General features: G+C 37.5%; 3 protein-coding genes across 4 annotated transcripts; all 3 read left to right on the top strand.

The window, feature by feature from the left end:
• Positions 1 to 20,176: 20,176 nt before the first annotated feature.
• Positions 20,177 to 179,409, top strand: KIF6 (kinesin family member 6). Of its 2 annotated transcripts, XM_069852542.1 has the most exons (22): positions 20,177 to 20,242; positions 21,167 to 21,276; positions 25,820 to 25,894; positions 42,071 to 42,218; positions 47,136 to 47,245; positions 55,589 to 55,718; positions 66,187 to 66,393; positions 69,478 to 69,621; positions 70,314 to 70,400; positions 72,661 to 72,764; positions 86,644 to 86,749; positions 87,286 to 87,421; positions 89,496 to 89,708; positions 120,390 to 120,492; positions 126,095 to 126,150; positions 146,443 to 146,493; positions 163,392 to 163,476; positions 164,486 to 164,621; positions 166,132 to 166,217; positions 173,732 to 173,821; positions 175,687 to 175,787; positions 178,928 to 179,409. In XM_069852542.1, exons 1-22 carry the CDS (start codon positions 20,177 to 20,179, stop codon positions 178,942 to 178,944), a joined length of 2,361 nt encoding a protein of 786 aa, XP_069708643.1. In that variant the 3' UTR covers positions 178,945 to 179,409. The 2 variants fall into 2 exon arrangements, with proteins under 2 accessions (XP_069708643.1, XP_069708644.1); XM_069852543.1 differs by lacking the exon at positions 20,177 to 20,242 and having other exon boundaries at positions 21,218 to 21,276; positions 47,141 to 47,245; positions 166,129 to 166,217.
• Positions 179,410 to 187,771: 8,362 nt separating this feature from the next.
• LOC138718233 (potassium channel subfamily K member 16-like) lies at positions 187,772 to 198,033 on the top strand. Its single transcript, XM_069852577.1, has 5 exons — positions 187,772 to 187,984; positions 192,313 to 192,427; positions 192,950 to 193,116; positions 196,446 to 196,611; positions 197,810 to 198,033. The coding sequence occupies exons 1-5, from the start codon at positions 187,772 to 187,774 to the stop codon at positions 198,031 to 198,033; spliced, it is 885 nt and encodes a 294-aa protein (XP_069708678.1).
• A 4,592-nt stretch (positions 198,034 to 202,625) lies between these two features.
• Positions 202,626 to 229,109, top strand: KCNK17 (potassium two pore domain channel subfamily K member 17). Its single transcript, XM_069852572.1, has 5 exons — positions 202,626 to 202,850; positions 215,904 to 216,018; positions 225,044 to 225,210; positions 225,773 to 225,941; positions 228,732 to 229,109. The coding sequence occupies exons 1-5, from the start codon at positions 202,632 to 202,634 to the stop codon at positions 229,025 to 229,027; spliced, it is 966 nt and encodes a 321-aa protein (XP_069708673.1). The 5' UTR covers positions 202,626 to 202,631; the 3' UTR covers positions 229,028 to 229,109.
• The last annotated feature ends 31,106 nt before the right edge of the window (positions 229,110 to 260,215 follow it).

Below are 260,215 nucleotides of genomic sequence, written 5' to 3'. Positions count from 1 at the left end.
TCCCTGGCAAAAGACAATCCCTGTATTTTTCTGCCCACAGTATATTATATCCACACCCAGTATGTAACTATCTGTCATGCAAGTCCCCATTTGGAAAGCAGTATTTTCCAGTCTCAGCTGTGCCTAAAACAGTGTTTGAATCAAGCCTGGCAAAAAGATCTCACACACACTCCTAGCCCACAGCCCTCTCCTGTGTCCAGGATTTAACTGGGTTTAACTAAAACAGGAGTGAAACAGCCCTTCCAAGCCTCTTGTCCACATCCTCTTTCAGCTTTGCACTAACCCCTTCCAGCTGGAATGTTTTCCGAGGCATATAGGTCAGCTTCTCTCCCTAACTTCAAAATACCTTTTAGAAGTGTCTTGTCTCAGATGAATACCAGCTCAGAAGATTCATTTGATCTTTGATCTCTGTTGTGCTTTGCCTATTTGAATATCTATTTTTATTATTTCTTTGGTACAGTATGATGCATTCCACCTGCTGTGGAAGCCACTTAGAGTGTTATGTAGAAGAGATGCTAGAGAAAAAAATGAAGCAGTAGTATTAATGTTAAGCATCACTTGAAGAGTGAAATGCTCTCATGGTATTAACATAATCCTGCTGATTAGTGATGATAAATTTGGACCTATAAGACCTCTTTGTTTTGCATTTAGGATCTGAGCTTGGCTATAAGCCTATGAGTATCAATACTTCCATCTAAGAGATGAGGAAACTGAGGTCTGAAGGTGAAGAGATATATGTTAAAAGTTCTTGAGTGAGCCTTGCCTGATTACAGGCAGATCTTTTTTAGGAAGTTCAAAATTTATTCAGTGTTTTCTGGAGGAGTTTATAAACATGCTGCTAATATAAGCAACTGTTATTCTTTTATACCCTATCATTTCCATTTGTAAATGGTTATAAGAAGTATGTGTCTTGGTAGCACTTCCAAAGATGCAAGTGCTATTTCCAAATGTAAAGCCAAGGTTCCTTTCTGTGCAACTCACTGGCAGAGCAAATTTAACATATGGGGCTGTGTGGATGAGTTTTTTCGTATACGTATGCTTTCTCTTTTGTGTTTTACAATCATCACCTTTGGGCATGAGCCAGGGCTCTTTGAAATCAATACAAATAATATGATCAGCTTCAAAAGGCTTAAAATTGTTTGCTCTGATAATTTTCTAATGGCAACTAGCCCTGTACGTTGCCTTATTAACACCACGAGCAAAAGCCTTGAGAAAAATTCTAGAAGAAATTGGTGTCTTTATGAAAATATTTCCACCATTATACTTAAAAGATGGGTCCAAGAGGCCGGCAAATGCAAGCACAAGAAAATGTTCCCATCCTTAAAAGAGTAATCTGTCAAGAGAAATAAGTATTTTTTTCTTTATATAATTAAAAATAATGAAAATAACAAGATTTTGATAATACAATCCAAGCATTGAACAAGTGGTGTTTTTGTCCCCTCTGGCTGTTAGATTTACCACTTGTCTGCTTAAGATCAACAAGAATAATTCAGGGCATGAGTCTCCACCCTGCTACGTACTGCTCTTGGTGAAGACCAACCCTGCTGTTCTATTGCTACCTATTGTCCCACAGATACCCACAGGGGCTCTGAAAGGCAGAGTGATTCAAGGCTTCTCTATAGGACACCAGAGCTGTTCCTTATGGATAGTTCCACCTCTCGGCAGCGTTCATTGACTTGGCTCCTGCAGTTAATAAACTCTCTAAAGCACTGTGAAGGCTCCCAGTATTTGCTGAAGATGAGACGACTATCCATGACTCCTGCTTTCTCTGATTAACTTATAGAATTGTATTACATGTACTTCCTAGAGAGTGGAAAAGGAGGAACGTGGGAGTCCTGATTATGACACAGAAGTTAGGCATTAATAACTACAGCCTATTCTGCAGTGCGACACAAGCACAAATGAGATTTCATTTTTCAAAAGACTATACAGCAAGATTGAAATGCCAAGATATTAAACTTCTCTGAAAAGCAAAGAGACTGAAATGCTCTGTTTACCCATACATAATACAGGCAATAACAGTGAAAGCTGCTATTAGCCTGCGCCCAGTAGTGCATTTCATTTCTGTTGCAAATACTCTTAACATGTAGTTGTTAAGGTAGATTGAACCATCTTGTCAGATCCAGTTACTGCAGATTAAGACAGTATCTCAATGTTGAATTTCTTCATGGAAATTAAAGGAAGAATAGCCAGTTGTATTGTTATATATTCATAACATCTGCACTGAATCACATAAGACTCACTTCCACAAGATGCAACAGGAGCCCTTTTTAGAACACAACTCCATGATATGCAGAGCATTAAGATCCCATCTGCAGGCAATCTGTACTCCTTTTTCCTATACAGGAGAACCCGCTGCATGGGACTGGGAACATATATGCATGTACAAGCACAATTTGCTCCATTTTAAACATAACTTATTTAAAACAGTACTTATCCCGAAGGATACTAGAGGCAGCAAGCCCTTTTGGAGGCTGAAAATCAACTTTGTGCGTTGGACCAACACAAGCATAGGAATTGCTCTGCCCTAAAACACAGAGAATATAGTGAGACCATCTGCAACACTAGCATGACTGACAAAACAAGAGAGCATGTGTTCCTCAGATCCAAATCAGTCTCAATACATATTCACATGAGCAACTACAGCAGTCCTGTTGTCACTCCTTTAGTGCCACACAACAAAATAAGAAATCAAAGGAAATTAAACCATATTAAAATACTATTCTCACTGCCATAGTGGAACAGACCATTCTACTCCCTAGCCTAGTACATTGCCTCAAGCAGTGGTTAGATACCTGATGATTCAGAGCACGAAGAATGGAAAACAAACTACATCCAGCCAGTTGTGGGCTGGGATATTACAGAAGAACTAGGAGTAAGGAGTGGAGAGAAATTATTTCTTGAACCCCACAGCTGATCAGTTTACACCACAAAGCATGAGATTGTTTCAGATACTGGCTTATTTTTCCCTTGCACTGGTATTGCTATGGATGTTATTTCCGCATATATTTCAGTTTTGGGAACTTGCCAGGTTTTCTTCCAATCCACTGAAGCCAGGAAATGTGAAGTTATGTCATATGTTCAAAAGAATATCACACACTAAACCATGCAGAGAGTTCTATCTTTGTTCTCAGATGCACACAACCTCGGCCATGGATTTCTAAATCCACCTGGTGATTTTCCTTTCATTTTGCACAATAGAATCCTATTCTCTGCGTATTTCTGGCCTCCAGATTAAAATCTACACTACACTGATCAGAGTTAAATGCTTAACAGACCTCTTAGATATCTTCATTTCCAAGGCTTGAAGCAGTACCATGGCTTACCAGGTTCTAGTAAACAGTTTAAGCAATGGGAAGGGAAACTGGTGATGTGCTGCAGATACACGTGCCAGCAAATAGGATCATTCTAAGACACTGCCACAGCTATCTTTATCATGTGCAAGGGATTATACCCTGCATATCACACAGGGTGGAAGGAACCACTTTCTGGTGCTATAGCATATTGTGCAGAGGATGATAAGTGTCCAAGTATCATAATCAATGTATGCCACTGAATAAATCTGTATTTACAGCTAGGCAATGAAGTGACAGGGTTTTAGTCTAAGTTTCCTCCAGTATCAAAGTCAACAAAAAGGTGAGAATTGGGGGAGAATAAAGTTCCCACAGCTGAGGGGCTGCTTCCAATTAAAAGTAGTGCAGTGTTAGAGTAAGACTTACATTCTGCAGCACACTGTGACTGAACTTGAAGACTGAGGGACAAACTGAACTCCCCAAACTAAATTTAGCAATAGTCATAGCTTTGATGGACAGTACTCATACATGAGGGCAGACAGAATGTGGCATGTGCTGAAAACACCCTGCCTCCACTGCTGGCAGAAGAAGAGGCAGAAAAGGGTGAGTTGTTCCACACAGGAGTTGTGGGTAGGCTCTGATTCTTCTGCAGCAGTCAACTAGACCAGAGAGACTTCAGTAGGCCAGACTATTTGGACAGTTGTAAACTAGAATTGTTCTGCAGATATATAATATCAGAATTTAACAACATTTTTGTAATGTATCACAGCCCAACCATTTATTCCCAGAGTGAACTTAGATTCATTTTGTTTTTCACCAAAAACTATATAGTAAATGCAGGTTAACCAGGGTCCTTTGAGAGCTTTGTGGGACAACAGTTTCTTGGCTTCTTTCAAACACATACTAGATTGACAATTGTTATAGCACAGATGCTTCAGAGAAGCCAGAGATACAATTTGGTGAGAAATAAATGTACATACACAGTAGAAAACCATACAGAGAGAAATACCGCCAATGATTCACCATATTAAGAGTAATCATCCTGTGTTACAAAACACCAGGGGAGCCTGGGTTGGAAGGAGAGTTAAATTATGTGGACTATATCAAATTTAAGTGCCTAGACTGGTATAATTTTTTTCCTTTCTTTCCTAGACATTCTCACTTCTTGCAAAGGATTTATTTTTAAAAGACTTCAGGAAGCCAAGAGAGCCTATTAGACTAGCAATTATTCTGAGTCACTTCCTACAATGGTTTAAAACAACTTTTCAGAAAATCTCTTCTGTGTGTGTGGATGCAAGTACGTCAGTGGCCCACAGAGTTGAACCAGTATAAATAAAATATATATAATATAAATATATAAATAAAATATATATAATATAAAATATAATGTAGTTAGTTAGCTGTAGACCATTACCTGAAAGAGGTAATGGTCTACAGCTAACTAACTACATTATATTTTTAATAACATTGAAAGAATTCCAAGGTTGGAAAAGCAAATGTTGGAAAATAACAGATATGAAACAGTGTTAGGTGTTAGGGCTTCAGTGTTAGGTGAGTTTACTCAAGACTGGTCCAGGAGAGTTTTGAGTTTCTCCAAGGATGGAGATCTTGGAGCTTGTGGGCATCTGCTGCGTTGTTTTTCCACCTTTACCAGGAAGACTTTTTTCCTTATATCTAACAGTCTAGCTGGCTGTAACTTGTCCATGCTGTGTACCTCTGAGAAGTGCCTGGCTTCTACTTCTTAACAAGCCATCTTGCCACTCCCTGCTCCTTTAGGTATGTGAACACAGATGGAGTTGTACATGGAATTGTGAAGGAGAACTATTTTTTCTTCTGTCCCTAGTACTAAGGTGGGAAAACCCCTAATCAAGCTGTGCCTGAAAGAAGGACCCACCTATGCTAAACTACTTTAGGACTCTGGAGGAGGAAATGTAAATATCTAGCTTTTCTTTCTGCTCTGCATTGGATTTGGCTCAAGGACTAGCAGTCAGGTGTCCCTTGGCCTTGCAGTGATACAATATGAGCAGAAGAAAGGGGAGGTTCAGGCTGAACATAAGGAAAAAAATTTTCACGGAAAGGGTCATTGGGCACTGGAACAGGCTGCCCAGGGAGGTGGTTGAGTCACCTTCCCTGGAGGTGTTTAAGGGATGGGTGGACAAGGTGCTAAGGGGAATGGTTTAGTGTTTGATAGGAACTGTTGGACTCGATGATCCAGTGGGTCTCTTCCAACCTGGTGATTCTATGATTCTATGATTCTATAATATGGATCTGTTTATCCAGTACCCATGTGAAACAGCTGTGGCAGAACCTGGGATGAGACCTAGCTGCCTGAACTTTAGTTCAAGTCATTCAGCGCACGACAATTGTCTTGCACCTTGCAGCTCTTGCCACAGTTTATGTGAGCTTGATGCATGGGATGAAACAAGTATTCATGAAAGGTGAGCACACAGTCAGAGCTCGTGCTCTAATTTTGGCACTTCCACGCTTTTAGGTGCTTTGGTTTACCACTTCTGCTGTTTACTACTATTTTTTCTTTCTATACTACTAGTTAATTGAAGAAAAAAGAACCAGTTTCAAAACTATTGCACATCTAATCCTACTGACTTATGAGCTATTAGCACAATCCCTGAAGTCTCCTAAATACAAGAGCTTTACTGCTGTCATGTCATCGTATGGTGTACTCTTGTGAAGCTACGTTTTTAAGATATAATGGAGTTCAATCATAACATATAGAAGTGTCTTCTCAGGCTGGAAAATAGCATGGTACAGTATTATGTATATAGGCACAAAGACTTGGCACAATTCTATTTGGAAGGTGTGTGAATTGTAGAGACTGCTATGCTTGAGCCCCAAGTTTTATTATCAGAACAGCCAAAAGTTATCTCATGTATTCTTGGTTACCTCACCTGCAGAGGAAGGAATTATAATAGCTTGCCTAGAGGGTAAGAGAACAGGATCTTGACTGATAATCAAAAAGCATTTTGTAAACTTTTATAACGATAGAAATGAAAGAAGCAAACAAAACAAAATGAAACCATAACATTCACGTGTTCTGTTTCCTTTGTACTTTTTAAATAGCAAAAATGAATAAATAATTCTTGTGTGACACACAAATTTATTGTGAACATATGTTTAAGTAATGGATAAACTCACAGGATTAAAGAGAAAGTCATTGAACTCCAGACTTGTCCTCTTTCTATGTAGAATAAAATCTGGTCTTATAAATAAATAAAATTTTGAAGATAGAATACTCACTTGAAATACCCCATTTTGTACTGGATTTGGGGAAAGGTAACATATCACAGCAGTACAATCAGACTTCTAGTGAACACAGGCAAGAACAACAGCTTTACAAACTTATCGTAAGTGCATACTGACTCTCCAGGGTCTTAGTCACTGTTGATTTACACTGACCAGCTATGACTGTCCTTAGAAGAAGAGACAAGTGCAACTTCCATATTGTTTTCATAAACAGAATTGGGACTCAGGTCCCATGAGTACAAAGGCTGGCAAATGAGTTTTGTAGCCTTTTTAAGGGAGGAGACAACTGTGAAGAAGTAACTTGCAGACAGCTATGAATACTGACCTTGCCGGAGATGCTGAAAATGGACCCACAGCTGAGTGGATTAATCTGAAATTGAACTCTTTTGCCTCATTGTCTTTAAACAGCAGCAGATGCAGAGACCAGAATTAAGCGAGGAAGCTTAAAAGAATTTGAACTGTAGAGAAGAAACTGGGATGGGGAACTTAAAAATGTCCCTGCAGTACAGGTAGGAGAGAGGTGCCTAGGGTAAGTGGAGGGTTATATTATGTAATGGGATGGCTATTGCATTTCACGCAGTAAAAACCATCCAAAACTTCACTTAAACCCAATGAGCTGAAATTTCTAAAAAATAAACCAGAATAACAATTCTCATATGTCTATGATCTGCTGAATCCACAAATATGCTCCTTAGGATCCCAAAGCAGCTTGAAGTAAACAAAGTTGGAATGCTCAGCATATTCTAAGACCAAGATAATGCATATTGGCAAATGTGCTCTAAATTAGTCCATAGTTCTGAACTTGGACCGTTGATGAAAATTAGCAGTGCTGAACCAGTTCAGATAAAACTTTTTTAAGCAGTGTCACAAGAAAAGGCTTTGCACCTCTGATTTGTCAATTTCTTTGTTTATTTCAAGTACAGACGGAAAGGTGACAGGCTTAAACAAATAATTTTATAACTTGTTTGTGTTATTTCATAAAACCTATGTAATAAAAATTGTTCCTGGAAGGTTCTTGTCTTGATTAGTTACAGGAATTACCTAAAAACTAAAATTTTTGTTCCTACACTTTTTTTTTTTCCAAATTAACTTGGCAGATTCAGGAGGGTGTAGCATTTTAATTACATTTGGATTAACTTAGTCAAGATACAAAAGTGGCAGTGTGTGTAAAACGTAAACATATGATTTAGTCACTTTGACAGAATTCTTCATTTTTCTTGGCCTTTTTTTTTTCATCTGCAAAACAGGATTTGCAGGATTGAGTGCTTGACATAGGTGCTGTGAGGTGAATCTCATTCCTATTTGTAAAGATCTGTGAGTTACTCGGACTGGAAAAACTGATGAACAACAAATTTATTCAGTGCTTGTGTCTCTGATACACAAGTGTGTATAAGATATTGAAGAACAATCTTACACTCCATGCTTTATCCTTCTTTGATCTTAGAGTACCTGATTTGACAGGGTTTCAGATCATTTGTTTCATATGGGTTAAAGACAACTACCAGGCTATTATTTCTGTTGATTGTTCTTGTCTTCCTGAAGACTTTGATAGCAGGAAAATTCTTTCAAGTAATAAAAGGAAATGGCTAATTCTTTCCTGTGTGCATGACATGTCATGTTAAACTAGCAAAAATTACATGGAATTAGCTTACAGAAGAGAGAAAATCACTGGTATGGACATAATTACACAAGTCTTTGTACACTTTTCTGATCTGGGATGCCAAATGTATTGTTTCTTAGGACAGAGAAGATGCATGCTCAAGGCAAGTGTCATAAAGGCCAAAACAGTCAAATGGATGCACAAAATATAACATGGCTTTTCAGAGACTACATTTATTTAAATAATTCTCAAAAATAAAAAGTGGAGAAGGCAGTAACAGTGATCTCAGTGATCTCTCTGAATAAAATTTCCAGAAGTCAGAAGGAAGTCCTTATACTTGCTTTGGGGAAGAAAGGGCTGCCATGTTGTGAACAGCTTAGTCAATCTCTCCACACTTCTCTGGATGTTCCACAACAGTTATTATGAAGTTCTTCCTGGAAGACAGTATACTTTGAGAATGAAATACTGGTGCAGGGGCATTGAATATGGAAATTTCTGGATCTACTGGTATAAAGTCACATGGAGATAGACAAGCTGACACCTTGCAGCACAGAGTCTTCTCAAAAAAAAAGAAGTCAGAGAAGATTGAATTTAGTCTTACTTCTGAAAAAAATCACTTATTGCAGTTCTCAGAAGTATTTTTTATGTCAATACAGAGAGCTTTATGCACGAGAGGTTTGCTTTATCGTTGAAGGACCACTGCTGGCTCAGGATGGTTTTTAACAAAATAAAAGCAAATGTTTCATCATCAAACATTAATGCCTTAGATTTGGCAAACTGTATAGATAGATATATCTTGTTTGATTAGTATTTTATTGAAGAATTAAGATGCTAAAATGGAAGGATGCCAGAGGCTGATACATAAGCAGTACCATCAGTGATCAGGGACAGGCTTCAGTAAAGGACGTATTTAGAAGGGCAGAAAGGGTTCCACATTCAGGGTTAAGAGGACTGAGGATAGAGACTTCACTAGTTGATGTCAGAGACTCCAAAGTATAAATTTGACCTGAGAGAAGGAAAATGGGAGAGCTAGAAACTGTTCAAGTGGTGGACAGAAAGGGCCCTGTCTGAGCAGGCAGAAAAACAATTCAGGAGGAAAGTTCTGCGACACAGTTATGAAGCAAGAAGGACTGTCTGGGTTCTGTAAATTGCAGAATAATAATTAGGAATTGGTGAATGGAGTATTTAGTAAAACTTTGTGCTGTCAGTAGAGCATAAAGAAGCCAGCTGGGGCAAGGAGATATTTTTGGCAACAAATAGCTTGACCAGCTTCTTTTCTTCACACTGGTATTACAAGTCTGATTTTGTTAATATCTGTAAATTACATATATAATTGGTAGGGGACTACATAGATCAAGTTCATGTGAGACTCTTCAGCAAGTGTGAATTACAAAGCCTTTACTCTCAAAGAAATTGATTATGGCCATCTGGGGAATCAGTTCTGTCTTACTTAGGCATAAGGAGGGTTTAGCAGTAATCAAATGGATATGTTCTCAAGAGGACTTCTTTTGGGGTGTATTTTTTCAGTGCTTTTTTCATTGTGTAAACACAAGTTGCTCATAAGAGAAATTCTCAAAGCTTTTGAATACTCAATGTTCTATAGCTGATGTGAGTAATCACGCAATTTAATGTTAATTACATCACAAGAATTAAAACGTTATAAAATTATAATAGAACTATATGTTTAGAGGCAAAAGGCAATTTCTAAAGCCTTAAACATGTGATAAAATAAAAATAATACCAGCTGAAATGATTTGAAAAATACATCAAGGGCTAAAAAGCAAGCTAAGGCCAGCATACCTGTAGGGAGAGACTGGATTCATAGTGCAGGGACTGCTGAACAGTAAATCACAACTGACAAATTACCAAACAAGTTCTAGCATGGATGCCTAGCTTACTTGAAAAAACTGGGTGAAGACAATTTTATTTCTCACCCAACTCTAAAATCTGATGAAAATGGCTCCATATTAACACCCAGCCATATTAGCCCTCTGAAGACATTCCAGAAGCACAGGACCGCTGGACTGCAGTAACATTTGTATGGAGTAGAAGGGATCACAAATTAGTTGCTTCTTTTGAGGATAATTGATGTATCTGAGAGACTGTTCATGAGCATCCACAGAAACTCAGGAATGTAAATCAATCCAAATGCAGAAGAATAATTAGGAATTGGTGAATGGAGTATTTGGTCAAAGTTTGTGCTGGCAGAAGAGCATAAAGCAGCCAGCTGGGGCAAGGAGATATTTTTGGCAACAAATAGCTTGACCAGCTTCTTTTCTTCGTACTGGTGTTACAAGTCTGATTTTGTTAATATCTGTAAATCTCTTTGAGGTCTTCCAATGGAAATTACTATTCACATTTTTCAAAATATTATGTAAAATGAAAGTTACAGTGCCAGAATATATATAATGAATCTGTGGGAAATCATCATTCTTCCATGTTTCAAGAATTGTTTGACAAGTTTTTAAATTATTTCTCTGGGAACTGGCCTGGCTTAAATGTGTTTATTCTCTGCCTTTGTTAGCTCATGTTTGCATTTACTGGTCATTAATAACTGATGAACACAATAGCCTAAAGTACTTGATTGTTTTATGTACTGTAGATAATTCTACATTTCAGTCATACATAACATCAACTGCATAGGGAAAAAGGGAATGTGGCCAGAAGCCCAGGAAAAGGCAAGTTGAGTTGGATTGGGAATTAGCTGGAAGGATAATAATCCTGCAAGCCAATATTCATTAAGTAATTTTATGTGCAATGGAAGAAAGTTATTATACACACTTCGCACCTGGAGACATTAAAATGTTACGAAAAACATATTTCAATAACTGTACAAATTGGTTAACAATTGTGATACAAACCAACTATTTCTAAGGTGCCTCATGCCAACATTATTCAGTTTCACTCAGTGTTATTCTGAAACTCCAAAAAGTAATCTAAAGAATTGCTTATCAGATATTTTAGCTGTTTTCTGAGATGTTATAAAACCCTTCCTACCCTTTTTTTCTCTTGCACCTGTCATTTGGACTACATCCAAATCACACTCGCTTCAGCAACGTGGAATTAAGCTCCTGGAGGTACTTTAGCTTATACTAGGGCCTTGGTAGAGTCTCTGAGGACATGCAGAAACATCATAAGTGTAAAACAAGGATTTTGAATGTTCAATAACTAATACTAAAAGCAATTTAAATACAATACACTTAAACTTCCCTTCTCAGGTAAATTCATGTCTGTTTTTAAACTATTTGAGCTGAGACAAAATAACACTACCTCCTTCCAAGGTAAGATAGTTAGTTCCTTTCATAGCTCATGATTTGAACAAAACTGCATGCTTTACTTATGCAACTTTTCTGATAAACCATCCAATAGATACTGCAAATAATAAAAGCTTCATTAAAAGGTAAATGTTATGTTCCTAGTAACAGTTTAGTTTGTTAAACTAGCTGTGTAACTCACCTAGAAGTGCAGTTTCTTTCTCTTTAGATAATTCAAATAATTCTGTTAAGTGAGGCTATTTGAGTATCCCATTTGACAATGATAGAACCTGCTTCATGTATCTGGATTTCTCTGCATTAAAGAAAAAGGTATTGTTTGCCTACAAGTAGGCAGTAGACAGGGATTTTATTTTGTTTCTTTTTTTTTTCAAGTAGCATTTCTTGTTCATGCCTCTCAGTGGATCGGCTTGACTCCCATAAATGCAAAAAATTTTGTAGGAAGTCCCTTACACATCTCACTAGACTTATAAAACTGGAAAAGTGCTTTTTATTTAGTTCACAAAATTATCGCTTCTTCAATGACAGTAACTGATAACAGTTAAAAATATTTTCTGTTGTGTTAAAAGCAAGTATCTATGTGCTGGTCATTTGCAAGAAAAAATAATGTTCTGAAGAAAATCTCAAAAATGAATTTATGTACTGCTGAGACTTGTTGTTCATAGAGGGAATCTGATATACATATTGCTCTACGTTTTCAAGTATCGTATCTAGTACTTGATGTGTATAGCTTTTGAAAAACCTGACAGGAGCCTGTACAAACCACTGCCCTCTCCTGGGGGTCACGGGACAATACAAATATGAGCATAACTAACAGAGCTCCTGATTTTGTCATAGTACCTCCAGTGAAAGATAGACTAAGATATTAATAATATCTTAACATGAATCAAGACACTTTTCTGACAAATTTTCTCCAAATTCTTTAAGAAGCTCACTGTCTTAAACAAGGATCCATGGTGTACAGAGTGTTGCTGAATTTATAACTCACTATCTTGGTTATAAACTATATGTGAAAGGTCAAAATTCTTAACAATGCTTCCAATAAGACTTTGATTCGGTGAAAAAATAATGGAGATACATAAGAAAGAAAGAAGGAAGGAAGGAAAGAAAGAAAAAGAGGGAGAAAGAATGGGGACTACAAGAAAGATGGAGAGGGGCTCTTTATCAGGGAGTGCAGTCATAGGATGAGCAGTAGTGGTTTTAAGTCAAACGAGTGGAGATTTAGATTAGATACTAAGAAGAATTTTTTTACTGTGAGGGTGGTGAGGCACTGAAACAAGTTGCCCAGAGAAGTCATGAATACTCGATCCCTGGAGGTGTTCAAGACCAGGTTGGATGAGGCTTTGAGCTACCTGGTCTAGTGGAAGGTGTCCCTGCCCATGACAGGGTGGGTGGGTGAAACTAAATGATCTTTATGGTCCCTTCCAACACAAACCATTCATATGATTTGATGAGAATAAGCTGTAAGATGTTGGCTTGTACCTTTTTGGAGATGGCACACTGCAATTTCACTGTATTCCTTGTATTTTTTCTGTTCACTTACTAAGATTCTATAAAATAAAGTGCAGTGCAGTACAGTTATTAACTTAAAAAAAGAATGTTTATTCTATCTTCAACTTTGGCCAATTAACTTTACCTCTGTATTCTTCAGTCATACATGAAAAACAGGCAAAACACCAATTGTTGCTTGTGCTTGTTAACTTAGAGTCCTAGATTCAGTCTTAATTTAAAGACTATTTAATTCCAAATGCAAGAGAACTGAAATTCACTACTTTGTTACATGCTTGGGGATTCTCAAGAGAAAGACATTAGGAAAGTCTAAACAACCACTGAATACATGATCCATGTCAAGATAGGGGTAGAGCATAACACTGAGTAAATTAACATTTTGTATTTTATTATAGTGACTCAGACAGGAAATCTGCCTCTTCACATTGGCAAATAACTGATGTTTGCAAACCCTGGCTACCAACCCTTACCCATTTATAAGATTTCTCAACTGTAGATGCACAACAACAGCATGTGACAAAATCATGGAGCCTTAAATAATTCTTGCATTCACGACTCAAATGAGCAATAGTAGATGGCCTATTTTAAACCTGGATGTTGAAAAAAAAACCCAAACCAAAGTAAAACATTTTTTCCCCTCATTACTTGAAAATAAGGAGTCTTGTGAAAAGAAAATAAAAATTACTAAATACTGTTGCAATGTGCTCAAAGAAGGGCTATTCTATTTGGTTTCAAACAATTCAAGAGCGCTTCTTAATTTTATGTTGCTAGACGTTAGTCTTCTAAAAGTCTTTTTTGTTGTTGTTAGTTTGGAAATACTACCTTCTGTAGCTATTCAGGTGCTGTATGCTTCATTAACAACATGCATACATCCCACCAATTCATAAAGTTATACGGTATTCAAAACCAAACTCTGGGAAAACTAGCTACTTTGCAAATGATAGCACATGAACACAGCTGTAGGGATTTGCGTGTTGTTCTGTTTGTCCCTTGTTTCAACAGTATGCAAATACATGGAAAGATTAGTGGGAAGGTTGGTCTTGGTCTATTAAAGTATTTAGTGGCTTGGTAGTGAAAACAACATTTTCACTAGCTTCAGTGCAGGCTATGCTTACACAATTGGACACACTGGTCAATTTCTCCATGTCTTAATTTCCTCCTCTAAGAATAAGGCATGTACCGACTCTGCAGCAAAACATATTAATGGCTGGCATGCCTGGCTGGAACGTACCGGTATATCCATGTTGAAGCACCCTGTGTAAGCACTTATGTATTCTCGTTAGTGCAGCTTCTTGAGATCAGTGTACCTATGAAGTGCAATTTCCCTTAGTTTTAGCTATGCTATACTACTTAGATTATAATGCAAACTTCTTCTTTCTAATAGATGGGCTCTTCTTGTACAACTTCCTTCATTTCATCGTAGATAAAAATTTCTCACTTACCCAAGTACTCCTTACCCCATACTAATCCACCTTCTGATGAGATCAACTATTGTCCTTTTATATTTTTCTTAATTACTCACTCTCCTGTGTCTCTTCACTCTCCACACACTAACATCGTACTTCAGTCTTTTCCATCCAAATAAACAGGCAGGACAAACCCCCTCAAGTGTTGTGCTACCTTTGTTTCCTTTTCCTCAAAAGTAGTACTCTATTTTCCTCTCTCTCTATTTTTTTTTTTGTTACCTAAAACATGCAGCTTATTTTTACATGCTGGAGTTCTCCTTTATACTTATATCCAAGAGCTTCCTTCAGCACACCTGCCTGCATCATTCCCTCCACTTTAACTTAATGATTATTGTGAAGCTGAGAATCACGCATGTATTCTTACCCTTTTGAACTACAAAACTGAAATCACCTTCCATCATATTTTGGGTTTTTTTTTTCTACCTAGCCCAAATGGACAAAATCCCTTCCCCCTGGCACCGTCCACACAGACTCTCAGAATACCGTTGCTGGTATCATACCTTCAGTTGATACTCTGACTATGATGCAGGTAATGGTGCCTCCTCCAGTAACTCAGTAACTCTCCTTTCTTTATTACATTACCTTGTTTACCTTTAAGGTCCTTGTCCATTCTGTAATACCTTACTCATGACCAAGTTGCAGGTAGGTTTCTGTCTATGACCAATGGATAGTGTCAACTTCATGTTACACTTTCAAACAAATCTTTCCTTGCCTTCTGCTATGCTAGTTTTCATTCCTAAAAAGAGCTCTTCACAAAATTCTGTAAAATTACATAACTGTCTTTCTTCAAATCCTCTTTACAGTAATGACTGTACAACAGCTTGATAGGAGAATCCTAGTCTCTGACTATTCTGCTAACATTACTATTATTTCCTTTTACTTTCCTCTTTTCCTGCATTGCCTCCCCAGCTTCAGTTTCTAAGATTTATTATAAATCAACAATGGTTAATAACTCTGTTTCAGAATATTCTGTTGAAGCTGATGGGATTGTAATCCTCTTCAAACAAGAGAGTATACAAACTAGTTGTACAATGACTATAAAATGGATTATTTGTTGAGAAGAACAAACTTATTTCTTACCAATATTCAGATAAAAACATCCCAAGCCCTGTGGCCTTATCTGTTCACATTCACCTAGCATTTTGTCTGTCCCTTGGGCAGAGACAATAAATAATAGGATTTGGAAGGTTTCATGACAGAATAATAAAGAAGAAAAACTATAATGTTAAAGATAAATGTGGGAGGGCGCTGTAGAGAATTGTGCAGAGAACAGTATGTTAATCTCTCTTGCTGATACTTCTTAACATTGTAGTTTGCAACAAAGGATGCAGTTTACCATTGAGAAGATTAAAAAAAAAAACCCAAACAAACAAAATACAAAACACCACAAACAAGAACCCACTACAATAAAGAAAAACAACTTGGAAAAAAGATTTGTGGACTGTTGCACTGAGAATCCTAAGGATCCCTACATTTCTCTATGGAATTTTGGTTTACTCTAAAACAAACAAATACATAGATGTACGCATCTACGTAAGTCCTCAAGAGGATATTGTAAGATTTTATGTCTTGGCTGAGTCTACCAAAACGTACATTTTTCGGAAACACATAAATGTGTCTGTTAAGAATGTCAGAACAGCAGTGAAATTCTAAAGTAGTTTCCAACTGTGAATCTAACATACCTGGAGATGTAGCATCTCTTAGAAACAGATTGTAACTGTGGCCTAAAAGGTGGAAACATTCCTGATCTTCTCACAGGGCTGGACCTTTTAAAGCCGAACAAGGCAGTTTACATGACTTTAAATTTTAATACTGAACAAATAAGCAGAATAAAAAAAAAGGTCATAGGGTTTGGGATGATACCTGAAAAATATTAAAATAATATTAAAAAAATTGCCACACCTTTTTCACATTCCATTCAAATATAGAAATATAAGTTTCTATATTAATATAAGTTTCTATATTAACACACCTTTTACAAATAAATGTTGTACTCAAGGATATTACACATAAATTTAGGCCAAGTTTCAGATGTTAAGTTATGGTCATTTAAGAAGGGTTTCTGGTCATGTAGAAGATACACATTTGGCACTAATGTTTCCAGGAGTTGGATGATTAGACAAACTCAGACTTTGGCAGGAGTTTTGGACCTTCATCCTGTCCAGTTGATCTATGGAAAGATTTTAATGTTCTAACTTCTAATCATTATCTCAGCCAAATGGCATGATCATTGCCAAGAATAAGTAAAGTGTATGAAAAGTAGAACTTTGGGGAAAAAAAGGAAAACTTGAAAGTCTGGGCTATTATAAAACTTACAAGGCTGTTTATTTGGAAGCATATTAAGTTGCTAGGTGACATAATGGAGTACAAGTCCTTGAAGTCCCAGCTCCAGTATATAACACAACCCACAGAATTTTTTTTAATTAGAAGAAATCTACAATGGTAAAGGCCGACAATTATTTCTGATGTTGTAACTATTAATCCAGAATGCAATGGCTGACATTTTTAAAACATGTAATTGCCAGATCCTGTAACTCATGCAGTCACATAACTGTTTCAAGCCCATAGGTTGCTTGTGTTCTGTGGTACATTTTCTCAGATACTGAAGCTGAAGAAACTTACATCCCTGTGGTTCAGCATCAATATAAATGTTGAAAATTCTTCAAGTACAAGGTGATTTCCCAGAGAGGACAAAAAGATAATGTTAAATACAGTAAATTCAATGTAAGCCAAAACTCCATAAGATGCAATCTTTAGACAAGTACATTATCTGGAATGGTTAGCTGTCACTCTCAGGCCCCATTTTCCAGGACTTTCTTCAAAGCTGTAGAGAATACAAAAGCTGAAAGCAGTTCTTTTTGTTTGGTAATAAAAGAAAGATGTCCTACAATTCCTGCATCTTCGTAATCAGCTCTTTACCTCTAATAATAGTAAAATTTTAAAGGCTAAGTTAGTTCTTTAGCTGGCCTTCAAGAGAAAATATCTGTTAATCAACTACATTGTGGATTAAAAAAAAAAAAAGGCTTTTGTCCATCATATTCCTCTTGTATCTTTCTACCTTATTTTCTCTTAAAGGCTGAAATTTACTGTTTCTTTTCTTTTGTTTGTTTTTTTTTTATTTTTTTTCCCCTTTTTTTAAAGCATGAACTGTGATTCTTGTTCCTAGGAAGCACTGCTCCTGGTGTATAGACTCATGAAAGCGGTAATTCTAGTCAAGTCCCTGTTACTATGAAAATTAAGTTATATCATGGACTAGTAAAGAGATTTATGTATATGTCTTAATCCTATGCAGCTAATGGAAGTTTTCTTTATTGGGGTGGGGGTATTGTTATTTTGTTGCTTCTATTATTTTTATAGCTTCAAACAAAGGCTGTAATGTTAAAGGATTTTTCATCAGGCTGTGGGTAACTGTAGGTCTGCTTTATTAACAACTCAAAGTAGGGCCATCACCTCAGTGAGTGGCAAAGCCCACATAAAATCATCAGATATTTATATAAATTATACAATTCATATATATTTTTTTTTCTTCTTTGAAAAGTTCTTGGTGTTTTTCCATGAGCTCTCAGTTCTTTACTGTTCGTTGTTCTTCTTCAAAGTCTGTTTCAGTTCCACCTTGATAATTCACCTCCGCTGTCTTGTTTTGGTTCTACCTCAAGTTTAGCCTGGAGAAGAGGAGGCTGAGAGGAGACCTCATTGCTCTCTACAACTACCTGAAAGGACGTTGTAGAGAGGAGGGTGCTGGCCTCTTCTCCCAAGTGACGGGGGACAGGACGAGAGGGAATGGTCTCAAGCTCTGCCAGGGGAGATTTAGGCTGGACATTAGGAAAAAATTCTTCACAGAAAGGGTCACTGGCCACTGGAACAGGCTGCCCAGGGAGGTGGTTGAGTCACCTTCCCTGGAGGTGTTTAAGGCACGGGTGGACGAGGTGCTAAGGGGCATGGTTTAGTGATTGATAGGAATGGTTGGACTCGATGATCCGGTGGGTCTCTTCCAACCTGGTTATTCTATGATTCTATGATTCTATGATTCTATGATTCAAAAGTGATGCTTCATGTTTCTCCACTGATCACAAAAATTGCTTATCCTCTTTCTTGAGACATTTCTATTTATTCTTTAAAACTTTAAAGAAAACCTCAAGCAGTCCACTAACGTATATATATTTAATGTATGCCTATACTCAAAGTAGTTTAACCTTTTAATCATTAATTATCATTAAATCTAATGCCTATTCTAGGTTTGATATTTCTTGCACAATCTGTTGATTCAGCTGGACTGGGCTTTAAACCAGACATAGAAAAGCCTACGCATAAGTGAACAGTATTCTTATAATTGCCTACTTTTTAATTACTTTCCTAACACCAGTTCTGGTTGTACTCTTAACAAGATACTCTACTTAACCTTAACAGTAAATAAATGAAACAGCAGTTTAATTAATCCTTTTTATCAGGTTTTAAATATACAGAATAGTTTCTGTCCTTATATCATAGAGTAGTTTTTGTTGGAAGAGACCTTAAAGATCGTCTAGCTCCAACCCCCCTGCCATGGGCAGGGACATCCCACTAGATCAGGCTGCCCAAGGCCCCATCCAACCTGGCCTTGAACACCTCCAGGAATGAGGCATCCAAGCAATGAGGCAACCTGTTCCAGTGCCTCACCACCCTCATCGTGAAGAAATTCTTCCATGTGTCTACCCTAAATCTGCCCCTCTCCAGTTTATAGCAATTCCCCCTAGTCCTACCACTACAAGCCTTTGTGAACAGTCCCTCCCCAGCTTTCTCATACACACCTTTCAGGTACTGGAAGGCTGTTATAAGGTCTCCCCGGAGCCTTCTCTTCTGCAGGCTGAACAACCCCAACTCTCTCAGCCTGTACTCATATGGCACATGCTCCAGCCCTCTGACCATCTTTGTAGCCCTCCTCTGGATCCGTTCCAACAGTTCCATATCCTTCTTATGTTGAGGATTCCAGAACTGGACACAGTACTCCAGATGAGGTCTCACAAGAGAGGAATACAGGGGCAGAATTGCCTCCCTCGACCTGCTGACCACGCTTCTTTTGATGAAGCTCAGGATATGGTTGACTTCTGGGCTGCAGGGGCACATCGCTGGCTCATGTCAGGCTTCTCATCCAGCAGCACCCCCAAGTCCTTCTCTGCAGGGCAGCTCTCAATCACATCATCCCCCATCCTATACTGAAATTGGGGATTGCCCTGACCCAGGTGTAGGACCTTGTACTTGGCCGTATTGAATCTTATGGGCCTGTCCAGGTCCCTCTGCTTGACATCCCATCCTTATGGTGTTGGTGTCTGCACCACTCAGCTTGGTGTCATCTGCAAACTTGCTGAGGGTGCACTCAATCTCACTGTCAGGATCATATGAGGATATTAAACAGCACCAGCCCCAGTACAGACCCCTGAGGGACATCACTTGTCATGTATCTCCATCTGGACATTGAGCTGTTGACCACTACTCACTGAATGGGAATATCTAGCCAATTCCTTATCCACTAAACAGTCCACCCATCAAATCCATATCTCTCCAACGTGTACCTGCACGCACTATTTTGATCATTTACATGAGGAATTACCATTAATGGCCACGCTCGCAGCCACCCCTCACAGACGGAGACCTCCCTCCCTCCCTCCTCCTCCAGTGACCAGGCAACCCGGCCGAGCGGGAACCGAACCCGCGTCCCCGGGGCGGGCGGCGGCCGCCGCTTCGCACGCTGGGTAGCGCCCGGTGCCGTCGCGAGGCGGGCGGCGCCGCGGGGCAGCGATGGTGCAGGAAGCCATCCGGGTGTTCGCGCGGCTGAAGCCGCTGGGCAGGCGGCAGCAGGCGGGGGTAGGAGGGGGAGCCAGATGCTGTGCGGGGCTGTGGGGCGGGACAAAGGGCCTCCTGGGGGCTTGCGAGCGGCTCGGGGGGAGAGGGCAGTGACCTTGACCGTGACTTCCCGTGCAAGAGACCCTTCTGCTCTCAGAAGGGTTCATACGCGGTCGGGTTTGGTGAGGGGGGTCCCCGTGCTGCTCTCCGGAGCCGTAAGAAGTTAATGAACCCACGAAATACGGGAGCTTAGACTCGCAGTTACTAGGGGAGGGAGCGAGGAACTTCTTTCCTGCCTTCTTGTCAGGGAAGGGATCCATGGGAAAAACGTTTGGTGCTGGTCACTGGGTTTGTGCAGTTCAGCGCTGTTCTGGACATGGGAAGGGGACGCGTTAGCTCCCAGTAGTTAGCTGTGCTTGCAAGGGATAATAAAGATAACGAAAGCATTTCTCAGAGATCATGCTTCTACGTCTCTTCACTGTCTTGTTTTAAACCAGCTTCTACTCATTCTGTCACAGTCTTTCCTAATATATTATTCCTTTTTTTTTTTTTTTGGAGGCGGTTGCAATAGGAGCTGTGTGTTGTTTTGTAATAGTTTAAGTATTAAAGTGGTTGAGTAAACAAATTATGTCAAAAAGGCTGTTTCTGTTTCAAATCTTATCACACTGTTTACATCATAACAAACAGAATAGTTAGTTTGTGCTTGCTTCGTTGTCAAAGAGCTGAAGGAGGATCTGCTCATGTACTAAAGCCTTTTGAAGTAGACAGACCATTCTGGTTTGCCACGTTGTTTTGACATACTGTTTAGCCATGGTACACAATGAAATACATATGAAGATTTTCTTCAGGCAGTTTCAGGTGCAAAGCTTACATAAGTGTTAAACCTAAGGGCTATGCTCTTCTGTTAGTAAAGTTATTTTCTTAATTCATATCTGTCCTTATTAGATTTATTCTGTTGATGACGATGAGAAATCTCTGTCCAGCCTGGAGATTATTGTGCCACATGATTTAGCACATGGGTTCATCAATAATAAACGAGAGAGCTACGAATTCAAGTAAGTGGAAGCCTTGTCTTTCTAACTTGTGCCTTTAGATACCACTGTGTGGTGATACAGATCTAGGGAACCTGGAAAAGACTGTTCTTATAGCTTATTCTGAAAATCAAGCTCTGGTGTATATGGGGGTTTTATACAAATCCATTGACAAGAGGAATGCTCCAGCTCTGCATCTGAACAATAACATTTAATAAAGTTGGGGGGGGGAGGGGAGAAGGTGTTCCTATCCATTGCAACTCGTTATAGATTTCTAGGTCTCATCTCATTTATCAGGTTTTTTTTTACAGCTTTTGTTTGAATTTGCATATGAAAACTGTATGCAGGACGATGTGTTCTCTTGTCATCTGATGAGTTGGCATAGGCTGGCTAAAGGTGTCTTGATGTAACAAGCTATATTTAGAAACTGTGTTTCAAATATAACCAAAACACAGTGAAGAAAAAGAAAATACTGTTGAAAGAAACAAAACCATGATTGTAGAATGTAAATAGTTTTTAGAAACTAAAAGTAAGTACCAGCGATATCAATCAAATAGTTTTATCTTTTGAACAGAAAACTTTGGGGCAACATTTTAAAATTTGGATTACAAAGAAAACTAGATGTATAAACACCTCTAATTACTAATTTGAGATTGTTTTTTTCCAAGTTGAATAATCTTTATTTTTTTATAATACCAAGTCAAGTAAATTTGTTGCTCTATGCTATTAAACAAAAGGAGACCCAGAGAAACATTTGTGGCTCAGGATGATGTCATTTTACATCAGTTAAGGAAATCTGTTCTGCTTGGGAAGAGAGGAACTGCCCTCTCCGACTAGATTAATATTCAAAACTAGCTTAGGTCACAGGTGCTCAAGTCAACTGTAATGAATGCTGATTTTTTTTCTGACCTTATAACTTATTAAAAAGTCTGTAGAGATGGATTTTGAGAAACATTATGCCTTATTGTTCTTAAGACAATGCAAGAATAATGCTATGGAGCAAACATTTCTTTTTCCTTCATAAAACTCATACTTTCCTGCAGTCTGTCTATCCTGGTCAACTCAAATGTTATTCTCCCTTATTCTTAATTTCTTATATGGGAATCAAACACAATTATTAGCAGGATAGAATATGAAATCTAACACACACACACAAAACCCTGAGAATGTGTCTATAACCCTTTTTATTTAATGAATTAAGAAAATTGACTACTATCACCTTCAAAATAGTTCCCTTCTGAGGTGACACTCAGCTGCATACAATGCTGACAACATTCAAGCAATTTTGCAGATCATTTTCTGAAAGGCTGTTGAGGATCTCTGTCATCTTTCCTTTCACATCTTCTACTGACAAAAAATGGGTTCCTTTAAGCACTGACTTGATATTTAGGAAGAGGTAAAAATCTCAGGGAGCCAGGTCTGGCAAATAGGGTCGGTGCTCAAGCACAGTGATGTTGTTATTAGCTGAAAATTGCTTCATAGACAAAGAATTGTGGGCTGGTGCATTCTTTTGGTCCAAAATCCACTAGTTTCTCACCATTCTGGACAATTCCTTCTCACACGTTCACACAATTTCATCAAGACTTGAAACTGATTTGTTGTCTGGCCGCTGGTAACCTATTCTGCCATCACAATACACTGGCTATCAAAGAAAACAATCAATGTGGCTGTGAACTTCAAATGACTTGTGTGCTTTTTTTGGTCTCGGAGATGTTGCTGACTTCCACTGCACTGATTGTCACTTGTTTTCCAGATAATATGTAAATATCCAAGTTTCATCAGAAGTAATTAATGAGTTCAACATGTCTGGTTCATCTTCCATGTGTTGCAAAATGTTCAAACACAAGTCCTTGCCGTGTTCTTTTTGTTCTTCTGTCAGCATTTCTGGAACCATTCCTGCACAAGCCTTTTTCATGTTCAGTTCTTCCATTTGAATGTGTTGAACATTTCCATGTCCAAATGAACTTTCTCAGCTACTGCTTGATCACTGAACCTTTCATCTTTTCAAATCATATCTCACACTTTTTCAATTGTATCATTGGTAGCTGCTGTGTATGGGCAGCCTTGATGATAATCATCTTTGATGCTTTTTCTGCCTTCTGAAAATCATTTGTGCCATTCAAAAATGCATGCATGAGACAGGCGTTCTTCATTGTAAGACTCAGTCAATAATTGAAAAGTGTCCATCACAGATTTCTTCAGTTTCACAAGAAACTTGATGCTAATACAGCAATCGCTCTTGCACACCAACATTTTCCAACCAATGGTAAGAAGGCATCTATATTTTAATGCACATTCATTCATATTCAGTGAAGCAACCGAGTGGAGCCTTGTCTCATTGTGGCAGGTTGGAACATGTTTTGTAACCATTTCTTTGTCTGTCCTCTCCCACTCTTCATTCCTGAGCTATAGGGTTAGTCTCATTTATTTTGTGTTGGACCTCATATATTCCCCTATACTTTGTGTATGACATTATTCTATGATGTTGTACATACTGCATATCCTTTGTGGTCCATGGTGTCTTTCTGTATAGCTGATGTCCATAGCACCCTTCTGTATAACCTGCGAAGTCCTATGTGAGTATACAGTTCCAGACAGGAGGGACAACGCAGCATGGCACAAGCAGTCCAAGAAGATTCTGGGTTGTATTAATGACAAACTCCTAACACATTGGCTAAAGAGCCAATTAGGCGAAAATCTCTGTTGCACCCCTTATTTGCAAACATGGAAGAACTGATCAGGGATGTGAAACCTGGTGGTAGTCTTGGTTGCAGTGACCATGTGATAGTAAAATTGAGGATCCTGAGAGAAGAGGGAAATGCAAAAAGCAGGATTGCAACCCTGGACTTATGAGAGAAGACTTTGGCCTCTTCAGGGATCTCCTTGAAAGAATCTTTGAGATGCAGTCCTGGAGAGAAGTCCAGGAGAGCTGGCTGATTTTCAAGAGTCACTTCCTCCAAGTTCAAGAACAATCCATCCTGATGAGCAGGAAATGATGAAAAGGCAGCAGCAGGCCTGCATGGATGAGCAAATAGCTCCTGACTAAAGGCAATCATAAAAACAAAGTGTACAAGAGGTAGGAGCAGGGTCAGGTGACCCTGGAATGCTGTCTGATAAATGGAATTGGGAATGTCTATGTTAATTGCACAGTGAGGGGTGCTGGAAACGAGCTGGGATCAGAGCATTGTCAGTCGCCAGTCACTAGTGGTGTCATCAATACTGTGATTCAATACTGTTTAGCATTAATGACTTACTTGATGAGACTGGGTGAAACTTCAGCAAGTTCACAGAAAATATGAAATGGGTGAGCTGTTGGCACACCAGAGAGTTGTGCTGCCATTTAGAGGGACCTGAAGAGGCTGGAGAAATCGGCTAATGGGAATCTCATGAAGTTCAACAAAGTAAAATGTGAAGTCCTCCTCCTGAGGTGAGGAATAACAAAGACAGGCTCAGGGCTGACTGAAAACAGATTAGCAAAAAGGACCTGGAGTCCTGGCAGACAAAATGGTGAACGTGAGTCAGTAATACACCATTTGCAGAAAAGAAGGGCAACAGACTCTGGGCTACATTAGGCAGAATGTCACCAGCAGGTCAAGGAAGTTGATTCTTCCCTTCTAGTCACCACGAGTGAGATCACATCTGGAGGTCTGCATACAGTTCTGGGCTTCAACAAACAGATACAAAGATGATTAAAGAACTGGAGTATCTGACGTGGGAGGAGAGGCTGAGCAAGCTGGGCCTGTTTATCCTGGAAAAGAGAAGGTCCAACGGTTTCTTATCAATGTGTATAACACCAGGAGGGGAAGGAGGGAATAAAGAAGATGGAGCCTAATGCTTCTCAGTGGTGCCCAGTGACAGGATGAGAGTTAATGGGCACAAATTGAAATATACTAAATAGAAAAGAAAACCTCTTTACCATGGAGTGATCAAATACTGGAACAGGTTGCCCAGAGAGGTTATGGAGCCTCCATGTGTGGAGACCTTGAAACCTGACTGTACAGACCCCTGCTCTAGCTGACCTTCTTTTGAGCAGAGGGTTTGCAACAGATGGTTCTTCCACCCTGAAGTATACTTTGATTCTGTGGGACAAATGCAGTTACCTTATATAGGAAGCAACAAAACTTAGATTGAATTAAATATCTCCTTGTGACTTACAGTCACTGTGCAGCAGAATGAAGGCAGTAGCTAGGAAAAATTGGGAGTCTGGCTATACTGGTGAGACGTTGTATTTGGTTATAGTGTAATCTATTTATCCACGTTTCAGTGTGGTGCCAGTTACAAACACTGATTCTCTTGATAGATTTAAAATACTATTTATTTTTTTCTAAGCCACATCATTTTATCAGAGGATTTTATTGTACAGATCTCGTCAAAGCAGCACTGTGTAAAGCCTATTTATGTACAATAGCACAACAGCATGCTGTGGGTAAGACTACAGGGAAAACATTGTACTATGTTATGTAAGCCTAATGATGTAAACATTGACTATTAAAAACACAAACAAAAATGTATGAATCAAGTAGTGTTTTAAGATTCTGAGCAATTATTATTTGCTTAATATTTTCAGATTTCAGAAAATTTTTGATCAAGAGGCCAAACAAGATGTGATTTTTGACAACATTGCCAAACCAGTAGCAGAACGGTATGTTGTTGATCTTGCGAGTAATCGGGGTAATAGAGGGTCAAAAATAGCTTTCATTGTATTACTTGGAAGAGATGTAGCAAGTGTTTGTCTTACTGTTGTAAAAGTGGATTTTCTAAATACTGTCATGTCCTAGGAGATATGCAGTTTTGTGTATGGTAAGATCCCATTATTAACTCCTAAAACAGCACTGCTACAGTTTTTTGTTGCATTGGCATAGAAGCCTATGCCTAATTAGGTTTTTTGTCTATAATATAAGCTCACTTCACTTAGAAAAGTATTCCCTATATGGGTCCAAGAAGAGGTAAACCTAATGGAAATCTTAATCCGCCTGTTTAGTTTTCAGTAAGTTAGGGACACTCGTGAATTAACACGTGTGGAGATAGTCTCAAATTTTGCCCTCATTATTTTTGTCTTAATGTATAGAACAGTGACCTTGGCACTGGTTTTGTTTTTCTCCTCCATGTAATAAACAATGCTCATAATTTAGAGTTTGCAAAGACAGACGTTTAAGACTGATGTACAAGCCCTCTTCATACATTTTGTGTATTGAATGCCACTCTGAACAGGGTGGATTTTCCAAGACACCATTTTCCTTTGCTCAGCTCATGTCCACGGTGCTGGTTAGTATGGGTTTTAGTGGGGGAGAAAATCCCACACTGGAGGTAGCAGAATTTCTGCATAATATTTGGTTTTTTTACCTAACTTACTGCTCAGAATCCACACTTGTAGTGAGTTGAGGCACGTTAATTTTGGTACCAACATTTCTCATTCATTGTCTGACCCAGCTATGGTTCGTCAAGTTATTCTTCAGCCTACTGCACTATCTCATGTTTTGCACCATAGGAAAACAGGCATCCTCAGTTGGACACTCAATCTCTCTCAAACTGTTACTTCAAAGTGTTATAAAAATATATCAAGCTCTTCACAATTTCATTTTCTTGTTTTTCCCCTCTATTATAGAATCACAGAATGAATCATAAAATCATAGAATGGTTTGGGTTGGAAGGGACCTTAAAGATCACCTAGCTCCAACCCCCCTGCCATGGGCAGGGACACCTCCCACAACACCAGGCTGCTCAAGCCCCATCCAACCTGGCCTTGAACACCTCTAGGGATGGGACATCCACTGCTTCCTTGGACAATCTGTTCCAGTGCCTCACCACCCTCATCATGAAGAATTTCTTTCTAATGTCTCATCTAAGTCTTCCCCCTTCCAATTTAAAGCCATCTGCCCTCATCCTATCACTACAAGTCTTTGTAAAAAGCTCCTCTCCAGCTTTCTTGTAGGACCCCTTCAGGTAAAGGAAGGTCACTATAAGGTCTCATTGGAGCCTTCTCTCTTCCAGGCCTATCTATCACAACTCTCTCAGCCTGTCTTCATAACAAAGGTGCTCCAGCCTTCTGATGATATTTGAATCCTTCTTCTGGACCCATTCCAACAGTTCCATATCCTTCTTATATTGAGGATTCCAGAACTGGACCAAATACTCCAGCTGAGGTCTCACAAGAGCAGAGTAGATGGGGAGAGTCACCTCCCTTGCCCTACTGGCTATGCTTCTTTTGATGCAGCCCAGGATATGGTTGGCCTTCTTGCCAACTTATTTCAAGCTTCTAATCAATTAGCTCCCCCATGTCCTTCTCTTAAGGGCTACCTTCAATCATGTCATTCCTCATCCTGTATTTTGAAACCATGGATTGCCCTAATCCAGATGTAGGACCTAGCACCTGGCCATGTCCAACCTCATGGGATTGAACAAGGGATTATCTTCTTTAAAATAGATTATCTTTAAAAGAGATTATCTTGTTTAAAATCCGCCATAAAGCAGAATGGTAATTGACAGTGAAAATGAAGAGGCAGTGAATTTAAAACTTTACTAGAGTAAGTTAAATTGCTTTAAAATAAAATGTTATGTTCTCCTTTCACCCAAAAGGGATTTCTTTGCTTGTCTGACTTAATAACATATAGCTTCAGGTTAACCTATGTATTTTACTTTAAATATTTCTTAATTTAATGATGTCTGCAGACAAGAACTTCTGTATCTTATCTGACTGTGTTGGAAAAGAAGGGTTAAAACTCTTGTTGCTACATGCTATGGATTGAATTATACTCAACAAAACCTCAGAGTATCAAAGCTAACGAGCAACAGACTGACTGACTTTTCTTTTTCCTTTGCAATCTTTGGCTAGAAAATGGAAAGGTTTACAGTTGAATATTTCACCTATACAGTGCTCTAAATAAACAGGAAGTGGTATGGTTTTCCTTTGTTTCAGTGTTGGCTAATACTAGATTTTGATACATTGATTTGCTCCATTATATGGAGTTTAGTTTTAATTTTTAGAAATTTTTAAGTACTTAAATCTATTAAAACTAGTCGTGTTTGGGCATACAATTATCTCCGAACAGCTGAGTTTTTAACGCTAAAATTGATTTATAAGATCATTCAATGCCTAAATTGATTTATAAAATCATTCTTAACTGAATCAAGTGTTACAATGTATTAAAGCTTGTATTCCAACTGATGTTTTTAATTTTAATGATAATACTGAAGGATAATATAGCTTGTGTCCTTAGAGCAGAGTAGGCAATACCTAAAGTATGTTTTTGTTTCTCATCCTCTTCCTTCATTTTTAGAAAAAAATTGAATTTCAAAATGTCAACCTTCTCTTGCAGGAAAAAACTGTTGAAAATGCACTCATTTCTATTGTTGGAGTCACTTTAGTAAGAGAACAGTTTTTGTCCATGCATTGCCAGGGAAAATAAAGTAGCAGAAAAGTATCAATGAAATAGTTCAGTGACATTTTGAGGCTTTTTGCCATGCATACTTAGAGTCATGAGAAAATTCAGTTAGACTTAAATGCTCAGAAAAAAAAAAGCCCTGGGCATTGTTTAAACTAAAACCAGCAATGCAGTGTTCAGGATTCTAAAATCTTTCTTGTTTGTTCTTGGATGGATGGAAATTGGATGCAACTTTTTTTTTTTTCCTCTTTTCAAGTAAGCTTTCTTTGATGTTGGGCCACTACTTTTCTCTCTTTAAGTCCAGTTACATTGCCATCTTGCCTGTGGTTTCAGAGGCACCAGACATTAGTTCATTTAATTTGCTTCTTCAGTCTAAAGTGGCAGCCTCTGCAACCCATTATAAGCATGTGATTTGCTTGATTTTTTAAAATGTTATTTTGTTAATGTTTGAGTCATCTCTTGCTTAGCTTCTTTATGTACTTTATTCTTTTAGTTTTAAATAAATCTTATAGTCTTGATTTTTTTTCTTTGTGGAGAGCCAACTTGATCTTTAAGAAAAAGCAACACTACTTCTATTTCTTTATCAAAAACTAGAGAAAATTAGTAACATCCTTTTTTTACAGTTTGGTATCAATTGAATCTTGCTTTAGTCTAACAGCTGAACAAGGTTACTCTTACAATGCTTATCAGTGTTATGATGAAGAATGCAACTAGAAATTAAGTAGAAATTCTTGGTGCTTCAGAATTAGTTTTGATTTCAGTTCTAATATGGCCAATGTTTTGTCTTGATTTATTAAAAATAACTTAGAAAACGTTTTCCCTTCAGCTGTATCATGAAAATAAGAATCAGCTCAGCTGTTTATAAATCTAATGGCAGCCACCTATGTTTTTTTTGAAAGATATGATAGCCTCTGGGGTAATACACCCATTGCTGCAGATTTTAGTTTCTTCTCGTGTGCTGTGTTTATCCTAAGAATTAGCATCTGTAATATACAAACTACTTCCCTTTACTCTTTTCTGTTTTCTTCTTATGCTTATTCTTACAGAAAATGTAGTCAAAATATTTTGCAGAACAGCATCATTATAATCTTGATTATATTTTGTAATGTCCCTCTTTCCAGTTTTAGAAAATATTTTACGAGTAATTGAAAATATTTGGAAAACATATTTACATCATTAGATTTCCTTGTAATACAAAGCCACAGGGTCTAGACTAAACATCCTAATAGGATATTCCTAACTTTACTGAATATGTGCATAGAATCCAGCTTTTCTGATTTTGATTGGGGTTTTTTTTGGTTTTGGGTTTGGTTTTTTTTTGGTCTTTCTATTTAATTTTATGAATAAAATGATACAAAAAGGGCATTTGGGCTTTTCTTTAATTTTGTGGTGGTGTTGTTTCTCTCATTAACAGCTCAAAGATGTATTCAAAGAAAATAAATACATACACATTTCCTCAAACTAAGGAAATTTCAGTAGTTTGTACAAGGATGCCAGTTTTCTCTCAAACTGTGCTCTCCATTTGACCATCTAAGCTAGAGTAATGCTGAATATTCTTCAATAGGAATGTGGATTAATAGTTGCTCTGAATTTTGAACCAATAGATAAGAAATTGCTTGAAACATGAAATCTGACTTTGTTTACAAGGTTTGTAATAAATAAATTATTCTATTTCTTACAAATAAAAGGTTCCAAATAAATTATGACCTCTGCTTTTGAACATCATAGAGATTCTTAAAAACTTGAGATTCTTAATTCTGGTTTTTTTTAATGTTTCTTCATTACTTTAAAGCTAATTATTAGAGATGGATAAAAGTCACACCTTTCCATCTTTTTACAGCAAAATGAACATCTTTTTAATTTTGTTGGAAGCCCTTATGATATACAATATCTTAGTATATATTTCTTCTAGGAAGAAGAATGTGGAATTAGCAGGGCTGTTCCTTTGATAGTACTTAATCTAGAGACTTTGTCATTCCTTGAAATGTGATGTGTATTTTCCTTGTGATGTAGAACTTAAATTATGAAAAAAAAATAAAATCCAAATATACGAACCTAACAATTATTTGATTTTACATAGGGAAACACATTGCTCTCTTAACTTTGTCATAGGTCTTTCACAGCCTCTGCAATTTCTGTTCTTGTATAAAGTTATTACGCAAACGTTGGCTTCACACAGATGTTCAGCTGTTGGGGAAAAGATCTTTATTGTGCAACTGGAATTCCAGATTATTTTTTGTACTTTATTTTTACTTTTGCATAATTTGAAAGAAAAGGGTTTTTTGAGTATTTAAGAGTATAATTATAGATGTGCAACATGTAAGATGTTTAAAATAGTTTAAAAAAAATTTAAAAGTGCAAGCTGTCTTCAGGAAGATTTTATACTATTACAGCAGGAAATATATCTGGCAGGAGAACAGGAAAGTAAAAGTCAGTCATAATTATTTATTCATTATGTAATAGCCAGAACCTACTATTAAATCGGTTATTTGATTTTTGGCATCTCAAAAAAACTTATGAAGTTTTCCACTCTAAGGAAATAACACCTCAAAGGAATTGCATAAAACAAATCCTTTTGAGGGATTAAATAAAGCAACTTTTTAATGAGGAGACCTGAAACAGGTACAGGATCCTTACCTGTATCTCTCTGCTTCCACGATTAAATAATCTGAACCAATTTCATTAGAAAATACACTAACCTTTCATTCTCTTTTGGACTCGTCTTTCCTGGGTATTCCAAAAGCCTTGCTTACATCTATGTATCTTCATATACATGTGTCATGTATAACAAGCTATTTCTCCACCCTTTTATCCACATTCCCTTTTTTTTAGGCTTGTTTACTGGTGTTGCAGTATGTTGCCTCTGTATTTATTGCCCATGGCAAAGTCTCTGTATTTGTCCATGGCAGAGTCCCACGGGAGACAGTCCTTAAGGGCAAGGGATTCTATGAAGGCTGGATGCTCTTCAAAAACAAAATTCCAACAGCTCAGGAGCAACTATAGGCCTGTCAGTCTGACCTCAGTGCCAGGGAAAGTCATGGAACAGTTGATCTTGAGTGCTGTCAGGTTAACGAAAGGCAGATCTTGCCAAACTAAGCTGATCGCCTCCTATGACAAAGTGACTCACCTACTGGATGAGGGAAAGGCTGTGGATGTGGTCTTCCTGGACTTCAGTAAAGCCTTTGACACAGTTTCTCACAGCATTCTGCTTAGGAAACTGGACAGGCGAACACTCTCCTAGGTGGAAAACTGGTTGGATGCCCGGGTCCAGAGAGTGGTGGTAAATGGAGTTAACCCCAGCTGGAGGCCAGTTACAAGTGGTGTCCCCAGGGCTCAGTGCTGAGTCCAGCCCTGTTCAATGTCTTTATCAATGACGTGGAAGAAGGCATTGAGTGCACCCTTAGCAAGTTTGCGGATGACACTAAGCTAGGTGGAAGTGTCGATCTGCTGGAGGGTAGGGAGGCTCTGCAAAGGGATCTGAACAGGCTGAACTGATGGGCTGAGACCAAAGGGATGATGTTTAATAAGGCCAAATGCCGTGTCCTGCACTTGGGGCACAACAGCCCTGTGCAGTGCTACAGGCTGGAAGTCTGTCTAGAAAGCTGCCTGGAGGAGAGGGACCTGGGGGTGTTGGTTGACAGCTGACTGAACATGAGCCAGCAGTGTGCCCAGGTGGCCAAGAAGGCCAATGGCATCTTGGCTTGTATCAGAAACAGCATGACAGGGAGGTTATTCTCCCTCTGTACTCAGCCCTGGTGAGACCGCTCCTTGAATACTGTGTTCAGTTCTGGACCCCTCACCACCAGAAGGATGTTGAGGCTCTGGAGCGAGTCCAGAGAAGAGCGACAAAGCTGGTGTAGGGGCTGGAGAACAAGTCTTATCAGGAGTGGCTGAGAGAGCTGAGGTTGTTTAGCCTGGAGGAGGCTGAGGGGAGACCTTATTGTTCTCTACAACTACCTGAAAGGAGGTCGTAGAGAGGAGGGAGCTGGCATCTTCCCCCAGGTGACAGGGGACAGGACAAGAGGGAATGGCCTCAAGCTCTGCCAGGGAAATTTCAGGCTTGACATCAGGAAAAAAATTTTCACAGGAAGGGTCACTGGGAACTGGAACAGACTGCTCAGGGAGGTGGTTGAGTCACCTTCCCTGGAGGTGCTTAAAAGATGGGTGGATGAGGTGCTGAGGGGCATGGTTTAGTGATTAATAGGAATGATTGGACTCGATGTAGCAGTGGGTCCTTTCCAACCTAGTGATTCTGTGATTCTATGATTCTATTTGTACATACTGTTGGCTGGTACAGCAAGTTTCTGTGTGACCTAGTAGGAAAGGCTGTTTCCAACTCAGTGAGCTCAATGAAGACTTGTACAGTTTTCTGCTGTGGTGTCTATATACTTGTCAACTCACTTAAGTTGTAATACAGAAGGATTTAATGACTGAAATGTGCTAATACTCTTGTGATACAAGTCCATTGCACAGCAACTCCCCAACCAAGTTAAAACCTCTTTTATTCATCAGCATTATACAATACTTGCTACCATGATCAAAGCTGGTCTTTCTAAAAATGCTTATTAAATCTTCATGCTAATAAGATTAAAATGAAGAATGCCTAGTAGAACAGCTATGCTTTAGTAGTGGAAGGGTTGTTTTTCTGTAATTTTGTTAAGGTGCAGTCATCAGGCCTGTAAACATGGATTTTCTAGAACATAGTCCATGTTAACTAGTTAAATTATACACTTGTATGAACAATTATCTATTGTGACCTGGATTTGTTTGTTACACAGTGTGGGAAATAGTGGCTTGGCTCACCTGCAGATAACCTTGTGTTACAGCTGTATTATTGTTAATGTGGGTGATTCAGGTACAAAAGACCTGCAGAATCTATGTATGCTAAAGGACACTTATGTTTTTGGATGTCAGCTTGAAACAAATAGAGCTTAAAATTTTCCCTAAATTGAGAAATTCGAGCAGTAATGCTAGCAGTTCTTCCTGAAAGCGTGTACAATTACAAGGCAATAAAAAGTGAGAAGTTTCATGAATGTTTCATCTCAAATGATTATTAGATGCATATGTTTATTTTGGCTTAAATTACACAGTTTAGGATTGCTGAAGAAAGTTGCTTCTTATATGCTACATTTTGATAGGTTTGATTCAGAGTATCTTTGTGTCACATCTTCTTTATTGCTTGTGGTGGAATTCTAAGTGTAAGTAGATATTTTAGTTAAAATAAGAAGTTGTATTACACCTTATTATTTTAGAAAAGCCTTTTTGAAATTTCTAAGGAATATAACTCTCGCAAAGGCATAAAGAAAAAATGTCATACTGAGATACTTTGTTTATTTTAATTAAGAAAAACTTTAATCTGAGCTCCAAGTGATAGAAGATACCTAAATGCTGAGTCTCTGTAGAGACAAATACTCTCTAAAAACTTGATTCCAAATCCTGCAAATGAAATCCTTCCTCCTTTTTATCTCAAATACAATGTCTGGGTCATGCTTTTGCCAGGAATGTGTTATTTTATTTTTTTTTAAATGAAATAAGTATGAATTGAGGTTTTCTGAGGTAGAAGGAAAGTGTGGGACACTACTAAAATATTTCAGTTTATCAAGAATCAAGATGAGGAGAAGGCTAAATATACAAACATTAAAGATATTGGTGTTTTTTGCTTTTTTTGTTAGTCTAATATTTTAATGGTTATTGAATATTTGTTCCACTCACATGCTTTTATGTTACCAGTCATTTAAAATGGTGGTGTCAGAAGTCAGGTTAAAATAATAATATGAATCTGAAATAAACTAATATAATCAAAGTAATGCATTTTTATGGATGAAACATGTTTCTTGATCACAGGATTTCCTCTTATCTGCATATAAACACATAGTTCTTACTTAATAAGGTTTATTCATTTAAACATTTAGATGCGTCTTATTTATTCATATTATAAACTTAGTAAAAAGCTTTCACTTTGAACCTTTTTGTTTTAAAACAAAACAATAATAAAAATTACGGACAGCCTAATTGCATCTATTTAAATGGTCTTTTTAATCCTGAAGACTGAGAAGTGTGTCTTGCAATAGGAATTAAGAGTCAGAGCACACAAATCTTTTTGCTTAGACATATTCACCAATGCTGTGATGATTTTTGTTATTCTGCATAGATTTCATTTACCAATAGCTGAGACAAGATTTTCACATTTGTCTGTTATACCTGCCAATTTCAAAAACTCTTGAACCAGTTTGTTACTATTTCTTTGTCATTTTTACAGTGAGATTTGGAGTGACACAAAAGCAATCAGAGCACTCTTTCCTGAAGAAGACTGTCATATTGATGGTTGTAAAAATGATTCTATGGTTCTAGTATGAAATAGAGCAGAGTTGATAGCAGTTTGTAGCACATTTTCAGGGACTAATAAGGACTGTTTACTTTTTCCTTCTTCTGCTGATGATTCTATTTGAATTATGCCGACTACTAACAAATTGGAATAATTAGGTCAGAAGGGATCTCTGTAGGTCATCTGATTCAACATCCCAAGCAAAGCAATTCTAGCCTGAGGATTAGATCAGGTTGCTCAGACCATTGCTTAATAGAGCTTTGAAAATGTCCAAAGATGGGGATTCCACAACCCATCTAGCACCATCTTGGTACCTCTTCCAGGCCTTAACTACTCTCATTGTGAAGAACATTTTCCTTATACCCACTTGAAATCTCCCCTCTTCCAATCTGTGACCACTGCCTCTTGTCCTATCACTGTAAGCCCCTGAGAAGAATCTGAGTTCATGTCTGTAACAATCTATTGCATAATATAAGGTGGTTATTAGGTACATGTATAGCTTTCTCTTCTCTGGCTTGATAAAAACCAGCTCTGTTGACTTTCCCTTATGTGTAATGTACTCCAGGCTGAACAAACTTAGTTCTGTAGAGACTCACTCCAGTTTCTTTATAGCATGCTTCTTCTACTGGAGATTCCAAAACTGGACACAGAACTCAGGAGGGAGAGGTTTTTTAATTTTTTTGCAAATTTTGGTGGTAACTAGTGTGTTTGATTTAGCAAAACTGGTGTAACAGCAGAGGAAGCAGAGCTCTTTATTATACTTAGTCCTAAGCCTGCCTGCAGTCTCATTAACTATGAGCACAGAAACAAATGAAAACTTCTGTGTCCATAAACTTTAAATAGAACAAATGATCTTCACTGGAAATTAAAACAAAATATAGTCAGAAAAGCCAACCACAATAAAACAACCTCAGTTTGCTTTCAACCTCTGTCTACTGTCATTGGGCATTATACCAGTTATTTGTATTGTCTCAACATTCAAGGACAAAGTACTGAATGTCTTTCAAGCTGTAGTAACTACCTATAAATTGTCTATGTCTCACTTGAGTATTTTCTTACTTGAGGAATGTTAAGCACTTGTAAACATGACATATCTATCAATTTAAGTGGAATTTCTTGAATGAGTTAGACTTCTGTATCATACCCTTTATTTAGGAATTGAACATCTTTCAGGCATGAGGCAAGTCAGTTGGGCGACTGAAAATGCCAGTACACAACTCTGTAACAGACATTTATTTAAATATGGATCTAAAATGATTTTTAAATGAAAAGTTGATTTCTCACTGTGCATGTTTTTAAATCAGCACAAATTATGTTTAAGTTAGAAAGTGCAAGTTAAAAGATAACTAAGAAAAATTGAATGAAAAAAAACATGTGTCCTTGCTCTCCTTTAAATACATTCGTATGAATCCATACTAGAAAGAACTGTCCTATGCCTGATAATTGATAGTAGGTTTACTGACAGCTTTTGTTTACCAAGATTGTAAGGGAAGAAGCGGGATCTTTCTAACATAACCAAAAAACCAACAATCCACTAAAGCCCTGAGCCTAGTTTTGTTTTCCCCCAGTTGTATTACTGATTCCAGTAAAAGATGCTACCTCTCTCTAAACACTTATTTTTATTTGCACTTCTAGAGAAAGCAGGTTATAATTCATTTTTCATAAAGACAAAACTTATTTTTTTGAGCAAGCATCATTATGTTAGCTTTTGTTTAACAGTAGTTGTGTTATGAGGCAGTTTTAAGGTTGTGCTGAAAGTCGGCTAATCAAGGAATATTTACTTTGACTTGCTGCTTTTTATAATTATGTCTCTTCTCCAAAATAACAGGAGTATTAAAATTAAACGTATTCCAAGCTACTTGATAAACATAATTTGTGTAATGGTTTGGGGGAGTTGATAAAGTCTTAGAAGTACTTTTGATACATGCAGATATGCTTAACTACTGTAGGGTTTTGAGCATTTACACCAGTAAAAGATCTGCATCAAATTGTTCCAGACTTTGGGTCCCATCTAAAACTGACTGATATTATTGGAATGTTGGTCATTGACTTAAATTACCTTTGGATCATGGTTGTACTAAGCAGGTAGAGAGTTCTTTCTCAGTGTGTTTTCTAAACCCTTGCTGATTATTTCAGTATTCTGGTTAGAAAAAATACAGAAGATATTGTTATTTCTATCTCAAATATTGTTGGGAAATTTCTTGTTAGTCTGTGTCACAGCTTGGAGGTAAAACTTTAAAATTTTTGGTTTGTCCCATCACATGATGCTAAATTGTGTTGCTGTCAAAATACATGGTTAGGTTTACAATAGCAGTGTGATCAAAGTAATCCTTAGTCAGCTGTGTGCACAAAGTATCTTCAGTGTATTTCCAGTTGTATGCAATATGGAGAACATATTCAGTACTTTCCTTATGTTTAAAATATGTTGCTGATTATCTTTGTAAGGTCAAGCACAAGCTGTTGTGTTTCAAAAAAAAAAAACAAAAAAAAACAAAAAAAAGAAACAAAAAAAACCCCCCACCAATAGTTTTTCGATGCTTACAGAAAAGAAGTGTTCAGTTATATGATAGGGTGACCGCATCAGTGGACACCGGAAAAGCAGTGGATGTAATCTATGTGGACTTCTGTAAAGCCTTTGACGTGGTCCCCCACAACATCCTTCTCTCTAAATAGGAGAGATATGGATTTGATGGATGGACTGTTAAGTGGATAAGGAATTGGCTAGATGTTCCTATTCAGAGAGTAGTGGTCAACAGCTCAATGTCCAGATGGAGATACATGAAAAATGGTGTCCCTCAGGGGTCCTTACTGTGCTGTTTAATGTTTTCATTGATGATGTAGACAGTGAGACTGAGTGTACCCTCAGTCTCAGATGACCCTCAGTCTCAGAAGTCTGCAGATGACACCAAGCTGAGTGATGCATTTGGTATACCAGAAGGGCGGGATGTCATCCAGAGAGGCCTGGACAAGCTGGAGAAGTGGGCCTGTGTGAACCTCATGAGGTTCAATAAGGCCAAGTGCAAGGTCCTACACCTGGGTGGGGGCAATCCCCGTTTTCAGTACAGGATGGGGGATGATGTGATTGAGAGCAGCCCTGCAGAGAAGGACTTGGCGTGCTGGTCAATGAGAAGCTCAACATGAGCTGGCAATGTGCGCTTGCAGCCAAGAAGGCCAACCATATCCTGGGCTGCATCAGAAGAAGCATGGCCAGCAGGTCAAGGGAAGTGATTCTGCCCCTGTATTCCTCTCTTGTGAGACCTCATCTGGAGTATTGTGTCCAATTCTGGAATCCACAACATAAAAAGGATATGGAACTCTTGGAACAGATCCAGAGGAGGGCTACAAAGATGATCAGAGGGCTGGAGCACCTCCCATACGAGGACAGGCTAAGAGACAGATGGGGTTATTCAAACTGGAGAAGAGAAGCCTCTGGGCTGACCTTATAACAGCCTACCAGGACCTGAAAGGGGGTGTACAAGAAATCTGGGGAGGGACTTTTTACAAAGGCACGTAATGATAGGATGAGGGCAGATGGCTTTAAATTGGAAGAGGGAAGATTTAGATTAGACTTTAGGAAGAAATTCTTCATGATGCGGGTGGTGAGGCACTGGAACAGGTTGCCCAGGGAAGCTGTGGATGCCCCCTCCCTGGAGGTGCTCAAGGCCAGGTTGGATGGGGCCTTGGGCAGACTGATCTAGTAGGACGTGTCCCTGCCCATGGCAGGGACCTTTAAGGTCTCTTCCAACCCAAACCATTCTATGAATCTAAAATTCTGTGATTCTGTGATTACCTATAATTACATTGGACAGTGAGAATACATCACTGACATTCATATGTTCACATTTTCTGATCTTTCAATGTTTTCTGGCAAACCGGTCAGATCCGTGCTAATGCATTGCAAAAAATGCAGTAAACCTATGAATCACATAACTCAAAGAAAACTCACTTGTAGCTGTTTTGACAGTGTATAGCATGTCACATTTTTTCCTGTGTTTACTTGTATGGTGATCCTGATCAACAGCTTTTTGTGAACTACACGATCCTCAAGTTAATAGTTTGCAGCCACACTTTTACCCCTTTTTTAGACACATTGCAAAACACACCATTCTGCAGAGGCCATGTTGCACTAATTGAAAATATATACCTTGAACAACTTTATAGAAGATATGGAGGCCAACTCAAAATTCTAGATCTAGAAGCACCATAGAGCTGACATATAAAACAGAAGAGCAACTGTATTTTGTCAGACCAAAGTTCCATCTAGCCCAATATGTTATCTCTCACAGAGTCTAACAGTCAGTGCTCAGGAAAAAACAGCAAACAGTGTAAGCATGTAGCACTACTTCCTCCAAGTATTCTATTAGCTGTTAGTCATTTGTAGTTTAGGGACTTTCAGATTTATCTGTCTTTAGTAGCCCTGACAGAATTCTTTTTTACTATTGATTTATTAGTCTAGTCCCTGCTGAAGCCTCTGTGAACTTTCATCATCCAAAACATGCTACTGCAAGGAGTTTCACAGCTTAATTACATTTTGCACGAAGAATCATTTCCCCTTGCTTGTTCTGAATCTTCCATCTCTGAGCTTCTTGTGATATACCCTGCTTTCTGACAACTCGTTACTGTTTTCAGCATTCAGACATGGTGACAGTGGGCACTAGAAGTTCCTAAGACAGATGAATGAGATGGTTTATAATAATAATTGTTTTGATTTTTAACATCTGGAATCTAATATATATATATTTTCTGTCTTTGGGAGCAGATGTTCACTGTAGCTCCTTTCAACATGTCTCCATTTCTGTCTTTAACATCCTACTGTAAAGGATTAGAATAGGCAATTTGGCAACTACTCAGGCCTTTAAATAAACTTTAATAAGTTGGAAAATCATTGCGTCTCTTGTGGCGCCAGACCAGCAGCTATCTATACATGGTTCTTATCCTCTTATGCGAAGGTTGTTTGCTTCCTTTTTCTTCGAAAAATGCTAACTTATTTATCACTGTTTCAATAAACAAAATGCATAAGAATGATTTTCTTTTTTTTTTTTAGCAAAATTATAAGGTCGTTGAGCATAGTAAATCAAATCCGAAGTAGATTTTGCTTCTGATAAGTTGTATCAGGAAAAATAATCCTTTCTTGATTATTTTATATATACATTACATGTATTTATACATATATTACATATATTTAAATGTTTTCAAGTATTCCCTTCATATATATTGTCATGAGATGCTAGAATTGTGGTAGAAAAATTTTGAGATGGAAGTATCCCAGAAACATTTTGTAATTGGTAGCTGCCAAAAAGAAAGAAAAAAGCCTGACAATCTAATCTGATTTCTGTATCATATATCCTGTGAATTGTGGGCTCTCATGACTTCTAATTCAATTAACTGTCTTAATATTAGAGTCAGTAACTGCTTTGTCATTATTTAATGTATGATTCTAATAAGTTTTGATAATTTTATTCAGTTTTTGTTTGCTTTTACAGTTAAGTGAAAATTCAAAATAACTATGTCTGGAACAGGTTGCTCAGGGAAGATGTGGATGCCCCCTCCCTGGGAGTGTTCAAGGCCAGGTTAGATGGCCCTTGGGCAGCCTGATCAAGTGGGAGATATCCCTGCCCATGGCAGGGGGGTGGAACAAGGAAGGTCCCTTCCAACCCAAACCATTCTAAGATTCTATGTCCTCCATAATGTTTACCTCATTGTTTATAGACAGTCAATGTGAAATGTAAAATCTTTCCAAGTTCGGGGCAGTTCACAATAATTAACAAGAAACGGAATTGAAAATTTAGAAATTGATTTTCAGTATTTTTGTCTTTTGAGACAGAGCTATACAAGAGTAATGGTTTATAGTCAGCTGTGAGTATTGATAGAAAATTTAAACATTGGATACCTAAAATTTTACTTATAATATCAAGCAAAAATGAAATGTTGTATTTCTCTTTCAGACATCAGCCCATCAAAGGGGTCTCACTTAAGAAAAATAATACTATGCCTTCATAAAAAATGCAAGAAGTTTTGCTATATATTAATAAGGAAAAAATGCTGTATTTGCGTGTAAAAATAGTTCCTTCAAATAGTACTGACTTACCAGTAGTGGAATCTAGATCACCACAACTTAGGGTACTGCTTTTTGTTCATTCTACCAGAAGCCCTCTCGTTTAGAACAAAATCAGGACCAAATATCTTGAAATATATTGAGTCACAACTTAAAAATTCCGTTTAGTTAGCCATGGTTGCTGAACTTTATGTCAACTGCAGCAGAGTGCTGCATTTCCTCCATGAGGTGCAGCTATGCCATGGCCATTAAGCTTACCTACTGTTTGGTGGAAATCAGATGAAAGTTAACGATAAGTGTGTGGTGGCTTAGAGAAAGATGTTTGAACTAGACTTTTGTTAGGCAGTTCTGCAAGTACAAGTAAGAGGTGTGAAAACAGGTGATTGAATCTGAATGCCATTTAAAGCTAAGCCATTGCACAGCCACTATTGCTGTTCCTTAGAAGGTTCTTGTACAGCCAGTTCTAACAGAAACACTTGTTTTTACCAATGTGGTGTTTGTGTGCTTTCATAGTAAATGAAGATTTTACTAAGTTTATATAAGCACAGGTTCTTCTGCATATAGTCATCCAAACTAGGAGCAGTTTGATAGTTTAGTAAAGTAGTATTCTCAGAATAAAAACAGTTCCCTAGTCTAGCTGTATCCTTACGTGATATTCTAACCATGATATGATCTTTTCTGGTTGTAATTAATGAAGCCATATGTGAAATATTTATAGATTCTGGAGCTGTAACATATTAATGGTCACAATTCCTGACATCTACAGAATTTTAGGAGACTAAATATCATCCTTGAAAAAAGTATACAAAGGTAATGTAAATAGTAATAAATATGGTCAACTAACGATGATATTGAATAACGTGGTAAGACAAGGCATGAAGTCCTTCATTTCTAGATAGTTTAAATTCCACTGAATCTAGAATACATCTCTTGAATTGTGATCTATGTAATTAAGAATTACTGCCAATTGTGTTTTGGTTCTATGTAAATTTGATCATGGGAAATATGTTATGCATTATATATTAATTATCTCCTGCACTTTTTTTTTTCCTTCAGTGTTTTGGCAGGATATAATGGTACTATCTTTGCATATGGTCAGACAGGCAGTGGAAAAACTTTCACCATCACAGGAGGGGCAGAACATTACAATGATAGAGGAATCATTCCCAGGACACTGTCTTATATTTTTGATCAATTGCAGAAGGTATGGGACATTGTTCTCTGTTTATTTTTAATGTCTACCTTACAAACACTTAACTCTATTGCAAAAGGCTGGTTTTATAATAGTGTTAGAGAAGCTCTAAAGTTAATGCTGAAGAAATGCTGCAGAAAGTGTGTAGCTTGACTTGATGTATTATGCAAGAATACATTGGTAATAGGTTTAGTTTCTTGCACTAGTCTGAAAATAATAGACATTATCTGAGGGGTTTTTTTTATAGTTTTAAAAATTATGCTATTTTTAGTTGGTGCAACATATATTCAGATCACATAACTGGTTCTTCTTGCATTAATACTTCCATTACATCAACTCTGATTTTGTATTTTATGCGTTGCATCGCACATACCTCATAGAAAAATAGCTCTGATTCCTATGTAAAACAAGCATCTTGTATAAAAGGTGAACTATGACTTTCACTCTTCAGAATTTACCATAATTCACCACACTTTCTTTGTCTTTGACTGATGCTCAAAAAACTAAAAACCAATCCATAAAATAGTAAAATTAATATTAAGCATTTAAAATTATTCAGCTATTTAATTAATGCCTTTACTTTGTCTAATGTTACTTATTAGCTAGAATATATTGTAGAATGATAATGCTAAATACATCTGACTGTGATGAAAAGCAATTTTTAAAGTCAGTAATGCAAATCCTTTAAATATTTGGAAGAAAATAGATATCCGTACACATTTTCCTTCTCTACTGTTTTCCTTTTAAGTCCATTAAGGCACTTCTATGGAATGTTTTTATGTGTATATGGTATAGTAATAAAAGTCTGATTCACTAAATGTGCTTGGATAGGCACATTTCTTGATATAATTAGATGTATACAACTTATGCACAGGTAAAGTAAATAGTAAAATATCACAAATGTTTATTATTGTTATTGTTGTTTTCTCTCTTAATGCATTATTTACAAAATGAATATAAAAGAAAGAAAAAAGTCCTTTGAGATGCTTTTAAAGCAGCATTGGTACTTAAACACCAGTTAACTGTGACTAGAGAAACACTTTCAAAGGACAAAACTGTTTTGTGAGCACCAGTTTTGTATGTGCTTTGTATTTGAAACTTCTAGTGGAGAAATAGTCACCACACCCATGGAAATACTGATTTGGCTTCATGAAAAATTTGGGCAGTAATAAATACTTGAAATAGTTATATGATTTCTCTTACAGTTCTGACTCAGTTATTTCTTAATGCCTTTCTGTTCTTTTTTTTTTTTTTTAAATACTGCACAGAAGATTTTCCTGCCACTGACAGCTCAATGCAACTACTGTTTGAATACTGAATTTGACATTAGCTTATAGGACAAAATACATCACTCCAGTGTGGTAACTGGCTTAAACCAAAAGCTATAAAATTACTTTCTAGGTGAATCCAGTGAATAAAAATGAATTATATATTTCAACAACTCTAGCTGTACCCTGCAGAAGTAGGGAGGAAAACAGTACAAAGTCTCAAAACAGGTTTGTGATTACAAAAAGAAAAATACCTTGCAGAAACTGTGTAATTGTTGCACTTTGAAATGAATCAAACTGATTTATAGTGTAAAAAATGGCAGGCTTTGGGAGAAGGAGAAAACTGACTGCAATTTAATTCTATGGTTCTTCTGGAACTACTGTGTCCCTGTAAAAGACAGTCGAAATTTAATTTGTCAGCTTACTTATTTTATATACAGAAAACGTAGTATCAATGCAGTTTTCCAGAAGGTTATAGTGACATTTACTTAACTACAAGTACTTTGTAATGTCTTAACATCTAAGAGCAGAGATAGAAATGGAATAAATACAGATTATAGAAAACACACTAACTTGAAAATTATTACCTCATCTAAAACATTACTTATCATTTCCTTATATTTATTTCCTTGTATTTATTTTTCTGATAAGTAAATTATAATTATCAACTGAAATACTTTGAACTCAAATAAGATGTCAGTAACAAAATTTCTCATTGAATAGAGAAGTTAATTTTAAGTTAGTCATTTCGAATCATAAGTCTGCAGAGGCTGGAAAATGAGCTTAGGTAACGTTCTGGGTTTTGCCACATATAAGAGGACAGTGAGAAATAACAATAACTAGCTGGTGATACTATGATTTGCATGCCAGGTATAAGAACTTCTTTGCTAAAAGAGGATGTGGGGATGTGTGTATGTGTTAATTTATAACCAAAATATTGTAGATCATTTAATTTTGACACATGTATGCAAGGAAATGAGTGGATAAGTGAAAGGATCATAGAATCATAGAATCTTAAAATCATAGAATAGTTTGGGTTGGAAAGACCTTAAAGATCATGTAGTTCCAATACCCCTGCCAGGGGCAGGGACACCTTCCACTAGATCAGGTTGCTCAAGGCCTCATCCAGCTCAACCTTGAACACCTCCAGGGATGGGGCATCTATGACTTCTCCAGCAACCTATGCCCATGCCTCACCACTCTCACATTAGAAAATTTCTTCCTAGTATCTAATCTAAATCTCCTCTCTTTCAGTTGAAAACTATTACCCCTCATCCTGTCCCTGCACTCCCTGATAAAGAGACCCTCCCCATCCTTCCTGTAGGCCCTCTTTAAGGACTGGAAGGCTGAAATAAGGTCTCCCTGGAGCTTCCTCTTCTCTAGGTTAAGCAGCCCCAAATCTCTTAGCCTGTCCTCACAAGGGAGGTGCTCCAGCTGTCTGTTCATCTTCATGACCCTCCTCTGGACTCGCTGTAACAGATCCATGTCAAGCACACTGATGATTGTTCATTATGTCTGCAGGAAATTTCATTTTTTTTTCAGCATCTTTAATACTGACATGAGAGAACACAGTCAAAGATTCTGGTGCTTTCATAACTATAAGTCAAAAGTGAAGGGACTTAAAAGAGGTGTCTCTTGTAATATGTGTTTTATCTCTTCATTTGCTGCACCAGGCCCAAGACTCGATTAAGATTAATCTTCACATTTTAACAAAGCTATTTGATTAAACTAATATTAATTAAAATATTGTTTGATGATAATATAAATTATTACATTGTATTTTTATGCTCTGTTATTCATCTAATACAGGGTATGAGTTCACACTCATTAGGGTATATGCCTCGGTCGCATAAACATGACCTGTCGAAGTGTTAACAATATTAAGTAATTTATTTTATTTGCTCTTTCAAAGTGTGGCTTTGACAGGTAACATATTGCAGGTGCACAAAAACTTGCTTTTTTGGGAATGGAAATTACAAAAAAAAAATCTATGTGATCATGTTGCCTTAGACCTTTTGCTGCACTTGTTCGATCCCATGGAGGACTTTTGTCATGGGAAGTGAACAGGTTGATTTTACAATTGCAAGTAAACAATGTCAACACACCAACGTTCTTTTCTAGTGCTAAGTATGTAATAAAAACAAAATCGGGTGAAAAATAACTAGTTTAATTTGCTATCTTCTCAGCATATACTTGCTAGAAATATAAAAATGTATTTCAATTTTTAGGCTGGGTTTTGGTTAAAAAGCTCTACTTATTTCTCTCTACCTGCTTCCAAATCTTTGTATTTGTTTCATACATTTTCTGTGTTGGTACATTTTAAAGCATCTTTTCTTGATGTTTTAGATCTCCACCTGCCTTTCTTTTCATACCTTTCCCTTGTTAAATTTCTTTTTATCTACAGCTTTACTTTGGAAAGTGCTGACACAGTGGGGAAACCATCTGCCTCCTAACCCGAAGTAGGATGGAACAGGAAAAATAGACTTCAGGATCACAAAATACAAGAGTTTTGAAGCTCTTACTTGCACTATGGCAGTACAATTTTAAGCAAAGGAAGCAAAACTTTATACCAGAAATAAGAACCAAATCAAGCTCTTTGTTTTTAATAGCATCTCTTTTTAATTTATTGTTCAGAAATTCTCCTAGTTCCACAGCTTCCTGTTTTAAGAGTTCCTTACTATGCTTTTTCCATCCATCTGTAATGTATTTTTTAAAATGGTGTCCCTTAAAACAATGAACTGTCATTATCAATTAAAAAAAGGGGGAAATAACTATTCAATGAAAATGAAAGGCTCATATCTCTGTATTCTGCAGAGCACCTAAAGTGGATTGGGTTATTAAACTGCTACTGTGAGTATAAATATGAGTGCTTTCACAGTGGCTTCATCTGCTGGAAAGCACTGACTAATTTTCTTCTAGTTTGGAAATGATAGCCCATTATTTTGAGGTTTGTGTTGTTTGGATTTAGCTTTAGGGTAGGAGGAAATTCTGTCTGCAAAAAACAGTTGTGTTAAGTTGTGTTTGGCAATGTATTATACAGAAAAAATGTGGATTACAGGGAGTTGCCAACATCATATACAGTGCTTAAATGTTATGATAAAGGCAGTGGAAAGCAGTATGTCACTGATGTTTCTAAATTAAGTAAATCTTAGATTCTTTTTGTTGTTGTTGTTTCTTGTTGGTTTTTTTTCAAGCATAGTCTTTCGATCCATAATATAATATGAGGGTTTACCTCTTTATAATTACATTCTTTTTTGTCATAGAAGTGAAAATTTGCATATTGTATTGTTCTGTAAGCAGACTGCCATGTTGTAAGTGTAGACTTTTCTAGATATAAGGAACTAATGAAAAAATCCAGACTAAATTTATGAGAATGGTAGAGTTCGAGGAGGATTTTTGGTTATGGGTTATTTTGTGTTTCTGTGATGTGTGGTTGGTTTTGTTTGTTCTTTTACTTTTTCTTCTTGAGCCTCTATGAATACAGTAACAGAAAACATAAAAGTATCACAAAGTGAAAATGTAAACCATACCCAGGAAAAGTGAAAGAGCCAGAGTTAGGAAGCTACATAAAAACTGTAGTGATAAAGTTTTCCTCTGGTCTAACTCTGCCTTCTCTTCATTGCTCTTCCTTTTCCCTACTTTTATTTTTTCTCTTCTCCAGGATAGCAGTAAAGTATATACAACTCATGTTTCCTACTTAGAAATTTACAATGAATGTGGTTATGATCTGCTGGATCCAAAACATGAGGCCTCCAGACTAGAAGATTTGCCGTAAGTAACCAAAGTGGAAGTATTAAAAATGTATATTGAAACTATGCATAAGAAATCTATTGCAGCCACTGCAACAAAAGAGAAGTTGTGCTTGTTTTTCTCGTGACACTCTGTCTCTTTATGTGGTAGGCACATTCTGTTTGTGGCAGAGACATAGGTAACAGGCAGTATTTCCTTGCACCAGTAGAGAGAAACTCCCTGCTTCTACATGAATGTTTTCCTTCATGGATAACTATTTTTCTAAAATTAGCAATTTCGAAATGAGGTAAGTAACAGGTAGAAAGGGCCACAAGGAAGTCCAAAGGGAAATATACTTATTTCAGAATAGATGGTGGTTCTAATACTTTTCATTGATAAGACGCTAGCACCTACTAATACATGGAGAAAGGTTCTAAATAAAGGTATATAGATCATGAGCACATAATCCTGATGAAGGTAAGATCTTATCATTAAAAGGAAAATCAAAGCCTATTTTCTAAGTTTCTTCTGAAAAAAATAGTTTGTAATCTATGTTATTTTTAAAATAACTCAGCAAACTATAAATATGTATAAATACATGAGTTGTTGTCTGCTTGGATTTGCAAATGCCTTGAAATAATTCTGGGAGCCATAATCTTTCCCACACCACATGATAATGACTGAATCATGTAAATAGTAGTCTGTGACATGTAAATAACACAATCTGAAACATATAAATAGCATAATCACTGCTGATACAAGAGCAGGAAATGTACTGAAAACTGCCAAGGGAGCAATAACAAAAAAATAAATAGATTTGTATATCAAAATAGCTAATTACATTGCTAACATATTAAATCCATTACATTAATTTTAAATATATATGTATTTAAAATAGTGTTAAAATCTAGATTTGGTTTTCCACACAATATTTGGTATCTCAGGCATACATTAACAAAAAAGTTCAAGATTGTTCTCTGTAAACAAGCTAGTCTAGAGACAAGGAAGGCAGCAGGCAAGCCCGAAGTATTAGATTGGGCTGTAAGTTTTCCGGTGGGTCTCTTCCAACCTGGTTATTCTATGATTCTATGATTCTATGAAGTTGATCTCATTGCTTCACTTTCTCCATCTGTAAAATGGAACTAATTTTATCACTTTTTGACATGTTGATGCTATAAGAGCTGTATCTATTTACTGATGTCTTTCATGGTAAAATTTAAGGATTTCATTTTGATTTATTATTTCTTTCCTGTGCTATTGAGAGAAAGATTTTAAATCAGAGACTAAGTTGGATAGTAATTTAATTATTGTGATGATTTTTACAGATACAGTGTTTTTCACAGTAGTGAGTAAAAAGTAGTCTGCTACTTACTCTTTTATTCAGCTTATTAGTTAATTCTATTAACTTGTTCAAGTTTCTTAAATTATTAGTTTCATTTATCAAATTATTTGCAATATTCCATTTATTCATTTTATTAAATTGAATTTATTCAATTGAACTGAATTGAATTTAATTAATTTAATTGCAGCTTTATTTGAAACAGTTATTTAGGGGTCACATGTCCTGGAAAATATGTCCCTATTTAAAATTTGTTTCTGAATGTTTACTGACAGTCATGAATTTTAGAATATCAGAATTGTTTTATGTTTGGTGATTCAATTAAGCTAAAAAATAATTCCTTGGTTGTATTTGTCTATTTTTAAAAAGTTAAATTTGGTTGTAAATTAGGGATAAAGGGCACCGGGTAATCATATTTGCCCATGAACTTATGTAGTTTCAGTGAGATAATAAATTTTCCACTGCAGAGTAAAGAATCTTAGTAAGTGCTTAATGATTGTACTATACGTGGTCATTATTTTTTCCAGTACCTCATTTCCAGTAAAAGATATGTACTGTAGAGTAAAACTATACCTTCACCACACATATTTAGCACTGTATAAAAATATTTATTTAATAAAATATTTTTGTTTATTTTTTAAGATTAATTTTGGGATTCAAAATTTTAAAGTATATAATGACATTCTGAGCTAAAAAGGGAGTACAAATTGCAAGAAAGCGTAGTTGCAGGGCTATCTATATGTTACTTACTTGTTTAGTCTTTGAAAATGACAAAGTAAGAAGATAGACATAAAGTAGATAGTCACATTTTAAAATATGTTAGGTAATACACATAATATATAAATATATAACCTAGTATGCTTTTAATTTTCTTGAGAATTTTATATGCTTAAAACCTTTATAGATTATAATTGAAGTAAGCAAAGTACAGAGTAATCTAACTTCCTCTAGTTTATTTGAAAGTATGTATTTAATGAGGATATTAAAAAGAACTTAAAGGTTTTATACTTTAAAAGGGTCATATTATACATAATTTCCTGTTGAAGTCCACCGTGGATCATCAAGTTTTCAAGCACCATACAGAGCCAAATGCAGGCTTTCTGTGCTTGAGTATATATTAGTAATCTGTGCTGATATTCTCACAAGTACATACAATGGACAAGAAATGTACTGAAAAATATGTGTCATTTTAGAAGAGTTAACAAAAGATTAGTTAACCTTGTAAAGTATGCAGCTTGTTATGGAACAGTATTTTTACCCATATTCCACATCTGCCTGTATTTATATGCATTGAGATCGATATAGAGACTTACATAAATACTTATGTATGCATATGTAGAGATCTGCATACATATACGTATTTATTTGTATACGTGGACATAAGTATGTATCATGTTTCTAATTGGTGTGGGTATTTATAAATTAACTAAATTTGGTTTTGAGATCCCATTGAATATTTGTTTTCACAAAACCTCCCAGTTTTCATAATGTTTAGTTGTAATATTACATGTAGCCAATAGAAGATGTCATTTGATGTACCTTAATGCTTCATATACAATATGCCTCTCTTTACCGTTGTAACTTTGCTTCTGCAAAGCTGTTTTAATTTTGTGACATGGTAGCTGAAATTTAGCATATGCAACTGCAAATACTGCAAATTAACTGAATCTTATTTATTAGAAGTAAAAGTGTAATTTAATACTGACAATCTAATTCTGTTTGTAGCTGTAGAGTTTTCAAACATGTAAAAATTATACAACTATTGCTATAAAATACTATAAGAAGACTATTTGAATTCTTACTACCATCTCTTGTTTTCATAAAAGATTTGCAGAGCTCTTCAAATTAGGAGAATTTTTCTGAAGCTCTTCATTTGCTCTGAGGTTGTACAAAAAGATTTCTCCTCCAACAGATTCTCTGTTTTACAGTGTATTTGTAATTTATATAACTCCATGATACTGAATGAAACCAATTTCACTTAGCTATAACCTGCTAATACAGACTCCTAACTCTTGTGTATTATTTAATAAGAATTTAAAAAAATTCTTGGCACTGAACAGTACAACAAAAATAAAGACTGAGGTTATAGAACATACTCATAGATTAAGTCAGGGCAACCAGTAAGTAGCCACTTTACCTGTCCAAACTATGGCAGGTTACAGTTTTGCATGCGAAGGCAAACCAAAATTAATGCTATTTTACCTTGAAATGTCCATAGAAAGGAAGACACTTTAAGCTAAGAGCCAATTACCTGCAAACTTCAACAGTGATACCTATATTAGTGTATATATATTAGTAACATGCAGAACTGCTATGTTCCATGAGGTCACTGTAAAATATTTTCATTTTAAAAAAAATCTGTAACTGAGTATTGGTTACCTATCTCACATGAATTTCTGCTGTAATCTGACTAGTATAGTAATTCCTGTGTGACTTAACAAAGAAGAAGAAGAAAAAAAAAGAAGAAGGCTAAAGGAACAATTTGCAGCATATAGGAATTATATTTTATTCATTCTGATTTTATTGAAACAAAAACCAGGCTCAGTAGTGTTAATGTCAGCCTTTCCCCTTTTCCATGGCTGTACCATCTATGTAATCTAGAAAGTGGCCACCATCTATAAATATTCAAGAGCTACATTTTTAGTGTTCTGAGAATTACCAGTGTTTTAAACTTCTAAGACTGATGATAATAATAGATCTCTCTTTTCGTATGGAATAAATCCTTTCAAAATGAAGAGTGATCAATGTTAGTATTACTACTGAATATGAAATATTAGGAAAATCTTAAGGTTTGTAAACATAAGTTTTTCTATTTGTTACTGGGAAGACAGCCGACAACTATTCTGAATAATTTCTTCAAAGATTTAATGGTGTAAAATAACTTCAACATACATTATTTATTGTTCATTTCCATTCAGATCAGATTTTACATTGATTTTCTTTCCTGAAAAGCAGGAAGAAGTCAGTGGAACATTTCTAAAGAAACTTTTCTAAAAGCATTGCATAAGTAAATTAATTCAGTTCAGATTATTGCTGTGCTCTTCAAGGCAACTTCACCTTCGAATATCAAAGTATTATTTAACAGATGTTTTTTGTGAGTGAGATTATTGCAGTTGCCTGTAAATTCTGACAGGCCTTAAGTGTTTTGTTCATATATGAATCACCAATCTCATTGTTTCAGTTCTAACTCCTTGGTGGAGCAGGGAGGAGAGAGTTGGTGCAGGGCTCTTTCTGGATCTCTGTAAGAAAGGCTCAACAGCAAATAGCTTAGTAAGGCAATTGCTTTAACAGGACAGAATAACAAGAGGAGTATAGGTGGTGGCAATTAAGTCTTGCGTTGCATCAGATGCACAGCACTGTGTTCAGGCAGCATTGGATGGAGCCTAAATGGATTTCCTCGTGGTGCACTGTGCAGAGCAGCACAGGTGCTGTCTTTTAATCATTTGAACTATTAAAAAATTTCTGTACGGGAAAACAGTTCATTTCTAAAAGGTATTCTCGTGAGAACCACTTGCAGAATTTTTTGATAAAGGCTACGCAGGTTGTGTGATGACCAGGTGGAATCTGACTGCAGTCTGTTCTGATACAATGACCTGGCTGGATTCATCCTGTCAATAAGGCATCTGTGCCTTATGACACAGACCTGAATGTTATGTTTTGCCTGCAGCACAGCACAGACCTATGCCTGCTGAGTTTAACTGTTGTGTGGATCACTAACTCCTAAATATGCAATAGTCTCTCAGTCAGTATCAATACACTCCTGTGTCCATAAAGTATAGAACAAGCAAACTCTGTTTTTCTTGTTCTACATGTAGAATTTATTGGAGACAGTGGGAAGGATTTCCTATCACAATATGACGTGTGAGGAGAACAGTCTGCACCATTACTTGCTCATCTCGTCGTTCTGTCATGTCTTACAAGCTAGGGAGATTATGCTCTAGGTCTATACTTCCATGAAAAATCATATCTCTCTGCTAAAAAGAGCTGTGATGGTGACTGAATGACTTCGTAATCATGCCTCTTGAATCAGTGTTGACTTTGTCCTCTGATGTGGTACAGAGCAAACTATACTTCTGAAAGATCATCTTTTGGGGTTGATAAATAAAATTGATCTTGGCCATACTTAAAACCTAAAGATCATTGCAACTTTGTGAAAGATTACGTGTAATTATCCATTAACTTATTCTGTTCTTCCAGACAGATTCCTAGATGCATGCTTGCTGTTTTTCTCTTTCATCCTTTTCCTAAATTTATTATTGGCTTTAGAGTATCCTCCTCATGGTGAAGAAGTAGCACCATGTTCTGCCAATGTATCATCATTAAAGATATGTATCCTCATATATTATTCACTTACATCAATATGATTAAGTTTTAAATTGTTATGAAGTTTTTGATATTATTTTAGAATTTCTTCAATTCTAAGTCCTAAAGACAGATATAATCATAGGAAATTCAATTTTAAAAATTGTCATTTGTTTACTAAAAATTTTAAAGTATTTTTACTTTGTTTTATATTATACAAATTAATGAGACTCAATTAATCGAAGGAAGCTTTAGCTTCAATGTTTGGCAGTAACAAGAATTTAATAAATGAAAGCATTCAGTATGTAAGGCTTTTGCATTAATAGCGGTCCAGCTGATGCAGGGAAGTGTTTAAGTTAATAACAGTATAAAAAAGGCTGATCCCATCCTACAGGTATCCTAGTCAGCTACAAATTCCATCTGTTATGCTAAATGGAAAAGATTCTTTGTTTATAAAGAAAATAAAACCTTATCTCTGCCTTCTTTCAGTCATTGTGGATAACTTAACAGAGATTTTCTACTCCAAAATCCAAGTTATGTCTGTGAAGTTTAAAGATTTCACTAATATAGAAAATGTTCTGTAGAAATATGTTATTGTATTATACAGGAACTTTATAGCAATATAAAATAAAAAATTATGTTGTCATTTTGGAACATGTCTTTCTCAGGAAGTTCTGACAGATGCCTCTCAACATATGCAAATTTAGACTTCAATCTAGAAATACTCTGCACAGCTGCAAGGCCACTATATAGGAGGCTGTCACTGTTTCGTGATGTCCCAGTGTCTCCTTTCCGATATAATAATCTTCCAAAGCTTTTCATCCAAATTAGTATCTTCATTGTCTGGAAATTATTTATAACCATTGGTCAAAATGTAGTCTGAAAAGATCCTTAAAAGTTTAAATAATTTGCCAAGTGTGCATAGTAAAACCACATTGTTTTCATAAACTACAAAAAGGGGTAGATGATGTTTATTGTGCAATTTCAAAATATTAAAATCAGTCAAAGCGTCATACTGTAATCAGAACTACTCTGGACTTCAGTGCGGGATGAACACACAGATGGAACTTAAGACAGAATACAACTTGATGTTATCAAAACACTGTTATGCAAACGCAGAATTATGCTTTTAGGTTTATTCTCTGAATGGGGAAAGTAGAGTTTCTTTATTGTACTAGTGCTGTCCCGCCCTACCACAAAAATGAGTCTGTAAGTTGGAGCCAATCGTACCAGGAAAAAACAATTGTTATGACTACTAAAAAAGCATTGTGTGTACTTTTACATGTACATTTTTTTCTTAAAAATAGTGAGTCTATTGCAATGTGTTCAAATTATTTCTGTATACCCGTTCTAATGTTTTGACCATAAGAGGTGAACTGCTTCTCTAATAGTTCAGAGTAATACTGTGGAACACTGCTTAGCTGTTCGATTTGATTGTTAGTTTTAGGGATAAAAGACAAGCAAAGCAGAACAATAACCAACCTATGTGGTTTTGAAGCAGCTTGTAGTAATTAACGTGCTAGAACTAGCTAGAGGTAAGAACTCAAGCCGCATACTCCCTCTTGTGGTTAACCTCGAAGAGATAGGAAAAAAACCCCCACGTGCCTATACGTACACATATATGTGAATATGTATATATAAGGTATTATCTATACTTACAGGAAAAAAAACCACCCTGCTTTTATAAAAAAAATCTTCTACTTTTAAAAAAGTACTAATTTGCTTGTTTTAGGTTTTCTCAGAACATGTAATTCACCCTGAAGGATATGTCATTCATCCTCAGAATTCGTGTACTTTGATTTTAACAGCCTTCACTCTGGAAGTTTTCCAAATCTGCTGATACATCTACTTTTCTTCCATGTTGGATATTATAGAACGTCGTAACTGAGGAGACTCTAATGGCTACTCAGTAAAGCCAATAAAGTTTAATCCTCAGTAATGTGATCAAAAGAAAAAAATCTTCTGTAAAAGGGCTATCTGGAGAAGTGAGAAGGAGTTTCAGTAATATTTAGTAGCTCTCCTGGAGTTTTTGCTGTATCCTTCCTACTTCCAACTAACTTGCTCTTTTTGAACTTTAAGGCTTAATGAAATACAACAAAGAGCATTTCTAACCTTAATGGAAATAAGTAAAATCATTCTGTTAGCCAGCTTTTCATTAAAGAAAGGTACCATTTACATTTGTAGTTATCACCATTTGAGAAGAATGAAAAAAGAAATAATCTTGACAAATGCAAAGTTGCGAGAAGTGTGTTGGCTACAGATGTGTTGATTCTGAAATATTCCATGCCTGTTTGCTCATCAAGATTATGGTATGCTTTATGTATCTTTGTGTATATTTAGGCTATGCTTTATGTGTATTTTGTGCTTAAATAGCTGTGGTAATGGCAAAGAAACCTCTACTTATTCTTTGTTTGGGATGATTCATCTAGCATCTTGCTACTGAGATTTTACTGTATCTCATAAAAACCGCACAACTTCTAGAGATTTCTTTAATAACTGTAGTTTTTAAATATTCCTTTTCTAGAGGTTTGTTATAAAGGAATACAAAAGAGATGACAGAGTAAAAAAACATTCAATACATCCTTTAATGTGCATCATATCCTCTTAATGTTTTTAGTTCCTTTATTATGATTGGTTTGGAGTTTTAGATGTCACCTTTTAGGTACATTTGAGGTATAGAAAAAAGATCACTTCACAACAAACCTATGAGTTTTCATTTTGGTTGTTGGGTTTTTTCCATGTAGAAAAGTGACAATACTGGAAGACTCAGATCAGAACATTCATCTGAAAAACTTGTCTCTTCATCAAGCAACCAGTGAAGAGGAAGCCTTAAACCTACTCTTTTTGGGAGACACCAACAGAATGATTGCTGAGGTGAGAATTGCTGCTACAAATCTTGCTTAATATCATCAGAGCTAAAATAGTCATAAATTTCATCTATAGTATGTATATTTTGGAAGTCCTTGGAGATAAATGAGTAAATATCTTCTCTCTGAGTGTGTTTCCATGATGTAATTAAATGAGCACTACTCTGATTATGGCTTTTATGAAAACAGCTTCCTATTTTCCTTAGTGAATCTGATTGATTGTTGTTGATGCCCTAAATTGCTGCAGTTAAAATAAGGAAGAAAAAAAAATCTCATAAAACATAGACTGACTTTTGAATGTGGCAGGTGTCAACATAAATACACATTTAAAGATTATGAAATGTGACCTTACAAAGCGTTGCCAAACATTCCCACAGAACTACTAAGTTGCCTTTGAAGTAGTTACAGTAGGAGTTAGCAGTCCCCTCTTTTTGCTTCTCATTGCATAAACATGTGGTGATAAGTGTTAAGAAAACAGTGGTAGTGTGAAGCACATTCAAAATACATATTTGCCAGTGTACAAAGACCAGGGTGTTTTTACTGATTGTAGAAAATTCAAATTAAATGTTTCCATATCCAGTTAATAAAATATATAGAGTATTTTTCCTCCTTGTTTTCATACTTGGAAATGGAATGTAAATATAAAAGTATGTTGTATAATATGAGCACTGTCAATGTTTCTTTACCACAATACAGCTAATTATATTTTAAAAACTTGTGGGTTTTCTTCCTCAGTCTGACCAAAAAAGATATAAAAAATCAATAAGGAAAAAGACAGTTAAAGTATATAAAATAGACAAGTAGCTCTCTGTTTCTGCTGGCTGACCACGTACAGCCAGGCATAGGGGAAGAAGAATTTGATTACAAAATGTAAATAGGCCAGAAACTGATATGTTCTCTCTCTCTCAAGGGAAACTATTGGAACAATAACATTTTGAGAGGCAGAAAGATATAAAGGCTGTACTTAAAGGCTGTTAGTAAATATAATTATTGAGGCAAGAAACTGATGATAGTAAAATGGAAAAATTGATACAATTTAGAGAGGAGGAGCTTGAAAAAGTGTAATAGAGGAGGCCGAAAGATGACATTGAGTTCAGAAGACTGAAAAGCTGTCAGGATAGTTGGTAATGAAAATAGAAAAAAGTACATCATTACATGGATAAAGATCTTCAGGATCAGTACGGATGAGCGGTGTCTGAAAATGAGACAATTTAAAGAATGGTCCGCTGATGTCTGACAGGGTCATAAATCGGCAATTGTAAAAGGCAATTGTGTTACCTATCTGGCAAATGTTGCCTTAAGAGAAAATATATCCCAAACACTGAAAGTCATGAACAACTAGCAAGACTAGTGAAGATGGTAAGTCATTAAAGGCTGAGATGAAGTAATGTTCTGCAAAACTAAAAGAATATTCTTAGTGGGTCAGACCAAAGAATATTCTTAGTGGGTCAGACTGGAGCGTCTACTCCAATTTCCTGTTTTGAACAAAGACCAATAGCAAACATATAGAGAAAAGTAAAAGATAAACCAAATAAATAACGATACTTTTAAAAAAAAAATCTCATCACCAGTTTGTGTTTCAGACTATTTATAGCTAATAACTTTTGTTGTATTTTTTTTTTCTTTACATAAATTTGGCCAGATCCTTTTCTTAACCTCAGTAAATTATATCAGGAAATCTGTTGTGGCACGAAGTCCCATGACTTAAGTCTGTTGTCTGAAGAAAGATCCCATTTAGCTTAGTTTTTAATCTACAACTTGGTAGTTTTATTTGAGGCATGCTAGTAATTGTTAGGGAGCTTAAGAATTGATGTGAGAACGTGTGAGACCCCAGGAGTAAAAAACCCACTAGTTTGAGTGGCTTGAGTTTGCAAAAGCTTTGCCATTGTCACTTTTGCTTCTTTTTCAAGAGCTATACTATAAATTATTGTTTCCTTGATCTTTAATGAAGAGTACTTAAAAGAAAAAAATACTTGCTTGTTAAATTTTTGTTTATATAGTTATCTTGTACATTGTTCCTTTGCAATTGCAACAGTTATGTTGCAGTACAGTTTAGTGAGCTTACTGAGTGCTGTTTTCTTTTAGATGTTACAGAATTTATCACCCATTATCATAGGGCATTTTTGGCTTTGAGTTACTGTGGTACTTTATATGATGACTTAACAGAATGAAAAAGCAGTGTTTGCAGATATGAGGGATTAATGTAGAGATCTAGAAAAGTGGAGTTATTACATCAACCATAACTTCTCCAGAGATCCATGTTTTTAAACTTTGAATGAATTATGGTAACACTTCCTGACCTCAAAAAATATTTAGACCCTATTTAAGTAAACTTTAAAAGACACAAGATGCATAAACATAAATAGAAAATAAAAGTAAAAGACGAACTGTGCTTGATTCATCTTTTTTAACATTGAGAAGTTTGAGTTTGTAAGAACTATGATGACTGTCATGGATCACATAGGAAATCTGTGGCAGAGCTGCAATCTCTCAGCTTGCAGTCTGATGCTTTACCCCTGAGATATCCCTTCTTTGAAGAGTTTCAGGACCATTTTGAAAACAGGAATGACAATTCCATTTCTGTAATGCCTCTGCTAGCAGAGTCTAACTTGTGATTTGAAAGCTATGTTGAAAGCTATGTTTTGCTCTCAGCACTGAATGTGCCAAAAAGAAACTGATCATACTGTTAAAAGTATTCTACAGGCTACATTCGTTGATTCATTCATTAAATGTCAGAATCTAAGGGAACAATTACTTTTTTCTCCACACATAACTATGTATCTCATAAGAAGAGAAAAAAAGAGGAAGCTGATCTAATTAGTGCAGGATTGGTTTATCGGTCGGTATAGGACCAATCCTTTGCTCTAGTTTTGGCATGTACTACAAGTTGTGGAAATGGTAAGATGGGAGACATCTGTGCACAAACACTTCATTATGTAAAAATCCAAATATGAAGGTTTTATCTCTTATATTTTGCCAGGGAGAAATGGGCAGAGAACAAATGCAAAAACCTGATTCTTTTGTTTTCAGCTCTTAGAACTCTAAGGGCTATTTTGTTTGGCTTTTTTTTTCCCCATAAAACATATTTTCTTGTTATGTTTGAATGCACAAGGATTTCAGGAACATGTTATTTAAAAAATGTGAATTTATCATTTACATTTTGACCTTCTAAGACAATTTTATGATTTAGATATCTGAAGTTCATGCAAACAAAGGATTCCAAAATCTAATTTGCACATATGACACAGATGGTAGCAGCTGAATTCTTACGATGTAAGAATTCTTCTTGTAACTGCTGTCCTTTGAAATACTATGCCTGAACCTCAGTGATTCAGAGAATTCTTAGCACATTTTCAGTATTTCTCTTAAAATAGCAGGGTGAGGTACACCCAGTAGCCTCCCAAGGGCATGCATCAATTTAAAAACTGTAAAAATTTTATGTGAGATTGATATATATGAACACTGTGGTTGCATAACATCTAGCACTTGGGTTTTTTCTAATGAAAAATTGCTTCATTTTAATGAGGAAAGACATGTTTTAGTGCATGGTTTTATACCTATAATACTCCATTGTTTAAATTTGGAAGACACTGCATACTACAAAGTAGTTGTTCCATCGTTTAGAATGTTTCAAGTACACATGGTACAAGCAGTAAGCTTTTGGCAATGTTTGAATATGTTTATTTCAAGAAAGAACGAAACATTTAAACATTTAAATACAGTTGTGAAGACTGACTTACAGTTTCTGAATTGGACTCATTCCCTTTGTATTTATTTTTATTGTTCGTTATTATTTTCTTAAATATATCTAGAAAGCCACTGGTAGTATTTCAGTGCATTTTTTCATGGATGAAATATGAAAAATAGGATTTGAATGTGTGAACATATGAGATTAAATTATGATTTTGCCAAGAACTCATGTTATTCGTGTTAGGGCTGCATTCTAGAGTGAATTACAATTTTCTGCTTTCCTAAGTTCCTCATTGATGTGAATTGTTAATTTATTTTCACTCTGACAAACCTGTTCTATAGTGTCACTAGTACCAAGTGGCATCATTATTTCTGCACAGGTGCTTCCACTTCTGTGTGTGTTAAAACAAATACTAGGCATACATCCTACTTTGAAGAGTCCTTAAAGTGATTTGGGTTTTTTATAGATAAAAGAAACTGTATAACATGAAGTTTAATAATATACTCCCCAGGAGTATTTAATTACTTTAAAAGTTACCTCGTTTACCATGATCTGACTGTGAAACTGTAGTTGCAGTGAGTATGGAAAGGTTAAGTATTTCTTCTAGAAATCAGGAAGGTGTCAGAGTCCACTTATTATGTTCGTTATGTTTTCATAGCAATAAATCTGCAATTTCAACTGTGTTGAGTGTACCTAAGTACACCTGAAAAACACCTTCACTTGTACCATAGTAATGGGAAAAGAAATAAAAGATATATTAAGGTCTCACTCATGTACCAGATGTAAAGACAGGAACCTCCTATTCTTCAGCTTACATACCCTCCCATACAGAATGGTTCTGTTGGAACTGGTGTAGTTATATTAATTAAACAAATATATCCACAGTTTTTCAGCAAAAAATCTCTGCTCCTTCAGCCTTGCAGAAATTTATAATGTTTTATAATATAAACCAATAATGTGAAAACATCAGAATATTCTAAGGACTTGTTTCAACCAGACTAAAAATCGGTTTTAAATGGCTTTGTTGTCATTCTTATAGGACTCAGTGGCTCTTTTTGTACACTGTGAACTCCAAAATGACTAGAGCTGTCAGAAATTCTTTCTACAGGATCCACCTGATTGTAGCTTGAGACTGGAGAAACTCAGTCTGATAACTGACTTGGATGCTATCAATGCTTTTCTCTTTTCCCTTGCCCTTCTTCAAAAAGTTCAAAGATTAAAAAACCCTTCTTAAAACAAAATTTTGGCCTTTTTCACTGAAGCAGTCTCTGTCAAAAAAATAAATAAATAAAAGGGAGCATTCAGAACCAGCCTTTCTTCATTTATGTCTTGGCAAGTCACTAATTCACTCATAAAGGAAAATCATGTTCTTCTGATGTCTAAATATTTTGATTCACAGAAGAAAAGATTGCTTTGGAACTGTATAAACTGCCAAGTGGAGGTGGTTTGCAAAATAGGCTGAATGGCTGCATTTATCACCTGTAAAACCTTTTTTTCCCAGCTGCCCTGAACTCTTATTTGTATTTTCTCTGTCTGAATGTATTTGGCAGCCATAATCAACACATTATTCTTCCAGATAGTAGCAGCTTCTGTTGGTCTAATGGTAATTTCCAAAGAGCCTTTCATATGTTTTTCTCCTCTTTAAGAAATTTTCTGTCTTAGGTCCTTGAGTTTTAAGAACTGTATTTAGACCAGTAGCCTGCTGTTTCTGGCTATTCTTAGTAGTGAATACAGCATTTAAGATAGCAGCTGAATCAAAGAAAGGATTTGGGAAATGCATAAATTCTTGTACTGGGGAAACTCCTGCAGTGTTTTGTTGATTCAAGATGGATAACAATTAGATAACTTAGGCTCCAGCAATGTTTTGGACCTTTCATGAGCTTGTATTCCTTGACAGAAACATCTGAATTGAATGCTTTCTGCAATGTGGCTGTTCTGCAGGTTCTTTTTTAAGTAAATAACACCTTATTACAACTGTTGTATGAATATGTGTAATGGTTTAAGCAATGATGCTTCTATACAGTTTATTTAATTTCAGCAAACACAAGTATATGCCAGTGCTGGTGAAAACGGAGACTGGGTTGTATGGCTTGAAATACCTCTCGTACGCATTTTCCAGCATCAGGCAAAACACTGATGCTTTAGCAAAACGTGATCTTGAAAGATACGCTATTGAATTCTTTTACCATGCCACAAATGGGCAGCAATGGATGACTTGGCATTAATTCCTTTGTAGTGTTCATGTGATATCACAAAGCATCTGAAGTCTGCTTATGTGGTTTATGATGTCACAGAATTCCTGGAAAAAATATTTCTTTGTAAGTAGCTGGAGCTCATCAGTTGTTCTATATATAACCTTCACAATAGCAACCATCTGCTCAGAGCCAGGCCATTCCCCTCCTTCTCTTTTTTCCTTCATCACATCAAGTTAGTGTGAGGATGATTTCATATACATATGGTTTGAATACTGCTAACAAAGCCAAAATGAATTCTGAAAGCCACTAAAGGAACATTTTAGTAGGCTCTGAGACACTTTCCAGAAAATTTAGTTTGTTTTCAGTTTTCAGACTTTTTGAACAGCTGAATGGTCATGCTCAGAAGGTGCATATGTAAGAGAGGGAAAAAAATCCAAAACCATACCCCACAAAAAAATCTTATTTTTGCACTGAAAATGCTGACAAGTTGTCATTTCTTTTGCTGTGTGCTTTGTATCTACTTGTGTGGCAAAAGTAGCAAAGTGTGGAGGATTATGACTGCAATTAACATTTCACTATCACATCCCATTTAACTGTTTGAATTTTTATTGCTTTATGCTTCCTGCAAAATTTCTAATAGAGCTTTCAATGTATGGGAACTGCAAAGTGGAGAGAGAGTCATATTGTGAAAAGGAGTATTGGTATACTGATTAAAGAGTGTTTCAACCCTGAAGAAGGACTTTTAAAAAGTAGCAGTTTAGGATTCTAGCCAATGGCTTCCGAATTAGCTTTGCTCATTTTACATGGGAAAAGAAATTGTGGAGATGAAAGTAATGGAATTTATAATGACCACTCCAGCAGAATCTTCTTGGAACATGGAAAATCAAGTTGTGCCTAGTGTATTGCTACAGACAATAAAGACTTAATGGGCCAAATACTGCCCTGAGCTTTTGGAACTCAAAGTCCTGAAAGTATTTAATGTTATGGTTTAATTGAGTTTTTTAAATTTTTTTTTAATTTTTTTTTTTTGCCTCTGTTGGGGTTAAACAGGTGTAACTATAAGCACATTTTTTTTTTTTTGTTAAGAATTCTTATGAGAATGCTCTGGGGAGACTTCTTAGCAACCTACCAGTCGTTAAATAGGGCCTCCAGGAAAGATGGGGAATAATGGTCTTAAGCTGAAAGAGAGGATATTTAGATTGGATATTAGGAAAATATTTAACACTGTGAGGGTGATGAAACACTGGAACAGGTTGCCTAGAGCAGTCGTGGATGTCCTATCCCTGGAGGTGTTCAAGGCCAGGATGGATGAGGCTTTGAGCAATCCAGTGGAAGGTATCCCTGCCCATGTCAGATGGATTGTAACTAGATGATCTTTAAGTTCCCTTCCAACTCAAAAACCATTCTATGATTCTGTGCTGATTTCTTCTGCTTCCTTCCTAGTAACCTTTACATTGTGTTTCCACAGCCAGTATTGTATTATATTCAATCCAGCTTAGCATTGTCTGCATATAGTGTGACTAATGCCAGAACTGGAGTGCAAAATGTCCTCAAATATCAATTTTGTTGAGAATGTCCGTAAATATTAATTCTATTATGGATTTTGAGATGAAAAATAAAATATCCAGACCAGCTTCACAGAGCTGCATGTAGTAAAATCATAGCTCTCCTAAAATAAGTGAAGCTAGATCAGAGTATTCATGGAATCTGAATTGCTGAATAACATACCTTTTAACAGTATGTAAATTTTTCTCAGTATAACTGCATTTAAAATATGTTTAGGAGTCTTTTATTGCTTTTCAAAGCTTGACAAAGCTATATCTTTCCCTGAGCACGTTTATTTTCATTCCCTTGCTACAACTCACTGCCCCTTCATTTGTTCAGCTTCGCCTCTGAAGACAGCATATCGTGTGAATGCACTCTGCTGCTCTGATGCTCATTGCACAGGATTGTGAAATGATCCTTCACAACCAAGCAGTTAAGCAGAGCCAGTGACTTGCCTATATCATTCCAAAACTTCTCATCTGTATGTATTAATGGTCAAAACTCTTCTTCCTCTCCCTCTGAGCTTGGCTTTACTAGGTAAAGCAGCCCAAAATAAAATCCTGCTAAGGCTGTAATTTCATTACAGAATTTTCACCAGCACCTACAAGTATGCTGTTCCTGCACCACTTAGTTGTTCAAACACTGTACACTGCCATTTTCAATTATTCTAGCAGAACTGCTTTCTATAGCTGTGCTATGGCTGAATTGGATAACTGATCCAGGCTGAATATCTATGGTTTGCAGGCTTTTTTCTTTCCCTTAAGCTTACTTACCAGAACCAGTTCAGTTCTGCTGGCACTATTCAGGCTGGAAAAAAAACCAAAATCAAACATACTGGGAATTTGAAAGGGAAGCAATTCAACCAAGAGCTATAACAATTCATATTATTCCTGGTAAAGGAATATTCAGCTTGCAGTCTTGCTGTTAAGAGCTTTCCTTTCTAGTTTTACCAGAAAACACCTTCAACACCTGCTATTTTAACATCTAGAATATTTCATACTGAAGCAGAATATGTAAGGAGAAGCAATATATTGGGACCTGGACAAGGTGGAGGAGTGGGTCTTCGTGAACCTCATGAGGTTCAACGAGGCCAAGTGCAAGGTCCTACACCTCAGCTGGGGCAATCCATGGTTTCAATACAGGGTGGGGAATGATGTGATTGAGAGCAGCCCTGCAGGGAGGACTTGGGGGTGCTGATTGATGAGAAGCTTGACATAAGTTGTCGGCAATATGTGCTCACAGCCCTGAGGGCCAACCATATCCTAGGTTGCATCAAAAAAGCATGGCCAGCAGGGAAAGGGAGGTGATTCTCTCCCTCTACTCCCCTCTACTCTGCTCTTATTAAAGCTCCGGCTGGAGTATTGTGTCCAGTTCTGGAGTCATCAACAGAAGAAGGATATGGAAATGTTGGAATGGGTCCAGAAGAAGGCTACAAAGATGGTCAGAAGGCTGGAGCAGCTCTGCTATGAGGACAGGTTGAGAGAGTTGGGGTGTTTAGGCCTGGAGAAGACAAGGCTCCAATGAGACCTTATAGTGACCTTCCAGTACCTGAAGGGTGGCCTACAAGAAAGCTGGGGAGGGACTTTGTAAAAAGACATTTAGTGATAGGACTAAGGGAGATGGCTATGAATTGGAGAGGGGCAGATTTAGACTAGACAGAAGAAAGAAATTCTTCACAATGAGGTGTGGTTAGGCACTGGCACAGGTTTCCCAGGGAAGCTGTGGATGCCCCATCCGTGAAAATGTTCAAGGCCAAGTTAGATGGGGCCCTGGGCAGCCTGATCTAGTGGGAAGTGTCCTTGCCCATGGAAGGGGGGGTGGAATTAGATGATCTTTAAAGTCCCTTCCAATCCAAATCATTCTATGAATATATTATTCTACGATATTGGTATATCTAGTCTGAGTCACAGGGTATGCCTAGTTAAATAATTACTCTGGAATAACAGAGGAATAAACTACAGACAAGAGATTAATGTATGCATTTTGATCAGGTTTTTTTGTCTTCTTTTTAAAAAGGTATAAATAAGTATAGATTTAATTGCTAGGTCAATAGTATTTATTTATTAATTAATTGCACTGCCCCATTTTTCTGCACATCAAATATTTATGCCCTGTTAACAACGTAGTCATACTTGTTGTAGTTTATAAATAAAAATACTGTTTGATACTGTTTGTATGTTAAACCTATAATCTCCATATCTATTCTAGAGTTTTAGCTATTTCTAAAATGAGGATAATAAGGAGTTCTTTTAGTTATAAATTTCCAACAACAACCGCTTGATGTAACTAAATGTAAGAGTCCTTAGATGCTTAAAGGTTTGGGTTCTTTTTATGTACGTTCTTTAAGAAAAGGAAGGTGCATGTGTGTTGGCATCTGTCATTTGAAATCTAAATCTAAGTATAGGAGAACTGTTTGAAATTTTCTGTTCCGTGTTTCAAATATATTGAGCGTATCTAAAAATTGACCAAGAATTTCTGTGTGTCTGGTTAAGGAAATGTGAAAGTAGCTAATCCAAATAAATATATTTAAAGACAGACCTTTTATGAAAACACTGTCATGCCACATAAAATTCTGATTTTGCCAAGTTAAATTTTTTCATGAAAGTAATAAAACCATGGAAGTCTAAAGCTTTATAGGAAGTTCTAGTCTTAGTTGCACTAGTAGCTATCTAGCCAAAGAAAAAATGAGGAAATTGGTAACCTCTTGGAGATTAGGAATTAGTAACTTTCCCTCCAATCAAAGTACCCTTTTCTAGTGTTTCTCTGTGTTCCTCAGCACAGTAAGGCCAGCTGCATTGCTGATGTACTTGCTGTTAGAGTATTTTGGTTGCTTACAGTACAATTTTTCCATAGTGAACTTATCCAAGTATTTGGCCAGAATGTAAGTGCCATGTAAATCCTTCGGGTTCTTCTTGCTTACTTATTTCAGGTGCAATAGCTAAAAAATAGCATAGGTGATTCCAGTCACCAGATTATTGAGTTATAAAAAGCTAAATCTATTTACTAAGTGAATACTGAGGACTCTTCCTTTCTTTTCCTTGTAGACACCAATGAATCAAGCCTCAACCCGATCTCACTGCATTTTCACTATTCACATCTCCAGCAAAGAACCTGGATCTGCAACTCTCCAACGCTCCAAGTTACATTTAGTAGATCTTGCTGGATCAGAGCGTATTGCAAAGACTGGACTTGGAGGTCATTTATTAACAGAAGCCAAATATATCAACCTGTCATTACACTATTTGGAACAGGTAAAATTGGAATAGAGTGAAACATTTCTCTCTTTACTACGTTCCTGTTTAGTAATGTGCAATGTTTTGGAAATCTTGATTCCAATATTCAATTAGTCTTAGCATATTTGTTGTAGCTTTTAGAAATGTTTGAGTTGAAAGCTCTTCACTTGAAGTACAATGTTTTAGATTAGGAAAATCGTAACAATTAAACAGTGAGGTTATAGTAGCTTTACAGGGTACTATTTAAAGAATAGTTGTTTTACTTGGAATACGAAAAAATATTTACAAGATTGCAGCAGTATTTTTGCTAGAAATTTTCTTTGTGATGTTCACCAACTTCCACAGCTGGGATCAGAGTGTATCACTTAGGAATCATTGAACTAAAGTGATTGAGTTTTATCTGGTTCAAGCATTGTAATGTGGTAAAACTTTAGACTCTTTTCTCACGTGTTTCTTTAGTCCTCTGCCAAAGTTAATCTTTGGTCCTTTGAGTCATCTTTGCTAATGTATTTATGGAGTAACAACCATAACTGGTTTATACCAATAGGACTCATAGATGCAACTGCAATGATAATAATAAATCTCCACAAATCTTTATCATTCAGCTTCTGTTAATGAAAAAGGTTTATACTGTTGATTTCAGATATACTAAAATACCTGTCCTCCTTTCACTGTTGTTTTTTGGTTTTCCTGTTTGTAAAATGCAAATATTGAGAAAGTAAATTCGTCTTGAGTAAACTTACTGATTATTTTTTTAAAGAAAAAGAAACAAAAAATAAAGATAGCAGTGGTGAATGGAAACTTTGAAAATCAATCATTCCAATACAAAGGTTTGGTTAACAGATGATAATTGTTATTATGTGTTTTATTATTTTTCCTTCACTGATCTGCTATAATAATTTTTTGACTAGAAAAATAAGATGTTACATCTTAGGATCCTTGCAATTTCTGTGAATGTGACAAATGTGATGGTGAAGTCTGTTAACACTCACTAATATCATATTTTCTAGCACCTTTTCTTTTCTTTCAACCAGATTAATAGACATTGTCTATATCCATAACATTCTTTGCTTTCAGATGTTTCTTTTTGGCTTAGTATTCATGGATTCCGGCTATGGATCAAAAGAAATGTCAGAGGTCTTGTGACTGTAGACAGACAGGAGAAAAAAAAGGAAGGCATCTAGAGCAGGCATATGAATTCAGAGTATATGATACACCAGACTGGAAGATATAAATGTAGCTTATCACCCTGTACCTGCAAGCAATACACACCAAAATCCTCATCTCCTGAGGATGCTTTGAGAACATGTCCTGACTACCTGTTGGCAAGAGATTCTGGTGCAAATCTATTCCCTATATAAAGCTGCTGGTTGCAAAATGATGTGAACAGGAACAGGAACTTGTAGGCACACTTCAGATCATATCATAATCACTTGGGAGTCTCAGAACTTCCTTTGTGGTTAACAGTATTTCCAAATGTCTCAGTGAACTTATTTGTGAGTGATTATAGCTGCTCTGTTATTATGTATAAGAGGCAATGTTACAAAAACTGACAAAATTTCTGACAGCTTCCATGTTTAAAAAATTAATTAAGACTTAAAGCAGTTTGTTTGACAAATGAAACTTTCTGCCTTAGATTGGTTTAAATCACCATATTACAGTCCTGGGTTCAATAATATTACTAAGACCTTTTAAGCTTAGACCTACAAATATTTAAAAAACAAACCCCAAACCTATTTTTTTATCAAAAGGATAACACATTCTTTTTGATCATGTAAAAGTGAAACAATTTTCTGACTATCACATTTTATAGAATCATAGATTCATAGAATGTTTTGGGTTGGAAGTAACCTTTAAAGATTATCTGGTCCAACCCCCCCCCCCGCCATCAGGGACATCTTCAGCTAGGTTGCTCAGAGCCCCATCCTACCTCACCTTGAATATTTCCAGGGATGGGTCATCTACCACCTCTCTGGACAACCTGTTCTAGCGTTTCACCACCTTGTTGTAAAAAATTTCTTCCTTATTCTACCCTCTTCTAGTTTAAAAGTGTTACCGATAGTCTTATCGTAACAGGCCCTGGTAAAAAGTTTGTCTTCATCATTCTTGTAGGCCATCTTTAGTACTGACAGGATGCAATAATGTCTCCCTGGAGTTTTTTCTTCTACAGGCTGAACTGCCCAAGCACTCTCAGTCTTTCTTCATAGGAGAGGTGTTTCATCACTCTGATCATCTTTGTGGCCCTCCTCTGGACCTGGTCCAACAGGTCCATGTCTTTTCCTGTGCTGAGGGCTCTGGAACTGGACACATTACTCCAGGTGGGATCTCACCAGAGTGGAGTAGAAGGGCATTTGGTTGGATGTTAGAAGATCCTACACAGGCGCTCTTTGTCACTTTGTGAAAGAACGTAGTTTCCTTCTCCTTCAGATTTCTTCTCTCTCTATTCCAGATCCCTTGACTGGATGGTAAAAATTGATTTACTGATTTAGGTGAGGTTTTACTAAAGGGACTTGAATGCATCATCTTCTGTGGTATGTGACTGAAATCACGGTACAATTGTGTCTGCATCATGAGACCTGGTCATATAGCTTTTCAGTGGCTGCATGGGAGGGTTCAAACTCTTCCTGGTCTACAAATTTTCTGCATGAATTTCAGAAAAAGTTAACTTCTCTGTAACATGGTTCCCATTTTTAATGAAATAACATATCTTTCCTTTGGCTTTTCCCCCATGTTGTCTGTTGACATTGTAGTCCCTGTGTGGCAGAGGAAGGTTTTCAGTAAGTTCCAGTGTCTTAAGAAAGTCTGTGGGGTTTACTTTATCATATTCAGTTTCCATGTTGTTGAGAGGCTGTTATGCTAGGATATGATAAAATTAAATTTATTTGGTCTTTCAGGTCCAGCTTCTACAAAGACATATAAGCATGCTGAAATTTAAGCTGAAATTATTTCAATAAAGTTAGTGGGTTTGAAGCTAATTGGATGTGTGAATGTAATTTTGTTGTGTCAGAAGTTTAGGTTCCTGAGCAGGTTGTTTTTGTTCTTTGTGTCAATCATTAATAAATCTGTATATATAATTTTTTTCCATTTTTACTATTGTTTCAGGTAATAATTGCCCTTGCAGAGAAAAATCGGTCCCACATTCCTTACCGAAACTCTATGATGACCTCAGTGCTAAGAGACAGCCTAGGAGGAAACTGCATGACTACCATGATAGCAACACTCTCTATAGACAAAAGAAACATAGATGTATGTTATTTCCATCTACTTATTTTCAGCAGAAATGTTTTCACTTCTCTAAAGATCCTACTCTTTTGACTTCTGTTACAGTTTACAGCTCAAGTGTGTATGCTACCTCAGTGTTACATCTACCTTTTTTCCCTTACCCTTCTGTCCTCCTGCACCCAATTTTAGCTCATCTGACAGTTTTTAATCTGGTATCATATTTCTTCTGTATGCTTCCTAGTTCAATCATGTTTCTTATTTGTCCTGGACTTCCAGTCTTCTTCCCTTCATCTCTTTTCCCAGCTTGTTTTACGTGTTCTTCTTTATTCCCATTTTCACAAAAAAAAAATTAGTTTCAGTTCATTTTCTCTTTTCATCAGCTTTCAAAAGTTTTTACCTTCTGAACAGTATGTCTTTTCTTATCCTTTAGTGCCAGCTGTGAACTCATTTGAAACACAGTTGATCAGGGGATTTACCAGGTTAATAAAATATGTACTATGATTCAACAGTTTTATATGTCACTGCCATTGATATGCTAATCTAATTTCCCTTGAATATTGCTGCTTTGGAATATGAAATAATAGATTAGTTCGATAGAATACACAAAACCCCAGAAACTTAGTTGGATGACTTTGTTAGCAGTCTGTTCTACTTACTTTGTGGAAAGCTAATTGAATTTTCCTTTATTCTCTCTTTCTTATTTTACCTTCTTACAGGAATCTATATCAACCTGCAGATTTGCACAGCGAGTTGCTCTTATTAAGAATGAAGCAGTTCTTAATGAAGAAGTTGACCCTAGATTGGTGAGAGTTGGCTGGGGGAGAAGGGAAAGAAATTGCTAGGTTTAAGCTTTGATAATCAATAACAGTCAAATGGATACTGAAGGTTTTATACTGAATCATCTGATTAAGTTGGTTTTGTATGGAAGTTCCCATTATTATCTGTAAAATAACTGCTGTTTTTATTTTTTTCTTTTGCACGTAATTATAATGAAATGGATCTTTATAAAACCTCTAAATGCTTTTTCAGTTTTTAAGGTATCTGAGGAGCAATGATCACTTTCATTGTTGTTTTTGTGTTACCTCTCTTAGGATATTATTTTCTAAATCATAGTCACAGATAATTGGATGCCCCTAGAACTCTTCAAGAATCTACTAAAATTACTAGTCAGTTGATGAAGGCACACTGTTGCACTACAGCAGCAGAGCAGCTCTGCAGAATGGATTAGTCATATAGGACATGCAGAGAAGGGCAGAAGTAAAAAGCCATAATAGTAAAGCACAAAACATTGCCACATAAAGAAAAAAAAAATCTTATTTTATTATGCATAACAGAAATGTGCTTTATTTTTCCATTTAGTGTTTGGTTAGTCTTTTTTTTTTAAATTTCTTTGGAAGATTTTACGTGCTTCTACTTTTTTACATACCATATTTGTTTGAAGATGTGCTCTGCAATCCTAACTTCTACTACATTCAGAGGCCTTTGTTAATTTATTTAATATAATTTTCCACATTTCCTGGAAGATCTGTTTTCTTTGTAAATGTTAAGTATCTCTCTTAAGGACTGGTTAATTCAATGTAATGCTAGCGACTGGATCAATTGAGTTGCATGCTGTGTGTCAAAGATATTTTCTGATATGCAAGGTGTTTAACTGGGATTATACTGGTTATGCCAAAACTGCATATATGGATATAATAAAGGAAGAATTATGAATACGTTTCAGGATACAAATTTTATTTTATTGACACAATAATTGGTACAGGCTACATCAGCATGTGTGGCACCAGAGTGAGACAACTTAAAATCAGGTTTGGCCTTAGATATTCTTGAGATACTCTTGCAACATCGGTAATTAACAGTTCACCAACTTAATAGGTTCTCAAAAAAAGAAATTTTTACTAAGTTAGGTTTTCATACTTTACAGTAACAAATGTCTAACCAGAAGCCTGGAGTTAAAAGAAATAGTCATATGTATCCTGAGAGTATTTTGATTTTTAAAGTAAAAGTATCCGTTCAAAATTTACAAAGTCACAGTTAAATTTAAACATTAAAATAAATATAAATGTTTGAAAGAATTTCAACATACTGTAAAAATGTGTCAGTTTCAGCAATCTTATTTCTAGAAAGTGCACGCAAACAAGAATGAAAACATTCCTCTCTTGGAAACCTTTTTTGCACATGTACTCCTATCCACCTGAAAATGTCATTGAACTCATGATACAGTTTAGCATTATAAGGTGATACATCATTAAAATGAGCAATCATGAAGTAGACAAGAACTTGTTCATCCATGTTGTAGTTTAGGGTTTTCTATATTGCCTCTGCTTTGTAGAATTTGGCCTTGGGAGGCTAAAAATATGTAAAATATTTTTTTATACAGGCATTTCTCCCAAGTATACAGGCTCCAAAAATAAACTATAGGAATTTAAAAATCTAGTACAGTTCTCCAAGTCACTTTCTCAAACATTACTATTCATTAATGTAATTTAATTCTCATTATGTGCATTTATACTATTCATTTTTTGTTAGCAACTGATGCATCCTACAATTAGTGTGTGCTATAATTTTAATGAGAGTGGAATGTTACATGGGAAAAAAGTACTAAGATAATGTTTTGGAATTCCTGTTTCTAAAGGAAAGGTAAAATAAATCAAACACTTCTGGTGTATGGTTGTCCTTCTTTCTCTAATAAAGGCATCAGTTCCATTTTAGATGTGGTTCATTACTAACAAGCAAAACTAATGAGCCAGAAAGCTTTTTATTCCTATGACAAATTATTTTTCTCTTTTGCAAATAATCTTTTGAACTCTTTCTGTGCAACCATATATTCTAACACATAGAATTTACTGAGTTTGGAAGAATTTTTTGGTTTTATAAATGGAAAAGGGAAAAAAAATGCTTCTTGTATTTAAGGAATTTGGACTGTTTATGGAAAAGCAATGCTGTTTAAAAAAAGAGAAAACCTAAGTGTCATGTTTCCCTAAACTCAGCCTTCTAATGCAAAAATCATAAACTAGCTATTAATTTGTAGGTGATGCTTGGTTTATGCCTCACTTTTTGTAGATCATTATCCAACTGAAGAAGGAGATCCAGGAGTTGAAGGATGAGCTGGCTCTGCTGACTGGCAAGCAAAGAACGTCAGAGCTTTCACAAGAAGAGGAACTTCAGTAATGACTTGCATTGTTTTCATTTTCTTCTTTTGTGGTGATATTTTTCATCAGATTCTTTGTTGGCATAACTATTGAAATTCATCTCAGAGCTTTAAAATTCTTTGAGTGAATAATAAAGTGAAATTACGTGCCAGGTTAGAATGGCATTTTTCCATTAAAAGCTGTATGAGGCTGCTGGCTGTGGTTTTGCAGCCTCAGCTTTGAGGAAGTGAAGTAAACTAAATGCGAAGGATGGGAATGCCTGTCAGATGCCAGGCAGAAAGAAATGTTGTATAATAGTGTAGAATGAAAAAAACCCAGTCTCTCTCAAAACTGGATATATGAACTGAGTAGAATTCAGGAACTGTTTTTGTGCTGAGATGTATCTTGCTGCAGTGTTAGTTTGACATAGGCCAAGAGAAATCTTGCATTTCTGATGCACAATTAATCAATGTTTTAAAAGCTAAATTTTTTTTTTTTATGCTGAGCATGCTATCAAAAATGGATTATTAATTCACGTAAGTGTTGTAACATCTTGCAGCTTTTTGTAACAGATCAGTACAGCATTTAAGTACTTTCTACCTAGAACGTAGAAATATTCAGCTAGGTCTAAATGTTCACAAAAACTAAGTTTTCAGTTCCGAGTTTTGAAAAAGTAATTAATTCTGTAGGATATCTCTGTGTCTCATCTGTATAAAGAAAGTAGTAACTGCGTAGAGATTTTGCTTGGTTAGCATATTAATGGTAACTAAGTGGAAGCTGTAAAAGATTTTAGTCATATTTATAAAGAAAACAGTAGGTGCCTAGAGATTTTGTTTGGTTAGCATATTAATGGTAACTAAGCTGAAGCTGTAAAAAATTTTAGTCATATTTTAATTTCTCTTGGAACTGGTCCAGAAGAAAACTACCAGAGCTAACAATTTCCCCTGACATCCACGAGATTCTGGAGACGTGAGGATAAGCCACTACTTTGAACCTTGAGTTTCTCATGTAGATTGTTAACATATTTAAGTCATGGTTTCGATTTTTTTGGTTTAATTCAACAACTAAATGACATTCATATCAAGGAGGAAGAGCTAGATAGCGTTATGTATATATTTATTTTACACCATTCATCTGTTAACATGGGCAGTTACCAGAATAATTTCCTAAATGTCCCCTTGGTTCCTACTGGGTCAATATTTATTTTTCATTCTGAAGGAGAAATAACTTTCAAAGACCTTATTTAATTTAGGAGAACACAAAATTTTAAGGTTTTTTTAACTTTCACATTTATTTAAGGCTCATGCAGCACATGTTCATTGTTTCAGAAATAAATTCTTTCTTGGAATAAATACTCTGCAATTAAAATACAGAACAAAACTTAAGTACTGTTGACTGAGATAGAATACATTTCCTGAGGATGACTATTAAATGAGAAGGACCACAAACAATTATCCTCGTCATTCATAAATACTATATAGTGTCCTTGTTCAAAGATCACTGTTTTTAACATAGATGTAAATGTAACAGATAATGAGATATGCAGAGTTTTCTATGGGCAGCATAGTTTCAAGTGGAGAGTGGAAGATGCTGCTTGAGAATAACTCTCGTATACATGAGTCAGACTATATATTGTAGTTGAACCAAATGTTGAAATAAGTCAGTCTAATTTTAATGATTAAGTTGGGAGAAAATATGTCAGGTTTTATGAGTTTTGCGTTTTTATCTGTTCTTGCAAGCAGAGTGATCATAGGTGAACAACTGATGTGAGCTAAACACACAAATGAAAGTATAATGAAATTATAAAAAGCCATGACTTTAATGGAAATATCTTTTTGTGGGTTTGAACACATATACATTTTGACCTTGCTTCATATGGCGATACCATTTGTAACCATGCTGGTTTGCTTCTGTCTGAGCCTCCTGTTCATAGACGTCCTGAGAATTTATGAAAGTCAGCAGATAGCATCTAAGTGTTCTGTCTCCAGTTAGATCATCTCAGTGTATAACACAGGAAGTCCTTATGACAATTCTGGTTTTTGAGATTGTCCATCTGAGTTTGGAACTACTCCTTATCTGGAGAGTTTGTTCAATTTGAGAATAAATATACAAGTGAGTCGTCCAAAAAGAAGTATTGATCTGGATGAGGACTGATAAAATCACGACTTACTATTACTGGAAAATGTTTATGTTATGGTTTGCATCTAGTTTTGCATCTGTAATGAAACCTAAATAATATTAATTATGGGGAGGCAGATTGTTATGACAGTCAGAAGAGGAAAAGAAACATGGTGTGGGTGATGATGCAACATATTGTGCTTTATTTGGAGTCGTCGGTCAAGAGTGGTTCTTAGATGAGCGGTACTATAGAGGATTCTAAATAGGATGATATTTTTTTAATTGGTCCTTTTTTAATATGACTGGAGAGGAAATTATAATTAGGGTCAGTATAGATTTCAAACAGCATTCAGCAATTTCTGCTTAGTGAGGATTGTGTTTAAACTTAAATAAACTGTGTCTTGATGTATATATCTATCTGTGTATATAGATAGATATATGTATATATAAACAACCCAAGTTTACATAGTTCTCTTCAAAATGCTTAAATTTTTAACAAAAGTCTTACTGTGATTTATTTTGTTACAAATAACATTATTAACTATTAAGGATACCTGTTACTAAATATAATCTCATAAAAAATGGAAGTGTTTTAATTCATATTCTGATTCATCATACATATTTCAAAGGAGGTCAGAGCAAAATTGATCTACTGAAAGCATTCTGTGTCAATTTTTTAATTTATTCTTTGATTCTGAACACAGATGATCAAAGATACTAAACATGTCAATGAAATACTCTATGCACTAAGTATACAAGATCTGACACAAAAAACCTGAGAATGTAACTATAGCTCATTTTATTTAACAAATTAAGAAAGTCAACTCTCATCACCTTCAAAATAGTTCCCTTCAGAGTTCACACAGGGCTGTATATGATGCTGCCAATGTTCAAAGCAATTCTGCAGCTCATTTTCTGAAAGACTTTTGAGGATCGTTGTTTTTGCTTTCACATCTTCTACGGACAAAAATTATTTTCTTTGAGCATTGACTTGATCTTTGGGAAGAGGTAGAAATCTCAAGGTCTGGTGTATAGGGTGGGTGCTTGATCAAGCACAGTGGTGTTATTATTAGCTAAAAAATGCTTTTCAAGTCACATCTCATGCTTTTTCAATTTGTTTTCACTAACCTCTGTGTGGGCAGCCTGGGCAATCATCATCTTTCCCACTTTCTCAGCCTTCTGAAATCATTTGTGCCACTCAAAAACACATGCATGAGACATGCATTCTTCACGACAAGCCTCAGTCAATAGTCGAAGAGTTTCTGTCACGGATTTCTTCAGTTTTACAAGAAACTTAATGCACTGTTCACTCTTTCATACTGACATTTTCTGACTGATGGCAAGAGAACATCTATAGTTGGACACACATTCCCTCATACTCAGTGAAGCTGAGTGCTGTCTTGCTACAGAGGTTAGAACATGTTCTGTAACTATCTCTTTGTCTCTCCCCTCCAACTGTTGGTTCCTGAGCTGTAGGGTTAGTCTTGGGTTTTTTTGTGTCAGACCTCATATATTTATTTCATTGTCTCTGCAGAAGTCTTTATCTCTGAAACTTTTCAGTAGAAGATGGATGCCAAAATGAAACTAGATCCAGTGGTACATATGGAGATCAAATAATATTTTTTTAGCCTAATGACATGGTAATGGTTGTGCATAGATTTTCTTTTTATGTATATATATTTTGTAGGAAACAAGTGTTAGTGATTGCCCAAAAAATAAACATTCATATTATGTTAAAATAGTATTTTGGATGTTTCTTGACACTCTAAGTCAAGAAATGCCAAAGATTTCTTACAAGAGTGAGCTTCAGTCCACTTGTTTATTTTCAGGGCATTTCACATGAAATCATTGGGCTTCTCAATGCAGTTAAAATTGCTAGATGTATGAAGCTGTGAATAAGCTGTAGTTCATTCTTCATTGGGCTTTTTTTCTCACTTAAATCAAATGCCTTCAGGGATTTTTTTTTTATTAGTACTCATCTAAATGAAGGGGGAAAAAAATCCATCAAACAGGCTTTCCTCCCAACCACTACAATGTCATATTTTCATTCACTAAGTATGAAACAAAATGGAAAGCAAATGCTCTTGACTTCGCTTGTGAATGCTAAATTACAGTAAAATACAACACAACTTATGAATCCTGTGACAGCTAAAGCTGTCAGAAATTCTTAGTTCAGAATTCTATGTCAAATGGTAAGCATTGATTTTATTACTTTTTTCTCATACACATTAAACATACATGAATTCTGCTTCGCTCATTTCGTTTATTTTAAAAGTACAGCATAAAAAATTCTGCTAGACTATATAACTGATTCAGAACATAGTTCATAAAATGCTTCCAAAATCCAAATTGCTTGGTTTGGATCTTGCCATCTACTTCCTCAGCTGTAATAATTCTTATTATTCTCATAATTCTTTTGAGCTGGAGAATTAGTTCCTTGTTTAGTGAAAAAAAAAACCAAATCTTTGGACTCCTTTTAAAAAAACATAGAAAATAATATCATGGATCCCAAACAGAATGAAACTGTAGTCTCGCAGGCTTCTGTATTACGCTTTAGAATAGAAATAAAAGGTCTTCAAATGATTTTTTTTCCTTGCAAGAAGCATGCCAGAAGTAAAACGGAGAGTCCTTTTTGCTTGAATCATTTGGCTCACTAGCATTTACAATGTGTGCCCAGAAAGTCAGGATTTCAAATCAAGGTCCTGTGTTCCAGAGCACCCACACATCCAAAGCCTTTGCCAGTTGGAATTCTCTAGTAACGGGACCGGAAGTCCTGGCTTAGCACTTTAATTTATTAATAACTTTACCATATTTCTTTCAGATGCATATGTTATTGCAGACACTTCTGTTTTTTACTTCAACAGCCATATATTGCTCATCTTACTCAAGTTCTGGATTTCTCATTGCTTCTTTCTGTCTTTCATTTTTCTGTTGCAACATTGTGACATCTGTATGGCATCATGTATTAACAATATTGCACTGTTGTACAGTACAGAACTTTAATGGTTACTCATACTTAAGCTGTTGAACAAATGGTTCCATTTACAAAGTAGAGCAAATGTTCTTATTTGCTGACGTCAGTGTTCGATTTCAGTTGCAAGGTGGAAGAAATAGAAGCATATTACTTTGCCTTATGGCAATGCATCTTTCCAGACAGTGGATTTGTATAGAAATTGGCAGACTGACTGACATAAGCTGTGTAGGCAGTATTCAAGAGAAGAGACACTACCTTAACTATAAAGTAGTTTTAACATGTCTCACATAAACTTCTAGTTTAGCTGCTTGATTTACAAAGCCATTAGAACAATGTCTTTCTCTAGAGGGCAATTTTTCTCTTGCATGTTTTAAAATCTTTGGTGACAGTATAGGAAGTTCAGATTCTTAATGCAGGCACTGGAGGTGGATGCTTTTAGTAAGTGTAAATAATTTTCTTTGATCATGGTATTTTGTTCTAAGGTCACTGGCCTATGAAGTAGAAAAAAGTTCTTATATTGTTTGAACTGATAACCTTTTACATTGAAGCTATTGAGATGTAATTTGAAGTTCTTTGAAAGATTAGCAACTTTGTTTTATTATGGGGAAAAAAAATAGAAAACTCCATACTATGTCCTGTTTTCTAATGTTCAAAAGTATACCACCAGTCATCCAATGTCACATGGATTCAAGAAAGATAATGGAAAATAGCATAACATTAGTGAGGTATATGATGAAAAGATAGCATACCTGAATATGATTATACAGATACTTTAAAACTCTTGGAATCGGTTTCCAAATATATATGTTCCAAAGTGTCTGATCATAGCAGCTTTTTGAATCTCACTGAAATTCATTGAATGCTTGATCAGCTGAGTTACTTATGAAACTACCACTAAATAGCTGTTTGCATCTGTTAGCACTTTAAATACTTTCCAAAAACTTTTTTTTCTGAACTTTTGCATTCGATTTATAACCCGTAAGTGACATTTTACACTATTTTTTTTTCAAAACTACTTCTTTCTTCTGTACTGTAGTTATTTCTCAGTGTTCAGCTGTGTGAGTCCTTTTGAATTCCATGTTCTTATGCTGTTCCTATGTTCTTTCCTTTTATTTCAAGTTCTTGCTACCTCTCCCTTCGAGATATTTATATTTTTCAAATTTCAATAAACTGAAGCATAGTTTTCTCTTGCTTCTTTTAGATATACTTTAGTGATTAGAGTATGACTATTGTTACGGATGCAAACATTAGCTGGGAGTGGATACCATTTCTTTGTGTGCTTTTGGTTTGTCATTAAAAAGTGCTGTTAAAGAATGAATTTATCTGTTCTGCAAGCTATTGGACATGTTTCTTGTCTGCAACATTTTGCATGTATTTTTATCAGTGTAAGCATTTTTTTCTCTCTATAAAACCAGTCTTAATTTTAGTCCATGTCAAGTCACCCCATGACTTACTGATATAAGATTTAGATCTGTGTGCGTTTGATCATTGTAATGAGTGATTCAACTGTGTAGAAACTCTATATCCGTTTTCCACATTTTACCCTTCTAATTCAGAAGAATCTCCTTACATAACAAGATATAAAAATAGCTTTGCCCATATGTTTAATTACAAAAAACAATAGGAGATTGCACCTGTAATAGGAGGTGTATGCTTCTCTGCTGTACTGTACAAGTGTTTAATCATTCATCTGTTTGTACAATACAGTTTGATTGCTTCACAAGATCAGATGCCCTATTTATCAAATTTTTACCCTCAAGTATCTGAACTTGATACAACTGAAAAAAAGATCCAAATGTTCCATGACAGCTTTAATTTAAGTAATCTCTATGAATGCCAGCCTGTTGGCTATGTAAAGATGCAGCACATAAATCCTTTTTGTAACCTGCAGTACTAAAAAAATGCAGATGGCGTTTGAAAATCTATTTGTTTCTACTATTATCAATAGGGAAGAATGTGCTTCAGCTTTATTATCAGTTGTTTTACAAGCATTTGGATCCTGCTATAAAATATTAGATAATTAGGAATAGAAAGTTTGGGAAGAACATTTGGTCTCAGAGACACGTTCACGTTATACCAGTAAGTACTAGCCAACATTCACTATTTATGAAAATCAGTTTATCTCCAGTCATGTAAATAATTGGCCACGTTACTGTGTTCTCTGTTTTTATCTGTTCTCTTTGCATTTCTAAATATGAGAACTTAAAATTTTTACTTTATCTGGGGGTCTTTGGGTTTGTGTTGTTTTTTTTGGTTTGTTTTGTGAGATAACATGACTTCTTCTTCAGGAGTATTACTGCATTGATGACATTATTAAAGTCTTACTCACAAGCTTTATTTTCACCATTTAAGAGAATTACTATTTATGCAGGCTTAAGAGCAACTTGGTACTTTAAAGGTCATAATATTTGCATCATACAATTAACTTCATTATACTGACTCAAAGGCCAGAAGTTTTCCAACCTGTAATATGTAACAGAAAGCTCCAAAGTCATCTTTACAAGCTTCAAATTCCAGAAGCAGTAAAATTTTGAAAATCTGAAGCACTTGTCTTCAAGAGTAATTTAGGTTTGAAGTACTTTGCTTTCTGCTGATTTCCAGTGGTATTTCTGAGGCCTTCCAACTTATTATCTGAGGCTTTTAAGGAGCTTAGGTTAACATCTTGCTGGCTCAGACTCAATATATATATAATGTCATTGGATTACTTCGTCAGGATTTGTGCATTATTTCTAGACTATCTGCATAGTTCACATAATCTAATATTCTCTGAGTTTATTAGATAACTTGGTATAATTGCCTGTTTCATGGGTGCACAAATGAGGTACAAACAAAGGAAGTGAAATGTCCATAAGTTTAAAAAATAAGTATTAGGCTTTACATTTCTTTGTTCTCATTTAATTTTCTATGGCTCAGTATATGAAACAGTCTGATCATTTCTGATCTATTCCCTTTGTTTGAATAATCTACCATGAAAATGAGAAATTGAAAATACTAGGATCCATCTCCAAAGTTGGTGAGGTTTTATTTTTAAATACATGATTTGAGGGAGGAGAGCTACAATAACATAAAGATTTGCATATTTTATCAAAGTTCATGCAGACCTGTTTCTATTTCACTTACCTCACCAAGACCTTTTTGGTTTTATCAGTTTCCATCTCTCTGCCCAACTATGCCATTAAGAATGACTCTTGAGAAGCAAGTCATGCCTCAGAAACTAAACTTTCATTTCCTAAAAAAAAAATAAAAATGCAGAAGTTCTGCCACTTAGAGCAATTAATTTAGTTTCAGTCTTTTTTTTTCATAAAACAGAGTTGCTAGCATAATTCAATACCGTTATTTACAGACTGTCTTTGAATGCCTTTTCAGTTTACAGGATGAAGCTGAACCTCACAGCAAATTTGTAGTATGCAACTTTACTATTGCTCAATTTCCTTGTACTTACATATGTAAACACTTCAATATGAAGTGTATTATGTTTAGACTTTTTAATTTTGTTGCTATCAGTAGCAAATAGGGGATATTTCTTTTTATTGTGCTGTACCAGGTTTTTTCCAGTTGTTAGAGCATTGCATAGATATTTAAAGTGAAAAATATGTAAAAAATCTTCCAGACTATAGGAACAGAAGACACTCAAGGATTTATTGCTCTTACTTCCCTTCTATAAGACTGCACTAAATCAATGCAGCCTATTCCAGGGCTATGTTAATAAAACTATTCTTAAAAATATCTAGCAAGGGAATTGTACAAAGACTTGGGTAACCATTTTCACTATTTAGTAAACTTAATATTATTTCACCCAGGAGTTAACTGACTTTTATTAAATTAGGGGTTAAGCATTTATTTCTGGATGCAGACTACAGTTATCCTCTGTACATGTCAAAGATGAGTTAGGTAATTGCTGTCATGTCCACTACTCCTCAGTGATGTACTCTTCTCAGGCCAGGATTGGATACATTCTGCATACGTTGTCTTCTGTGTCATGCCATTAGCAACAATGCCTGGAAATACGTTTCCTTTTCTCTCCTGTCTTCCATAGTATTACTGATAAAATTTGCTACTTAAAATCTCCATCATCTTCCCATACTGTTGCACACTTGAATCTAATTTATGTGATTAGCTCTTCTTATATAAATATAATGGCAATTCTGCTTCAATTATCATGCATTTTTAGATAAAATCATAAAACATGTGGAGATGTAGAGTTACCTTTTAATAACATAGACTTCATTGTTAAAAGTAAAGATAATTTTCAAAATGAATATATGAAGAATAATATTGGTATGTAATATGTTACCAATAGGAAAGCAATTGCAAAACTCTAGATAAGTAAACTTCTTTAACTGAAGCGACCTCTCTGATTACCTCAAGTGATCAGTAGCTTCTTTGTTTGCAGCCTGTTTTTCATAAACTTGGATTTCCATTTTGCTTGTCACAGAGTTCACAGTTGACACATAAAATTAATTGTTCTTTCAGCAAGCTTAATTTTGACATATAATATACAGTGTCAGCGATCAGGGGTTAAAAGGCAAGCTCTCCCAGAAATGAATCATGGCACATAAAGCAAGGTCAAAATGAGTCCTTCCAAATCTGTGTTTTGAGACCATGCATCCTGCATGATATTGAAAGCTCTGAACTTTAAAAACATACTCTCAGTTGGCTACAAATGCTTTTCTGATGTAGTTCAGCTGTATAGTTTACATCCTCGTTCATGCAAACATATGACTGATTCAGTGGATTTTTAAAGAAAAGGTGGAAGTCTGTTATTTAATGAATGGGTAATACTGAAGTAGCACAGGGCTCATCTAATCATTCTGGAGTCAGGCTATCAGAAAAATGGCATGGAATTTAAAGTAATGCAGATAGAAAGCTTTTGTGATTTATGTGTGGTATAAATGGTGAGCAGGCTTCATTAAAAAAAAAACAACCTGAAGAGTAGAAAGCAGCAGAGTAGAAATAAAATTCATAATGCAAAATTGTCTGTAACTATGTGTTTACATTATTTGCAAAAAAACTATAAAGGGGGAAATGCTAGACCAAGAATTTGAGGCTGTTTCACAGTTAATAACCAGAGAGCACTGTTAGTTCAACATGTTGCTATCCCAACTCTTTATGACTGATTTTCTGTGAGTTTTCTTCCCAGCATCAGCATAAGAACAGACTTGTGCTTGACAGTGCTTGTGTTTTCTTTCAGAGTCTGGTATCATGATTCAAACTCACCTGAATCAGCACTGTAATACTTTTCTTCTTGTACTATGTTAATATGTATAAGACCACTATCAAAATGAGCTTTAAATTAACCTCTGACACTGATTTTAAATACTTTTTCCTGTCATGTGTAATTAGCAATGATTATCCATGTACTAGATTTGATTACCACAAATTCTATATGGAAACATTACCTTGGTAAGTGAAAACTAATGAAGAATGCTGCAGCTGGCTTGCTGATGTTATTAAATACAAAAAAAAATCTATTAGTTTAATATTTATTTCTACACAGAAATAATTTTAGCATTCCTAAAATATACTTTCAGGGGATTTTATGTTACTTTAGTACTTTCAGTGCAAGAATCTTGTGGCTAGGTACTTCTATTTCAGATTAATGTATCCTTTTCTGATGTAACTCAGAAGTATAAAAAAAAACCCCTCAAAGTTACATTAAGAGTATCAAATTCTGAAATAAAAATGGATGCTGCATATTTCCACTGAAGCAATTGTGTGACTTGCAAGCAATTCAGTGCTAACCCCATAAATAGGTTTCCACTGAATTTCAGTTAATTAAACAGTTTTCCATCACTGCTTTTTCCCGTCAAGCTGAAGGTACATCAGCTTTCTAAACTGAGCAGAGAGGAGACTGGGGACTAAGTATTTTTATAAAGGTCTTTGCAGTGTGAAATAGAATTCTTGGTCTTAATCTTCAGATAATAGGCTTGAGTCCATCTCTTTATTCAGGGTTCTGCTCCAGTGAATGAAAGCTATCTAATAGTAGGCTATTTATTGTTATTTCATTACTAGACCTTTGAGTTGATTATTTTTTTTTTCAGTTCAGGAATATTCTGTTTGCTACTGATGGATGTATTACAAAGTGCTTGTAATAAGCTCATTTTGTAAGTAGGTGATAAAAAAATAGGTTACCAAAACAGCAACATACTTCTTCTGCAGCCCATTTCTCATATAAAAACAAAAAAGTCCAGCACTGCTGCAGTGATAGTCTTCATAAATGAAGTCAAGACAGGAAAAAACCCCATCCTACTACATACAACAGTGTTCATAAATAGTACAGTGGAAGGATTCCTTTGTGTGTTTCCTGGTTCACTGCTTTTTACTGCCTGATCCTATATGTTCTTCATCCTAAGCTGTAAAAAGCACATGGGGTTCCCCTGCTTCCCCCTTCCCCCCTGCCCCCTGCCTCTGGTTTATGAGTTACCTTGTGCACAGAGCTATGTGCTAGAACATGCATACATGAACACCTTTGATTTTTCTAAATTATTTTCCAGTTAAGTTTTTGTAATGTGTGTAGTGGGGAGATCAACATTCAGCCTACGATGTTTTGGGAGAAAAAAAAGCACAGTCACAAACTTAAAAATTTTTCAAATATGTAATGTATGCTGTGCCAAGCATGCACATTCCTTTTGCAAGTCCATTTTCAAAACTCCCTTCTTTTGCCAGATTTCTTTCCTAATTTCTTCTGTGAGAGAGTATGCCAATATTAATCATTATCCTGGGTGTAATGGAAGAAGCTGGTCATCAGTAAATGTAAGGATTGATTGCACGGGTCTTTTTGAGAAGAAACTACAGTTAGTGACTTTTACAGGAAACACAATGTACAAACTATGTACGAGAGGTCTAGGCATATGGTTTCAGGGCTAAGCCAGAAGAACTGACCAGAAACATTTTGTTTCCAGTGTTTTTCTAGTTATTCTACTATGACTGAGGTGAAAAAAAGTCTTTAAGAAAAAGAACATTATTTTACCTCGTGATTTCACATTACCTTTGCTCTGCCACAAATGCATGTCCCTGTCTCTTCCCCCAAGTAACAACTGATAGGATAAGAGGAAATGGCTTCAAACTGTACCAGGGGACATTTAGACTAGGCATTGGGAAATATGACTTCACTGAAAGGGTTGCAAAGCATTTGAACAGGCTGCCCAGGGAAGTGATTGAGTCGCCATCCCTAGAGGTATTTAAAAGACATGTAGATGTGGTGCTAGGGACATGGTTAATGGTGAACTTCGCAGTGTTACTTTTATGGTTGGACTTGATGAACTTAAAGGTCTTTTGCAACCTAAACTGTTCTATGATTCTGTTATTCTATGATTCTTTTATCCTGTTTTCTCCTCCTTTGAGAATTTACAATTTGCCATTGAGTACATAAATAACCAAACCATCTGTTATGCTTTCCAATTTTTATTCCTGTCTTACAACTCCTGATTTTAAGATGTTTATCTCCTAAAAACAATGATTTTTTTTTCTGTTTGTTATGGATCTCATTGTTTCACCCTCCAGCAGGGAATTATTATTATAGTATAAAAATGTTAGGAATCTCAGTGAGCTAAGTCTTCAAAAGCAGGGCAATATGCTAACCACCTACTTTAGGGTCAACTTTAGATACCATCATATTATAATTCCTAAAATTTTGGTATGTGGTTATAACAAAGTCATTCAGATAATCAAATAGCAACAAGATTTCTAATCCTGTGACCGAAGAAGATAAATAGGCATTAAGTGACTTGGCTCACAAAAATCTAGAATCTAAGTTCATCTTCTGAAAGATACCCTAAGTACATACTTAAAATCCTAGAATTAAACTTTACAGTGCTTATGACTGTCATTGTTGCCCACCGTTTGCCTAGTAAGTTAATAATAATAGAATTTGTCAGGAACCAGGAAGCCTTTAAGCTAAAACCATTTGATAGAATTTGAACTTGCATTTGCAGTTTTCCAGAAATGTACCTTAGTAAGTGTACTAAGGGCTAGTTCTAGTTTAGAAATCCTTCACTCTTTTTTCTTGAGGACGATCTGCCATGCATCCTGGAATGCAAGAACTGGAGAGCTAGTGAGAGGATCAAGAGGAAATCTTGACTCTATACGTATAGCTGTGACATCCAGCCCAGAGGCATGGTATATTGTGCCTGTGTAGATTTCCAGTCTGAATATTTTAATTTGGTTTTGAAAAAGTGAGAGGCTACTTCTGTGTGCCTCTTCAGTCTTATGAAAAGTGAAGTACCAAAATAAGATTTTGTCAGATATTTGTGAAATAAGAACAAATTGCAAGAGGATTAAAATAGTAGCTACATTTCATTTATCAGATCTTCAAGATCTGCAGTAGATCTTCAAGCAGTAGATCTTCAAGAAATCTATAAATAGCTGCATGAAAAGATAGTTTGCTTTGCTTAGTGATTGTAGCAGGTAATATTATGTATGAAATCTATGTGACCTGCTGACTCTTGTCATATAAGAGGAAGTAGATTTTTCTTTTGCATAAACAAACATACATTAAAAAATCCTGTGCCTGAAAATCTAGTCTTCTGAGAGGGCAGGCTTTAGATCTTTTTATTTATGAGATGGTAGAACAGAAAAAGAGAAGATTACTTCTTAAATGCTTTTAGTTCTAGAGCTACTCCTTAGTATGTGAAAGTTTGTTCTGATTTGGAGTTGTAGAATCTTCAGTATCAAATTCAGGTTTGAATATCAGGAACAAAAGCACATTGCAGTTGCATGGACCTTGAAGGAATATAGCTTGCTAGTATCAGTCAGCTTGGTAAATCTCTTTACAGAGTTGCCTGCTTGTTTGTGATTTTTTTCCTAAAAATTATGTATTTTCAGGTTGGATGAGTCAATTGAAGTATTTCTCAAAGGCAGTGATCCTGATAGCTCTCTGGATGTTGGTGCTGACATGCGCAAGATCAAGTACTGCTTCATTCGTTTGAAGGTATTTCTTTTAAACAGAAGGAAGTGCAGCTGGCACTGAAAATAGTTGAAGACATTCACAGTTGAAAATTGTCAAAAGAAAGACAATACACTTGAGAGGCACTGGAAAAGAGTAAAACAATTGAACGGTGAAGTGCATATAAGACTGAATTGAAATTTAGTTGGAAATTTGAAATTTAACTGGAATAAAATCAGCAGAATTTTCTATAAACCCCAGCAAGGATCATAATTTATTGCCTTTTAATAATTAGATTTTAATTGTGTTGTTATTCCTGAAATCTGTCTCCTCTCTCTCTCTCCAGAGAAAACTGGATTTTGTATGTAGAAAGAGTAAAGTAAATTGTACACTTGGTAGAGAAGATTAACAAATACAATTCTTCCCATACTTAACACAACTCATATAACTTGACAGTCAGCTAGAGGTGCGATTTTGTTCTATAAAGACTTGCGTTTTCTAGCACAGATAGACAGTCTGACAGTAGAATAAATACAGAGTTGGAGATAAAGTTAAGAGTGCTTTTTTGTTTCTTCTAATAGCAACTACTGAATGATTCAAAGGTTTCTGATAAAAAATTGCTCTTACAACACATCTCTGAAGAAAAAGACACTACTGAATCAGAAGACGAACTGAAAAACCTGAAAGAACTTCTGCAGCAAAGAAACAATGAAATCAGTATCCTTTGTGAGGAAAAAAATAATATTTGGGTTTGAGCTCTTCTGGCTACAACAGTTTTTGTGTGTGTGAGATAGCCGTTAGTTGCACGGGAGGAAATTATCTCTACTGATCCCACTGTATTAAAGCAACCCTACTGAACCCACTGTGTTCCTGAATTTTATGTGGCAGGACTCCTGGTTTGCACCTTACTCTGTTTCAGTTGTGACCCAACACAAAATCCTGCCCCACTTCAGAAGTCCAGCCAAGAGCCAAATACCGTGGATCAGGCCAAATCTAAAACATTCTTCTGAAGCAAACTAAACCATTTTTTTAGAATGGGAAACTGATGCTGTGTAAAGATCATTTTGTTACCTTACAAAGAATAGAATTTCCTGTAAGGGTTATTTTTAGCCAAATTAAGTGATATTTTGAGGATTATTTGGTTATTTGCTATTAGAATAAATATGATGTTTTACTTTTTGAATGCAACTTGAAAATTTGAAAATTAAAGCTGAATCTTTTTGCATAGTAAAATATTAAACAGCTTAGATGTGCTTTGTCCCTTTCTGTGCCTTGCAGGCAACACATAAGTAGACACAATGGGTGACAGGTTTTTTTAGCAGGTTGACGGTACTGGGGGCAGATTGCAGCATCACTGTCTTCTTAACTTTGTACCTGCTGGGTGGGTAAAATTTGACTATGGCAGAGAACTGAATAAAAAGTTTTTTGTTTGGTTTTTGAGTTTATAGGTAGCAGAGATTCATTCACAGTTATTGGTAAAAAGCAACCTCAGTTGCATTCTTGGTGCTCAGCAATTCCAGGTCAATTTTATATGTCAAATGAGAATGGCATTTTACATCAGAGTGTAGTGTGCTACCAGTCCGAATAAAAGCGGCAGGAAAGCTTCTCTGTTTCTGTGCTGTCACAGAAGATGTTTGTTTTCCAAGGTGCACTTTCAAATAAATTTTCTACTAGCACTGACTTATCATTCCTTTAAAAAAAATTTCAATTTTCGTGTTAATTTTAAGATCTAGATTCCCAGAAATATTTAATCCTGAAATAAATTATTTCATTAGTATGACATTGATAATGAAATAAAGTAAAACATCTCTATCAAATGCACTTGTGCTTTATAATTATATATACAGCTTTGTTAGCAGAAGTACAAGAAATCTCTGTAAATTCATGTTAGAGTTACATGGGAAGAATATAAAAAGATGTTGAACACAAAACTGATTTACGGTGTCAGCTATTAAGTGACTGTACTTCATCATCAAAAAATTAATAAAATGACTAAAGTGATGAAATGGTGAGGCGCGTGGAAACTGTATAGTTGATAAACTATATGATCCTTCTTCCTATGAGATCCTGTGGAAGCTAGGAGCTATCATAACAACTGAATTGTAAAGTGTTTTTTTTTTTTATTACTACCCGGTCCAGTTAATAATATTCCCCAAAGATTATTTAGACTTTCTGCTATTCATTTAGAAGATTAATTAGGATTAAAATGAATAGCATATCAAAAAGCTTATCACAGGGATTCCTTTGTTTTTGGCTGAATGCACATAGGATTTTCATTTTAAGCCGTTTCTAAGGTGTTAAGCAAAATGTATTTATACCAAATATAATTCCAGTAAATACATAGTGTTATTTCCTGAAGACCTGTCCTGCATTTTATTAAACCTTAATATGAAAAACTTATAGATATCTTGCACTTGCCAAGCTACCTGTAAGTCCAGGGTTTTTTTTCTTTTATTTGGAAATTTTATTTATTACAGAATTTAAAAGGTAAAAAGGAAAGTCACACAATGGCAATCAGATACTAGAGTTTTCACTCTTGTTTGTCTGTAAATGCTTTTATCAAGTGTTGATTGAATGGGATTGACAGCTGTGTTTAATTGGTTACTGTTTAGAACAATTAATCCGCTGTTGGAAAAACTAAGGTGGATGAATACATATGCCCGATTGCAAATTCACACACAAGCTTCCAAAATATGAATTATTCCACTTAAAAAAAAACTATTTAGGGACAAAGATTATTGTTGCATAAGAAAATAGAGATTCTTGATGATTTCCTTAATCTATATTGCAGATATTCTCGTAAATATGATAAGAAAAGAAAAAAAGAAAGCACGAGATGCTCTTTTCCAGCTTAATGGTACCTCTGCTGATTCTACAGTCTTGGAGCAGTCTCATTCTTTAAACTTGGATGAAAGTCGGAGCCCATCTAGCTGTTCTAGTCTGAAAGAGGCAAAAGATTTCAGGTCTTCATTTCACAGGTTATCTTTACTTTGCAGAAAAACAGGTTAGTATAATTAATTAAGTGAGCAGTTACTGGATTATTACAATGTGGTGTACAGCATGTCATTCAGACATCTACCAGAATAGGAAAGCTGTATTTTCAATATCAGTCATATTAAACTAATTCTGTATCCACAAATGCAGGGATTTAAATTTATAGACCACTAATAGTGCTGATGGCTTTTACAAACTGTTGCAGAGTATTCAACTGTCTGTTCAATAGTCCACCAAAACCAGAGTATAAATTCAATTGCAGGCAGTTGAATCTTTGAGTAAATTTTCAGAAAATGACAATCATTAAAAAACACTAGGAAATAATATTTCCCTCCAGAAGATTTGAAAGTAATGGGGGATTTTGACAAAAAAAAACCCAAAGAAATCTAAATGAAAACTGCAGATACACATTAGTTATCTGGGGTTTATTTAGCATGTTTAATAAACTATGGTGATTATTTCTATTGCTAAAAAAAAACATGAATGGAATTAAGTGAACTGATACCTTAGTTCCAGAAATTTTAGAGTGCCATTTCTGTTCATGCAAGTAGCTTTAGTGAAATGGTACCTTTCTTGAGCAAGACCTTAATAAGTGTGAACATACTAAAAATCCTTATCCTGACATATTCTAAAAATATGTATTTTAGTTGTTTCTCAAGTGGTTTAATAATTCACATAATTTGCAAACAAGTTACAACTGAATTAATAAATAATGCATTCATTTAGGGTAGATAACACACACTACATCATTTTGCCATGTGCCATGCCGTCATTAGCAGGTGAGTCTATTTGTCTGTAGGTAACTGATACAAGGTTTTTATCTCTTATAGTAAAGCCTGTTTATTGGTATTCAAACTTTATCTGAGCTATTTTGTATAATTTAATAGGCGAGGATATCAAATATTTTTCAATGAAAAAGCAATTATTTGGCAAAGGGAATCTGCCACAATGATGAATTATTGTCTTTAGGTAATCAGTAAGTAAAAGTAAATGTAATTGATTCCCATTCTGTTCAGATAATGAGTTTTAAATGGATATCGCTCTGGAATGAGAAGGTAGTATGTTTTGAGATAAGGCATTTTTACATGATTGTATTGCATGTTATAAAGTTTTCTCATTCTGAAAGTAGCTGGAAACCTAATCCCTTCTTTCCATTTGTCTTTTCAATCAGTTTTGTGTTGGATTCTGATATTCTGTGTCATTCCATGTGACAGGAAAATGATTAAGTCCTCAACAGCCAAGGTGCAGAGTGTAAACATGAAAGCCCTCCCTCACGTTCACTAATAATTATTTATTTTTAAACCTTTCAGAAATATTGCTTGAGGGCTACAGATAAATAACAAGTTTGTTTTGTACTTGTTAAGGTGGCCATATATGTCTGCATATCTTTAGAGTGGCCTGACATTCTGCTGTAATTCTATTTCAGTACTGTTGGCAGCATTTGGACTTATGCTTTTCTGTATATCGCTGTTATAATTATAACACCTTAAAATATTACTTCTTAAAATACTTGTGTTATTGTCCTCAAGGAATACTTAGAATAGCAGATGTAAAAAGTAGATTAATCCCAATTCTTCTATCTAAGAATGCAACTCATCTATCTAAGAATGAAGCAAAATGATTTGAAAAACACCATCTGGTGAAAAGCATAGTGATCAATTTAAATAGCAAAATAAGTTATTTACAAATATGTAATTTTAGTACTCTGATACACATTCTAACTTACAGTTTTCCCTTCAAATTTCTGCATTTATTTGAAAAGCTTTCTAATCTTGAAAAGTGTTTGACCCCTGCAGGTCTACTGCAGTGATGATATTGTCGAAGGACTGGGGAGGCTTCGAAAAGAATGGGAAAGAAGAGAGTCTTGTTTTTCACATACTGCAAACCTGCAAATAATATTCATAATTATGAAGTTATCCATTCTTTTCAAAATCCATGTGAACTGTATACATATGTCTCCTTGTCTATAGGCATTAAGGCTTTGCTAAAGATGTGTGAAAGAGCTTGGGCCTGAGTCAGAGTAGAACTCCCAAGCAGAACCTTTAGTGTAATATTGAAGCTATTCTTCATCACTTAAATGCATTCCATACCTTACATTATTTCTGAAGATTTCAATTTACACCATGTAGGCTATCATACATTAACTATTTTGGCAGATTAATTACTTTGCAAGCTTTCTTTTCTTTCAATTAATCTCTCAACTCTACAATCAGTCTGTTTTAACATGATATCAAATGATATTTCTAGTGTCTGTAATTTCTCTAATAATCTCCAATGTGTTTTCCATTTTCTTGTTACATTCCCTTATCCTGAAACCAATTAAACTAGGAAATCAGTGGAAAGTATAATAAAAATATATTTAGTTTAATGAAATACTTATGGGTAAGTCTAGATAATAATTAGTTTCTTAAATGAGAAATTATTTGGCTTATAAGCTTTCCTTTGTTTTACAGCTAATATATTGTGTAGCTTTAATATTTTCTTGAGCAGAAGCAGATCTTTACCATTCTGTGATAGAAAATAGAATAGTTTCATTCTGTTACTTTCATACTACGTTTGCTCTTGCTTTTGCATTGTAAAATCTCCAGACTTATGTTGCAACCCAAACTGGGCTGTCAAGGGGTCACTGAGGGAGACTGTGTTACCTCCTGTAAAATTTGTTGATTCCCTTCAGGCTAAGTTAAGGCAAAATGACACCAAATGACCGATTTAAGAGAAATTTATTTATGCAGGCGAGTTCTTAGGAATAAGATGTGCTGTCTTGTTAAATCTTTGGCAAGGAAAAGAGAAAGAAAGTAGAGAGAAAAAAGGAGGGAGAGAGAAAAGTGCAAGGTATCATCAGCCAAGGATCCAGTATTGTCTTCTAGGATCCGAGAACAGTGGGTACACATAGGCTAGGATCCGAGAACAGCAGGTACACATAGGCGCTATCTCCAGAGTTTTATTTATAGATGAGGGACCTTTAGGGGAGGAGGTTTTGATACATTTGCTCCGTACCCCTTCCGGGAGGTTCTGGAAATAAGTCTAGGGCTTTAGGGGGTCTTAGGTGGTCTTCTTGCTCCACTTACCCATGGGGCAGTGGTATAATCTTTCTTAACACGCATGTGCAACACAGCTACCTGCAAGTTTGCACAGAAAGAGGGACAGCTTCACCTTCACAGGACCCACCTGTTTAATGTCTGGAAACAATAGGTTTAAAGCTTACCATTTCCAGTGCAGAATTAGGCTCTTACAACTTACTCACCTGTTACTCAGTCCATACAGAAAAGTAATTTATTCTGCTAAATTGATGAGAAAAAATGAATTATAAGAATGCAAACACCTTTGTGAATAAACAGACAAAGTTTGTTTCTCTGTATGGTAAAAAATGTATTCTCTCATAGAATGCTATCTCTACATGGTGAAACTTAATTTTACCTTTTTTGACCTTAAGATCTCGGGCCATTTCTGCTTTGAAAGATACACGTAATCATGTTTCTAGTCTATCCTATCCAGACACTGATTTAAGCAGAAGAAATGCGTCTATACTGTTTCACTGCTGAACTTGAGGTAATAATCTGCATTAAGAGGAGAATCTTTATCTTGAGGTCAATACAGCAGTAAAGCAACTCCTGGACAAAATTTGTCCCCCAGCAAGCTGACTTGGAAGGTGAATGAGTGATTCTTACAATGGTACATGTCTCTCTAGGTATGCCTAAGATTATTACTTTTTTTGCCCATCCTGCACTGAATGCTTATGGTATTCCAGAAGAAACTGAATGAATGAAAGAATGCCTTTAACTGCTTATTTAAATATCAAAGCTCATATTAAAAATAACGTTGTTAGTAAAATATCATCAGACATGAGGACTGATGCCAGGGGAATACCTAATCAGAATGACTGAAATTGGACATGTGGATTATTGTTCTGTTTTATATTGTGGGGTTTTTTTTTAGTTGTGTATTACAACCTGTATGACAACCTTTATTATGATTAGAGCTGAGGAATACACAAATGCAGCATCCTAGTAATGACCTAGGTTTTGCTAATGATATCAGGTTACTTAGTATTGAATTCTTCGGCTAAAAATTGTACCAGTTTACATGCTGACAGATTTGTTTTTCTTGGATCCCAAGAGACTCCCTTTTAGGAGGGAGTGGTAGCTAGCTGCCTGGAAGCAGCGGAAGGCTGCCTGCTGCTGACATTTTGGCAAGCTAGCTTCCATCACTGAAGAGCTTTTACAGATTGCATAAGATAATTAGCTTAGAATGAACTGACCAGAACTTTTCATCTTAGTCCAAGTGTTATATCATGAAAGGGAAGAAATTGCTTCTCAATACCCATCTTAATCACAGAACACTCTAAATTATAGATCCTTTACTATGTAAGAGTGAGAAAACACTGTAACATACTCAGTAGCTGTTGTTATTTATTGCATCATAATATCTTTCATAAATCTCATACAGACATACTTCTCTGGCTATGAATTTAATTTATGTTTCAGATGATCATTCCAGAAAATGTGAAGATAAGTTATTGGCATACGAACCTGAGCTTTACAAATGCTTCAGTGATTTTATTTTTAATACAATACTTTAGTTCATTTTAAAGTCTCTTCTGCAGCTTTGGTTTTACTCACAATTCATATCTGGTGGAGACATTGTATGTGAGGCATGAATTCAAATGTAGAAATGCACATAATATTTCCCAGGAGATGGTGTCAATGACTACAAATTAGTAGTTTCAGCATAAATCAAAGTATGAATGAACATGACCAAAAAATCAAACTTAATCATGCATATCACTGGAGCCATAAACATTTTATTGTGTTTTAATTTTTTCATATTATATCACTGCTTCTGTACAGGTAAGTCTTGTTTTGAAATAGGTCTTGGCCTGCTGCTTGCTTCTAGCATAATTCTGTGTGAATCCTCCTTGTGGATTTGTTTTTCTCCTGAAATACAAATAGTTTGGTTACCAGAAAACATTGTGAATATTGTGACATTCAAAGAACACAATAAACCTTAGTAATAGCTTTAAATACTTGTGCATGCTGATGGGCTTAAGAGCAATTATTTTGCTTTCACAAAGAGGGATCGTGATTTGACCATTTTTAGCCATTTCCTTTATCTTTCCTTGAGAAGTTGTGAGGTTTTTTGAGAGTTTTGCTCATGACAGGTCTTTTGTCAACAAATACATGTACCCATTTTATTGTGATTTGGTCAGCAAAAGAGCTCACTGATGCATTGTTGATCTTTCTCATTGCTCAGAAAACAAAGTATGTGCTACACTTTCTGTAACACATCCAAAAAAAATTATATATTCTATTTGTTGTCCAGATGAACTTCTTCCAGCTCTTAGTAAGATGTAGTGAAGATTTCATTCTACCTTTAAACTTTTGCAAGTAATATTTAAAATGTGTTGATTTAGTAATTTCTTAAGCATTAAATGTTTTCTATAATGTAATGTGATTATTTACTATGATAAACTTTTCATTATTGCCATGTTTAAGGAGCAAGCAGGAAGCATCAAACTTTCAAAGTTCACTGGTTAAGATTTAGGTATTTTTTAAAGCCTTTGAAATAAATTCCGGAAATATTAACTGTCAGCATATGCTTTTGAGCAATTTTATAGTTTTATTTCTGATGACCTTGATAAAATTATTTTTTGTTATTTCAAGTTACCAGATAAACATGTATTGCCGAGGCTCCAATTTATGTTATAAATATGAATGCACCTCTATCTTCAGGCAGATATTTGGTAGCGTGTTACTATGGGATTTTTTTAATACATCACATACTGTATACTTTTTGGTATCTTTGACTGTTTAAAGATCATGGTTTTATGTCCCTTTTTATTCTTGTGAAAGGAACAAAAAGTGAAAATTATAATTCAAAATAGTTTTTAGAACAAAATCACTCTTTTTAAAAGTACAATTGCAATAAATACCAGAAAAACTAACTCTGAATTTATAGGAGACTCAACTAACTTTTGGGATGATTTTTTTGTGTTTGTTTATTTTTTTAAATCTATTATTCTAACTGCACTGCTTCCAAGAGCTTTATATTGTCAGAATTCACAGCGAGTTTGCTGTGAGTTTTTCTTGAGTGTGGACTTTGAACTGAACTCACTGAGATTAGTGAACAGTAAAAAATGAATGCATTAAGAAGTATGAGGCTCTGTAGAAACATCTATGTAAGCAACAACAGATGACTGTTCTTTGTTATGAAAAAATACCAGCACATGTTGTAAGATTTTTAAGTGAACTCTTGCAATTGGTATTGCATGCAAGTCCTGTGTGTTAGGATTTTTGTCATCTTTACTAAGCGTTTATGAATATGAACATAGATCATTCTTAGGAGATGCAGCCTAAATTTTCCTTTTTAATCTAGGTCTCCATTTGCAATATCAAAGGCAGATTTTGTAAAGTGTAAGAATTTAATGGGAGTGGGGAGTGTATCATTGCAGTACTTTCATTAATTTTCAGAGACATTGTAACTTAAGTGTGTTATGTATTGAAAATGCTGTTATGCAAAGCCACTTACTGCTTATATGGCCATTAACAGCTCTTTCTTTGTGTTTTTTCTAAAATTCCCATCATCCCTTTCTTTCTGCTTCTCAGCTGGAAATTTCTTCTGATGTGGAATGTATGTTTGGAAACTTGTTAAAGACACTTTTGGCAGTTTTTCTGGCTTCCTCTTGAGTCTATTTAGATGGGGAAGCTTTCCAATATTTTTATGCTAGTTTGCCATGGCCTTCTGCAGATTAGTCTGTTGAAATGTAACCTGGTGTTCCCTGGTAGTTGTCTACTACTTCAAGTCTTTTTGGCTTCCTAATTCATTAGCCATGTTTTGGCTGTCTAAAAATCCTATTGGATCCATCAGACTAGCTCTTTAAATGTGTTTTAGGCTTTTTGTAACTGAAGTTCTTCGACTCTTGGTATTTTAGAGTCAAAATATGCTTCTCAATATTTCTGCATATTTGAAGGGTGATCGAATTCTTCTATATACTGACTATCAGGTTTAGCAAATGCATCTGTGAAATTTCTTCCATATAGATTCTGTTATGAACATCAGTCCCAAGAGACCACAGTGCCTTTTAATCAAACCACTACATGCATGTTATGTATGCATATGGGTAATACAAAACACTAGAAGCTCTTCCTGTTACCTTAATCTTTAGATATTTCTGTGCATATTCTGCTAATTCTGCTAAATAACAAAATGGTCCGAAGAGCTGTGTTATGCTTTTGTGTACTTAATCTAAAAAAATGCCTTTTCATGTCCTGTTCCTAAGAGAAATGGATATCATCCTGAGAGAGTCTTGGTATATTTCAATGCAAAACCAAACTAGAAACTATTGGAAATATCAGAATCATGGAGGATTTTTTAATGATGAACTGGAGCAGTTTAGCTGGAATTATATCGTCTCTTTGCATTGGTTTATACTTTATAACATTGTATTTAGCTCACATTTTTAGGCTTGTTTTTTTCTTTTACATTTACGAGGATCCAGTGGTTATTTCAAAAAGAAAATACTTGCAATCTATGTCATATGAAATGCCCGTGAAACCAGATGCACCTAAAATATCAATGGAATTGATATAAAAATAAAGTTAGTAGTGATAGCTTTATTTCTCTCTCAAAACCACAGTCTTTAAAACAATGTGCAACTAACCTTTTATGCTAAAGAAGATATCATCCAGGATGTGACAAAGGCATAGAATTCTTTTCTTGAAAAGAAGCTTTTCTTTTTGGAAGTGCCTGTGTATCTATTTTCCCCAAGAATAAAAGTAAATGTATTTTCCCGTCTTTATTTAGGATGTATTTGCTTCCAGAGGACAGGCAGGAAGAGAATATTATTTGTGGCTTTATATTAATACTTTCTCATGTATTCTCCAAATTTGTAGTCTTTTTTTTCAGAAGATCTCTTTGGAGTCCCTTATATTGAAATTGTATTTACAGATTCTGTAACTTTTTCTATACTTCCTTTTCTTATTCCTCAGAATTTCTAAACTTCCTCGTGTAGTAGACACAGCACAAAGCAAGCCATGCTGTGCCAGGGTATTGTTTTGGGTTATTTTTACATATAAAGTCCTTGTTACTTCTGGCTGCTATACTGCTGAAGTTGCTGATCTTTCCTGCGAGGCTTGTACCCCTGAGAGAGAGAGAGAGAGAGAGAGAGAGATAGATAGATAGATAGATAGATAGATAGATAGATAGATAGATAGATAGATAGATAGATAGATAGATAGATAATATACAGGCAGATTATAGCAGTACATCGAAATAGTACCTAAATATGGGTGTTGCAAGGATGTGTTCCTGTACCATTACCAAAACAGACAACAGCAACCCCTCCTGGGCATTAAGGGCTGGAACTACCTGCGTCAGTGCCAAGATCAGATGATTCACAGGAAGCTATACAATCCCAACATAGATTGCTGCTTATGATAACTAGTGTTTATGATAATAAGTGGTTCGGGGTTTTTTCTTGTTGATGGCTATTACTTAATATTTAGCTGGAGTGCTAAAGCAAAAGATTAAATAGTCTATATTTAAAATGGTAAGTGTTTTGACATCTATAGCTGAATCTTTTACATACTCATTTTCTGAACCCCATAACTTCCACCATGTCAAGGCCTGAAGATCAAAATACCCACATGGCTTAAAGACAATACCATAAGGTATTAGTATCTCCCACTCTTAGAGGGCGTCTAGAGTTTGGGGACATAGTCTATAAAGCTAAGAAGGTTAATCAGCGTAAAGGAGTAGTGCTTAGAAAGTGAATAGCCTCAAGGCAACCACAAAATCCGTTTTATCACTGCATGACCAAGCAGGATTTATTGTTAAGGCCTCTGTAAACCACTAATGCTGTGTTTGTCTCTGATAAAGTATGTATAAGCATGTTGTCATTTCCCTATGACATCAGTTGGACCTAATCACATATTGAACGTTCATTTAATGGTTTGAAGCTTTTTGAATTAGAACTTTCATGCATTTATCCTTACTGTTTTAAGAGGCAAGGTCAAGTCAAAAGGATCTCTTTTCCATGCATAACTTCCCTCATGAATCATTGCAGGTTGCTTTCATATTGTTCTTATATATGTCTTCAAGTGAATTTAAGATTAAGTAAAGCTCAGTGTAAAAACTTACGATCTTTTTTAGATTAAGAAAGCCCTGGTTTCTGTTTCTAAACTTTCTGGATAGTTCTGGAATGGATTTCAGTTAGGACTGTATATTGGAATATGACTTGTTAGGTTTTGATTAAAAATTTTGACATATGCTTCTTTGAGATTGGGATTTATATGAGAATTAGCATACCTACTTCAATCCAGATAATTGTTATGTACCATTATGGGAAGAACTACTCAGAGCTTAGAGTACCACTCAAAGTTTGCCTGTAGTTTGTAATACAACTTTGTAGATTTTTAAGCTCCAAGCTTTTTTTCGGATATAATATAAATAAGCATGGTTTAATCTATATGTGACAAGCACTGCATAAATAGGGCTTTTTTCAAATACAAGATTTTGGTACACTCTTACATGATTTTTTTGCCTTAGGTTTGATTCCTGCCATGTATTCTGTACAGAGCTACAACTACAAAACATTCAAAAACTGAATCTGCTGTAAAAAGTCACTTCCTGTCTGTTAAATAGAAGTAGTCTATGCATACATGATGGTACAGTTCTACAGTATTCTGTCTGCACATATTTCTGAAATTAAGCCATTGGTCTACATATGTCAGTCATTTGGGACCTGCCTTCTTAAGAAGCACTGCTGGAGGCTGCATCTATTACAGAGGGGAAGATCTGTGGTCTGGCCATTGTTTCACAGAATCACAGAATCACTAGGTTGGAAAAGACCCACAGGATCATCAAGTCCAACCATTCCTATCAATCACTAAACTATGTCCCTGAGCATCTCATCCACCCGTCTTTTAAACACCTCCAGGGAAGGTGACTCAACCACCTCCCTGGGCAGCCTGTGACAGTGCCCAATGAACCGTTCCATGAAAATTTTTTTTCTGATGTCAAGCCTGAACCTCCCCTGGCACAGCTTGAGGCCATTTCCTCTCATCCTGTCCCCTGTCACTTGGGAGAAGAGGCCAGCTCCCTCCTCTCCACAACCTCCTTTCAGGTAGTTGTAGAGAGCAATGAAGTCTCCCCTCAGCCTCCTCTTCTCCAGGCTAAACAACTCCAGCTCTGTCAGCCACTCCTCCTAAGACTTGTTCTCCAGCCCCTTCACCAGCTTTGTTGCTCTTCTCTGGACTCGGTCCAGAGCCTCAACATCCTTCTTGTGGTGAGGGGCCCAGAACTGAACACAGGATTCAAGAAGCGGTCTCACCAGTGGTGAGTACAAAGGGAGAATAACCTCCCTGGACCTGCTGGTCATGCCATTTCTGATACAAGCCAAGATGCCATTGGCCTTCTTGGCCACCTGGGCACACTGCTGGCTCATGTTCAGTTGCTGTCAACCAACACCCCCAGGTCCTTCTCCTCCAGGCAGCTTTCTAGACAGACTTCTCCTAGTCTATAGCATGGGGTTGTTGTGCCCCAACTGCAGGACCCGGCATTTGGCCTTGTTAAACCTTATGCCATTGGACGCTGCTCAGCGGTCCAGTCTGTTTAGATCCCTTTGCAGAGCCTCCCTGCCCTCCAGCAGATCGACGCTTCCCCCAACTTAGTGTCATCCACAAACTTACTAAGGGTGCACTCAATGCCTTCATCCAGGTCATTGATAAAGACATTGAACAGGACTGGACCCAGCACTGAGCCCTGGGGAACCCCACTTGTCACTGTATGTTATAGAATTCATCAGGTAATACAGATATTTTAAAGAGGAAGGAAATTTTTCTAAGGCACATTTTCTGCCTTATGTTCTTTTTTAAAATGCAAACAAGCAAACAAAAACAATCCCACTCAGCCTTCAAATGAGCATAACTTCTACTCAACATTGTTACTACAGAGGATCTAAATTCCTTCACAACCAATGCAAACACAGTGTCTCATACATAATTTATGTATTTTTATACATAGCCATGAACTTAAAGTTGCTTCCCTTCCCCCTCCCCCCCCTAAAAAGAAATGTTTCTATCCATCACATTTTCCTATGACAAAGCAAGTGTCAGAAGTGTCTTCTCTCTTGATCTCCTCATGAGGTGCTCCAGCACTCTCTAGCACTAGCTTTCCACACTGTTCCAAGTTGTTTTTCTCCAGATTTTAGAAGGGAGAAATAGACTGAGGGATGCCAGCTGTAAGAGGAGATATTTGTTTCTATATTCCTATGAGTGAACTTGTTATCTGTATTTTTTAATATTAAATCATTCAATTTATGTCTAGGTTAAAAATGCTTGGGTAAATTGGATATTGCCTAGTAAATTAATGTTGGGTTTTAAATTTTTGTGATAATGTCTAAAGCAGTGGAGAAAGACTTAAAAAAGGAAAAAGTGAAAAAGGCTGTTTCTGGGCTTTATTTTATTCAAATGCCAGGAATCTGTTTGATCTGTTTCACGGAATACATTAAAAGCCTATGTGCTGGTTACAAATTGGAAGTGTGTTTCTGAATACTATTTTTTGTCTTTCATGTGAAAATACTGTGGCTTCCAGGAAACTGTAGTAGGAATAGACAATGACAGCAGTTGATATTACAATAGTTATGATACCTCAAACTTGACTATCTAAACTGTGGGAGAAAAAAATTGATGTAGAACGGGTAAAAAGGAAAGGGCAGGGATGGATTGAACTTACTATTGATAAATAGTGGGGAAAGGGCAAAAAGATTTGTGACTTAGGATGTATTCCTGATGAAGCTAGGAATAAGATGAGGAATGAGAGAGACTGTAGGTTGAAGTACTATAGCAACATCTGAGTTACTGGGGAATTAAATGTGAGCCCAAGCGAATAATTTAATGAAAAATGGTTAGAGAGACAAGACAGCAATGTGTGTTTTGAAATTATATGTACAATATAACAAAAACAGTAGCTGGGAATTGACTGCTTGTGTCCCTTAATTTAGTTCTTACCCCCAAAAGAACAGAAGGCTCAAAGACAGAGGCCTGAGTTGGGGCGTGTTTTAGATTTAATGGAGCTTCCCTAATTAGGGGGATTGTAGAAAGATTTACTGTTTTAAACTGTTACATATCTAATTGTGATCCCCTAGGCAATTTTTTTCGTCTTTACGATAAAAAGGCTGATCTGGAGAAAAAGCAGCCAGATTAATTGCAGATTATTTTTCCATCTCTAGTTTTAATCAGTTTGTTGAGAACAATTGTGTTGTTGCAGTCAAAGAACTAACTTGATCATAATAGACATTGTGCAGGCAAAACCTGGTGAAACACACTTAAACACCTGTTAAGATAGTCCAACAAAATAAAATTCAGTCACTGATAGCCTGTTCAGATCATCTGATGACTATCATGTATTTGATGCTTTTTTGTTCTAGCAGCCCAGGTGTTTGTTATAGATCTTGTCTCATAAGATTTTCCTTTTCTATCTGCTTCTGAATGAGTCATAAACAGTGTTAATGCCAGATATAACAATGGCTATGTTATGCCATGTTCCAATCAATGGGCTCCTGGCAGACTTTTCATAAGTTACTCTTTACAGTGCATTCATGTGCTAGGCGGTACATCGAGAAGAGAGGATAAACAGCAAAATACCAAAAAAGGAATAATATCAAGTCGTGCGTGAAGTAGTTGGTGCGCTTGTTGTTTGGAACCTGTTTCCTGCTATTTTTCCTGACAAATGTAAAATTGAATTTTTTATTATTACTGGACAATAATACTTTAAGCAGTCAAATATGTAATGCTGACATACAGTTTGGGGGCTAAATTGAGTTTTTGTGTGGCTGAATGGAATGCCCATCTTGGTTGGATTGAAAAATGTCATAAGACTTTTTTACCAAATCATTTCTGCCAAGTGCGTACAGGAAGTGGCTTTGGCAGTTGTATTGAAACAGTAACTTAATTTCCTGGAATCTGCTTTTTTTGCAAAATTTGGAGTTTAGGAAAGAAAGTGTAAAGAGGCATTTTAAGGGGTAGAGGAAATATCACAACTGAAAGCCTCTGAGAACTTTGCCAGAATTATCAGACTCTATTTTTTTAGAGGTAGTCACAACAGTGCATATAACTTTTTTTAAAAAATTGATAGTTTCTTTAAATAATAAAATTAACATTAAAAATCTGTTGAGCATAACTACATAATTACTGAAACTATTATCTTCACTATGATCCATTGCACAGTAGTCCATTGTATGTCTCAAAAAAACAGAGACAGCTGTTAGTGTTTGTTGGCAAGGCTGTCATAAAGTAGTTGAGATACAAGAGAATGTGTTGTATGATCACACAGGTTATAGAGGCCTATCAGCAACCTGAATTTTAGTGAAGTTTATCTTTACTGCCATTAACACATAAATAAATAAATATTGAAGGGGAATAGATGTTTTCAGCTGTGATTTTCAGTCAAAAAGTAGACATGAGTTGTTCTAACATTAAATATATTTTTCTAAAAATGTGAAGATTTTAATCTAGCTGGTCAGGAGCTATCTTTTATGCTACTGCAAATTCACTTTTTTCTAGTCCAAATTGCTGCTTTTGAATCATGCTGTATTTTTTTCTCCTTCTCTTTTTTTTTTTTTCTACTCTAGGTTACCATCCTGACTATTTCAATAACAGTGCCTGCTACCTTCCTTTACATTGGTGGGTAGCTGTCTGTAGTATAAGCACAACCTTCATCTTCCTGTACTCTTAACCTTAGGATCAAATCATAGAGCTTTTTTTTGAAAAGCAGTAGTTCAAAAGCTGGTTTGTATCTTTTTTTTTTAAAGTGTTATTGAAAATGAAGGACTGTTTCAGAATTCCTAATAGGGCAATCAGTATATTTTGCAGTAGCACTGTAGTAGCAATGAATCATACTGTGATGCATCAGTTGAAATCTTGAAAAAAATTACCATTTTCTTGTAAGTAATATTGCAAAATCCTAAACTTTAGAGAGAAAAGTAATTACTTATAGCACAGAATAAATCTCAGTTTCAGAAAAAATTCTACAAAGCTCACAGGTAATGCAGAAATTAGAATATACCTTTTAATAATAAATTTAGTGGCTACTAATAGATTATATATGAAAAAACTTAATATAACTGATGATTTATATAGAATTTTTTCAAGTCATTAAAGTTATTTTAATAGATGAAGAGAAAAGAAAAATTACTTTGAAAGCAGTTCCATGTAACAAAGCAAGGGTAAAGACAGGCAATCATTTTGTATACCTCTCATAAATGGCTAAGGCTGTGCATGCTAAGTCATAAATGACAGCTGCAGTAAATTTGTTTTGGGGTGGTAGCTTTGCCTTTCTCTTTTTTCTTATTGGTACTTCTTTCAATATTTTTTTCTTCACATAATCATCCTTTTTATGTTCACTTTTTCATTACTTACACACAGAAACTTCAGACAGTTGTCTTATTTGTGCCCACTGACTAGGTATGCCAGTCTACTTGTTCCTAAATAAATGAAGCTACTTCTTAATAAGAATATTTCTTAAATAATGTGAGTTTCTGTTAACATTTGCCTTTTTATGTTTCTGATTTTTCACTGAATACTTGTGATAAAATATATCATCTGACTGAGGCTGTTAGTTGGCTTGGAATGTTATTTTTGGGTTTTGTCATATTTTTCCTTCATGTTCATTATTGTTTGTGTGCTGCTATTGCTTTTGAAAACAATTCAGCTGTCCATTGTGTTATGGAGGCAATACGTTGCACTGAATGAGATCCCAGACTGCTATGCAGAGCATCTGGTTTTTATTTCAAATTTTATTATTTACTAAATTTGTGAAGTTATACAAGTGACCTCATCTCTCTGAACCAGTTTCCTCAACTGTAAAATAAATTAATGTGGCTTATCTTTCTTGATCACTTTGAGATTTCATGTTGAAAGGCCATCTCTAAGTGCAAAATCTTCTTTTTCTAATACTGAGGAGTAGATAAAATGATTTCACAGAATCACAGAATAACCAGGTTGGAAGAGACCCACCGGATCACCGAGTCCAACCATTCCTACCAAACACTAAACCATATCCCTCAGCACCTCGTCCACCCGTGCCTTAAACACCTCCAGGGAAGGTGACTCAACCACCTCCCTGGGCAGCCTGTTCCAGTGCCCAATGACCCTTTCTGTGAAAAATTTTTTCCTAACGTCTAGCCTAAACCTCCCCTGGCGGAGCTTGAGGCCATTCCCTCTTGTCCTGTCCCCTGTCACTTGGGAGAAGAGGCCAGCACCCTCCTCTCCACAACCTCCTTTCAGGTAGTTGTAGAGAGCAATGAGGTCACCCCTCAGCCTCCTCTTCTCCAGGCTAAACAACCCCAGCTCTCTCAGCCGCTCCTCATAAGGCCTGTTCTCCAGCCCTTTCACCAGCTTTGTTGCTCTTCTCTGGACTCTCTCCAGAGCCTCAACATCCTTCTTGTGGTGAAGGGCCCAGAACTGAACACAGGATTCGAGGAGCGGTCTCACCAGTGCCGAGTACAGAGGGAGGATAACCTCCCTGGACCTGCTGGTCACGCCGTTCTGATACAAGCCAAGATGCCATTGGCCTTCTTGGCCACCTGGGCACACTGCTGGCTCATATTCAGTTGGCTGTCAACCAACACCCCCAGGTCCCTCTCCTCCAGGCAGCTTTCTAGACAGACTTCTCCCAGTCTGTAGCACTGCATAGGGTTGTTGTGCCCCAAGTGCAGGACCCGGCATTTGGCCTTGTTAAACCTCATGCCATTGGACTCTGCCCAGCGGTCCAGCCTGTTCAGATCCCTTTCTGAAAGTAAGATGAATTAGAAGCAGAAATCAATATAAAGCCTTGGAAGTCTTGAATCTTCATTATCAGCATAACTGTTGAGACACATTTGTTCTTAAAATTACTTCTATTTATTGAGAGCTGATTTGTTTGGGAAGCTTTGCTGAAAATCTGGGTTATGTAGGCTACTAGCAATTCTGCGCAAGTATGGGCAAACTTTTCAATTTATAGTATGTTTGATATTTGTTGTAAACTCTAAGAATAAGCCACACACTTATTTCCTGCAAAGCCATCTCTACTTTCTCAACAAAAAAAAAGCAGAGTAAAGTGCTCAGGGAGAGCTGAGAAAACTCTGAGTGTTAAAATGATTGTATTTTTTATTATGAATTTTTTTTCTGCAATACCTCACCACTTTGATCACTTATCTTTATTCATGCCATTTATATCCACCTTTAGCTCTGGGGAAAAATAATTCTAAATATTTCTGAAATTTCCTTTAATCTTCATGTGTACAGAGAGATAGTGACAGCAATTTGAATAATAGCCAGTCTTTGGAAACAGAAGAATGTCTCGGTTTTGTATCAGGGGCGTTGAAACAGCTTCATATAAGGGAGTGCTAGAAGAAAAACTCAGAGTTCCAGGCAGACATCCTTTTGCTTTTCAGCAGGTTTATTTAATTAACTGCAGCACATTCAATATTGAAATAAGTTTGTATGACTATGAATTTCCATAATATATTGTCCTATTTTGATCTTAAGGAAGACAAGGAGTTTAAAGCCATCAAGTAAACATAATGCACTTGGCATTCAGTAAGAATTATGCTATAAGATAGTCACTTATTTCAACAGATCTCCAAGGGTCAAAACCATACTTAATCCTATCTCTTGACATAGGCAGAATTAGAGCTCCAGAGGTTACTGGTGCAAAAACTATCTTTTGATCCTTTGGTGCATATTAATCATATAGGTCAGTTGATTACAAATTTTAGTTAAAAAGGAATTGAAAGAAGTAGCTTTTCTCACTAGTAATTGTGCCAATGTGATAGGGAATTCCCCTGAAGTACTTTACAGGATTTATTTTCTTAAGCGAAGTTCTTTAACGTAGCTACTGAGACCAGTGAATTTTCACCAGAAAACCTCTGTCATATGATGAATCATAGAGAAAAGTGGGGAGTCTTTCTTCTGTGAACAATCAGTTTTGCCATTAGTATCAGTAGGACAAGAATGTCATCAATTTTGATTGAACAGAAAAAAAAGGACAATAATTAAGATGCAGAAGAAACCACATTTTTTTTTTACTCTCAATTTTAAAACAATAGACATGTCTTAGGCATCATAAGACTAATTGCAGTTTTCTTTTCACTTTTTATGTACTGTGCAGACTATAGTCAGAATAACTAGAGGTGACAATAAATTAGTAGGAGCAGACTTTGTAGAGAAAAATTGTAAGTAAGTGATGTGTTGCATGTTATTGTGCAGTTGCATACATGTTTTATAAAAAAAATAATGTTACACAACAAAAGTTGCCTTCTAATTTTAGAGATTTTTTTTTTTCATTCATCACTGTCAGGAGAAATTACATCACTTATTTTTATGCATGTGTGCATATACATATGTTAGCTTTCTCTCAAATTTCTGGGAATGTACTTGGGCAAAAATACCCCACCAGATCATGATTATTTGCTGGTCAGGAGTTTAGCTTCTAAACTAATTTACTTTCCATCACCAATATTAAGGGTGTCAAAAAAATGTGTAATCGTTTAGTCTGGATAACCATCTAATGGGAAGTGGCCTGTAACCAGTATAATCTTTCTTAAGCTCATGGAATTCAAATGATAATTTGTATTTCTATAAATAGTCATCCTCCAATAAGACAAAAAGAGAAATAGTCAGGAAATTGTGAAAGATGCACTGACAATTTTCTGGAAAACTTTATGGGAACTACTATAAGCAAATAGATGTCAACAAGCCTAGGCTTTATTTTACAACACTGCAGTTTCAAATTGCTGTCTGACTTCTGTTTCATGGAGAATGGTTGCTGCACGTAAGGACAAGATATAATTGTTTGGCTGAATGTGGATATTTACTGATTTAGCTGCAGGACTAACTGTTAATGGGATAGACTACACCAACCAGCAGCAACCAAGCCATGAAAATGATCATGCCTATGTAACTTGGGTAATGCAGTAAAAAATGACCACTGTTCTTAGCTTTCAACTATGCAATTAAAGCTTTCCTGGTGATGCGCTGAAATTGAATTACTTGAGCAATGAAGTGAAGGGGCTGGAGAACAAGTCTTACGAGGAGCGGCTGAGGGTGCTGGGGTTGTTTAGCCTTTAGAAGAGGAGGCTGTGGGGAGACCTTATTGCTCTCTACAACTACTTGAAAGGAGGTTGTGGAGAGGAGGGTGCTGGCCCCTTCTCCCAAGTGACAGGTGACAGGACAAGAGGGAATAGCCTCAAGCTGTGACAAGGGCGGTTCAGGCTTGACATTAGAAAAATATTTTTCACAGAAAGGGTCATTGGGCACTGGAACAGGCTGCCTGGGGAGGTGGTTGAGCCACCTTCCCTGGAGGTCTTTAAAGGACGGGTGGATGAAGTGCTGAGGGGCATGGTTTAGTGATTGATGGGAATGGTTGGACTCGATGATCCTGTGGGTCTTTTCCAACCTAGTGATTCTGTAATTCTGTAATTCTGTAACCCATAAACTCAGGGTAGAAGGCACTTCTAAGGTGGGAATTTCATAAAGGTTGATGTAATTCTACTATGGTGAGGTTTCAGGGATTAAATTTGAAGTTTATATGTACACTTTTGTTTCAAAATTATATTTGTAAACCCTGATGTGATTATTTCTGATGTTTGAGGACAGAAAACAATGTGAGTAGCACAGATCTTCTGGTCAACTTAGAGGTGATTATGAGATCTTAGCTGTCTCTGTCTAATCATTCTCCCTTTGGTAAGAAAGAAAAATTAATTCTCTGCAGTGGACTTGCCCTCAAAGTATCTTGATAATTTCAGTAACATACTATCCTTGATGGAACTTTCCCTGCATAGTATGGGAGACTCAGAATTCATTGGCCAGTAATTTCAGAGTGCTCATAGCTTTTTGAATCTAAGCTCAAAATATAGAAATTTCTTATCATTAAGTAGTAGTTCTTTATTAATGTGCATTAAGCTATATTTAACAAACCCCCCCTCAATGCAGCTTTTTGCAAAAGCAATAGCGTAAGCACAGTTCATGGCCAGTCATCCCTGCACCGCTTTCAGTGTGATGTGTGCCTGAGGTATACGGCCTGAAATTGTAACGTGGAGAATTAATTTTTAATAAATACCTTTATCTTTTGTTCCTGTTTGGTTCTGGGAACAGTATTGTAGTTAGACATAAAAGGTTTTACTCATTCATCATCCTGGAGTGGATCTACAGTGCCTCAAAAATTAGGAACTTAGAAGCACATAAGTAGATATTTGGTCACAATAGTCATGTCTTATTAATTTATAACCAGAAAGAAAAAACACCTAGCAAGGGCTCAGCTTTCATAGGTTTTTTTTCAGTTATATTTTTGGTGATAAAAGCAGTATTTCCTTTCAATATACATGTTGTTTCTCTGCATAGTTTGATATATTAGTAGAGTCTGCATTCATAGTAAACCAATTTTCCAAGTTGTCTGTAAACATTATGTAAAGAAAGCCACAGATTGATCTAAGAATTTTCTGAGCCTGAGTTCCATTGTAAGAAGGACAAAAGAAACATATAGTTGGAGTTTATGTCTCCACCATTCAGTTCCACTTATGTTGGCTCCTTTTCAGCAGTCATCCTTGAGATTTTTATAGATGCATCTCCTCTTCCAACTGAGGTTTCTGTCTTTGACTATTTGTAGTTGCCAGCCTGCCTGCTTCTGTCTTACCCACATATTTGGCTTCACTAGATTATCGAAGACATGCTATTTAAAATAATAAATTTTGACACAAACCTGTTAGAGAGTACTCAGATGAAAAGTTCCACTAGAGAATGTGGCAGAAAAGTGGAGATGAATGGCTGGAAAGTTTTACCAGAACCTTTTTTTTTGTCAAATCGCAAAAGAAAAATTCTTCATTAACACAGAAAAGTGCAATATATAGCCATGGGGAAGGTTGTTTAGGGTTTTTTTTGTTGTTTCTTTTTGGTGATATAGACCTCCAAAAGTATCATTCTACAGGAAGGAATACCTGATTTTGTGGATTACAGTAAGCAAAATAAGATGAAATCAATTATCACTAACTGCAATGTCATAATTTTAGTATCTAATGGAAGAGCTGTTGCTTATTTGCTCAATCAACAATTCATAGGTAACATCTCATTTAGATTGTCATGTTTACATGTAAGCATCTTGGATAAAGAAATCAAACTGAGTCAGTAGATGAAAAGAGCCTTTTTCAGAAAATAGAAGTGTTGTTTTAGAACAGGAATTTAAACTTTTACCTTTTTAATGAAGTGTATGTCTTTAATGCAGTTTCTACCTGGTCCCTGGGATAACTGAAGACTGGTCTCCCTTGTAAAGATTAAGGCAAAGAAGGCATTCAGTACTGCAGCCTTTTCCTTGTCCTGTGTAACTCGATTCCCTGCCTCCTTCAGCAAGGGACAAAAGTTTTCCCCAGCCTTCCTTTTGTCACCTCTGTACTTTTAGAATCCCTTCTTGTTGTCTTTGACACAAAGCCATTTTTTCCATGTTGTGCTTTATGTAACCCAGTACAAAAACACAACAGTTAAACATCAACATGAAGTCAATATGTACGTGTTTAATACAGGGCTCACGTACAATCACAACGTGAAAAATCTAGTGCCACTGGAAACAACCAGCATTGGCAGGCAAAAGAATCTTAATAAAAACAAATGGAAGATATCTCATTCTTTCCTTCTCCATACAAAATGAAATTACTGAGAATGGAAATGATCAATTACTTTCTTTTTAGCAGTTTTCAGCAGCATTGCAAGGGGTTTTGATACAGGTGCATTTTGGTATCCTAAAAATGTGATCGGCTGTTTGTGTTCTTCAGTCACAAGGACTGTTGCTACTTAAAATCTTTTCCATTTTGATTAATGTATCGGTATTTTCATAGAGCCAGGATTTCTCTTGTTGCAAATAACAGTTTTTAAGGGAAGAAAAACCATGTGAACTAAAGTGAACTTTCTGTGGTATATTAAAAAAGTTCAAGTTAAAATTTGCCTTTCCGCTGAAGAAATCTGTTTCTGAATGTTTTATTCATAGTCAATGAAAAGTAGATATTATTTATATGTTGAGTAATTTAGTTCTTAAAAATGTGAAGTGCACGCTACTTTTCATTATTGTCAGTAAAAATATATTTGAATCCTAAGCTATCCGTTGTACCTTACTCTGGCTTTAGTGAGTAGTAGGATTTTGGTAAAACTGACTTAAATACGGCATAATTTGCATTTTAAATGCAGCATTTTGATGAATGCTTTTATTCGAAGTATTTTATTAAAAATATGAATTATAGCTTTATTGAAACTTCAGTTTTCTAGAATATGCTAACACTGATTCAGAAAGCAGGTAGACATACTTTTCTTTGGCAAAACTGGTTTTAAAAAGGATGTATGTAGCATTCTGTATATAGCATCTTTTTCCTTTATTTACAGTGTAGAAAGATTCAGTGTTTCAAATATTTAATACTTCCTTTACAATTCAATCCTTCAAGACAAATTTTTTCTGGTTTTTTTTTTTTTTACATTCAAAATAAAATGCATGTGTTCAAAAGAGTTTTAAAAGAAGCAAAGAGCCTTGAACAGCTGAGGTGTGTCCAAAATAATGAGATAAATTTTTAGCTAAGGGTAGCTAAATATTTTGTAAGAACAATTTTGTAAAGTTTTGAAAAGCTGAAGGGAAGAATCCAGGAAATAAATTAGCCTATTTGTTTTTATGTCTAGTCCCATGGTTATCATCTCCTTTTCTACTTTGGCTCCTAGCTGGAACTCCTTACTGTTAAAGACAGAAAAAAAACCAAAAAACAAAGCAACAAAAAAAAACCCAAACATTTATATATTTATTACAAGTACTGGTAATACAGGATGTCTTTCTACATGCGCTACCAGCTACTTAGGTTTACTAAAATGCTCCCTTTGTGTGTAATACAAGAGGCACAATGTGCCTAGTTCCATAGAGCCTTCAACAACTGAGCAAAGTTACATGAGTGTTCTCTAAATTTCTACTGTCTTACGTGTAGAAGACTCCCATTTCGACTATGCTGACCTTCTAGAGCTTATCACATGCCTAAAAGTCCTCAGTTCTGAGAAGATTAGTTGAAATTGCTGAAGGCTCTATTTTGTGTGTATATTTAGAGTACAATTAATATACATTGACTGCCTCAACAACTGTTATTTAAAACAACAGCAATGATATGAGAAAGATGGGATGCTGTCTGCAATGTGGTGCTTACATGATGTGTTCAGGAAGGCAGAAAATGTTTTTTCTGCAGCTGAGTGCTTGAAATTTATTGTCGTCATTGCTGAAGAAACAACTTTTTAAAATCTGGACATGAGTTGACGACAGGCTACCATGATCATTCTAAGGCAAATTCCAAAAAAGCTTCAAGGAGAATCAAAATTCATTCTTTTATAAAGAAGTTTCACTGATTTCTTAATTGCTAACTTTCAGCTGCAAAAAGGAATAGGCAATGGGACTGGAAAAGCTCATTCATCTTGAGTGTAAATAGATAGAAAATTTTGAAATTATTTAATCTCGGTTGTTGACTGGTAAGAAGAGGTAGTTTACCATGGATTGATTGTAACTCCAGGTTTCTTCTCTCAACTCTCTACCTCAGCTTACCTCATTCTTTTGGTGCAGGAGTTCCTGCTGAAAATAAAAAAGACCAATATCTCACAAAGCATCTCCTGCACTCCAGTAGTTTATAATTATATATTAAGATTATATATATATAATTATATAATTATACATTAAGGTAACCTCAAGCTGATAATAATTGATGATGTATCCACTACAGACATTTTTTTCTTGCCTACCCAAGGCATAGTGCATACAGACTTCTACTTCAGAAAACTGTAGTATCTTAATAAAGAATAAAGCTAAAATGTAATATGAAATTAAAACTACAGTAAGTTTCCAAAACCAGATTGATGTTTATGAGAAGTCATTTTTCTTCTCTGCTAAACTGCTCTGAAAATGAAATATGCCTTTTTTGTGGTTTATGGTGTTACCGGCAAGATTGGTAGTGGAGACAATTCTCCACGTGCCAAAAATACACGCAGATCTCTACAGACGTCCATAACGACAAACTTCACTTGCATTTGGCCCAAGCTGTCATGACTTCATTGATGTAGGCTGTCATTTGGTAGAGCTCTTAAAATATTTTTATCCTACCGTTCAGAGTCATTTCCTAAAACTGAGAAAGGTACGGGGAAAAGGATAATTTAAATACCATATCTGTCATTCAAAACAGCATAGAACACATAAATGAGGAGAATTTTGTTGAGAATATTCTAACTTTTTTTTAAACATGCTGTTCTTGTTGCAAAAGGCAGACAAGTTTTTGGACATAAAAGCACTTTTTCAGGTCTAAAATTGAAGCGGCAAATGTTGCCACTGCAACATGGCAAATACATGAGGATGTCAAAACATACATTCAATTTACTATTACTCAATCTTAACTGAAATCTTCTTCTTAAGCACAGTAGCCTAAGTTAAAGTTGATAGGTGACTCAAGTGCCTCATGTGTTGGCCTTTTCTTATATTTAGTAAATTTTTGACAGCTGCATCAACTGATAGAGTCTTACAAACAGAGGGAAATACACAGTCAGTTTTTAATATCCAGTGTTCAACATAAACTGCACAATGTGGTATAAGATATACAACTTGTTTTGTGAAATGTGTGATTCCAGCATAAGCAAAAGTGAATCTTTTCTATTTAGAAGTGGCAGCACCATTGGGTGGGTCTCCTAAAGTTCTTGTGGGTTTCATTTCATTTTTTCCTTTGTATCCGCTCCCCAAGCTTTTGCCAAGCCTACCATGCTTCATTTCAGGCTCTCTCTTTGTACCTACTAATTAAGGACTTTAAATGTGTGTATGTATTATACAATCAAATATGACCTCACAGGCAGCTCTGGAAAAGTAAATGGTTGCAAATAGTAGCTGAAATTTTTTTTCTCTCTTTTGAGACATACTAGCTGTCATACATGATATGTAAAATATTTCAGCAATGATATTGGTTTTAGAACATGAGAGAAACTTGTTTGTATCAATATATAGACTACTTCATTTCACACTGCTGATATCTGCAAACGTTTTGTTCATGGTAAGTAGCCTCTAAGTGCAACCTCAACTCCTCTGCTCCCAGTTTGAATTTGATAACTGTTTCCCATTGGCTCTTTAAAGAAAACAAAAGCATAGTTACAAAATATAAAGGTAGGCATTCTGTAAATCATTAGCGCTAGTGCAGATAGATATTCTACAACAACAGAAGTCAGAGAAATTATTAGAATTCATAACTCACAGAAATAAAGTCGCAACAAAATGGTTCCATTAACTTAGACTAACACATAGGAATATATGTCCTCTATTAGATGAAGTTGATTATGGTATATTAGGTTGCTATTAAAAGTTTTCTTTTATCCTGTAAATCTCACTAGTATTGTGCTTTGCAACACTAGACAGGTAGACATACTAGTATATTAATATGCCAGAAGAGGAAAATGAGGGAAAGAGATTTCAGTAGTTTCAATATTTTCACATTAAGATCAATCACTCTAAGGTTCAATCTAGTATCAGACTTCCACATGTCAGTAAGGAGCCTAAAACTGGATTTCTGTCATTAGTCATTAAAGGTCAAGTGGCAAGTGGCATATTTTGCAAGGGTAGACCTATTAAAAACATGCAGCTGGGTGAATACCAAAAATATTTTTCTTATCTTTACTGTTACCAGAGATTTCTTAGAATAATGAAATTGTAAACATAATTGAATTCAGCTACCATATCGCATTTGCACTTTTGTTGTTGTTCTGTGGTCTTGGACAATCTAAAAATAGTCAATTTAATCTTGTTTTAAATTAATTTTACTATTCGTTCATTCTTTGTTTTTAAAATACAGCTTGCCTTACTACTCCTGCAGAGGAGTATTAAGTCATGTAAAATCCTTCTTCTAATGGGATTCTTGGGGGGTTTTTTTAGAAGCATTCCACTTTTGTTCTTTTATTTTAGTAATCTTAGAGCAATCCCATTTTTGTGACCAAATATCCTCTAACGATATTAATTTCAGTAGAAACTGTACTTGTCTTAGATTTGTGTCTGACATACTCCTGTGCAAGTTTGATCTTTAGTGTTAGGCATTTGCAGGCTTTAATTTAGTGACAATTTCTCTTCTGTTAATAAATTCTTTCAGCATATTTGGAATAGTTTGTCTTGATAATCCATTAATTTTTTGTGGATAAAATGATGACTAGGTAAATGACCCATGCACCAATTAATGCAAGTTTTGCTCAGTTAAAATTTTAACTTGTAGAGTGCAGCCCAACTTGCCTATGTCAGTGTTTGGCACCACAATAAACATGCTCATAGTCTCAAGAATCTTCTTTACTCTCTTCCTCCCATGTAAATAAAGAAACTCTTAAGCCTGTGAAATTAAATGATGCCAATGTTTTATTTAGTTTGCTGAGTCTGAATATTCTGGTTTTCCATTGAGGCTTTTCACTTTCCCGAAGACTATGTTTTGCAGTTCAACAATGCAGGGGTACTGTGAGCAACCTTGTTTTATGTGTTTTCCATTTTTTAATTGCAGTCTAATGAAAGCAGACATATGTAATACACATGCTCTTCATGAAGAATTTATCTGAGATTTACAGTGAAGTATTTCTTGTATATTGGGTTTGGGTTTGTTTTCCTGTTTTTAAGTATTTATTCTTTGTTAATTCGTAATTCCCAAGCTCTGTTATATCTACTTTTTCCCTTTCTGAACAGATGGCTATGGTACCTTGAGGGATACTCATAAAGATGCAATGAATTATGCTTGCATGCAAGCACTTCTAATAACTTAGTTCTATTACAAAGGCTTGCCAAATAATTTGTCTTTAGCTCCATTTGCAAGGATCGACAGTTCCTTTGTTCATATTTGATAATAAGTGGAAACACATAATAGCACAAAAAGGATGACAGTCATCGTAAGCAGGAAGACTCACAAGTCATACTAGCTGCCATCCTGAAATTCTTCAGACAACCCTCACTTGAATGAGAACTTTCCTTGAGCCAAGGGGACTTCTTGTTCCTATTGATTTCAGTGGAAGAGTTGACAATCCAATAGAGGACTTTAGGAATGGAAGGACAACGTCTTCTACTCTGTAAACGTAGTTTCTGCAAAACAGATATGTTGGCAGATACGTGGACAGATGCCTTTCTCATCAGAATACATGGTCTGAACAGTTAATCCCAAGAGTTTGCTTTTGGTAACAGTCTTAATGTTCCTCCCTCAGAACAGCTCAACTTGCAGCCTTAATTCTCTCCTGGAGAGTTGCTTCCAATTCTTTTTGCAGGTTACAATGGCAGCCTCCAGCAAGAGGGCTGCTGGAATGCACTTGAAGCTCTTATACCACGATGAAATTCTGGTTACTGGATGGAGTTGTGAAGGAGACACTGTGACTCTGCTTTCTGACAGAGATCAATTTCATGCCATTGTTTCACAGATTTTTCCAGACCTAACTGAAGAGTAATGTAAATGTTTTCTGTGTTTTGGTTTGGTTTTTTATTTATTAAAAAAGCACTAAAATAAAGTCTGTAAAAATCATCCAATATTTAAGAACCGGAACACTAAAGCAAGCTACAATAGTATTTGTGAGTGTTGAATACATTTGAAAATCAGTATGGTTATTTAAATATGTACAACCATGTTTGATCACTTGTGGCAACAAAATAAGGTCTAAGTTTATTTGCATGCTCTTACCTACTCAGGTATAGTCCTTCAGGAATCCCAGTGGATACTATTTAACTTAAAAATAGCATACATCCCTGTAATTTCTTTGCTATACCCTACATATTCCTTTAACTTATTTTCTTAATAAATTTTATGAGATACTAAACAGTTGTTGTTTAAGATGGCTCTAAATAGCATTTGTATGTCTAATAGTGTATAAAAAATGGTAGAAAATGGTGCATGATATCTACCAGGGGCTTTGCTGATATGCAGGCTTCTACCTTCTGTAAGCGTACAGCTGAGTCTTGAAACCACTTTGATCTCATGTCATCTCAAAAAATAATCAGCCACATCCAAAGCCTTAGTACTCATTTGCTTAGTGTATTTTGAATTATTACCGATTTCAAGAGGTTAGCCCATTGTCAATTCTCAAGGAAACTTTCTATTTCTTGGTCATTTCAGTTTTTGTTACTCTAGTTCAGAACTTGTGTGTTGTCATGTTCATTCTGCTTTCTGACTTACCTCTGTTCAGTGGGACAGCTGTAATTTGCATAGTTTATGAAAGGACCCTATTGAAGCAAAATTTTGTTTATTAATGTGGAAGTTGGTATGGTGTACTGGATGGGAGTACAGAACGAGATCAAGCCTTCTAAGAGAATATTATTAAATATTCAAATGGTTCAAACCTGAATTTTCCCAAAATTTCAGCTGTTTGAATTTGCTGTAAATAATGATGGGTTTGCTGTAAATTTCACATGATGAAATGGTCATATTTTAAAATGTTGTAATATTAAAGCCTATTTACACAGTCTAACTGTTAGAAGTAAGTTGTTGCAAAATTTATCACTTTTTTATGCAACCCTGTCTACTGGGGTTTCATAAATAGGACTGCAAGAAAATTTTATGCTTTTTCTGATGATCTGAATTATTTTTATGACAAGGGTTATTCCAGTTCACATTATAATGTCTTGATGACATGTGTTCCCTGGTTTTCATGCTGTAGGATATAATGATTATTCCTTAGATAAAAAAAAATCAGATATTTATTTTGTAACACTATGCCACAGTATTAAAGAAGGAGAGGAGAAATTGCTTCACCTGTAAGAGTAAAAGAAACTGTTTTCTGCAAGTCTAACAGTTTTAGCTAAACTGCTAAACCTTGCTGAAATGTGTTATCATTAATGTTTTTTTCTCTCAGTTCTGGTTTTATTTATGTCATGTATATATTGCTATACATAGATTTCAATTTACAGCTAGAGAAAAACCATAAATTTAATAGCAGGGTTTTTTTTAAAGAATATATAGTTTATTTGTTTAAATTATGCCCAGGAGAAGCAGCATGCCAATAATATCAGTGCACCTGTGCACTTGAAGGCCATTTGAAAGAAGGTGAAGCTACTTTATGAAACTGCAGATTATTTAAGGAAATATAAACAGCATGATTGAAGGTAAAACAACAGTGGAGAAGGAATCATCTTCATTACTGAGCAGAATGAAAACAAAACCATTCCATCAAGTCTCTAATGTTTCTTGCAGTCTTTTACTATTATTAACATTACTGTATTACCTCATCATCCTAAACTTCTCTGTCATTACCGACAGGCTGCAATGTTCCTCTGTTGTTGTTCTATGCTCATATTATGCTAAGGTACAATCTTAATGGTCTTTTTTAAGCTCCTTTCTTTAGACAGCAATTTCAGAATGTGATTATTTACTACTTCATTGATTTTTATATTTTCTTAAAATGGATTGTATAAATCAGAAAATTTTCCCTCCCCATGAGCTCTGGAGAACTACTTTTGTGTGCTTTGTTTGGTTGTACAAATCTGCTGACTCTTAATGTAGCAATGGAATATGATTATCACATTCCCTTTCATAGATTCATAGATTCACCAGGTTGGAAAAGACCTCTTGGATCATAGAGTCCAACCATTAAAACCTTTAAATTTTGTTGATGCATTTCTGCCAGGCAGAAGCAATTATCACTGTAGTATTGTTTTCCAAACTGACTTCTACTGTTTTTACTTTTGCTCACAGAGACAGCACTTTGCCAGAAGGGTTAAATAGTTTACATTGCAGTGTTACGTCTGAGTAAGGGTGTTTCATTGTTTTAGGCTCAGTCATGAATTTTGTCAAGGCTTTCTACACTTAATACAAACCTTTTCTGCAACTAAAGCAATTCTAGAAGGTCAATTCAGGCTGCATATTAAAATTAGAGCTAGTGATGGGATGAATGTGCTATAAAATTCTACTTGTAAAGCTGTCTGGGTTTTGTCAAGGCAAGTATGAAACATGAACATTATATTCTCAGGTCATCACCACAGAAAAATATATTTTCCTAAATCCTTTTGCTCCTTTGGATCACACAGCAGTAAAGACTTCACTGTATCTTTCTTTGATTTTCTTATTCAAAAAGGGTGGAGTATTTTTGTGTGCTTTGCCATTCAAACGTTCCTGCTGGTTCTATTTTCAACTCAAAAATTTTAAATTAGTACCAGATGTGCTGATTTTTTTCACTGAAACAGAGGAAAAGTTTTTCTACTATATTTTGAAAAAAGTTTTTTAATTTTTGAGTAATTATTGAAGTCTGAGTGCTAGTTTTTCTTACCAGCCTTCACTACAAACAGTACCTTACACCACAGAAATCTCACTGACATCATTCGGGGGTAATCCTGTTATTATAAGTAAGATGGGGGGCAACAGAACATATTTGGAGTGACTATAAATCACAGCTTATGGAGCTAGACTCCACTAAGGTATAGCATCCCAGTATTGCATTTGCCAAGCTGTTTATGTAAGTTTTGTTAATATGGCATCCCCATTTACACCAAAATTGCAAAGCAGGTAGTCCAGAAAATAATTGACATATGTATGTTATCAGTAATACTGGTCCACTGGCAGAAATCGTACAGAAAACTCTTGTTCAGCGGAACTCCCATGATAATTTATAGCTCGTATGCACAATGGGTTTAGGTGTCTCAAGAGCTCTGAAGCAGGAAGGAAGGCTTGTGAGTAGGATGGAAGAAAGACTAGACAGGAAAATACTAAGAATCAAATTCCAGTTCTAGGAATATAATTTTGAGGTTTAAGTTGCAACCATGAGGCTGAATTAGAAATGAAGTTATTTTGCATTTTTCACCCAATTTGAGCATGAGATTCCTCTTTTTTTTCTGCTCCTGAACTATCTTCATGACTGTAATTTATTTAAGTGATAGTCTCATCCTTTCTCCTTGCTTATTTATTGACATACGTGTACTCCTGATAACACAGATTCTGGTATCATCTTTCATTCTCCTCAAGCCTTTGAATGTTTTTGTTAATGTTAATACAGATGCGTGTTTTCTTACTTGGATCTGTAGATCGTCTAGCATTGACATCTGACAAAAAATACAGACTGTAATACTTTTCCATAAAGATTTTTAGAAAGATTTGAAGACCAGATAGGTCTTGACCTTATGGCACACCAAAGGAAAAAATTTGTGTTGAAAATGTAAAATAAAGGAACTAATCATTTTTGTAGGTAGAATAGCTGTTTCACTTAAAAGGGGGTGAAAAACATTCACTACATAACTAAAAGAAGCCTGATTTTTTTTCTCCCAAGAATACTGAAAATATTCAAGGTCTGTTTAGGGGCCAATATGAAACAAAGGTGAAGGAAATACAGAAGCAAATTACAGTTTGCTGTACTGAAAATGCCTCTGATTCACATTTAAGTACATTTCACATATTTTACAGTTTCAAGGTTGTTTTACTTATGAACATTTTAAGTTGCCTTGAGAAATTACACAGCTCAAACATTCAGACTTTAGAATAGTGAAGTGAAAAAAAAATAATTTGTCAGATAAGAAAAATCTTTTGTAAAAGATGTTTTTCCATTGATAGAACACTGAACTTGGTCTTCTGGGTACTTTAAGACCTCTGTGTTGGCTTGCTGTATTTGTCTAAATAGAAGTTAAATAAATGCAAAATGTCTGTCTTCTGATGACTCTGAAGTGGTTCCTTATTTTTCAGTTGAGGCAGGAGGAAAGATGTCACTTGGATGTCAGGAAGCTTTTGAAGTTTTTAAACAGGACCATGCTGACAGTATAACCATTGAGGACCACAAACAGCTTTTAAAACAGAGGTGAGTGTCACAGCAAGATACAGCTAGAAGCAGACATCTGAGAGTTCATTATGAGTCTGGGGAGGATTGAGTAATTTTACACCAGATATTCCAGGCTCCTATTGAGAACTTGGTAGAGAAACTTTGCCTTTACTTATGGGGCATAATTCTGATTCAGAAGGCACTGAGTGGTGACAGAATCAAAGGCTGGATATAATGTGAAAGTGGCATGAGGAATCCTAGTGTATATTTCTTCTGATTTAGTCATCTTATCTTCATAGCCATGTTGAAACAATGTGGTAATGGCATTCATGATCATGAATTATCTAGAGGAAGTAAGATCCATGTGACTGAATCAATTACTGCAATTTCCATTGTCAAAAATGCTTTACTGGCTTCAGCACTGAGTTGGACAGTAAGCTAGGAGATGTTTAACATGTGCTTTGGTCTGTTGTTCCTAATTTGTTTGCCAAGTGATTTTAGCTTCTCTCTGCCAGTTTTGCACTCAAAACGAGAAATAATACTTTCCTCCCCCATCTTTGTTGTTAATGCTGTCAAAACACTTCAAAATCTTCTAGTGAAGATGGTGAGAATGGCAAAATACTGAAAATATGGATTTCATAAAACAAATTTTAAACATTTCAGAGATTAAACCACCAACACTTGTCCATGTTGATTGGGTAACAGTGCTGTTTCAGTGTCAGTTTTTCATACGTTAACCCTCCTTATACTGCAAGAGAAATACAAGGCTTTCAGATTGGAGATGCCAAAAGTAGATCTCTCAATCTTCCTTTGTAACTAACATTTACCCTAACAATCTGAGGTGAGGGGTTTCCTGTTATTTTGCCCTGGGGTTTTCCCCTTCCCCAGGTTTCTCCTTTCTTCTACTTTAACAACACAGTTTTCCCACATAATAGGCACAACAGACATCGTCACTGAGTCTTATATTCACTTACTTTAGTGAAATTGAGGCAAGAAATGATCTCCAATCCACATATGTGTGACTTATTCAAGATCGTGCTATTTACCACTTTTCTGAACTAATTAACTTTCTACCTGCATCTGTAAATTAGCCACAGGGACACAAACTGCCAAGGTATTAGATATATCTAAGTATTTATCCATGTAAATTTGATGTTTAGTAGTAACTTTCTTCTGATTGATGTGTCAGATGGTGCCACATCACTGCATCATCACTGCGTAAATTATTACACTGCAATAATTTCTGGCATTTCTATCTATTGAGCAGAATACTTCATAGGCATAGCATGATAATGGGAGCAATACAGTTCTGATCCATACCCAGAATTTCCTTTAGTTAATCACAATTCTTCCATATTTTCTGTTTCTTTCACTATGAAGCAAACTGGTATTTCCTTCTGATTTCAGAACATGTAATAGAGTCTGACACCAGGTTACACATGTAACCCACAGTCTGACACCAGACTGATTTTCCCTAAAGAACAAAGAGATTCAGACTAATGCCTTCATTAACCCCCCTCTAATCTGCATCAGCTGATTGCTGAAATCAGTGTTAATGTGAATGTCGATACCTTGGAGCGAGATTTCCCCTGCCTTTTGCAGTGATTTTTAGCAAAGATGCTTATAGCTCCAAGTTTACTGAGTTCATTAAAATGGTTTTACATCAAGTCCAGTCTGTAATTTGGAATGCAGCATCTGAACTAGCAGTTATACAAAAGCTCTGATACCCAGCCAGGGTTCAAATTGCACAGGAAGAAGTGTGTGGACACCACATGTTTAAAGGTTACCATAACTTGCCATTATATGTAGGCCTCTCATGTTAATAATTTTGTTTATAGTTGCAAAACCACTTCTGTCATACCACAAACAGTATTTTGTTCACAGATTACTTATTTTAAGCTGTCTTATTTTTTCCTTTGGGTATTTTGGGTAGATTTTCTTGGCTTGCTAATTATATCATTTGTATATTAATTGAACGGTGAACTGCCAGTGAGCCTAGTTGGAAGTATGACTGTGAAGTTTGAAACAGTTGTTTGGGTTGTAAAATTATTCGTATAGGTGTGAGTATACATATACAATTTTTTTTCTGTAACTGCCCATGTATAAACAATCAGATGTAAGTGGTTAATTACATCAAATACTGAAAAACATTTGTCTTATTGAAAAAAAAGTATATTGAGGAAATACTGTTTCTGACATAAAGCTTTTCACTTTGTACTTCAGAGCTCTTCAGAGGCAGTATCTCAGGACTGTAACTCAGTACCATCTCTGGATTTAAAAAGCAGGGAGGCTTATGTAAGGATGATTTCTCTCTGAAGCTCATTTACTGACTTACTGTTCAAGTGAAAGACAGCAGATTTAAGCTATTGTATTAGGATAGTTGCCTATGGGGAGTGGTTTTGTCAGATAGAAAAGATCATAGAATCATAGAATCATAGAATCGCAGACTGGGTTGGGATTTAAAGATCATGATCTTCTACAGCTTAGTTTGCAGTTAATACAAAACAATTATTTTTAATTTTTCTTCTGTACATTGATAACTACTGCCCTGCATAAAAAAATCTGTGCTTAAGCCCATACAGAATAAGATTTCTGTAATTTGGACTTGACTTATGGAGAACTTAATAATATCCTGTTTCTGAATGAAAATGTGTTCTCTCAGCATTGTTTCTCTGAGAAGGAGAAAAATGTATCTCATTTTCTCGTGAAATGTACTAGCAAGAAATCTTCCCAGCTAAGCCAGTCCTATGTAGTATTGCATACTGTACAAAGCTTTTAAACCCCATTCTAGTCAATATTTCCATTACTAAAATGCTACTGAGCTTATAGATGTGATGTAACTCTAGTTTCCATTTTGCTGTTCTCCATTATTTTTTCCACTTTCTTATTTCCTTGCTTTCTGTGTTTCCTTGCTTTTCTGTGCTAACTAGTTAGCAACTAACTTTTTTTTTCAGTGCCTATGAATGTGTTTCATGGAAAGGATGACTTTCACTTAGGTCGCTTATTGCAATTTTTAATAATTAAAAATGAATGAATGTTCATCTAAGTCACTAAATGTCTCCATTCTTTCATTAGACGGCCTCTGAGTTACTCCTATATGAATGCGTTATTATGAACTAGAGATTTCTTTTTTCCGAATGTTTGGGTTTTAGTTACTGGCATTTGCATTCAAAGAGTGAAAACTTTGCAAAAATGCTTGTTCCACAAAAATTAGTGTCTAAATTCACTTTGGGGTTTTATCATAAAATATTTTCCATGCTTTGGGAACTTCAGCCTTTCTATGGAGTGGTCTCTGTGTAGGATATACATAAACTCTTTTCAGGTAACAATATAATTGTTCACTCAACACTATGCACAGTAATTTCACCTTTATGCTAGATAGTAACACCTTTTTATTAAAGGAGTATCAGAAATAGCCTTTTCCCGTTCAGTAGTAATGTCAAATATCATATCTGATTTATTTTGTTTGACTATGATTCATAGTCACAGAAGGAATTTGTTGGACTGTTCTGAATTAATGCGAAATTGCAGTTTGTGATACTGTGCCAGTTTATAAACTGTGGTGTTTTAGAAACAAATGCATGGCTTAATTCAACTGCTGGCAGTAATCTATGTGAAAGAGCTGAATAGATAGCTGTCTTCAACTTTTCCAGCTAAATCTCACTGTTAACATGAATCTAAGTCAATAGACAACAGGAAATTTGCCTCAGGAATTACTAAGTTGTTGATGAATTCATCATTTGGCTTATAGCAGCAGCAAGAAAGAAAGAGAGAGACACTTTGGGGTGTTTCCCTTTGATCTTTGAAGAATCTTCAGTGTCTTCTTGTGAACACCAGTGGAGAAAGCTTATATAAAGTCTCATAGATTGTTCAAAGTCTTCTGCCTTCTTTACGTAAGTGCTGAGGAACCCTTCAGCTCCAGCCATTTAGTCATGTTGAATTCGGCCTTTAAAACAAATGTTCATGAGCAGAAATGAATGTGAGCACCTGAAATTCTAACTTGTTGCAGTTTTACAGGGAAATGGACTAGCTGAGGAGGGGCATTTTTCCAAACCTCCCGAGGGGAAAGTCATATTTCTTGACTCTGTTTTGCCATTATTTGAGTTAGACAGAAATATAATTTGTGGATTTCCTCAGTTACTTTGGCTAGACCAAGAATCTTCCAGATCAGCTGAAGATTTGTGTAACAATTACATATTACAGTTCTGCCTCCATATTCAGCAAGGTTCAACTTGTACACATTCAAGTAACAATTTAGAATTTCATGTCAAGCATAATGTCCCACAAACAATGTCACAATGCAGCAAATTATCCTTCTACATTTTAAACTATTACTATTTAGACTATTACAATGGATATTTCCTTGAACAAGCCTCACGTCTCTTAGTTACTTTTCAGACTATGCCATTGTACATGGAATTGACTGTCCTTATTTTTACAGCAGAATATGCATGGAATTTGAAAGCGTGATATGTATGCCATTTGTCCTAAACCGTTCTATATAGTACTGAGTTAAATAAGTGTAAGAGAATAATTATGACAGCAGCTGCTGCAAAAGATTAGAAAACTGATGAAAAAAAAAAGCACAAAAGGAGAAGGCATCAAATTCTAACAGACTATAGAGAGCATAGAGTATATAAGTGGATTTGTAAGGCTCTGTAGGCAGCTGGCTTTTAAGGCTTACATATAACACATATCCTAAGAAGCCAGATATACAGTAAGCAGTTGCAAGATAAAAAAAAAGAAACTTCTGATCATTATAATATTTTACATACAACATGAAGATTTGATTATTTGAGTATAATGAGGAAGTGGTCAGTGAATTAATTGAGCAACATAACTGGAGGAATTTCACAGTTTAAAAAATCTCATTTCCAGTTTTGATTTGAGGTCTGGCTATTTGCATACTACAAAAAAGGGGAGTTTCCAAAGCCTGATTCATTGATTTGTTTCCCTCGTTCTCAGTCTATTTCTTGCTTACTATTTGCATAACTTTTATGTGGCTAGCTTTGGCTTGTATCAGTATTTGAGTAGTAGCTGAATATTACCTGAAAGTCTGCATCCATGTGGGAACTACCTGTAGAAGATCAGAATAATTTAAACTTGTCACACTTTCCTATATTACTGTTTGAGAGGTTTCGTGGTGACTGGGATGTACATTTTCACACTGCACAAATATTGATCATTGGCAATATGCAAATTACAGGCTGAAATTTGGAAGTTCCTGGAGAGCAGAATTTCTAATACTTTCAAAATTTTGTTTTGATTTTTCTTGGGTTGTTTTTATTTTACTTTTATGTAGCTATATGTTAAACCTATACAAGTAATTTGGCATACAAAATTAATATTATAGTGTAATATGAACATTCAAGAGAATCCAATTGCTAGAATTGAAATAACATAAGTTTTAAAACCTAAAATGTCAAATAGATTTGTTTTGTGTCTCTAGTAAACCTATTTGTTGCATGGTTTTTTTTTCAGAAATGGTTTCCCTTAAACCAGACAATCTTTTCTGATAGAAAATGATTTCCAACTAGTTCTACTTACAAATCAAATAGTAGTCATTAGTAATTCTGTATTTTTTTTAGTTTACCTGGTTGTTCTCCAGAATTATTCTGTATCTTTGTGCTTGCATTGACAGGTTTGCTGAAGCTAAATGCCTTGGAGAAAAATTAAATGAAGTGAGAAATACAATAAGTGAGTACATTTCAACTACATTTTACCTTTTGGCTGATGAAATTACAGCAATCCAAGATTTTAGTTTCTAAAACTGAAAAGTCAGTGCAGTACTACGATTTCCAATAAAGTCAATTGTTAGCTGATGATAGCAGTAATAATTTTATGTACCAGTTTTGATTACTTCAGATACTATAATGTGAAAAACAATTTCCTTCTTTACTTGACAGGATGTCTGAAATTTATCAAAAGGGGAACTTAAAGTATTAACATTGGATTTTCTGAATTTTATTTTCGGATAAAAGGATCAAACCCCATAAATTTGAGATTGTGGTAGCTATGATTAAGGATTGTACTTATCTATGAATATATATAGCTTCTGATAAAAGAAGATTTCATTGTTGAATTACCCTTCTGCATTTCCTTTTTATAGATTAATTAGAGGTATTCTCAGGAGTCCCTCAGCTTGGTGGGGGCTTTTGTCATTTTTTGCTTTAGGGCCCCAACAGTTTCAGATTGTGCAAAACCAAAAATCACCTGTATATAGATACCTGAGTTCTGTTGATTCCAAGCCTGCAGCTTCTTTAATAAAAATTGGTTATCCAGGCTCTCTGTCAGATGTGAAACACAGTTTTGTCCTCTGTCCCTGAAGTCCTTGTAGGTCAGGTTTGTGTCCTGTATGCACACATTAAGGTGAATGAAGTCTCTTCAAGCTTCCAGGTACAGGGAACTAAATTTAAAGGTAAGTGGACTAGATTTAAAGGTAATCTAGCATCCAGTTCTAGTAGTACAGAACTTGGTCTCAGTTTCTGTCTCCTTCCTCTTTGGGCGTCACTAGCCCAGACATGGACAATGAAGTCATTAGCATCACTTTTAGTATTATAACAACATTTGACTCCTGGAAAAGGACAAAACTCTCATGGAACTCCTGACAAGTTCTCTGTACTTTCACCATAGCCATGATTACATTCTCTGTGGTCATGAAGAGTAACTACTGCCAGATTCCCCTCCCAAACACCTTCGGGTATGCCACAAGTCCCTCAGAGATACTATGGAGTATATTTAAAGTAATGTCAGCTTTGCAGAAAGCCTCAGCTGTGTTGGCACTGTGTTTTCAAACCACAGCATAAAGGATGTTTGGAAGGGATCCAGAATCAGAGACATCAGGTGCTGAGCCCTGTTGCAGCAGTGCTCTGAACACTGGGTTATATCTGTAAGAAATGACACTTGAATCAACCTGCCTTCTCTCAGTAGACTCATTTGTCTCCTTCAGACTGGCCAGAACATAAATGTTGGTACAGAACTTGTGCGTGGATATCCACAGATTGTCGCATGCAAGTAGAATTTCAGTACCCACATTGCAAATATGGATCTCTCCAGTGTCCAAATAAGCTCACTTATATGCTGCCAAGTAGGCTTTTTTTTCCCTGGTAAGTTTGGGAAAGCAGGTTAAACCTACTCTGGAGGACAATGCATGTTGTTACTCTACAATAGGAAGCATCTCTAAGGTGAATAATATCTGCAGGTTTTGGACAGCAGTGTGCACAAGTTTGTACGTGCGCTATAAAACCAGGATGCAACCTCTTTTTCTCTACCAGCTTGAAGTCCACATTGTCCTGATTTACTTCTGTCTCCTTGATTCATTCATTTGCAGTAAGGCCAAGAGATTTCTTGGCGTAAATGAAGCAGAGCTGAAGTCAGCACCGAATGTCAAATTTCTTTCTCTTTCTGAATCTGAAATCCATTTTGGAGCAGACACAGTGAACACCAGCAATAAGCAGCCACATGCAAGTACATCTTTCTCAGTGCCTGAGACTGTGACTGTGCTGCTTGAATACCAGAGTCTAGCAGCCTGTTACATACATCTTACATCTGTTGCAGATGTCTTAGAGGGAGAACAAATGTTTGAAGGGTGTGCAAAACAGTACAAGAAGTGGTAGGACACATGCCAGTCCTGAAGGTACCACTTGTAGTGTCATGTCAGAACAGGAGTCCACAGTGGCAGCTCTCAGAAATAATGTAATAAAATAATGTAGATGTAGCCTCTCAAGACTGTTACCATGGATCCCAGCAAAATCTAAAAGAAATCCTTGGCTTGGACTGAATCATTGTGAGTTTTTCCCCAGGAAGTCAGGCAAAACTTCTGATAGCTATAGTGCAGGGGAGTATGGATTTTGTTGCAATTAAAAGCATCTGGTTGAAAATTTGGTTTTGGTTAAGTTCTTTAGTGTTAGAAATGAAACAGTGAAGTATATTTGAGGAACACATGAAACATACAAAAATCTGAGTGTATATTCATGTGTATATGTGGCCTAAAAAAGGAAAATTATTCCTTGAACAAAACAAGCAGCCGTATAAGAAATCACTAGTATTGTGCTGACCTGGTCAATGATTATAGGCCTCCTATAGGAAATTGTAATAGCTTGTAGTCCACATGAATATTGAAAATCTCCTCTAAGAGTCAAACCAGACATGTCTATATAGTTCTAAGAAAAATTGCCCCAAATTAGACATTTTGGTTTTCTTTTGGTATATGAAGTGCAGTTACAAGGAATATGTTTTCAAATTGAAAATTAAATTCATTGCTCTCAATTGTTTTTTTAATTTTGGTAGTAAAATAGAAACAGTCTTTTAATTTAGTTCATACTATAACCCTAGTGTATAAGCAAGAGATTCCATCCATGTTGTATTCTTTTATAACTACCCATATGCTGATCTTTGAGGATGTTTTTTAAACACTAATGTTTGAGGCTTGAGAGTGATCATATTGTACAGTCCTTCATTCTTTCTGTGTAACCTTATGCAGCATGCGAAAATCAGCAGTCTGGTTAATATAACTACTATATTTTATTCATCCATCTGTTTCTCCTGTCCAGCCTTCTTTTGATCATAGTTGTCAATAAATCTACCTATTATCACTTCTCCGACAATTATTAAGTCTTTGCCTCCAGTATGACACTTTCTGGCTTATTCAGCTTAACCAATGCAATTTCACTAGATACAGTTTAGCAGCCTGAAATGATTTTCCGGTTAAGTCTATCTCACTGTAGCACACATACTCAGAAGACCATTAAAGATGCTAAGGTTACTAACCTGCCAAATTTTTACTGAAAACGTGGTAGGAGAAATAAGAGTCATCTGAGGCCTGCAACTGGATCTTTAATTTATTTTTATTCTTGTTTCAGTTTTCTTAGGCATTCCTGGCTGCCTTGCTGTGCACAATTAAGAACAGATCCCATTAATATCAGTTTCTGTTATTTCTAAGCTGCACTTAATGGTATAAAACTATGCACCACAAAGGCCATAGAGCCCATTTCATTCAGTCTGAGTATATTTTGAGGTAGTGACAGCAGCTGGCTGTAACTTTTATATCATAAATACCTTTCATTCTTACTTTGGAAATATCAGTGTTTTGCAGTAAAAAGTACACAAAATATTCCAATCACTTCTCAATTACACTAGCATTTAAAAAACATCAGGAAGTTAGGGCTGGAAAAATAAATTTGCAGTAAAGTTTTCACGGTAGGATCTTGATGGTGTTATTGCTTGAATAAAAAGATCAAGCAAAACAATGTCTGAGCTGGAGTTTAAGTGTAGAGTGACTATAATATCAGAAATGAGACATTGTGGCTAGCATGGCTGTTTGCTGCTATACCGCATAGTCCTGGATTCTCTCTCCTTTTGTGTTCAATAGCCCTGCAGAGAATGCAGAGATTTTTAAATTACTTTTGTGGAAAATAACGTCTACGTCTTAGATTTTTCATTATGATTACTTTTCACAATGACCTCCTAGAAATAAGAAGGTGAATTTTATTGTCTTCTTCTGAATCTTTAAAAAAAAAAGGCAGAAGAAAAAGAAAGAGAACTGTTTCTAAGTCAGGTGATTTTAAGTGATCCTGTATTACCACAGAAGCCTCTGAATAGGAACAAAAAAAGGAAGAGAGGGCTTTGGTTCAAGCACTGAAGAACAATTCTCTTTGAAAGTCAATATAATGCATAAATATACCATCAATAAAGAGAGAAACAAAGTATGGATTTTGAACATGTAGGCATGTCTGTATTGGTCTGAGTGAAGAATTCAGAATTATTTACATATGACTAGGGAAGGCTCCCAAGTAATAGACTTTAAAAGACAAATATGGAAAACCAACATGAGCAAAACTGGAAAGAAATACCTGAGAGGTCAGAGAACTAATGAGAACTCTATAACCAGCATAGGAGAAATGGAAAGTGGGCCAGCACTGACATACAAGTAAATTTTTGCCTTTCTAGTCCAACATTAAGAATTTTAAAAATGTGTATTTCACTTGCTAAAAAAAAAAAAGTTTATTTTCTTGTGAAGAAACATTCTGTGGCACTGTAAATGCATATGCATTGTATAATTTTCAAAGAGTGACTCTCTGATAAGAACTAAAGATCCTTTTGGTATTACTGAAGAAGACTTGGTGAAGAAAATTTGATGCTGAAGCCAAGGATTTGATTTCAGAACAGTGAAGGCATAGAATTTCTTCTTGGGGAAAAAATGAGTGATTGTGCCTAGTGCGTTGTGACAGATCAGCCTTACACACCTATACAGCTGCTCTCTCACTCTGCTTCCTCAGCAGAATAGGTGGAGAAAGTAAGCAGAAAAAGCTCATGGGTCAAGATAAAGATAGAGTGATCACTTGCCAGTTACCATTACAGACAAAACAGACGCAAGTTGCATAAAATTAATTTAATTTATTGCCAGTTCAAATAGAGCTGGGTAGTGAGAAACAAAGACAAAACCTCTGAAGTCAAAACTTCTCTCCTTATCAGGGTTAGCAGGAGTTTTATATCTAGAATGAAGTTATCAATGAAATGCTTTTACACTATTATCAAGAGCATTCTATATGAAAAGATTCTGACAGTAATAAGTCTAGATCTGAATAAGCTACAAAGCATTAAATCACAACAAAAATATCCAATTGCTACTACATTGATCATTCAGCAAATTAGACATGAAGGGATTAAAAATATTGGTTTAAGTGTAAATTAAACTGATTTATTCATTTAGAAATGTTGTTCTTATAAAAATATTGCATGTATACAAGAATGTGCTACATGTTAGATGCCTTTAAGATTAAGTAAAGATTTCCAGTTCATCCCTATAAATATCTGTCTATTTGGGCGTATTTATACCACTATTAGATTTTTTCTAAAGGAAAAAAAAAGGATACTAAATGGTATTTAATGCCCAAAGGGAAGCAGCTGTTGTTTTCAGTCTGTCCAGAAACCAGCTAACATTATGACTGAAGATGGGAGAGGAAGGGCAGACTCATGTGGGAGTAATAACTATGTGAGGAAACAGGCACTCTCGGAATGAAAAGGGGTAGGTGGGTGGATTATGTGTTCATGATGTTGACGATACATCTATACCCACAGGAATGCTGAGATGTTGCATTGCTCTGCCTCATTTCAAGCTTTGATTTTATTGCACGTGATCATAGGATACCAAAGCCAATTATAATCTTTAGTGAGGGCATGTCCTAGTATTGGAAAGCAAGATTATTGAAAGTCTCCATTTTGCTTGCAAGCTGTTCAAATAATTGACCTTACACATCACAGTTAATGGAGTGCTACACTGAAATGGTGAGGAATGGAGGAAAGTGAGGACAAGACATAGCACTGTTCAGTAATACCGATTCTGATTCACTGTTTTGTACCTCACGCTGTGAATGCAGGGTTAGATGTAAAACCTAATCAGAATCTAAATAATGTAAAACCTGCATTTATAATCACCTTTTTCTCTGTGTACATATACGGAAAAAATTATGTTGTTTTGGTCACTCTACCTCCCCATCGGAATAAGCCATATAGAGCTCCTTTTAAACCCCAAAGTAAGAATGTTTTGTACAAGGTTTTTCCTTATACCTGCACAACTTTCTGAAGGAAACTGAAAACAATCTTTTTTTCATAGATAAGAAATGAAATAAAATGAAGTGGTGTTTTTCAGGCAGAGGTGGTCTGAGAGCACCTTGTTTGCTATGTTGTATACCTACATTTTTTTAGTTTCACTTGCAGGCAGCAAATTACTTTGAAAAATGAGAATCAGTTAGTTAAGAACTAGAATCCCAACTATGATATTAGGGAAGTTATGCATATTTTAGGCCATAATTGTAGGGACTGAAAGAATTGAGGAATGTCATGCATGAGCAAATAACTTTTGCCAAGCATGTATATGTGCTTAGGAAGGATAGAATTTTCCTGTTGATGAAAAATTCCATGCTTTACATGGAATCTAGATGAAAGGAAAATGCTGTGATGATTTGCTATATGAAAAGAAAATTCATCAAAACTGGTGTGTTGCTCTCTTAAAGCTCAGTACTATTGGTAGTACTCTCTATTGATTTTATATTAATATCAATGTTCTGAGTCAGGGACATTAGCTTGCTGGACACTGTTTCAGCTGTTCATGAAGTGAGGCTATAATAAAGGAGAAATTACTGTGCTTTCAAATACATTCCATTCTTCAGTGTAATATTCTGAGATACTTATTCTTTTTATGGAAATAAACATTGAGACTTCATAGCTGCTGATTAGTATAATTCACTATTCTAGTTTAATTCCAGAAAGCATCAAGTACTTACACAGACTTATATCTGATATATGTGCTCAGTTAATTTTACTGGAAATTACAAGAGCAGAAGAAAATTGGCAAGATTTGGCTTAAGAAGGGATTGAGAAATTCCAAGAAGAAAGGTTACATTCCACAGGCAAATCTGGTTCAAATGAGATGCAAACAACTCATAAATAAATGAATTCAGTATGCAGATTTAATGAACAGATAACTCAATAATATCATTCTACAGCATTTCATTCTTCAGGTAGTTTAGTATGAATTGCTGTTCTCAGCAGAGACTTTCAAAGTCCACAGAACTTGAAATCTTGAAATCCTCACTAAAGAAAAAATCTGTCTGAGGTCAGTTTGAGTTCTGCTTGTGTAAGGATTGAAAATAGAACTCTGAAAATATTTCCACACTTAGTTTTATTTTTGTTTTAGTTGATAAAGGGCAACAAGCATTAGATGTAGTAGTAATTGTTTCAAAAAGACAAATAATATCACTTATACTGTGAAACAGTATAAGGTGCAAAACAGTCCACCTTTGAGGTCTCCAAAGTTGCCTCTTTGAACTGCGTTCACAATTTCACCAAGATTTATACCACTGGGGCTATTCAGTCTTCTTTGATTTTGAGAGCAATACATTGTTGTGCACTCAGCCAGCCACTTTAGGATTGCCCTCTGTTTGAATGGTGGTTACTTTTAAATATTGTCTCATTCCTGGTCTTCAGGAATGATGCAATGGGTATGACATGGTCTTTCAAGTGGTTTTATTTATTTCGCAAGTGAGTGTTTCACCCTATGGAAGTGCTGTATACTGCCCTTAAACATTACGCTGAGTTCTTTGTCATGACAGATATAACTTGCAAGAATAAGAAGAGAATTTGCTATTTTTTATTTAGTCATTATTATTAATTTCTTTTATCAGAGTCTGGTTTTGATGTGGAAAGCTCCTGGAAAACCAACTATTAACATGTACATCAGTGCTTGGCATTAAAAAACTAGGGGTTACAGATTTCCTTCACAGACAGAAATCTGAGCAGTCTAACATGCTCAGGATATGCTGGGTATGTGCAACTGGGCACTTGCGCAGCATGTGCTGTGCAACCCATCCAGCACATTCTGTAGGTGTCAAACAGAGCAATTCTACAAAGCCTGCTCAGTGTCATCCTGCATGCATTCTGCGTGTACACTGATTCCCGTGTCCAGGATTTCTGGCTGCCTGGCGACTGCTTCCCTAAGTAGACTGCTCGGTATCTGAGAAATTCCAGATGAACAGCCAAATTAGCAATCTAGAACAGTAGTTTACCATGAGAAGAAGGAGATTTAGCAAGTACACGTTAATGTAGATTGGAAGCCCTCTATAAAAAAAAAAATTAAAAAAACATGCCAGAGCTTGCCTGCCTCTGCTTCACTACTTCTGTTCCAGCACTGGGATTTATACAAAAATAAATCCTTAGTCCACTCAGTCTCCACTGCTTTCTTCTCTACTGGGAAGCTGCTGCATGTTGCAGATGTTCTCTGCCACTTAAAAGAGAGTCAATCTTGGTCTCAGGACAAGGCAGAAAAACGAACACAAGTAGTATTTCTACCATACCTAATCTTGGGTGTGTAACTATGCTGTTTACTCCTGAGGGATGTGACATGACTAACATAACAAAGCACATTAGCTCTGCAAAACCTTCAGCCATATGTGGGAAAAACAGAAGAGAAAACAGGCCATAGGGACAAACAATCCCCCAGATGTAGTTTCCCAGCTGGGATGTTACTCAGTGTGGCCCAGTGCCTAGAACCCTGGTCTGTTTCTGATCTCCAGGTCAGTTTCAAAGGACTTTTGTAATAAAGGAGGCATGTTTATATGTCCACCAAAAATAGCAGTAGCTGTTAAAGCTGAAGCCATTTAGCGTGGCTGACACAGTTTTCAGATTCTTTCTCCTTAATTTCTTGGCCCAATTGTTTTGCAACCTAATGCTGAAAAAAACCAGAGCCCCTATGTGTGTTTGTTTTGGGTAAATATCTACTTATTGTGCCACTATGGCTACAGTTTTTGAATCTGTTTTTTAAATGTTACGTTTTGATTTTTGGAAATGTGGAATTGAAAACACAGAAAACCAGCTGAGTTTCTGCAGATTTTATTTTCTTAACCACCTTGTCACCATCTGCAGTTTGTTCTGTGTTAGAAATATGATTTATTTTACTTTGCGGGATGCTACATCTTATTTTTCTGTTTGCTTACAACTCCTTCCATTCTAACTTAATTCCTTCTTTCCATGATGAAATATAACTTACTTTCACACTGAGTCTGTTAAAGTTCTTTTTCTACTGATGCCCAGCTCATTTCAGGTACGATTCCTATGGCTCAGTTTAACCAGGAATCTGTAGAGCACAACATAAAATTGCTGTGATCTGTCACAGCATCTCTCAAAAGATCTCCCTTAAGGTGCTGTAATGCAGAATAGATGTCATGCATTTCACACAGGCCTGGCAGATAGCTACAAAATGGGAAGTGGCTGCTAACATCTTCGGGCAGACTCAGCACTATGGTGAATTTCTACAACCTATGTTCTTGTGCTAGGAGCAGCCAGTTTGCTTGCAATATAAAGCAGAGAATGACAGCAATATATTTTTCTTTCTTACTAGCAGTTCAGTTAAAGGTTCATTTAATTACTTTTTTGTTGTTGTTGTTTCTTTACAGTGTTCATAGTGAATCAGAATAATCAATTAACAGCCTTGTTTGTAATCAAATAATCATATTTTTTTTATTTATGTGAGTATTTGGGCTTAGAATCTCAGAAGTCAAGGCTCACATGTGCAGTGATGTTTGCTTAGTGTAATTCTTAACAACCTATGATTAAGCAATGAATAATAAAGTAATACTTTTAGCTGAATTGAGGTTCGCCAAAACCTGAGAGTAGGATGTGCAAACAAGGCAAATAAACAGACAAGAGCATAAAATGTAGCGTAACAGCCTGCAAAGCATTACTGTGCCTTTCAGGAATCAGGACAGACAGTCCATCTTTGATATATTTACTGTAGGCAATGTAACCATTATAGGTCTAACTCTTGTGTCACTTCAGAGGTACACCTAGATTGGTAACAGCTGTAACAGAGCTGTCAGTTCTGTTACTGATCCAGTGAGGTTGGGCAGTTGTCAGAGAAGGCAGAAGGAAAGATGTCATTGCTATGTCTCTGTCAGTCCTTGGTTGGAGTAAGTGTTGTCTTCCCTGCTCCATTACTGCTGAGACTGACAAGAGAACCAGGCAGCCCTAACAGTTTTCTGGCAGCTTCGGTAATATAAAATCATCTTTAGAGCAGCACTCAGGAAACTTATTTCAGAAGGTGCAAGTCTTTTGGTTTCATGGGGCAGTGCATATGTTCATGCCAATGCTGAATATTGTCCATTGTTTCAGAGCAGCTTGCATATGTTTGTTTTTACTTTCAAACAATAGGCAGTGCCCCTGGGTGACAGTACATAGGCTGAATGGATCTTTAGAATGAGAAAACACATTTGTCAAATGACTTATTCAGAAAATAACAAACTGAATGAATTCATTTGAACAGCTCTTATTATGCTCCCCTGATGTGCTATTCTTTAAACAGAGGAACCTTATTAGTGTAACAGTCACTCCAGGCCAAAGATGTTAATGTTTTCTTTGGATCTGTGTTGAACCCTGCATATGTGGGAAACATTTTCATTTTCTAATTATTACAAATGATGTTCTGTTCTTCAGAAACAGAAGTATTTTCAGGGGAAAAAATTATGCTCAGGAACAAAACAAGTAAACACTTCTTACTTAAGGTTTTCACTGGAATAACTAAAAGCAAATGGACCAAGATCATTGGATTTACAGAATCACAGAATAATTTAGGTCCAACAATAAACCTGACACTGCCAAATCCACCACTAAACTATGTCCCTAAGTGCCACGTCTACATGTCTTTTAAATACTTCCAGGAATGGTGACTCAACCACTTCCTTGGGCAGGCTGTTCCAATGTTTGACAACTCTTTCAGTGAAGTAATATTTTCTAATACCTAGCTTAAACCTCCCCTGATGCAACTTCAGGCCATTTCCTCTCATCCCATCACTTGTTTCGTGGAAAAATAGACCAACACCAACCACACTACAACCTCCTTTCAGATAGCTGTAGAGAGTGATACAGTCTCCCCTCAGCATCCTTTTCTCCAGACTAAACATTCCCAGTTCCTTCAGCAGCTCCTCATAAGACTTGCACTCCAGAGCCTTCACCAGCCTTGTGGCCCTGTGAGCTTCAATGATTACGACCTCGGAAAATTACCTCTCAGTAACAGATTTTATGCTTGTAGGCTGTCTGCAGACTGAAAACAGGTAGTCATTGCTGGATTGTTACACTGCGTTTTGTTGGTTTATTAGGCTAATAAGTTCTTAAGTCAGTCCATTAAATTTGCTCTTTTAAAGGAAATATTCTAGATGATAGTTAATGTTATAACATTTTTTTAAAAAAAAAACAACTTGCATTCGTTTGTACAAAAAGTTTTCCTTGATCGTTTCTGTCTTCAGTACTGGATGTCCTGAGATTTTATGGGTGAAGAATCAGACCTTCATACTCTAGAGAAGTAGACCTTAGGTTATTCAGAGTAGCACTGTCAAAGAATGATACCTCTTCATGAGCACAGAAATAGAAAATTGTTTTTCATAGGACCTCCTGGTCCATATACACATATGGACAGCTTTCATGCAGATTTGGGCATACACATGTACTAAAGTACAACAGCTCTTTTTTCCTAATCAAAGCAGTTCCTAAATCATGTAGGACTAGTAGTGTCAGCACAGCTGGTTGTGTATGTTGCAGAAGGAGTGCAATCAACAGTGAATAAATAGCTGTGTTATGAAGATGTTGTTATGCAGTTCACTTAAGGTCAAGAGAGGCTGTCTGTTCAGAGCTGGTGACATCACTATGCCAGTTATATAGAATCAGATTGTGTTTTAAATTGCTGAGCATATCAAGAAGCAGACCTAGGTTTATCCACAACAGTAAATACACACTGTATCTTTACAGGAAGCTATTTCAGATTTTAATGGGATGCCAATATGTATCTAACACTCAAAAAAACCCCAAAACATTTCTCAAAGACTTTGTATAATTATTGCAAGTAAACTAAAATTTTAAAAAATGCCGTACACCCATTCTCAGTTTGACCCTGTTTTCATCATCCTTAACATGCGCTCAAAACATGGTAGCATATGTAAGCAGTTCCACTGAGGTTTTTTCTAATTTATTTTTTAATTCATTTCATATCTGTCAGATTCATAGCAGCAATCTAAATATCCTTTCTCTGACCAGAATTCACACAATATGAGCTCAATTTCAGGGCACTTTCTGGGATGAGATATCAAAGTTTTAAAAGTTCATGAAACTGAAGCATATAGTGAGGCCTGGAACTTTATAATTAATTTTCTGTTGGGCAGCCCTATCCAGAAAAAAAAATCAAGAAATGAAACTAGACATTGAATTGTTGCATAGAAATTACAAAGCCATGAAGGCAGAATTATAACAGAAAATATCCACAGCCATCTTATACTTGGATATGTTCTCCCTCTGTTCAAAATATAACTGAGACCAATGTATTGTTACCATAAAACTTGTTGAGGGTAAAATTCTTTGTCTCTGACTTTACTTGTTTATTCTTTAAGACTACTTATTTTTTAATCTTCTTTAATTTGGACATTAAAACAAAAAAAAAAGAGAGAGCTGTATACAAAGCTATTCTTCTGACCTTTTTTTTCCTTATTCTTTCTTGTCACATTAATTTCTCAGAAATAAGCAAAGATAAGCTGAATTTAGTAATATAAGCATCCAGAGTACTAAATTCACAGATTATGATCCCTTATCCTTATGGCATTTCTTTTCAGCCGTGATTTTTGGGCCAGCTTAATATTTAAGTCATGAACAAATAGAATTGATAAACAAACAGAGCAACGGTTTCCAGATGTGTATAATTTCTATCTCTTTTCCAGCATATGAAAAAAGATAGATACACAAAGTTTGAACTAGATGATCTTTAGGGTCCCTTCCAACCCAAACCGTTCTATGATTCCGTTAATATTTTCTGGCTTTGGACGACAGCTAAAATAACTCTCTGGCATCTAAGATATAGCTTAAATGAAATTTAAGCACTTAAATTCAGGAGAGCTATCTATGAAAAAAAGCCCCAAACTATTCATGCTAAATCGTGAAATACAAAAAACTGCCATTGCTCGTGCATACGTAACAGTAGTGCTTCTGTAAGCACTACTTTATTGGCTGAGCTGTTGGTCTCCTGCCTATTGAGAATCCAGAAATTATGTGTCCTTCTGCTGAAGTCTCTCAGAGTGTGCTTGCTGCTAAACATCCATTCTTGGTACAAATGCCTGAGCAGCATTAAGTCCACCCCCCCCCCAAAAAACCCCAGCTGTGTAGTGACAGCCAACCTTGGAACAACAAAATAAAGGTCTGAGCATTTAAGTCTAAATTCAGAAAGCATTCATGTTCTGATTTCCAGTTTCAGGGAGATGTTGAACTACAGTCCAGAACTCCTGGTGCTTTCTCTTGGTTATTGTAGATATCCCCATACTGTGTATGTAGACTGTTAGGAATTTATGTGCACTAGCCACTTCTCATACTCTGCTCTCCACAGAAAGAAGTCCTGTGCCTTCAGGTGAATGAGAGCTGTGGTACATGCTAGCATTTCCCTTAGATGTGTGGGACCTTGGGAACATCTTAACACATAAAGCCTATGCAGCCAATGACAGCCTGTACTTAGAGGAAGAGAGAGGTCTAGAATGCTGTCATCAGAAAAATAAATTCATTTGCTGTACAGTTTTGCTGCATAGCCCTATCAAAGCATTATTTTCTGTACCAGATGGATGGTACTTAAAAAAAAAAAAAAATAAAGTAAAAAAGTGGAAGTTACAGGAATGTCTATCAGTCAGAAAATGTAAATATTCATCTTGTGAGGAAAAAAATGTATGATGTCATATATCCAGGGCTAACAAGAACATGTAGGAAATGGGGAGGAGGCTTAATATGGATGTTAGAGATAAATACATAGAAATGGGGACAGAGGTTAGAGGTCTGTATATTGAGTAGCTCAAGGAATAATCAGTAAGTCATCCTATAGCAATGAGTGACAGAGACTGCTGTCTCACAAGCTTTCTCTTCTGCAAATGTGGTCATGCTTGAAGGTATTAATTCAATAAAAATTTTGATTGTCTCAGCTGATTATGGCAAGGAAGAGAGAACATACCCGAGTCAAATATTTAAATAGTAATCTCAAAATGGTTAGTATCCTGCATCATAGTAATATGTTTGCATTTGACTGTCATATTTAAACTTCAAGGAATTGAGAGTATGTTGGGAAATGTGTATGTTTCCAAGTCTGTTTGGTTTTGTGCTGTGTTTAGTTGGCGGTTTGCAGCTGTGTACTTGGTGTGGAAATCAGGATTTTCCTTCCAATTCTGAACCTACCATCTTCCTTGGGGTCTCTGACTGATGAGTTCTACTAAATGCTGTCAGCCACCTTGCTCCAAATGATCTTCCCCATCACTTTGCTGGAAGTTACTGTCCCAAATAATTTCTTCCCAGCACAGCTGGCAAAAGAGAGTGCTGAGATACCAAACTGTGTTGGAGAAGCCAGAACGCAGGAAGACATTTACTTCTACCCACTCTTCTATGGGAGCAGTAACCTTTGACAGCAAACCTTGGGAAGGAGGGAAAGAAGAGGGAAAAGGAGGGAAGGAAGAGGGAAAAGGAGAAAGGAGAGCCAGTAAAGTCTTAAATCACTGCAGATGTTTCTTCAGTGAACTAAAGACAGAAATCTGCAGTAGCAGGTTATACTTTACAGTATGTTACCTCAAGTATTGTCATTAATATATTTTTAATGCTGATGAGGGCTGCATTTCATACCTTGAAAAGTGTGTATGCTATAGTCAGAAGGCTCTGAGTGCTGAAATAGTTGGTTTTCTTTTCTGGTGCTTCCAAGGGCTTTCTGAAAGTTAGGACTTGTCAGATTACATGGTGATTTGACCAACCTTATATCCCAAAAATAGAGCATTTGCATCAGAAATAGTGTTGAGCCAGGTTACTAGTGCAGGCTACTTTGCCCCTCCATATTGTCCTAATAGAGCCAATTGACATGTTTTTGCCATTGTAGAAGGGCAAAGGTTGTGAAGAAGCAGCGGAATTTGTCCCAAATATTCCTCTGGGTCACAGAAAGGCTGAGCAGTTTTTCTGTTTTTAGTGTTGTAGGGTTTTGAGTTACAACAGAATCTTACTTTTTTTTCCCATGACTATTCTAGTCAGGTATTTTTTAACATAGCTTGTGTTCTCGTACAATTTCAGGAGCAGATTTTCAAAATTGTCTAACACATCTGGTAGGATTTCTAATAACTGTCTGTCTTTGAATGTTCTCTTTTTGAGAAATTACTCCATTTGAATACCTCCATTTGGGTTCAATGTGTCCTACTTTCAGAAATCTTTTGTAAGCTGTTACAACTCTGACCTCAAGCTCAGTTAAAAATATATCTCTACAATGCTCATGGAAGTTATCTGCTCCTCTCTGTCTCTAAACACTTATCTCAGTGCTGAGTATACAGCTTGAATTTGAGCTCATTCAGCAGGACTCTGTATCAGAGGCTTGAGTAGGTAGGTCTTCATAGTTGGGTGACAGCTGTGTGAATCTGCCCCATAGCTAGGGGCATTGTAAACAACCCTGCATATTTCCTCTAGCAGTTTAACCCCAGCCAGAAAGTAAGCCCCACACTGCTGCTCACTCACTCTCCCCTAGTGGCATGGGAGACAGAATCAGAAAAAAGTAAGAATCAGGTAAAAAGTAAGAAAACTCTTGGGTTAAGATAAAGACAAGTTAATAAGTAAAGCAAAAGCTGTGCACATAAGTGAAGCAAAGTAAAGAATTCCTTCATACCTTCCCATCAGCAGCCAGGTGTTAAGCTGTCCTCAGGAAATCAGGGCTTCATCACACGTAGCAGTAACTTGGGAAGATAAATACCATCGCTCTGGACATCTCCCCTTTTTTCTTCTTCTTCTTACCAGCTTTTTTTTTTGCTAGGCATGATTTTATATGATATGGCATATCCCTTTCATCAGTTGGGGTCAGCTGTCCCCTCCCAACTCTTTGTGCATCCCCAGCCTATGCAAACGTGAGGTGATATGGGAAGCAGAAAAAAAAAAAAAGATAGATCTAACACTTAGAATTATTAGGGAACCAAAATGCCCTGGAGGGTGAGTTGCAGGAATTGGAAGTTCCATGGATGCAGAAGAGGTGTTCTGCTAGATATTATATGGAGCACTAAAAATTATGTAAACATAGAGAAAGAAAGAGATACAGCATCCTAGCTGAGGTGTAAAAGTTTCAGGATCTCCTGAATGGAATGACTTCTTAAGATAAACACAGGCTTGGAAAATCTGAAATAATGCCATAATTAAAACAATGACAACACAGGAGAAGTTATTGATGAACACTCCAGCCTGTTAATTATTAACTCAGAAGTGACCCTGCATCAATTTAAGGGTGTATCCTCATCAATAACAACTCCTTCCCTTTGAAAATATTTGTTAAGGTTGTGCATGTACTCTTAGCTTGTCCAGTATTTTTATCCTTTAAGTTAGCAGTCTTTGAAACCTTAAAATAGTATGATGTGGAAGGTCTGATTAAGCTTAAGAGAAAGTTTAAAGCCTGCAGTGTGGACTCAAGCAAAACCAAAACACTATAATTTGTTTTAATTGTAACCATGCTAATTATTTTATTGCCCTGAAGCACATGTAGTATTGTCAAAGCATTCATTTTCTGTAATAAATTGTAAAATAATTTCAGCTCCTTGAAACAGTTTGGAAGAACACAAAGACAAGTTAAAGACCTAGTACTACTATTCAAGCTATGGATTCTGTCATATTTAGTCAGCATATGGGATGCTTTGCTTTACATCAGCCTTAATTAGACTTCTCTAGTCCATTTTGTCTCCTCCATTTTGTCTTCTCCATTTCCTTCTTTTTTTTTTTTTGTCTCCTGTCACAAAGGTGAAGTTCTATGTTACCAGTTCATCTCTTTTCCATACCTCAGGATGGTACATGTGTCCAGAAACACAGGCCAAAACCAACAGATTTATCACAGTCTTAATGACAGCTGGCTGCATCCTGAGTGAATTCTTAAATTCCCCAAAACTACTTTTTTTGCCAAAACATGTGGAGTTGTAGCACTCAACATTTTACTGGGACTGTTATCTCCAAATGAAGAATGACTCCGCTGGAAAAAATTATTTGGTATCAGCTGCAAACCTATTTTTAGCTTATTGTTTGGTGAAACTTCAGAAAACATAATTAGCCATATGTTGAGAGATGTTTGCCAAGTCTTAAATGCACTTTTTGCAAGCCACATTTAAGTACTACCTTGTCTACAACTTTACACTGTTGGAATCAGAAGACGTGGGGCTTTTTTATGAGTATGTGTGTCTTCATATTTCTTTGAGTAAATATTTGTGTTTATGAAGGTTGTAGAACTGGCAGTACTAAACTCTGGAATCTTCCATTTGTTTATATGGGAAGGTCTGTGCAGGCAACACTACAGGAATCATCCCCTACTTCTGTCACTTGTGAATGTCAAGCCTTACATTGGGGTGATGGTGCTCTCAGAGGCAGAAAAGTAGAGCAGATCAAAAACATTCATTCTCCCCAACAAGTATTTGTAGTGAAAACAGAACAAGTTTACTTTAATCAAAAACGTATATAGAAAATGTTAAGGTTGTGGCAAAAATAAGAGATCCAACATGAAAACCAAGTTTTTTCCAGAGGAAATCTAAATAAACTGTCAAATTTCAAATTGGATTAAAACAAATTGAAAGATTAAATAATATCTGGCAAAGTCTTGGTATAGAGTTAGAGTCAGGTGGCTCATGATACCATCATATCCTCTGAACCAGAATTCCTGTTTGGGTTACTTTTCCTGTAATACAATTACTGTTTCTCCTCAGGAAGTTTTCTGCAAACTGAAGTTCAGTTTTTGCTGCCATGAAAAGCCATTTTGGACTATGTGAATTGGATAGATGTTGTCTTTCTATTTAATTTACATAAGAAAAAGAAAAGTCTTTTGCTATAAGAATGGTAAGATTGGATTTTTATTTTTCTAGCAGAAGGAGAAATTTTCTTTGGTTCCCGTCTGATTACAGGTGGTCTGGTTCCAACTTCTCATTCTTTCATAAAGCTGCCAGATAGAAGAAAGACAAGATTTTCTACAACATTGTGGGCCATGTCATGGATGGCACAGAAGGCTAGAATGAAGCAGGAGGGAGGAGCATTTGGGAGAGTTCCACACTGCTGGCTGGCTCCACAAAGCTGGCAATAGAAGTAGGGCTTCTGCTGCCTCTGTGCTCTCTGTCCCAGCTGTACTAGGAGTACATTCTAGGTAACTGGAAGTAAAACTTCTCATTTAAAACACAATCCCCACATTCTTAGGTTTCCACATATTTGTATTGCAAGCTGTTATCTATCTGTTCGATCTTACTTTCATTGATTTGTTTGGCTTGCTGTTTTTCTGCTGACCTCACTGCCACTTGATAGAAACTAATGCAAAACATTTAGATTGCTGCTGATCTGTTTCTAGCAAGGTTAAATAAAGAGAAATAACACTACTGAAAACATGTATTGACAGGGTAGAGAACTGTATGCCACCTGTAGTTTTAGTTGAATCTTGATGAACAGCACATTCTCACCACTAAACCCATTTTTTCAAATGATAGTGGCATTGCCTTTTGTAGCTCACAGTGCTGAAGTGAAGAAAGGGAGTTTCGGAGCCCTTACATGAAGGTACACATATAGATGGCTTTCTGAGGCACCTAGTTAATGGGAATCCAATAAAATTAATCTCAAAATCACTACAGATTGTGTCCTAACTGTCTTATGGCTTGCTACTGACTGAAGAACATCACCTTGTGTGATATAGTACAATAGAATACAAGGATATAGATATCCCAAAGAGCAAAAACCAATTTGAGGGAAAGCCTGGTGTGTTTAATCAACTTTCACTGAGTATTAACATCAACTGAGTTGCTATATAAAGCTTTCAAAGCACAAATAGCATGAGTGTTGATCATTTGACTGGGCTTTTACTGGTACAAATTATTCTTCAAGGGGGATTTGCCTTTAGTTACAAAGAAATCAGCTTACTTAACTGAATGGAGTTTTTGTTTCAGTGTTAGTACAGCTGAGATGGAGGATTGGTTTGGTATAGCTGGAGTAGGTGAGGCTAGTTCTTTCAGTTAACCTGTTTCTCGGTAGCTGAAGGCTTTTATTAATTCTGTAGATAACTTTAAGTACAGAAAAAGTCATTGGTTTAAATAGAAATAATTGAAAATAATAAAGTTTCCTATGCAGAAAAATAGAAATCTGGAATATGTGTTTTATGGACAAGGGGTGGATAGGGGATTTTGGTTTGCTTTGTTTTGTTTCTAAAGACATTAAAACCAAAATAACTTGGCTATTATACCACAATGTGTCGCTTATAAAACCTATTCTACAATACTACTAAATACTTAAGAATTATTCTCACAATTCCCAAAGAAATTTAATTTTCATGATTCTTTGTGCTAATAGAACTGCCTATTTCTTGCGACCTATGAACTCAAGTGGTTTTTCACATTCTCCAGTTAAGGATTTGGCAGCTTTTAATTGCTTAATTAGCCCTGATTAGCTTGCTCTGTATGTCTTCACTTGTAAGCAAAAGGATATTTTTAATTCAGAATGCATGCTAATATAATATATATAATCACAGGTCTCAGGGGAAAGAAGTGAATCCAGCATGGGTATTTTTTTTATTTCTCTGGTATCCAGATGTATAGCTTAGTGAAATTTATGATGAACTCTTTGCTTAGAGTTTGTTTTATTTTGAAAACTTGAAAGACACAATCCCATCCTCCGTCAGAATACGTACAATGCTGAAATTGCACACTTAGGCTTATGTTTTTCCATTATTGGTTCCATCTATAAATAATGGCTTCCCATGTGGTAATCTAATTATCATTTGAGATAACTGGTGAACTGGAACAGTGTCATAGATCAGGGAGGAAATTAATAAAAGAAGGATAAAGGTGAATTCTGTGGAGCATGGGAGCCTAACTAGGAATAATGAGATAATGAAATTATAGAAAATTTTTGATCAGAGACCAATGACATCTACATAGTGAATTCTGTTGAGTAGCAGAACTTGCAGAAGCTGTAGTACATGCAATATTTAAAACTGAGTTGACGAACAGGAAGAAATGGACTGCAGGGAACCAATTCTTCATTGGCAAAGAAATGGTCTGGATGACCTAATATCTCATTTCCACTGCTAGCGCCTAAAAGTCTGTTGAATAAGTACTTGGAATTCTGAATCTCTTCTAGCCTCACTTGGACTTATTTTGAGTCTAGCAGCAGGAGATCATTATCCTGTGAAAGTGCTTGACAGTAAATGGCTTCGTTTTCAGTCTTTCTTACTGGACAAGTTAAATTTTAGGATATGTAAAACCAAATTGTGTCTATTTGTTTATGCCTATTTGTTTACTTGCAGAAATGAGAAGGAGAGAGCTCTGAAAACTATTTATCCTGTTGATCACAAAAAAAAATCCCCTTAAATTGACCAGCAGCTCAGGGAAAGTAAGCAATGACTTCATTGATTTTTTGACATTTTGAGTTCTAACTATTCACATTTTGTGTCTTCTACAGACCATCTGAAAGGCGCAATAACCCAGAGGCACATTCAGAGGGCAGCTCTAGGTAAGAGTAAAACATTTGAGATTCAATAGGATGCAACAGGAATAACAAGCTTTCTGAACCTGCTTGTGGGGCAGGTTGTATTTTCTATGACAGTTTTTGCTACAATATTTCTACAATAGCCCCTACCACAAAGAACATCGACTCTTTGAATTTTGCCAGAGATTTGGCTCAAAAGACATCTGTTATGTATGGTGAGAAACATAATGCAAAAGTCTTGTAGGTTTTGGGGTTTGGTATTAGCTTGCTCTATTTTCAGGGTGACCAAAACAAGAAGAGAGACATCTAAACTTTCCTCATTGTTAGGGTTTTTTTTTGCTTTCTCTTGATTCTGATTTGAATTCCTATTACAAGACATCGATTTATCCTGAGACTGAACTGCTAGCCACGTTGCTACAATCTGTTTAACATCTTTTTTCATTTTCCTCATTCCAAAAGGGACTGAAGACATATACAGGTCATTTCTTTTGCATGTAGTTATAGAAGTTGAGAAGCTATTTCTTGCTGTTTCTGTTGACACAGCTGTGAAGCTAGAAGTATCTATGTAAGTTGTTCACGTAAGTGTAAAGTCATCCAAATTTGGTTTAAGATGCTTTAAGCTGACTCCACTGACTTTGTACTGTAACAGCCTAGGAGTGTTCATATGAGAATTCTGTTTTGGACAGTAAACATCAGCTAAAATGTCAAAGAAACTGCTGGACAAATAACAGTTTGAGCTTCACCCCACCCCCCACCCCCCCGTGTAAAAGAATCCTGTAAAAGAATCTCAAAATGTTCCTTCATGGACCTTCTTCACATAAAAGATGGAGATAACTCAGACCAGATTGCAGCTGATGGTGTTATTTCGATGTATACATAGCACAGTGAACAATATTTGTCTCTTAATAATACGTCAGGAAAAAAAGTTACTGCATAGTAGCTAAATAGATTCCTCCTTTTCTTTCTTATTTAGGCATACACCTCAAGCTCTGTTAATGATGATATTACTTTATACTTTTATCCTTTTTGATTTTTATTTAAAAATCAGCACTGACAATTAATGCTGTCCATGTCAATAACTTAGCTTACTTTGATCAATAATGAGATGCAGAAATGAAGAAGGTGCTGATCTCTTCTCCCTGGTATCTAGTGGCAGGATACATGGGAATGATTTAAAGCTGCATCAGGGGAGGCTCAGACTTTATATTAGGAACATTTCTTTACCAAAAGGGTGGTCAAACGGTTGATTGAGATCCCGTGCCTGACAGTGTTTAAGAAGCATTTGGACAATGCCCTTAGTAATATTCTTTAACTTTTTGTCAGCCCTGAAGTGGTTCTGTCCAACTGGTCTTCCCTTCCCTTCCCTTCCCTTCCCTTCCCTTCCCTTCCCTTCCCTTCCCTTCCCTTCCCTTCCCTTCCCTTCCCTTCCCTTCCCTTCCCTTCCCTTCCCTTCCCTTCCCTTCCCTTCCCTTCCCTTCCCTTCCCTTCCCTTCCCTTCCCTTCCCTTCCCTTCCCTTCCCTTCCCTTCCCTTCCCTTCCCTTCCCTTCCCTTCCCTTCCCTTCCCTTCCCTTCCCTTCCCTTCCCTTCCCTTCCCTTCCCTTCCCTTCCCTTCCCTTCCCTTCCCTTCCCTTCCCTTCCCTTCCCTTCCCTTCCCTTCCCTTCCCTTCCCTTCCCTTCCCTTCCCTTCCCTTCCCTTCCCTTCCCTTCCCTTCCCTTCCCTTCCCTTCCCTTCCCTTCCCTTCCCTTCCCTTCCCTTCCCTTCCCTTCCCTTCCCTCTAAAGGTGATACCTTCAGCATAAATGGAAATATTTTCTTCATTTCACTCCAGGTTTTAATACTGTCTATTTGCTAATTTTATGACACTTTAAGTTGAAGTAACCTCAAGATGAAGCATAGCAATGCCATTTATGAAAATTCCTTATTCAATGTTTCAAAAAATTAAGTGATATATTCTAACTGCATGTTTCAATCTGCATGATAACATCTGATCTCATAGGATGATTTCATACTATATAGAAAATTGTGTTGCAAATGTTGTTTTGAATAGCTATCTAAGCTGTTTTTCATAAAATAGGTAAGCATAATTTTTTGTGTCCTTAGGAAATGACATAGTACTGACTTGACCAGCTACACATTCACATTGTAAATAAGCTGTTAGTGTTCCACAATGCAGCAGGCAACGCATGTGTTTTTTCCCTTTTGTTTTGACCATTGCTATCTGCTTATCATCTGTAAGTCTAGACCGCACCAAGTATTTTACAGATTGAGTTTTCTTTTTCGTTATTCTTTTAAACACTCTGGATGTTTTTACTTAATATTTATTCTGCGAGTTGAGGAGTATTCTTTGCATTCCTGCTTTTTTGGATGAATGTTCTTCCAGGGAGTAACAGGTGTCAAGACTCCTAGGATCTTCTTGATGACCAGAATGTCATCAAGACATTTTTAAATGACAACTGCAGGGTAAAAAGTCTAATTAAGTGTCTGTTGAAATCCCAACATGAAATAAAACAGACCATTGTTTCAATTAGAAACCAAGTTAACATCCTCCAGCTGTCTTTTTTTTTTTAACTTAAAGTATTTTATGTTTAAAACTCTTTAAGACACTATTTAGTTGGATTTTAAACATGGTAGATCTGTTTCCCTCATGGCTATGCTTAAGATGTGGATTTCTTGTGGAAGGAAAACTCCCCATTGTTCTTAGCTATCTCTTAAAAAACACCATATGCTTGGAGTTAAAAAAGGACACAAAGAGATGGGAGGCTTCACTGAAGGTAGAGGAATGCTCCATGTTTGTCAGTACACAGACAGAAATATTGAATAATTTGTGTAAAACTGCAAGGATTAACTCTCAGAGTGATTTGTGTCTTTATTAATTATAAGAATTCCTGATTATGCAAGTAACTCCTTTTATTCATCAAGAACTTTCAAAGTAACATACTTAACTGCATTTTTAGGCTGTATTTAAAATTAAATAGCATGCACACTGTTGACGTACTGACAGAGCAAAGACACTGGTCACCAGCATGCTTCTGGGTGGAAAGATGGAAGAGTGAAAATTAAAGCTTTCCCTGAGGCTTGCAATTTTATTGAAGAAAAATAAATGTTTTATGTTATTCTAATGAAACATTATATTTAAATACTTTAAACTAGTGTTTCTGTAAAATACAGGACCTAATTTTTCATCATCTTATTCCAGTTTTGCATTGATAGAACATGGTTACAAACAGATTAATGTTGCAGTGTTCACCAGCACTGGGGGAACACTGAATACTTAGCCAAGACTCTGCTCTAAATCTTTTTATTTAACAAATCAACCATGATTACCTGCAATTGCAATATAATACTGCTGATTTACTGTCTGACCAGTAGGAACTCATTCTGCCGCACAATTTCCTGGATATTGAAGAAAATAATCAACATGGCCCTGAACTTTGAACAACTCATGTGTTTTTATTGGTCTTGGAGATGTTGCTGGCTTTCACTGCATTGATTGTTCCTTAGTTTCCAAATCATAGATAAATATCCAGGTTTTATGACAAGTAATTACCAAATTCAACAAATTCTGTTCATCGTCAATGCATTGCAAAATGTCCAAACACAATTCCTTGCAATGTCCTTCTTGTTCATCAGTCAGCATTTTTGGAACTATTTTTGCACAGCCTTTTTCATGTTCAGTTCTTCTGTTAGAATGCATTCAACACTTTCCATGTCCAAATGAACTTTCTCAGCTACTGCTTGAACACCCAGTCTTTTCAAATCATGTCTTGCACTTTTCCAATGTATCACTGGTAACTGCTCTGTGTGGGCAGCCTTGGCAATTATCATCTTTCACACTTTCTCTGCCTTTCAAAAATAATTTGTGCCGTTCAAAGGCATGTGCACACGACATGCACTCTTCACCATAATCCTCAGGCAATAATTGAAAAGCTTCCATCACGGATTTCTTCAGTTTCACAAGACATTTGATATTACCTCACTGTTCACCTTTGCACACTGACATTATCTGACTGAGGATAAGGAAATGTCTATACTTGAACACACATCCATTTGTGTGCAGTCAAGTGATCAAGCTGATCTTCAGCACAGCAGGACCCTCATTATCAATAACTGGAATTACTTTATCAGTTTAGTTGAAGTGAAGGTTTTCAACTTTCCATTTCAAATATTTTCGTTATTCATCTTTTCTCCATGAGCCTCCTTTTTCTTTCTATGTAACTTTTGAAATCTAGGCAAGTAGCAAACTATTAGTTCTTTTGGGATTGTCCTAAAAACATCAAGAGTTGGCAAAATCTTTCTGCTTCTGGGGAGGTTTTTTGGGACCAAATTAATCTCTCTTTCACAGTCCGACTCCATTGTCCCTGTAGAGCTGCTTGAAAAGAAAAAAAATGGTATTATCTAACAGGGGTGAAGGTGACAAATATGGGTCTTTCAGCATTAAGAACCAGGATTATCAACATTTTATTAAAAAAAAACACCTTTCTTTTCTAAGGTTTTGTAACTTGGCTTTTAGAAATAGGATTTAATATTTCTGCTGTTATTCCAAGAGCTGTTCCCAAGTACTTTTTTGAGCAAGATTCCTTTGAGCAAGCCCATCCTTCATGAAAAAAGAAATGACTAAATGAGTCAGAAAAAACCAAATATATTTGAATCCCCAAAAACGCATACCAGCATTTGATTTAGAGCAGCAAATGCCTAAGAGCAAGGATTTTGGTATCTGTTATCTTTGTGTTTGGATTTGTAATACAGATTTTAAGCAAAAAAGAGGAGCTTTCTCCTTATCTTTGTTGCATCTATATCTTTGTCTACATCATCTATTCCTGCATTTTCAAAGTTACATACCAGTTCTAAAGATATTAGTAACAGTTTATGCCCTTTCTTGACCTGTCATGTGTTTCTTTATAGAATCATACAATAGTTTGGATTGGAAAGGACCTTAAAGATCATCTAGTTCCAACCCCCTTGCTATAGGCAGGGACACCTTCCACTAGATCAGTTTGCTCAAAGTCTTGCCCAGCCTGGCTTTGAATGCCTCCAGGGATAAGGCATGCACAATTTCTCTGGGCAACCTGTTCCAGTGCCTCATCACCTGCACAGTAAAAAATTTCTTCCTACTATCTAATTTAAATCTACATGCTTTCAGCTTAAGCCCATAACCCCTTATCCTATCACTGCACTCCCTGATAGGGTCCCTCCCCAGCTTTCCCACAGACCTCCTTCTGCTACTGGAAGGCTGTTATAAGGTCTCTTTGGAACCTTCTCTTCTCTAGGCTAAAAAAGCCCAACTTTCTCAGCCTTTCCTCATAGCAGAGGTGCTCCAGCCCTCTGATCATCTCTGTGGCCCTCCTCTGGGCTCACTCTAACAGATCCATGTCCTTCCTGTGCTGAGGACTCCAGAACTGAATGCGGTACTCCAGGTGGGGTCTCACCAGAGAGGAGTAAAGGGAGAGAATCACCTCCCTCAACATGCTGCTCACAATTCTTTTGATGCAACCCAGGATACAGTTGGCTTTCTGGGCTGCAAGCACACATTGCTGACTCATGTTCAGCTTCTCATACATTAGTACCTCCAAGTCCTTCTCTTCAGGGCTACTCTTATTTCTCCACTCAGCCTGTATTTGTGCTTGGGATTGCCCCAACTTAGATGCAGAACCTTGCACTTGGCTTTGTTGAAGTGCATGAGGTTAGCACTTGCCCACTCCTCAAGTCTGTCGAGGTCCCTCTAGATGATGACCCTTACCCCCAATGTGTCAACCATATGACACAGCTTGGTGTCATCTGCAAACTTGCTGAGGGTGCGTTCAGTTGTCTACTGTCCCTGTCTCCAACAAAGATGTTAAAAAGCGCCAGTCCCAATACCAACCCTTGTGGAACACCACTTGTTACTAGTCTCCATTTAGACATTGAGCCGTTGACTACAACTCTTTGACTTCAACCATTCAGCCAATTCCTTATCCACTGAGTGATCCATCCATTAAATCCATGTGTCTCCAATTTAGAGACAAGAATGTCTGGCGCGATGGTATCAAATGCTTTGCAATAGTCCAAGTAGATGATTCCAATTAGTCTTCCCTTATCCACAAATGCTGTAACCCCATTGTAGAAGGCCACCAAATCTGCCAGGCGTGATTCGCCCTGAATGAAGCCACATTTTCTTGTCACCAATCACCTTATCATTTTCCATGTACCACAGCAGAGTTTCCTGGAGGACCTGCTCCATGATTTTGCCACGCACAGAGATGAGACTGACTGACATGTAGTTCCTTGGATATTCCTTTTTCCCTTTTTTTAAAGTGGGGGTTATGTTTTCTCTTTGCCAGTCAGTGGGAACTTCACCGGACTGCCACAACTTCTCAAATATGGTGGATAGTGGCTTAGCAACTTTATCCGCTAGTTCCTTCCAAACCTGCAGATGCATCTCACCAGGTTTCATTCTCCTTCATCACCTTTCCTTGATTAGAAGCAAAAGAACAGCATGATCAGTCCCAGAATAAAGAAGGGACAATGCTGTGTAATGCATCAGATAATCATCCAGGCAGTGTTAGGAAAGAATTTTAAAGGTATTATTCCTCCAGTGCACCAGTCTGTGGGGCTCTGAGAAGCTGCTGCTACCATGTATCCTATACCTGATGGGATGCAAATATGTTGTCTGACACATTTCTGCATTTCTGAAGGGGCAGAACTGGGAACTGCTGCTCCCACTTGTCCAGAGTGAGGTATAATAGAATGACAGAATTATTTGGATTGGAAGGGATCTTTAAATATCATTTAGTCCAATCCTCCTGCCACAGACAGGGAGGACTTTCACTAAATCAGGTTGCTGAAAACCCCATCCAACCTGACCTTGAACACTTCCAATATAGCCCATGCCACTAGAAAGGCTGGGCCACCGTGTTTTTCATCTGGTGACCATATGAGGTATGTTCAGGAAGTGTATGATAGCTCTCTCTGCAACCATAGCAACATCCTACAGACATAAATAACGTTAATTAGGCTGCTAATTAATAACTGTCTTGAACTCATCTGCTGTGATCTGTGTGAATGGAAAGCACATAGCACTTCCAAATTGCTGGTTTGCATCAAAGTTAATCTCTTACACAAATAAGCCCATATTTAAATAAAATTAGTTCAGATTCTCTCACTGTTTTGCATCTTGCAACTGAGATGCCTTTTAACTTTGTTCATAAGAAGCGGAGAGTCTTGATCTGTACTAATGCCATGAAGTGAAGAGACACAAGTGTTTTCAATCACAAAATAACAGAAGCCAAGGAAAGTGGCAGTCTGTGTTTTCCCACATAAATCCAGAGCAGTCCATGAAGAATAATTAATGTCCTGTTTTAAGACCATCATCTCTGGTGCTGAAAAATTACATGTATGGGATAAACAAAGCACTTTAAAGAAATAATCTGTTTGAAGTCCAGAATATTAAGTTTTGGGTTTTGTTTAGGTTTTTTTTTCCAGAAGAGATAAAGCAACATGTCCTGAGTGCTGCTAGGCATCCAGAGATGCTTCCTCTAAAACCATGTAAATGGGTTAACATATTTTCAGTATGTAAAATATGTTACTTTTAGCCAAAAAAAAAACAAACAAAAAAACCAAACAAAAACAAAAAAAACCCAACATTGTCGTCAGTTTGCAATGGCCTATTTGCAATGGCCAAATTCACAATTTTGATATGTGCAATGTTTTGTTCTTCTGTATAGTTACGCTTGAAATCTCAAGAAACAGCACTGTTCTTGTAAAATGTCACTCGTGTGCTTGCAGGGCACTGATTTTATTCCTAGGGTGACCTCTACTGGTACCAAGCCCACTCTTTATAATGATGGCTTTAATTTCTTCAGTCCTGTTTCAAAGGAATTTCTTCCTATTTCAAAGGAAAAAAGTCAGAAATGTTTTGCATTAAGGTTTATTTTTGGAATTCTGAGACTGACAGAAAGGTGGCAAGATTGTGCTTGTTTAAAAGGACAGTGATTTTTCACTGTTGCTAAGACAAAAATATCAATAACAAAATGCTGAAAATTCAGAAAGTAGTGTTGCTTTGCCTTTTCTAAAATACGAGTTTTACTATGACAAAGACAAAGATACTTTTAAATTTGCGTTGTGCAATTATTGTAATATATGAAGTGCTTTTAACAGTATTTACAAAAACATGCTTTAAGGAAATGCTTGGAATACTGAAGGACAATTAATTCTGAAAACATGCATAAGTAGTTACATAGGACATTGTATGTAGATTAGAGTATCTTTATAGCTTTTTGTGACTGCAGTGTGGTTTAGTCATTGTACTTATTCCAGATTTGTCTTGAAGGAAAAAAAAAAACTATAGACTTTAGCCTGTGGCAACTGCTAAGTAACACACCACAACAGACTTTCTTGGTTTCGCGTGCTATTTTTTTGTTTCAGGTCAGCACAGTATATGGCTAAAACTCTGACTTCTTGAGGAGCTTTTGTATTTTTGTATGTATAAAATTCTTCTGTAAAGATGATGAAAATCAGAAAAAAGAACCATGGATTCAAAGCAGCTGCTAGACAAGCAACAATGTTTCCTTTGAAGAAGTACTAGAGGATTCTTCTTAGTAAAATGTTTTGGGGTTTTCTCAGTACTGTGGAGGAATGAAGTTTAAAACTGTAGGATTATATTCTAATTAGAATTCTAATTCTTTAACCTATCCCTTCAGGCCTCAAGCCCACACAGACCTTTCTTTCCATATGTTTCGCTTCAGTCTTTCTATGGCATTTGGTAGTTTTATTTGTTTTGATGTTTTTCCTGTTACTCTTCTTAGCAGATTTTACTAGGTGCAACACTAAATTATAGAGGCAGCTATGAGTTTTCTCTTTCATTATATCTTCAAGAACTACATCTTTACTGGAAATCTTTGCAAAAATGTTCTCCTGAACTGACAGAAAATTCTGAGAATGCTCATGTGTTCCTATTAAGTTTCCCATGTGACCCACTACACTTCTGTTTATCAGATCTCAAAAAAGAGCAAAGACATCTTTGGACCAAATGATATTTTTATTAGAAGTCATGAACTTGTAGCACAGCTATCCATTTCTCAGTTTTATTGACACTGACTTTAGCATTTCACTGTTGTTGGAACAGCTTGCAGTCTCTGTAAGCTTTCTTGCCATAAATATTTCTTCTGAAATACTGAAAAGCTCAGTGTAAATTGAATTTTATTTTGAGACTCATGGTTACTAGTAAGTAAGCAAGACAGAATGTTGATATAAAGCTCTCAATTTTCTAATTTGGTCTACTAAAATTAAGATTAGGAAACAGATTCTATGAGGATAATTATATATTGAAAGTGATCCTCAGAGAAGTTTGCAAGATCTCTTTCCTTGGAGTTTTTCATAACATGTCTGGACAACCTAGTCTTATTCAGTTTTCACCCAACTTTGAGCAGTAGGTTGGATTACATACCCTTCTAAGGTCCCTTCCAACCTGAATGATTCTTCAATTCTAAGGCAAGACTTGAGATGGAGTGAGTAAAAAATAAATATGGTTTTATGCATGCAGTCTACTGATTCTAGGCCTAAGCTTCTTTGCTTTAGCTTTAGTATAACTCAGAGCAGCCTCTCTCTACTAGCTCTAAAAATCTGTAGGAAAACAAAGGGTAACTTACAGTTTAAGGTGCTGAAAACTTCTTTCTTCTGGTAAGGTCCAGTGGGTGTGTAGTGCAGCTTGACTAGTTTCAGTCAAGGTTTCCTCCATGAGAGCTCTTTGTAAAAAACAAAAGTTCTGTCATATAATGAGCTGTAAATAACAAAGGGAGCTCTTTCACATCTGCATTTGCTTTCATTTTTTTCAAGGTAAAGGTCAGGCTTAGAATAGCAATTTCCACCTGATTACATAAAACATGGGACAAGGAGTGAATGAGAAATAAAATGTCTAATGTGGTACCCAATGTTTCAGAATAAGCTGAAAATTTGGTGAAAAACTTTTTCTGTTTTATGTTTTGCTGAAAAGGCTAAAATAAATTAATTCAATTCTTCTTAGCTCAAAAATTTTTGCACATTCAAGATCAAAGAAAATCATGACTTGGAACAAGAAGTTACTAATAATATCCTGCAAGTATGCAGAGATAAGAATAAGATAAGAATCCAGATGAGAATCTTGTGGATAAATTGTAAGCGTTTCTGAATTTGTCAGGATTGCCTCTTTCTAGTAAACAATACAGTGTAATTCATCTGGCAGCTACCAGGACATTGAGCTCAATGTCCTTTCCAGCACAGGTCATAGGAAAGAACTGTCCGAGTTATGAGAAATGCCTAAATACCTGTATACTTCTTCAAATGTCTTGAACTGGTTGTCTAGAACAGGCAGCATAGCTGTTCTGCAGCCAATGTACATGGGAAGACCAGCAAAAGGGTGGCACTTAGTGTGGGATATGAGTGTGGCTGGCAGGAACAGAGGGTTCCAAAACCAGAATCTGGTCTGTATGTGGCCCTGATCTAGCACGTGCCAGAACACTAAACAGTATCAAAATTTATCTTCTTGAAGAATAATATTTCTGCTGACATGAAATCCCATGGTTGGGGCTTCAGAAATTTCCTGGAAAACTTGTACCTCATATTAACGTTCAGAAAAGCATTCATGAATCCCTTTTAGAGGGATAATAGAGTAGCAAGGGGGGAGAATGGAAACAAAACTTCTGTAGTAATTTGGTCTTTATTGTACCCTTAACTGAGGTGGGGTCTTAGCACATATTGTCTGCTACTCACACAGAAAAACAAAAAATCAAATCTGTGGTAGATGTGTTTCAGGCCCAACACCTTTTGTCTCACTTGGGGCACGGGTTAAACTAAACACTGAACAGTGCCACCTCAAGCTCATAATATAATATTTTGATTTCACAAAAAATGTTGCATTTCTCCTTTCTGTTTTCCATCTTGTCTACTTCTCTCTTGCAGATGAAAGGTCTTTTACTTACACGTTATAGCAGAAAGAGCAAAACTGATACTACAATATACATTTGTTTGGTTAGCATTCACCTCTTGAATCAAGATCCCAACCTCTTTTATTGTCTAACTCAAAGTGGCATATACTATACATAGCTTCTGTTTCAATAAGCAGTTAAGTATAAAACGTGCTTATTTTTCCTTAATATTTTTTCAAATAGTTTTGCTACAAATTTAGTGCACAGCCCAAAATAAATTCTTCTGTGTATTATCACAGGTGTTTGTAGTGACAACCACAGCCAGAGTTCGACATAGTATGCAATCAAAATACCTGTTATTTTTAGAAAACACTAGAAAACATTTCTGTCTGCATTGCATTCCTATATGTGACCTGCAAGCACAGGACTTGCTGTGCATGCCTGTTTGTATTGCTTATGCACAGTAAGGCTGTGACTTCTCAGAACTGAGAATTGGGCATCTGCTTATCTGAGAATCCCTAGAAAGAAATATGGATGCACTAAGCTTCAGGATCTCTTCTGTGCTCTGTGACACTCAATGTGACTTCACCTTTAGCACCCTTAGATACTTATTCTCAGTAAAGTTGTGCTATATTATTCTTAGTCAAGTTCTTATCTTGACCAGGCATTGCTTTACAAGTTATGGTGCTGTCTTATTGCACATTACTGTATGCACATTGGTGGCAGTGTCTTTCTAATATCTCAGCTTTGTGACAAGCAACCAACTTCAGAAGTATTTTCCATCCTTTTCTTTCAAGAAGAGCATGACAAAACTTAGCAAAGAGACTTTTTTTTTTTTTTGAAAGCTTGTAGAAATTAATGTTAAAGAAGCCTCAAGATTTAGGAATGACAAACCATACCCCTTTTGGGGAGGCAGAAAAAGATCATTCAAATATCAGGTATGGTTTTATCTAATGTTATAAACAAGAAAACTGATGCAACAATAATCTCTTGTCTTGAAATGGTAAAATGTATTTATTAAGTGTAGTCAAGAACCTGAGTTAGTAGGGCTTTCCTTACTAAGACCCAGCTATGTTACTATTCCACTAGATCCACTGGTATGTATGGAACTTATTGAACTTGAAGCTGCATTTTTTTATCCCAGTGTATTGTACTTGTATATTTGGAAACCAACAGAGAACTTTTAGCCACAATGGTTTCAGAAACTTTCATGGCTTCAGTGCAGCTGACATGAAGGCAACACCTTCTGTTTCATATGCCACGTATTTTTAGGAGCAGATATATAAATGACTAGTCTCAAAGAAGAAACTTGAGGGAATTGAAGCATGAGCCTGTATTTAGCCAAAAGATCTCACAGAGTCTAGGAAAAAATAGCTCCACTTTCTAGGTATGCATTGGAAGTCAGTTAGCCTGAGCCAATATTAAGCCAGTAAAACAATAAACAATAAAATGATACAAAGAAAAGCAGCATACTGATTGACCCTTTTAATAATTCAGTGATTAAAACAAAAATAAAAATCAACAAAATACACATGCCCTTAATCCCACACACATGCACTAACTTGTGGAGTGCTGAAGAGGACAGTTTATTTCATTGTATGCTCGTGACCAGCTGGCTGAAATTTTAAGAAAACCATTACAGTAAGATTAGAGGTAAATTGCTGTAAAACCCACAATATAGACTCTTCTAGATGTGAGGGTATTTTCATCTTCTCCTGAGTTTCATTATGTGTACATATCTTTCCTTTTGTATAAGGTACACATGTAGTGCAAGGTGACAAACATGTTGACAGGACCCAGGGGAGGAATAAGAAAGAAGAAGGGGAGAATTGCTTGTAAGGCAATCCTGAATAATGATGGATAGGTAGTTCTTTTTAAAAAACCCAAATGACAGCATATGTTCTAGTTTGAAAGCACTAAATCCCAAGTTTGCCAAAAGCTGCAAAGCTGATAAATAAAGCAGTAAAAATACTAACTGGACACAGAAGTCAATTCTAAATTTGGTTACTTCAAGTGACTATAAATTTAAGCAGATAAACACAGGATTATGCAGTGAAAAAAAGAAAAACTATGACTGCATAAGTACAGCCGGAGGGCAGGGCACAATGTTATTTGAGGCATAAGACAATAAATCCCTAGGAGTTTGACTTCTAGGATACACTCAGGTCGAGAAATATATGAGCGCCTTAGAGAGTATAAAGTTCAGGGTCACAGAGAGTTTCTTGCAAAATTTTCTGACTGTAGACAAGAATTTCCCAGAGTATTTCAAGCTGTTGCCAGCTTGCAGTAAACTATGGTCAGAACATTTGGTATCTCATGCTAGAAATGGTGTTTTTCAACCATACTTGCCATAATCCTTTGATATAAAGATCCAGTTGGCAGGTGCTTATATTTCTTTCTAGTACTGTGCAATTGGATGACGTGTAATGTGTTGTAAAGTTCATTACTTCCTGTGCTTCAAAACTGGGCTTTTCATTAGAATAAAATAATTTTATATTAAAATGCCTATTACAATCTTGTTTATGAAACAATAAAAAGCCCAAAAACCTTTATGATATGGACTTAGTATCAACTCATGTGGCGCTCACCTTCCTCTCTAAGCAGGCAGCTGGTATCATGTCTTATACCTCACTTCATCAAATGGGTTGTATCCGAAGATAAAAGTAAAACAGTATGTAAAATATCTGAATATGTAAAAGTTGCTAGTTATTTTGTCATCCAATATAGCACTGTCAGAATCTCCTCTTTACATTGTGTGATTCACTACTCTTAAAAGAAGAGTCCACAACATAGGAGTCCTAAGTTTTGATGCTCATTTGTATATGCAGTTACACTTAATGTAAAGGAATTAGTACTCCTTATAAGTACACTCCTGACTACTGCTAAAATAACTGTTGTATAGAATTGGCAGGACGTGTGCCAAAAGAAACCCATAGCATACACATGGGCAATGTTTTCCTAAACATGCATGTCATTCCTCCCTTGCATCTCTGAAACTTGGCTCTGCATTACCTACGATCATATTGCACCAATTTGCATTTGATTCCTAGGAGAAGTCACTGGTGCACTAAAAGTCATCTCAGTTGATGCACTAAAAGCATAGAGGCAAGGCTGCACAATCAAGTTTCATATGACAAACTGTCATCAATGAACTAAGTCAACACTGAGTGAACAAAGCAGATACCACTTGCTTTTCTTCCATGCAGTTGCAGAAATGCTATCTGATAGTTAATATTTTAGCAGTAGCACCTCTGCATGTTTTAATGTATAACAAATTTTTTAATGTATGTTGGCAAAACTTGATCTCATGAATTTTCAGTTTTTCTTAGTCTATATGGGGTTTCTACGTATGTGGTTAATGCATAGATAAAATAATTTGATGTTTTAATAAACATTTTCTGTTTCTGAATGGACAGGCACATACATACAATAAAAGGGAACTCTATTTAGAGGAATAAAAGCCTGTAGCAAAAATGAAGTGTTTCTTCTTAGTTATCTAAAATTTGTGAGTAAATGCTATGCTTTCTATGTTTTACTGTTTATTCACTTAGTTGACCCTCTCATGTTATTTTAAAATAACTGAGCCTGTCTATTGAAGAATGCTAACATTAGACATCAGATATAATGAGCCAGTAACCTCTGCCTTAGCTGCTTCACTTCAGCACTACCTGAAACTTCATGGGGTGGTGGCATGAGAGGGGTGTGAGGTGGCAGCCACAGAAACCCAGAGGCAGAAAGAGGCTACAGCAGGGATTCAGGAAAGCTTAAGGGGAAGAGGAGAGAAAAGTAGCAGGAAATGAGGAGAAAGCATAAGCAGTATCAAACAAAAGGGTTGGAATACGTTCCAACAGCCCATAGATCTCCTTTGCTTGGGACATCAGGATAGAGCCTTGGGTTCATCTGTATATATTGCAGTGGGCAGATTCAAAAAGGTCTTGTCTTTAGGGCAAAATGATACTCAGTTCACAAGCATATTGTTGCAATAAGCAAGCATGAAAAAAAGAAAATGAAAAGGAGACTGCAACAACATGGGAAAGGACTTCAAAGAACGTACAAAATACAGGCCAAGTAGGTATGTCCTGGACTTGACTTACCACTGGACTTCACCTAACACTGTAATCAGATCTCTTCTGGTTTTGTGACTGGAATACAGGGATGGTTGTCTACGTTTTAGCCATTTACTTGATGAAATACCCAATGCTATTTTTGCTGCTGGAGCCACATCATCTTCAATTGTACTCGTCTCTTTATGTTGTGTACAGACACAAAATTGTGCTGCTCACCTTGCCCACAGCTGTTTCTTGCTTTCATCATCAGCATATTGCAAGAGACAATGTACATAGCTATATTCAGAGTTGAGGATGCTGGGGCCCTTGTGTCATAGAGGTACTTATCTCGTACAAAAGGCTTTATTATTTCTGAGAGTAACTTGCAAACAAATAATCCTTTCTGCAATGTGTAATAAACAGTAGAAAAACTTTTGTTGATGTTCTTACATGTGAGTGACCAAATTCTGCCTGTTTGGCTGCCTTTTGAGAGCTAGTGCAAAAATATTTTTCCAAGTACTAGATGTCCAAATAAATCAAAGTAACAGCTGCAATAAATACAGCTGCAGTATTATGCTCTTGCATAACTCTGTAATGACTAGCAGAATTAGGTGATGTTTTCATGTAGGGAAGTTCTAACTTCAGAAACAGCATTAACATTTTAAGATGTTACTGTCTTCTACTCTGTGTTATTTCCCTTCACTATAAGGGGCTAGAGCTGCTACCTCCTGAACTCAGACACCATAACAGATTGTGCAAATGCACCTCAGTGTGCTCAGCAGTCCCCTTTGACCACTGCTGAGGATAGCTCAACCTAAGTCTGGCTGGCTTTGCATGGAAACACAGTAAGGATGCACATATGGTCTATGACCGTCTCTCGCTTGGGAGGCAGTAACTCCCTAAATCATTTCCATTTGTTCCACAAAAGCACATTTCTCTCAGGCCTGGATGCTGTATACTCATGAAACTGAGAACAAGTGTGAAGCCTCAGGAGCTCTGCAGTATCTCCCCTTGACTTCCCTATGTAGCGTTGTGCTTTCCTGCATTACGCCTTCTCCTGAGGATGAAATCTGACAAATCAGAAAATCCTGATGCTCTGTAATGACTGGAAGGTTTACTACTTTCCTTAAAGGTTCTGGCGTGATTATTAGGGCCTTCTTGTTACCCGTTATGTTTAGGTATAATTTGTTATATAATACCTCTGTTGTAGCATCTCTTCTGCCATGATGTTTACGCCTCCTGGCTTCCACTTTAACCTTCAAAGCAGTTTATTTTTTAACCTTTTGAGGGTACCGTCTCCACCACATATGTCTTCACTCTATTATTCTTTTGTAATCTACGTATCCAGCAAAGCCTTCTCATGTATGAAATGAGAATTGTGCATGGGCTTTGTGCACCTTGGCTGTCTGTATTAGCATGTTTGACCTAAGTACTCCGAATGAAATAAAATTCTTTATAGCTTCATCTATATTAAGCTACAGGGTGCTACAATAAAAAAGGAATGGTTTCAGCTGGCATGCTGACAGGAGCAGAGGGGTCATTACTGCCCCCTTGTTCCAGACAGAATTCCTTTCCTTGAAGAGAGGGTGCACTCCTTAGGCCTCGTGACAGGTTGATGTACAATTTATTTTCTTGGCAGAAAATATGGTTGAGATGGAAACCTACACATATTGTACAGCAGATTTTTTTTTCTTTCATTTTTCTTCACTTGAAAAGGTGAACATGTTTTCTTGGGAACTTTAAACTATTCTCATTCATCCTAGAAATAGAAACTGTTGTAATACTAGTAGGTAACTATACATTTCCTTTCATTGTTGAACATATAACCCAAGATGGAAAGACTGTTTTGCCATCTCTCAGAATAAGAAACATTTCTAGAAGAGAAAAACAGTTAATGGCCCCCATTTCATTACCTACCTCTTAAAAATATTTTTTATTCTGAGCTGTCTTGTTTGACATCATATGGTCATTGCTTACATCCTGTTATTTCTACTATAGCTGTTTCCAGTCCTTCTGAAGAGCTAAATACACTTGATCCAGTAGAAGAGAAACTTCGAAGGCAAATTGAAGAAGAAAAACAAAGGTATTAGTCTACCTCAAACTTCTGCCATCCTTCAGAAGATAAATTGTGCTAATAGCATATTCCAATTACAGTTCTACACACACATCTACCCTCAGGGTTTTCTCTGACATTTAAAAATGTCAGTTTTATGGTTCACTAATAGTTTTTAAATTTGTGTATATGCTGTTAGTTTGTCTGTAAGATGCCACAGTACAGGAGTGGAGAAAATTTATGCTTGGGCTAATAGCTAAAAAGAAATAAAAATAGCTTAATGTCCTCCCTGAGGACTAGTGTTAAAAACTTGTTCTTTGAATCCAGATGTATCGTGAACTGTTTTGGTTGATTCAGAAATGTTCTGCTTTCCTTGACCTAAGGAAAATCTTTCAGCTATTCAGGACTGATTAAGTGTAAATAATACACAGAATATACATTGGTTAACCAAGACTTCCATTTGCTCTAATAGCACTGTAGCCAGGAGGATAAAAGAAAATAGATGCAAAGATATCATTTCTAAGTAATTCACTAGCCTTTATGCCATGTGCAATCTGTGAGGAAACTTCTGGCTGTTTCATACTGCTGGTAAAGCTCCAACTGTACGTTAGCCAAGAGGCCTTTTAATAAGGCTTCCATCTGAAAGGGGAATCAGTACTCCGCTCCTGTCTGAATCTAGGCTTTGGCAACCAGTTTTTTTATGAATGGTAACATGCAGAGAAATCAGAAGAAAAAATTGACATGCTTGGTCAAACCTATATTTAAATTGTTAATCAATTTGACCCCACTTGAATTTCACTAATTTCTTTAGGGAAATAAAAATTTTGTGGGATCAATTTCTTGTACTTACTGTTCAGTGAAGCCCTTCTAAAATGTGAGATGTCTCTTCCTACCACCACTCTGTCTGTGTACCCTGCATCTATGATTATTATATATTCTTTTGTAGTTTAAATCTGTTTAAATCAATTCCAGGTAGGATAAAGCTTTGTTTAGATATGAACTGTAAGATCTGTAATACACTGTCTTCTTCTCACATTAGTTATAAAACAATGTTCAATCGCTTGAAAGGGCTGAAGATAGAGATTGAGCACCTGCAGCTTCTTATGGAGAAGGCCAAGATGAAGTTGCAAAAGAACTTCGAAGTCTGGTGGTCTGAAGAGGCAACAAATCTACAGGTATGAAGTCACTTCATATTTCTTCCATATTTGTGTAAATGTAACACCTTCAATACTTTCTTAAAGAAGTATTTAATTGGCTAGATAGAAAGAAGTATGAAAGATGGGATTTTGGGCCCCATTCATGTGCGCTTATGCCAATGTAAATCAGACAAGTTAATGTGAATTATGCTTGCATGAAGCTAATGCAAACAAAACACTTGTTTTCTGCTCTGTTTTCTGTTTTGACATTCACCCAAATAACTTGATTGAAAACCAAGAATGGTCCCACAATGCTGAAGACTCTGAAGGAACCTGAAACAAATAGAGGAGATTAGAAAAAATAAGCTTCCTTACTGCTAGCAAAACTAAGATTTCATCAGGTTTATGATGTGTGTTAGAAGAGGGCAGTCATAGCTGTAATATGGACAATTCCCAGGAAACATAATTGGGTTTTATCTTCCTTTGTTTGCAAAGAATCCAGTAACCTTTCAACTATCCTGAGCTGAATAGGGTGTTCTTATTTAATGACTTATGTAATAGTGAACTAAAAAACGGCATTTTAAACAGTGTATTAGGGGCTCATAACACAGGCAGTCTGAAAGCTACACAGTTTCACAAACACAGGAGACAGTACAAGAAGATCCAGAGGGGGATCTTATTCTCCCCCTCTAACACTTTTTAATGTCTTTCAAGTAGTGACATGGCATCTCACAGCTAAGCACTGCCATGAAATGCACATCAGCTTAATGAAAAAGAATTCTGAGTGCAGTCCATCCTGTATTATTTATTATTAACTAGAAGAAAAGATTAAATTCTTGGGGAAAAATTGTTACAAACAAAGAAGTATTTAGGCAGTACTTTGTTTAATTCTTGTGAGTATAAATTTAAACTGCATTTTTAAGAAAACAGTAACTATTTTAAGAAATAAGTAAATATGGAACTTAACATAAGGAACTTATCCACCTAACTAGCTTAACTTCAAGTCATCATTGCAAAATACTTCTCACAGGATCACAGGTTAAAATCCTTAATGATATTAGTGGCAAGGAGGATAACATTTTAGTCACCCCACTGTCTAAATATTTAGGCTTTTCAAAACACTGGAAGTAAAATTCCTGGAACCACTAGAACAGGTTTTCTCTGTCTCTTAACAGGAGAGGTCTAGGATTCAGCCTCTCATGGTTCATCAGTAGAAGATTAGATAACTGGAAAAAGTAATTTGGATTGATTTCTTGGATCTTGACTACCTATACATCTGAGCTCCATCAGACTCTCAAATCAGAGAACACATGCTGTTACATATTAATAACCAGTAACTTGAGCTTAAAAACACTTGAACCAATCCTAAATAATTTTCTCTTTGTTCAGAAGTGTTTGGCCAAATGAAGAACATAATGTGTGTTCAGATGCTGTTTTCTGAATGAGTCATTTCCTACCTTGTTGTTGCTGAGACCTATAGGCCAATACTAAGCACTCTAAAAAAAAACCCTATCCTACATAATTCTGTTTTTCAATCTAAACCCAGCAGGAAAAGCCAGAGATGGTTAACTCATCAAATACCACAACGGGTTATCCACAGTTTATCAAATCCTCACAACATCTATCAACTAACAGGTAAATTGGTCATTTTTATCTTCCTTACTTATGTATAAGTAAATGCAGTTTTAGTAGAAGTGCAGTTCACCAGAATGCTTTTCCAAATACCATGTTAAAACACTACATTTCCAGTTACAAGAGAAAAATGACATAGAAGATGAATTCAGTTATTTTGCAATCACATTGAAGGTAGCTTATTGTAACTCACTTCTTCTGACTTGTTGGTTTTGGACCCTGGAAACCTGTCACTGGGAACCCTATGACAGATAGCTAAGAAAAGCAAGCCTGATATCGGTCAATTTTTTATACGTGGAGACTATACCTCCTTTGGAATGTGTTCAGGAAACTGCAACCCCCCAAAAAAAAAAAGATTAAGCAACTATTTAACATATAGCCTGGCTACATTTGCTGTTGAAAAATGTGCTGGTGCTACATTTATCCAATGTATTATTCCACAATGATATTGTAAAACACTGGTCCATCCTCTACAGTAGAAAAATGTAATCATCTTTATTGTTTCATCATCAGCCACTTCTGATTTCAAAAACCCTAGTTTAAATTTGCAGTAATAGAATCTTCATAGCCTTCAAGCAGAGTAGAGTGCAGGAAAACACATACCAGAAGGTGCAGGTTTCCGTATTCATTGACAATAAATGGAGGTGTTCTCTCTCTTTCCCTCTTCCTCTCTCCCTCCTCACCTCTCTCTCGCTCCTTCCCACTATACAGTTAATCTTCCTCTGATGAGTGGCTTGGCCTACAATACTCTGCAATAAGGATGTTTCCTGATTTGCAGCAAACATAATATATCCTACATATTATTAAATAATACTGGATTTTCTTAAAAATGTAAAATAAATTCTAATTTTTGTTGTAAACTTTCATGTATCTAAAGTGAATGCTTCATAATCAGTACAGAGAGAGAATGAAACACGCAATCATCTAAAGTAATCTAACAAGGCATTTTCGCATGTCTCCAACTGATGAAAATCAATTCCAGTCTTCTCTACTTTGCCTCAATTATTACTCTGTGCTCTGAAGACTCAGGCACTGTTTGCTTTGCAAATGGTTGACAGGTTTTAGGCCTAATTTGAACTGTTCATTTCTGGGGTTAAGTTGAATGTTAGTTGTCCCATAGAAAAGCTGATGGAACAGAACATGAGAATATTTTTGGTCTAGCTTAGCACAAAGTCTGCCAAATTAGCTCAACCAATCCATGACTGTCACTCTCTTAACTTTTTACTGAACTGAACTAAGGAATTCTGGCACAACCTCTCAGCCCCATTGTTCTTGGGAACAACAATTTCCACTTGATGTGCTTAAGCATTGGTCAGTAGAGTTGTATCTTTCTCAGACTAAGCTAGAATTAAAAAAAACGTATAATACAAGGCACTTCCCAGTGCAACAGGAGGCCGTGCTCCAGGATTGGTGATTTCTCCTTCTCTCATCTTAGCTCAGAAGCAGAATTGCATATAGTTCCAGGAGGCTGAACTTTTTTTATGTTAGTCTGATTAAATATTTCACATGGGTGTATTTCCAGTGTGATGTATATGGAAGTAGAAATGCTATCTCTGCTTTTTATGAGGTGGAGCTGCAGGCTTAACATTCCACTGTGCATTAAAATTTATTTTTCCCCCTACTTGAAGCAACAACAATTTAGAGTAAAAGTTTCAAATTTCACAGGCTTTAAGAGTATAAAGCACTCGAATATTTATTTTCCAAGGATTTCCATGACCCCAGTTGACACAGGAATTTACTTACCAGTTCCTGTGATGGCGTAGGATGATTCTAGGCTACAACTGCTCCTCATGATTACATATGTAATATGTAATTTGTGATACAAATGGCTCCCTCTAACTCACCTAGAAATTAACAATCTCCTTCTCTGAAATTATATTCCTGTCTTCACCCAGCAGAATAATCAGTTACAAAAGCAGAAACTGACATAAATTTCATATAATGTTGTGTAAATAAAGCCTATTACCAAAACAGTATTCAGTTCACAAGTGTGTTCAATAGATGCAAGATATAAAACTTAGTGGGCTGCATATCAGAAATCTAAGACTGCTGCTGACAGAGCAAGTGAGCTGTAAAACCATTCAGACAAACTCCTGAGTGTGAATGGATATAATCTTCAGGCCTAGAAGTAATAAATTATCTATCTCATCATATAAAGGATATAGATGTATGCTATACTATTTCTTAAGATTTACAAGTGCGTTTGAACAAAATTGTTTGATCACCTTCTAGTGTACAATTCATATGGATTGTTATTGTTTGGCACACCTTAGTCATTACCAGAGAAAATTAAGTCTTGGGAAGAGAATGGGATAGCCTTAAACTTTTTTTTTATATTAAGTAAGTTTATAACTAAAACAGAGAGGGGAAGATGGTAATCCTTCTGAGACTCAAAAAGGATATACACATAGAAAAGCACTTGATTCATGCCCAATTTTCAATTTTCAAGTGAAAAAACAAGGTCAAATTATTAAGTGTTGAAATGAGTCTGTGTTAATATAAAGGAGCTGAACAGTGAGAATTTCTGCCTTAGCTAGTAAGGTTTGAAAGCCATTGGCTTGATCCTACTTCCACTATATTAAGAAGCAGAACACTGAATTCAGTGACCACAGTGCTGGAGTGAGGGAAAGGGTGATGTCAGTGTTATTGGTGGGTTTGATGTGAGAAAAAGACATTTCTGCATAAGAAAGGTAATTTCATGAACAGGTAAATCACATTTCTAGAACTGATATACTTAAAATAGCTGCAACCATTAGTGTGTATGTTGCAGAGGCTTATAGACTCATATTCATTAACCTGTTGAGTAGATTCAGATTTCCAGACTGTATTTATCTTTGCATGTCTTTCATATGAAGGTTGTAGAAATAATAAATCTCATTTGATCTGAACATATTACTTAAAATGAAGAACAACTGTGCAAAGTTGAGAGAAAATGACCCATCTCTATATTTCAGACAGAAAAAAGATCTAATCAGCAAGCCCAGCGTCACAGTACAAAGAGAAAGGAAAAGGAACTTAAAATAATCATTGAGAAATTTTACTCAAAAGAAATACCTAATAAAATCTCTCAAGCTTGTAAGAAAATACCCTACTTGTCCATAGACTCTACCATAAAGCTGTGGTCCTAACTGCAACTCATACTGTGTATATGTCTATGTCTCTTAGTGAGTTCCTGTCAAGTCTGCAAAAAGTCTTAAAATGCTTGTCAGGCTCAGCACTCCTTGTCTGCTCCACCTCAGAATTCAAGCACAGTGTTTTGTTCATCCTTGTATAGTCTTTCTCCCACACTGGCTTTCATTTAAAAAATTTATCAGATCTTTGTTTGTTCAAGTAACTTCTCTTACTGAATATTTAATTTCACTAGTGTTCAGCTGTTCTTGCATTCACCTTAAATCAAGCAAATGCTGGATAGTTATTCAAATCTTCTAAAAAATTTTGGATTTTTTTTTTCTTCTCTCAGAAAGAATGCATTCCTTCTTCATTCGGTCAGATCTTTCTTAACCTCACTTATTCCCTGACTGAATGTAATTTGTCCTGTTCCAGCATGCCTCACAGTATGCTCGGTCTCAGACTCCTTGGCTCTCCAGCTGCTTCTTCAAAATCTTCCTCTTACTTTAGAGTCCCTTTGAGATATTTTCAGATAACTCTTCATGTTCTCTTTGAGCATCAAATTTTTTTAGCGTTTACTCTCCTGGATTACAAAACTTACTCCCTGTATTACTGCTGTGTGAAACAAGGGAAATGTTTACACAATTTGCAGCATTTTCTGTCTTAATAATTTTTCATTCCTGACAACTTTACACAGTGTTACGTGATGATAAAAAATAATCTGGGAACAACATCACTGATTAACAACATTTCACATTCTGTTGGTAACAATTTAACTTGAGCAGTTTATCTATGAATTAGCAGGTTAGGCCAAATCTGATTTTGTAACCAAATACTAAAATAGTCAGCTTTCAAGCAGCATGAATCTTGCCTGCCTCTACACGGAACATCTGTTCCCTTGCGTCCAAAGCTCAGATGACTGGAGAACTGCAGCTGAGGGGTTTTTAACATCGCAGAGGTTTCACACCTTCAAATTGAACACTTCTTCCATAATCTGTCTGATTTTCTACTTTTCTCAGTGTTGTACTGCTGAATCAAGCATTCATACCACGACATCCATCATCTCTCCAGCTCCTCTACCCTATGTGCTTGATGGAGCTGGTCAATCCATGGGACAGTTGTCTCTGGCCCTTGGGTTCCTGCAACAATGGGGACACTGCTGCCACACTGTGTACATTTCTCTAGCTGCTGCCCCATGCTTGACCCTGACATATATCCCAACAGATGGCCACCCAAAAAAAGGCAAGTTACCCACTGGCTGCAACTGCAGATACTAGGTCAAATGCTGACAAACTTAAGTTCCAGAAACAGCAGGAATTTTACTGAAGCTCTCAGGAAGGAGCACTTTGAGACTTCTTAAATTTAACTAAAATTAAAGTCAGATTCAGGATTAAAATAGGAATCATACATTGTCAAAGAACATGATTAATGTTAGACCTTGTGAGTCAGACAAAGGGATGGAACTTCTACATCTCATGTGTCCATGCAAATCCAAAACTGTGATCCAGGACCACCTATTTACACATTACAGGAATTTTACTGAAGGCACCTCTAGAGATCTCTAGACCAACCTCTAGCTTGAAGAACTACCATAAAACTAAATCAGGTTATCCATGGTTTTGTCTGGCTTTGTCGAGCATCCTAAGATGTCCAGGCCTTTAGGTATAACACACAGAGAGGTGGATCTTTTCCCCTGCCCCATGTGTTCATAATGACTTTCCTTTTAATTTAGAGCCGTATTAGCAAAAATTCTCATCAGCATCTAACACTCAGATACAGGAGGAGAGTCCTGGCTTCTAAGAATAGGCTAGGAGCAAGTTGCACACCCTAACTGGTGTGAATCCAGATAAATGTACAAACCACTGCACATCAAAATTACACTATTTTGTCCTCTTATGATTTAATATATCTTGCAGTGCCATAGAAACATTGTCACAGCTTTGGTATGAAGGGTGCAAATTATTCCCGTACAGACCATCCCTCTAGTCTAGGGATTAGAGCAATCTCTGGGTTATGTAAAACATGGATTTGGGTTCTTAGACTGCCTCACTCAGTCTAAGAGGGGGTGAGGGTAGAGTGGTGACCGTTAGTATCACCTTCCTCAAGGGCCCAGTTCTCCCAGACAAGTTTTGGCATATTGTCCTGTGTCCAGGAATCCACCTGAAAGTGAGATCCCTAGAGGTCAAACCCCGTGACACCTGTAGTGTCTAGTTTTTTTCATGGATCTGGATCCAAGTCCCCTTTAAAATGGGGGTTTAACAATATCAGAGAAAAATTTTCATGGAAATTCAATGGAAAGAAATAGTTTGAACATATAAACTACTGCAGCTCAAAAAATACTTCAGCTGACTCATGGTATTTATAAAATTATACATTCTGTTTATGGCAAATAAAAAGCAAAGAAGGTTATTTCAATGAAAAGAAAGCAATGAAAAAAGGATCGCAGTAAATCATATTGCCTTCCATTTATTTCAGGCTAAGAACACAATCATGGACAGTTGCTGTGGTTCAGATGATGCATAGTGTTTTATCAAACCATGGTTATATGACTTGGATGCCTAGGTATCTCAGGGCAGAGACAGAGAATCCTTTCAGAAAGCTGAATTTCATAGAATCTACAATAGTTTTGGTTTCACTCAGTCATGCTGGTTTCTTACCTTCCTTTCCTGATTTCTTACACCTGGGAACTGAAAGCTCTTATGCTCTATGCAAAGCATCCTTAAGGATCTGCCAGCTCTTTTCTGCTCCCTTGTCACTGGAAGCAATTTCCCAGGAGGTCATATTGTCTAATTGCTTGAAGACCTGGAAGTTTGCTTGCCTAAAATTCAGGGTCCTGACTTTAGTCTTTGCCTTACTCATATGCCTCAGGAATGCAAACTCCACCAGTGCACGATCTCTGCAGCCCAGACTGCCTTCACTCTTGATGTCACCAATTAGCTCACTTGCGTTAGTGACCATCAGGTCCACTATCACGTTCCCAGTGGTAGTGCTGTCTATTACCTGGCTTAAGAAGTTATGCTCAATGCATTCTAGGAGTCTCTTGGATTACCTACAGCTTGCCGTGGTACTTTTCCAGCAGATGTCAGGGTGCTTGAAGTCCCCCGGCAAGATGAGAGCTCGCAAGCATGATGCCTTCTGTAGCTGGAGTAAGAAGGTTTCTTCAATAGGCTCCCATTGAACAGGCAGCCTGTAGGAGACACCAGCCACAAGGATCCCTTTGTTGCCTCAGTCCATGATTCTTACCCATAAGCTTTCAACTTGCTTCTGGCAAGAGTTTAAACTCCTAAATCATTTAGTTTCTAAGAACTGCCAGATCAATGGAAAAAGTGTTCAGGAAATCTTTAAGTAGGAATATGATGTAAAGTTCCCAGATATTGTTAACCCACACAGTAGATAATAACATCACACATCCTTTCTAGCTCTTGCAATATGTAGACATAATTAAGTACAGAATATAATTAACATTAACTATTATTTGCTTTAGTTGAATAAGGCTGAGTCTTTAGGTTATTTTAATCCACATAGGCAGGTGCGAATAATCCACATAGGCAGGATTTAAGGAGTTAAAGAGAAACATTCAGTAGACCTGGAACAGTTCATTTGAAAATGACTTATACACTTGGGCACAATATCTTCTGCAAAACTGAACCTGGCACAATGTGATACAGTAAAATTTTAGTAATAAATTTCTTTCCTTTTTCAAGTTCTCTGCCAGAAATATCAGCTTTTCAGCCAACAATGAACAAACTACTGCCGTTAGAAAAGCAAGCACTTGTCAATCCTGCCATCTACTGGAAAAATCCTAAAACTGAGTAATTCAGTGTTTCCACTCAAAGATTCGCACCAGATCCAGCACCATAAACAACCCCCGGGGGAAAAGACTGAGTCCCTAGACATCCTGTGGCAGAAATCTGCCTTCCTAGTAGAGAGGGTCCTTGATAACAATGTCTGCAGGGGCAGGAATGTGCAACAGCTGCTTGCAATATATCTGGCTATCATCAAGCCACATTCCAAAGTCCTCAATGAGTTTTTATCCAGTCTCCCACAGATTTCGATAGTAATTTTGCCTGACTAAAGAAATAATGGAAAATGAGCTAAGGCCTTACTTGGCTGAAAGTTTGGGAACTAAATATACATTACAAACTGTATATCAGATGCATCAAGGTGCTTTACGAGCCCTGCTTAGAAGGTAAATACTAAAAGTGGAATCATTATGAGCTTATTTGTTATTCTTTCACAGCTGCATTCTCTACATAAACCTAATCATCACATGGATTCAGCTAACAATCCTCTTCCAGTAAACAAGTGCTTTGTATAGATAATACCAGCTTGTTTGTAATTACTTAGCATGTATTAAGATTCCCTCCACAATGGCTATATTCTTCCTTTCATTTCTGTTCCCATTCTAGTTTTTCAGAGACCAGAAGAGTCAACCCTAATGAAGATCTAGCTGGGAAAAGCAATCCAATCACTCCTAGTAACCCAACCTCAAAAATTAGGTAAGCAGCACTCCTGGGCTATTCAGAGGGAAAAACCTGAAACTCTTTTAACAACTGTCTCCTTGGAAAACAAAAATAAAACTGAAATGTCACATTTTCCTCCAACTACCAAAACAACCTTAAAGCTGTCCCATAGTTTTACATCAAGTAGCTGCATTATCAGCTTGTGAATCCTCATATGTGTGTCTTCTAAGCAACATAAAGGCACTCTGAAAGAGTAAATAAAAACATTTGAAAGGAAAAGAAATTGGAGGATGTAAGTATTGCATTGGATGTAAGTAAGGCAGGAGCTATGTAGGGATTTTTTCATTCTTGTGATTTTGTCCTTAAAATATTTTGACTCTCCATCCTACAAATTATTCTAGTAGAATAAAATTACACCAGCAGCTCAGGTGTGTCAGACTTGGCAAAGGTTGTTGTGTTTTCTCAAAAGAGGTACTGCTTTGTGAAAATTAACTTAGCAGGTAAACAGAAACTAGTATTTTCTTTTTAACAGCTTCTCTACTTTTTCTAATTTGCTCATTTCCGTGTTCTTTTTTTCCTAACTAAACAACATGCCAAGTCAGTGAACTTCCAGAAGTTATATTCTTATTTTCTCAACAGTTCTGACTGTTAAGGCCCTCAGGAAAATATGGTTAAGTTACTACTTTTCCTAATGCATTAGTGAGAAATCACAAGGTTCTTTTTCTTCAGTTTTCCAAAACAATCCATTTCTAGAACAATGGAAAATCATGGAAAATTTCATCCTCAAAACCTGATGTTTCAAACTGCATTTTAAGAAAAGCAGAAGAAAAAGACAAGCTAAAATGGAATTTAAACAGTATCTTCTCAAACACACTGTATTTTTGATTTTTTTGTATTGTTGTTAAGCAAATGAAAATCAATACAAAAATAGCCCTCTACTAGTTTTCTGAGATCATCTTGTAAATTACAGAAAAAGGGTTTTTTTCATAGTCATTTCTGAATATTTTTTCTACTTTTTTCTATTTCTATTCTGCAATTGAGAACTTAATAACACAAAGACAAGGATACCAGACTTCAGTTTTATATCAGGCACAATTACATTCTACTGCAATAGTCAGTAAGGAACAGTGGAAATAACTATAATTACAAAGGATATGTTAAAAAAAAAAGCTTCTCCTTTTAGTTCTACTTGTCTTTCCATATATTTATCACTGTATTTCTTATTTCATCGTTAGTTCTTAATCTTTAAGGAAGGCTAAAGAAATAAGGCCAAATTCTTAGCCAATTAGAACAACTTCATTGTACTACATTATCTTATAACACTGGAGGGTCTGTCAAAAGCAGAAATAAGTCAATGATTCAGCTGCATAGATACAAGATCTCAGCTGGGACTGGGGAGTCAGCAGCGCAAAGGAGCTGCCCCTGTCCACAAATGCCATGAGAGTCACATGATTGTTTACTTCTAGGTATGTATGATAACTTAATTACCTTACAGGAGACAAAAATACAATACAATACAATACATTCAAATAAATAGCAGCATTTTTTCCTGAAGGAAACACATGGCTTAGTGACATCCATGCCATCTTTGGTAGGCTCATTATACTAGGCTTTTCTGATTGGCAGTAAGTCTTTGGCTCAGCAGTAAAACATTTTTAACCCTTTGTGAGAGGTTTTATAACTCATAAGCATGTAACTCTACCAAACTAAAAAGATACTGATTAATCTTAAGAATTGTATAAGAATATTAAGAAGCCCTGAGCTTGATTCTCCTCTGAACTGTGCCATCTCTAACAACTTCTCTAGAGAACAAAGTTCTCCCTGATGAAAAAAGAGGAAATAATGGAATAGAAAAATGTCCTTTACTCCATTGGGTCCACAAGTACACTTTCTTATTCCAGGACCCCATCAACTTCATCTGTTCCTCTGACTGGAGACAGCCAGGCTGATGCTGACATCCTAGCTTTCATTAAAGCAAGACAGAACATCCTGCAAAAGAAAGGTAAATCCTGCCAAAAAATAGGAAGCCAAACCAAAATCTTCAGTACAGCATTTTTAAGCCAAAATAGCTTTAGTCCACACTGACGCAAGTGAGAACTGATTCTGGCTTAAGTTATATTACATTATGTTCTCAGCCATTCTAAACACTTGAGGTTCTTCACATGTATTTATTTTAGTAGCTCTGTGTTGCAGTGTAAAACTATGAAGGCTGTATGTTTTTCTTAGCCACCATCAGTGAACTTAGGGGTGTGCATGTCTGTGCAGCCTGAGCAGTGTATTCTTTACATTTAAGTAAATTCATTTGCATGTGGTTTCTTGATGATTAAAATACTTCCAAATTTTTCTGTATACATTTTCTTCAAACTATGTGGCCTGGTTATCAGCTGGTAAAAATTTTGCTGTATTAATTCACACCAAATAGAGATTACACAAATAATTGCACTGTACCCTATCCCATGAGGCAGACTGGCCCACTGTGTCTAGCAGAGTATGCCATTAACAAGTTATTTTGCTACATCAAGGTCTAGTGAAACTTTCTATGGGTATTCGTCGCTAAATCAGGTACTGAGAGCAATCCCAGGTAGACAATAAAGTTCATTCTACAGTGTAGGTATAATTGGCTGGAAGCAGAAAGCACTAAACATACAACAGTGGCACTGCAAGGTAGCCCAGAAGTAATTCATCATGATAAAGAAAAACAACCCGTGATTTTATTTATTTTTTCTTCCTCTGGAATAGTAGTTTTTAGTGGCAACAACCAATTAGACAGAAGATGAAAGCGGTAGTAGTTACTGAAGCAATAACTTTCCATCAGCGCTTGACTGCTGATGACAGCATTATTCAGCAAGCTATCAGCACCTGGCAGATGGTGTTAGCACTGTCACAAAGTGGGGTTTCGGTATCACACTGCTTATCAGAAACCTGTCAGGTAAACACACAGTGGCTGAAGAAACAGCCTCCCTACACTCATCCAAAGCAAACACTTAACACACTTAGGCTTTGGTGTCCCTTTTGTCTCTGTTTAGAAAAGCTGGTGTCAGGTTTCTTCTATAAATGAAATTAAATTGAATTTATAGGCAGCTCACCAAAGAAAGGTTAGAGATGTCCTACAACAAATATTTCAGGCCTTTAGAAGGTCCAAATCTGACTCATTTTGTGAAGTACAGTAATCTAGCAATAACAGCACATATTGTCCTGTGATTATCTGTTAAATCATACCATATCAGGAATGTATTTCTTAAATGCCTTATCCATCCTGATTGTTTTTCAGCTACAGGCTATTACCTAGTATCATCTTTCATTTTCAGAAGGGACTAGGCTTTATCAACATTGACAACTATTAAACCCCAAGTTATGAAAGGTATTGTTGCAGAATAGAGGGCAGTCAACATTTTTTAAATTGTTCTGAATATCAAGATGGTCTACGTGCTGCCTTATGTAGCTGAAAATGAACAGAACAGCATTTGCACAGTAGTTACTCCAGTCATCCTGGCAGTGCAGGTCTGGATGTCACTCATTAAGCATAGGCAGGGGAGCAAAAAATAGAGAGCCTTCGTAAGTACAACCCGCATATTATAAACACATGGTGACCTGATATGTTGTAGATAAGAGATAGCTCAGCAGCAAGTTCTGAGAAAGATCTGGAGTCAACCAGACAGATTAAAAAAAAAGGCTTTTGTTCCTTGGCCACTTGTGAAGAAAGGGAAGACCTCCCAAATTTGAAGGATGGAGCCACTGATAGCAGGAACCATTGATCAAAAAAAGTTTCTAAATTCTAATTTAGCAAAATGAAGGAGGGTAAAAATTTATGGATTAGCAGTACTAAAGAAGTACTTTTGCTTCAGTACCACAGGAAAACATGAGTACATCTATGAGGTGCAGTTGTACCCTTTCCGACTGGGAGAAGAAGATGGCCCAAGAGACTACACTATTGCTGTATCTGTGATAGTGTTATGTGTTCCCTTTTCCTGTGAGCACCTCTTGACATACACGACTTGTTTCTAGATTAAAATGAGAGAGGCACAGTAACTACTGTAGTGTTTGTGGATTGTTGGTCATAAGGAGCTTCTGATAACAGTTGCATCCAAAGCAAAGGAGAGCTGGAGGGTTTTCTGTTAGGGTGTGGGGATGGGGACTTGGATTGGTTTATAAAAAAAAAACTATCAGAGGTAGAGTTAAGCAGGGAGGAAGGATAGAAGAAAAAGGGAATCTATTCTGACTGAATACTTGGTGGGGAGGAAGTTGTGTGTTATCAGTCTCACAGGACCTTTCTTCAATAAATTTAAATTTCAAACATATAAAGCAGAGAGAAATTATTTGCCCACAGCCATTAAGCGAAGTCAAACAGCTTCATATAGAACCTGTGTGCTGAATCCAGTCCAGTGCTTTGTTGTCTCTTTCCCAATCTCTCTTCCACTGACATGTTCAATGAATGTTTCTGCATTTGCATGCAAATGTATTCACTGGCTCCATAATTATTACACACAGAGCGCCCTACAAGAATCAATATGAGAAAGCAACCAAACTTAATCAACCAAACTTAAATCTGCTAGACCTAAAAAAGTGTCAACATACTTACTGCTCTTTCCTTTATTGATCCTGATCTTTCCAAACTGTTATGTCAGTATTTTAGAAGCAAATGAGGGGTCCACTTTACATTAGCTAAGGGGAAGGAGAGAGAAGATAAATGTGTGCAGGAGTCAACAGAGTGGAAAATAAGTTTCATAAACAGAAAGCATGGGAATGCTCAATATCCTTAGTGACACTAATGTATGGGAGGGAATGAGAGGTCTCAGAGAAGATTACCTCAGTGTTTGTATATCGTTACCATTTGCTTTCTAAACAGAGAGGAATTAAAGCATGTACATTCACAGGGGCTTGCTGGGATTGTTAAAGCATTACAATAACTACTTTAGAAAGCTTTTTACAAAGGGCTACTCTGCAAATATATGCTTTTTTTTTTTGCCTTGTTCAGTCTTGACATAGAGAACTGAAAATGCAGAAGAGCAGGTGAATGACTTTTTCTGTCTTAACAGTTTTAAATTAAAATATTCTCTTCCTTTCTTTTGTTTTGTGTTTCTGAAGTTCATTTTAAAACCGACAGCATATATGTAGTCTAATATATTCTTTATGTCCTTTCAGGCCTGGGGAACAAATGAAATTCTTCTTGCAGTCTACTATTTCCTTTTAGAGATAGTGAAAGATCTTTGTTCTTTACCTTGCTCTTCTGTTTAGAAACAGGTATGAATAATTACTTTAGATGTACAGATTTATTTGGTAAAGATATAGAAGTGATTTGTCTTTAACAGCAAAATCTGCTTCTCCATGAAATTATATTTGAATGTTTGCACTCAGTATTTTCAGTTTGCATTGAGCTTAAGCAAAACTAAAACAACCAGCCAGGAGTTTTCCAAATATCTTTGTTTACTGAGAATTCACTGTAAGTTTTCTAAATGTGAAAATTAGCTAATGTATTAATGCTCTTCTACGTCTTTAATCTGGGGAACACTTCCTACTGATGGCAGTTTTGTTTGCATGGATTTGCGTAAGACTTTAGTAACTACATCTAGTTTGGATCCAGAGATGTCTGTGCAAAATAGTAGTTATCTGGGTTACAAAAGTCTGTAACATTTCATTTGAGACAATTTGCTGTCTTATCCTCCAAAGAAATAGTAGTTTCCATATCAGATTATTAGAACACTGAGATTGCATTTTAATGTGAAAATAAATTTTTATTAGAAATTAATTCTAGAGCTGAAAATTTCTCAACTTTTTTTTTTATTATTTGAATACATTAAATGTTGTGCAAAATATACACCCTTCCAGAACAGGCAGGTTTTTAAAGTAAAATAGGATGAACAGTTCTAAAACACGAATAAGAAGTAAAAATTTAAATGTAGTTATATACAACATAAATTCACTATTGACTTGGTACTACTTTATTGCATAATATCCAGCAACAACTTATTTTACACATCAGACTAAAATAAATCAAAAAATGCAGTGCAAAATACAGTCTATTTCTCTGGGATATAAATTATTCCAATTGAAGCCATCATTTTTCATGGTAGTGATAAACTTATCTTCGTGCATTTGGAAGGCTTGGGTTGTTCACATAAAAATACAGCAATATATTGGCAGAAGTCACATATTCTCAAGGATGTGTATTTCCTTAAGTTTTTTATATTTTATTCTGGGGCAAATTCATAATTACTCAGAAGTATATGGTAAATTGTTATGTTCAAAACTACAGAAGATTCATGTTTATCAAATGAACAACTAAGAAGCAATCAATTAAATAATATTAAAGTTATTCCTTTTTTCTTTAAAAATTGGCACAGCCACCACATAAATTAGTAAGCTTCATGCAGAATTTAGGATGTACAAGATGAGATAAAGGTCAGATGTAAACTTGATTTGGGAAGAGATAGTTCAAGGATTTGGTCAGAGGGAGGTAAATCCACAGGTCTTCCCCATTTTGTATGTCTGCTTTGTTGACAATTATATTAAAATGTACTTGTTCTGCCAGAAGTTTTATCTGTCTGTCTTTATTTTTTATTCTTCTCACTCTATTATATATAAACACTATTAAATAACTGTATAAACACTTAACACCCCACCTCTGCTCAACCCTGCTACCTGGAGAAGAACCAGAGGTTCCAAACCATTGCTGGGTGAAGCAGCCGTCTTCTTCTGTTTTCAGTAAAATTCCCATTAAGGTGAATTTATTTGAAAGTGGCCAAAAGAAAACTACTGGTACAACAGCTCATTTCTTTTGACATGAAAACATTTCCAATAGTTTTCAGTAACTAGTTAAGAAAAGTATCTCAATTTTATCCTAGTATGACCTATGTGGCACTGCTGCTACTTGATTGCATATTCAGTGTTTTGTTCTCAGTTTGCCACATACCTAACTCACAGATAGAAAATATTCCTTGCTGTCCTGTTTTAAAATTCTTTAGCCTTTACAGAAAATATTCCTTGCTGTCCTGTTTTAACATGCTTTAGCCTTTACTTACAATGTTGTAAAATTGGTGTGAATTTCAATTACTATCAGCAAAGTAATTCCTGGTTTGCAGAACAGTCTGAGAATAAGATTATACCAAACACATAAGAAAAAAACCAAAAGTGCACACAGTAAGAGAAAACTATATAAATACATGAAACCATATCAATATATAATACCATATCAATAAATACAAAGCACTCCTTGTTTCTTTTGGAAATTCAAGTAATACTATGTGGATGGAAAATATTGCTCATTCAGTACATATTAGTTTGCCAAGTAAAGCATACACAGAATCACAGAATCACAGAATCACAGAACTACCAGGTTGGAAGAGACCCACCGGATCATCGAGTCCAACCGTTCCCATCAAACACTAAACCATATCCCTCAGCACCTCATCCACCTGTGCCTTAAACACCTCCAGGGAAGGTGACTCAACCACCTCCCTGGGCAGCCTGTTCCAGTGCCCAATGACCCTTTCTGTAAAGAATTTTTTCCTAACGTCTAGCCTAAACCTCCCCTGGCGGAGCTTGAGGCCATTCCCTCTTGTCCTGTCCCCTGTCACTTGGGAGAAGAGGCCAGCACCCTCCTCTCTACAACCTCCTTTCAGGTAGTTGTAGAGAGCAATGAGGTCTCCCCTCAGCCTCCTCTTCTCCAGGCTAAACAACCCCAGCTCTCTCAGCCGCTCCTCATAAGGCCTGTTCTCCAGCCCTTTCACCAGCTTTGTTGCTCTTCTCTGGACTCTCTCCAGAGCCTCAACATCCTTCTTATGGTGAGGGGCCCAGAACTGAACACAGTATTCGAGGAGCGGTCTCACTAGTGCCGAGTACAGAGGGAGGATAACCTCCCTGGACCTGCTGGTCACGCCGTTTCTGATACACTTTTTTTAAACGCTGCCTCCCCTTTTCAAAGGTTGCCTCTTGGGTTCATAGGAAATTTTAGGTTGGAGAGGATCTCAGAAGGTCTTTAATCCCACCTCTTGTTCAAAACAGCATCAGCTATGAGATTAAAACAAGCTGCTGAGGGCTTGTAAAGCTCCAAGCATGGAGAATGTTTAACCTTCTAAGTTATCTGTTCCAATTCTTGACTATCCTCATCATGAAAAAGTTTTACTTATGTCCAGCTTGAACTTTTCTTTTTTCAGGTAATGCTCATTGTCTCTCTTCCTCTCACAAGCCCCACTGTCAAAAGCCTGGCTTCATCTTTCTGACCTTCTCACAGGTGTTGGAAGGCTACGGAGTTTCGTCTTCTTTCTGTCAACATGAACACATTTATTGCTTTAACAACGTTTAGTTGGCCACAGATGAACAAAGTTACTTGTTTTAATAATCTATCTTCATATAATTGCTAGACTAAATTGAAATGACCCTGTCATGGTTCAACCCCTTCCCAGCCAGGTCAGCAGCTAAACACAGGCAGTTTTCACCCCATTTCCCACACACACAAGGAAAAGGAAATGAGGGAGAGTGAGTTGTGAGTTGGAAACCAAAACTAAAGCAGCTTTAATAAAACAACAACAATAATAATACAAAAATAATAAAATATCTACAAATATATGAAATTGAACTGCCTGATGACTATACATCACCACTGATCCTGCAGAGCAGGCACTGGGAAAGGTCTTAGACTGGACTCAGTGGTAGACAGGAGCTGGGGTCAGGAACTGGATCTGGGAAAGCACAGATCTGGGATTGGGAGAAAAAAGGACAGACATAGTTTACTCTATTCAACATGATATCTAGCTGCTGGTTGGTTAAATATTTATATGGTAAATTCAATTTATTTATTATCTCCAACCAGGATAAATCCAAATATCTTGTTTGTGGAGATTTCTTAGGGGAGGACATCTACTGTCCTAGATATCATACAGATATTTTCCAGGACTGATTTATTCCAATTTATTTCCGATCTATCTATATAGTTTATAGCAGGAGAAGACATCCACTGGTTTCCGACAGCAATATAGCTTCTGCGAGGATTAGGATATGGCCCAGACTTATAATAAAGGTCAAAGGGTCTGCTCTCATTTATGCTGAATCTACCAGGGATCTACACACCATCTGGAATCACACAAACAAAACCTCTGAGCTCACCAGCTCTTCGGTCAGCCATTTGTCTCCATTTTCATCACTTCCTGAACACTGCAGACAGCTCCAAGGAGAAAATGACATAACATTAGGTTGAGTTTCTCCTGCCTTGGAAGATGGACTTGCCTAATTCAATATCCCTTTTTCACTCTAGCACTTTCTATGAAAGAGGCTTTAAAGTGGAATAGTGAAATTCCCACATGTAACAATGCAAGTATATTTGTAACGTCTTCCCAGCAAAAGATTTTATTGTTCTTACCTGGTTTACTCAATCATAGAATGCAAGTGTTTTATATCAATAGCATAAACTGAGAGCACTTCAATGTAATAAAATATTAAGATCTTGTAAATGTTGCCCATACCAAATATCCAGCTGGTGAATATGGATGCCAACAAGATGAAAATCTGGGAATATCTGGTCACATATAGCATGTTTAGTAGCTCTGTACAGAATCTGTCTTTCTAAAGTCCCTTTTTAATAACCACAACAATCAATATCTGATTTTAAAATATTACATATGAATCACTCCTATTGTTTATTTCAATGTTAAATGATCCTTTTCTAGTACTATTTTTACATTTCATTTCCCTCAGCATTTGATGTTTGCTTTGAAATCTTTCCAGTTAAGCAAGCAATGTTAGCTAGATATTTATAATAGTTATTATCCATGCTTTGATTTGACATCACCACGATAAAATTGAAGACTTTGACTAAAACTTTGATTTCTCTTTGCCTTGAGGGAAATCTCAGGGGCTGCAACTGACATTTTCTAAATATTATCTTCTGTTCATTTTTTTCTGGCAGATGAGGTGCTTCACTTGGCACAAATAGGGAACTAAACAAATACTTGTATTTGTGGACCAGCGCTGGGTTTACCCAGATGCATTTATACAGATAAAGAACAGAAACAACAAAATCCACTTCCAATGCAATAGGTACATGTCCTAGTTTAGTATTTAGCCAGCAACTAAACAATAGGCAGCCACTCTCTCACCTCCCACCAGCCAGGGGAAAGAATTGGAAAATGAAAGAATGACCGATGGGTTGAAATAAAAAGAGTGTTAATAAAACATTTTCATCATCATCATCATCATTATTATAAATTACAAAGCTATACTCAGCCCATTCCAATTAGTGATCACAGAACACGCACTCCCAACAGTGGATAACATATGGAGAAAACAGTGAGTGCAGCTGTTCTTGTGGTTGCAGAGGTTCTGGATGATGCAGAGAGATCGCCAAAGCCAGAAGTCAAAGTTGGTGCACATGGAAACCAAACACCGAGGAGCGCTGAAAGTAAGGGACTACCAGGAGCAAGAAGGGCCAAGGAAAAAGAGAGCCATCTCCCCAAAACTTACTGCTTTATATTGAGCATGATGTTTATTGATGGTACTGAATACTTTCTCTGGCCAGTTTGGGTCAGCTGTCCTGGTTCCACTCCTCCCAGCTTAATACACCTGCTTACTTGTAACAAATGAGAAACTGAGAAAAATCCTTGGTTTCCCTAACAACAACTATAAACATCAGTATTTTTCAGCATTCTTCTCATAACAAAATCTGGAGAAACAGCAGGTGCTGAGAAGAAAATTAATTCTATCTCATCTGAGCAGAAACATTACCTAGTAATAGCTGTGAACTAAGTTTTATCAATACTATTCTCACACTGAACCTAAAATGCTGCAGCTACTGAGAAGTACAGTTACTTAGAAGAAAATTGACTCTGTTCCAGCCATACCGGACACTGCAGAATTAAAGGAAAGGGGGAGGGGGGTGTGTGTTCGTTTATTTTTCATGGAAACTGTCTAAGAAAAATACTACTGAAATCTTGGAAGTCTTTTATCTGAAAATACTTCATGCTTTCACCTATGTGACTCTAAATAAGGAAGTCAAAATTATTGGTTTCAATTTGGAGTGAGAACAAAATCAGAAGTAGAAAATAGCCAGATTGCAGTGTCATGCCTGCAGAAATGCAATTTTACTGTTATTTATATTTAACATGGTTCTAAATTATTTCCTTATCTCTTCTCTGAAGCGCAAGGTTTACAAGCCATCCAAGAAGCAAAGAAAACTCAAAACAATTCAGTATTTCCATGTACAAATTGTTCAGGCTGAAATGCATACCCTGTGATAGAATGGGTCCCTGGATGTTTGCATCCAATTTGTCATGTAGTTCTGTATGGAGACATTTTTTCCAGAAAAACGAGTCTAAACGTTCACTCTTCATCAGAAGTTTGAAGATGACAGGATCAGACAAGGTATCTTTCAAGCATTTAATTTGCTATTTTAGAAACAGCTTATTTGTGTCTATGTAAATTACGCTTTTACTGATCACAGTGGTATTTTTTCTGGATTTTGAAATAGAGAGTGAGGAAACCATGTCAGTTATTTTTGGACTATCTTTTATTTCACATCTGTCTATGTTTAGGAATTGTTACAACAATTGTTTAGGACCTTTACAAAAATAGGTGAAGCAACTGGAGAACCCTGAATCCTTTTCTTTGCTCCAGGTAACATGCAAATTCATCATCTTGATTGTAGACCAGGATGTCATTTTGGTATCTATCCTTTCCAGGAGGCTCAGATTTTCTCTGGGGAAAGCTAGATCCTACTGAGTCAGTCATATATTACAACAACATTGAGGGAAGAAGATATGATAAGTGAAGTATAATCAAGAAGGTCACGTTCAGCTCTGGATTCAAAATATGTTTTGTAAGAATTCTTCATACCTCAGACCAAATGCAGTCATGTGTTTAACACTGGCAGAGAGCACTGGAACAGCAGGATTTTTGAGTAACAATCAGCTTCCAAGTTCAGCTACTCTCAAGAAGTTTTTGCTTTCAGCATTTTTTATTTCTAACATTTGTGAACTCAGGTTTTGTTTATTTTTTTCAATCATACAAACATGAAAAGAGTAATAAGAGAAGTTAGATTAGACAGTATGTTTTTTCATCCCATCATCAAGAGTGATCTGTTAGTATTCTTATTTGGGCATTTTGTATGTTATGCCTTTTTACCTGGAAGCCAAATTTCATTTCTGATGTAGTAAGCCATTCTGAGCTCCCTCTTCCAAACTCAGAACTCACTCAGAAATCATGTCTTCAATTCACTTCCAAATTTATATTTTAAGTTTCTTCTTTCCTGTAGCAAAATATAACTTCTGGGCTACTGCACAGAATCTTGTTTTGTTTTATTTCTATGTTGCAACATTACACTACAAAAGGAAAAAAAAAAAAGCCCTTGCAAACATCAAATTGATTATTTCTGTTACTCAGATAGGGGACTGGATCATCTCTCTTACGAGAAAAGGCTGAGAGTCCTGGGTCTGTTTAGCCTGGAGAAGAGATCACTGAGAGGGTATCTCATCAATGCTTAGAAATATCTAAAGGGAGGCTGTCAAGAGGATGGGGCTACACTCTTTTCAGTTGTGCCTAGCAACAGGACAAGGGGCAATGGGCACAAACTGGAGCACAGAAGGTTCATCTAAACATGAGGAAAAACTTTACTGTAAGGCTTACAGAGCACTGGATCAGGCTGTCCAGAGAGGTTGTGGAGCCTCCATCCCTGGAGATATTAGGAACATGCCTGGATGTGTTCCTGTGCAACCAGATGTAAGTGAACCTGCTGTAGCAGGGGCATTGGACTAGATGATTTCCAGAGTCCTCTTCTAGCTCCTGTCATTCCGTGAGTCTGTGAAATCTATGGGTACATATTTCTGAAGCTTCTCGATTCCCAGATATGGAATGAAACCAATTTTCAGTCTTTTTCTCTGAGCACTACCTCTTGTTTGAAGGTAGTTAAAAACCAATCTGGATACTAAGCAAAGGAGGGATAGCTGTATCCAGAACATTTTAATGGGAAGGGAGTTTAATAACAAAATTTCAGCCCTAGCCACATTGCCTTCTTGGTCAGTGTGTGCGTGTGTTTTCTTTGAGGAGCAGTGTGGCATAGATGACACTACCCGTAAAGCTCTTCCTACAGAAAAATATGCAAGCCCAGCTCATTTCGAGTGTATGATAATCATTAAGGCTCCCATGAGTGAGCCTCTGATACTTCTTTAGCTAATTATTAACCTTAAGCCCTCCTTCCCCCTTATGCATTTAGATTAAAAGGGCAATAAGCAGACTAAAAGCAGCAGGCATGAGCAGTCCATTCTCTAACTCTATAAACTAAAGGGTGGAATCACCTGGCAAAGAATTCAGGAGCTGCAGACCTGGCAGTGACAGGACTGATCCTATTAGGATTAGAAAACAAAGAGAAGGTCTATCTTGTGACTAGGCTGAATTTAGGATGTTTATGAGCTTCATCATGCTGCTTTCACTGGTGCCAGCAATGTTTGTATGGTACAGACGGCAGCTATTGACTTTTCCGTTTATTCAGCTCCATACTCTTCTTTGTTCTGGGGCCATTAGTGAGTTTATAGTGTTTTCTTGTACAGAATTCTAGTGCTTAGAGTCAGGCTTTACTTGCCAGGGCTTTAAGAGTCTATCAGAATCTCTATATTCATATGACTCTGGGTCAGTCATTCAGCCGCAGTTTTCTTCAGCTTCCAGCCTTGGAAACAATATCAGTCTCGGAGGGCTTGTGCCAGACTTCATTCATTTACTTGAAATCTTTGGATAAAAGTTGTTCTAATAGGAAAAAAACCACTATGATTAGCATTCTTATTAAGCCATACATGCTCTCCATGTATTTTGCATATAGGAAAGATGTTGAGGGATAAAATTTTCTTGTTGGTGTCATTTTGTATAGCCCTGATACCCATATGTTCTGTTAAAGAAAGCTGCAGGCCAGCAGCTTGGAACATGGGTGTGTGATTCCTGGGTAGCACACACCTTGGGACAGTACCCTAGTAAGTGCTGGGCAGGGGCTCTCAGCAGCAGAGCAGCAGCATGCCCATCTTCACTATACACAACCAGCAGATCAGATGGACTCCACTGCTGGTACTGGGTTACCTCTTTTACCTCCTTCTGGGTGCTATGGTGTTCCAGCTGCTGGAGAAGCAGGCAGAGATTCACTTTTGGAACCAGTTCCAGCTGGAGAAGCTCAAGTTCCTGCAGAACTACACGTGCTTGGACAGGCAAGCCCTGGAGCAGTTTGTACAGGTAAGAGGAAAGGGCTCTCATTATTTTGGCTCCAGCATTATTTCAGTTAGAAGAAATTATACTGTTTTGGCCAAGCATGTCATAATTGATCTGCTGTCTATGACATTAAAGGACTAATTGTACAAGAGAAAGGCAGAGGTTTCTCCAGACTATACACATACTTCTTTATCTACTGCACTTCTTTCTTTTCCCAATCATGAACTCCCAAAACATGCAAATCTGGTGATGCATCATCATGCTACCTTGCAATAATTTCAACTTCACTGTTGTCTGATCTTTCATTGATTATTACATTGGAATTATGCATTGGAGCAAAAACCAAGAATCAAATCTACAAGAATCAAGTTTCCCTTCCAAACCTGTGCAAATTCTGCACTTCTTTTCTACCAGAAATTGTCTGCTGCTTTTGAAGGGGGCCTTGCACTTCTAAGATAAGACAAAGTCAACCTTCACCAACTGTGTTATATATAGATCACTTATAATAAGAGATAAAGGGCTCTTGTTCAGCATGGGCTGCAAATTAATGACGTATTGAACTACATTTTAAGCTACTCCTCCAAACAGACTGAAGATAAATTACAAGACCTCTCCTGGTGCTGTTATAGACAAATTGTCTCATTCTGTTATTGCAAGAACTCAACAGGTATCTTTGAACTATCGCTTTCTTCATGCTCAAAATTTATCCAGTTGCAGAGATGGGTGCTTAAATGGTTCGAACTCTTTCTAATGTGTCATTAAACCTGGTTGACAGAAACTCTAAACATGCTGCAAGTTTGCACTTTCCAAGTCAGAGGACTTCCATGAAGGCATATGTTTGGTCAAGAAAAAGCTCAGATTCTGTAAATGGGTTTAGGCAAACAGTGAAGTTTAGATCAGAAAGGGAAGAGAAGGTGACTGAATCTCTATCTACAAGGACAATGTTCTGATTACTAATACTGTGATGTATTTCTTGTGGAACATTTGATGTTAGCCAGAAAATGACTCCAGCTTTCAACAACTTACCTTCCTAAAAACTTATCTGTTTTTTCAACTTTAGTAATTGGTGATGCCACCTGTCCCTTAGGTCTGTGATAATGATGGTAGAAAATAAAAATCTGGGATGTGTCATAGGGTCAAAAGGTTTAGTTAAATCCCCAGTACCCTAGAAACTTTAGGGAAAGTTCACTGATGTCCATATTGTCCTCTCTCTGGCTCCAATGGAACTTCCTTAGCACTGCTGGGCCACTCAGAGAACCGCATTCTGCTGCATCTCTGCTGTAGATACATTTCAGTTGTAAGCTGTTCCATACAAAACCGACTGAGGGCACCAGATTGCCATTTACAATGCAGGAAGCTTTAAAATACTTAAAAGTATGTAGACTTTATAGTCCTCCAGATAAAAGTAAGTACAAGTGCCCTCTGACTCATCTGCCATTTATAAGACCTCTTCAGAAATTTGTCCAGCTCTTATTAATAGTAGGGAATAGAATTCTTTCCATATTAAAGCTCTAGAAGTAGTGCAGGTAAGCAGCCATCTATCTGGACTTTTTAACTATATGGTTAAGGAGGCCTGTTCATCGTGTCAGATGGTCAAGTCTGAATAGTGACAGTATTCATGCTTTGGTGAGACACAGCCACTAGATTCAGTCTGCTCATCTGACAAGTGTGAGGTGACTTATCTTATTGACTGTTCTTTAAATATCAGTCCCAGAATCTGAGAATCAACCCAGGGTATCTTTTCCCATATCCATTATCACTAATAATAGAGTTACTAAGTTACTTTTGTCTTAATTGTGCATGAAGCAAATTCTCACCATTCCATGTCCATAAACTGCACTGTCTCTGCTTGGTCAAACCTGCCTAGGTGAGAGACGGCCTTAAGCCTGGAGCTTTGTGAAAAGGCAAATCCAAACTCTGCAATCAAATTTGTCTCTGGTAAACATACTTTTGTCAGGAAACCATGCCATTCTGACAGCATAACTGAGAAGCAGATTTATAGAGTAGAGGGTACTATTTTAAGTCCCAGTTTTGATTGTGTCCATACGTTGTCAGCCCCAAAGGAACTCAAATATTGACCAAGAGGACCAAATCATTGTCTACGTCCACAAGTGGCTGCAATGTGCATTGACTGCAGAAATGGCAGGTTGCTTTTATTCTCTCCACATCCTACCATAGCTTTACGTAGGCTTCATACTCTTACAGTAAAATATAGCACATTGCTTTCATTTACTGGCTACTTTTGCTCCCAAAGACAACAGCTAATGTTCACTAACCATTCAACAGCTGCTCCTTTATCACTCCAGCCATAACCATTACCTGAGGTGTAGATAGAAAGGAACTAAAAGGCATTATACCTGTCCCACATGAAACTGTTTGTTTAGGAATGATTCTCCTGGACACCAGGACACCATAACTTTCATAGCGTTGTACTTAAAAGCAACCATCGTACCAAGAAATCTGGCCTTGCCAGTCTATATGTAAAGCGTTCAGCATCCAACATTGCCATATTATTCTATGTTGGCTTTGAAATGCATAGAGCTGACAAGTGTTCCTTATAGGGATTAATTCAATCTGTGAATGTTTTAGATGTCACAAGACTCACACCTCCATACCTTCTGTGTGTTCCTTCTAACTATGACATAAAATAGTAAACTCTAGATAATTTAATATTTCAAATCATTCCCATTCTAAGAACAGACTTTTAATGGATAATGTAAAGTTCTTTGTCATATTGAAAAGAAACTCTGCTGGCACTTCAATCATGAGATCACACATGATGATGCCTAGCAGCCCTATCTGATGGATTTGACCAATCTTGTAGATTTTTTTACTAAAGGAATAACATTAGCTACTAAACTTAGGGTACTCAATCCAACAGCACAGATCAGCTAATATTGAAGAACCTATGCAAAATCAGTTTCCTTGTAGTAGGTGTTAAGTAAACATTTAGGTAGTAGGTAATTTCTTTAGGTAAGCAATTTTTCTGACAGTGTTCAACAACTGAATGAAATAAAAATATCTTCTTTGGTCTCATACACCTGGAACCAACTAAATCTGGGGTTGCTGTTGAATCCTGCTATTGTCTTGAAATCATACAAAAGTCTCTAGAAGAGATGAACAATTAATTCCCTCAGTCATTTGGTAAAATGATGAAGGCTGTGACATGATATGACATGACATGACACCTGGGATTGTTTAGCCTGGAGAAGAGGAGGCTGAGGGGAGACCTTATTGCTGTCTACAACTACCTGAAAGGAGGTTGTGGAGAGCAGGGAGCTGGCCTCTTCTCCCAAGTGACAGGGGACAGGACAAGGGGGAATGGCCTCAAGCTCTGCCAGGGGAGGTTCAGACTAGACATCAGGAAAAAATATTTCATGGAAAGGGTCATTGGCTGCCCAGGGAGGTGGTTGAGTCACCTTCCCTGGAGGTGTTTAAAAGACGGGTGGATGAGGTGCTGAGGGACATGGTTTAGTGATTGATGGGAATAGTGATTGATGGGAATAGTTGGACTCGATGATCCAGTGGTCCTTTCTGACCTAGTGATTCTATGATTCTATAAGCCTCAAAATCATTATGTAACAAACAATGCATTTCTTGAAACCCCAGCCTCTGAGCAGAGGGTAACCAGTCTCCTTGAGAGTAATTCTTGGGGAGAGCAAAAGAACACAATCTTCATTACGGCAGCTAACAAGATATTTGATGCCTAAATAGGAGCAGCATTTCTTTTTCACATAGTAATTTTGGTCATCTGGTAACTATCCGGAAAAGAAGAGAGTATTTCATTAACTCATCTTTCAGACTAGGAAAAGCCTAATATTAATTGAAAATTATTGTGAAGTCAAAGCCAAAAATAGTATTTTATCCTCACTAGTACTTACACATAGGAAAGAAATGAGCATGTTCCCCATACTCCTCCCCACAGACAGAAACATGCATTTACACATACCCAAATTAAACACTAGAGTGAAATGACTAGATTAGGGAAGGAGAGAAGAGGAACTGCTTTTATTTTTTATGGTATAACTTCACTTTCTTTGCCCACTATGATCACTTTGGGGGCTCCCTTCACTCCCTTTCCCCTTGGCCTTCAATTAGTTATAGAACCCATCCTATTTCAATGGCTAGTTTTCCAATAACAAGAGTTCAAGTTCCTAGCCAGCTTTATTTCCAAGTTTTGCCATGTCAGCACAAGGCCATTTTAGTCAAACTCTATTCTGCTATCTACATTGCTTATTGCTCTGCTCACTCGATATGAAAAGCAATATTTCCTTCATCCTTTTTTCTGATATTTTTCATGAGTTGGTCTAATAGATTGATCATTTTTGCTCTTTTGACTTCTTCTGCCTCAGGTCCTCATGGAAGCATGGGAAAAAGGGGTCAACCCAGAAGGAAACTCTACGAATCCCAGTAACTGGGACTTCAGCAACTCCTTCTTTTTTGCAGGAACTGTTGTCACCACTATAGGTGAGGTACTCTCTTTCCTTATAAACTGGTGTTTCCTCCTGCTATCCTGAAAAAAAACCTGAAATATGCAGTTGGTGGGCAGAATACACCTGCAGGATAATCTTGACTACTGTGGATAACAGTTTTCCATTGGTTTCCAATTATACCTGTTACTTTTGTGTATCCAGCATATTACACTTGCAGAAAGGGCTTAGTGCCTACTTGGCATGTGCAAAATAATTTTGTACACAAAGAGCACATCTTGAGATTGCTTTGCAGCATTTACGACAAAATCAAAGACCCATAGCAATTGGACAACTGTAATATTTTTCACATTTAATTTTCTGTTACTACAAGTGATTGCACAGGGCTTAATCATAAACTATGGGAATTTGTAGACAGAAGTAATTGCAGAAAATCATAGGCCCCCCAGGTTCTTGAAGTTTAACGTAGTTGAGCTTCCAAGCCTAGGAACTTCCCATGATGGCCTGGAGCCTGAATGTAAAGCCTTTTCACGCAGCTGCTTTCTTCTTTTTTTTCTAGGTTATGGTAACCTGTCCCCCAGCACAGTGGCAGGGCAGATCTTCTGTGTGTTCTATGCTTTATTTGGAGTGCCACTCAACCTTGCCTTCCTTAATCAGTTAGGAAAAGGCCTCAATGCTCATCTAATTACCCTGGAAAGATGGGTGCAAAAGCCAGGCCGTGCCCAGGTACAGTGTCAATGTATCATTTATTTCTACTATTTTAAAATGAATTAAAGTTCTCTTCTCAGATAGGTACTACTACTGCTAGATTGTGTTTCCTTCTGCGTCTCTACATTTTTCTGAACCACAGCAATAAGGTAGCCCTTTATATCAGAAAACTGATATGCTCTATTTATCTACTTATAGCTGTAAAACAATTTGCTTTTGCTTGAGGGACTCTAGATTTGCCTTTTTGAAACCTGATTCAGCAAAACTGTTAAGTAAGCATGGCCTCAATCATGAGCAGGGTCCTTAAGCTCATGACCTTAGCAGAATACATGCACATACATACATTGCTAAATCAAGCTCACACTATCTAGCCTATGTTAGCATCTACCCAGAATCTAGGTCTACACTGTGCAAAACAACTTATTTTTATTGGCGTCCTAATCTGACTTGAATTACCTTCTCTGATTGTGCCAACAATTTAGCATTTCCTTCATTTTCTTTTCTTGAAATGTAAATAAATACTCCTTCTCCTTAGTTACAGTTTATTGGTGAACCATCGAACTAGTCCAGATATATTGGAATAAGGAAACCACTGATAATAGAATATACATGAAGGTCATTTATAAGAAAGTTAGTGCATGTTTCTGAGCAAAGGTTCAATTAATTGACCCCTTTAGTTAGGGAAAAGGGAGATTAGATATGTTCTAACATATGATACGTTGAAACATTTCAGATTTCTGGCAGAAGTTTTTTTTCTCTTCTTCATTTGTAAAATCTCTGAGTCACTACATGGTTTGCCTATATTAGGAAAGCTAGTGTAAGTCTGTAAATAAGTCTGTAAACTGCAGACTTGGTTTATATAAGCAAGAAGTTTTTTACCTGCATACCTTATGTCTGTTCCTCAAATACATGCAGCTCTGCCACCAGAAAGATTCTCATGCTAGTATAGCTGCATGTTTCCTGAGATTCCTCATACCACTTCAAGGATTCAGGGATGTGATCTCTTTTTTTTTTTTCACTCCTTCATTAACACCTCGTATCTGGCAGATATCCTATGATTAGAGAAAGCTTTGGAGCTGTATCTGCTTGTTCACTTTGAAAATTCTCTTCCAGGAAGTTATTTTGTATAATTTTAAACATAATTTAATCATGCTTTGGGAAGTTAATTACAATCAGTTCTTCACTCATGTTTTACTGTCTTATGCTATAGGTTTGTACCAAAAAGTTCTTAAAAGCCAGGTTAACAAGTAATATTATGCATTACAGTATAAAGTTTTATGCTAACTTTATTATCTAATTAAATGCTATTGCACTTCTGGAATAAACTAAATGAGAACATATCTACTATAACACGCTGATCAGTGGCTTAAAGTCCAGATGGAGATCTGTGACAAGTGGTGTCCCTCAGGGGTCCATACTGGGACCAGTGCTGTTTAATATCTTCATCAATGATACTGACAGTGAGATTGAGTGCACCCTCAGCAAGTTTGCAGATGACACCAAGCTGAGTGGTGTAGCTGCCACACCAGAAGGATGGGATGTCATCCAGAGGGGCCTGGGCAGACAAGAGAGGTGGGCCTGTGAGAACCTCATGAGGTTCATTAAGGCCAAGTGCAAGGTCCTACACCTGGGTCAGGGCAATCCCCATTTTCAGTACATCATGGAGGATGATGTGATTGAGAGCTGCCCTGCAGAGAAGGACTTGGGGGTGCTGGTTGATGAGAAGCTCAACATGAGCCAGCGATGTGCACTCATAGCCCAGAAGGCCAACAGTATCCCAGGCTGCGTCAAAAGAAGCATGGCCAGCAGGTCGAGGGAAGTGATTCTCTGCCCTTCTGTTCTTCTCTTGAGAGACCTCATCTGGAGTTCTGTGTCCAGTTCTGGACAATGTAAGAAGGATATGGAGCTGTTGGAATGGGTCCAGAGGAGGGCTACAAGGATGATCAGAGGGCTGGAGCACCTTCCATATGAGGACAGGCTGAGAGAGTTGGGCTTGCTGAGCCTGTAGAAGAGAAGGCTCAGAGAAAATCTTATAGCAACCTTCTAGTACCTGAAAGGGGCATACAAGAAAACTGGAGAGGGACTATTCATAAGGGCTTGTGGTGATAGAATGAGGGGAACAGGTATAAACTGGAGAGGGGCAGATTTAAACTAGACATTAGGAAGAATTTCTTCACCATGAGAGTGGTGAGGCACTGGAACAGGTTGCCAAGGGTAGTTGTGTATGCATTGTCCCTGGAGGTGCTCAAGACCAGGTTGGATAGGGCTTTGGGCAGCCTGATCTAGTGGGAGGTGTCCCTGCCCATGGCAGGGGTGTTGGAACTATATGATCTTTAAGGTCCCTTCCAATCCTAACTATTGCATGATTCTATGATTCTCAAAGTGCTTTTCAAATGAGGGGTTACTACACAGCTGGAGATGCATGGTGCATAATATAGCAGTGATTTCTCAAAGTCATGTAGTAGGATGATGCCAAGTTTCTCAAGCTCAGCTGAACTATTTTATATGTGAGATGAGACAGAGACAGAAGGAAAAACATGATACCTGGACCTTCAGTATATAAATAGTCATTTGGCTTTTCATCAAGTTACAATAGGCACATGCTTAGAAAACCATACTCTTGTCTGAATGCCCTTGAGGGCATTTTTCAGTGGTTGCCTGGAAATCCATGAGTTCCTAATCCTCAATCCTAAAATCCCCTGTCATGACCTATCCACTGACCATTCTGTGTACATATCTATTACAGCCACATATGCTGTAACTTAACTACCCTCAATGTCTCCCAGAAGGCAGACTTATGTTTTGACAAATCCACCCTGCACTGACAGAAAACAGTTCTGCTTTGAATGCTTCTAAATTTAAAATAAAAGCAGACAAACTGACTTAACTTAAATTTCACAGAAATATATTTTTGGCTGACCTCTTGCAAGCTACTTTATAAATCTTTGGAAGCAGTCATGGTGAAGACAGCCCTAATTTGTTCTTGCCAATCTTTGTATCATAAGTAATGCAATATTGATGATTTTCCTGAAAGACAGGAGCTAATTGATTACAAGAGCATCTCCATTTGAATTGAAATTGTAAAGTGAATAATTCATTCCTATGAATAAAGCTTTAACAAGATCCTTGGGGTTTTTTTCTCCTAATTTTGAGACTTTTCAGATTCATGATTGGGTACAATATCTATGTGCAGGTTAAACAGAAGGTCAGCCTGCTGTGCACATAAGCATTGATTTATTCTTATCCAGCTGGACTGCGTTTGCAATCCAAGAGCAAAACAGATCCAGAATTTTCCACTAGACAACCGCTCAGTGCTCTTTAGCTGACATCTTCCTTTTTTCTTGCAGGTGGTTCAAACACTGGCAGTAGCCATCTTCCTGACCACTGGGACCTTGCTTTTTCTAGTGTTCCCACCATTGGTCTTCAGTTATGTAGAAGGCTGGAGCTATGGAGAAGGCTTTTACTTCACCTTCATCACCCTGAGCACCATTGGATTTGGGGACTATGTAGTAGGTAATAAAGAAGGTGAACTGGATTGAGCTTTGTTGAAATTAGTTACTCTAGTATAAAGCTAAATACAGAGAACATAGATATCCATTGCACTATAAATACAATACAAAATTGAGCTAAGCCACACTGATAATAATGAGCTACTATATTATATGACATGGGCATTTTTAATTTTGCCAGCTAAGCAGAGAGTCACTAAACTCATTTTACATACACCACTGAATGCCCCTTCCACAGTGACTGTGTCCAAGCTGGTATGAATATGATCCATGAGTAACAGGCAGAACATAAATGAAATCTCTGTCAATATTAAGTCCTTGAACCACCCTCTCCTAACTTGTTTCAGCAAGTGCCTACCATTCCTAATAAGAAATCGTGTCAAATACTAAATGATCAGTACTTACAGCAGGGAGAATACTACTGACAACCCACGGATGCCTGTGAAAGAAAACAAATCCAGTGAGATTACAGAGTCTTCAGAGATCTAGGCTGAGACATAGCAGTAGAGATATGAAGGGCTATTTCTCCACCCACTTATTTGAACAAATACTCTTAACAGGTTATTTATGCTGTCTCTATTTGTCAAAAGCATTACAGTGTGTCACTTCACAAGCAGTAGCTCTCCTGTCCTAGAAGACATAACTATGTCCCAAAAGGAGATAAAGACCCATCCCATGCTGAATCTGGGCACTGTGAAGTTTCATGATGGTCTGGATGACCGAGACTAAATTATGGCTGTAGTACTGTCCTGTGCCTGTATCATCTGCAGCAATTGTACATGCTGTGGAAATATCAAACTGGGGATTAAGAACCTCTTAACCACTTATTTAAAATGGCTGCATTTCCCATATAATGTTCTCCATTCAAAATCACACAGATACTGAAGTATATCACCCTGCAAAAAGCAATCACTACACTGAGGTAGTAAAGCATATCTTTCTCATTCATCTGAGATCCCCTGTGCGTCTCTTGAGTAAAATATGGCTAATATGGGTTCAATATTGAGTTTCTTAGATGATTTTCTTCTTTATCAGTTAATAGGAACACTCAGTTTTGTGCATCCCTGATAATGCTCATAGATCACACAAACTTGTTAAACATACACTTTTGCAATGGCTGGAAAGGGTGTATGAGTATGTATGCTGTCTGGCAGACTGATAATCTGTCAAGATTAATATGCAAAGTTTCCTGGATTTTTCAGGCACAAACCCCAACAAGCACTATATACCAGTGTACAGGAGCCTAACTGCAATTTGGATTATTTTTGGCTTGGCCTGGCTGGCTCTGGTCTTCAACGTGGGAGCTGACTTGATGGAAAAATTTCTTCAGCTAAAGCAGCACAAGCCTGAGTTAACCTTGGCAGAAGGAGCCACGATCAAATTGGAAGATGAACCTGAACAGCCTAGAATCCACATCCCTAGCTGAGCAAGGTACACAGAAAACAGTCTTGAAAGTACACCTTTCATCTATATCTCACACTAAGCAAGCCCTGTGGATAAAGGACTAAACCACAGGCTATGGACTGTTTCCTGATGAGGAAATGTTTTAGATGCATTGAACTTTATACACAGTGTGTAAGCATCAGCCAACTTAAACCTCCAAAAAAAGTAGTATGCATGGTAAAACAACTATCCTAGGATTCATTTCACACTTCTCACTCAACAAAGGCAACTTGCCCTGAAGTAATCAATTATTATTGCTTCTCCTTTTCTAGTGCAATTCAGTTCTTACGGTCACTCATTTTTAAAAAAGCCAGTGATCACCTCCCAGCTCCCATAAGAAGTAATGTCACCAAAAATCTCAAGTGGAAAAAAGTCAGGTACAGAAATTTTTCTTCATTTCCAATCAGAAAACAAACAAAACCACAGAGGAATATTGATAGTAATGACAACATGCTTAATGGCAACCATCCAATTAAGATTCATTTGATATTATCTAAAATCAGCAGCTTTTGTATAAAATAACATTTTTTTAGTTCTCTCTTAAATTATGCAGAAATCATGTGTCCAGTACTGCCTAGACTGTTACAATTCATTTCAGAGTGAACTGACAGCTCAAAGCAGGTCCTTATCCTTATCATAATTCATTCCACAGTGACTTGAAAACCGCACCTTAAAGTAAATCTAAAGGCAAGGTGAATTCCCTATTTCCAGCTAGATCACAGATATTATTAGAGTCTGGCATTTGCTTTGGACCTGTACATTGAAGACTTTTCACGCAGAGCTGATGCTGTCTGTTTACCTCCAAACAAGACTGATGATAGCCTCTCAGTCATGTGCATAGTGCCACTAGTGAGAAACAAGGAGTTTGGTTTTATCACAATTATAGTAAGTCGAAAGTAGCAGCAACCAACTCCAAAGAAGCAGAAAAGCCAAAGAAGGACATATAAGCACCTTATAACAGTCTTGTCATTGGGATATAAGAATGTAGTCATACTCTGTATCAAAGTAAGCTATAGAAACTTGTTAAAACAATTATCCATTCATTGAGTATCCTACTAGATTGTTTATAACCATCACCAACACATTCCATGGGTATGCTTGTAATTATGTACATACTGTTATTTATTCAGAATTCTTACAACTCATAGTAACCATCAATTAAGCCTTTTTAAATCCTTTATCAGTGGAACTTTAAGGTAAAGCATGAATGAAATATGACTGGGCATGTAAACTAGCCTTAAGCTAACCTGTGGCTGACGGGCTACAGTAATATCACACGTCAGCCTTTCAGAAGCTGCTTTGATATTTCATTTTGGGAAGTGTCCATAAAACACATAAAGATGTGTGTAGGTCACAAATCTCTTCCCACATACTTTCTGTTAGATTTACATTTCTGAGGAGGGTCACAACAGACGCTTGTTCTTACATCTGACTTGTTGCTTGTTTTCTTTGCTAGTTGCTGACTCCTTCAGTATGCACTGTGGCTGCTTAAATCTGAGTTGCTGGCATATAAGAATGCCAGCTATGGTTTATTCAGATTATTTCAAAACTGAGTTTTCAAATGCTTATCCCATCTAAGATTTCCTTCATGTCTTTCCACTACCTACCTCACAGATTTTATCTCCTCAGTTTTTTTTTGTATGTGCCCTCAGCTATTCCCATAAACTTGTGCAAAGACTTTCTTTGTAACTTCTTTCACTGAGAACAGCCAACAGTCTCCTGTCTGGCTTTTGTATCTTTGCAAATCTCTCAGGAAACTTTCTCTCTCAATGTTCTTCATTCTCTGGACATAATATTTGCATATGCACTTGTTAACATCTTTACCATCCCTTTAGTCTGTACCTGCCTTATGTCAACACATTTTAAGCCTGTTTGTGTGAAAGTCAAAACTAAAGTTCTAATGACTATTATATCTGGTGTGTACCCAACACCTTGCCTTTTTCCATGCCTTCCTGACTTTGTCTATCCACAGCCAGTCACAAAACATGCAGTAGTCTAAAGGTGATCCTACACAGTTTTTACACCATGCTGTATGCCATAAAGAATGATAATGCAGTTAATCAGAGACAGAGAACATGCACGCACCAATAACTGGCAAAGTGTTTGTTAAATAACTGCAGGGAGTGCAAATGGCTTTTACTGCAGTCCAGAAAATTACTTCCGTACCTGATACTGATTTTGCAAAGTAGCAGCATTGTTACACTGTCTTCTTAATTTTTTGCTGCTGCTGCTACTTTTTTGTAAGGCTGAGAGTAAGACTGAGGCTTGAGAATGGCAGTTCTTAACCTGCCTGCCAGAAGACTCAAAGAGATTCCATAAATCAAGCCTATGGCCATGTTGGAACAGAAAATGCAAAGATATTTATGACCTCTCCTGTGTCACACAAGTGATGGAAATTTCTTGCTCACTTTGTCAATTTTTCAAGATTCTGAAAAGATCATGCACATCTGTAATCAAAGATAATTTGAGATACACACTAGGAATACTGGTAGAGTTCTTGAGTATGAATGGATCAAATGCTTTCTAGTACCCTTCCCTTAACAAAAAGATAATCAACAAGTGTCATCTGGCCAGCTAAGAAAAGTAACGTGAAAGAACTCTGCAATCACAAGAGCTTACTAGGAGTCAGAGGAATGCATAAAAGGGATTCTTTTGCTTTTTAATAACCCATTTTACCAGTGATGTAATCCTGCACAGAATGGAGATCACACAACCTGCTACAAGATATTCAGCTCAGATTCATGGAAAACAGCACTTCAGAGGCTTCTGAGTGTACCTCTGCAGCCTGTGGCAGAAGCAATGGCCCAGGCAGCATTCATCTGTGATGTGGAAAAGTAGCACCTTGTCTTGAGCAGCTACCACTTGCAGTCCACTGCAGGATAAGAAGCATACCTCCTTCCAGGCTTACACTTACTCTTTAAGCCCACACAGCAAGCCCTTCCTCAGAATCAGATGCATCGGCACCTTCCAGACAACACCATAATATCCTCTGCAAATGTTTGAGCCGTTCTCACTGGAGATGTAAATAGAAGGCTGACGCACAAACAACATTTCTGAAAATACTCAAGAAAATCAGCCATTAAAATGTATGATGCTGTGAAGATTTGTTGCAAATCTTGATCTCCTCCTCCCTAGACTCCTTCTAGCAAGCAGATGCTTGATGTCCTGGTTTTCCACAGTCTTGTTTGTAGTTACAGAACCCGAGTGCTACTGTAATTTGTTTCATGTATAAACGTTAAATGCTATATTTTCAGTCTGTAATATTTCAGCATGGTTATACTTGGTAGTGTTCTTTGTACAAATTACCTGATTTTATTGCAGTTAAAATAACAAAATTTAGCTCAGACATGTCCATTTCCTGATCTTGAATGAAAGAGGAATCTTGAGTATATATTTGGTAGCATATTTTCTTCTTTTCTGTCATATATACATTTTCATAGAAGGCTTTCTTCTTCCATTTTAAACACCATTCAGTAATAAATACATTTTAAAGGCAGAGTTAAGACTAAACAATAAGCAGCATAACTTTTTAAAAGACTGTGTTCAGGATATCTTTAAATTGGAGTCAGTCTATCCTTTACAAATCAAGCTTTGCACCTTGCCGGTAAAACCATGACTAGTTATGCTAGTCAGTTTAAAGCATCTCCCAGAAAAACACAAATTAGCATATTATCAGAACCCTTCCACAGAATCAAGAATCACTCGGTTGGAAAAGACCCACTGGATCATCGAGTCCAACCATTCCAGCGGCACAGTACCTATTTCAAGGCTGCCTTATTTGTAATAGTACAAACACTCCACCAGCAAAAAAAAATAAATACAGAGCAGCGTGAGAAGGCATTACCATCTCACAGCACGTAAAGGCATCCTGCTCAGGAATTTACTGGGTTTATTCCCCTTTATCCCACATTCTGCAACATAATAGGTAATAATAGGTAATAATAGGTAATAATAGGTAAATTACAAACGTTTCGTACATCCAGAGTGATTTGGTTGTTTCTTCTGCTGGTGCTGGAAGAGAGAAGAACATTTGATACTATCCTATATAAGAAAATAATTACTCAAACAGGTCTCAGGAACTACCTCGACCCTCAACAAAGAAGGTGCTCCTATCTTTCATACAAACAAAAAAAAAAAAAAAGAAAAAGACCACAAACAACGAGACCTTTACAATTGGTTATATGGAAGAGTTCTTATCAGAAACACCTGTTTGCTACCTTTTATAAATTAGCTTAGCAGCCGAGGGAAGGAGGAAACTAGATTTACAGAAGCTATTGGTATAGGGGTGTGTAACTGGTACCAGGTGGCTAGATAAGCAATTCGGCTTGCTGGGAAAGGGAAGGGAAGGGAGCATCCTTCTGGGGGGACGAACGTGACTCGGTGCCCGTCCTTTCGAGGACACACGCGACACGGAGCAGTGACCTCCGGGGCAATTCTGCGCTCTGGAGAAGACGGGTGGGAAGCGGAGCGGTACGGGAGGAGGAGGAAGAGGTGGAGAGCGGCCCGGCTGCTGCAGGAGGAGCCGCACGGCTCTGTCGGGCACAGCCCGGCTCTGGGCTTTCCCGGCGTGGGCAGCGGCCGATGGTGGCGGAGCGGCAGCCGCGGGGGCGGCGGCGGCGCTGGTGGGTGCCGCTGCTGCTGGTGGTCTACGTGGGCTACCTGGGGCTGGGAGCCGGCGTGCTGCAGGCGCTGGAGCGGCCGGCCGAGGTGCAGGCGGCACAAGATCTTCTCCAGCAGCACTGGGAGCTGCTGGCCAACTACACCTGCCTGCGGGGACCGGCCCTGCAGCAGCTCATCGAGGTGAGCCCGGGGCAGCAGGGAACAGGAGCCACCTGCCCACCTGCCTGCCAGCAGTCTCTTTCTTTTTTTGTTTTTCTAAATAAAAAAAAAAAAAGACATGGCTCTCTCCTTATCTGGAGAACAAGGAGCGCTGAGGGAACCCGGGGCTCTTTAGCCTAGAGGAAAGGAGACCTTATCTCTGTATAGAACTGCTTGAAAGCAGGTTGTAGAGAGGTGGGTGTCTTTTTTCTCCCAAATAACAAGAGATAGGACAAGAGGGAATGGCCTCAGGTTGCACCAAGGGAGGTTCAGATTAGACATTAGGAACAATTTCTTCCCCTAAAGGGCTTTTGGCCACTGGCATGGGCTGCCCAGGGAGATAGAATCATAGAATCACCAGGTTGGACGAGAGACCCACCGGATCATCAAGTCCAACCATTCCTATCAAATGCTAAACCATTTGCCTCAGCGCCTTGTACACCCGGCCCTTAAACACCTCCCTGGGCAGCCTGTTCCATGGTTGAGTCCTCATCTGTTGAATTATTTAAAAGACGCGTAGATGAAGCACTTAGGGGTATGATTTAGTAGCACACAGCTGTGGTTGGGCTTGATGACATCAAAGGTTTTCCAGCCTAGCAATTCTATGATTCTGTATATATGCCCTCACATCATCCTGCCCCAAAGAAGCTGCTCATGGCATGGGAAAAAGTGCTGTACTCCACAGGCACCTTCCCTTATCAACAGGAATTTCAACTGTGTTTTCTTTCTGCTGATAAAGAGTTTTCTTTTATTCTCTGCCGTCCTCCCACAAGTTGTACCATTTGTGTGTTTTGAAGAGATATGTCCTGATGGAAGGAAGGTTGTGGCTGTTTCCCATTATGTGAGAGTTACCTGGTGTTGGTTGTAGGTGGCTTTGATTTGCTGTTGAAATTATTCAGTATTAATTATAGTCTATGGCATCTTACCAGTAATAAATTCTAATGGAAAGTCTTGGTCATGGTAACTTTAATGGGTTTTACATTAGCATCAAAGCTTTTTCAGTTTTCTAGATTTTTCTTAAAGGGAAATAGAAAAATCCTGGTAACACAACTTGCATCCTTAATTTTTCCAAGGGTATTTGCAAGATGGTCACAAAACATAGAGAAGTTTTTTGCAATATGGACATGAGAAGAGTGGGATAAATGGGTTCTCTCCTTGCTCAATTTTTGTCTGAAAAAGAATAACCTACAGTATTGTAGTGCCTTGAATATTTACCCAAACCATTACAGCTCAGTAGGTGTGGGTGGTTTAACATGCATTGCTTGCTTTGGTCCATCATGTTGCCAAACAAAGAAAAAAAGTTGGTTTTTTTTTGTAAAAGCAGTGTTTGGTGGTGGCTGAAACTGTAGTAGCTGACCACCAGAGTTCAAATGACCTAAAAGGGACTTGGGCAAGCATTTTCGGTTTTATTCCCCAGTATACAGAAAAAGACAGAAGCCATTGAATAAGCAGAATTTTGTTAGGAGTTTCAGCAAGACCTTGGCAGACAAAATTATGCTGATAGCCTATGTCGTGTTTTTATCTCCCAACTTTCTAGATGGCGGATTGTCTGTGGCAGTTGGTAGTACATTGACGATGTGGTATAAATTTGAGTCTTTGAAAGCTATGGTGGTATCTGCTGTTATCATTTATATAGTAAATAATTGATTATTAATTATTTATCTAATCAATTATATTATTTATATAATTGTGTGCTGTGCTAGCTGTGGAATAAAAATAATCAGAAGTGAGAAATACACCTGAGAAGACCAGTCTTGCTCTTCATAAAGGCAGCTCTAAGCTGAGTTTCATTCAGCAGTGAGTGCTAGGCATGGCTCTTGCTCTGCAGTGAGAAGGGTTCCGCTTGATGAATGATAATGTTGAGGTGTAGTAGTGGAAAGAAGGCGATGGTCACAATTGTGTGGGTAGAAATGTCTTTCTAATGTGCCTTTTAATGTTTTGTTTTACTGTAGGGTGTAGTATTCTTGATACTGTCTCATAGTCAAGGGAATCAGATAACTGCCCACATCCCTGTAGAGCAGACATTCTTAGAATATGCTATGCGAGTAGTTAATGTGACCTGAGCAAGTCCTAGATGAGGATGTTGCAAAGACGTTGCCTTTAATTTTACAAAAGGTCTGTGCATGCCTTCATGGTTTGAGAAACCATAGTCTGAGTTTGAATGGCTCTGTGTTATTTTGAATACTTTCATGGTGAGAAATTAATTTTAAGCAGATAATTCACAAGGAGGCTTCTTTTCCTGTGCTTGTTTCCAATTTCCTCTGGAGCAATTGCTTAAATACTGTAAGTGTGCTCAGAAAATGATATGTTTTTCTGTGCAGTAAATTGTTATTGCAGTAAATTGCACATAGTTTATCAGGCAGTGTCATCACTGGTGCTCTTAAGATAACAAACTTGCATTCTAGATACATTGCTGATTATTTGCTTATTAAGAAAGACCTATAAAGAGCGTTTGTGAAAACATAAAGCAGTGTGTGAATTTTAATTGCTTCGACATTACTGGCAATTCCTCATTGTTTTTTTTTACAGCTCTTTCATCCTAGATAATTCTAAACTCTGTTTATTTTAACTGTATAGGGGCCAATATGGAATAAAATCTCAGTTTGCTAAGCAATGTACAAACATCATTTTACAATGTGTTTATAGCGTAGTTCCTAGTTACCAAGCAGGAGTGGAAATCCGCTGTTTCAGCCCTTATACAGATGGAGAGCAATAGAAAGCTCCTGCTTTGAGAAGCTGGCAGGAAAAGATGGCATGAGGATGGGCAGGAGGAAAGGCAGAGGCAAACAGACCATGCTGTGTAGCTAGACCGATGACTTCTCATTCACAGAATCACAGAATAACCAGGTTGGAAGAGACCCACCGGATCATCGAGTCCAACCGTTCTATACCTCAGATACTTTGCAGTGAAGAAGTGGTTTTCTAGTTAACAAAAGAAAAGAAAGGAGGAGATGAGAATAGCAGGCCAACAACAAAATTGGAATGGCAGTGAAGAAAGTGTTAGAAAGTGAGGGACAACTGTAGTAGTGGGTCCTTGCTTTTCACAGCTGAGGTTGGGTTTTTTGCCAGGAGGGACTGGCTGGCTTTTCACCTGTGGCACTCTGAACAGCTCCACGTTTACTGAATAGTTGAGTGTAATATGTGTGAATGCTTTATGTACAAGCAAACAAAAAATGCATACTTATGTGTTTATACATGCGTACTATATATGTGTGCGTATATGTGGGGAAGACTGATTTGCGTTTTTCTTGGCTCCTGTTACTTATGGTTAGAACAAGGACAGCATAGGAGACAAGAGGGACTCTGGCTATGTGTTGCTTTACAGTGCATCCAGGAACATCTACTCAAGGAAGACTCAAGTTTGGTTTTGTTGACCCATGTAACCCTAGGCTATTTTTCTGGTGCTATATGCAGTCTGTGACGTGAACGCACATTCACAAGGAACAAGATTGAGAGCGAACAGTTCCTCAAGAGCTATTAGGCTACATATAAAGAGGGCTTTTATATGTGGTTTTTTATTATAGATATGGTGGTGGTGTTTGCATGCCAAAATTACCTGCTGTGAGGTCACACCAAAGAAGGCTCTTAATGATAAGACTTGAAGATGGGAGCATAAGGCAGGCTTCAGGCAATGTGCTGTCAGTACAATGAAGAACAGTAGCTGACCTCATGGGGGCTAAGGGGGGGAAGTACATTAAGAGTTTGTCCAGGCAAAAGTTATATTGGTTCCAGATTTGAGAAGTGTCCAGGGAATGATGCTGCGCACAGAGGATGCTTTTGCTACTGGTGTATATGCTTTTGCTACTGGTGTATATCTTGGAGCACAGACCTTCTCTGACCTTCTCAGGGTGAGGGTCAGCAAGGCACACCACCCAGCGTGATGCACTTATAGTGGATAAGTGCCCCTGTTTTACTGCCTAGGGTGAGTATATATAGTTCTGCTCCATCTAAGCTCTCATCCAGACTTACTCCTTTTCCTGCATCATTTTCAGTGGTTACATGCACCAGTATAGCTATAGCTGCTGTACTTTTTTTATCATCCCTTTAAGGTGATTGTGGTCAGGCTGGGAAAAGTGCATTTTCTGTGTTGGGGCATTACTGTGACATCCTTTTAGTGCTACTGTTCCTTTATTTGCTATAAAGTTTGTTACATACTTATTTCTCCAATAGAGCCCTTTTTTTTTTGTATTTACTATACTGTTCTATCTACTTTCTGATGCTGTTTATGCATAATACTACTTAAACCCAGTTAGTTACATAAACTGGGAAGAAAATGAAAGCTAAGCTGAATGAAATAGTGAGGTTTTTGGTTTTTTTCTTTAGCAAGACTTAAGGTGTAGTCAAAAGGTCCTGACTCTAAAAGGCAGGTCATAGATTAAAAGCCTGCAGGATCTAGGTTCTGTTATCTCCAGAGTCAACAGCTAGAGCTACACAGTTTTAGTTCATGTTTATTAGAACAATGAGATCACGTGTGACTGAAAGATCCTCATCAATACCTTGGCTTGCACTGACATTGAACCAGCAGACCTTTGTGCCACCTGTCAGGAAATGCAACTCTGCAAATACAGTTTACTAAAATCGTCTTGCCCACTGACGATGCAGCAGTGAGTGACTAGTAAGGGGTTAGCATCAGAGATCACCTGTTGGTGATATGGGAACAGCATTGGCTCTTGGTATTGTGGACCAGTGACATCTGCATAGAGTCCACCTTAGATAAATATCTGTTTGCTTGTCACAGTTGAAATAGAGTTTAATCTCCTGTAATTGTCCTTTTCTTCTTGGCAATGTGCTACTACTTTTGGTTAGCTTATAGCCAGTTAATTCTTCTCCAGACCTGTTAATTAAAAAGAACTGAGTACCTTACTAAATGTGCATTCTGTTCTTATAGTATCATATTACAATATGCCTTTGGCAGAAATTGTTAAACAGAAAATCTTTATTCTATGAGGCCTAGGCTCATGCTATGTTGTTGAACTCCTTGGAGGTGAGGCAACCTACCGATGAACTGCTGTTTCTGATTAGTTGATTCACTCCTCAGTCTTCTGATCAGTGGTGTAGCATCTAGTACCTATGTTTAAGATGAAAAATGTCCCAAAAAAACCCTGCCTAAAGAGAGAGATTCTTTGATATTAACAAATTCACTTACCGCTGGTCAGGCTTGGTGGGAAGTAAGACGTGAGAAAGTGTAGCAAGCTGGAATTAACCAATAACTGTCTCAATAGCCTGTCAACCAGGCAGGCTGGTTATCAAAAAGCGGTGGATATCTAAAAAGTGAGGAGGGGTGCCCTCTGAAAAGAGAACTGGTAATTCTTATCATTTGTTTGAAGATATGGGTTAGTCTTTCATGTACTTGTTCATCATAATCTTATCCTTTTTAAGTGCAAATAAAAGAAAAATAACTACTAGAAAACTTCTCAGTTTTACAAGGATGATGCAATACAACCTGCTGTGCTGTGTTCTGTAGATTATATAGGCTGTTATTTTCAACAGGCCTTACTTATTTCTGCTGCATTCCAGCTCTCAAGTTACTTGTATCATTGGGATTTGGGAAGTGATTTGAATTCAATGATGCTTTGCCTCATGAATCGCGGTATGGGTTACTCCTTGATATAAAAGTGTAGTTTTCAGGAAAAAGTACTAGTGGCTTAGGGCAGTATTGGTTGCGGCATTACTATACTTGATCTCTTGATCCTTTTCTGTTGGAGAGTTAAGTCTAGATGAATGCTAAAAATAGTTGTGCAGACCTAGCTGCACAATAAAGGTGCTTTTGCTGGTAGGGCTCATTTAGTTTAGAGGAAGTAGCACAATTACGTTAGTAAACATAGCTGGGGGAAGGTAGGAGGTGGTATTTGATCAGGTCTTGAGTTATTCAAGTAACGTGAAACTAAGAAAACAGCAGGATTCCACTGAATTCATAATGCACCTTGTGCCTGCTCTTCTGATTATAGAATCATAGAATAGTTTAGGTTGGAAGAAACCTTGAAGATCATCTAGTTCCAACCCACGTGTTGGGCAGGGACATGTCACACTAGACCAGGCTGCTCAAGGTCACATCCAACCTCGCCTTGAACACTTCCAGGGACAGGACATCCACAGGTTCCCTGGGCAACCTGTTCCAGTGCCTCACTACTCTGATGGTGAAAGAATTCCTCCTTATGTTTAGTCTAAATCTGCCCCTCTCCAGTTTATGCCCATTGTCTCTAGTCCTATCACCAAAAGCTTTTATGAATAGTCCCTCCCCAGCTTTCATGTATGCCCCTTTCAGGTACTGGAAGGTTGCTATAAGGTCTCCTCTGAGCTTTTCTCTCCTCCAGGCTGAACAACCCCAATCCTCTCAGCCTGTCCTCATATGGAAGGTGCTCCAGCCCTCTGATCATCTCTGTATCCCTCCTCGGTACCTGTTCAAACAGCTCCATACCCTTTTTATGTTGAGGATTCCAGGACTGGACACAATACTCCACGTGGGGTCTCACAAGAGCACAATAGAGGGGCAGGATCACTTCCCTCGACCGGCTGGCCATGCTTCTTTTGATGCAACCTGGGATATGGCTGGCCACCTGGGCTGCTAGCACACATTGCCAGCTCATGTCAAGCTTCTTGCCCACCAGCACCTGCAGGTGCTGCATGGCTGCTCTCAGTCACATCATTCTGTATTGAAAATGGGGATTGCCCTGACCCAGGTGTAGGACCTTGCACTTGGCCTTGTTGAACCTCATGAAGTTCGCACTGTCCCACTTCTCCAGCCTGTCCAGGTGCCTCTGGATGGCATCCTATCCTTCTGGTGTGGCAGCTGCACCACTCAGCTTGGTGTCGTCTGCAAACTTGCTGAGCGTGCACTCAATCCTGCTGTCAATATTATTGATGAAGATACTAAACAGCACTGGTCCCAGTATGGACCCCTGTGGACACCATTTGTCACGGATCTCCATCTGGACTTTGAGCTGTTGACCACTACTCTCTGAATATGATCATCCAACCAGTTTATTATCCGCTGAACAGTCCACTCATCAAATCCATGTCTCTCCAATTTAGAGAGAATGATGTTGTGAGGGACTGTGTTGAAGGCTTTACAGAAGCCCAGATAGATCACATATGTCGTGAGAAGTTTCAGATAAGTGATTCAGATAAGCTTCCACTCCAGGCAAGGACAGGGGATTAGAGCTTATGGCTTGGAAAGGTGTGATTCATAATGTATTTTTGAAATTAATTGACCTTTATCCTCACAATCTGAGACCAAGGTTAACGTTAACAGTTTACTTCTGATTCACAACTGGTATTCTATGCAATGTAAATGAATGTTTATATACCAACACTGCACAGAATTTGCAACAGAGTTTATATTTTCTCATTAATCTAAATGGTGCGGTGCCAGGGGAACACTTCCTGTCCTTCATTGATTGTGAAGGTGAGAAGAGACAGTGTTAAAGGCAAACAATTTTCAAGAGGGCACAAGCTCAAGGAAAAGGTGATTTTTGGTATATGAATGTGTGAACTTCAACTAAACTTGGGAATTAAGTTTCTTACCTCAGTTTATTTGCATGCTTTTTTTTTTTCCTTTCTTTAGCACTGCTTTCAATTACAATTAGGAAATACTGCTGTTGCCTGCAAAGGTTTCTCAAGATTACTGTGAACTCTGGACAAATTGCCATAATTTAGAGGCACAGGGCAATGGCGGCAACTGGAGCTGTGGTTTACTGAAGTGTCATTTGTTTGACTCTTTCTATGATACTTCTCTCCAGAAAACTGGTTTGTCTATCTCTTTTTGTTTTCTCCCCAGAAATAAGAAATTTTGAGCTCAAGTCAGGAGTTCTTGTGGAGATCCTTGGTAGGGTCATAATTTTCCAAGGCTTCACTTTCCCCCTTTTAACTTTATATCTCGCTGCTTTTATGAGGGGGGAGATGTAGATTAATCATTTATATAAGAGAGTGCCTTTCCTGTAAGGATTATAGAAGGAAAGAGAAGCATAGTTCTCTGAAGACAGTAGAGATTGCAAGGAAAGTAGTATCTCAGTTTACATATACACATGCATTCATTCCTTATTGCTGATCTTAAATGCTGTATCCCAGTCACAATCAGTTGTGACTCAGTGCAAAGGTGAAAGACTAAAGTATTAGTTGGTGTTAAGGAGGAGGTCAGAGTAAATAGTGACCTTTTGCAGCATTTAGTGATCAGAAGCTGTGCTGTAGCCATAAGCTGATGGTGTAGGAGCCCAAATGTGATAAGAGGGCTTCAGAAGAGAGGAAGCATCTAAGCTGAGGAAGCGGGGAGTTACCCAGAAGTGATAACACAGCACACATGGAAAATGAGAGGCTTACCAACACAGTTGAAGGACAGAGTGACTTCACAGCAAATAGAAAAGAATAAACCTACATTTTTTCAGGGAAGAAAAATATGTAACTCTGAAATGACATGGGGGAACAGAACTCTCTAGGCTGAGTATGCATGAAGGTTCTGGATACTTAAGTGGGTATCCTGGTAGAACGAGCAACCTCGCTCTTTTGTTTGGTTGGGGTTTTTTTTTGAAACTAGATAGTACGAACAAAAGAGCTCTTTAGAGAGTGTAATTCAGTCGGCTGGTTTTATTTTTTGCTTATGACTTCAACTACATTGTGTTTGTTGGTGCAGAACTGTATAGGTTGGTGAGGGCTTTCCAGGATAGATGATGCATTCATTATCAGTCATTTGTAGAAGTACAGCCCCAGAGCTGTGAAGGGCTAAAAGGCAGTCAGGCTAAAACTGTGATATTTTATTTATTTATTTATTTATTTATTTATTAATTCCAGTAAGAAACTGGGACAATGTGTTTGGATGCTCCTGCAGGAAGATCCAGAAATTATTATTGTAGTTGATAGTGGAAGAGAAGGAAAGGCATATTGCCATCTTAAAGTAAGCTTGGTAAATCAGAGACATTAGATAGTCAGCAGAAATCTACAGCTTTCTCATGGAGTTACCAGTAAGCTTGAATTAAACAAGGGAATTCCTCACAGAAGTATGCACAAAATCAGGCTTTGATTTGTACTGGCATATAATGATCTAACATAAAGTGTGCATTTGCAAGCATTAGTATGGTTGAGCGAAATGGAGCTGGAAGCCAAATTTGGGTATTAAATGCATGTTTTATTACAAAAAGTAACAGGGCAGGCATCTACATTTAAACAGACTACTCTGAATGGAAGGCATGTTGATTTTTTTTATCACTATCTGTGATAATATTTGACCGTACAAGTAGACCTTGCATGGTGCTATCAAGAAATGGTGCAGGCTACTTGATGAGAAAATGTGGCAGCCCGCAAATAGAATCCCAGTAACTGATGAGTGCCTAAGAATCTAAAATATCCTAATTTATAAATCCTGTAGCAGTTACAGTAGTTTCTATAGAAATTTTTCTGTAGTTTAAATTACAGAAGCATTGTCAGTGAAAGACACAGTAGTCACTGTGAACTGTAAGTTATTATCATTTTAGAGGGGGAGAAACTTCAGAGAAGTAAAATTGTTGTGTGGCTTTTGTCAGTAGAAACCAAAGTAGAACTGAATTCTGTTTCTTTCTGATTATTTTAACTACCCACATGTTTCCTTCCTGTTCTTCTTTCAGTTGCACACATGACCTCTCAAGTTCCCCAAATGTTGAGGCCAAGCGCTGCAATTTTAATATTTATTGTGTTGAGCAGTTGGTTGTACTGACTGGCGTCTTAGATCAGGCAGATACCTGCTTTTGAACACTGGATTTGAGATGCTACTTCTACTAGGTGCCTTTAATGTATCAGGTTTTGGAGGAGACAGTGTATGAATTGCTAGCCTAATTGAGAAAAAAAAGTAGAACTAGGATGTCACTTCAAAGTTGGTGTAAAGCAAAACAAGAAATTTCTCTGGTTCTCAAAGGCAGGCTAAGGGAACCAAGCAGTTCCCAGCTAGTATGATACAGTTCCTCTTTAGTAAGTCTTGGAACACACAGGCCAAGACATAATTCATATTTTTTTTAAATCATCAGCAGTGACGCATCACTGCCTCAAGCAGGCAGAGTTCAGGTCTTCTGTTAGTTTATTAGCTGGGGGTTTCCTGTGTTCTAAGAAAAATTATAAACCACTTGTAATTTTTCTATGAAAAAGAGCACTAGCCAGAAGCAGAAGTCAACAGGAGCATATTAAATTAGGGCAAGCGTACACTGATATCTTCCTGAATGCACTGTCAGACTCCAGGAGTTTACAGTCCAGTGACTTCCTGTACCAGAAGTAATTCTGTGTAGTAATAGCTATCTATTGGATTTCTTTTCATTAATCCGCATCTATGGGTGTACCTGTAGGAAGGCAAGCTCCATTAGTTCTACTGTTCTCGGAAGAATCAATCTTTAGTTTTTTATCAACGCTGTTGCTGTGTTAAAGGTTGACTCTAGATAGTATAATAAAACATTTTTTACTTTAAAAAAAAAAATGACCCGAACAAAAGCTGGTATACTCCTCTCCACTCCCCGAATTCTCTCTGTTAGGAGTGGTATTGGTAGCTCATTCTTCCTAACAGTAATGAACTTGGCATTTTTCCTGATTTGCCTAAATATTAAGGGGTCCCTGTGTTGGGCTGTGGCAGGTGCAGTGGGCCTAATGGTTAATGATGTCATCTGGCTGTTTGATACAAGAGTTAACAAGGAAATCCATAGTCCTAGGCTTTCTGCTGAAGGCTCTTGAAGACCTACCACAAATAGGTGAAAAGAGAACAGCTGGCACGCTGCGAGCTCAGTGCTTGCTCTTTTCCAGTGAGTAATAGTTACGTGGTACCTTCCTTCCCACTGAGAGGAGTGCTGGATTGTCACACTGTTCAGTGGAAATTTAGTTTATCTATGGACTCTTTAGACAAATGTTGTATTTCCTAGCAATAGGGTCACCTCAGGGAAAGTTAAGACAATGATTCTGACTCATTTCACTATTAAATCAGTGCAAAGCTAGCACGGGTACTCACAACTGTTCAGTTTCTCAGTGATAAACCATGCAGAATGGAAGTGGTGTGATGGTGTGCAGTTAAACGTTTAGTGACTTGGTTCCTGCTGCTTGCTTCTCCCATGATGTCTTTTTTGCAGGCTTCTTATTCTTCATTGCTGCATGAAGAAATTTCCGTTTATTTGGTCTAATTCAGCAACAGTTTCTTAGAATCCTCTCTGGTTCTAAAATGTTTGTCTTCAGAAACTTGATGTCATGTACTAAGTTGTCAACTGCTGAGCTTGCATCAGCAGGGCATCAAGCAGAAGGGAAAACAAACAAACATGCTGCTTGTGTAGGGTTGTTTTTTTCAGTATCTTATCAAGCTGATAACAAATTTGAGAGCTGGACTGTTGCTGTTCCACAGGCATATAGATGTTCAAGAGTATCTTGTTAGAACTACAGAGAACAGGCAAGGTTTGAGAGAACAGAAAGCTCTTTATTTTCAAATTTAACTACTTGTTACTGAAGGGGAAAAATACAGGTCATCTGTATAAATATCCAGGGTCTCCCTTGCCACATGGTTTAGTTTAGGAGCTATGTTATTTTCTCTGGAACTGTGGTTTGTGACTAGGCCATTGTCTGCAGAACTTTTTGCACTTCTTAAATCTGAGAGGAAGCATTGTCAGGATCAGGGAAAATAAAGGTCAGAGCTTGCATCCTGTACAACCTGACAAACTCCAGTGTACATACTAGCCCTGGAAGAACGCTTGTGGGGATACATTGCACACAAACTATTCAAACCAAATTCTGCTGGAGGCTTCCCGATAGGTCCTTTTTTCTTTCTCATCTTTTTTTTGGGGGGGAGGGGTGAGTTGGGGTGTGATGAGGATACTTTCGTATCACTCATGCTGCATAACAGTTCTTTCTGTATTGCCCTACTCAAGTCATAGCAAATATTCACAGAAGGAAGCGTTGTGTGCTATAGCATCTGTTCCTTAGCCCTTTTCAGAGCAAAGGCTCTTTGGTCTGGGTGTGCAGAGAAGAGCATGTCCATAGAATTGCTTGTTTGGAAAAGATCTCTGAGACCAAGTCCAACCATACCTGTCCACTACTAAACTATCTCCCTGAGTACCTCATCTACCTGTCTTTTAAATACCTCTAGGGTGGTGACTCAACTACCTCCCTAGGCAGCCTGTTCCAGTGCCTGATAACCCTTTTGGTTTTTTTGGTGATTCCTTTTATTATCAATAGTGAAAGCTTTATCAGCAGCCTTACCCTTATAGTAGGGATTGTATTTGATATCTGCATGTCTTTCTTGGAGATGATGAATTTTATTTATTCTTAATTACACTTTGTATTCAAGGATAATCAGCTCTCAAGGATTCTTGATCAGTGGGTGTGAAATGTTTAGTGTATGTACTGTGATTAATGTTGTTTTGGACACGACTCAGGTTAATGACATTAACTTTATTGGCATATGATGGTATAGTCAGATATAGGCACTGTTAAGATTTCTGGTATTTCAGTTTGGCCTAACACTGCTCACTTCAGCACAGTGACTTCAGAGCTTTCCCAGGTGGACATGTTAATCTAATCCATTTATTCATATTTATAGTCCTGATATGAGGACATGTTGTCCAATGCTAGTAGTCTGCCCATCCTGTGTAGTTTGTGTCCTACATTAGACTATATACGTTCCTTCTGCAGTATAGGCAAGGGTTCTATATCGCGCGCGTGTGTGTGTGTGTATGTTGCTGTGAGAATTTTGCCATCAGAATATCCTACCTGGAAATGCTTTATATTCCTAATGAGTGGGTCATGGGACAATCTTAGTGACTATCTGTCTAGGCTTTCCCTAGGTAGTTCTTGCCCTCCAATCTCTTCTGCATTTACCCTGTATGGTCTACTGTGTACATGTGCAACTTCTTATTTTATAGATGTCCTTTCCTCTGAACCAACATTCTGGCTTTTGCTTTTCTTAGCCCTTTGATTTCTATGGCACAGGATATCCTTTATTAAAAGGGAAACGGAGTCAGAAGTAGTTTTAGTTTGCAACTTTACAAGCCAGCACATGAACTTGCTGTAAGGGTGTTTGTGGGATCTCACATTATTGTCTCTTTGCAGGGTATCATCCAAGCCTACAAGAGTGGCATAACCCTTCGGGGGAACACCACTAACCTGGGCAGATGGGACTTCACTGGGTCTTTTTTCTTCTCCATCTCTGCAATAACAACCATTGGTAAGCTGCTCTGTGAGCAGGAAACTCTTAAAAGGTGGGAAAGGAGTGAGAATGAGGACCTGTACTATTAGATGCTGCTCTAGTTCTATGGGGCTTCATGTAGCTTGTACATATTATGCAACAGGTAAGCACCCATGAACCTAGCACAAGAGATGCTTTGTCAGTGCAAACACAGTAATGATCTCTAACTAATTAGATACAGGGCTAATTAGCTTGGTACATATCATTACTAAGTTAGACAGCTTTTGGGACTTGGACTACTATCGGTTTGTCATGCTGCATTACATGTACTTTCCCAAGCCTAGTGCTCTTTGAGGAGTCTGAGGTGAATTGTGCATTGAAATAGGCTTTTTCTTGTCATAAGGAGAAGGAAAGATTTTGAAAAACTATTAATATTAGCTGTTGACTCTTTAGAGGCTGTGTTTATGAATTATTCTTTCCTATTACTACCTGTATTGGATGACTGTCTGCTTGTTAATTGAAAGCCAAATAGCTGGATACATGAAACTATTGAGTAAAATTTCAGCAACAGAGAGAAACAGAAAACTATGGTGGAATGATGGAAATTGAGGAGAGGGGAAGACAAGGGAAGGAAGTGGAAGAGAATAGAAAAAAAATTATATAGATATGGTGTTATTTAAGGCAAACCTTCCTTCGACGTGTTTTGTCTTGTTTGGTGTGGCATCTTACCACTTGTGGATTGTACCAGATGATGGCAGTGGAGGCTCATTAGACAGGCTACACAGGCTGTAGGTTTCTAGCGTAGAGCCTTCTAGCCTTTTGGTACAAAGCATCATCTACTCAAACCTGCTTTATTTACCTGTGTATTTAATCCTGATTAGTTTCTAAGCTGTCAGAGAGTCCATCTTTTACCACACCCAATTGAAGTTAACCACATTTAGGAAGAATCAAATTTGTCCAGTTAAAATATTGTAGGGGTTGGGATGTTGGCAGAGATCTAGATGGGACGTTTCTGGCTGTCACTCCACAAAAACCTAAACTACTTTTTCCTTTAAGTAAACTCCTTGCACTGATGGCTGAGAGGTGAATGACTTGATAGCAGGGGGCAAATAAAAATAATCAAATATTACAGCTCTCTGTCACTGGTTAGTAGCTGATGCTGTCATCCTAGGGACTTGTTCAGGATTTTTCAGTTGTGGAGTTAATAATGCTGTACAAGGCACATCTGTGCATAGAATTCAGATAACTGGGCCCTTGATTTTGCTTTTTTGAGTGAAATTGTTAACTGCATACAGGTTAGTGTCTTAACATTGTTGATAAAGTATATTGTAGAAGAGAGAAATACAGATAGCCTCACGGAACCTCACCTTGAGTCTGTTAACTGTCTTCTTTCCTTATGCAAGTTCTCAAGATAGTGGCTGGTGCAGCCTCATTGACACAGACATCACTATATGACTGAGAAGTACAATTGATGATGTCAAGTAAAGAGACAAAGACTTTTCTAAAGAAGCTGAAGTTCAGAGTGATTCACGGTACAAAGTGGTTTGCATGCCTTATGTGCCAAGGAAGAGCTTATCCCAGGCTGCAAGTATGATACCATTGAAAGCAAGTCCAATTTGATAATATTAATGTATAGGTGTTAAAAACCAAGGTATTCTGGCAAGTGAGTTCAGAAAGAATAGAGATAAAATGGTAATGGAGGAGAGATTTTCAGGAATTTAAGGGTACTACATAAAGATTTTGAAGAATCTAGGTGGACTCTACCCCATGTGTTGACTGCTGCAAGTCCTTTTTGTCCTGTTTGTCTCCTCCATATTCTTTCTTTAACTAATGCTCTTTGTGCGTTACTGGCCTCTTATGCAATGTGATGTCTCCGTGGCTTTTGCATGAACTATTTCTTCCTTAGACTTCTCAAACAGCATTGCCAAAACTGTTACCACTTTTACGTTCATCACTTTCCTTTCATGAGATGCTCTTGTCACCTTCTATTTTCTGCTTTAGGTGGTTTAACTTCCTTCAGAAGGATTAGTGTGTTACTCAAGTCGTCACCAGAACACCCTTGCTGGATACAGGAAAGGACATTAGCATCTTTCCCCCACTGGCACAGTTTGAATCCCCACATCTCCTTTTGCAGCGTCTTCAGGATATACCCTTATTCATTTAAGCGAGAGCCTGATCTGTTTCTAGCGATTAAAAGCAGTGTGCAAATTTTGCTTAAAAAGCCAGAAGTTCTAACCTGAAAGCTGGACACACTTGGAACCCTAACACCAAAGGTTCAGAGAAAAGGTGTTTATGAACAAAAGTCTATTCTTTAAAGAAGTGCCCTGAAGCCCATGGAGTTTTGGGCAATCTCATAGTTTGAATGGAACCGCATTTATAACTTTTGATTGTGAGATGGGCGGGCCTGGCCTTCTGGTGCTTCCTCCCAACCATTACACTTCTGTGCTGTCTTCATTGCTGTCTTTTGCATGTCATGTCATCTCAGATTTTTTAATTTCATTTTTTTGCAGATATATCCATAGGAACGCTTTCTTCAATGCCTTGAAGAATCATCTTCAGAGTTCCTTTAGAGCTTTAGTACTGAACACTCTTAAAGAAAGAGAAGCTAATTTGCTGTCAGTTTTATACCTCAGACACCTTTATCCCTTTTAGACACAGTCTCTCAATTCTGTTTACTTTCCTCCTAGTTACTTTGGACTAACAGGGCAGAGGTCAAAGCAAATTCAGAGTGGAATACAAGATGAAAGTTTCTAGAGTCACACCACCAGAGTGTTGTAATTTCAGAGAAGGTGCTAGGTAAGAGCATTTGTGACGAGTCTGAGGTTATCTGTGCTAGCCTAAGAGTAGAAGGAAGAGTATTACCCTCTCTAGCCTGAATGTCCCCCTTTTTCTTGGAAAGGTGGATGATATTACCTCCTGCCAGCCTTACTGTTTTCTGGTGACAAAGCTAATTACTTTGTGTGAATTTCAGAGGCCCTTTTAAAACACAAGATAGAGTATTAAAAGCAAGTAAGCCACCTCATGGTGTGAAGAAAGGAAGAGGAAGACATTCCTCCTGTCCTTTCCTTCTCTGGTTAACACAGTATAATAGCTTCTAACAGCAATCCCCCAACAGATTGGAGGGTAGTGAAGAAACAAGGGCCAGATTGAGCGAGGGGGTGGCATTTAGTACAGTGTCACTGACAGTACGTTGCCACAGGTGGTTCTCATGGTGGGGAAAAACAACAGCCAGTTCAGGGCTGTGAAGTCCTGGCAGTTTAGGGGTTTGGGGACGACAAGAGTTTCTTTGCAAATAGGATGTGGCACAATGATCTGTGAGAAGCAGCTGGTGAATGAAGATAGCACTCACAGCAACATCCTCAGAGCTGTCTCCTGAGCACTGGCAAATTTGGTTTGCTTTCCTGACTGCGTGCCATTGCTTCCTGTGGAGACTAAGCCCACTGCACAGCTTCTAGTGTATTCACAGTAGAAATATAACAAATGGAAGAAAACTGCAGTACTCATCCCAAGCATTTTTCTAGCCTTTCACTCACTGTCGGAGTGCACAACTGAATTTTGCTGTTGCCTGGAACTTCATAGAGCTAAAACTGTTTAACTCTGTTCAAATGGGGTTTTTTTTCAGCTTATCAGCCTTGGTTATTGGTCTCTGCTTCATCACAATACCAACTAAAATGAATTGTAGTAGGCATTTCCCATGAATCCCCTGGTTCAACCTGCTGGTGTCTGAGTGAACTTCCTTGTAAAAGACACAGTTCCTGAGTTTCTTCTATGCCTTGCTTTTTAAAATAAAATTGGAGATGTGTTCAGTTTGTTCTGTTCACAAAGCTGAGATTCTAGTGCAAGTACTGGGGCTACTCGGGCCTGATGAGTCCTATTTGTCTCCACCACAGTTGCCTTAGCAAAGTCATCCTCTGTGGATGGATAAATAAAAAATTTATAAATAAAATAAAATATTTTATTTATTTATTTATAAATAAATAAAATAAAACTGACTTCCCCCATCTGAGCTCAGTGGCTGTGTCCAGCTGATGAGTGTTCCTGCATTTGGAGCAGTCCTGATGGTTGTAATGTGAAATCTCAGAAGAAGCTTTGAGAAGTTAAGCACATCCATTTTTGTGTAGGTAGTGCTCACAGACACTCAAAAGTATGAGGGAGGAACACTAGACTTGCAAATGTTTTGTTGAATGTAGGTGGTACTAAATGACCTTTGAAAATCCTAATGCTTACAAGGGTCATAGGATAATTCAGATTTCCTAAGATTTCAGGAGGTCTCTAGTGCAGACTTCTGCTTAAAGTAGTCAGCTATGAGGTTAGACCTTTTCACTGAGGGCTTTATCAGGGACACCTTCCAGCTAAGCTGGGCCCATGATCACATTTTCAGGAACCAGACAAACTTATTTTAAAAATAACTATGTGAGTAATTGATAGGTTGGTTGGGTGTTTGAGGTTTTTTTTCCACTTTGAATTATAAGAATGCATCTTGTCTATTTAAAATGGATTTGAAAACTTTTTTTTTTCCCACAGTGTGACATTTGAACAAACCCCTTAGTCCCATTCAGGTTACTTACAAGGAGCACAAGGGAAAGAAAAGGTTAGATCTGAAAAGTGTTTGAGGATTTGGTATTAAACCAAATGTCCCAAAAAGTGGTTTGAATGCTCCAACCACTGGCAGTTGCTGGTTAGAGAAGCAACTGTTCCTCCAGCTTTTAAAAAAAAAAAATCTTTATTATTTCACAGATGAAATTATTTGGTGTATTTGCAGGTGTTTTTCAGCCTTAGGAAGACTTCTTTTCCATTCTAAGCACTTTTTGCTTAAATACTCTTCTATATCTGGGCAGTGAGAACAGGAACAAAATAAACCTCCCGTCATGAGTAGGAGGAAGTCACAGTTGCCTCCGCTGACCTCAGGGCACTGCAAGTAAGATTCCGTCTTGAGACTAAAGAGATCTTGTACTAATAATCTGCTGATGACACATCAGTCTCCTCCTCTTAGTGGGTCTGAAGACCCTCTGAATCCCTTCTATATAATGGGCAAACAGGAAAACAAAACTGAATTCACTGAATATGTACTGAATATGTGTAACAGAGCTACATGAGTTAAAGCATGTGGATATGAACATTTAGAAATAAAACCACTCTTAATCTTCCTTAGAAAAAGCAAAATAAGTTATATTGCACTTTACTTGGAAACAAGAGGAAACATACAGGCATTTATTCCAGATGCTTCAGTGAAAACACACTTTGACCTCTGGTTCTTTTAGTGAGTATTCCTTGGTGTCTTTTGCCTCAGGAGTTCATGTACCAGCTGACATCACAGCAGCAGACTCTTGAGGGATTTGGCACAGCTGCCAGTGTAGTTTTAGTCTCTGAACTTGGTTTAGATTTCCCACAATGATAGAAGATGCGTATTACACTCATTCTATTTACTGAAGAGGGGAATCCCGTTTACCCATTCCTGCTTGAGTTTTATAGCAACTGAGGCTTCTGTCTGTCTAGGTTGGCATCTGTTTGTCTAGTCCAAAGGCAGGAGTGTGGCATCAGCCAAGCATAACTTGCTTGCCCTTTTACATAAAGTCTCCTGGTTGATCAAACTTTGTATCCTATATTAAAAGCTAATGGAACACAGCTTTTTGGCATGTTTTACAGTGACTACTCACCAAGTTTTCAGGAAATTGTCTTGAGCTGCTGAGCCCAAGTGAAAAGGGAAACAGATCAATCGTATGCAGAGCAGATTTGGTGTGCTGGGCTTACTGTGCACATTGGACCTTCTTACATCACTGAATTTGCTGCTCTAAATTAAGTGTACTGTACAGGTTAACTTTAGATGCTCTCCAGTTAGCACTGTGTGGAGTCCTCAAAATCCTGAAGACTGATGTTTCACACAGTGACCTGAGATTGTGGATTTTCCTTCCTCTCATCTGATGTTTGTCTCCAGAGACTTGATAATCTAGAAAGCTATGGTAAAAAGAACAGTCCAAGTGATTATGCAGTCTTTTTAGACTTGATATAGATGGGGAAGAAGGAAAACAAACAAAACGAAACAAAAAAAACACCCTTGGGAATGGCTGGCCATAAATCTGTGACTCATGTTCAGACTCCAGACTTACAGTAAATCTACACTAGCTCTTTCTCCTTGATCAAGACTAACATGCAAAACACCCTAACGCCATAGGAGAGATAAAACAGGAACCAGTCCACTGAAGTGTGACACAACTAGATTCCACCAAGCACATATTCCTTACAGGTCTGTAAACATTGTGGAGCTGCTCATAAGTAAAGAACATGGCACTGAAATTAAGGCTGGTGTACAGTCTTAATTTAGCCTCTTTGTTTGACTGTATTTCAAAACAATCTCTAGTTACATAACTGCATCCTGTTCTCTCCAAAGGATGCTCTGCTCCTTCACAGGGACAGGCTGCTGAGGCCATCACTTTGAAGGTACACTATGTGTTAGCATGTGTATTAAATCTAGAGGCTAACAAGTCATTCAAGTCTAAAGTTGTTGGAGGAAATGTCCTCCAGACAGTAAAACTTAGAATTTGTAGGGGAAGGAATGAAATGGAAAGAGAGCCTATGTACATACTGCGAAGGAGTTTACTGCCAGACCTTTTTCTGGGGATAGTTTGCCAGTGCAAGTGCATAATTGACTGTTTGCAGTTTTGTCCATGGCAAGAGATTTTATAGGCACAAAACTTGGCACAGAACATGTAGATATCCCAGTTTAATAATTGTGCAACTTTCTATATTCTTGGTAAGTGGCTCACTGCAGCTGTCATGGGCCTGAATTTAGTGAAGGAGTGCAACTCTGAATGTTTGTGCTCTTGCTTATAGGATCGCTAGGTTGGAAAAGACCTCTAGGATCATCAAGTCAAACCATTCCTATCAACCACTAAACCATGCCCCTTAGCACCTCATCCACCCACCTGTCTATTAAATAGCTCCAGGGAAGGTGACTGAACCACCTCCCTGGGCAGCCTGTTTCAGTGCCTGATGAACCTTTCTATGAAAATTTTTTTCTGATGCCTAGCTTGAACCTGCACTGGTGGAGTTTGAGGCCATTCCCCCTTGTCCTGTCCCCTGTCACTTGGGAGAAGAGGCCAGCTCCCTCCTCTCCACAACCCTTTACAGGTAGTTATAGAGAGCAATAGGGTCTCCCCTCAGCCTCCTCTTCTCAAGGCTAAACAACCCCAGCTCTCTCAGCCACTCCTCATAAGGCCTGTTCTCCAGCCCCTTCACCAGCTTTGTTGCTCTTCTCTGGACTCACTCCGGAGCCTCAACATCCTTCTTGTGGTGAGGGGCCCAGAACTGAACACAGTATTCGAGGTGCAGTCTCATAAGTGCTGAGTAAAGAGGGAGAATAACTTCCCTGTATCTGCTGGTCATGCCATTTCTGATACAAGCCAAGATGCCATTGGCTTTCTTGGCCACCTGGGCACACTGCTGGCTCATGTTCAGTCTCTGTCAACCAACACCCCCAGGTCCTTCTCCTCCAGGCAGCTTTCTAGGTGCTCCTCTCCTAGTCTGTAGCACTTCACAGGGTTGTTGTGCCCCAAGTACAGGACCCAGCATTTGGCCTTGATAAAACTTACGCCATTGTTCTCAGCCCAGTGGTCCAGACTGTTCAGATCCCTTTGCAGAGCCTCCCTACCCTCCCACGGATCGACACTTCCACCCAGCTTAGTGTTATCCACAAACTTACTTAGGGTGCATTTGGTCCCCTCATCCAGGTCATTGATAAAGACATTGAACAGGGCTGGACCCAGCACTGAGCCCTGGGGGACACCACTTGTAACTGGCCTCTGGCTGGAGTTAACTCCCTTTACCACCACTCTCTGGGCCCGGCCATCCAACCAGTTTTCCACCCAGGAGAGTGTGCGCCTGTCCATTCCAGAGGCCGACAGTTTCCTAAGCAGAATGCTGTGAGAAACTGCATCAAAGGCTTTACTGAAGTCCTTTGACACAGTTACTATCTCACATACAGAGCCCAGCCCTTCACTTCTTGCTCCTATGGGTTGTTTGCTTACTCTGAGGCTGTGCCACCTATGAGCAGGGTAGCAACATGTCAGTGGCAGGAGCACCTCTGCACTTGCACTGCATCAGCTGTTGGATGCCACTTGGAGGGGGTTGCTTTTCTTGTTAAAAAATAAACTATCCCAGTTTATGTCAATCTCATGTTATGGACATACATAAATCTCTAGTGAGTAGAGATGATTTTGAGCAGTTAAGGCCATAGGTCTCTGAGTGGCTAAGTCACTGTTGAAATGCTTGTCACGTGCTAGTCCTTCCCTTATCTTAAAATGCATCCTGTGAAATAAAGTTAAATATGACTTTTGTTTGGCATAAACAACTTGAAATTACAGAAGTGTGAGTGTGCAAATTTGTATGACATTTTAAAATGAAAATGTGGGGAAAAGAGGCAGATATTGCAGGACAGTACATTTTACTAGACCAGTTAATATAATTAAAATAAAAGGCAAAATTTCGAACACCTTTTTTTTCCTTTATGTCTGAAATTGAAGTGTTTTACTTGAGTTGAATATAATTTATGTGGGTTTATTGACTCTAGGCAAAGATTTTGATAATTTAAATTTAAGGTGTATTTGGTGCTCGTGGTGCAAAAAAAGGGGTATAAGCAAGGAGGCAGTGTTAAGTTCAGTAGTCCTGTGGGACAAAGATAGAAAAAGGTTGTAATTAAAACACTATTGTTGTGATTCAGATAACACCTGACAGCCACACAGGATCATTTACCAGCAAACCCCTTGCCAACAATGCTTGCAAAAACTAAACTAAACGGAAGTTTTGCATTTACGTCAGATTCCAGCCAGGGCAGTGGGTAGGGGAGAGGAAATTCACTGGTAAATGGAAAAGGAACTAAACAAAATTGGCAGGGAAAGAAATGTTATTTTCTAGCCTACCATAGGATGTGACAAACAATGGATGTAACCTACAGTTATTTTTAAAAAAGGTTCTTTTGGAGCACTGACCTTCTCATCTAACTTTTGTAGAAGATGGAGGGTAAGCAGAGAATATTTTACTTTTAACACTTCATTCCTTCCCTGCCTAGGCTATGGGAACCTGAGCCCCAGCACTGTGGCTGGTCGAATCTTCTGCATCTTGTTTGCACTCTTTGGCATCCCCTTGAACCTTGTCCTCCTGAATGAAATTGGGCAGCTGATGCTGTTAGGGGTTCAGCGTTGTGCTCATCACCTAGAAGAGGTGTTTCACTGGCAGGTAGGCAGCAACAACAGGTATGTCTCCCCCTCAAGTACAGGAAAGAAAAGATACAAAGAGTATTGTCTGGTATTTGGGATTCTCTGACTAACAAGGACAGCCTGTTTGGCCAAAAAGGTGATAATACTCGAATAACTGGAAGCAAACAAATTTAGTTTGTGACAGCCCTATGAGGTGTAAGATAAAGTTGTTTATTAATTGAGGAAACTTTCATGATGAATAGCTTCCCCTACAGCAACAGAAGTGCCAGAGCCTTAGAGCTGTGCACAGTCCTAGAATATCTAATGTGTTTATCATCCCTCATTGCTAGAATTGCATGTGTAAGTTACATGGGAACATTTGTGGAATAGGCTTTAAAATGACATGAATTTAGGACTTAGGAAGGTGATGCCCAGTTTGTGTTGACTGGAAGAGCCACACCATTTATTCTAGTGGAACATTATCAATGTTTGTGGTTTTTTATGGAGTCCAGTACTACCTTCAACCAGAAACTGAGCTGGGCTTTCCCTGCCACCCTTCTTGCAACAGTTTTGGGTTTTTTTTTTCTTTATTGTTTTCCTAGAAAAAAGCTTCCCTCCTGGTTAAGACTTGTGCACTGGTAACTGGCTTGTTATTGTTCCTCCTGCTACCTCCACTGTTGTTCTCTGAGAAAGAAGGCTGGTCTTATGAAGAAGGCTTCTACTATTCCTTCGTTACCCTCAGCACTATAGGGTTTGGAGATTATGTGATTGGTGAGTAGTTCACATTTCATTGCTTTCACTTACTAAACATCAAAGCCAAATGCTTGGTATATGGAGGTCCAAACTTGGCAGTTTTACACCACTAGCAATCCACAGACCTGATGAATAATACATTGTGGTAGGCGTTTGAGAGGCTGGAGAAGACATGATTTCTGAGATAGCAATGCTATCTGTGGAAGAACATAGAAATAATTTCCCAGTCAATGAGTAATCTTCCAGCATTCGGTGAACTGTCCCTTGAATGACTACAACACCAGACTGGAGTGCTATACTTTTAATCTCGTTACTGATGGTGCATTTGGTGTGCTCCACTGCATCGGCAGGGATTAGTTTTAAACAGATGCTACTCTGCATCACCATGAACAGACAGTAACCATTTCCTCTGTTAAAACCTCAGACAACTGCTTTCTAAAAGGCAGCTTAAATCGCTTAGGTGTAGACTGTCAGGCACCAGGCACAGCCTAGTTTTGGTTGCCAAAACTTTTGCCAGAGGAAATGGGTTTGGACCCATGCCTGATGCATTTGCTGAAACACAGGACACGCCTTTTTGATAAAGACATTCTTATTAAAAACAAATTGATTATGGAAACACATGCACCATGAATCCCTGGGAGACTAAACCACCTTATTACAGATTCTTTATTTTCTTTTCTTCATAGTGCTTGCTTGATGCCTAGACCAACTTAGTGGCGGTTACCTTAGGACTTGTCTATAATACATCAGAGTTATGACTAGAGCTTGTGTAGGCACACTTAAATGAGCTGTCATCAAGTTAGCTTGGGTAAGAGTGGCCAGATGGAGCTTAAAAGTTAGCCAGTTCAACATTTTCCTACTCTAACTGGCATACAGCCATAGATATGCTAGGTTCAGTATGGGATTAACTGAATAAGTCAGTGTTCTGTGGTATGTAGAAGCCAATCCATTTTGTTCTTAGAATCCTGTGTTCAGGGTTTATGTCTCAACTTAAAAATAAGCAGGGCCAGGGTATGGATCCAAGTGGCTGTTGCTATTTTGTGACTGTCATGCTGTCTCCCTACTAGTGTGATCTCTGGCACTGTTCTGGACCAGATAAATTCTGGGGAATGTCAGATGCCAGGAGTGATGCCCACTGTTCACTTTGGACACAGATACTCTTTTTCAGGGAAATAAAAGCCAGGCTATGGCACTTGGATTTGAAGTCATAGAGTGGTCCCTAGCCCATTTTATTTAGTAATTTTGATGTAGCTTCTCTTATTGGCCCTGAAATCTGTTAGTCTGCACACTCAGTAAGCTCTCCTGTTTGGCACAGGGTGCCATATAGGTCCTAAACTGCTTCTGATCTTCTCATCCCCAAGACTGCACCTATTGGATCATCTCTGTGTTTAAAGCATTCTCCTTCAGAGCCTCAAATAACTCTTCCCTTTTGTTTTCATTTATTATTTAGAAGCAAACAATTTTTAAACCTTTGAATTTGGCATCCATGAAAGGTGTTTCTTTGAAGCATGAATATAATCTGCTTCCTGGTTGAAGTTCCTGGTTGATGTAGAAAGTTGGTCCAAAGAGCAACTAGCATAGAAGTGTTTGGTAGCTCCCAAACATTTATTAGAGGCTTAGTGACAACCTCAATATTCCTTGTGGTGCCATTGTAGTGAAAACTCATACAGAATGTGATATATAATAATATCAAGTAAATGGATGTAAAGGCTTGGCTGTTTAATATGGCTCCACTAACCAATTACTACTTATCATGATTTTGTAGACATCAACAGCTCATGGACCACAATTTATGAACTGCTGGTCTCTGCAGGTAATCACAGGACAGTATTCCTATAGATCATAAACGCCTGAACAGCTGTCTTTGTGGATGTGAATGTAGTTGACGGAGGTACGACCTCGTACATGTCAGCTCTTCACACTCTATCCCAGAAGTGTCAGGTGTTCTGTAGTATCTGCTGCGCAGCAGATATTTGGTTATAAAGTGACAACCCTTCCTAATGTAAGAAAAATAAATAATGAAACCTGAGAAGCAGCAGAGTAGTCCATGCAAAAACTTCATTGCCACTGATTTGTGTCTTGTACCTTACCTGTGTTTATAAGGGTACCCCAGCCTGCTTTACAGATACAGTCCAGTCACTCCATAAGACTGAGCTCATTCCTTTGGCTTGCCTGTTTTGTTATTTTTACGACTGATACAAATACAGCATGTAGAAGCCTCTTTGCACTAAACATGATGGAAGCATAAGCGAAAGTATGGCCTTGCTCCAAAGGGTTCACAAAGTACCCAACTGAGAAACTGGACAGAGGTAGCATAATTTCAAGCTGTCTTCCAAGGCTTTGTTGTTCATGGAGGTTTTAGGACAGCTCAGGCCCCTTCCCTCCTGCTTTTGGAGACTCGCTCACTTATATCTGTCTTAAGAAGATACACTGGTACATAAAACCCACTTACCTTTCTGCCTGCAGGGGACTCCTGTTACATACTAATGCTGTGATGCTGAGTGATAAGTAGAGAAATGAAACTGCACTCAAATGTGAACAATTTCACTTTGACAGATGTAATTTGGGATTATTTTTCTTTCTTATGGGTATCTTTACAATTCCTGTGGAGTTCTAGGCTGTTGCTGAAATCTCATGAAACATACTGGCTTATAACACCTGTTCATATGCTAACTAGATGGCATATTCATATTTTATATAGAAATCACTAATATTAGATCATATTTCCACTGTCTTTGCTTTATGTGCAATGTCTCCTTTGAAGCACTCTTGATCCAATCCAGAAATATTTGAATGATTCTCTTGTAGGTATGAACGCAGACCGCACTTATCCAGGCTGGTACAAGAATGTAATCTCTCTGTGGATCCTCTTTGGGATGGCATGGCTAGCACTGGTTATCAAATTTTGCATCAACTTTCTAGAGACCTCCAGTGACTTCTGTCAGTGCAACAAGAAGTGCACAGAGATAGCCGAAGACTTAATGATTGGCAACAAAAATAGTATGACGGGACTTCATGATGTGGAAATCTGCAATGACAAAGACACAAAACCAAAAGGTCCAGATGAATCTCTCACCTACACAGCTCCTACAGAGGCACTCTAGGGAAGAAACTGTGATGGTTTAACCCCAGCCAGCAACTAAGCGCGATGCAGCCACTCGCTCACTAACACCACCTCCCTCTGGGATGGGAAGAAAAGTAAAACTCATGGGTTGAGATAAAGATAGTGTAATAGGACAGCAAAAGGGAGTGAGTGTAATAATAATAGAACATGCAAAACAAGTGATGCATAATACAATTTCTCACCACCCAATAGGTGATGCCCAGCCTGTGCCTAAGCAGCAATCATGTCCCCCCATCAACTTCCCAGTTTGTATATTGACTGTGACATAGTATGGTATGGAATATACCTTTGACCAGTTTGGGTCAGCTGTCCTGGTTATGCTCCTTCCCAGCTTCTTGTGCACCACCCCACTGGCAGAGCATAGGAAGCTAAAAAGTCCTTGGTTTAGTATAAGCACTGCTTAACAACAACGAAGAACATCAGTGTGTTCTCAACATTATTCTCATAGTAAATCCAAAAGATAGCACTATACCAGCTATGAAGAAAAAAACTAGCTCTATCGTAGCCAAAATTGGGACAGAAACATACCTTTGGTAGCTCTTAGGTTTTAGTGCACCAGAGATATGCCACTTAGAAATGCAGGAATGAAGTTACCCTGACGTTCACATTGCGTAAAAGTTTACTTATTGGGCTTGAAATGCTTCTATTCTGAATAGACCAATGACAACAAAATGTTTCACTTGTAGCACCACCAAGAATTGCCACTGGGATTCTTAGCCAAAAGTAGATTAACAGAGATATTGCATGCCCTTCCATCTCAGTGTATGAGGTAAATTTTGGCGTCTGTATGGTACACTAGCTGTTGGCCTTTTCGTTACATGCAAAGTTCCTGTAGCCTCTAATTGTATGTATGGCATTTTGCAAATACCACAACTAGAAAAGCAAGTGCCATTTAATGCAGGAAACAAATTGCATGTTGTTAAAAGACTTAATGAAAAGCACTATTGAAAGCCACCTGGCAGTCACAACAAATGTGCATCACCTATATGCTTGTACTTGTCAAAGGTGGTAACATGCTTTTGCTCTCTGATTATTAGTAGGTGGATGGCAATGAGGCAGAGCTTCTAGAAGTACCTAGTAGAAACAGATCGTTAAATTCTTTTAAAATCAATTTCTACATCAGAAGTCCACTAATATTAAAAAGAGACTAGGTAGTTAGCTATTCCTTAACTCCAGGACTTATATAAGATCATCCTTTGTAGTTGACCGAATGTCATCAGCTAAATGTGACAATTCATTTAGAGAGACTTTTATTTTGCTGCTTCTTGTCATCAGCTAAATGTGACAATTCATTTAGAGAGGTTTTTATTTTGCTACTTCTTGGAAGCCAGAAAGGCAATTTTAAGTGCCAGTGGTTCCAGCATTATCCTGTGGCCAACGTTAACAAGAGCTACTTTATTCTGGACACTGACTGAAGTATCTTCAGCTGTAATAAAGAGATGCTATTCTGATGAACCTCTCATGTCATATTGAACAATGTAGCTAGTATCTCTTACATAAGCACAACTGTCTTTTGGTCCTTGGAATGCCAGATCTGCCTTTTTGATCTTTGTGTCAATCAGGAAGCAACTGCTTTTTTTTTTTTCAGAAATATTTTGATATATCATGCCTTTATAAAGGTCCAACAAAGTCCAACTCCTTCTGCTATTTATGTACCCATGTCTAATCTTCTCATTTTCTTATTTCTGTTCTGCTACTTGTTGTGCATCCTAGAACATTTACTTTGAAAAATTGACCAGAGCAGTAAACCAAAACAAAGCATTTAGATGAGACTGCAGTTTCTGCATGAACCAAGATTCTACATGGATGGTGGAGAGAGGACTGAAAACAGTCTGTTGGAGTATGGAACTTAGAAGTCAGAAATATCCATGGCTCGATTCATGAAAATGCAGTGAGTGGAAAGTTTAGTGTCCTCAAGAACACAAGTTCTGGAACATGTATCATTATAAAAATATTTCCAGAGTAGGCCAGGCTCAGCATTGATATGTGATGGAACTGATTACAGGAGAAAATGCAGGAAAGGAATCTGCTGGATAAAATTTAGTCTGTCAACCTTTTGTCAATTGTTTTGTCATCAGCATTTTGCTGACTCCATAGTAATAAATATTCTATGAAATGGTGTTTCAATGGACAGCAGAGGTAAGAAAGGAAGGTAGTGGAAATTTCAGGTCATAGTTGGGAAATTGATGTGAAATGCATTTCCATTTTTTTAAATATTGGGTGATTTCTTTAACAGCCTTCAGCATAAATTCTCCTGTTTCTCATATGTTTTATCTTGTTTTTTCACTGAATGATACACAACATAGGGTTTACTAATGTTCATAACAGCTGGCTTAAAATAAGACCAAAGTGTATTTCTTTAAACCTAAGTGAATCACAATTATGCAGCATAAAATGTGAAACCCTTTTATGCATATCCTTTGCACCTTTTGTTAGGTGCAGAACTTAGTCAATATAATTATTGTAAAATCTGGATGCCCAGAAGGTAGTAGGAATTTCTACTGTCAAAGCACAGGAATTTCTGTGCTAACCTTCTTTCAGCTTTAACTTGAAATGTCACAGGCTCTGGGGATTTCTGGCAGCTCCACTCTTCAATGAGAAGGCTTAGCTTAAGAAGAGTGTCTTCTTTTCAGTTTGAATGTATGTTGTATTAATCACATCTAATTCATCTTCCTATGTATTTATAGTTTGTGGATGAGGTTTTCAAAAGTGCCTTAGAGGTTCGGGTACCCTGGTCCCGCTGAAGTGCACACAGAGTCGTATGCCTTGAGATAGCTAATACATGCTTCTCAGAGCTGAAAGGAAGAGGAACTCTAGGAGTATTTCCAAAAAAAGAAGAGAAAAACATTACTTGATCTCAGTGCTTCAGTTGTATGTGAGGGTTCAGCCACAAACTCCTAAACCTGTGGCTGGGTCTCTAGGTGACTCAATATCTGCCCCAGCAATCCTTCCTGATTCTCTTTCATCCACAGCTGTGCTGTTGTATTACCCAGCAGCTCACCACCAGTATAGCCCTGCCACTGATGGTCTGACACAGTGTACTTAGAGGAGGCACATCTGAATTGCTTACAGGCCCCACACAACTCCAGAGCTGCAAGTTGCCTGCTTGTGTCCTGGATCACTTAAAAAAATATGAAATAAGTAACTTTCTGAGTGAGTTCTCTGATGCCAAATTAGCATGTTGTAATTTATGAATATCATTTTATTGACAGTCCCTCAGCTAACTTTTGATATGGACGGTGTCAAATAATATGGATATCATTGTGTCTGAGTCACCAGAAACTGCTGTGTCTCTGCTCTTTCTGTTCTTTATTAAGCTGTGCTGTGGTTAAACAACATGGATGAATTTGTTCACAGAGGGATAAGAAGAAAGTAGACTTCTGCAATGTCACAAAAATATCACTGATGTGTCTACCCTACCAAAATATGAAAGGTTATCTGCTCAAGGGTAAAATAAAGAAAACAAAAAATGGTGCTGTTATTGTTCTTGTCACAGCTGACTTGCAGTCTTCTGTAATCTATATTGGAAAATTACAGATGCTCCTTGGTTGTTTTTTTTTTATGATGCCTTTTCCTGTTCGGATAAGTGTGAGTTTCCATCAGTGATTTTGTGTTAGACTTTCACTGCTAGTATTCTTCCCGTATCAATTCTTCCCTATTATTCTGTTTTCTTCCTTGGGAGGAGCAGGGGCAGGAAACAGGTTTGGTTAGTAATGGTAGTTGTAAATATTTATGCAACATTGGTATCCAGAGGCTTTTTCACAATCGCATAGAGCATAATGTGCTTCAGAACTTTATACATTTTCCCAGGAAATCAGTCCCTTAAATTAAGCAAGAAAATAGGCGTCTTTGTAGCTCCTCTACTGCAAGTACAAGTCCTGGCTTCAGCCTTAGTATTTCTCACGCTGGCTCTTTCAGCTGGTACAAGGGAGATGTTTACCCCTTGGGGAGAGAGATGTCCAGAAAGATCATAGAATCATTAGGTTGGAAAAGACCTTAGAGATCATCGACTCCAACTGTATCTGTCTACTACTAAATCATGTCCCCAGGCACCTCATCTACCCATAATAACATGTTGCAGCAACGTAGTACAGGCTTCTCAGAACTGTACAGCTTTTAATAGTCTAGTTGACCACAGTATTTTAGGATCCCTAGACTGGAAAATAAAGTTCTTTTTCCATGATGTGTCTTGAGTCAAAAAAAATCCAGGATGTCATTTTTCTCACAGTGATGGGCTGATGAGGTGTTGTTTTACAACTGATACCTTATTGTACAGCTGATATCTCAGCTCAGTTTAGGGCTGAGACTGTTAAGCTCAAGAGGCTCTCTTCAATGTGTATAAATTGATGCAAGTATAAATACACGCAGTGTGAAGAGAACAGAGCCAGGCTCTCTTCAATGGTGCTCTGTGACAGGACAAGAGGCTGTGGGCACAAATGTGGTCTGCCACTATCTCCAAACTATCTTCATAAACATTCTGGTGGTACACACTGAACACCTCGTGGACCTGAATCTTCCCAGAAAATAAATGCATCTTTCCAGTCTCAGTGAGCTCAATTTGATGGCCTATTTTTGCATGTTTTTTATAAAAAGTTATAGAATTTTCCTTTATCTCTGCAGACATCAACAAAGATTTAGATTCCATTGTACTAGGCAATTTGTAGACACTGATTCTTTTTCAGAGATCTCGCAATCACAGAACAAATTTATATGAAGGATGGTACAGAGAAACAACTAGTTGCTGCAGCAAGGGGTTGTCACCAGATCTTTGAAGTGTACTTTGCTGTTCCAAAAATGTGTAATAATGTTCAGTTTGATGTAGCCTCTTGTCTTTGTTATATATCTGCCTACAAGTTCCAGAAAAAAGATTCGGCATTTCATCTCTGGCACATTTCAGGTAAGGAAAATCATACCGCACTTCAGTTTCCCTTTCCGAATTAGAGGCTTATATTGGTACATTGTACTAACTAGTCACTTACCAGTTGAATTAGGGAAAAACTTTAATGTAATTAGGTCTTACAATATGAGATTGGTATATGTCATCCTTGTATATAACTATTCTGGCTAATGTAGGAGGGAGATGCATTTAAAAAACCTGGTCCTTCTCAGTACTGTTATGCTGTGGCTTAGGGAACCACGTGCTTGGTAGTGTCTCCCCTTCCAGCAGTCCTGGCTGTGTGTGAGGTAGCATCAGGCCAGATCATTTTTGTGATTGCTGTTGAGCACCTTTTTGGATTTAGAAGGTTGTGGTTGGTTTTGTTTTGTTTTAGCATTTATTTTTTAATGTATCTCATATAAGTGTGTGAAAACTTATAGTTGAAATGTAGTTGGGTCTGAACATCCGGGCAACTATCTGTCATGCTGTGCAGTTCTGGGCAATAATTCAAAAGTTCCTCAGAAGGATGAGTGGTTACAGCGGAACGATATCCATGCCCTTAAAAATTCTTATCTCTTGGGACTGAGAGTTCAAGAACTGTTTTCATGGTTTTTTGGAGATAAACTGGTATACAAGTTTTAAGCTAGCACTAAGCCACTAGAGAGGATCTCTGGTACCTCCAAGGACAATTCATGTTGCAGTAAGAGCTGCTGAAGGAGGATGAGACATCAGCAATATGGCATTCAGAAACCATGCATACTGGGATAGGACAGAATTAACTTCAAGAAAACACATGAGAACTATTTTAAGATCTTCCACACTGAACAAAGTTTCAAAGGATTATTGTATTTTAAAGATGTTGATGTTAACAGATGTGCAGATATTGTCTCCAAAAGTTTTATACCGTTTCAAGGTTTGAGCCAAGGTACCTTGGCTCAAAACTGACGAAGACGCAGATGTGGAAACCAAACAAGGAGGCACACAGTAAGGATAAGGTCAAAAAGAAAGGACGAGTTGAGGCAGCACTTTCCCATCTGGCTATGGTAAATGACAAATGGATAGTTGAGGGATCTTTCAGTCTAATAAAGAATTGGGATTAACCTAACTTGGATAACTAGTGATCAAAAAGTCATGATTATGCCATAATGGTTATTACACTGTACATAATTCTGTTACAGATTGGAGTTGCCAGTTTAAAGTATTTCAGTTCTCCTCTAGATTAATGCTGTCATTAATCCTTTTTCCTAGTACTCATGTGGATCTGCCCAGTTAAAACATCCTGTCACTGAAGATCCTGTGCACCTCAATTAGATAAACATTGTTCCTTCCAAATACAAGTTTAAATACGTTTGGGGTTAGAATGTAAAAATGCTAATTGTGTGAGTTATAGCACAGAAAAATATAATCCTAGAAGGCAAATGGAGTGAGTGACTGTTTAATGACCTGAAATTATCATAGATAGTGCCTGGCTGCTTGGTTTTGCTGTCAACAAAGCACAATGATGAGTTTAACTAGTTACGGGCTTCAATTAAGGGAGAATTTCTCCTTAATAAGCAATGAATGTAAATCAAGATTTTAGTTGAACATAACCAGTTTGGATGTATCCGAAAGAAAGCCATATCTCAGATCATACCTACTAAGGAGGCTCAAGCATCATCACCATTTGGATGAGAGGATTTTTGAAGTCTTGCAGCACTTTCAATACCAGAGATTCAAAATCTACAGTCATACTTTTCAATCTCTACCTTCTGAATTTTGAACTGTTATTGCAATGTGCAGCGTAGTGTCTCTGTGTGTTTGTGTAAAAAAGGAAAAAATAATTCTGCTGCCAGTGTTACCAGTATATTAAAGTTACCTTAATTCCTTTAGCACATTCCCCAAATGGTTACAACCCTTTTCCCGGAAAATAAAACAATCTTTCATAATTTCTTCTTCATAAAGAATTTCTTTCTCATCCTTTCTTTTGGTCATGCTTCTGCCTAATCAGTCTTCCTCCTGCATGACTTCTCTCACCAATCCTAGGCCAAAATCAACTCTGCTCCTCTTGTGTTTCTTCTATATACTCAAACCCTTCTCCTTTGCCAGAAGGAAGATGCACAGTAGAGTCTTTCTCTGTTATGGTGAGGCCAGCATTATATAAAAACAAAGAAGTGACTGATGAGATATGCTACAGGCAACTGGGAGAAGTCTCATGATTGCTGCCCCTTGTTCTTGTGGGAGACTTCAACTTACTAGTTGTCTGCTGGACAGTAAAAAGGAGGGCCAAGGAGAATCTCTATCCTTTACAGGACACAGCAGGGACATTAGTGATGAAGGATGAGGATAAGGCTGAGATATTTAATCCCTTCTTTGCCTCAGTCTTTAATAGTAAGATCAGATGTTATCCAGGTCCTCAGCCTCCTGAACCAGAAGACAGGGAGGGGGAGCAGAACAAAGCTCTGATGATCAAAGAGGAAATGGTTAGAGACCTGCCTGGCCAATTAGACATTCAGGAGTCTATGGGCCGGATGGATCCACCCAAGGGTATTAAGAGAGCTGGCAGAGGTGCTCACCAAACCACTTTTCATCATCTACCAGCAGTCCTGGCTGACTGGGGAATTTCCACTTGACTGGATGCTGGCAAATGTTACACCCATTTACAAGAAGGGCCAGAGAGAGGTTCCAGGGAACTACAGGCCTATCAGTCTAACCTCAGTGTCAAGGAAGGTCATGGAGCGTCTTAAAGTGCTATCATGCAATATATACAAGACAACCAGGTGATCAGGACCAGTCACCATGGGTTTATGAAAGGCAGGTCCTACCAAACTAACCTGATCTCCTTCTATGACAAGGTGACCTGCTTAACAGATGAGGAAAAGGCTGTGGGTATTGTATACCTGGACTTTAGTAAAGCCTTTAACACCATTTCCCACAATATTCTCCTAGAGAAACTGGTTGTCATTAGCCTGGATAGGCAAACCCTCTGCTGGGTTGAAAACTGGCTGTATGGCTGGGCCCAAAGAGTGGTGGTAAATGGACTTAAATCCAGTTGGAGGCTGGTCACAAGTGGTGTTCCCCAGAGCCTGGTGTTGGGTCCAGTCTCATTCAATATCTTTATCAATTATCTGGGTAAAGGGGGTGAGTGAAGGCAAGGGGAGACCTGTTCAAGCAAGAGGAGACCTTATCACTGAAAGGAGGTTGTAGCAAAGTGATTGTTGATCTTTTCTTCAAGTGACAGGTGATAAGACAAGAGGAAATGGCTTCAAGGTGCACCAGAGGAGATTCAGATTAGACATCCTTCACCAAAAAGGTTTTCTAAGGCACTGGCACAGGCCGCCTAAGGAGGTGGTTGAGTTACCATCCCTGGAGGTATTTAAAAGATGGGTAGACGAGGTGCTCAGGGAGATGGTTTAGTAGTAGACAGGTGTGGTTGGATCTGATGACCTCAAAGGTCTTTTCCAACCCAGCGATTCTATGAAAAGCAAAGAGACTGGGAAGCAGCAGAGGATTTGCAGTGTCTACTCTTCCTGCTCCAACTTTCTTCTCTTCATGATGTTATATTTAGGATCCCGACTCCAGAGAGGTTGTTATCTCCCTGATATCTACACCAGTTCTGATCTGCTGGTCTTCTCCATGAGGGCAGCAAGGTGGTCCAGGCAGTATCAGATGGCTTATTTTCAGGTTGGTTGTAATTGATTGGAAATATGAAGCTTTTGGTGTCAGCTGCAGCCACTCTCCAAGCTCTTTTGCCTTGTGGTGAATTTGAAGGAATTGACAATGCTTAAGGTCTTCGGGAAAACCCTGAAGGAAGGTGGTGTTATCTTTACACAAGTTCATCTTCCTTTTAAGACAGCATTAGCTGCAGTGATCCAGGAAGCACTGTGCTACAGTGGGTGACCTATGGAACCAAGCAGGGAATTGTCTTCCCTGGGGATCTCTCTTGAGAACCAGCAGCCCTGGATGTTACTGCGATTTGTTCCATGATACTGTCAACTTCTGAGTTCAGAACAGAACGTTTCAGCTGAGCGATGATCTGAAAGTCATAAGGATTGGATATGAGGACAACTTTTGATGTGACATAAAATGTAATGTTGGCAACTAGTAGCCACAAAAGAGTATACTGTAGAGTGTTCTTGTTATGACATTGGACTAAAACTTTGGGAAGTCTGGGACCTGTCGTGGGATTTCTGCATGATTCCACTAATAAAAATATTTACCACTCTATCTGCGTCACTCCCTATATAACCTCTAATTCTCAGGGTAACAGTGCAGTATTCCTTGTTTTGCATGAGGTTGCTAACAGTGGGAATTCACTGAATCCAGAAAAAAAACCAAAACAGCCGAACAGGTGGACAGGACCCCAGCCTTACTCAAACATAGTGAAGTGTCTTTGTCTGGACTATATCCAGGTGTTAGATGTAAAGCCAGTAATTTGTCTTGAAATAAAAATGACATAAAGCTTTTGAGGCCCATATTTGGGAGGGATGGATTTGTCTCCACTCTGACTCAGGCAGGGCAGGCCAGCAGCATGATATGAATACTGTCTACCTAAGGTTCATGGGCAGGCCATCTCAGCCACTCTTGAAGCCGTTTCACTGCTCATAAATAATTAACTTGGTTGTGAGGTTGTGAACTATTACCTACTCTCTCTCTCTTGCTTGATGAGTCACTACATGTCTAAATCTATATGTGGATGTGGCCCTTAGGGAATGACTACAATAGGAAAAGAAAGAATAGTCCAGTGCTTAGATAGCAGTAGCAAGAGGTATGAAGAACTGCTGTTACAGTTGTTAACGAGTTACCTCTCATGGGTGTAGATGCTTGTTGGTTTTTCAGACAATATAACATCTTGGTATTAGATGGAATTATCGCGTAGTGCAGCCCTTAGCCCTAAGAACAGTAAGGATGTTCCCTATATAATGTACGGGAATGATTAGATACATAACTGGGAGACCTCCCTTGTTCTACAGAAAGGGATTTTCCATGTGAACTGGCCAAAACAAATGGAAATGAAAAGAGCAAAGGATAGATGCAAAAATGTCTGACTGACTCAGGCAGGCACCTGTTTCCACGCAGCATTTAACCACCCTTCCTTCAGCAGTGACAGACACCTACATGTGACTTTTCTGTTTGGTTAGGGAAGTCACTTCAGTCAAAGCAACAGAAGTTCTTATTTCTGTGTGATTCAAGGGATTTAAATCTGTACCACAGCAAAGGCCCTAGGCTAAACAGAAATTAAACTTTCTCCACCTCCTGAGCTAAATATTTGTTGCAGGAATAAAAAGGAGAGAGCCAGTGGTTGACTCTACAGCCCACTTGTGAAGGTATGAGGGATGTGAAACTGTGACATTTAGGATCCATTCCAATGAATATTAAATAGTTACACTAAGTGGGAGAAGTGTACCTGAAGAGACTGAAAAAGACTCAATTCAAGGTACCTAGCAGCTCCACTTCATGAGGGGCAAAGGCATCAAATCTTGGCCCCAAATCCCAAGTAAGCACCTGCTGAATAGGTAGTAGCAATTTTAAGATGGTCACGAGCCCCTGAATAGAGGGGTTGAGGCACCTACAGAGCAATTGCCACTGACGAGCCCTGAGGGTGTCCACTACTATGCAGAACTGCAGAGCTCTGCTGAGCTCAATTAAATTACATCAGACCTGAATGATCTGTTTTAAAGGATGTAGTTGTACATACAGATGGAACAACTGTGCAAAGCCATTACACAAATAAATGGCGTGCAGAACAAAAGTCAAACTGTGGGTAGGTGATCAGGTTTCTCACCTATCATCTTCCACGCTATTTGCTTTGCAATAAAAGGGAGCTGTCAGACACTTCCAATAGGAGCTGCGTCTTCCAGCCTTGCTCTGCCTTTTTGTATTTCTGAGTAAAGCAAGCTGATTAAGCATGGTCTGGTGTGATAGATTCTATGTCTGGTTTGAGACCTGCAGAGCAATCTGTTGCTTCACTCTTACTAACAAACACAGATACTAACTTTCAAGTTTGCAGCCCTAGATGCCTTCACTGAAACAGGAACAGAAGGGCTACTTTAGATCTTGGTTCAGTTGTCTATTAACTCACTGTACAGTTCATCAGGTTGCTGTGGATCAGGGCACTTTTAACCTGAGAGATGTTGAAACCTGTGCACAGACGCATAAAAGCATACACAATAAAGTAGAAACAGGATTTTGAATGCAATAGGTTATGTATATGAGAAATAGTGAAATACGGAAGGGGGGAAATATAGGATCATGTTGTAGGAATGTGTGTTTCTGGAGTCATTCAAACCTTATCTGCACAAGGAAGTATTTGCCAGTTAACTTCAATTGATATTGCTATGCCAGGAAACCCTCCTTACAAGTATAAAGCTTGTATTACTTTCCCCAAGGAAATAAAGGCTTATTTTACTGGAATAACTGCTGTATTTGGTCTCTGGAACAACACAGTTAGGCTGGCAAATCTTGCAAGAAGGACTAAGACCTCTCTTTAACCTTTCACTTCTCTGTAATTCAACTTTGCCAGTCATAAAATGGAATTAATTAATGTTCATTATTCTGCATTTCTGAGAAATACTGAGACAAGTCACTAATTAAGATTTGTACAATATTTTCACAAATAACATCTCTAACGCACTCCACTGATGCGGCAGAGTGCTGTTAGCCTGCTGTGAGTACCCACACAGTCCATTAAACTAGGTGTTGTCTCTAGCTGGTGACGGCATCCACACAGCTATTGAGGAAAGTGATACATGGTCTGTGTGGCTGCCACTTTCTCAGAGATAATCTGGTTTCCATTTCTGTGGGGAAAAAAACATGTCTGAGCACACCTGAAGCTTCATCAGGCATGTCATGCTAAACTTACGAGAGTCAGGAGCTGTGCAAGTTGTCTTGGTGTTGTTTGGGAAGTCATATGCACTGGGTGTTTGGGTTTATTACCATAAGATTATTTGAGAATGCTGGGCCGTGCCTGTCCTTTCATTATTACAGAGTTGCCCACAAGAACTGGCCTGTATGATGTGTATTGTTCTTTGTTTGTGAATACTGAATAATGCATGGGTTAGTCATGCATATTCATAAAGACAAACTAGGTATCGTTTTGGATCATACTTTCTGTTTTAAAAGCATGCATGTCTATATGGCAACCTACACCAAAAAGAGCTGCATTCATACACTAAAACTCAGCTTTTTCTTTGCTTGCATTACTTCAGGCAAAATATGTCTCCTGTTAACCTTAGAGGTGAATTGTATGAAGATGAGAGCACCCCAGTGAACTGGAGGTTAGCCTGTAGTTATTGGCCTGGATTCTGTTCTCTGTTTTCATTTTGACCTGCTGCTTGACCCTGGAACCTGTCTTTATTCATCTAGTCTATTCAGATCGATGGGTTTCACTCACAATCTGTACTGGATATAAGTAATCAAGTCATGTGAATCAGGGGTTCAGGGTATGTCTACATTGCAGTCTTAAGGAATGCTCCTGCCTGTGCATTTGCCTAAACCCCTTACAGTGTCTGAACAAAAGTCTTGTTTGCAAGGCTTGTACTAATCTATAAAGTTCAAACTATTCCCAGCTGCTAATCAGTGGATTCCTGAGAATGTCCTTTGTTATGTATTCTGTGATTGACAAGAACTGTTAACTAAAATCATTTGCATCCTAGAGCTCCCCCATCTCACCACCATCACCATCCTGACACAGAGAGATGCTAATTGCATCCAAGCAGGAGCCAGGTAAGCACAGCAGGCACGAAAATTATTTTTAAGATACACAGCAGTCATTATCCAGTTATTAGCCAGTGTTTCTTGCTCAGGTACCTAAGCGAAGAGTCCTATTTTGACTGGCTCCAGAGACTTCCAAGCTGTCTCCCTTCCTCGTTCCCTCTTTCTCACAGGAATGGCAAAAGTGCTGTGACAGGGCAGGAAGCCTGCAGAGCCCTTCTGAAACCCTCCTGTCAGACTGAAACCCACCTCACATGGAGTCTTTCCCTAATTTGTAGCCCACGTTTTTTATCCTAGTTGCTTCAGCTTTTAGCAGAGGAAACCTGCTGTTTCAGTATAAAGGCCTCTTATCCCCCAGACTTCAGGATGGCTGCATGTTGCCAAAGTTTTCAGTCTTTCACACTCTTCTAATCATCCATGACTGGTCCTGGTTCGAGTCTCATTTCTAGGCAAGGCAGGACAAGAGCTGGTATTCTTTCTTGAATTTCTTAACAGTACAACAACATTTAGGAGATGAAGATTCATCACTCTCATTACTATTCAGCTTTTGTCAGTAATTATTGCTGGCAAATATGAAGTATTTCGTGTCTAAAAATTAACATTTTTGCAGCACCTCATTTCTCAGCGAGTGTATGAATTTACTTACTTTGCCTGCTCCAAAGATGTGATTTTTGATGACAATTTTACTTATTAGTTGAGAGGTAGGAAGACCCACCTTTATCTGTCTACAAATGTTGCTGTTTCCTGTCACCATTAAGTAGGGGCCTCAGTAATTCAAGATGCCAATCTGACCAGCAATATTTTCTGTCCATGAAACAAGCATTTATTATTCACCATAGTAAATGAATCACTCTTCGAAGTAATTCGCCTGTTGGTTTATAATTTAACCCTTATCTGGAATATGAACCAGGAACCTGAATGATGACCAGACAGTTAAGGAAATTGTGTTGTTTCCTCATTCCTTCAAGCAGTTGTGCAGAAAATTGATATTGTAGCTTTTGTGTACTTGTAAACTCCTCTACTTTTCTTGCTCCCAGACAGAGTTTGTGTGGTACTACTAGTGCCATTAAAAATTACAACATCCAAGAAAGACTGTTTCTACAGAAAAGGGTGGAAAGCCAAAATCCTTTACCTCAGAGGTAACTGGCATCTGGATGGTGCATTGGCAGAGCATGGAAAGTTGCACATGAATTAGGCTGCTAAATTCTTCCAAGAAAAAAACAGATCTATTGAACTGTCCATCAGGCAAACTTGCATTTTGTGGGTGCTTGGAATAACGAATGGTTAAAAACAAAGCCTGGAAATTCAGATGAGGCTTGCTCAAATTCTATTGACATCAGTGGGATTAGGACCAAAGTTGCTATTTCTTGTCTTTTTCTAGGTCAGACAGTCTTTTATGACTGTGATAATTTAGCCTCAGATCAGTTCTCTGAATTGTTTTTCTTCACAGTTGTGCTCTGAGTTCAAGACTTGTTAAACTAATTTTCAGGATACTGAGAATTCATTATATTTCTTTATTGCCTCTGCTGCAAGTCCACATTATCTCCCAGGAGACTGGTAACAGGTGACCTGAAGGCCACAAAGTCAGTGCTGCAGTCAGGAGTTAAGGTTCAGAAGTCCTGTCTCTATGATAGTTTTTAAATATTGCTTGCCCATTAATGTGTTTCACAAATACATCTGATACATATTCATTTAAAAAGACATATCATGACATTTTTTTAAAAAAACTTTGGCCTATCACCATGCCTTGAGAACCCTTTTCATTCTGCTTTGTAGCTCTGATCAATTTCTATACTCAGGCAAGTTGGTTATGGGAAGAAAATCACTCATTAACCTCAAACTGAGGGTTTTTTTACAATTAAGTTAATGAAAACTAAATCACATCAGGTGATGTTACAAACACGTGACAGAAGGAGTCACCAAATGTTAACAATCACATCTGAACAAGGTACTAAGTACCTCTGATAATTAATGGATAGAAAGAGTGAAAGAAAGAGAGAAATAGAAAGAGAGACAGAGAAAGAAAGAGAGAAAAAGAGAAAGAGAGAAAGAGGGAAAGAGAAAGAAAGAGAGAGAAGCAGATCAACCCCTGTGTGTAGTCTTTAAGAACCACTACTTTAGTGAGACTGTTAATGCTATGAGACTTGCTGAGCACCAGAGAGATTTGTCTGTTAACAACAACTTCATGAAGCGTTCATTATCACCACCTACCTACCAGGGGAGCTAGCAATTTCACACCCTTTTTATTCTTAGCTGCACTTTATACCCTCTTAACAACATTTTAAAAATAACTGCAGGAAGAGTTGAATCACATCTAATTTGAACAATTAGAAGTGACAAGCTGTTTTTCTCATCTAGTAAAATATGCCAATTTGGCATACTTTGCTGTCTAGCAGAGCTCTTTTATTCACAACACTCCAGTCTCTAAGGAAGACAAGCTGCTGGTATTATTATTATTATTATTATTATTATTATTATTATTATTATTATTATTATTATTATAGAAAAGGACATTTGTGCTTTCAACAAGATTAATATTTTGAACACACAAGAATTATTTCATAGGTCTTCAATTTATTATTATGAAGCAGACCCACGAAACTGAAGACATGAGGCCAAGCCAAGTGAGTCCTTGTGAAAGGCCTCCATGCTTCTTGGTACACAGAGTTAGCCAGACAAAATGAATCATCCCTCCTGCATGCTTATTAAACTTTTAGGTGGTGTGAGAAAGCAGCACACTCCATGTCAGAGGTTCAAAGGCACAGCTGTTCTCTAGAAAAAGCAAAGGCCCTGATTTGAGGCTATTATGTAGTCAACATTTTTCCTATGTACAAACAGACAAGGTCAAATTTCTTGCTGAGCAATCAGCTTGACCTACCAGGCAAGCTGAAAGTCAGGACCCACAAAGGGTTTGCAAAGACCCAGATACTTAAAGATGCTTAAAGCCTAACTGCTGTGACCTTTCTTCCTGGAGACCTATCTGAAGGCATAGCGTTAAGCTTCAATATCACTTTTAGAAATGAGTCATTAGTGTCTAATTGTCAAAGGTATGTATGTGCCTAAAATTGCAGGTAAGTGGTTATTGGATATTTTAGGAGTTCTTTCATATCTAACTTCTGTTGACTCAAACAACTGTTATATGACTTGATGCTTTGAAAAATCCTACAAAATTTCTATAGCTGAACACACCTTAGCCTGTTACTTCATAAGTGAAATGAAAGCTATCATGACTGCTTGTTTCTTTGGGGACAACGACAGAGATCTGGAGCATGAGCACTGCTGAAGAAGGTTAAGTGCAGCTGAGGAAAGTGAGAACATCCTGGTAATGATGAGAACATCTGATGCTGTGTCTCTTGCCGTATGGAAAAGAGGAAGCAGCAAGCTGCAGCATTTCTTTTTACTGGACCCTTATTTTCTCATTTTTGCATACTAAGTAGCTTCTTACCTTCACACATCTGATCCTCTTTGCTCTGCTCTACTCCTCCCACCTGCCACATACACAGTTTACCTCATCCTACCCTCTTGGATGGTAACGAATGGTTACTTATCTAGTGAGAAACAGTACGACTTCCTTTTCTCTCTGGGCACTGACATAGTGTTCATAATTATCATAACTACTTCAAATAGCATGCAGGGTATTTCAGGACGTCAAAAATTCTGTCCATTTGCTACCAGAAAAATCTCATTCTTTTCCGCTTGATGCAAATGTTTTTCGTTTTTTCATCTGTTTTCTAGAAGCAAATCAAACACGATTTCATTGTGCACACTATTAGCAGAAAAGCAATGTCTTGTTCTTAAAAATGTTGTGTTGTTTTCCTGTCCCCTTCTGTCCCTCGAGGCTAAGTAATCCCTTGTGAAAAGTCTGACTCTATTATGGAATTGTAAGTTCAGAAGAAATCAATTAGTGTCCATTTGCTGGTGTGCCAAACAGATCTGGATAATGCACATCAAAAAGATAAGACTGATCCATTTCCATAGTCCCAAAGGGAGAAAGCTTAGTGCATTGCTGTGCTTCCTTGCATAAACTGTAGTGACTATAGAACAGGGGATCTGCTTGGTACCCAGAACTTCTCCATTTCTGCAATGCATCAATCTTATTCATCTTAATTCTTCACAGAGGAAATCTTTATTCCGTTGTCCAAGAAGAAATCCTGTTAGTACTTTGGTTTCACAGCGTACTATAGCTGAACCCATGAAACAATGATGACCCTTCACTCTCACTGGGTGGCAGTGGGAACTGATAGTCCTGATTACTTTGCAGGATCGGAGTGCAGAGAATTCGTTCCAACAATTACAATCTGTACCCTCAGAATCAAGACTTCTTTTTCCCTTTTTCTTTTTTTTTTTTTTTTTGTTATTAGACATGGAATTCTAGTCCTTTTAACTATGAAAAAAAGTGTATGTAAATGTAGGTTAATTTAAAGTAAGGTGTTTGATTCTGTCTGTGATTTGGGAGAGGTGGGAAGGGGGACTGCAGGCTCTTTTTCCAGAGGGAATTTGCTTCAGGAACAGGGACATGAGTGAGTTTACATGATGCAGTTATGGAATGGCAGATTAAGTAATGCTTTGTAAAGCATTGAGATTCTCAGTCTAATCACTGAATGTGTGTAGGAAGCAATCCAATGTTGGGCAGCCACAGTGTGACTGGGGTATACCTACAAGGAACAAATGTTAGCAGCACTGTTATAATCACTGTTAACAGGAATGATCAAGGCATTTTGCCTCAGGAACACCCTGAAGAACAATAGTAGCCTTAGTAGCCTTCCTGTCCTCTCTTCACTTGAAGTAAGAAATAATTTACAGCTGTACCAATGACAGTCACTGCGGCCCTCAGGCAGCTGGATTACAACTCCAGCTAATGCACAAAGGATTGGACAAAAGCTACACCCATTCTCTAGCATGTGTATTCTACAAATAGCTTAAACTGGTAACAAAAGCTACAAATTCCCCTGTGTCATATTTCTAATCTGGGTAGCCTGTATAGGGCTATGAATTCAGTGTGTATTGCTTATGTAGTTGCAAATGACTTATGATTTTGTGGGATAACCTAAACATTGCAACCTGTGGTACAAATTAGGTCAGGTTCAATCTCCATCAGATTCTAAGAGCTTATGCTGGTGGAGCTTGCGCTTACCTCCTGATCCCGATTGCAGCAGAAGTCAGGGCTGCACTGAGAAGCCTGTTTGTCACATTCAGAGTGGGACCTTCTGCCCTAAGCCATTAATTTGGGTTCCAAAGAGTCAGGAAGGTGCCAAATTCAAAAACCTGGAAAAGCTCAATGTACAGCTGTGTTATGAGACATCTGTGTTTTCTTTTTGTATCAAGCTACAGTCTGGGAAATGAATTAAGAGTTGTTGGGTTGGGGTTTTTTTCCCCTGTAAATTTTTTTTTATGAACTGAATTCAAAAAATCGGAAATATTTGCCATTATGTGAGGAATAATCTAACCAGTAACAGCCCTGCAAGAAATCATCTGTTTGGGTTCGTAATGCTCTTTTTCTGCAAACATTCACAGCCTTCTGCTTTCCTTTTTTTAACAAAACTTTTTAATTGAAATCATGCCAGAAACAGTCCAGATTTTCAAAAGTGATAATTTATTACAGATCTTGGACACCCAAACCTCTCATGAATAAAGCATTGCCAGCACAGAACAATCTCTAGTAAAGGAGGAGACCTGGTAACTGGGGACCTAGAAAAGGCTGAAGATCTCATTTCCTTCTTTTCCACAGTCTTTACTGTCAAAGTCTGCCTTCAGCCTCCCAGAGCTACATAACTTCTGGCAGTTTGAAGGAGACAAATATTGCTAATGGTAGGGGAAAATTAAGTCAGAGACTGCGTAGACAAATGCATCAGCATAAGCGTGGGGACATGTACAAGTCCTTGGGACGGAATGGCATGGATCCAAGGGTTATGAGGGAGCTGGCTGGTATCATTGCAAGGCCACGCTCTATCATATTTGAAAGATTGTGGTAATTGGATGAGGTCCCCAATGTCAAGAAGAAAGGCAAATGTCACACTCACCTCCAAGAAGGACAAGAAGGAGGATCTTCCATATTAAGAACCTCGCCAGCAGGACAATTTCTTCAATTTGATATTCATGAGGCTGCATTTGGAGAACTGTGCTCAACTTATAAGGGGGAGTCCACAGAGGACCACAAGGATGACTGGGAGCATGTGGCATGGGAGAATACACTGAGTCAACAAGATTTGTTTAGCTTCCAAAAGAGAAGGGGAATAGGAAAGCTAATTGCCATCTTCCACTGCCTAAAGGAGGGTCTATAGCAGAGCCAGAGCCAGATTCTTCTCAGACATGGACCAGGAAACGTACAAGCAGCAACATAAGCAGTTTGCAGTAAGGCAAACAGTTGGCTGCATAAAAGGAAAAAAATTTCATCCTGAAAGTGACTACGTACTGGAACAAGTGCTGAGAGAGGCTGTGGGGTCTCAGTCCTGGGAGATTTTCCAAACTCAGCTGGTCAAGGCCTTGAGCAATCTCGTATATCTTTGAAGTCAGCCCTATAAGCAGGTAGTCTAGTGAGATGGCCACAGGGCTGCTTTCCAGCCTGAATTAGTCTGTGGTTCTGTAATTCTTAAGTGTCAAGGCTTCAAAGTCTTTCATAGGCTCTCTTTCCTGTGTGCATTATCAAAGATTAAAAGAGAACAAGATAGTGAGGAAAGTATACCTAACTGTTGTCACAAAATAATTCCCTTGCCCCATTAGAAAAGTAAAATACTTACATGTTCTTAGCTTACTGTAGTTGGGAGGGTTATGATTCCAGGTGAAGAACATGGGTATATTTTACAAGGCACTTTATGGCTTCTGAAGAATAGGCTGAATTTATTTACAATGACTGGAACTTATTCCAGTGTGTCTGAACACTTTCAAATGTAAGGAAGTCCCAACCAATGTTGCTGATGGCTCAGTGAGGAGATCGTGACTTCTAGTGTGTGGAATGCAGTATCATCTGACACATCTGTGTGCTAGCCTTCTACTAGTATCTTCTTTTCCTGCAATCCCAGCATTTCATTGCATCATCAGTCAAAGCTGTTCTCTTTTTAACTCCTTGATTTCACAAGTGTCTAAAGCCTCCAAATCCACATAAAAGATGCTAACCTCTAAAAAGAGTCCTCTGATATCTTCTTTTGATGCTGGACCTCATTCATCTTAGGACCTTTCCACTGTGATAGTGATTATGCTGGGGAGAATAAAATCAACATGACTACAGACAAACACTTATTGATTGAAAACACTGCTTCTTAATGCATCATCAGTTTGGTATGGACAAATATAAGCAAGCATAATCTTACTAATATAGTGAGGCCAGTACCAGTCTATAGTAAAGGCTTGTGGAAAAAACATCTGGTTGCACAACATTTCTATTACTTTGATGCAGCACACAGTAATTTCACCACTTTCAATTCCACTTTCAAATTTCCGTTCTACAAGAGTCTGTAGGAACATCTTGGATGCATTCACCACCCACACAAACACATGCATACACATGCACAATGTAAAATAGTCCATTAATGGTTGTTATTCATATGCTATTTGGTCTCATATTTACAGCCACAGGTTTTCCAGCTGAGGTGGACCAGCCTTGTTAACACAGTGGCAGCACAAGTGTTCCCACACAAGCATTCCCTCAGCTGACATTTGCACCAATGCTAGTGCAAAAGTGAGAAGTTACCCCACTAGAAACAACATGAGTATCTGAAAGTAAAACCAGATGTCTGGTTTTATTCTGAATGTGAAATGGGACCAAACTCCTTCACATGTCTCACTGAGTTTTACCTGTGTTTTGGTTCATCTTCCAGACTTGGAAGAAGTGGTGCACTGAACATCCAACAGGCATATTCCCAAGGGTTTTGAATGCCCTGTGTTACTTTCAGCTAGCACTCTGCAAAGCAAAATAATGGCCTTATGACACTTCTATGACAAGGCAAATCTGTGTGATGTCCAAGGCCAGGTTGGTCTCCTGCACCTTCTGCGGAGCAGTGACATTCGTGAAGTCCTTGTGCAGTAGCTAGCTCACCTCAGTTCATCAGTGGTGTTTGAACACTGTCCTGCTTGCAAGGCTGATTTTTCCCAACTCCACCCTTCTTCTTGTTGGCCAAATGCAAATTCAGTACTCACTGAGCAGCCTTAGCCCCCATATCTTCCAATGAAAAAATCTGCTTCCAGAATGTTGTCACTCTTTTCTGTCATGTAAAGAGCCATTCCCATGCAACTCCCTTGAGAGCCTTACATGTACCTGAACTGCTTTGATTCATCCATAGCATGCCTGATGATATGATACTCTCTACTCTACCTTCTATTAACACCAGACTTTGAGTCCAGAGAAGCCCCTTTAGCAGCCTCATGGACTACTAATGATTCAGCTCTCTAATAAAAGGTTAATTCCATTTTTTCTTGTTCACCTTATCTCTTGGCCCAGAAACAAGCTACAAATATTTTTTGCATGTAAAGCTTCCAAAACCCAGACATCTTACATGAGCAGCTGCTTAGGACTTTGCCCTTAGCTGGCTGGTGGTGCAATGTTAGAGCAGAGCCCAATTTCCATTTCTCTTGGCTGCAGCACAGCTTTGCTTATGCAGACCCTTGAATCTGCAAGTTCCCATATGGCAACAAGATCTCTGCTTTGGCTCCAATCCGTTTATCAAAGTTTTAATGACATCATTGCCATGCACTTAGTCCAGGGATGACCTGTAGCTCTGAAAAGAAAGCTATTCAAGGGGGATACTTGCGTATGGGTATGCCTGATAACAGGACAGTTTCATAAGGTTTAGGGTAGAGGCTCTGTTCTGTAATTAATGTTATGCTACAAACAAGATCTATCAGTTCACTCACAATATCCTCTGCATCTCCAGTGCTCACCTCAATACTACATATTCTGTAGCTTAAAAGTTCCCATTCTTTGCAAGCTTTTTTTTAATGGAAAACATTGTGTCTTACTTTTTCTTCATCCTCCTCCAACTTGTATCTTTAATACTGCACATTGCTTCTTGGCATCTGTCGATATCAAACCCTCATCAGCCCAAGCATAATTAGATGACAGCTTCTTTATCACTCAAGAGCATGACTTCAAGTCTTACCCCTGTTAGTGTGCTTTGGTTTCAGCGGACAACCTACTGTACATTGCACATGGACAGCCTCTCCAGCCTTGCACTTCTTTCTCAACCAAAGGACTGGATAATTCTCACTTTGGTACTACTGTACAGAGCTTAGTTAAAAAAAAAAAAAAGTAAGACATCAGCTTGCAGAGTTGAGCATACAGATGTAGAAAGCAATATTAAAGCCAAACAGAAATAATATATGCAGCAATTTCTTGTGTTCAATGGCATTCATACTGTAAGGTTCTTTCCAGATTGAACATTTATTATTTGATTGCTGTAGAGTTGTCTATGCAAAAATAGACTACTATTTGCTTATCAACATACTTACACAGCTATAGTAATTCTTCTAGTGGTCTGTATGGACATTCTTGTTCTGTAACAAGGCTGTAAGAAAAGGCAGCTGTGCTGGACAGTATGTGCCTGTATTCCTTACATAAACCTGTGTGCACTTGAGCTCACAGTGAGCTCTTGTATCTTGAAAGAAGCAAAAGCATCAGATCTTATACATCACCCCTATACTCCTATTTTCTTATTATTTACCACCCTTGATACTGCTGTGGATATTCATTGTCACATTGTCTCTTCTTAAGCATTGATTCTGCATTCTAACAGTAGCAGCAAGCCCCATTATTGAGTAGAGGTTATTCTCCCTCTGTACTCGGCACTGGTGAGACCGCTCCCCGAATACTGTGTTCAGTTCTGGGCCTCTCACCACAAGAAGGATGTTGAGGCTCTGGAATGAGTCCAGAGAGGAGCAACAAAGCTGGTGAGGGGGCAGGAGAACAGGTCTTACAAGGAGCGGCTGAGAGAGCTGGGGTTGTTTAGCCTGGAGAAGAGGAGGCTGAGGGGAGACCTCATTGCTCTCTATAACTACCTGAAAGGAGGTTGTAGAGAGGAGGGAGCTGGCCTCTTCTCCCAAGTGACAGGGGACAGGACAAGGGGGAATGGCCTCAAGCTCCACCAGGGGAGGTTTAGGCTGGACATTAGGAAAAAATTTTTCATAGAAAGGGTCATTGGGCACTGGAACAGGCTGCCCAGGGAGGTGGTTGATTCACCTTCCCTGGAGGTGTTTAAGGCACGGGTGGACGAGGTGCTGGGGGGCATGGTTTAGTGTTTGATAGGAATGGTTGGACTCGATGATCCGGTGGGTCTCTTCCAACCTGGTTATTCTATGATTCTATGATTTTGGGCCTACCATCAAACTCAGGCTGTCATTCCTCTCTTCCTGAAAACCTCTGTAAAATTTGCTTCTGGAAATATCTCAGAATATGACTGCATAGTTGTTTTAGTTGACTCCCACTACTCTGCTCTCCCTTCCAGCACACTGCCTGTTTGCAGCTGAGAGGGTGGTTTTGATTTTCACTACCTCATGTGTCAATGTGGAAGTCTGAAAGGACCTTTTTATGACTGTAATGGCAAATACCACCAAAATCAACGGCACTTTCATTACTGGTACAAAGCATGCATTTCCTTTTGCCCCCAAGGAACAGATGCCTTATTGCTGAATGATGTTACAATAGAGGCTGGCAATCAGCAGTTACAGATTAAAGCCACATCACAAGAAAGCTCTGTCATGAGGCTGCCTTTAATAGGCAGCAAGAAGAATTTGACTCCCACTTACACTGAATTCTCTTATCAACAAATTTGGCATCAAAGGAACCTCAGATAACTTCTAAATTTTTTTTGAGCTTGCCTGAACCTCGCTGATTTGGTATCCCCTGTCCTCATAGCAGCTCTGGCTATGAGTTGGAAAGCTAGAAATATGTCGTTGCAATTTGACATAGGAAAAGGAGGTTCTCGAGCAAATGCCTACCCAAGATAACACACCAGTGCAGGGATTGAAATTGCTAAACTTAATTTTTAGGCATTTGACTTACCTTACAGTAGATACCGGTAGATTCAACAATGGGTGCCAGAGGATCTTCCTCCCACATCATTGGACAGGAGCACACCCCTGCTCCAGTCTCACCCATGCTTATGTGTTTCTTTCCCATAAATACAAGGGCAAAGGGAAGTAAAAGACAGAGGAGTGAGCCTTCTGCATGCTCAAGGCCTGTTAAGGGCCTTGAACATAGCTGGGACATGTCCCAGACCCAGGAATATGAATGTGCTTTCCAGAAGCACAGAGACAGATCAACGTGCTCTGGGACCTTATGGTTACCCTAAGCCAGTGCCTTTGCTTCTTCCTTCTGCTGCTTTATCCTTCCCTTGAGAAGGATGCACCAACTGTGCTGATATAGCTGCTCATGTGGTCACTGTGTGAAACAAATTGGAAGACTCCATCCAAACAATAATTTCCTTTTTGTTATTCTCACACTGAAGTGGTTGTGCAAGGCTGTTTACAGCACAGCTGCACAACTGAGGGATAGTGTGCCACTGGATGGGGTGTAAATGACAGAAGGCATCTCTGGGGAGGGTCTCTAAGGAGAGGAAGGAGATGATACTTTAAACAAGAATAACTGCCAGACTCTTTGTGATGTAAAACCATAGTCAAAGCCAGTTAGCTCATCTTTTAGGCTTTCTCTGTGGTCACTAGGGAAAGATAAGGTCTTTCAGAGTAATGGACAGCAGGAGTCCTTATCTCTCGTCATTGATTATTGTGGGGCCCCAGACAGTGAAGTGCTTAACGTTACATGATGCAAATACACCCAAAGCAAGCAGTGAAGCCAAACCTCCACCATCTCAGGCATTTGTCCTTATGCTGTCTTCATATTAAGGAAATAACTTTCATTCTTCTGCCAAGAGTCTGCCAAAATAGCAGAACCACGCTCCCCAGTGCAAAACTATTTTGTAATTCTGATCAGCCAACAATCAGGAATCTGAATGCTAACTACAACGACCAGCCCTGACAGTTCTCATATCCAGGCACTTATTTTCAGAAATTATACAATGTTTAAGATAGGGGCCTATCTCCATAACTACCTACTGCAGACAATCTCTTAAAGATTGCCTTGGCTTCTTTTTGTTTTAATTCCTTCTCATAAACTCTTCTTAGTCTGTGAGCCACATTTATCTCTGAGGTGCTATGAGCAATAGGTCAATTACTCAGCTCCCATTCTGCCCTGAAATATGATGCAAAATGCTGTTTCATTAATTTAAATGTAGTGTGGTCTGAAAAGGCAGGGAGTCTCTGTACTATACCATCTTTTAGCTGAGCTACAACAAGAAGGCTGCAGTTCCCTGTCCATCAATACCAGTTTCTTTGCTCTGCAGAGAATCTGTAACAGATTAGTTAAAGGAGAGCCAATCTTACCTGCTGGGCTGTTCCTTCAAAACACTTTAAACACCTCTGACCCAACAAAGAGAGTATTAGGTCAACGCCTTGCATCTTGAGCCCACAATGATTTTGATCTGTTAATATCTACCCTGAAAGTGGAATTACCATCTCTGGGCAAGTTCAGCCTGAGAAATGTCTGCCAGCAAAGCAAGAGTCCTGTATTTTCTCTTGTGAGGATGGGATTTATGCTCACAGACACTCTGGTCCAGCCATATCAGAATTTGCAGCGTTTATTTATATAAGCTGAAAAAGGACCACCCAGCTACTGTGACCACACAGCCATCAGCTAAGCAAAATGATTTTGCTTGTTAATTGACCACTGAATAGTGGCCTGCAACTCTCTGTCACACTTTTCTTTGCCCATTCCTCCTATTCATTACAGACCAAGAAATCTGCCGTATTGCAGGTCGATTCTTTTGGCATTTTTCAGGTATGACATTCAGTTCACACACACTGCACTAAATAGGGTTATAGCGCAAATCAGATTGCAGATTTGTTTGCGTTGTTACCAAAATTCCATAGATGTAGATTATACGATGGCTGCACTAAGATACAAGTACCTGTTTAAAATGTACCACTTAGAAGTATTTTATACAAGTATAAGCTATGTCCTTGTTTTAAGGGCTGTACTATAATACAGAGTTGTGTTACACTAGTACTAGCAGTAGAATGCCATTTTGCCAAACAGCTATACAGAGAAAATAAGACAGGCCCTGCTGCAAATGCTTCAAAAGTCAACAGGAGATAATGGAAAATACTCTGACCTTAATTTCCTCCATATGTTAGAGAGGTAAGCGATCTCCTGAAGGATGAAATGCAATAGCTCAGTTTTTACATTTCAGAATTTTCCCCTTTTCTGTCACTTGGTTGGGAGAGGTCTCTGTGCCTACTGGTGACCCTCAGTTTGGTCAGATGGCCACTGGCACACACTGTTACTCCCAGTGATACTGGCACTGGGAAAGCCAGAAGCCACCAGTGTGTAAGTAAAGTTTATCAATTACCAAATGTGGGATAAGAAAGGAACATTCCCTCTGTTCAACCTGCCAAGAACTGTTTTCTTTCTGTCTATTTGTCTGTTTGTCTATCTATCCATCTACCTACCTACCCACCAACCTATTTTGTCTTCTGCTGTAACATAGGGCCACACACCTAAATAGTCTGCATACAGTTTATCTAAATATCCTTTTTAAGGCAATAATGCAGAACACTAGTAACAAGATTGTTAGCCACAAAGTAGCCTTTTTTTTCATGATGAAAGTAATGTTGGAGCCCCTCATCATTTCCCCTTGCAGCTTCCCTCTTCCATCCTTAGCCCTTTGCAGCCCAGCTATAAGGAATATCTTAGGTTCCTGAAACATTATTGCTGTTTCATCTTCTGGAGTGATTAGCACTGCCTACAACAACCCTTTACTTCAGGATCTTCATTAAAATCCCTTTGGAAATTCCACAGGCACTCACATAACTCACTATTAGACTGTCCCTTCCATACCTCAGCTTCCTGATAGTGGTGCTCACACAGTGAGTTCGTGGGTTGGTCTACTGAGTTCATTACCTGACACCACTGGTTTTCCACAGTCATGGTCTTCACGTTGTGATTTTGAGTAACACATTCACTACCTGCTCAAAACCAGAATATGTCTGTCAGTCTTCCCAGGTCTCTCGGGATTTGAATCCTTTACTATTAGTGATAAAACTGAAGCACAGCTTCAGTCCAGTGCAAGCATCCATATATCTGGTATCTCCATGGTCTCTCCTGGTGGCCAGATCTAAACCAGAAACCATATAGTCATACTACTATGGTCCTGCCCCTGAGCACATAAGCCTTGCTGACAGGCAGAGGATCTAAGCAAGGTAAGGAATACAGTCTAGCAGTGGATTTTGTCCTAAAGACAAACACTTAAATTATGTTAGCCCTGGTTAAAAAAAAAAAAAAAGAAAGAAAAAAAGAAAATATAATTGACTATTCCTCTGTTCAACATCTTCAAGTACTTTAATCTCTACAGTGCAGTTAGGCAGAAAAGTTTTTCTGTGGATCTGGGATTGCTATAGAAGCTTCATCTACTACCTGTGCAACTTGGCAGCAGTAGAGAAGCCAGTTGCAGCATCAGCGGTAAAATGCTTGTTTACTTAGGTGGAAAATTATTAGCATAGTTTTCTTGTTACCTAACAGTGGTCTGAATTCCTGAAAGGGATAAAGGAAGAAAATCATCTTCATTCTTTCCAGCTGCACCAAATAAACAGCATTCCTTTTCCGTGTTTATTATTGCTTACAGAGCAGGCAGAGAGACCCATTTCCTTCTCCAGCTTTGCTTATGAAAAAATGGAAATTGTAGGGACACATCCTGCAGCTGCCTTCAGCCAACAAAGGGTTAACTGCAATTACCCCTCCAATTGGTACTCAAGAGAAGGATGATAAAACTTTATCTACTCTGAAGAATCTCACCAGAATAACAAGCATTGCACTGAGGAAAAGAAGGTTCAATGAGCAAAGTCTTCCTAGTACTAAAAAGTTTGGCAGCTTTTACTGTATTTATATAGTCAAAGCAAGCAGCCTTTCTCCACATTTTATTACAAATATAAAGATATCAACTGAAAGTGCTGTACAGTTAATTTTGGCTTGAGAAGCATTATAGTTTATATTAGTGTCAGGGAACTTTATCTAGGGCTTCAAGTGGCATAAGCATTTGTCTGATAAAAAACAAGATACTGCACCTCTGATCCCCATATTTATAACCTGTCTAGGGTAGACCAAAATTTTAAAATTTCAATCTAGAAAATTTCAAGCATGATTGACATTGGAGTAGCTCCCTCTTTAAGCTTGTGTAGTGCATCTATAGTTACAAAGTGTAAATTGCCTTAAGGACATGAACTCTTGAGACATTTGTGGAACAAAGCCCTTAGGAGACTGAGGGCCAGAAGTGAGTTAAACCTCAGTCTCCTCTTCAAATATTTAGTCTTTACCTTCTGTAAATTGCAAATTTATGGAAACAGCCATTGGAAACAAATACTAAACTGAAATGAATGAGTATGGCTACCCAGGGCTTTGTGCGTTTTAAGTGTAATAATCTGAAGTGAAAGCGAATAATGTCTGCCTTTGCTCACTCAGATGAGTACAGATTCAACCCACTGCCTCATGTCATTTCAGCTCATTGGTTTTTTGAGCTGCTGACCTCTTTGAAGTGGTAATACTTCTAAGGTCCCTGCATCTTTAGAAGCCAATGTACTATACAAACATCAATAACAACTCTTAACACTCCAGATAGCAAAGGAAAGATAATAAGAGTCTGTTTCATAGGCTTTCGCTCCACAGGTTCAACTGGGCTAAGACAGATGTTGAGCTGAAGAGAAGAGGTGGGGAGAATTCATGTCTTCCCCTGAAGTGTTGTCTATTATATTCAACTGTTCTCAGATTTTCCAGTAAATGGCTTATTTTTTCCTTTCTTTCAGAGGAACTGCTTTCTTCTATTTGCAGTCACATAACATTCCTATGCTGTCTTCAAGGACTAACACAAGGAAAGCATTTAATGTATTTTACCTAAGGCAAGTACTAAAGCTATTAAAAAACTTCTATGATTTAAGAGGTGACAGAAACACTTTTATATCACATGATGTAAATTGAACTAAGTTAGGTTATTTTGGCTGCTTACGCTCTTATGATGCAAAAGCAGACCTGGAGTATTAGCAGACAAATGTGCTTTGGTTTTTCATTTCAACATTTAAATTTATTTTGTCCATGAATATAATTATACCAGGATAGCTATACTGACAATCTTTCTAATGGAGACATACCCTGTGGGTGTAAACTAATTAGTTTAAACAAATAAACTGATGACCCAAAGAATGAATTTTCTTTTCCTCCTCATTGATTTTTCTAATTCTGTTTTAACTGCATCTGTATCAGTAGAGGTGTGATTTTGCCTTTCATTCTTTCTCCTGGGCTCCCATCCCTCCTTTTTTTTGCTTTCTATGAAAATTCTCACCAGCAAATTCCTGTAGTCTGATAGAAACAAAGTCAATTTGCACCAAATATCAGATAAATGAATACAGAATTTGAAAACATATCTCTCCATTACTGGAATTAATGCACACAGGGCCTGAAAAAATCCCAAACATATCAAATAACTGGAAGGTTTCAGTGAAACAATTTGAAAAGTAGTATCCAGGTACCCATAAAACACATTTCAGCCAGGGAATATAAAGCCTGGTGCACCAAGGCTGGACATGCAGCATGGGGGACTGCACTGGCATCACTTTCCCATCCCCCAGTACAGAATGACCTCCCAGTGGACTGTATCCTTGGAGGAAGAGGGCAAAAGAATGAATCATAGCATAGCACCACTAGGTTGGAAAGGAGCTACTGGATCATCGAGTCCAACTATTCCTATCAATCACTAAACCATGCCCCTCAGCACCTCATCCACCCACCTTTAAATCATCAAGGAAACAGAAATTTCCATTTTTGAGGTGAGGAATGCAGACCATGGAGAAGGCAACCTGAGTGCCCTGAAGCCAAGCAGCTGTCAGCGCAGAGTCAGCAGACAGGCCTGTGACCCTCAAACCTGTATCCTAATATCATCTTCTCCACAAGACCACTCAGGCTTTGTCACTCTTTCTTTTTCTTTGTTCCTTAGTTACAAAAAAATGTGATTGTGAATTCTGTCGCTGGTTGTCCTACCCTGAACTATGTGGTTGCAGGAGACCACAGCGGGGAAAGTGGGGAGGGGGGATGGAGGTGTAGATGGGAGAACACCCCACCCAGCTGCCAGGTACAAACACACCACCTCCTGAAAATGAGGCATGAGGTAGCAATGAAGCAGGGTGGGTGGGGACCAACCAGAGCGACAGGCAAGGACAAAGCACCTGCGAGCCCCTAGGAGCAGCTTTCCTCAGGACAGCATGCTCACAGGCAGAGATGGCTATAGGTGATTATCATCTACTAAGTTGTTGTTAATAGCAGCTTCTCCATTGTCTCCCCAAGTTCCTAGCAGGACACCAGGTGGATAGATGTTGTCATCAGCCGTCTCCAAGAAGTATGTTAGAAGAAGTGGGGTAGTGGAGATAGAAATCTTTGGTCAAACCTAAGCAGCCAAGTTTTCATGCTCTGTGTATTCGTCTGCTTATTCTTATCCTTCTAAATGAATCATATTCTCAATTACCCATCAGATTTCTGTGGGTTTACTTCTACCAGCTGGTGTGAGGAAAGGGGCATGATTCCTCACCAATATGTGCTGTGCTAGCTGATATCCTAGGGCTGACTCAGTTACTCCCCAAAGTGCTTTCATCAGTGTAGTTAGTTACTAGGTAGCTCACCATATTTGAATGTAGAGCCATTCTACTGCTATAAATAGAATATATATATATATAATATATAAATATGTCCTCACTAGGAGTTATATGGCACATGGATGCCATATAGCCTAAGTTAGACCTAGGATAACATAGCTCAAAACCTATTTTGCCAAAATCAGGCAGAAGCTTAAGTTCAACTAAGACCCCACTGCTGCTGAAAGTGGTGATCACCAGTACCTCTGCCCATCCTTTGTGCCATGTTGATGCTCACTAGAGGATGCTCGCATGGGAACTGTCCCAGCACAAAATGAGTTTTACCAATAAAAAGGTTTTGTTTCTTCCTAGATCAGCCCCCTGACACAGATGACTGTGTGGGTACACAAGGACTAGTGGCAGCATGTCGGAAGGGAGAGAACTGCATGAAGTGCAGGGTTAAATCAGATTAAGATAATCAGGGAAGTATATCTAATGTCTGTAAACAGTGTTGATCAGTGAATGAATATGAGCAAGTTCCTTTCTATTGATGACAATTATCCACACAGAAAGGCAAATATGTGTCAGGTAGATATGTCAATTACAGTAAGAAATTGGTTTAATTCTAGTTAAGTAGTTGCTCATAGACAGAGTAAGAGAGAGTGATAAGACACATTAACCCTTGAATTAATGAACAGAATGTTTCAATTTTAGTGTGGTTGGAGCAGAAACAGAAACACTTAAGCTGCTTTTTTTTTTTCTTTTTTTAAATGCAGCCCAAGATGTGAGTGTTAACAAAGCATCAAAATGGTTACAATTGATTTGGAGCATATGGCAAAACTCTTAGTCAAGGAAAAGGAGGGAAGAAGTTGTTTTGTTTGCTGGAAGAAAAATAAATGAGAAGACCAAAGCAATTCAATCTGCTGAGTGTGAAATGCATTAGGAGGAAAG

The sequence above is a fragment of the Phaenicophaeus curvirostris genome, chromosome 2, assembly GCF_032191515.1.
Source record: "Phaenicophaeus curvirostris isolate KB17595 chromosome 2, BPBGC_Pcur_1.0, whole genome shotgun sequence".
Classification (NCBI taxonomy): Eukaryota; Metazoa; Chordata; class Aves; order Cuculiformes; family Cuculidae; genus Phaenicophaeus; species Phaenicophaeus curvirostris.
Note: the sequence above shows the minus strand (reverse complement) of the source record. Positions and strands in the feature narration are given on the sequence as shown.

Excerpts from the sequence above, each read along its gene's own strand:
- KIF6 (XM_069852542.1), top strand. The coding sequence starts at position 20,177 with ATGGTGCAGGAAGCCATCCGGGTGTTCGCGCGGCTGAAGCCGCTGGGC. Across the intron at positions 47,246-55,588 it reads TCCAGACTAGAAGATTTGCC|AAAAGTGACAATACTGGAAG; the intron begins GTAAGTAACCAA and ends TTTTCCATGTAG. Across the intron at positions 69,622-70,313 it reads TAGACAAAAGAAACATAGAT|GAATCTATATCAACCTGCAG; the intron begins GTATGTTATTTC and ends ACCTTCTTACAG.
- LOC138718233 (XM_069852577.1), top strand. The coding sequence starts at position 187,772 with ATGCCCATCTTCACTATACACAACCAGCAGATCAGATGGACTCCACTG. Across the intron at positions 192,428-192,949 it reads AACTGTTGTCACCACTATAG|GTTATGGTAACCTGTCCCCC; the intron begins GTGAGGTACTCT and ends TTTTTTTTCTAG. Across the intron at positions 193,117-196,445 it reads AAAAGCCAGGCCGTGCCCAG|GTGGTTCAAACACTGGCAGT; the intron begins GTACAGTGTCAA and ends TTTTTCTTGCAG.
- KCNK17 (XM_069852572.1), top strand. The coding sequence starts at position 202,632 with ATGGTGGCGGAGCGGCAGCCGCGGGGGCGGCGGCGGCGCTGGTGGGTG. Across the intron at positions 202,851-215,903 it reads CCCTGCAGCAGCTCATCGAG|GGTATCATCCAAGCCTACAA; the intron begins GTGAGCCCGGGG and ends GTCTCTTTGCAG. Across the intron at positions 225,942-228,731 it reads GTTTGGAGATTATGTGATTG|GTATGAACGCAGACCGCACT; the intron begins GTGAGTAGTTCA and ends ATTCTCTTGTAG.